Source organism: Dendrobates tinctorius, unplaced genomic scaffold (genome assembly GCF_039654945.1).
Source record: "Dendrobates tinctorius isolate UK_male_01 unplaced genomic scaffold, ASM3965494v1 ptg000013l, whole genome shotgun sequence".
Classification (NCBI taxonomy): Eukaryota; Metazoa; Chordata; class Amphibia; order Anura; family Dendrobatidae; genus Dendrobates; species Dendrobates tinctorius.
In genome coordinates this window covers 1,013,410-1,301,767 of record NW_027361681.1, presented here as the reverse complement: position 1 = coordinate 1,301,767, position 288,358 = coordinate 1,013,410, and the positions used below count along the sequence as shown (strand labels likewise).

At 45.2% G+C, this 288,358-nt stretch overlaps 1 protein-coding gene across 3 annotated transcripts; it reads left to right on the top strand.

The window, feature by feature from the left end:
- The first annotated feature begins 111,937 nt into the window (after positions 1-111,937).
- Positions 111,938-284,927, top strand: LOC141067746 (discoidin domain-containing receptor 2-like). 3 transcript variants are annotated; one of them, XM_073558218.1, is made up of 19 exons: positions 111,938-112,123; positions 174,502-174,583; positions 178,219-178,325; positions 248,262-248,405; positions 248,729-248,831; positions 252,701-252,929; positions 262,221-262,368; positions 262,732-262,837; positions 262,989-263,175; positions 266,782-267,028; positions 267,584-267,685; positions 269,980-270,137; positions 270,620-270,818; positions 275,246-275,490; positions 276,499-276,620; positions 278,744-278,941; positions 280,191-280,425; positions 280,514-280,663; positions 283,772-284,927. In XM_073558218.1, the coding sequence occupies exons 4-19, from the start codon at positions 248,342-248,344 to the stop codon at positions 283,910-283,912; spliced, it is 2,634 nt and encodes an 877-aa protein (XP_073414319.1). In that variant the 5' UTR covers positions 111,938-112,123; positions 174,502-174,583; positions 178,219-178,325; positions 248,262-248,341; the 3' UTR covers positions 283,913-284,927. The 3 variants fall into 3 exon arrangements, with proteins under 3 accessions (XP_073414319.1, XP_073414311.1, XP_073414327.1); XM_073558210.1 differs by lacking the exon at positions 174,502-174,583; XM_073558226.1 differs by lacking the exons at positions 111,938-112,123; positions 174,502-174,583; positions 178,219-178,325 and adding an exon at positions 227,146-227,203.
- The last annotated feature ends 3,431 nt before the right edge of the window (positions 284,928-288,358 follow it).

The window sequence follows — 288,358 nt, the reverse complement described above, 5'->3', positions numbered from 1 at the left end:
GATTGTACAATCATTTTTCAATCTAGTGTTATAAAGTATTCTAATTTACTGAGATAATGACTTTTGGGTTTTCATTGGCTGTAAGCCATAATCATCAACATTACCAGAAATAAACACTTGAAATAGATCACTCTGTGAGCATTTATTCTCAGAGTCACTGGGGCTTCATAGAAATGGACAACCCCTACTTTCTCCTTCCTCTACCTATTTCTTGGGTACGGTAACAGATTTTGCACTGGAGCCCAGGAGCTTGGGCACAGAGGGCGTCTGCCCCGTCATCTCCATGGTTGTGATCCTATTACCTTGTAGCACTATTCTGCAGTCTGAGGCTATATACCTACAAGGATTTAGTTCAGGGATTTTTTCCACCTAGTATTTTCATGCACACAAAAAAAAATGCAGCGTCTTAGGCCTGATTCACACCTCCGTTTTTCAGATCAGTTGTAATCCGCGAAAATGAAGGAAAACGGATCCGTCGGCGGATTGACAGCAACGTGTGGCACCGTTTTGACGGATCCGGCAAAGGCTGAATTTTAAAGGAACCCATGCCCGGAAAAAGAGAGAGAGAGATCCCTGAAGGCACTACTGGGTTAAAAATGATCCCGGAGCAAAGCTTCCGAGCATGTGCACATGAAAATAGCGGACTGTCAAGAAGAAAAACCGTTGCAGTGTCCGTCTCATCCGCCCGGGAGCCAGAAACATTTTGGCGGATCCGTCAAAAAACGGGGGTGACGGACAATAATGTAAGTGCAGAGTGCAGACGGAGTTTTGAGCCCTGCGGATTTTTCCGTGCAGAATGGAAGAAAACCGCAGGTCAAATGACCTACATTTTTCCTGCGGATTTCTTCCATTTTTCACGCGGTTTTCATGCGGTTTTTGTGCGGTTTTCCATTGCGGTTTTCCCCCTGCGGATTTGGTAACAGGGGAGATAGAAAACCGCACAAAAGAAGTAACATGCTGCGGATTTTGTACCGCAGGAAAACCGCGCGGAAAAATCCGCAGCGTCTGCACAGCGTTTTTTTTTTTAATTCATTTTAAAGGTACTGTACATCACAATGCGGATATGCAACGTTTCTGCGCGGTAAAATCCGCTGCGGAAACGCTGCAAATCTGCATCGTGTGCACATGGCCTTAGGCTGTGTGCCCATGATGCGATTTTTAAGCGTTTTTGCCTCGATTTTCGGCGCGAAAACGCTGCGAAAACGTTAAAAAATCGTGCACAGAACGCACCCCATGCATTCCTATGGCATTCCGCACATGCTGTGCTAATGCTGCGCTTTTTTCCGCAGCGGAATCGCATCGCGGAAAAAATCGCAGCATGATCATTCGTTTGTGTGGAATCACAAAGAATTGCCGCGATTCCGCACCCATAGGAATGCATGAGAATCGCTTACTTCCCGCATGTGGCTATTCCCACCATGCAGGAAGTTAAGCGTCTAATGTGGGGTTGGTACCCACGGTGTGGAGGAGAGGAGACTGTCCTCCAGGCCCTGGGTACCATACCCCTGTAAAAAAAAAAGAATAAAATAAAAAATCGGGGTATAATTACCTTCCAACGTCCCGCGCTGCATTCCCGGCCTCAGCGTTCCCAGTAATGCCTTGCGGCAAGGTCCTGTGATGACGTAGTCTCGCGAGATCGCTATAGCAACGCGAGACTACGTCATCACAGGTCTCGCAAGGCATTACTGGGAACGCTGAGGCCCGGGATGGCAGCGCGTGACGCCAGAAGGTAAATATACCCCGATTTTTTATTTTTTAATTATTTTTTACATTCTATCTTTTACTATTGATGCTGCATACGCGGCCTCAATAATAAAAAGCTGCTCACACTTGTCAAACACTATGTTTGACGAGTGTGACCAACCTGTCAATCACTTTCCAAGCGATGCTTCTAATCGCTTGGAAAGTGCTTGAATATCGCACGCGAAAATCGCGGCAAAATCGCTGTGAAATTGCGCAGAAAAAAATGCGCGATTTCTGGGAAGGAGCCCGGTTTTCAGTGTCCGGATTAAATCGCTACGTGGACATATAGCCTTACACCTGCGGATTCCTATAATGAAATGGGTGTAAAAACGCAGCAGAATCCGCATAAAGAATTGACATGCTGCGGAAAATAAACCGCTGCGTTTCCGCGTGGATTTTTGCACAGCATGTGCACAGCGGGTTTCTTTTTCCCACAGAATAACATGGTACTGTAAATCTCTAGCCAATATGCTGCAGATCCGCGACGTGTGCACATACCCATAATCTCTGTCATCCGATTTTGGCCTCGCACATGAAAGCACAGGCGTGACTATGGAATAATAAACACAGGAGCGGTCTCTGTGTGGGTGGAAGAGAGGAGTCTGAACAAGTCTCTATGGCTTTGTGCTCCTTGTATAAAACACCTTGTCACGACACCGCTGCTGGGTATGTGGGGGCGCAAACTTCTGTCAAAACTCTAATGTGCTTAAACCCCCATAAAAAACACCTATGTGCCCCCAATAACAGGATGGAAATATTTAGTTATTTAGCCATTAGTTATATGAGTTAGTCAGATGGGGTCCGCCATTATGCTCCATGCTGTTTCACCCAGCATTTCCAGACTCCTGAATGACAGTGTCGGGGGGGCTTTTATTATGTCTGGGTCTCTTTCTCTTATTACAATCTGTTTTTGCGGACACAACGTCAGGTATTATTCCTTCTACATACCCCAAGATAAACCTCATTATAACTGAGCGTCAAACTGTCGGTGATGTGACCAGGATGGCGGACGGTCGGACGGATCTCATTCCTCTGCTAAGAAGAGAATCTGAAGACGAAGATTGTAACTGAGATGAATATTTGGAATATTTGCTTTTTATGGGAAGAAGGTTGGAGGCAAGAATGAATAAGAGCACGACCCTTCTTGTATTACACTTCCTGTCATGTTACGTCAGTCTGACGGATTCTGCCATTCAATGCCGAACAATGCAGCCATTCATTTCTTCATAATACCACCATATAGTGCACACACGCAGCACCGCTGGATATTAGAGTGTAGCTGGATGTACTGTGCACCAAGCTGAGCTCGAAGAGCAATTGTCCTAGTACTCGCCTCATTAAACCATCTAGGAAAAAATAGCTGCAGACATGATAGACAAAAAGACCCAGCACACAGTATCACACAGGATAGGGTTAGATACACAGCTCAGCAGTCAGTATCACACAGGATAGGATTAGATACACAGCTCAGCAGACAGTATCACACAGGATAGGATTAGATACACAGCTCAGCAGTCAGTATCACACAGGAGAGGATTAGATACACAGCTCAGCAGACAGCATCACACAGGATAGGATTAGATACACAGCTCAGCAGTCAGTATCACACAGGATAGGATTAGATACACGGCTCAGCAGTCAGTATCACACAGGAGAGGATTAGATACACAGCTCAGCAGACAGTATCACACAGGATAGGAATAGATACACAGCTCAGCAGACAGCATCACACAGGATAGGATTAGATACACAGCTCAGCAGTATCACACAGGATAGGATTAGATACGCAGCTCAGCAGTCAGTATCACACAGGATAGGATTAGATACACAGCTCAGCAGTAAGTATCACACAGGATAGGATTAGATACACGGCTCAGCAGACAGTATCACACAGGATAGGATTAGATACACAGCTCAGCAGACAGTATCACACAGGAGAGGATTAGATACACGGCTCAGCAGACAGTATCACACAGGATAGGATTAGATACACAGCTCAGCAGTCAGTATCACACAGGATAGGATTAGATACACGGCTCAGCAGTCAGTATCACACAGGATAGGAATAGATACACAGCTCAGCAGACAGTATCACACAGGAAAGGATTAGATACATAGCTCAGCAGATAGTATCATTCACACAGGATAGGATTAGATGCACATCTCTGCCAACAGCATCCTACAAGATGGGCTTAGATACAACAGTTCAGCACAAAGTACTATATAACAGGCTTATGTACAGCAGCTTAGGCCACTTTCACAGTCCACTGACGGCAGTCAGCCGAAATCCGCCAAAGTGGAAAAAAACTGATCTGCCGACGTAGAGGGAACGGATGACAGCGGACCACGGATCCTTTCAAGGTGGAACGCGTCTTCATTTAAAGGGACCGCGGCCACATATCGATCTAGTGGGTTACCAAGCATCGTCGCGATATAGCGTGATTTGGCAATCTCCCGCGATAACGTCGATGTCAGGGGGATTCCAGCAGCGTGAGAGTCGGCCATGTCCCGCGATATCGGCGATTCGAATTCTCCCGCTGCGAACATGGGAGTGCAACAGCGCGATAATGTGTGAGTCTAATGGAGAGAGAGAGAATTTTTTCACCTGCCAGGATTGGCATTTATGGTTAACTTTCTTCCTGGAAAGCCAATTCCGGGCATGCGCAGTGTAGAAATACGGATCCGACAACCAAAAAAACGTTGCAGTGTCCGTCCTGCCAGGTCAGCGGATGCTAAAATTTTGGCGGATCCGTACAAAAATGGATCCAAGATCCGCCATTAATGCAAGTCAAAGGGTAAAAAAACGGATCCGCCAACAAAAATGGCGGATCCGTTTTTTTTGCAAAACGGCAGATTTTGATTGATGGTGAAAGACGGATGTGTGAAACAGGCCTTAGCAGACAGTATTGCACATCATGATACATATATTATGGGCAGTATAGAGTATCTACAGTAGATACACTAAGTAGACTGTATCACTCGTCACTAGATACACCACGTACAGTGTCGGTGCAGGTGTTTTGGCCACGTGCTGTAATACAGTCACTTATCATTTTAGAATGCATTCACATCACACTCAGGAGTCTTCTCCTATTTCATCATTTCCACTTTACCCTCCAGAGTACATGAAAATTTTTTACTTTCTACATTGTAATTAATCTTTTTTATTTGGTTTCTACACCCACGTGTGTAGCCACCCTGGGAGAGTCTGCAGCACATGGGAAGCCACCCTGGGAGAGTCTGCAGGGTGGGGATGTGCAGGTGGTGTATGAAGCAACCAACCCTGTAATAGGTGATTTACCGATGCGCCTCCATTCATGCAGATTGGTACCATTGTAAGGAGACGGACTTATTGCCGTTTCCCCTTTGACATCAGTGCTGTGTACAATGTAAAGTGTAATGTGTATAATGTCATGCGTTATTGTGAGGGTGATGTGCAATGTGAATTATGCTGTGATGCAGTGTAATGTTCTGCACTCTACTGTGAGGAAGCGGAGTTCTTCCCAGCAACAGACAGTAAGTAGGGTAAGATAGAGTTTAGACCGGTTGTCCACTACTTAGACAACCCCTTATTAAACTAAACGTTTGGCCCAGATAAAATAATAAAGCCTATACTCACCTCCCGCGGAGTCCGCACTTGCTCTCCCCGGGGCTGTGATGCAGTGGAATGACAGGTGACACCAATCAGCGCTGGCGTCACTGCCTCCGCCTTTGGACAAGCTGAACATGAATAGGAATAGGAGCTGCAGCCCTGACTTCCTTTTCGTGTTCAGTTTGTACAAAGGCGGAGACAGTAACGTCAGTGCTGATTGGGTGCAGGCGTCATGTGTCAAAACACCGCATCACAGCAGCGGAAGAGTGAGTGCCAACACCGCAAGAACGGCGCCGACACGAAAGGTGAGTATAGGCTTTACTATTTCATTAGGGCCAAACATTTAATTTAATGGACAACCCCTTTAAGCGTTGGAGCTAGCACAGAGAGGGAGTGGCTATTCAGCAGAACTAGAAAGGAGTTCCTAGTAGTGATTGAGTAAGAAAGGACCTACCTTGCAGCTAGAACATGCGGCCCTGCTGAGCACTCAGACCAAATGTGTGCTCTAGCCGCAAGCTAGGCCCTGTCTCACAACCAGGAAGTCTTTTCTGATCCTGCTGCATAGTCCCTCCCTCTCTGGGCTAGTGCCAACACTTTATCTTACCCCTTCTCACTGTCTGTTGCTGGGCAGAACTCAGCTCACAGTACAGTACACAACACTACAATGCATCACAACACAATTCACATTACACATCACCCTCCCAATAACACACGACATTATACACATTACACTTTACATTGCACACAGCACTGATGTCTTCAAGGGGGAACTGGGCAATATGTCCATGTCCTTATATCATGATCAACAGTACGTTGGAGAAAGAGGCTCCAAATTTATTAGAGGGTTTGTGCACTACTGGACAGCCCCAGCTTAATCACTTCAGTATCCCACTTAAAATAAACACTGTCTATACTCACTGGTGTTAATCCAATGATTCCTAGCTGGTCACGTGACATTGCTATGTCATAGATCTGCTGCAGCCAATCAGCGGCTGCTGGCAAGCAACAGCCTTTACTATTTGATGGAATATTGATGAGCTACAGCCAATCAGCTGCCTTGGATTGGCTGCAGGCAAGCTATGACAAAACAATATCACATGACCTGCCTGGAATAGCGGTGCTAAAATCACTGGGCCAGCGTCACTGCAGCAGGTGAGGATCCATTGTTTTTTTTTATATGGGGCCCTGAAGTGATTAGATAAGGTTGTCTAGTAGTGGGCAACCCCTGTAAAGGGCAATTTGGTACTTCTTAGGCTAGTTTCACATTAGCGCCTTTTTGGCAGCGCTTCGTGCGCAAATGAAAGGCATGCAAACGCATGTAAACGCAGCTATTTATAGTTGCATCAGCGTGCGCATGATGACAAAAAACGCACCGTTTGCATACGTTTTCATGCGTTTTTGCATGCGTTTGCGTTTTTTATGCGCATGCGTTCTCTAGGTGTCACATTTCACAGGAGGAAAATCCTTGAAACATATACTCCACCAATGGGACACAAGTGGGCGTGTGTCATGGGAATTCTTTATATAGACCCTGTACAGCTCAATTCTTCAGATTTTGTTGCTTTTTCCTTTGTCAACATGGATCTGCGGTGGAAGAGTTTTTGCTTCAACTTGGATCAGGACATCGCGCTGGCTCAGGCTTTTGCATTTGCTTGCCAGCAATAAAGGGAGAGAGAGAGACAGCGAAGACGGCAGCGGTAGCGTTTGTGGATACATCCGATTATTGAAGTCCGGGAGAGCCGTGGAGAGTACCATACCCTCTGCAGTGAGCTCCAGGGAAACCCGGCAAAATTTAGGGACTATACCCGGATGTCCCAAGAAAGCTTCATGGATTTGCTTGCTCGTGTTCAAGGAGCCATCCGGAGACAGGACACACAGCTCTGTCGTGCGATTCCTCCTGAGGAACGGCTCCTGGTCACATTACGGTACGTAATATTTAAAAACCAATGCCTGCATAATTGTTTTTGTTCTGCCATGTACTAATCCAAAGTCTGCAGAATTATTGTTCTGCCATGTAGTAAACAAAAGCCTGCAGAATTATTGTTATGCCATGTACAAATATTTTTTCATTTCCATGTTTTGCAAAACCCTAGACATAAATATTATTTTTTTTCTTTCTCTGGTTGGCAGATTCCTGGCTACTGGAGAGACCCTATCTTCACTCCACTTCCAGTACTGGCTTGGAATCTCCACCTTGTCGGGAAAAGTTGCGGACACCTGCCGGGCTTTGTGGGATGTTTTCTGCCCAGAATTTATGCCCCTGACCACCACGGAAAAGTGGATTGAAATTGCTGAAAAATTCTGGACAGTCTACAATTTCCCCAACTATTTGGCAGCGGTTGATGGGAAACACATCCGGATAACCAAACCCGCAAGAAGTGGATCGGAGTACTATAGCTATAAAAAGTACTTTTCTACAGTACTCATGGCCATTGCGGATGCAGACTGTCTGTTTGTAGCGGTGGACATTGGGGAATTTGGCCAGGGGAATGACTCCCAGGCTTTTAAGAACCCGGACAAGGGCCATAGGTTGTATGGCAACCATTTTAATTTCCCCCTGCCACGGCCTCTTCCCCACACCGAAGGTCCGCCACTGCCGTTTGTAATGGTTGGGGATGAGGCCTTTCAAATGTGCCAAAACCTGCTGAAACCCTACTCCAACCGTGACTTGGACCACACGAAAAAAATGTTAAATTACAGACTGACCAGTGCACGAAGAACTGTAGAGTGTGCCTTTGGGATTCTTGTCTCCAGATGGCGCATTCTCAGCACAGCCATTAATCTTAAACTGGAAACAGTGGATGAGGTGGTGAAGGCGTGTGTGGTTCTTCACAATTTTATTATGGCTAAAGAGCACCCTAACTTTGAACTAGATGAACCAGCTGCTAACCCATTGCCTGATTTCACTCAGGTCATCAGTTGAAGTTGGCCAAATGAGGGACCAGTTTGCGGCCTACTTTATCTCTGATGTAGGACGTGTGGCATAACAAGATCAAATGGTGTAAAATTGTTTTCTTGTGTTTATGTAAATAAAAAACCTGTTTTGATACCCGTACCGAGTACACTCTATCTTTATATACTACAATAGAATAATAACCTGCTCAGGTGTCCCAGTGAATTCAGGTTGCTCTGTTTTGTGCATCCTGACTTTTCTAGGAGTCCTGACCAGGTGATTCTACATAGAAAAGTTGTATGACCTTCATCATCTCTCCAGTCTGTGTTCAATTGATTGCAGCGACGGTGGAAATAATACAACTAATATTTATATCACCTGGCCTGATGTTACAAATAGTGATTTTGGGATGCACTAGCATCCTTCACTCTTTATGACACCTGACCATGTGAGTATAAATATTAGTTGTAGGATCTCCAATGTGGCTTCAGTATGCACGCAGAATGGAGAGATGATAAAGTTTATACAACTTCTACAATCCCCTGGCCTGGTGTCATGCTGAAGTGAGGATGCCCAAAAAACCACATCCTGACTTCATAATTTTATGACACCTGGCAGGTGAATACACATATGAGTGTGTTAGGAACGGCGGAATGCTCTAAATAAATAATAAAGTGCGTTCGCCGCTCGGGGTCCACCATGCAGAAGGTGTTATCACTGCTGCTAAATAATGGCGAACACTAAATATGGCGGTATTATTGCACGCGGGTTGGACGTCACCCGGTGTGCACTGAGCGTACTCTGTTAGCTTCACAGAGACACCTAAGGTATTAACATAAATGCTGAGCCTGTTGGACACACAGGTCTCAGAGAAGTGCACGCACAGTATAAGGCCACAGGAGCTGAACCCTAGGCAGAGGGTCAGAGTCCGTCTAGACCTACCGTGCGTGCGGCATCGCAACTGCGGACGCCAAGAGGAGCTGCAGACTGCAGCGCGGCGACAGACACTGCCGCTAATCAACAATGCCTGATAGCGGGCGCACTGTCGGACGCTAGCACTGTGGAGGATGCTGTTGTGGCTTGAAGCTTGCCACTGGCTGGCGCAGACTCTAAAGCTAACTCCCTATACACACTCGTAATATCAGAGGAAGGGGATCTAAATGAGTCATTCGCAGGTTCATGCATCCATCATCATTCACACAGTAGCAACTAGAGACTATACTAGCCCATGGCCGAGCGGCCATGCGGACCTTTTATAGCCGTGCGCTTCTGGGACCTTCCAGATCTCTGAGATGGACCAATGAGATCAGGAGAAGGACATGAGCATGTGAGTCCCGATCTCCAATGGGAGATCGTCTCGTGAGCATGCCCAGTAGCGTGACGAGAGGACTTAGCCTATGGAGCGTTTTTCTGCAAAGCAGCCTGCATTGCTATTGCTGACCCAAAGGTGGCAGCAACAGCCAGACCCACAGAGCAGGTCTGGGCAGAGCGTATGGGACGCTGAGACTGCTGAGCAATCTCCTCTGTGGTCGATAGACAATGAGAGACTGCAGAATGTGAGGTTCTGGATTCCTGCTGAGCCGCTGCAGGAACCCGACGCCTAACAGAGTGAACCTCCAGCATCTCTCCAGTCTGCGTGCAATAATGCAGACTGAAGCGACACTGCTGATGACAACTCATAGGTATACTCACCAGGCCAGGTGTGCTAAATAGTTATGATACCAGGCCAGGGTATTGTAGATATGACGTGTATTTTCTCCATCATCTCTTCAGTCTATTCGCCACAGACTGAAAAGTTGATGTGGTTAATTACAAGGTATATCTAGAATCCCCTGGCCTTGTGTCACAAAGAGTAAAATGATGATGGTTAAAACACACCATCATCAATTCACTCTTTATGATACCCGGCAAGGTGAGAATAGATATGCCTTGCACTCACCACCATCCTCTATTCAGTCTGTGCAATATTAGCAGACTGAAGATACTGGTGATGAAAATACAAGTCATAATATTTGTGTTTTTGACAACACATAGCTCCAGGACTGACTCAAGAAACATGTGTCAGTACTGGAGCTATTTGGTGGCAAAAACACAAAGCGTATGGCGCAGTGTGTGTAGGCGGTGAAAGACAAAGTAACCAAACAGTATTAGGGGAACCAAAATTGTACATTTATTTAAAAAAAATTACAGTTACTGGGGCCGACATTTGGGGGAAGATGGTGGCAACTTGGGGGTGTGGAGGGACGAAGAATGGCTTAAAGGCAAGGAAGGGGTTCTAGGGGAAGGGGCGACGAAAGCGGTGGGTGAAAGGAGCTCAGGATGGAACTGGAGGCACTGGAGACACAGTGTGAGGTGAGGGGGGAGGGAGGGTAAGAGTTTTCCTCTTTTTATGTCCAGTTTTGTGTTTCCTGTGGCCCGTGGGTGTGTCCTACCTGGAGTGCCTGGTGCTTCTGGACCTCCTGGAGATAGGGGACCGCAAAGAGCTGGGGGACCTCCTGGCAAGGTCCTGTAGCTGCTGCTGCTGAGGCATGCTGGAAGTGGTGGTGGAGGTCCTGACAGGGTCCGTTGGCACAAACAGTGAATGTGCATCCCCCAGCTGCTGCTGCTGCACGGTGGTGGCGGTGGTGGTGATCCAGGCAGTACTGGTGGCAGTGGTGTTCCAGGCAGGAGGAGTGGTGACAGTGCTGGTCCAGGCAGGGGGAGTGGTGGCAGTGCTGGTCCAGGCAAAAGGAGTGGTGGCGGTGGTGGTCCAGGCAAAAGGAGTAGTGGCAGTGGTGGTCCAGGCAGGAGGAGTAGTGGCGGTGGTGGTCCAGGCAGGAGGAGTGGTGGCGGTGGTGGTCCAGGCAGGAGCAGTGCTTGCCATGGTGGTGGCGGGGGAGTATCCAGCAGCACTCGGCCTTGTGGTGATGTACTGGTGTCCTGCATGACTTGGAATGCAGGTGGCCGTGCAGTGGTATGCAGCAGAAGTCGGTAGTGAGGTGAAGCGAGTCAGTGGTGGCACAGTTGGAAATGCCACCACTGACTGCTGCACATACTGACTCTGCTGCATAGCCTGCATGTAAGCAGTGTTGCAGGCCTGCATCACATTCAGCTGGAGATCTGGACTAAGGTGTTACGTCATGCCCCGTTCATTTTGGTGGAAAAAATGGTGAGCTGGTCTGTTGAGGTTGGCTTCCAGACGGTCAAGGCGACGGTCGACAGCCTGGAAGTGGTTTTCCATGAGGGTAAAACCACTCTCCAGTCTGTCTGACAGCGCCTTGTGGCCATTCTGAAAGACCAAGCTCAAGTGAAGGAACTCGGGCATGACAGTCCTGTCCGAGGCCTTCTGCCGCTGGCGGGAGGTGCCCGCAAAACCAGTGACAGAGACCTGGGACAGGGGAACACTTGATTGACCAGCCTCCTGGTCTCCAGCTGTCTGTGGTGCCAACCCGCAAGCTGCTTCTTGGCTGTCAGATGGCTGGGACGGGTCCGAGGTCGTTCGATGAAGGACCGCTCCAGGAACAGGTTGCAGGGTTGCTGTGAAAAGAAAAACATTAGTATCATGAATTTACAATAGTTAAAGCGCCAACTCCTGTGGAATAGAAAAACACAGAGAAAAACACCATCCAATAGAAATAGAAAATACTTGCTGCAGCACCACTGGGAACCCTGCACTCCTGCCGTACATCCCTGTTGAAGCGGTCCTTCATCGAGTGCCAACGGGTTCTGACTTTGTTCACTGTGGAAAAAAAAACAAAAACAAAATTAGACAATGCACTGTATGCCAGGATAACACGAATGTGTGTGATGCCTTATACAGCCCCATCATTACAGCACCATCATCATCATTATACAGCCTCATTATCAGTATACAGCCTCTTCATCAGTATACAGCAACATCATCATCAGTATATAGCCTGATCATCAGTATACAGCCTCATCATCAGTATACAGTCTCATCATCATCAGTATACAGCCTCATCATCAGTATACTGCCCCCTTCATCATCAATATACAGCCCCCATCATCATCATCGGTATACAGCCCCAATCATCATCAGTATACAGCCTCATCATCATCAGTATACAACCTCATCATCAGTATACAGCCCCATCATCAGTATACAGCAACATCATCAGTATACAGCCTCATCATCAGTATACAACCCCATCATCAGTATCAGCCCCATCATCAGTATACATCAACATCATCATCAGTATGCAGCAACATCATAATCATCAGTATACAGCCTCATCATCAGTATACAGCCTCCATCATCATCAGTATCCAGCCTCATCATCAGTATACAGCAACATCATCATCATCATCGGGTCACTGCCGCATCACACAGCATTTAAATACTTACGAAAATCCTTGCAGACCCGTGGAGAGGCGTTGTCCCAGTCATCCTTCAGCGCTGCGGCCACCTCATTCCAGAGCCGCCGGGTTACCACCTTGTCCGAGTGCAGTGGATCACAACTGTCCCACAACGGGACTCGCTCCTGGACCAACTGGATGAGGGCATCATTGTCCAGGACGAGCCCTTCATCCCGTTGTGGAGCCTACAAAAGAAACAAAACCATTAATCTTGGAAAGATTTGGAAATGAAAAAGATAGAAAAAATACATAAAAGAAGCAAGATTGAAGATGAAAAACAGGACAGAAAAAAGTCAGAGGAAAAAAAAAAAAGAGAGTACAATCACAGTCAGTCTATACTTGCAGGCCGTCTCCCCGCCTGCACTTGGACTGGCTGCTCCTGCTGTCCGCCTGCACTTGGACTGGCTGCTCCTGCTGTTCCTCCTCACTTGCTGTGGACGATGAAGTCTGAAAAAGAACAAAAATTTATTTGGGAATACTTACCCAAACTGTAGGGCAGGAAGGTACTCACTTCATGCTCTGCTTGGGTCAGTTCACCACGGACCGGTCTGTATTCTTCTCCAGAAGACATGCTGCAATAAAAAAAGAGACATTAGTACATAATAAATTGAGAAAAAAGTACAGGCAGACATTAGGTTTAATACTCACATTATTAAATTAGCTGCAAGTCTCCAAAGGGCTTCTCTTCAAAAAATTCTGGCTGCGTCTCTCTTCCAGGCTGGCTGTAGAGTAATGGACGGCCAGAGACAACACCTTTTTTATCTACACTACCCCCCAAAACAACGTTTCTTTGTTTAGGGGGTGGATTAAAGCAGTGTCTAGACAAGTTAATAAAAAAAACGCATGAGTTAAAAAGCGCACGTTCCCATAGACTATAATGCTCTGTTTTGGCGCATTCCGTGCGCACAGTGAACGCATGCGTTTTTTTTACGCCTTTGGGCGGAACAAAAAAATGCAACATGTTGCGTGGGGCACGCCGAGGCGCACAACTGGAAAAAGCGCATGCGCAAGACCATGCACCCACCATGTTAAACATAAGTGCGCATAACGCATGCGACCGATGCGCTGCGCAAAAAAACGCTAATGTGAAACCAGCCTACCTACCGGGCACACTGCATTTCTCTCTCTGGAATCCCCGTTGGTGACGGCAGGAGTAAAAGGATGCGGGCCAGCGCCGTCCAAGTGCTCGAGGGACGGAGCAATACTCTCTCCCTGCTGCGCGCAGCCAAGACTGACTGCTTCCACGCACGCTGTGTCTGATGCCACTTAGCCACACCCCCTGCTTCTAAGTGCAAAGGTCTGTCTGGTCTCTTACTCTTTCCCCCGGACCCGGCACAGGACAGGTACCCACTGCACGGTTCTTCTCTTTACACTCCAACTGGATCTTGGATAGAGTTAATCCATACCAGAACCACATCTTTCCCCACATCAAGCCCCACAGCAGAGTACCATTCACAGAGGCATGAAAAGTGCCCCTGTCGATGGTCCAGCATTCATTATGCACGTGACCTGATTATGGTTTCTCTGTTTATCAGAACTCAGGATCAGGACATTTTGTACAGGGAAATGTTTGGTATAAATACGGGCCACGCCATATATAGGGCTCTGCATAGTCCTCGCAGATACCAGCATAACTAAATATAGAAAATGCCGGGAATGGATGGTGGTAAATATGAAGTTTGTCCTCTATAAACTACTAAAATAAATAAGACTTCTGTGTAAGAACTCTTTTGTCAATTTCCTGTAGTTGATTCTTCAGGTCGGTGGTTTCTGTGTCCTCTTCCCCCCATTCTAGATATCTTGATGCCACATTACTTCCCTAGCTATCTATTTAATGTTCATAGTTCCCTGTAATCACTGCCTCTTTATTATTGCCCACATGATCTTCATTCTGGACTCCCAAGTTTCCCATCTCACATCTCACTGTCTCAAATTTGAGGCTCTTGACCTCCTGTCTCTGTTCTGTGTTACCAACTTTCCACTACCCAGACCATCAGTTCCCTACACCACAATTTACAATTCTATTCCTACTCTCAGTCAATTCACCTCTCAACTATCTGCTCTTGGTTGTCTGGTCCTCCATCTCTTCATTTTATGTCTCCTGATCCTCTAATTCAGAATTGCCTTAGTTTGAGCAAGACAATTACATCTACTCTCCATCTCTTTATTATGGCGTCTCTTTCCAATAACGATCTACACGGCTTCCCCTTTTACCAATGGTATAATTTTTGCCCCCTTATTGTCCATGCTGAATCTCCTCTTCTCCCAACCCTCTATTTGATTATCATTGTCCCATCTGAACTTTTAATATCTACTTTGGTTGCCGTGAATTTCCTGTTCTCAATGTCCTTGTACCAGATATCGACCCCGTGAAGAGCTGAGGTTGTGGGTTGTAATAATCACCTAGGCAGGTTAACGATGCAACTATTTTTCATTCCTTATGTCTGTAAAGCAATTCTGGGTAGATGGCCAAAATACAATAACCCCAGTCCTCAACATTCCAACTTGGGGTCGGTAGTTCCATTGCCCACGTACCAGGCGATACCCACTGTCTCCCAACTTTTGGTTGTCCCACATCTTTTGGATCTCCCCGCAGTTTATTCTGTAGTCACAGTCCTTAATTCTCCAGACGACGGTGAGGGGAGGTGATCTTTCATTAATCGATTGTTCAAATAACCTGTATATTTATCCTAAGTTGTGTAGGTTGTGCACAACATAAAGAAGGATTTTTCCAGCGTCTCCAGGAGATAAAATAATAATTGCTTTATTGAGAATATAAAATCTTCATACCATCAGGTAAAAACGACATAAAGAGGCGTATGGAGGGGAGCAATTTCCTACGCGTTTCACCCTGAAAGGGCTTAATCATGTAGTTGTGTAGGTTAGTAAACTGCAGTGGGCTGATTCATAACATAATCAGCTTACATTCAGAAATGTCAATACGTATAAACTATAGGAATAAAAGAGCGCAATAGGGTTGATTTTAAGAAAGAATAAAGAAATTTACTCACCCTTTCCAGGAGAGATTCAAACATATAGAATCAGTTTTCAGCTTGCTGCACGTCCAATGGTCCACTCAGTGGCCGCAAACATAAACTTTTATGGAATAAAATTCTTGGACTTATGTGCGCTGCTAAAAGTATATGAGTTTATGTCATCCCCTGAGGAAGAAGTCTTATATACTTCGAAACGCGTTGGGAAATAAATGATTAATCTATCTACGTAACCTGGATTTGGTATCTTGTTTAGCAGCGCACATACATTCTAAATCTACGTATATTCCCATACCGGACCGCCTACTGTTCATTCTGGATCTCTTGACATACGACTTTCCATTTTCCGTTCTCTTCAACCTATCACAATCTTTTGAACCAGCAAACTCCATTATGGGCCCCTTGTTCTTTGGCTTCTCAATTCTGAATCTCTTCTTGATCATCTTCCATTTTTGCCCCCCTTCTGTCCAATCTTGGGTTACCATTTCCCCAACTTTCTATTCTAAATTTCCTTTGACGCATCCCATCTTTTGGATCTGTCATCTACATTATGGATTCCCTATACAACCATCCTATACCACCAATATCACAATTGTGAGATTGTGACTATTCTTTTACCCTTCTTTTACCTCATGTCCTCCACTGTTGATCCATTAAACACTCCCAATTCTTCCCTTTGGCACTTTGGATTGTGTTGCAGACTTACAAAAAAGTTTTGCTTTTTGAAAAGAGCTTTTGGAAACTGCAGCAGTGCAGTTATTGATCTGACAATGAAGTCGTAGGGAAGGCTTTAATTCTTTTACATCTTGGATCATCATCTTTTGTAATTGCTAAGTTGTTATGAGGTATTCCGTCAAACTGGAATTTGGGTGGTATCATGACTGATTTATCATTCTCAGTGACGAGATGAAATAATACAACGACCACTGGTTTTGGAGCTGAGCCTCTGAGCTACTGAAGCTGAGGTCCTGCTTCTGATGAGTCAAATTCATTGAGCAAGATGGGATAAGTGACAGCTGTGTGATCTGCTGGGTCAACCATCTGCTTCTCACGCAAGCGATGAATAACCCGGGCACAGTGCCAGGTGCTATACATAAATCAAATGTGCAGCAGAAATATCAAAGCGTTAGCTGTTTTCTACTTGTGTTGCCAGCCAAAAATAACAACAGACATGCTAAAAGAAAGTGAGAAAAAAATAAATAAAAACAATACAAAATAATATAAAATAGTTGGAAAAAAATGATAATATTACAATTTTGTTTTAGTTTCAATAATTTTTATTTTTGAAACACAGCATTAAAACACAAAAACAAGAATTATTCTCCCGTGCAAGGAAGCATATGTTGTTATTTGCACAATAAATTGCTATTTCCAATTTAACACATTAAACAAAAGGGAAGACAAGACAAAGGAAGGGATAGGATAGGACAGAAGGAATTTAGCCATAAAAAATAAAAGAATGAAAAGAATACACCATAGCGTTATGAATAAACTTTTCAGGATATCTATCTCTAATATGTAATTACAAACCTAGAGTCCCATATAAATTCAGATCCGTCTTTAACTGAATTAGAAATAGTTAAGGGGAAAGTTGTAGGGCCAGGTCCAATTGTGTATTCGGGTGTTATAATTTTGCTTTAATATTAACTTTACATTTTCGAAACGTTGACTATCCTTATAGAGAATCTGTCATATAGGAAATGGTATCTGATCTGGGGCAGGTGCTATATAGCAGGAGGAGGGGTCCGATTGATAAACATTTTTGTGGGAAAAGTTTCAGTAAAACTTTCCTTATATTCATTGGCATCCCTGGCATTTATAGGCATACAGAGATAAGTTGATCAATTCACGAGACTCCAGTCCAGTGTCCAGGTCAGTGGTACCTGGCGGCTGTACGGGAGGCCATGAATCTCTTACCTTCCGGCATCCCCTGCGTGACTTTTGATTATTCAGGGCTGGCGGGACGTCATCTGTGCATCCAGTTAATCTGTAGTTGGAACCTGTGGATTGATTTTTTTTTTTTCTTTAATTCACAGTCGTAGCAGAGAGAACTTTCTAATCTTTATGTAGCTTCACTATATAACATCTGTGACGATACAGCATTTATTCTTAATTATCCAGACACATTATTTCAGTAGGCCCAGGGACATGAGCTACTTTTCATGTGAGAATGAATGTTGACTCTTATTGTCAATTGAATTAATGTTCAATTGCTGCCATTTATTGAATGGCTGCTGATTAGCTACTGTATCTGTCCTAGTATTGCAGTCCAAGTATGGTTCTACTATCCTTGAGAAACAAAGGTACAGGATAATTGAACAATGTTTGATAATATGCTGTATACTGATGACCCATTGGTGCTCTGCAAATATGAAAGACAATCAATGCATGTTGTTTGAACACGTAAGCAGTGAGGGATGTCACGACTGGGCATAGTTTGCCCTGGATCTCCAAAGTTGCAGCTGCTCTAATCCCGGTGAGACAGCAGAAGGATGAAACTCTGTAATGTGCACCATCTTGTGTATTTTGCTGGGACTGTCCTATATGTTACTGTCTGTTTTGTGGTTCAATAAAGTATTGCCATTATTGTTTTACCATCACCCTGCATTGTCTGAGTAATATTTTGCCCACAGGAAAGGAGAGCGGGTGTTCAGTGGGATGATCCCTAGTCAATGTGGTCTCAGGATAGTGGCCTAGAGCACCCACTAACTCCCTGTGTCTCTACACTTGGTGGCATCAGTGGGGTATTCCTCAGCCCGGTGGATCCAGGGGAGTTGCAGGAGACTAGTGTTCGCAGACACCGTTCAGGGCTCCACAACCAGGGAGGCATATAAACAGACCCAGCAGACCATAGGTGAGGCATACATAAAAGGTTTCGGATGCTATCACCAGCTCGGACTTGGGAGGAAGGCCGGAGGGGATATACAGCCGCAACAAGAAATGGAGGAGTTGTGCCAGCTTTGATCAAAAACAGTGCCACCGACACTTGGTCGGATTTCATACAGGAATTTGTCAGTTGGGATGCCAAGAACATAATGGAGGACGGTGAAAACTCAGCTGAAGTGGACCCAGAGGAATTAAACTGCTTGCCAAATACAGGATCCAGTGGTGTCTGGAATCATATACCCAGTCACAAGCAGCCCGAATCCAGTAATTGTTGATTGTATTGGGACCCTAAGTCTCAAGCGAGGAGAGGGCTTGTGCTATTGAATCAGTTTTGGGAGTTCCAGTAATCCTACCACCAACACCGGATTCTACCTCTATGATGGCCCTCCACCAAGGAAATCATCTTCGCTACAGAGACGTGTTTAATGAATCCAACACAGAGGTTGATGTACATCTGCAAAGATGTGAGACCCTACTGATGATGCACCAGGAGCCCACAGCTGATTTGGCCAAATACTTGTGAACTAGTTTGACTAGCCGGGCACAGAATGCTGTTTGGTCTCTTGGGTCTCTGGACTGTCTGGACTATTGGAATATTAAGGACACTCTGTTGTCCCTTTTTTACCGTTTTTACCTTTTTATCCCTGAAAGAAATTGCACCAAGTTCCGGACATTGTCTTCCCAGGGGGTCTTCTGTGTAGAATTTGGCACACAACCACAACAACACTGCAACCGTTGGTTGGATGGTCGGGCTGCCCACTCCATTGATACCCTCGTGATTGTGCTCCAGCAACTTATGGAGAAAATGGCCCCAGAAAAACGAGAGTGGGTAGCTGACCGGAAGCCCAAAACTTCAGAACAAGCAGCCCAATTGGCCAACGAGTTTACAGCCAATCGACCCCACTGGAGACCCGATATACCCACCAATCCAAGAAGACCCGTCAACGAAGGATTCAAGTGGCCACCAGCCATTCGAGCAGGACTATCACGTTACCCAGCAGAAACCCCACCATGACAAATCTTTACAAACAGGACCCATGATTTGCCCAACCCACAGCGCTGTTACATGTGCGTTCATCTTGGACACATGGCCAAAGATTGTCTACAGAGCTGAGGCGCTATGCCTGGAGCCTGACTGCCAGCCCATCCAGTCAACATTTGCCAAGATGAGCCATCAGGGTCTGTTAAGCGCTGCCCAAGAGATAAACCAGCAAAGTATGAAGTGACATACTCTGTTCACACTATACGGCAAATTTACCACCCTATACCTACCAACCTCCATAGCCACCCTCCACCTGGTCAAGGTCAATGATATCAAAACCCAGGGACCTCAGAACACTGGGTCTTCCTTCACCTTGCCAGCCCAGATATTGTCCCACCAGTACACTATGTAACAGGCCTCCAAGTGGCCTCCTGGGTTGGGGGACAGCGCTTGTGGAATGATCATATTTACACAGAAAATTTACCAACCGATGTACGGGAGAAGAAGCCGGAGGAGGTGTTTCATCAGTATGGGAGGATCCGTACCATCGAGCTGAAAAACCATGGGAGGGGGTACCCCACAATTCACCTTTATCAGCTTCCAGGATCTGCGGGAAGCGGAGGATGCTATGAGTAGAAGCCATGGATACGAGTTCGGTTCTTGTCAATTACGAGTGGAGGTTCCCAGGTCAAGCCTGAGAGCAGGGTGATGCTATGGAGGATCACTTTCCCGCTTAACTGAATACAGAGTCCTCGTCTCAGAGCTTCCCCCATCGGGAAGTGTTGCAGTCCTAGTATTGTTGTACTATCCTTGGGAAACAAAGGCACAGGATAATTGAACAATGTTTGTTAATATGTTGATGACTCATTGGTGCTGCAAATGTGAAAGACAATCTATGCATTTTGTGTGAACACTCACGTAGTGAGGGATTACCTCCTTCCACCTTTCCCCAAGCCTGTGGAGGAATGCCTGAATGACAGTTGTGAACTATAAAAAGGCTGTGTTTAGAGAGACTCTACAGTAGCCATGGCATCATGGCGCCAACTGAAGAAATACAGAGCTGCTTCATTGACCATCACTGAACCCTCAAAGATGTTTAGAGAATCCAGGTTGGGACAATCTGGTCACTTGGCCTCATACATCAATAGACTGTCACCAATATGTCACGGATCACAGGGGTGTTTGGTTGCCCCCAGTTCTTCAGCAGGGATTTATATATATCCCACTTTCCAGTTCCGGTTTGGAACTTGCAGCTCTCCGGTGTCCCCCTTACCCTCAGGTCAGTCAGGGAACTGCACATAGGATAAGTAGTCGTCAGATGGGCTGCCTCACCGTGTGCGGGCTAATGGGAAGGCTGCAGTGAGTGAGATGACTAATCCCGGTCCCAGGCGGGATATACACTTGCCAAACTCCATCCGTCACTGCCAGGGTCTCCCCCAAAAGCCCAGAACACACTCTATGCCACCACCATCTCCTGGTTCTAATTAAGATATTAAGATCGGGTCAGGAGCCACCCGTTCTGTAGCGTTGGCTTGATTTTAGTTTGGAGGCAGTGTTTACAAATGCACAAAAAGATGTTACAATTTGAGACAATTTAGAATGTACAGTCAATTACCAAATAAAGAAGGATTAAAGATGAAAAGAACACTTATAGTTATCTCAGTCCATGTTTTTTTTGGGGGAGGGGCTACCAAAGGCAAGGATTCAGCCCTCAGCATGGATGGTATATGCTGTCTCCCCCAGGTCTCTCTGACCCCAGACTGAGGTTCCTGATCATATACCCTCTGCTTGTGACATCACTGAGGTGGGCGGAGCTAAGGAAAGCACTCCCCTTTTCAGAAATGCCTAATAAACTCATAAGTATCATATCTCGGGGAGGGAACCTCATAGAGCGACGAACAAAGTATCATTTTTCTCAGCATGACGTTAGTATTCATTTAAATCCAAACCCAGCTTGGCTATGTACCTCGGTTAAGTAGTAATCCACTACTTGGATTCTGCTGGTCCCTCGGCTTAGAAAATTCAATGGGGTGTGGTTCTATCCGTGTAGGCTCCAAATATGAAACTTTTTCACCTATATCACTAATTGGGGTCAAGATATGCCCTCTCACATACACAGAAAGCACATGTCTTCAGACAAAGGATTGTATTCTGATCCCCAGCACATTCTTGAGGGAGGGGGAGGAAGGAGTATAGGATTACACACGGAGGCATAGTGTGAAGAAGAGCTCCCCTGGTGAAGGGGGCTGTGAGGGGGAGTCAATTCTGCAGCGTGTGTATGTGTCAGAAAAGCCATGGAACATTCTTGAAAGGTGTGATGATAAAGAAAAACATACATCATATTTATATTATCGCGACACAGACACCTGCAGAAAATACGTGTGAATACTGCTTCAGCATTACATGTATATATATATATGAAAACACATAAAGAAAAGAAAAAGTATATGCACACAAATAGGGATCACCACAAGGATATGATAATCAAAAAGTATCAATTTTATTAATGGACACAACAAACAGACACTTTGTTTAAAAACAATTAAAAAGTCTGAACAACCAGACACTGATAACAAAACAAAGACAATGGGTCATTTTGATAAATAGTTAAATACTATGGGTCCCAAGGCCAACCATTCAGTATAATGCCAGGTATCTGCTAGTTACCATAACCTAGGGTCTATCAAATCAATTGTAATGACAATCATGACCTTGGATCAAAAATACCATATTATCAATAACTACTATGGTTACCTTGAGAAAGACACATCACTGTGTCGATACGTGTGGGTTTGGGGGTCCCATGTAACCTACCCGGTAGCTTGTTCATCCTCAGAAACCAGGTGATATCATGCTAGGAAAGGGACTTGTTAATGTATGTTTATTTGTGTTGGCAACATGATAAGTATTCAATTTTCTATTCATGGCATATGTAGAATCTCTATGTAACCATAGTAGTTATTGATAATATGGTATTTTTGATCCAAGCAGTGGCGTAGCAACTGTTTGTGGCGCCCGGGGCGGTCGAAAAATTTGCCGCCCCTTTGGTCGTTGCTATAGCTGACTCCCAAGTGTGTATACGGGTATATAGCTTTTGTAGACTACTGCCAGGTGTGTATATAGCTTCTATAGGTGGCTCCCAGGTGAGTATATAGGGGTATATAGCATATATAGGTGTTCCCAGGGGTGTATACTTGTATATAGTTTCGATAGGTGGCTTCCAGGTGTATACAGGTGTATATAGCTTCTATATAGGGCTCACTGGTGCCCTGCATGACTTGCATACATGACTGGCTTACAAGACTGACATAAATGATTCGTATACATGACTGGCGTAAATGACTGGCATACATGTCTGTCTTTCATGACTGTCTTTCATGATGGGCCCACATGACTGGCGTACTTCTGGCATACATGATTGTCGTACATGACTGGCTTACATGACTGGCGTACATGACTGGCGTACATGACATGACTGGCTTACATTACATGACTGGCGTACATGACTGGCGTACATGACATGACTGGCGTACATGACATGACTGGCTTACATTACATGACTGGCTTACATGACATGACTGGCGTACATGACTGGCGTACATGACATGACTGGCTTACATTACATGACTGGCTTACATGACATGACTGGCGTACATGACATGACTGGCTTACATTACATGACTGGCGTACATGACTGGCGTACATGACATGACTGGCTTACATGACATGACTGGCGTACATAACTGGCGTACATGACATGACTGGCTTACATTACATGACTGGCGTACATGACTGGCGTACATGACATGACTGGCTTACATTACATGACTGGCTTACATGACATGACTGGCTTACATGACATGACTGGCTTACATGACTGGCTTACATGACATGACATGACTGGCTTACATGACATGACATGACTGGCGTACATGACTGGCGTACATGACATGACTGGCTTACATTACATGACTGGCGTACATGACTGGCGTACATGACATGACTGGCTTACATGACATGACTGGCGCACATGACATGACTGGCTTACATTACATGACTGGCTTACATGACATGACTGGCGTACATGACTGGCGTACATGACATGACTGGCTTACATTACATGACTGGCTTACATGACATGACTGGCGTACATGACTGGCGTACATGACATGACTGGCTTACATTACATGACTGGCTTACATGACATGACTGGCGTACATGACTGGCGTACATGACATGACTGGCTTACATTACATGACTGGCGTACATGACTGGCGTACATGACATGACTGGCTTACATGACATGACTGGCGTACATGACTGGCGTACATGACATGACTGGCTTACATTACATGACTGGCGTACATGACTGGCGTACATGACATGACTGGCGTACATGACATGACTGGCTTACATTACATGACTGGCTTACATGACATGACTGGCTTACATGACATGACTGGCTTACATGACTGGCTTACATGACATGACATGACTGGCTTACATGACATGACATGACTGGCGTACATGACTGGCGTACATGACATGACTGGCTTACATTACATGACTGGCGTACATGACTGGCGTACATGACATGACTGGCTTACATGACATGACTGGCGCACATGACATGACTGGCTTACATTACATGACTGGCTTACATGACATGACTGGCGTACATGACTGGCGTACATGACATGACTGGCTTACATTACATGACTGGCTTACATGACATGACTGGCGTACATGACTGGCGTACATGACATGACTGGCTTACATTACATGACTGGCTTACATAACATGACTGGCGTACATGACTGGCGTACATGACATGACTGGCTTACATTACATGACTGGCTTACATGACATGACTGGCGTACATGACTGGCGTACATGACATGACTGGCTTACATTACATGACTGGCTTACATGACATGACTGGCGTACATGACTGGCGTACATGACATGACTGGCTTACATTACATGACTGGCGTACATGACTGGCGTACATGACATGACTGGCTTACATGACATGACTGGCGTACATGACTGGCGTACATGACATGACTGGCTTACATGACATGACTGGCGTACATGACTGGCGTACATTACATGACTGGCTTACATTACATGACTGGCGTACATGACTGGCGTACATGACATGACTGGCGTACATGACATGACTGGCTTACATTACATGACTGGCTTACATGACATGACTGGCTTACATGACATGACTGGCTTACATGACTGGCTTGCATGACATGACATGACTGGCTTACATGACATGACATGACTGGCGTACATGACTGGCGTACATGACATGACTGGCTTACATTACATGACTGGCGTACATGACTGGCGTACATGACATGACTGGCTTACATGACATGACTGGCGCACATGACATGACTGGCTTACATTACATGACTGGCTTACATGACATGACTGGCGTACATGACTGGCGTACATGACATGACTGGCTTACATTACATGACTGGCTTACATGACATGACTGGCGTACATGACTGGCGTACATGACATGACTGGCTTACATTACATGACTGGCGTACATGACTGGCGTACATGACATGACTGGCGTACATGACTGGCGTACATGACATGACTGGCTTACATTACATGACTGGCGTACATGACTGGCGTACATGACATGACTGGCTTACATGACATGACTGGCGTACATGACTGGCGTACATGACATGACTGGCGTACATGACATGACTGGCTTACATGACTGGCGTACATGACATGACTGGCGTACATGACATGACTGGCTTACATTACATGACTGGCTTACATGACATGACTGGCTTACATGACTGGCGTACATGACATGACTGGCGTACATGACTGGCTTACATGACATGACATGACTGGCTTACATGACTGGCTTACATGACATGACTGGCATATATGATGGCTTACATGACTGGCGAATATGACAGGCGTGCCGCCGCCACGTACGTGACTGGTGGAGGCCAGAGCAGTTGAAAAGTTGTGGCATTTTTTTAGGACGCTAATATCTGCTCTTGATGAAGGCGTTTGTATCCAGCACTGACTACAGTCTACATTACAGCTGGAGTAGTAGAAGACGCCAATCTCCAACGATGCTGAAGTTGGTTTCTTATTCGTTCAGTTTCTTATTCGGCTATTTTTTATTTTCTGTTTTTTTCAGGTTTTTCAATAAAAATAAAACATTCTAAGTATATAATAATATGCAATCATGTGTCCTTTTGTGAATACACTTAAAAACAGATAAAAAAAATTAGAAGGCTGGCACAAAAATGGGCATCAAAGTGGGCACTGAGGTATGGTATTGAAGGGGTTAAATGGCTTTGTACCACTGATCTGACACCTGATTTACATACCTTGTGATGCCACACATCACGTTCATGTTAATCCAGCCTGGCACAAATGGGTTATGGGCATCAAAACTGCCATCAAAGTGGGCAGAGAACCAATTTTCACACATGTGAATAAGTAACAGCTAAATTTAAGGGGTTAAACGGCTTTGGGCCACTGATCGTAACCTGATATACATACCTAGTGATGCCCCACATGAAATTCATGTCACTCCAGCCTGGCACAAATGGGTTCTGGGCATCAGAACTTTGATGCCAGTTCAGGTGTTAGATCAGTGGCCCAAAGCCATTTAACCCCTTCAAAATAGCTGTTACTTATTCAAATCTGTGAAAATGGGCAAATTGCCCACTTTGATGCCAGGTCTGATGCCCATAACCCATTTGTGCCAGGCTGGATTAACATGAACGTGATGTGGGGCATCAGTAGGTATGTAAATCAGGTGTCAGATCAGTGGCACAAAGCCATTTAACCCCTTCAATACCATACCTCAGTGCCCACTTTGATGCCCATTTTTGTGCCAGTCTTCTAATTTTTTTTTTAATCTGTTTTTAAGTGTATTCACAAAAGGACACATGATTGCATATTTATTATATACTTTTATTTTTATTGAAAAACCTGAAAAAAATAAAAAATAGCCGAATAAGAAACTGCTGAATAAGAAACCAACTTCAGCATTGTCAGACTCCAGGACTCAAGGCCTGAGGCTGTCAGGGTTGACCGGGCGGTGTGTGTGGCAGACCGCAGGCAGATCACGTGTCTTCCCTAGTCCTCCCCTCACAGATATCAAGGGCAACCCGGCAGCGCTTCCCGCCGTCCCCCGGGCCTCACTCACCGGCTCCTGTGTCCCGGGATCCGCTCTGAGTCCTGCTGCGTCACCGGCTCAGTGCGAACACCTCCTCCAGGAGCGGACGGGTCTCTGAGTGTGCCCGCCGCCCAGCAACGGCTCAGGAGTGGACAGCAGCCGAGGCTCCAGTCCAGCAAGCCAGGTAGTAGAAGAATTTGAAAGCGCCTGCACTGTGCGCCTCCGCGGAGTCCGCGCTGTTCTCCCACAGGCCACAGAGGAGAGGACTTGCTGCTGCTGCCACGCCGCCCCCACACACGTGCCGCCTGGGGCGGACCGCCCCCCACGCCCCCCCCACGCTACACCACTGGATCCAAGGTCATGATTGTCATTACAATTGATTTGATAGACCCTAGGTTATGGTAACTAGCAGATACCTGGCATTATACTGAATGGTTGGCCTTGGGACCCATAGTATTTAACTATTTATCAAAATGACCCATTGTCTTTGTTTTGTTATCAGTGTCTGGTTGTTCAGACTTTTTAATTGTTTTTAAACAAAGTGTCTGTTTGTTGTGTCCATTAATAAAATTGATACTTTTTGATTATCATATCCTTGTGGTGATACCTATTTGTGTGCATATACTTTTTCTTTTCTTTATGTGTTTTCATGTTAATCCATTTATATGCACTAGGTGATCCCACCTAAATTGACATTGTGGATGGTGCCCGTTTATTCTATATCTTGTCATGTATATATATATATTACATAGTCTCCTTTATTATGTACTGTATATTGCTATCCCTTATTACACAGTGCCCATTCATGTTATGTACAGCTCTGTCCCTTACATATCAGATTATATAGAGCCCTGCCTTTATTACATACCGTCATCTCCGTTAGATGTATAATGCAATGACGGCTGATGGAGCATGGGAAAGCTTCTTTTCTAATGGAGGAGCTGATGGACTGGTCGTCTGGTCACTGACTTCTCCATTAGCAGTCATTTTATATCTAGCAAGAGAGGGAGCTATGTAATCATAGAATCATAGAATCATAGAATCGTAGAGTTGGAAGGGACCTCCTGGGCCATCTGGTCCAACCCCCTGCTCAAAGCAGGATTCGCTAAATCATCCCAGTCAGATGTCTGTCCAGCCTCTGTTTGAAGACATCCATTGAAGGAGAACTCACCACTTCTCGTGGCAGCTTGTTCCACTCATTGATCACTCTAACTGTCAAAAAGTTTTTTCTAATATCTAATCTGTGTCTCCTCCCATTCAGTTTCATCCCATTGCTTCTACTCTTTCCTTGTGCAAATGAGAATAAAGATGATCCTTCTACAATGTGACAGCCCTTGAGATATTTGTAGACAGCTATTAAGTCTCCTCTCAGTCTTCTCTTTTTAATAAAAGAATACATTATGTAACAGACAGCACTGTACATAACAGCAGAGGAAGCTATACAGTGGGGGAAATAAATATTTGATCCCTTGCTGATTTTGTAAGTTTGCCCACTGACAAAGACATGAACAGTCTATAATTTTAAGAGTAGGTTATTTTTAACATTGAGTGATAGAATATCAAAAATAAAATCCAGAAAATCACATTGTATAAATTATATAAATTTATTTGCATTTTGCAGTGAGAAATAAGTATTTGATCCCCTACCAACCATTAAGAGTTCTGACTCCTACAGACCAGTTAGACGCTCCTAATCAACTCATTACCTGCATTAAAGACAGCTGTCTTACATAGTCACCTTTATAAAAGACTTCTGTCCACAGACTCAATTAATCAGTCAGACTCTAACCTCTACAACATAGGCAAGACCAAAGAGCTTTATAAGGATGTCAGGGACAAGAACATAGACCTGCACAAAGCTGGAATGGGCTACAAAACCATAAGTAAGACGCTGGGTGAGAAGGAGACAACTGTTGGTGCAATAGTAAGAAAATGGAAGAAATACAAAATGACTGTCAATCGACATCGATCTGGGGAACCATGCAAAATCTCATCTCGTGGGGTATCCTTGATCTTGAGGAAGGTGAGATATTAGCCTAAAACTACACGGGGTAAACTTGTACACAAACAGAGAGCACAGAATGACAATTGTGCAAAAATATCCTGCAGTAAAACATGTAACAGTAGTCAGCAAGTGCTGATAAAAAGATGATAACAAATACAGGGTATTTAGTCGATACGTTTTTTGCAAAAAAATGAATACCAAGCTTCTCCACCGCATCAAGGTAACCCCTATTGAAGCAGTCCCTATCTAATGTATTTAAAACCTGAACATGTGAACAGTGTCTAAATGAACAGGATGAAGACAGGCGCTTCCTGGTATGGGCACGTGGTGTAAGCCAGCTCTTTACGTGCATGTCACACAAGAGAGGGGTGGGGTCTCTCAAATCATGCATAGGCACTGAAAAAACTGGATTAAAAACACATGTGACATGCACACATATGAACAAGTCGGTAGGACAATGTTCACACCACCCACTGACTCAAACACAAACAGAGTACAGAATGACAATTATCCAAAAATATCCTGCAGTAAAACATGTAACAGTAGTCAGCAAGTGCTGATAAAAAGATGATAACAAATACAGGGTATTTAGTCGATACTTTTTTTTGCAAAAAAAATGTATACCAAGCTGCTCCACCGCGTTAAGGTAACCCCTATTGAAGCAGTCCCTATCTAATGTATTTAAAACCTGAACATGTGAACAGTGTCTAAATGAACAAGATGAAGACAGGCACTTCCTGGTATGGGCACGTGGTGTAAGCCAGCTCTTTATGTGCTTGTCACACAAGAGAGGGGTGGGGTCTGTCAAATCATTGATAGGTACGGAAAAAAATGGATTAAAAACACATGTGACATGCACACATATGAACAAGTCGGTAGGACAATGTTCACACCACCCACTGACTCAAACACAAACAGAGAGCACAGAATGACAATTGTGCAAAAATATCCTGCAGTAAAACATGTAACAGTAGTCAGCAAGTGCTGATAAAAAGATGATAACAAATACAGGGTATTTAGTCGATACGTTTTTTGCAAAAAAATGTATACCAAGCTGCTCCACTGCGTCAAGGTAACCCCTATTGAAGCAGTCCCTATCTAATGTATTTAAAACCTGAACATGTGAACAATGTCTAAATGAACAGGATGAAGATAGGCGCTTCCTGGTATGGGCATGTGGTGTAAGCCAGCTCTTTATGTGAATGTCACACAAGAGAGGGGTGGGGTCTCTCAAGAACATAGACCTGCACAAAGCTGGAATAGGCTACAAAACCATAAGTAAGACCCTGAGTGAGAAGGAGACAACTGTTGGTGCAATAGTAAGAAAATGGAAGAAATACAAAATGACTGTCAATCGACATCGATCTGGGGCACATGCAAAATCTCATCTCGTGGGGTATCCTTGATCTTGAGGAAGGTGAGATATCAGCCTAAAACTACATGGGGTAAACTTGTTAATGATCTTGTCATGATCTCAGTGCGGGTTTGACTCGCACACGTGGGGTTAATGTTTGGAACCAGTTCTGATGACTGGCATTTCTGGGGTTAAAGGTTGTGATCCTGATGCAGGCTTACCTGCACACCTGGGGCTATGATTGTGGCCTCTCCCTGGTTCTGGGGAGGCTTCTTATAGCTTCAGGACGCTCCCATCCCTGTCAGTTATACTCTTGCCCTTGGCATTGTGTGGTGACCCCTGAGTGTGTTAGTGCTGTGTTCTGGTTGCTTGATTCTCTGTGTATGACTCGGTCTTTTCCCTGGATATCGCTTTGGATTCTGCCTGGTACCTCCTATGTCTGTTTGGTTTTGATCTCTGCTTGGCCCTGATTATCCGCTCTGTCTCATCCCTGGTACTGTACTGTGATCCTGTGTATGACCTTTGGCTTTGTCTGACCTCCCGTCTGTTTGTCCCTCCTGTACTCCATTTGCCCGTACTGTTGTGACCTCCGTTTTGCCTGACTCTGAGTTGTAATGTCAGAGACACAGCACTACACTTGCTCATAGAGCCAGTGCGCGTGTCCTGAGTACAGAAGCAGTGCTAAGAGTTACCTGGGGAGCAGGGCAGCAGAGGTGACAATGCGTGCTACAAGCTAATAGTGTCAGGGTCCAGTCAGCGCTGGAAAGTAAGGAGGCACGGGACCTGCGGACACTGACAATGAACAAGCTTGCACGGGACCTATGGTCATGTGACTGCAAGGGGGCGTGGCTTAGCGTCCTGCTTTCAGATATGACAGTACAACTCAGAGTCAGGCAAAACGGAGGTCACAGCAGTACGGGCAAATGGAGTACAGGAGGGACAAACAGACGGGAGGTCAGACAAAGCCAAAGGTCATACACAGGATCACAGTACAGTACCAGGGATGAGACAGAGCGGATAATCAGGGCCAAGCAGAGATCAAAACCAAACAGACATAGGAGGTACCAGGCAGAATCCAAAGCGATATCCAGGGAACAGACCGAGTCATACACAGAGAATCAAGCAACCAGAACACAGCACTAACACACTCAGGGGTCACCACACAATGCCAAGGGCAAGAGTATAACTGACAGGGATGGGAGCGTCCTGAAGCTATAAGAAGCCTCCCCAGAACCAGGGAGAGGCCACAATCATAGCCCCAGGTGTGCAGGTAAGCCTGCATCAGGATCACAACCTTTAACCCCAGAAATGCCAGTCATCAGCACTGGTTCCAAACATTAACCCCACGTGTGCGAGTCAAACCCGCACTGAGATCATGACAGTACCCCCCTCTCAACGGGGGGGCCTCTGGACCCCCAGGCTTGCCCGGGTACTTAGCATGGAAAGCCCGTACCAGGCGATCAGCATGCATCAACCGGGCCGGTACCCAGGACCTGTCCTCCGGTCCATACCCCTTCCAATGAACCAGGTACTGTACCGACCGCCGTACCAACCTGGAATCTACGATATGACCAACCTCGTACTCCACCTGCCCCTCGACCAAAACAGGAGAAGCAGCAGACTCTGAGTCTCCCCGGACTGCTTCAAAAGGTTTCAGTAGAGATTTGTGGAAGACGTTAGGGATCTTGAAAGAGGGTGGAAGGCACAGCCTATACGCCACTGGATTGATTTTTTCCACAATCTTGTACGGGCCAATGAATTTGGGTCCTAACTTGGCTGACGGAATCTTTAACTTAATGTTTCGCGTGGAGAGCCAAACTTTCTCTCCAACCTGAAACGTGGGACCAGGTGTTCGTTTCCTGTCCGCGAAAAACTTATACCTGCCTTGAGACCTGGATATACGCCGCTGGACTTCTGCCCATGTATCTTTTAACCGCTGAACAGAGTCCTCAGCCCCGGGGCACCCCGAATCCAGACGAGAAAACTCACCAAAATGAGGACTGAACCCATAGTTAATCAAGAAAGGGGACCTACCAGTGGATTGACTCACCCGACTATTACCGCAAATTTATCCGGGGGTTTTTGCAAGCGGTCAAACTTCTCACGGATCTAACATGCAAAGGTGCGGATGTGAGAAATTGGTCCTCACTCGCAAAAGAGGCCTTTGCGACGCTGAAAAAATGTTTTATGTCTGCTCCTGTGTTAGTGCAGCCAGATCCGTCCAAACCATTCGTCGTGGAAGTGGACGCCTCTGAGGTGGGGGTGGGGGCGGTGTTGTCCCAAGGGCCTGCCACTCTAACCAACCTCAGGCCATGTGCTTTCTTTTCCAAGAAGTTCTCTGCTGCGGAAAGAAATTACGACGTAGGCAATAGAGAGCTTCTTGCGGTCAAACTGGCGTTTGAAGAATGGAGGCACTTTTTGGAGGGGGGCCAGTCACCCGGTTACGGTGATCACGGATCACAAAAATTTGTCATACATTGAATCTGCTAAAAGACTAACGCCCAGACAAGCCCGTTGGTCACTTTTTTTTCCCCGTTTTCAGTTTACGATTACATTTCGTCCAGGGTCTAAGAATGTCAAGGCTGACGCCTTATCACGCAGTTTTCAGCCGGTGTCGCCCCCTGAGCCACCGTCCTCCATTCTTCACCCTGGGGTTGTGATAGCAGAGGTCTCATCTGAATTGGAACGGGAGATTCAGGGGGCCCAGTCGCAGGCCTCGGCGGCCAAGCCAGAGGGGAAGTTGTTTGTCCCAGAGCAACTTCGCCTGAAACTCTTGCAGGAGTTCCATGAATCCAAGCTGAGTGCTCACCCTGGTATGTCAGCCACACGTCTGGCTGTGGCTAGGATCTTTTGGTGGCCTACCCTTGGTTCGGACATAAAAAAATTCATTGCTGGTTGTGGGGTCTGCGCTCGCTCTAAAAGCTCTCATAGCCGGCCGGCAGGGGAGGTGATACCCTTGGCAGTGCCCGAGAGGCCATGGATTCACTTGTCCATGGATTTTGTTACCAATCTCCCTCCATCTAAGGGTAATACAGTGGTATGGGTAGTGGTGGACAGGTTTTCTAAGCAGGCTCATTTCGTACCCCTGTCCGCACTACCGTCAGCTGAGACTTTGTCCAGGTTGTTTGTGCAGCATGTGATCCGGTTGCATGGGGTACCCCTGAATGTGGTGTCTGATCGTGGAGTGCAGTTTGTGGCTAAGTTTTGGCGTGCTTTCTGCAAAAAATTAGGTATGTCTCTGTCCTTTTCGTCTGCATACCATCCTGAGAGCAATGGGCAGACGGAGCGCACTAACCAGTCCCTGGAACAGATCCTCAGGTGCCTAACCTCTGCTAGACAGAGTGACTGGTGCGATGCACTGCCGTTGGCTGAATTTGCCTTCAATAGTCGGGTGAGTCAATCCACTGGTAGGTCCCCTTTCTTGATTAACTATGGGTTCAGTCCTCATTTTGGTGAGTTTTCTCGTCTGGATTCGGGGTGCCCCGGGGCTGAGGACTCTGTTCAGCGGTTAAAAGATACATGGGCAGAAGTCCAGCGGCATATATCCAGGTCTCAAGGCAGGTATAAGTTTTTCGCGGACAGGAAACGAACACCTGGTCCCATGTTTCAGGTTGGAGAGAAAGTTTGGCTCTCCACGCGAAACATTAAGTTAAAGATTCCGTCAGCCAAGTTAGGACCCAAATTCATTGGCCCGTACAAGATTGTGGAAAAAATCAATCCAGTGGCGTATAGGCTTTGCCTTCCACCCTCTTTCAAGATCCCTAACGTCTTCCACAAATCTCTACTGAAACCTTTTGAAGCAGTCTGGGGAGACTCAGAGTCTGCTGCTTCTCCTGTTTTGGTCGAGGGGCAGGTGGAGTACGAGGTTGGTCATATCGTAGATTCCAGGTTGGTACGGCGGTCGGTACAGTACCTGGTTCATTGGAAGGGGTATGGACCGGAGGACAGGTCCTGGGTACCGGCCCGGTTGATGCATGCTGATCGCCTGGTACGGGCTTTCCATGCTAAGTACCCGGGCAAGCCTGGGGGTCCAGAGCCCCCCCGTTGAGAGGGGGGTACTGTCATGATCTCAGTGCGGGTTTGACTCGCACACGTGGGGTTAATGTTTGGAACCAGTGCTGATGACTGGCATTTCTGGGGTTAAAGGTTGTGATCCTGATGCAGGCTTACCTGCACACCTGGGGCTATGATTGTGGCCTCTCCCTGGTTCTGGGGAGGCTTCTTATAGCTTCAGGACGCTCCCATCCCTGTCAGTTATACTCTTGCCCTTGGCATTGTGTGGTGACCCCTGAGTGTGTTAGTGCTGTGTTCTGGTTGCTTGATTCTCTGTGTATGACTCGGTCTGTTCCCTGGATATCGCTTTGGATTCTGCCTGGTACCTCCTATGTCTGTTTGGTTTTGATCTCTGCTTGGCCCTGATTATCCGCTCTGTCTCATCCCTGGTACTGTACTGTGATCCTGTGTATGACCTTTGGCTTTGTCTGACCTCCCGTCTGTTTGTCCCTCCTGTACTCCATTTGCCCGTACTGTTGTGACCTCCGTTTTGCCTGACTCTGAGTTGTACTGTCATATCTGAAAGCAAGACGCTAAGCCACGCCCCCTTGCAGTCACATGACCATAGGTCCCGTGCAAGCTTGTTCATTGTCAGTGTCCGCAGGTCCCGTGCCTCCTTACTTTCCAGCGCTGACTGGACCCTGACACTATTAGCTTGTAGCACGAATTGTCACCTCTGCTGCCCTGCTCCCCAGGTAACTCTTAGCACTGCTTCTGTACTCAGGACACGCGCACTGGCTCTATGAGCAAGTGTAGTGCGGTGTCTCTGACAGATCTCAAAGCAGCTGGGACCACAGTCACTAAGAAAACCATTAACACATTACGCCGTAAAGGTTTAAAATTCTCCAGTGCCTGCAAGCTCCCCGAGCTCAAGAAGGAACATGTGCAGGCCCTCTGAAGTTTGCCAATGAACACCTGGATGATTCTGTGAGTCATTGGAAGAAGGTGCTGTGGTCAGATGAGACAAAAATTGAGGTCTTTGGCATTAACTCAACTCGCCATGTTTGGAGGAAGAGAAATTCTGCCTATGACCCAAAGAACACCATCCCCACTGTCAAGCATGGAGGTAGAAACATTATGTTTTGGGGGTGTTTCTCTGCTAAGGGCACAGGACTACTTCACCGCATCAATGACAGAATGGATGGAGCCATATACCATAAAATCCTGAGTGACAACCTCCTTCCCTCCGCCAGGACATTAAAAATGGGCTGTGGCTGGGCAAAAAAGGAGTGAGTCAAAAAGAAGCACATTAAGGTCATGGCGTGGCCTAGTCAGTCTCCAGACATTAATCCCACTGAAAACTTTTGGCGGGAGTTGAAGCTCCGAGTTGCCAAGCGACAGCCTCAAAATCTTAATGATTTAGAGATGATCTGCAAAGAGGAGTGGAGCAAAATTCCTCCTGACGTGCGCAAACCTTATCATCAACTACAAAAAAAGTCTTACTGCTGTGCTTGCCAACAAGGGTTTTGCCACCAAGTATTAAGTCTTGTTTGCCAGAGGGATCAAATACTTATTACTCGCTGCAAAATGCAAATATACTTACGGTATATAATTTATACAATGTGATTTTTCTAGATTTTATTTTGATATTCTATCTCTCAATGTGAAAATTAACCTACCCTTAAATTTATAGACTGCTCATGTCTTTGTCAGTGGGTAAACTTACAAAATCAGCCAGGGATTAAATATTTATTTCCCCCACTGTATAATACGGGACAGCACCATATATAACTAGAGAGGATGGTATGTAATAAGGAACAGTGTTATACATAACAAAAGATGAAACTATGTAACTAAGGATTCCACTATACATAATAAGTGAGTACACTATACACTAAGGGACTGTGCTATACATAAGTGAGTACACTATATACTTAGGGACTGTGCTATACATAATAAGTGAATATACTATATACTAAGGGACTGTGCTATACATAATAAATGAGTACCCTATTCACTAAGGGACTATGCTATACATAAGTGAATACACTATATACTAAAGGACTGTGCAATACATAATAAGTGAGTACACTATATACTAAGGGTCTGTGTTATACTTAATAAGTGAGTCAATTTTATACTAAGGGACTGTGCTATACATAATAAGTGAGTACACGATATACTAAGAGACTGTGCTATACATAATAAGGCTACATCCCTGTATCTGTGTGCAGTGTTGGTGTGCTGCCACTATTACAGATGCACTGAGCATGTCCTCTTCTGATCCTCAAAATCAGATCAGAACAGAACATTCTCTGACCCTCAGGATTCTCATTCTCTTATCCGTGATTTTCATGTATGTGTCAATGGACCTATAAAGCTCTATGAGTCTGTGTGCCGTTTGATAAAAAACCTGAAAGCACACGGATATTTCACACAAATATGAGAATGTAGAATAAAGGATTTAAAAAAACAAAACCCATTATCACTCCACGTCTCACAGTGCAGATACTGAGATTGCTGAAAAAGAGAAATAGCGCAATAGTGCATTATCCAGTGTGCAGATAACAATTGCAAGTAATACACTCACCAAACAGAGTTTGCTGCAGAACCACAGTATGGTTTAATTTAGAATCGTTAAAGGAGTCTGTGTTATTCTTTCAATTAAAGGACTTTATTCTGGCTGTGTGTTTATTTACCATGTAACTATAAGATTACTAATGGATAGGTGTCTTACAGATGTCTCTCCATTACTAAGCTGTGGGCTTGGTGTCACCAGACTATACAAAGGTGACATCAACCCCACAAATATTAACCCCACTTGCCACTGCTACAGGGCAAGTGGGAAGAGCCAGGCAAAGCGCCAGAATTGGCACATCTTATAGTTGCTCCTTTTCTGGGTGGCTGCTATTTTTTAGGCTGGGGGGGCCTATATCTATGGTCCCTTACCAGCCTGAGTATTCCAGACCCCAGCTGTGAGCTTTAGCAAAGCTGGTTGTCAAAAATGTAGGGAACCCCATGTCGTTTTTTTAAATTATTTAAATATTAATAAAAAAACAGCTTGATGACCCCTCTATACTTGATAACCAACCTTGTTAACACTGACAGCTGAGGGTCACAGCCCCAGCTGTGAGTTTTGCCTGGCTGGTTATCAAAAATACAGGAGAACCCATGGTGTGTTTTTTTTTTGCTTGTTTTTTTAGAGAACAGCCACTGCCTGCTCTCACTGTTAATAGCAGCAGCAACTGTAGGCAGATGGGTGTAGTCCCATCAATGGACACCAGTGACCGGAGGTAAACTTGATACCTCTGATCACAGCTGCAGGCTCACGATGTCATTTGACAGCATCAGAACCGCGGCTGTCTGACTGGCGGTAATGATTTTGCCGCCAATCAGAAGCAGTGTTTGTAAGTCCATTATAAGTCCCCCTTCCTCCCATCCTAATCACCCACATCCCTCATTGTCCTCCCCCACCTCCATCATTGCCCTCTCCAGCACTTCCATGATTGCCTTCTCCACCACCCCCTTCATTACTCTCTCCACCACCTCCATCATTGTTCTCTCCCTCGGCCCCATCATTCTCATCTCCACCACCTCCATCATTGCCTTCTCCGCCACTACCCCCATCATTGCCCTTTCCATCACCTCTATCATTGCCTTCTCCCCTACCACCACCATCATTGCCCTTTCCACCATCTACATCATTGCCTTCTCCAGGGGCGTAACTACCGGGGTAGCAGCCGAAGCGGTTGCTTTGGGGCCCGGCCCATATAGGGGCCCGGGGCCCTGGCTCCGATCGGCGCTACCCGGTAGTGCAATTTAATTACCCCAACCACCGGTCCGCGGCCCAGCACCGGGCCGTTGCAGTGCTCTTGCCGGTCCACGGACACAAGGGGAGCCGGCGGCTGTGTAGCAGCTGATACTCACCCTGCATAGCGGTCCCTGTCAGCGCGGCGGCTTCATCCAGCGCTGAGCTGTCAAGTGTACCGCTCATTTAAGGTCATGAATATGGACGCCACTCCTCTCCCATAGGCGTGGCATCCATATTCATGCACCTTAATGAGCGGTAGCATGTGACTGCTCCGCACAGGAAGGAGCTGAAGCGCAGCGAGACGCAGGGAGGGAAGTTCAGCGACGTGAGGGTAAGTATGATGGGGGAGGATGGGGGAGCCGAGCGAAGCCATATATACAAGGGAGGGAGAGTGGGAGCGGAGCCATATATACAAGGGAGGCCGGGAGAGTGGAAGCAGAGCCATATATACAAGGGAGGGAGAGTGGGAGCGGAGCCATATATGCAAGGGAGGGAGAGTGGAAGCAGAGCCATATATACAAGGGAGGGAGAGTGGGAGCGGAGCCATATATACAAGGGAGGGATAGTGGAAGCAGAGCCATATATACAAGGGAGGGAGAGTGGTAGCAGAGCCATATATACAAGGGAGGGAGGGTGGGAGCGGAGCCATGCATACAGGATGGGACAGGGGAGCCATGTATACAGGATGGGAGAGTGGGAGCAGAGCTATGTATATGGGATGGGATGGTGGGAGCAGAGCCATGTATACAAGGATGGGACACGGGAGCCATGCATACAACAGGGGAAGCCACACAGAGCTGGACAGGATGGGGAGAACCACACATACATTTTCTGATGATTAGAAAATAATCAGCATGTACAGTACTCCAGTACAATTTTTCTTAAGTGTTCAATGCTCCATTTCCTTGTAGGTTCCAATCATCATTAGCAGTGACGGTCATCAGTAGAAGTAGCCCAGTGCTCCCACTGAAACAGAGAAACAAACAAGCCAGGTGCTCCCACTCATTCAAAACCTATGGTGAGTTGAGTCACATTATAAATGTTATAATTAAATGATAAGTATGCACTGCTAAACTACAACTGTTGTGAGTTCATTTTCCGGTCCACCAGTTGTGAGTTCTCCTTCCAGGCTCCCTCTGGTGGTAACTGGAGGTGGTGAGGCTGATTTAATCAATAGTGATCTGCCACCTAATAATGAGGATGACAATTGGACCTCAGGAATGTCAGACTGGATTTAAGACAGCCGACGCCCTAGTCTGGTGCTGGTGATTCCTTCTGGCTTGTCAGGTCTGTATTTTCAGCTCTGTTCCAGTCTTCTAAAGCTAAGTTTTTCTGCTATTGTTCACACTTGATTTTGTTGGCCTATTCAGTTTTTTGTGTGGTCAGCCAGCCCCGGCTGGGGCTGTGCTAAATTTCCACTCTTATTTATCTATATTTGCCAATTTGCTTTTTGTCCCTTATTAGATTGGCCTCTTTTTGCTCTGTCTCAGAATATTTCAGAGCGCTGATATAGTGGGAGAAGTCTAGTGACTTCAGGGTTAATTTTGCTATCAGAAGTGTTGGACTTTATTTTTGTAGGGTTTTTTGCAGATTGCAGACAGTGTCTTTCCTTTCCTATCCTTTCTAGCTAGTTTGGGCCCCATCGTTTGCTCAGCCTATTTTCCTGCCTGTGTTTGTGCTTTCATCTTGTTTCACCGTCAATACATGTGTGGGGGCTGTCTTTCCTTTGGGGTCTGCTCTGGGGCAGTTAGTTTCCCCTTTTCTTGCTTCAGGCTTATTTAGTCCTCCGGCTGTGATGAAGTGTCAAGGACCATCGTAGGTACGCTCCACGGCTGCTGCTAGTTGTGTGGTTAGGATCAGGGATCTGCAATCTGCATAGTTACCAACCTCTCTGGTTTTCTGTGACTTAGCTTGTTTTGTATTTTTCTCCTCGGTGACCCATTCATAACATACAACCACGTCCATAGCCCCGCCCCCTTATGACCAAAGCCCCGCCCCTGTCACACCTCCATCCCCACCCTACCGGGACATGGAAGAATGGTCTTGCTTGAAGCCGGTCCCTGGTGCAAAAATGGTTGGGGACCACTGGTGTAGGGTATCCGCGGCCCCGGCGGAAAAAAATGTACACTATGATTTCGCAGCCTACGCTGCATTTCTGTGCCTGCTGTGCGGAACGAAGCACATATTGGGCCTGCCTCCCTGCCTGCAGCCAGTCACAGAGTGTATTGCTTAGGACTAGTTCAGTCCCACCCCCTCCCTGAGCCCTCGCTGTCTATTAGCTCTCTGCAGAGCTGCCTGCCGCATGGACCTCTGGGAAATGTAGCTCCTGGAGAGGTGTGTCTTTGAGGGGGTGTGTCTTTGAGGGGGCACCGTTTAAAAATTTGCTATGGGGCCCAATCAGTTCTAGTTATGCCCCTGGCCTTCTCCCCCAACACCCCATCATTGCCCTTTCCACCACCTCCATCATTGCCTTCTCCTCCACCACCCCATCATTGCCCTTTCCACCACCTCTATCATTGCTTTCTCCCCCACCACCCTCATCATTGCCCTCTCCATCACCTCCATCATTGCTTTGTCCCCAACCACCCCATCATTGCCCTTTCCACCACCCCAATCATTGCCCTCTCCACCACCTACACACAGCACCACTCACCTCTCTGCAAGTTCCCCAGCAGTCGCATCACACACAAACACCCCATCATTGCCCTTTCCACCACCTACAGACTGACACACACACACCACATCATTGCCATTTCCACCACCTACACACACCACTCACCTCTCCACACGTTCCCTCGCAGCATCTTGATTGCCGGCAGCTTTCTCTCTGACACAGCTGCGCACTGAATGCAGACATCATCCAGTCGCACTGATGTGTCAGACAGGAAGTGTGGGTAAGAAGCAGGATGGATCCCTGCAACTCCTCTGCCATTTTCTCCTGTAGGCAGCAGAGCTGCAAGGATAACTTCCTGCCCGCCACACATGAGGACAATCTGCCCAGGAGCCTCTCGGGGCCGCATAAACAGGCCAGATTGCCCTCAGTGTTAGCCGCCCTGCAGGGGCCCCCCTCTCCTCCTCTGGGCACCGATGCAGCCACAGCTGCACATGAGATATGTCCGCCCCTAGTACATGTATAATCTGCTTCTGGGTTCGCTGCCTGCAATACAGGTCAAGATTACCAAAATCTCCTTTGTTGATCATTAGGAGCTGTAGCTCATAGATAAAGCTGCTGCCTACGAGCATAGAAACGTACGTTTGTTGTTCTGGGGAGGACAAATGGCAAGACAAGAAGTGAATAAATTAATTTTAATTCGTGCACTGAGCAGAGAGTGGTGGACCCACTTGAGGAGGAGGAGCTATGAACGATGAAAATGCCGGAGAAGTAAGTATAGATGCCGGGACGTGGGACAGTCCCGCTGAATCCAGGACGGTTGATAGCTATGCTAACAGCCTCCACTACATAGAGATCGTCAGATGCCATCTAATCTTCCTGTTCTTATGCTATGACCTGTAACTACTTGCCCAATGTTGACAGTAGGTGTGAATGCCGGCATCCGTTACCTGGCATCATGTATTGGTAAAAACAGCAACAGTCCCTTTATTCAGAAGATTGTGGGCTACCTCAGGATTGCATAATGATTGCCTATCCTAAGAATAGGCAAACAATTTATATTCTTGATCAAGGTCAACTGTGATTTCAATCAGGTAAAAGGGCACTGGGGCAAGATTGGCCAATTCTGCTGTATGACTATGAATTAAAAAAATCCAATATTACACTTACTTCCCCACATTTACATATTTAAAAAATTTTTCATAATGCAGCAGGATTTATATGGTCATATTTATTAGCTGAGTTGTCAACTTCCTCTCTTTCTCTGACCAGTTAATAACCTCTGGGTGACCAGATTTCCTAACATCCGGCAATACAGTAATTGTTCTGGAAGATTGTAAATGTATCTCAGCCCACCATAACCAAGTATCTATAAACTATCAATAAAATGTTATTGTGAGTTCTCAAGGATATTTCCTGTCCTTATCTACACGTGAATCAGAGAGGTGTCAGTAAGCTGCCGTGCAAGCCTGGATTAATGGTCGTGGTATTTTATTTCCTGTTTATCTTTCAGTATAGGTGTCACCTCTATTGGATGTGGAATCTCCATTGGATGTTATATTTTCCACTTGCTCCCAGATGACGACGAGGATTCGGCTTTGGGCCAGGGTGAAGTTCTCGCTTCTGCCAACAGAGAAATATTTAGGAAGAGACGCCCACAAGTTCCAGTTATGCAAACTCTTAATGGCTGCTGTCAGCAGGAGATGATGAAACAGCCCCAACAAGATGAATGATCTGAATAAGAAGTCTGTGAAACCTGTGTGTAAAGTGCTGAGCGCCTTGTTTCAAGAACAGCAGTTTGTAGGGTTAACCATAAAAGCACTGAAATGTGTGACCAAACTGCCCTATCAAAGTCTAGCGCAGAGACAGAAACAGCTATCGGCAGTCAGTGGTTTCCATTTTCAGAGATGTTTTCAAATTGTGAGGAACAGAAACATAAAGGGTTCGATTTATCGAACAGAAGTCTGCCATAAATCTGTTTGACATTGCATAATTTTTGCACAAAAGCTGCAGAAAGCTTTCGTGACTTTTGGCATTTTTACCAACTCTGCCAACTTTTTGATAAGTGAAACGAGCTTAGCGGGGAGGGAGCAGAGCGTGTGCAGTAAATTAATGATAATAAAGTACAGCACTCAAATTTTGGCTCTATCCATGGCCTCTTTTTTTTTATCAGCCACTCCCCTCTGCTTCCTTGACGCCCTGTACCTGTTCCTTCAAAGTGAGACTAGACAGTGGCACTCTGACTGTTGATGGATCATCCTGAAATGCACAAAAAAACCTACTATTAAGTGTTGAAATCAAGAAATGTAAAGAATAGTCTAAAACTGGAATTACCCTGGCCAGACAAAAGGAATTTTACTGTTTATGCAGTATATCTAATCTTGACCTCACTATTGGAATTTTTTGTGTGATTTTTCTCGCCAAAAATTCCAGTTGGGTGAATGGGATGAAGACGTATCCAGAATATCGAAGCGCTTACAAAGAGGTGGTTTGGATATAGACGACTGAGAGTGCCGTGATGTTATCTTTCCAGATCTGACAGTGTTACAGTCCAGGCGCGTTTTCCACATACATGCACATGTCTGGTTTGGTTACAAACAGTAAAAATATAATTTTTACAAAAAAATCTTACAATAAGAGAGGTTTTTTTTTTAGAGATACTTGAAGTCTTAGCCAGTTACTGAACCTGGACGGGAGGATGGTGCTTGGCTCCTGGCCACAAGAAAAATTCTGCGCTTACACAATGAGGAGCCAAGAATAGCAACTTGGATGTGCGGAGGAGGGTGGGAAAGTGTTAGTCAGCAGTTTGATGGCCATCTCAGGTCATGTTTTACTAATCACACCAAGACAGCAAGGGTTAATGGACTGGGTTTGTTTTTATATTAATAGGAAACCTAAAGGAAAGTCCAGAAAGAGGCAACAAATCTTAACAAGGCTTAGTCATATACTGTCTGCAAATGCCATGTGCAAGGGGCAACTAAAAGGTTATAGAAGTTGCTGTGAGGCACAAAGATAGGGGGATTCTTAATGTAGAGGTGCAGTTAGTTGTGACCAGAGGCATAGCTAGGGGTTCAGCTAATGGGGGGGGCAAAACATATGAGTGGGCCCTAAGCGATAACCCTGATTACAGCCTAATTGTGGGCTCAGGTGAACCTCAGCATATGGCCATGCTGTTACTGGAAAGAAATCTCTAAACAAATACAGTACGGTTACAGATAGTGACTTACAGCTGACTTTCTTTCTTATAGAGCTGTTTGTTTTCCCATCTTTTCCATCTGGCCCAGACCGACATGACAGCTTCTCCTGCCAGGGGTCGTTTGCAGCACCGACTCCATGTATTCCCAACCTACACAAACTCCTTATCCTGCTGATACCCTAATACTGAGTCGCTGCCCTATGTGTTCCTATTATTGAACCTGCTGTGTGGCACAAAAACAGTGCTTAGTGCCCACATAGTAATGTCACAAATGTGCCCCTTACATATAGTAGTCATAATTAGAGTTGAGCAAATTTTTCAAAATTCGGTTCTGATTATGATCGGCGGCGAATATTGTTTTTGCAATATTCACCAAACACAGCCAAGTGTCATTGGAGTCAATCGAAGTAGAAAATACTGAATATGTTCTGAACCGATCATCAAACATAAATCTGGCATGATTAGGGTACCAATATGGCAAATTCAGATTCAGCAACCGATTCCAAATATATTCGTTCAACTGTAGTCATAATGCCTACTTTGTACCTTCTAGATGGCAAAATTGTCTCCAAGAAAATATTAATGCTCTGTGCAAGTGCCCTAGAAAAAAGTGTCCACAATTTCCCCCTACAAAGTAATAATACCCCCTGTGCACATTTGAAGGTAACAGTACTCTGAGTTGCCCATAACAATATTGCTTCCTTAAATGCCCACTAAATATCTAATAATATCCCGAGTCCACCAATGTACAGCTCCTCTATACACATTATGATGGGCCCACAGCTCCCCTGTACACAGTATGATGTTCCCACAGCTGCCCTCTGCACAGTATAATGGATCCACAGCTCTGCTTTGCACAGTATAAAGGGCTCACAGCTCCCCTACATATATCATGATGAGCCGATAGTTCCCCTATACATAGCATGATGGGCTCACATCCCTCCAACACATAGTATGATATCCCCATTGCTCCCCTAATTCAACAGTATAATGATCTCCACAGTAGCCCTCAGACAGTAATGGCCCCCTAATTAGCAGCCAAGCTGTACACTGGTCCCTACACTAGCTCTCACACTGTGTAATGGCTCCCGCATTAGTCCCCAATCTGTAAAATGGCCCCTGCATTAGAACCCAAGGTGTATAACGGCCCCCACATTAGCTCGCACACTGTATAATGACCTCTGCATTAGTCCACAAGCTTTATAACAGCCCCTGAATTAGTCCGCAAGCAGTATAATGGCCCCCGCATTAATCCCCAAGCTGTATGATGGCCTCCCGTTAGTGCCCAAGCAGTAAAATGGTGCTCAAATTAGTTCCAAACTGTATAATGACCATCACATTAGTCCCCAAGCTATTTAATTGCTCCCACATTAGCACCCAAACTGTATAATGGCCCCACTTTAGTCCGCAAGCTGTATAATGGCCCCCACATTAGTACCCAAACTGTATAATGGTCCCCATGTTAGTCGCCATGCTGTATCATGTGGTATAATGGCCCTCACATTAGTCCCCAAGTCCTATAATTGCCCCTTCATTAGTCCCCAAGTTGTATAATGGTATGATTGCCCCCACACTTTATGAGGGCCCCCTACACTGGTCCCCGCAACCTTTGCTCCCTAGTCGCTTCGCTACTGGTGGTGACTATTCAAGATTCAATGGGATGTGAAGAAATTGAATGGAAACTTCCGCACCTTGACAAAGGCTCCTGCCGAAACGTGCGTTGGGGGGGCGCACGGTTATTCGGGGATCCCAATACCCCATTGGCTACACTGACTAAGGTATTTATGGATAATTACTGCATGATTTATCTTTTAGGTTGAAGCAATACATTCAAAATGTTTGCAAAACCATCTATATTCTTAATTAATTTATATATTAATATATATTTTTTAATATATAATTGATGGATTTTGACATACATTGAAGGTATAAATCTGCCAGGTCATGAAGTGGTTAATGAGTCTTTGAGTTTTGTACATTTCCGCAGCTGTATATCTGACATTGATTAATAATTCCTAAAATTCCAGGATTACGACATATTAATTATCATAAATGTTGATATTCTGACTACTTTGATTTATGAACATTGTATAAACTGTAGATAACGAGGTTGCTTTAAGAGAACTCATTAATGGGAGATTTGGATCTTTTAGAACTTGTGTGCCGGGAAGTTTCTACAGAAAACGACTATCAGGGTATCACGGTCACGGAACTTACCCCGACGTCTCCTTGTGCTCGGGATCATTTCCCGTCACACACAAATAACCTCAGGAATATCTTCAGTACTGGTAAATGAGATTTTGGCCTGTATATTGTCTACAATTCACAATTAATTACTCCATAGCAGGAGTGGAGACAAAGACATAAATTGGGGCCCGTACTGCAAGCCACAGGCTGTAGAGGGGTAGGCCTCATGATCAGCATGCATGCCAGGCCCTAATAGGGGTTAAGCAGAAGTAAACTAAAATGGAGTTTTGAGGGGGTGGGAAGGGGGGGAGAGTTTTGATCTAAAATGGTGGAATAAGGGAAGGTAGGAGGGGTTTCGGTTCAAATTATGGTGGGAGTTAGTAAAAGGGGGTGTGAATGGGGCCATTTGATTGTTAAAGGGACTAGGTATATAAGGGGGGATTGGAAGGGGCAGGGACAGTCTGTTAGTACATCTGAGTCAGGGACACAATACCGTGATGGAGGCTCTATTCCAGGACTTTACAATGCTGGCAGCAACAAAGAGCACAGTGTGGCGGCAGGAGCAGTTGCGGCTGTTGAGTGGCAGCAGCGACGGGTTAGCTGTGGAAGCAATGCCCTAGGAGGTTGCGGCCTCCTGAGAGAGTGAGCTCTGAACTGCCATCCAGGGTGCGGAGCAAGGTGGGGAGCCCATCCATGGACCATCCGAGTTGGGATGCGAGCAGCCGGGAGATGCAGGAAGCCTTGAATCTGCGCCGGAAGTCTGCTATGATTGTGAGTATGCGTAGGAGCCAGGAGGTGAAGTCATCTTCTGGCGTGGAGGCGCCGGCATCATACAGAGAAACGAGGTCAAGGGGCGCCGGGAGGAGGAACAGGGAAGTGGTTGGAGTATCCGGGGAGCGAGGACCTGAGCGGGCAGTCCTGCACTCTGCCTCCTTGGGAGGACCAAGCGTGGGGACTGGTCCTGGGAATGGAAAAAAGACCAATAGGGCGCCTGCTGCACCACGCAGGGCCAACAAAAGAACAAGAATCAGGCTAGCTGTAGGTCCATGGGACGACAGATCGGAAAGGGAGGATGAAGGCATTCGGAGGATTGCTGGCTGCAAGCGTGCAGCTAAAGTGCCTTCCACTACCGCAGGGACTATGGACATTCGCAACACTGACGCAACAAGGGCCAAGGGGTCCTTGGTTGCTGGGGTGTCGCCGGTGGAGTCTGAGGAGAAGAATCGGAGGAGGACCAGTGGGGGAGATACGCAGCGGCTGTTCCGAGGGGGACTCAAAGTCAGCTTGGTAAGCATTGTGGTCACTGTAATGCAGTGAGTGGTTGTAATGTGGGTGGCGTGCGTCTGAGGAGGTCGGCAGGTAGCGAGGTGTCGCAGTTGTTGGGAATGATGCGTGAATTGATGGGCGTGGCGAGGTCTTCCCCAGCTGCGGTGTGGCAAGAGGGTGGGGCGCACATGGAGCAAACGGCTCAGGTGGTTTCAGCCTCGGAAAGGGTGGCAAGTGATACTCAGTGTGGGGCCCCACTTGAGGGGGGCCCCCTGAATCAGAGTGTGCGGGGAGTATTGACCCAGTGCGACTGGATGATAAGGTTCGTGGGGAAGTATATGTGTGTTTTGATGGGCCGTTGGGAGCGCATTTAAAACCGGAGGTGAAAGAGAAGATATAGAGGGATGAATATGTGGAGATTTTTTAGCTTTTGCAGTTGGAGAAGTTTAATTTGGACAGGGTGAAGTTGACGGAGAGTAAAAAGGAGGAAGAGGAAAGGCGTAGGTATCAGTTGATTCCTCAAACTTTTGCCAACTGGCTGCAGGCATTCTCTATATTGGCTAGTGTGGTGGGGGAAAAGACTCCGGTAAAGTGTTCTTCTCTTTTGCTATCTGGATTGCATCGGGGAGGCATGTCATAAGTATGGTGGGACTGGTTGGTTGCAGTGCGACAAACAATTTAGGCAAAGGAAGTGTTAGGAATCTGGGTCATTCTATGCTTATGCAGCAACCCAGATTCTCACATTTGTCTCCAGAGGCTAAGTCCTTTCTCTCTGCTTCTGAGCATGCTCACGGGACGTGCTCTCATTGGAGTTCAGGAGTCCGGTGCTCAGGTCCTGCTCCTGATTTGATTGGTTATGCTCGGGGCTCTGGAGATTTCCGGCAGGTCCCGTACCCTATAAAAAGTGTGCATGGCCGCTATGCCATGCGCTAGTATTTTCTATACTTGCTGCTGTGTGTTTGGTGATGGATGCTTGGACTGGTGAATGACTTATTAAGAAACCCCTTCCCTCTGATAATATGATTGTGTGAGTGATTGGGATACAGCCAGTGTTCGCGCTATCGCCAGCGCGCTCAAGCTCCACCTGTTACAGCAGCCAGCGTCTAGCATTGCGCCTGCTAATTGCGCTTGCAGTCATTTTTGGCGTCCGCAGTTGCGACGCCGTGCGCACGTCCAGTCACAGTAAGTCCATTTGGTGTAGTGACGTCTTTAACTACTCCAACCTCTGGCTACCGCACGTGTGCCGCTGATTATCTGTGCAGTTATACAGACCCAGCGTTTTTTTGAATTTGTGTTAATGTGTGCAGCTCTGTGAATTCTAACAGAGCTTGCTTTGGTGCACCAGGTGCAGTTCTTCCCTGTGCACATCTCCGTCCTTGTGCTCTGCCTATTTAGCAGTGGTTATTACACCTGCCGCACGGTGGACCCCGGGCGGCCAACGCGCTTTATTTATATATTTTTAAGCGTGTTCCGCCGCCGTAACATAATACTAGCGCCAGGGTCTGGCTAAAAATGGCAGATCAGCAGCAACTGTTGCAATGAGTGCGACAGCTTGAGGCTCGCTTGACTACCCTTGAGAGAGCCCTCGCAGCTTCGCAGGCCACGGATGCTGCTGTCCAGGCACTTACGGATGCGGTGGGACGTATGACCATGTCCACCCTTGCGCCGACAGTTACCCGCCTCCCGTTACCCGAGAAATAGTCTGGGGATGGCGCCTCCTGCAGGGGTTTTATCAGCCAGTGCTCGATCCATCTGGAGCGGCTGGCTGCGCAATTCCCTACAGAACGGGCCAAGGTGGCCTTTATTATATCCCTACTGTCAGGCAAGGCGCTGGAATGGGCAACGCCACTTTGGGAGCGTGGTGACCCGGATGTTCGGACCGCGGCTAATCTGCTTACCGCTATCAAGCAGGTGTTTCTTGGTCCACGAGTTACCCACGATACCTCTCTCCAATTGCTTGCCTTGTCTCAAGGATCACTCTCAGTAAGTCAATACGCCGTCCGTTTTCGGACACTGGCGTCTGAGTTAGAGTGGTCTGACAAGGCACTCATCTCAGTTTTTTGGAGAGGACTAGCCGAGCACATGAAGGATGCTCTCTCCACTAGAGAGATCCCTACCACTCTGGAGGAGCTAATCTCCATCTCCTCCCGTCGCGACCTCCGTTTTTCGGAGCATGGTTTGGAACGTGCTCACACCAAACGTAGAGGTACTCCGGCTCCCAAATTTTTTCAGCCTTTGGATCTGCCCGAGCTAGAGGTTCTACCCCCCGAGCCCATGGAGGTGTCTCGCGCCATTTTGGAGACATGTCTGGCGCAAGAGACCATGTGCGGTTGTCACTATCTGCCTGCTGCTTCTCAGGAAGACAGCGCCCCGCAATGGTCTGATTGCGAATCGGTAGGCGAGGCTTTTGTCCCTCCTCGCCAGCGGCCTAAAGTTCTCGCGTGGGCACACGCGCCCAATGCGGACAGCCATTGTGGCTATATGCAGACCATGAAATCACTGGCCGGTTCGTATTGGTGGCCGCACAGGGCTCGGGATGTAAAAAAATTCATTCGGGCATGCACCCTATGTGCTCGGGATAGCCTTCCCGAACGGAGAGTGGCAACGCCCACCAACGCACGGCAACCTTCTCCTAAAACTCCCATTGTCTCCCGGATGTCCCTCCTGAGACCTGGTGATCTGGTCTCCCCCGATACCGTCCGCATCTCCCGGTTCTCGGTTTCACCTACCGGGAGATCAGGCTCGCCTTTTGACAAGTCTGAGACTTGTGCTGCTGTCGGGCACAGGCTGGTGCATCGGATGGTTCAGGGAGGAGGGGGCCCTAGGAGGGGGGGTAATGTTAGGAATCTGGGTCATTCTATGCTTATGCAGCAACCCAGATTCTCACATTTGTCTCCAGAGGCTAAGTCCTTTCTCCCTGCTTCTGAGCATGCTCACGGGACGAGCTCTCATTGGAGTTCAGGAGTCAGGTGCTCAGGTCCTGCTCCTGATTTGATTGGTTATGCTCGGGGCTCTGGAGATTTCCGGCAGGTCCCGTACGCTATAAAAAGTGCGCATGGCCGCTATGCCATGCGCTAGTATTTTCTATACTTGCTGCTGTGTGTTTGGTGATTGATGCTTGGACTGGTGAATGACTTATTAAGAAACCCCTTCCCTCTGATAATGCGATTTTGTGAGTGATTGGGATACAGCCAGTATTCGCGCTAGCGCCAGCACGCTCAAGCTCCACCTGTTACAGCAGTGTGCCGCTGATTATCTGTGCAGTTATACAGACTCAGCGTTTTTTTGTATTTGTGTTAACGTGTGCAGCTCTGTGAATTCTAACAGAGCTTGCTTTGGTGCACCAGGTGCAGTTCTTCCCTGTGCACATCTCCGTCCTTGTGCTCTGCCTATTTAGCAGCGGTTATTACACCTGCCGCACGGTAGACCCCGGGAGGAGAACATGCTTTATTTTTATTTTTTTAAGCGTGTTCCGCCGCCGTAACAGGAAGGCTGTTCGTCCGAGTTTGCAGTGGGATAACAAGGACATAAGTTTGTGGATGCATTTAATGTCGGCACCGAGAGCATCGTCTTCCTTTCTTGGGGCTGCCGGGATACCCGATAGTTCAGGGGCACAAGCGGCGGGAGTAAAGAAGGGTTTGTGCTGGCACTTTAATTAGAAGGAATGTACTTTTACGTCCTTTAGGTTTAAGTACGAATGTTTCGGTTGCGGGGTACACCATAGCTTCACAAAGTGTTTTAAGAGAGGAAAGGGAAAGCGTGGTGAAGCTGCGGGTAAGAGGGATGACTCCGGTGAGGATAGAGTGGATGGAGCAGTATTTAGATAATTACCCTGATAAGGAGGCAGCATGTTTGTTGAAGGAGGGTTTTCGTTTTGGTTACAAGATCCCTTCAGTTGTGAAGGGAGTATTGGTTTTGGTTCAGAATTTGAGGTCTGCTATAGAGCAACCAGAGTTAATTGACCAAACATTGGGTAAAGAAGTGAAGTTGGGCAGGATGGCCGGTCCGTTTCGGGAATTACCATTACCATGTTTAAAGATTTCTCCTTTGGGTTTGGTCCCAAAGAAGGAACCAAATAAGTATCTGTTGATACAACATTTATCGTACCCAGAGGGGGAGTTGGTCAGTGATGGCATTGATCCAGAGTTGGTCTCGGAGTCTTACGTGTCATTCGATATGGCGGTGGAGCAGGTAAGGCAGTGTGGTCATGGTGCACTGTTGGCCAAGATGGACATACTGTAGAGGCAGCTTTTCGATTGTTGCCGGTTCATCCCGACAGTAGTCACCTGTTGGGCTGTTTTTGGGAAGGACATTATTACGTTGATTGTTGCTTGCCCATAGGTTGTTCTATTTCATGTGCATATTTTGAGAAGTTTAGTTCCTTTTTGGAATGGGTGGTTTGCACGGAGGCAGGCACAGATTCTATAATTCATTATCTTGATGATTTTTTGTGTATTGGACCAGCTGGGTCTCAGTGTGCGTAATATTATTGCGAATGATGGAACAAGTAGTGGAGAGGTTTGGGATTCCTTTGGCCGCAGAGAAGACTGCAGGTCCAAGCACCACGCTGTGTTTTCCGGGCATTGAGATAGATATGGTGTTGTTGGAATGTCGTTTGCCTAATGAGAAGCTGGAGGATTTGAAAATGATCATACACGAAGTGTTGAGAGCCCGCAAGATTTGGTTGCGCCAGTTGCAATCTTTACTGGGTAGAATATTTACCAGGACGATGGCTGTAGCAATGGCAGGTGCCACTCGCCCACAGCATTTTATTCGGTTGAATGCAGGGCAGAAAGTGGATTTACACATGTGGGAGCAGTTTTTGGGCAGTTATAATGGACGATCGGTGTGGATGGACGAGGTGGTTGACAATGTTGACTTGAAGTTGGTTATGGATGCAGCAGTGAGGTTGATTGTGGCATCGGTGGCTCCTGGGACGTGGCATCGATATAATTCGGTGTGGGACTATTGATATAAGGTTGGAGTCGAGTACAGGGAGTTGTCAGTCAGATGAAGATAGAGTGGAACTGTTGTTATACGTGATCAGCAGGTCATGTGAGGAAAGCAGGGGCGGGCTGGGCCGGGTGGCAGAGAGGCAAATGCCCCCTGGGTCGCTCCCCCAGCACCTGTACAGGGCCGGCCGCACAGCAAATTGTGAGTGGCCGTGTCCTCTGCTCTGTACTGTGACGCCGCCGGCAGCAGACAGCCGCCCACGTCACAGTCTATCAGGCCGGGGCCGGGAGCTGTGCACGGCCGTCACCTTGATGGCTGCTCAGCTCCCGCTCTCTCCAGCTGTACTTCCGGGTCAGGTGTCGGGCGTGCGCGATGACGTCATCGTGCACGCGCTGACATGTCCCGGACGACGCTGAAAGCAGAGGCGCTGCTGGGGAGCGAGCCGGCTGTGAGGTAAGTATGGGGAACTTTTTTCTTTTATTTATTTATAAAATGAATTCAGTGGGGGAGGGGGTGACTGGGGGCTGTACAGGATGAAGGGGGTGAGTGGGGGCTGTACATAATGAATGGGGGGTGAGTGGGGGCTGTACATAATGAAGGGGGGGTGACTGGGGGCTGTACAGGATGAGGAAGGGTGACTGGGGGCTGTACATGATGAAGGGGGGTGACTGGGGGCTGTACATGATGAAGGGGGGTGACTGGGGGCTGTATATGATGAAGGGGGGTGACTGGGGGCTGTACATAATGAAGGGGGTGACTGGGGGCTGTACAGGATGAAGGGGGGTGACTGGGGGCTGTACAGGATGAAGGGGGGTGACTGGAGGCTATACAGGATGAAGGGGGTGAGTGGGGGCTGTACAGGATGAATGGGGGTGACTGGGGGCGGTACGTGATGAAGGGGGTGACTGGGGGCTGTACAGGATGAAGGGGTGAGTGGGGCTGTACATAATGAATGGGGGGTGAGTGGGGGCTGTACATAATGAATGGGGGTGACTGGGGGCTGTACGTGATGAAGGGGGGTGACTGGGGGCTGTACAGGATGAAGGGGGTGAGTGGGGCTGTACATAATGAATGGGGGGTGAGAGGGGGCTGTACATAATGAATAGTGTGTGACTGGTGGCTGTACATGATGAAGGGGGTGACTGGGGGCTGTACATGATGAAGGGGGGTGACTGGGGGCTGTACATGATGAAGGGGGTGACTGGGGCTGTACAGGATGAAGGGGTGAGTGGGCCTACACATGATGAAGGAGGGGTGAGTGGGGCTGTACAGGATGAAGGGGAGTGAGTGGGGGCTACACATGATGAAGAGGGTGAGTGGAGGCTACACATTATGAAGGAGGTGAGTGGGGGCTACACATGATGATGGATGGGTGAGTGGGGCTGTACAGGATGAAGGGAGGTGAGTGGGGGCTTCACATGATGAAGAGGGGTAAGTGGGGCTACACATGATGAATGGGGGTGAGTGGGGGCTGTACATGATGAAGGCGGGTGAGTGGGGCTGTACATGATGAAGGGGGGTGAGTGGGGGCTACACCTGATGAAGGGGGTGAGTGGGGGCTGTACATGATGAAGGTGGGGTGAGGGACTGTACATGATAAAGGGGGGTAAGTGGGGCTACACATGATGAAGTGGGGTGAGTCGGGGCTGTACAGGATGAAGGTGGGTGAGTGGGGCTGTACAGGATGAAGGGGGTGAGTGGGGGCTACACATGATGAAGAGGGTTGAGTGGCGCTAGACATGATGAAGGGGGGTGAGTGGGGTTGTACAGGATGAAGGGGGTGAGTGGGGGCTTCACATGATGAAGGGGTGAGTGGGGCTGTACAGGATGAAGGGGGGTGAGTGGGGCTGTACAGGATGAAGGGGGTGAGTGGGGTTGTACAGGATGAAGGGGGTGAGTGGGGTCTTCACATGATGAAGGGGTGAGTGGGGCTGTACAGGATGAAGGGGGGTGAGTGGGGCTTCACATGATGAAGGGGGGTGAGTGGGGCTGTACAGGATGAAGGGGGGGTGAGTGGGGGCTTCACATGATGAAGGGGGGGTGAGTGGGGCTGCACATGACGAAGGGGGGATGAGTGGGGCTGCACATGACGAAGGGGGGGTGAGTGGGGCTGCTCATGATGAAGGGGGTGAGTGGGGCTGTATATGATGAAGGGGTGAGTGGGGCTACACATTATGAAGGAGGGGTGAGTGGGGCTGTACAGGATGAAGGGGTGTGAGTGGGGGCTACTCATGATGAAGGGGGTGAGTGGGGGCTACACATGATGAAGGGGGTGAGTGGGGGCTACGCATGATGAAGGGGGTGAGTGGGGGATACACATGATGGAGGGGTGAGTGGGGCTGTACAGGATGAAGGGGGGTGAGTGGGGGCGTCACATGATGAAGGGGGTGAGTGGGGCTACACATGATGAAAGGGGGTGAGTGGGGGCTGTACATGATGAAGGCGGGTGAGTAGGGCTATACATGATGAAGGGGGTGAGTGGGGGCTACACATGATGATGGCTGCTCAGCTCCCGCTCTCTCCAGCTGTACTTCCGGGTCAGGTGTTGGGCGTGCACGATGACGTCATCGTGCACGCGCCGACATGTCCCGGACGACGCTGAAAGCAGAGGCGCTGCTGGGGAGCGAGCTGGCTGTGAGGAAAGTATGGGGAACTTTTTTTTTATTTATTTATAAAATGAATTCAATAGGGAAGGGGGTGACTGGGGGCTGTATAGGATGAAGGGGGTGAGTATGGGCTGTACATAATGAATGGGGGGTGAGTGGGGGCTGTACATAATGAAGGGGGGGTGACTGGGGGCTGTACATAATGAATGGGGGGTGAGTGGGGGCTGTACATAATGAAAGGGGGGTGACTGGGGGCTGTACATAATGAATGGGGGTTGAGTGGGGGCTGTACATAAAGAATGGGGTGTGACTGGGGGCTGTACATGATGAAGGGGAGTGACTGGGGGCTGTACAGGATGAAGGGGGGGTGACTGGGGGCTGTACATGATGAAGTGGGGTGACTGGGGGCTGTACATGATGAAGGGGGGTGACTGGGGGCTGTACAGAATGAAGGGGGTGAGTGGGGGCTGTACATAATGAATGGGGGTGACTGGGGGCTGTACGTGATGAATGGGGTGACTGGGGGCTGTACAGGATGAAGGGGGTGAGTGGGGGCTGTACATAATGAATGGGGGGTGAGTGGGGGCTGTACATAATAAATGGGGTGTGACTGGGGGCTGTACATGATGAAGGGGGGTGACAGGGGGCTGTACATGATGAAGGGGGTGACTGGGGGCTGTACATGATGAAGGGGGGTGACTGGGGGCTGTACATGATGAAGGGGTGACTGGGGGCTGTACAGGATGAAGGGGGTGAGTGGGGCTACACATGATGAAGGAGGGGTGATTGGGGCTGTACAGGATGAAGGGGTGTGAGTGGGGCTACACATGATGAAGGAGGGGTGATTGGGGCTGTACAGGATGAAGGGGTGTGAATGGGGGCTACACATGATGAAGGGGGTGATTGGGGACTACACATGATAAAGGGGGTGAGTGAGGGCTACACATAATGAAGGAGGGGTGAGTGGGGCTGTACAGGATGAAGGGAGGTGAGTGGGGGCTTCACATGATGAAGGGGGTGAGTGGGGGCTGTACATGATGAAGGGTGAGTGGGGCTGTACATGATGAAGGGGGTGAGTGGGGTCTACATCTGATGAAGGGGGGAGAGTGGGGGGCTGTACATGATGAAGAGGGGTGAGTGGGGCTACACATGATGAAGTGGGGTGAGTCAGGGCTGTACAGGATGAAGGTGGGTGAGTGGGGCTGTACAGGATGAAGGGGGTGAGTGGGAGCTACACATGATGAAGGGAGGTGAGTGGGGCTGTACAGGATGAAGGGGGGTGAGTGGGGCTGTACTGGATTTAGGGGGGTGAGTGGGGCTTCTCATGATGAAGGGGGTGAGTGGGGCTGTACAGGATGAAGGGGGGATGAGTGGGGGCTTCACATGATGAAGGTGGGATGAGTGGGGCTGCACATGACGAAGGGGAGGTGAGTGGGGCTGCTCATGATGAAGGGGGTGAGTGGGGCTGTATATGATGAAGGGGGTGAGTGGGGCTACACATGATGAAGGAGGGATGAGTGGGGCTGTACAGGATGAAGGGGTGTGAGTGGGGCTGTACAGGATGAAGGGGGTGAGTGGGGGCTACACAGGATGAAGGGGGTGAGTGGGGTTGTACAGGATGAAGGGGGTGAGTGGGGTCTTCACATGATGAAGGGGGTAAGTGGGGCTGTACAGGATGAAGGGGGGTGAGTGGGGCTTCACATGATGAAGGGGGGTGAGTGGGGCTGTACAGGATGAAGGGGGGTGAGTGGGGGCTACACATGATGGAGGGGTGAGTGGGGCTGTACAGGATGAAGGGAGGTGAGGGGGGCTTCACATGATGAAGGCGGGTGAGTGGGGCTGTACATGTTGAAGGGGGTGAGTGGGGGCTACACATGATGAAGGGGGGTGAGTGGGGGCTGTACATGATGAAGGTGGGGTGAGGGACTGTACATGATGAAGGGGGGTGAGTGGGGGCTTCACATGATGAAGGGGTGAGTGGGGCTACACATGATGAAGTGGGGTGAGTCGGGGCTGTACAGGATGAAGGTGGGTGAGTGGGGCTGTACAGGATGAAGGGGGTGAGTGGGGGCTACACATGATGAAGGGGGTGAGCGGGGTTGTACAGGATGAAGGGGGTGAGTGGGGTCTTCACATGATGAAGGGGGTGAGTGGGGCTGTACAGGATGAAGGGGGGTGAGTGGGGCTTCACATGATGAAGGGGGGTGAGTGGGGCTGTACAGGATGAAGGGGGGGTGAGTGGGGGCTTCACATGATGAAGGGGGGGTGAGTGGGGCTGCACATGACGAAGGGGATGAGTGGGGCTGCACATGATGAGGGGGGTGAGTGGGGCAGTATATGAGGAAGGGGGTGAGTGGGGCTGCACATGATGAATTGGGGGTAAGGGGAACTGCACATGATGAATTGGGGGTAAGGGGGACTGCACATGATGAATTGGGGGTAAGGGGGACTGCACATGATGAATTGGGGGTAAGGGGGACTGCACATGATGAATTAGTGGGTAAGTGGGACTGCACATGATGATGTGGGGGTAAAATTAACTGCACATGATGATGGGGGAGTGGGGCTGCACATGAAGTGGGGGGAAGTGGACTGCACATGATGAAATGGAAGGAGGGGGATAAGGGGCTGCAAATGATGAAGGGGCACTGCAGATGAAGTGAGGGGGTGATAGGGACTGCAATGGATGAAGTAAGGGGACTTCAAATTAAAGTGGGGACTGCAAATGATGAAGTGGAGGAGAGGACGGGGGCTGCAAATGATGAATTCAGTGTGAGTGACAGGGCACAGCAATTTAATTGAAGGTGGGGGCTGAGGAGAGCAAATGATGAAATGAAGGTGGGGCTAGGGAGAGCAAATGATCTATGGGGAGAACAAATAATGAATTTTACGAGTGGGGGAGTAAATGATGCATTTATACAGGAGCTCTGTATATAGTGTCAGTGTACAGGTAATACAGTGATTACCGGTGACATTATACACAAGAGCTCTGTATTTAGTGTCAATGTACAGGTAATACAGAGATCACCAGTGACATTATACACAGGAGCTCTGTATATAGTTTCAGTGTACAGGTAATACAGGAATCACCAGAGACATTATACACAGGAGATCTGTATATAGTGTCAGTGTACAGGTAATACAGGGATCACCAGTGACATTATACACAGGAGCTCTGTATTTAGTGTCAGTGTACAGGTAATACAGTGATCACCACTGCTAGTGACATTATACACAGGAGCTCTGTATATAGTATGCAGTGTATAGTGACAGTGCACAGGTAACACACTGACTCACCAGTGACGTCTCTAGCTGAAGTCCTTCATCTTTACTTTTCTTTTTCATCCCGTACAGAACGCCATCACTTGTTCCAACCAGGACTTGTCTCTGCATAAAATAACACAGTTATCTAGAGCACCACTTCCAGAGCACATTCCCCACTTTTTCCCTTTCTACTATACTACACATCTGAATACAGAATATAATATTATAATAATATAAATTAATTAGCACCTATACTTTTTTCCCCAATTCATTACCAGGCACGTCATCCTCAACGCCCCCCACTATGTACCTCCCCCTCTAACCCTAATCCTGATTCATTATATTAACATGCCCCTCGCGCCTCAATTCATTGTCATGTCTTTCTCTCCCCCACTCCCTGTCTTGCTCTATGCATTTCCTCTTGTGTAGATCAAGACAGGGAGTGGGGGCAGTTGAATAAGCCCCGCCCAGCGGACCGGACAGCGGCAGTTTACATACATCTGAACCGATATGAAAAAGGTATTTATCCATGACAGGTGCGGGGTCAGGGGGAAGCAAAAGTACTAAGAGAATCCTCATGTGACACACAATTGAATGATATCATTATTTGATATCTCAAAAAAGGGGTCACAGATTCCCTTTAAGGTGTGGAGGGATATTCATGCATAAGGTGTCATGCATGTCTGTCATGTTGGGAACGAGTCTGTGGAGAGCCAGGTGATGGTAGCAGAGGGGGGAGTAGGGGGCCCGTTTTGGTGGGGCAGTTATCTACCCCTCCTCTCTTTTGCTTCATTTGGTGGTCAGAGTACTGTATAACTTAAATAAAAGGAGTCCCCACTGGGCTAATGTCTCAGCGGGACAATTTAAATGATGACGCCATTCAGTAGGATCCTCGAACCGGTGTGGTGTGGTTGAGGGCATAAGCAGGAGGGTCCTTGAACCGGTGTGGTGCAGTTGAGGGCCTAAGGTACAACAAAGCTGGTGCATGGCTTCCATAGACCCTGTTCCTTATTTGGCAATGTTATATTGATATGTTCATTTTGTATGTAAACATGTTAATTAACAGGGCTGCTGTGGCCTATTTATACAAAAGGCTCGGAATGTGTCTGTGGTTATTGTAGGTGTAGAAGTTACATAAGATGGAGGTTGAAAGGGGGGCTGAGTCAAGCATTCCTAGGTCATGATAATTATATAGCGGCTGCTGCCAACACTCCTGAAACAAAGCCATAAACTTTTTTATAACAGTGTATGCCTCCATTAGTGCTACCATAACCCCTTATACGTATAGTGTGTGCCACAGATACTGCTGTATTGTGCCTGCCACAGATACTTCCATATAGTGGCGTCCACAGATACGCTATATACAGTAGTGTGTGGCAGAAATACTGCCATATAGTGCCTGCCACAAAGCCCACCATACAGAGCCATATAATGCTTGCCATAGATACCCCCATACAGAGCATACCATAGAAACCCTTACATAGTTTCTGCCACCATTGCTTCTTACACAGTGTACATTGAAGTTGCCCCTAATACATTGCATGCCATAGATATCCCTTTACTAGAGATTCCACATTAAATGCCCCCTATATATTGCCTGTTACAAGCACCTTCTGCCTTTTGACACAACCGATATATTAACAGTTGTATACTCATACAGTGCACCCCATACAGTAACATTATCAGATGCCCCATTAATTGATTTCCATAGATTCCCCCATATACTGCATTCTACAAATGCCCCTATTTAATTCCTGCAGTCTTCGATGCCCCTCACAACGTATCTTCAAGGTGCACAATACAATGCTTGTATTAGATGCCTACAAAAAGTTACGGTCCCAAATGTCCCCATAAAGCATTTTCCATATATAGATGCACTCCTATCGTGCCTTCCACAAATGCCTCCATTTATTGCCTGCAGCATCACATACCCCTCCACTTTACCTGCATCAGAAACCCCATAGAATGCTTGCGTTAAAAAATAAAATGCGTTTCATATTTGCAAACATACCTTGCCTTAGGCGTATTCCCATCCCAAGATCCTATCCCAATATATAGTAGGTGCAATAATAATAATATTAGCAGATACCTCCAATTAGAAACATAGTATAGGTCTTCTTATTCCCTATATTTCTTACCCCATGTGCAGGCATTGCAGGACCTTAGGTATCCATGGTTACAACCACTAACAGCTAACTAACTAACTAATTAACTGTTAATATATGAGTGGTCATAACCTAAGCAAATGGGGTAAGCGACATAGCGAATCAGAAGAACTCTACATTTCTAATTGGAGGTATTTGATAATATTATTAATATTACACCTACTATATATAAGGATAGGATCTTGGAGCTGGAAATACTCTTTTAAACACATATGCAGTTTCTCTGGAAAGAAGAGTCCTATATGAACTCTAACCACTAGAAAAGGAGATGGGATCAAACATGATTTGGCTCTCTACCTCCAGGGGCTTCATAGCAGCTGGTTACTACTGTATACCTTCATGGTATCTACTCTCTTGACTTGCATCTGACACTACAAGTACCTTCGTGCAATAAGGTGATTTTCGTTAAGGTTTTCCCTATAAATGTGAATTCCATGTTTCTGAATAATGATGTACCTGCGGTATGTGCAACTTTGTCTATTATTACCATGTGCGTCACTATTAGCGGGCTTATTCTATAATTAGTTCACAAGAATGAGGGATTACCATCACAGATCCCATTACACAATCTTTCCTTATTCTGATACAACAATAACTTGAGATTATTGTGAAGCTATTTTTGACTTATTTTTAATAACCTATGACCAGCAGCACACTGATTGCACATTTCGTACAGCAATTTTGCCAACCTCAATGCCTGGTTTTCCTACTCATCTCTGTAGCAAATTTTCATAGATATACACTCACTGGCCACTTTATTAGGTACACCTGTCCAACTGTGTGTTAAGACTTAATTTCTAATCAGCCAATCACATGGCGGCAACTCAGTGCATTTAGGCATGTAGACATGGTCAAGACAATCTCCTGCAGTTCAAACCGAGCATCAGTATGGGGAAGAAAGGTGATTTGAGTGCCTTTGAACGTGGCATGATTGTTGGTGCCAGAAGGGCTGGTCTGAGTATTTCAGAAACTGCTGATCTACTGGGATTTTCACGCACAACCATCTCTAGGGTTTACAGAGAATGGTCCGAAAAAGAAAAAAAATCCAGTGAGCGGCAGTTCTGTGGCCGGAAATGCCTTGTTGATGCCAGAGGTCAGAGGAGAATGGGCAGACTGGTTCGAGCTGATAGAAAGGCAACAGTGACTCAAATTGCCACCCGTTACAACCAAGGTAGGCAGAAGAGCATCTCTGAACGCACAGTGCGTCGAACTTTGAGGCAGATGGGCTACAGCAGCAGAAGACCACACCGGGTACCACTCCTCTCAGCTAAGAACAGGAAACTGAGGCTACAATTTGCACAAGCTCATCGAAATTGGACAGTAGAAGATTGGAAAAACGTTGCCTGGTCTGATGAGTCTCGATTTCTGCTGCGACATTCGGATGGTAGGGTCAGAATTTGGCGTAAACAACATGAAAGCATGGATCCATCCTGCCTTGTATCAACGGTTCAGGCTGGTGGTGGTGGTGTCATGGTGTGGGGAATTTTTTCTTGGCACTCTTTGGGCCCCTTGGTACCAATTGAGCATCGTTGCAACGCCACAGCCTACCTGAGTATTGTTGCTGACCATGTCCATCCCTTTATGACCACAATGTACCCAACATCTGATGGCTACTTTCAGCAGGATAATGCGCCATGTCATAAAGCTCGAATCATCTCAGATTGGTTTCTTGAACATGACAATGAGTTCACTGTACTCAAATGGCCTCCTCAGTCACCAGATCTCAATCCAATAGAGCATCTTTGGGATGTGGTGGAACGGGAGATTCGCATCAGGGATGTGCAGCCGTCAAATCTGCGCCAACTGTGTGATGCCATCATGTCAATATGGTCCAAAATCTCTGAGGAATGCTTCCAGCACCTTGTTGAATCTCTGCCACGAAGAATTGAGGCAGTTCTGAAGGCAAAAGGGGGTCCAACCCGTTACTAGCATGGTGTACCTAATAAAGTGGCCAGTGAGTGTATTTGCATGGTCTACATATAACCAACTACAGAGGACCTCATACTGACTTGATCCACAAGACTATGTTTCCTAAATCGATACATTTGGATAAAATACACACCTATATAGTCATTGGGAACATGGTTTCATTTGGTGAAGCAGAATCAACACTGTATCCACTTTGGCTCCACAGCTGAGGTACAGAGCAAAGACCCTCCCTCTATAATGTTCATGTATAACTCCACTCACTTGAAATGATAAGACGTCCATTAAATATCTCAAGTCTGGAAATGCTGACTATATCTTATCTGCAATGGAATTTCAACACACTGATCCTTCTTTCTCTTGACATATGCCTTTATGGGGCATTCAGCCGCAAAAAGATTATTAAACGACAGACATGCACATTTTCTCATGTGTGAACTAAGTTTAAGGATTGCAGATTCGCATCTGGCAATTATTTTTCAGAAACATACACTCCCAAACTAGAGTAAAATTGCCCATTTTCTGCTAAAATCCACTGGTTTATGGACAAAAGTTTTGGCGGTTTGATTCAAGAAACTCCAACAGATATTCTTCCACTTATGTCAATACATGCACAACTGCAACATTATATCAAGAGCAGAGCTAGTACTATAGAATCTAAGGGTCACGCAATGGGGTCTGCCTTCACCCCTTCAGTTATATAAGCAACAATGCATTAAGCAGCATGTACCACATGACGCTATCAGCTTGAAAAAAGGCTAATTTCCTGTGACTCTCATCAAATTTGCCAGCCTAGCGGCAATCATTAAAACAACTAAGGCTGGTTTCACATTAGCGCTTTTTAAGCGCACGCACGGCCGGGGGTAGCTCCGCCCCCGAGCCGGCTCTCTGCCCGGCATGCCCGATCCTTGCTTGTAGCGCCGCCTCCTAGCGGACAGCGGCGCCTGCGATCGGCGCACCCTATTTTTAGCATAGGGTGCGCAGATCGTGCGCAGGCCGTGCGCTAGTTGCGCTTTGACCTGCGCTGCGCACTTTTGACGGTGCGCCGTGCGCGCCAAAATCGAACTTTTCGGATTTTGGCGCGCACGGCGCACCGTCAAAAGTGCACAGCGCAGGTCAAAGCGCAACTAGCGCACGGCCTGCGCACGATCTGCGCACCCTATGCTAAAGATAGGGTGCGCCGATCGCAGGCGCCGCTGTCCGCTAGGAGGCGGCGCTACAAGCAAGGGGCGGGCACGCCGGGCAGAGAGCCGGCTCAGGGGCGGAGCTACCCCCGGCCGTGCGTGCGCTTAAAAAGCGCTAATGTGAAACCAGCCTAAGAATAATTGGAGCCTAAGGCTGGTTTCACATTAGCGCTTTTTAAGCGCACGCACGGCCGGGGGTAGCTCCGCCCCCGAGCCGGCTCTCTGCCCGGCGTGCCCGCCCCTTGCTTGTAGCGCCGCCTCCTAGCGGACAGCGGCGCCTGCGATCGGCGCACCCTATCTTTAGCATAGGGTGCGCAGATCGTGCGCAGGCCGTGCGCTAGTTGTGCTTTGACCTGCGCTGCGCACTGTTGACGGTGCGCCGTGCGCGCCAAAATCCGAAAAGTTCGATTTTGGCGCGCACGGCGCACCGTCAAAAGTGCGCAGCGCAGGTCAAAGCGCAACTAGCGCACGGCCTGCGCACGATCTGCGCACCCTATGCTAAAGATAGGGTGCGCCGATCGCAGGCGCCGCTGTCCGCTAGGAGGCGGCGCTACAAGCAAGGGGCGGGCACGCCGGGCAGAGAGCCGGCTCGGGGGTGGAGCTACCCCCGGCCGTGCGTGCGCTTAAAAAGCGCTAATGTGAAACCAGCCTAAGAATAATTGGAGCGAAGGTTCATACAAAAGAACAACATGTAATCTAAATTTTGCTTTATTAGTACAAAAAGATGTATATTTAAAAAACCATTGTTACATCATAATACAAACTAAGACAGAAGTGTAAGACATTGATCAGTATGCACCACAATTGGAAAAAATGCACTCCCAAATGCAGATGTTCAGCACAGGGAATAAACCAAAATCCTCCTCAGGGGCCCCACATATAACTCCATACATCATTAAAGGTGTCCCCATTGTATGATGACCTAAATAGAGTTGTGAGCGATTTATAGGGTCCACAACCCCCTCTCTACACTATAGTCCCCATATGCACCGATCGAAAGTAATCATCAGTAATATCCTGCAAAATTACAGCCATAAGCGATCAGTTGCACAAGTAATGGGTGCAGAGGGAGAGGAGGAGATATCTTAGTTATTACTCGTGCTGGTGTCCTTTGGTCCACACGTACCCCTAGGCGCGTTTCGCAAACAGCTTCCTCGGGGGGTCCCTGTATATAGATTGTCCCTCCAAACCTCCTTATGTACTGCTCCACGCTCGGCGCATGGAGGCGGTGCCAGTCAGCAGCCCCGGCGTCAAGATGGCGGTGCAAGTCCCGCGAGACGCGAGACCTACGTCACATCCCGCGACGCCGGGAGCGGTGTAGGCGGCGTGACCAAACCGCAGGCATGCGCACTAGTGTGCTGAGGCAGGCCGCGCCATTTTGAATAAGGCGCGCACTGCCAGTTTCTCATCTATGGAGCTCCCTCCGATTTCCCCCACAGATGGGGCCAGGATCACCGATCAGATTGCTCTGTGGCTATCTCCAGTGCCCTAATAACATCCCCCATATTCTACTCATGGGGGAAGGGAATCCACACAAATCCCCCATACTAATCTATAAGAAAAAAGGGGCCCATACAGAGGGAAGAGATACACTACACAGCTATGACATGTCAGACAAAAGTCCCCACATAATCAGTCCGAATATATATATATATATATATATATATAAAAATAAAGGTACACAAAGTACAATACATCAATAAATATTATACCACTAAAATGGGGCACCAAAGTCCCATATCCATGTAAAAGGAATGTCTAACATGTGAAACATATAGGGCTCCAAGTGACCATAGATGAATGGTTTCATTCTCCATCCCGGACCGAGATTTCATCATCATTCATCAGCACTTGATGGTTATCGAGGACGGTGAAGTTGCTCCTCCAAGATACACCCGAGCATACACATGGAAAGGTGTGCATATATTACGTCAAAGACTAAACAAAATATAAAAAGCAGAAGAACATATAATTAAAAACAAATCCAATTAAAAGAGTGACCATCTGAAACAAGGGATTTCACTGGCCTACAAGTATGAGGAAAAACTAAGATGCTCATTAAGGCCCGCAGGGACCATAGTCCCTAATGTCACAATCCATCGACATTCCCTTTGGTTCAGGGCACGAATTTTATCACCCCCGCGTATCCCCATATTCATGTGATCAATGCCCCTTACTCGTAGAGCATCAGAGTTGCATTTATGTTTGTGCTTAAAGTGCCTGGGTATAGTCTTCAACAGGTCAACATCGTCCACATCACGGGCAGCCTCAATATCTCGTACATGCTCCCGTGTTCTAACACGCAGCTCGCATCAGATAAGACACACGTATATAAATTTACAGCTGCATGTGGCGTAATACACCACATGTGTAGTTGAACATGTAATATAGTCCCTGATTTGGAACACTCGCCGATCGTCAGATGATGTGAAGGATGTCGCCCTGACATGATTCCTACACGCCAGGCACCTTCCGCAAGGAAAGAATCCAGCATTCCTCCCCCTCGATCCAAAAAGAAAACGTGATTTGGCAGTGTAGTGACTAGGGACTAGTATGTCCTTTAGATTCTTGCTCCTGTGGGCTGTCATCTGGGTAACCGAGGGTAGACCCTGACTCAATACCGAGTCTGTCATGAGGACCGGCCAGTGTCTCTTAAGGACGGTGCGCATCATCTCCCATTGCTGGTTATAAGTGGATATGTATCTAATCACACCCTCACCGTCCCCCTCCTTCTTCCTGTTCTTCTGGCCAGCCAAGAGTTCATCTCTTTTAGTGTACTTAGCCCTCAAGTACCACTTCCTGATGCTCCTGTTGCTATATCCACGATCACTAAATCTCCGCCTAAGGTCCCTGGCCTGTCCTTCAAACAATGCATCAGTGGCACAGGTGCGTCTTGCCCATTAAAAACTGACCAGTTGGAATAGCGTTGATTGTGGAGCTAGGGTGTGACGATAATGCGTGTAGTAATGCATTAACGGAAGTCTCCTTCCGATACATATTGGTCTCAATGAGACCATCATCATTCACCCTAATCTCCACATCAAGAAAGGTCACCCTGTGTCGATCATATGTATACGTAAGCCTGATATTGGACCCGTTGCGGTTCAACTCACCCATAAACGTATCCAGATCGATAGTGGATCCCTGCCAGACAAATAGTATATCATTTATATAGCGATACCATCCAAGGATCTGGGGGGTGGCCTCCGCGCCGTCCAACAACAAACCCCTCACCCAAAAACCGAGAAAGAGGTTAGCGTAAGCCGGCGCGCAAGCCGCCCCCATTGCAGTGCCCCTCTTCTGAAGGAGGAAGCGATCCTTGAATGTGATAAAGTTATGGGTGAGAACGAAGTGCAACAGGTCCAATATCAGCTCTCGGATGTCCGGATTCAAATTACTGGCTTCAAGAAAAAATTGTGAAGCCTCCAGTCCATCCTCATGCCTTATACTAGTATACAGAGATTCCACATCTGCCACCACTAAATACGTGTCAGGGTCAAGGGACAGGCCATCGATACGCCTCAGGACGTCCGTAGTGTCTCTGACAAAGGAGGACAACGTCTCAACCTGCAGTTGCAAGTTATGATCAATAAATTTGCAAATGGGGTTGCATAGCCATCCGATGCCAGAGACAATAGGATGCCCTGGAGGCGTGATGGAATCCTTGTGGACCTTAGGTAGGTGATAGAAAGTTGGGACAACAGGAGCATCGACAATCAATCCGTCAAGGACCTTCTTAGTAATTGTCCCTCTTTCAAAGGCAATCCCTAGAATGGACAAATTATCCTTAGTGCGGCAATCATGTATAGGAGAGGAGTCATATTATTACTTTGTTTGGGCCATTGGATATATAGATCTTACGAAATCAAAGTGTCACCCAAAGAGTTCACATGCTAAAAGTTTCACATGATTAAATAAGGAAACACTGTACATATCCGATTCACCGTAACAGGAAGCCATTCGACCTAAACTAGTACTTGATGCACAGCATGTCGACATATTGGGGAAATAGAGAAGTGGAGACCTTGGAGCTCATGAATAGGTCAAGAATCTATAAACGCATAGCTTCAGATAAAATGGTCTTTGCCCAAGTTGGAAGAGGATATTCATTATTATTCAGGGCAGCACGGTGGCTCAGTGGTTAGCGCTGCAGCCTTGCAGCGCTGGGGTCCTGGGTTCGAATCCCACCAAGGACAACATCTGCAAGGAGTTTGTATGTTCTCCCCGTGTTTGCGTGGGTTTCCTCCGGGCACTCCGGTTTCCTCCCACACTCCAAAGACATACTGATAGGGAATTTAGATTGTGAGCCCCATCGGGGACAGTGATAAAATGTGTGCAAACTGTAAAGCGCTGCGGCATATGTTAGCGCTATATAAAAATAAAGATTATTATTATTATTATTATTATGAGCATGGCATCAACCACAGTAAGCAAAATGAGTAAGAAGGAAGAGGTTTCCCTGTTTGTTAAATGGAAACATATTTCACTGACGAAAGTACTATGAAATCATTTATTTTGACCTTTATTTATAGCCTCACTTTATCACCGCCTACCAATAGTGGCTCTAGAGCAAAGATAAAAAATTAGCCCCTTTTCAAGGACGGCTTGACTCTAGCACACTCTAGCACACATATCAATAGGTTCTGTACAGTCATGTACCCGGGTGGACAAGTACTTCCTGATTCTCACTACTGAGTAAAAAGGGGCAATCCTGAAATATGTTTCTTCTATCTAGGGCACATAAATATTTGAGTTTTTGTCAGAAGTATTGTATATTAAAGGAGTTTTACTCTTTTCGGAAAACTTTTGTTTCCCAGCTGCACTTTGCTTTAAAAATACCAATTTGTGCTTCACACATTCCCTGGTTCCAACACAGAGTCTCTGCGCTGCAACCAATAACCAAGTTGCCTGCAAGAGCCGATCAGAGCTGCTGAGCTCAGCTATTGGCTGCATTGTTGTGGATGTGACATCTGTGCTCCTCACAATATCAGACACCGGGTCCAGCAACAGAGACAATGTTGGACCCATTAAGGGTGATTAAAGCGAACCTGTCAGCAGTTTTAGCCGATATAAGATACGGCCACTGTCTTTCAGGGCTTATCTACAACATTCTATAATGCTGTAGATAAGCCCCCGGTCCTACCTGAAAGATAAGAAAAATAGGTTTTATTATACTCACCCCGGGGGCGGTCCGGTCCGATGAGTGACACAGGTCCGGCGCCGCCCTCCTGTTGCTTCATTGCTCCCCAGCATCGCACTTCTGCGCAGGTGTACTTATCTGCCTTATTGAGGGCAGACCAAAGTACTGCAGTGCACAGGCGCTGGGAAAGGTCAGAGAGGCACAGTGCCTGTGCACTGCAGTACATTACTCTAGCTCTAACCCTAGCTCAACCCTAACCATAGCTTTAACCCCAACCCTAACTCTAGCCCCAACCTTAACCCTAGCTCAACCCTAACCCTAGCTCTAACCCCAATCCTAACCCTAACCTTAGCCCCAACCATAACCCTAATGGAAAATCGGAAAAAAATTCATTTTTTATTTAACTTTTACCTTACTGAGGGGTTGATAAAGGGGGTTTGATTTACTTTTTTTACATTTTGATCACTGTGATAGCGTCTATCACAGTGATCAAAATGAACCAACAGGAAAAATCTTCTATTGTTGCCGGGTGCTGGTTGGCAGATCTCAGCGGGCGCAATGCGCCCGCCATTTTCTTCCAGAAAGAAGACGCCGGGGGCCGGGGTCAGAGCCGAAGGGTCCAGGGTCTCCTCTAGTATGCTAGATCATATCATGAATGGGAAATTGGATATTTATTTTTGCAATCGCCATTATTCCATGAATAACGGTGATCACGAGATAGTTGATGGTAAAACCAACCTGAATCATGTTCTCCGAAGTCTTATCTACCCCCGGGATAATGACACTGACACTCGGGGTACAGGATAATGACGCTGACTCTCGGGGTACAGAATAATGACGCTGACACTGGAGGGCAGGATAATGACACTGACACTCGGGGTACAGGATAATAACACTGACACTCGGGGTACAGGATAATGACGCTGACTCTCGGGGTACAGGATAATGACGCTGACACTGTAGGGCAGGATAATGACACTGACACTTGGGGTACAGGATAATGACACTGACACTAGGGGTACAGGATAATAACACTGACACTCGGGGTACAGGATAATAACACTGACACTCGGGGTACAGGATAATGACACTGACACTTAGGGTAAAAGATAATGATGCTGACCCTTGGGGGTCAAAATTAGGTCTATTTACTCTAGAAAAGAGAAGACTTAGGGGAGACCTAATATATATGTACAAGTATAACAGAGGGCAATACAGAGATCTCTCCAATGAACTGTTTGTTCCCAGGACTGTGACAAGAACAAGGGGGTATTCTCTTCGTTTGGAGGAAAGACAATTTCTGCCCCAGCATAGAAGAGGGTTCTTCATGGTAAGAGCAGTGAGGCTCTGGAATTCTCTTCCTGAGGAAGTGGTGATGGCCAACTCACTGAATGAATTTAAGAAAGGAATGGATGCTTTTCTTGTGAGTAACAGTATAGAAGGTTACGAATAACAGAATATTATAGGTAGATGGCTGACCCAGCTTAGGGGAAGGAATTTTTTTCCCTATGGAGAAAATTGGCTTCTACTCTGTGGGTTTTTTGCCTTCCCCAGGATCAACAATGCAGAACAGCTGCACTAAAAATAGGCTGAACTAGATGGACATAAGGTCTTCCTTCAGCCTTCATAACTATGTTACTATGTTACAATGCTGACACTTGGGGTACAGGATAATGATGCTGACACTCGGGGTACAGGATAATGACACTGACACTCGGGGTGCAGGATAATAACACTGACACTCGGGGTGCAGGATAATGACACTGACACTCGGGGTACAGGATAGTGGTAATAAGGGTACTGAATAATGATGCTGACATTCGGGGTAAAGGATAATGACACGGGCACTTGTATCATATGATAATGATGATGATTATCTGGGAACAGGATAATGATGCTGACGTTTGGGGTACAAGATCGTGGCACTCAGGGGGTATAGCATAATGACACTGACACTTGGGATGCAAAAAAATGAGACTGATATTTGGGGTACGGAATACTGAAACTTGGGTACAAGATAATGACCCTGACACTCGGGGTAGAGGATAATGACACTGACACTCGGGGTAGAGGATAATGACACTGACACTCGGGGTAGAGGATAATGACACTGACACTCGGGGTAGAGGATAATGACACTGACACTCAGAGTACGGGATAATGACATTCATACTCAGGGTACAGGATAATGACACTGACACTCGGGGTAGAGGATAATGACCCTGACACTCGGGGTAGAGGATAATGACACTGACACTCGGGGTAGAGGATAATGACACTGACACTCAGAGTACGGGATAATGACATTCATACTCAGGGTACAGGATAATGACACTGACACTCGGGGTAGAGGATAATGACGCTGACACTCTGGGTACGGGATAATGACGCTGACACTCGGGGTAGAGGATAATGACGCTGACACTCAGGGTACAGGATAATGACACTGACACTCGGGGTACAGGATAATGACACTCAGGGTACAGGATAATGACACAGGCACTTGTGTCATATGATAATGGTGATGATTATCTGGGAACAGGATAATGATGCTGACGTTTGGGGTACAAGATAGTGGCACTCAGGGGGTATAGCATAATGACACTGACACTTGGGATGCAAAGAAATGAGACTGACATTTGGGGTACAGGATACTGAAACTCGGGTACAAGATAATGACTTTCATACTCAGGGTACAGGATAATTACACTGACACTTGGGGTAGAGGATAATGACACTGACACTCGGGGTACAGGATAACGACGCTGACACTCGGGGTACAGGATAATGACACTGACACTCGGGATGCAGGATAATGACACTGACACTCGAGATATAGGTAATGACTCTGACACTTGGGGTACAGAATAATGGCGCTGACACTCAGGATAAAAGATATTGTTCCTGACACTCGGGATAAAGGATTATGACACTGACACTCAGGGTAAGGCTGGAGTCACACACAAGGTAGAAAAATACGGACCATATTTTACGTCCGTAATACGCATAAATGGTCCCTAAATAGTGCTCCGTATGTCATCCGTTGTCAGGGTGTGGCAGCATATTTTTCTCATGTAAGCATCCATATGTAATCCTTATGTGATCCGTATAGCGTTTTTTTCTCGCAACCTTGCAAAATGGACATTTAACGGTTTTTAGGCCTGCACATAATTTAAATCATCAGCACCAACCCTATTTATTGCCTCAACATCAGGTGTCCGCCTCCAATCTGCCCATTTTGGTGCTGTGCTTGTGTTGGTGTCTTGCTGGTTGTTAGCAAACATGTCAGACACACTTCAGTTCACCCCAACTGACCATGTTCTCTTCAACTGGGTTTTGTCCAGGTGCTTTGGCCAGCCATACCCAGTGATTGTGGGTCCAAGGAGGAGGAGACGCATGTGGGTGCATCTGCATTTGAGACAACGCCTCAATAAAGGCCACTTTCACAGGCTTTATGTATCTCTGAGGACACATCCCGACAAGTTTTTCCTCTATTGTGGGATGACCGTTTCTACCTATGATGTTTTGTTGCGCCCAGGGATCACCTTCCAGGACACCTGGATGCGCAAATGGATCTCTGCGGAGGAGCGCCTTCTCCTTAGGCCTCTTTCACACTTCCGTTTTTGACCATCAGTCAAAATCCGCCAGTTTTTAAAAAAAACGGATCCGCCATTTTTTTTGGTGGATCCGTTTTTTTCCCCATTGATTTGCATTACCGGCGGATCTTGACGGACGGCCATCCATTGGATCCTTTTTTTTGCGGATCCGACAAAATGTTTGTGTCCGCCGGCATGCCTGGACGGACCCTGCAACGTTTATTTGGCTGGAGGATCCGCGGTGGAAAAAATCTCTCTCTCTCTTCAAATAATTCTCTTACCCAGTAACCCCTTTTTGGCCAAGAAACATTAGGTATTGGTACCAAATATATGTTCTCAAAGTTAGAACACTTTGATGTTTTATTCCACATTACATAGCCGTGGGACATGTGTATATGTATTGTTCGCCTAGCTTCTTACTTACACACTGTTCTGGTGGTCTATATGTAATGTGTGCATCCTTGAGCATGTATTTTAATGTATATAATTTCTACATTTGTTTAATTATAGGTTCCTCTCAACTGGCCTTTCTTATGCAGCACTCCATCTGGAGTTTTTTTTGATTGGGTCGACCGACAATATCCGGCATCGTTCGTGCTACATGTTCTGAAATATGGTCCAGAGTTCATCATCTGGTCATGCCAGAGCCCAAGATGGGAGACTGGTTGAGGATTGCCAGGGGATTTGAGTTGCACTGCCAATTCCCCAATTGTATTGGAGCCCTGGATGGGAAGCACATCCGTGTGCGTAAGCCGCCGAACTCAGGGTCCCAATTCTATAATTATAAACAATATTTTTCGGTAGTTTTGTTGGCTCTGGTTGACAGTAACTACAGGTTTATAATTGTAGATATTGGGTCTTATGGAAGAACTGGAGACTCTAGAGTCTTCAATTCTTCCATTATGGTTCGGCGGCTGCGCAATAACCTGTTGGACCTACCACCACGTCGGCTGCCAGGCTCAAATCAAGAAGCGGTGCCTTATGTCCTAGTGGGGGATGAAGCCTTCCAATTGACCAGGCATGTCATGAGGCCATACCCGCGCAGAAACCTTGACCACCGGCGCAGGATTTTTAATTTGCGTTTTTCACGTGCCCGAAGACTAGTGAAGTGCGACTTCGGCATTCTTTGTGCCAAATGGCGTGTCCTCCAGTCTGTGACCATGTTCCTGCAGTTGCGCACCAAAGAGACCATAAGGATACTGTTGATTATAATCCTGTGGCTGATTGTAGCCACGTCCATCATACCCCCAATATGACCATGTTGTCCAAACCCAGGTTGGGGCCAGCCTCCAACACCAGGTCTGTACAAGTAGCCATATTGGGCAGGTTGGTTATAGGCTGCTTTTTGGCCATGTTGTTGCCAAGGTTGGTTTGGGGGGGAATGGGTGGAGGTGTAGGCACACGTGCAGGCGGACACTCAGATCCTAATTGAGCATGCACAGCTGGTTGTCGGACAAGGCGGAGACAGTTACGGGTTGAGAGCTGCCACCTCTCAAGATACTCAAACAACTCATATGGGTCATTGGGGTGTGTGCATGCATCAATTAGGATCTGAATGGATCCTCGCACACATAGCCTCACCTCACGGGGTAGGGGACGGAGGTACCGGGCCAGGCTTCGGGAATATGCCTCTTCACCCTCATCCTGGGCAGCCGTGGACAGGTAATTTAGGACACCTGTGTCCACATGCCTCCGGGTATCAGAGTTGTCCCTTCTCCGTCTCCCACGGCGGCCTATGGCTGCAGGCTGGGGGGACCCCTCAACACGGCCAGTAGGGCTGCTGCTGTTGCCAGGGTCTTCTAAGTTGTTGGCTGATGGTGGCTCTGCTGGGTCTGGACCAGGTGCAGAACCTGATACTGGTCCTCATGCTGGTGCAGCTTGAGGGCTGCAAAAGCTCTGATCAGAAGATGGGCCAGCCACCTCTTCACATCCCCCGTCCGGGTCTATAATGGGCTCAGTATCCGACCCTGTCTCCCTCTCTATGAGGTTGGAGTAAGCTCTGTTAGGAAATGTACAAAAAACAAAATGTAGCTCTGACCCTAAAAAGCATATGTGTCATGTGGTGTGATGTCTGTACTTACGGTCTAAGATCCATACTGGGTGTCAAAAATGCCAGGTGGTCAAAATATATGTATTTCCGCTTGGTCGGTGCTGCTGCCCCACTCCTGGCCCTCTGCTGTCTTTCCCGCCGGTACTGGTCGCGGATGCTGCACCAGCGTCTCATCACATCCTCAACTTCAATGTGAATTGAAAAGGGACTGTAACCTTTGTGAATTGTGCCAAGCAATATTCCTAACATTTCACATAGTCACGTGGCCTAGTAGGGGGTGGGTTTTACATACATTTTTCTTTAGCAAACAGGGATACCTACATACACAGTCTAGGATTGTAGGGTCTACATTTAAAAAAGCTCAGTTATGGCCTTTAAGCTGATTGGTAAAAATGGCAATTACTTACGAATTTGTTGTTGCTCCTCACGTGGCCGTTGGGCATAGTCCGGGAACATGTGCACACAGATGCGCCTCCATGCCGCCTCTTCGCAGCCCCGGTTAGAATAATGGGCATCCCGTTGGTCCCAAAGTTCGGGCCTTTCTTGGATCAATACAATTAGGAGCTCCACATTAATGTGGCCAGACATGACGCTGCAGGACTCCGTGGAGGCGTACTTCCTGGATGTCTGGAGCGCTTTTTGAGCTAATTAGCATGTCTAAGCTTCCTGATAATGGATTGGCCCATTTCCTGTCACCAGGAGTAGTCTTGCATATTTCTCGCAAGTCACGTGGGTGGTCCGTGTGTAATGCGTTTTTTTGCGCACCCATAGACTTGCATCGGCGTACTACGGTCGTAATATGCTGACAATCGCAGCATGCTGCGATTGGCACAGACCGTAGAAAATATGTAAAAAAAATACGGCTGATGGGAGCTACCCCATAGAGAATCATTGGTCCATGTGCAATGCGTTTTTTTAACGCCTCTCACTTGTCTGTATTCCTCTCTAGTGTGACGCCGGCCTAATAGATAATTACACTGACACTTGAGGCACCGGGTAATGATGCTGACACTTGGGGTACAGAATAATGACACGCTGGCAGATACTGATCTAACTACTTGCATAATACTTTATGTGAGATGCTCCATTACATCCATACTATGGAGAGAGTGAGGCTGAGTTCACACGTGGCGTTTTTTTCGCGTTTCCGCGGCGGTTTTAACTGCGCGATTTTGTTGCGAAAATGCGAAAAATAAGCATCCCATGCATTCCTATGGGATTCCGCAATGCTGTGCTAATGCTGCGGTTTTTACCGCGGCAGAATCGCTTCGCGGTAAAAACCGCAGCATGCTCATTAATTTTGCGGAATCGCGGCGATCCCGCACCCATAGGAATGCATTGTTCCGCTTAATTCCCGCATGTGGCTGTGCACACCATGCGGAAAGTAAGCAGAACAATTGCGGATGGTACCCACGGTCCGGAGGAGAGGAGACTGTCCTCCGGGCTTTGGGTACCATATCCCTGTAAAAAATAGAATTTAAAATAAAAAATATTGCTATTCTCACCTTCCGACGTCCAGCGCAGCCTTCCCGCCTCTCTCCACGCTCCCGTTCCCAGTAATCCTTTGCGAAAATGCCCGCGATGACGTCCGTTCTCACGGGATCGCGAATTACCGCGAGACATCGCGATCCCGCGAGAACTGACGTCATCGCGGGCATTTTTGCAAAGGATTACTGGGAACGGCTGCGCGGGACGTCGGAAGGTAAGAATAACACCATTTTTTATTTTTTTTTGCATTTTATCTTTTACTACTGATGCCGCATAGGCGGCCTCAGTAGTAAAAAGTTGGTCACGAGTTTGACGAGTGTGACCAACCTGTCAATCAGTTCTCCAAGCGATGCTACAGATCGCTTGGAAAACGCTAGCATTTTGCAAGCTAAATACGCTTGCAAAATGCTAGTTTTTCCGCGGGAAAATCGCGGGAATTTAAAATGCGATTTTCCCGCGGTATGGAAATCCGGAATTCTTGCGGTAATTTCCGCAAGAGAGTTCCGGTACGTGTGCACTTAGCCTGAGAGTTGAGGATATGTCAGGCTGATTGGGAAGCATTGTATCTGAGTGTGTAAAAGATGTCTGCTCTATGTTAGGACCACACAAGGTGAAGCTCATACTTAGGCTATGTGCACACGTAGCAGAAAATTTCTGCTTAAAAACCGGACTCCCTTCCCAGAAACCGCGCGTTTTTTTCTGCGCGTTTTCCGCGCGTTTTTTGTGCGGTTCTTGCGCGTTTTTTTCCCGCGCGGTTCCTAACATATAGAAATAGCCTGAAATGCAGAAACATCCGCGAAATTAATAAGCATGCTGCGTTTTTTACCGCGAAGCGCTTTTGTCGCGGTAAAAAACGCATCAATATGCACAAAAAGTGCAAAATGCATAAGAAATGAATGGGAAGCTTTTTTTTAGCATTTTTTTGGCAAATCTGCTAAAACAACCGCTAAAAAATGCTATGTGTGCACACAGCCTTAAGGATCAGTACCAGTTATACAGACCTTTTTCACAACTACACTAAAACTGAAGACCATGCTACATTTTCTGTGCATGTCAATACACTATATTACAGGCATTTCAGGCAATAGGAAAAAATGGCTTTAGTGTCCTTTAAAGGGATGATTGACAGGGACTTAAAACTGTCATGGTATAGGACATGGTTAATGTCCTGCTCTCTCAAGTTTAACTTTGGCTGGCCTCCCTTTGGATCTGGGAGGGGTATTTATACTCCCTCCAGACTAGGATTCCCTGTCAGCTATACTGTTGTTCTGGCTGTGTGTCTGACCCCCTGGTGTGCGTGTATACTGCATTGCTTGATTGCCTCCCGTGTATGACCTGGTCTGTCCACTCACTCTGTTCTCTGTCTCACGTTTTGGTACTATTGTCTTCTCCGGTTCTGACCTCCTGGCTTGGCTATTGTTACAACGTTACAGTTTGTCTGATCTATTGCTTCATTCTGACTATCCGTTCTGTCTAACCCTTTGGTACTGTCATGCTATCTCGTGCTTTGTCCCCGGATTTACGTCCCTGTCTATGCCCCTTGGTAACTTTGTCCCGTAGTTACCCTTCTAGGAGTTTTCCTTCAGCTCCTAGCTCTCCAGAGCTTAGGCCACGCCCCCAGGAGTCAGGTGCTTCAGGTCTTATCTGGCCTGAAGCAATCACTCTGCTACTGCTTCCTCTGAGAGACTTGTGGCCGGCTCCGCCCCTTGGCAGTCACGTGCTTCAGGTCCTGTTTGCCTATAACACGCATCGTCACTGCTGCTGCCCCGCTCCACAGGTATCTTTGAGCACAATTTGTTTTACTCAGGACACGCGCACTGGCTCAGTGAGCAAGTGCAGTGCGGTGTTCATGACAAAAACACTTCCCTGCCATCTATGATCAATGGCTGACACGCGTCAGGAACATGTATAATAAGGATGTCAGGTTACTGGTACTTTTAAATGCAAGGACACCACACACATGCATACACGCACACCACACACGCATACACACACCACACACACACGCATACACACACACCACACACACACACGCATGCACACACACCACGCATACACACACACCACACACACACCACACACACATGCATACACACATTCTTCCGCTTCTTCAGAAGATGTATGGAGAAGAGATCATCAGTCTTCCCTGAGGTTTGGACCACTTCCATAATTTCACATTTTCATTGACTTCCTCATGAAATATAAAATTGTGAAATCAAAGAGTGTGAAAACTTTCAGGAAATGGTACTGGGTGCAAAATAATGAAAAAAAAATGAAAATGTGTCACTTTAGTAGGAAGAAAAACTTCTGGAAAGCCCGAAAATAAAATCTGCAGATTCCATAAGTTGCAGAAATATATAGACTACATCAAAATCAAACCACTAGGTGGCGATATTTACACACATAAAAGATTCTTTAGTTGAGAAAAGTGGCTTCATCCCATGGGGAACTACAAGTCTCAGTGTGCTGTGTGCAGTAGCCTCTGCACCTCACAATGCTGAATGTGTACAGCATCCTCTCCCACCTCTGGAAAAGTACTTTATTGCTTATTCTCAGACATCAGCAGATGATCTCATTGCAGGGAATCTTCATCTCTGGAGACCATGAGATTGGTGTAAAGCGTCCATGCAAGTCTGGAAATATAAGAGAAAGCCTTATCCAAACAACACTCCATATATTGTGATACGTTAGTGACATCTAGTGGTCATATTAGAAACTACAACAGCAATTACTACAGGTGCCAAATTCACAGGTGGGAGAAAAAGGAACAAAGAGATTCCACATATGGGAGAAGAGAAGCAGGGGAACACCATAGTGACACTGACACTCGGGGTACAGGATAATGATACTGACGCTCGGACTACAGGACAATGACTCTGGCACTCGGGATACAGGATAATGACGCTGGACTCGGGGTACAGGATAACGACGCTGACACTCAGGGTACAGGACAATGACAAGGACACTCAGGGTACAGGATAATGATGCTGACACTGAGGGTACAGGATAATGACGCTGACACTCGGGGAACAGGACAATGACAAGGACACTGGGGGGTACAGGACAATGATACTGACACTTGGAATACAGGATAATGACGCTGACAAGAGGCACTGCAGTTGCAGTGGCAGCAGCAAAAGCATCAGCAACAATGCAGCAGATCGCGGCTCCTCAAGAGGCGTCCACATCAGCGACTACTTTGCGTTCAGAGGCCCGGTACAAAGTCCAGTCAGCACTGAGGAAGATAAGTCCGGAGGACGACATGGAGGCTTTCCTCACCATCTTCGAGCACACTGCAGAGTGGGAGAGCTTGTCGGTGACCCGGTGTGCTGCAGTGATGGCCTCCTTCCTGACAGGAGATGTCCAGAAGGCCTACCTGGACCTCAGTCGGGATGATGCACTGGACTATGAGAAGCTGAGAGGTGAGATCCTTGCCCGACTGGGGGTTAACACATATGTATGTGCACAACGGGTGTCTTTTGTGGAGTCGCGTCCCGCCAGGTCTCAAGCATATGACTTACTGCAGCTGGTAAAAAAAATGGCTCCAGCCTGAGACCTTAACTCCTTTCCAGATGGTAGAGAGGGTGGTGGTCGACCGGCTGGTGAGGGTTCTGCCAGCAGCGATATAGCGTTGGGTGGGGCAAGATGACCCGGGCACTCTGGACCAGGTGGTTGGACTGGTTGAGCGGTATACAGCCACCCAGGTCTTTCTATGGGACACTACTCCACTTTGGCTGTCACGTAAGGCCCCGCCATCCCAGGAGCCTGGGAAAAGTCCATGACCCTCCATTGGGGCCAATCCAGACTGAGCCTGTACTGAGAGGGTATCCCGACGGGAGAGTGACAACAGACTTGTGTCCCCTAAATCAGCCCCAAGGTCCACTTGTGCAGCAGCTATTAAATGTTGGCTGTGCCAAGGGCTCGGACATGTGGCTGCCAACTTCCCTCTGACAGCTGAACCCATGGACTGAGGGTATACTCAGCAAGTGTGTATGTATGCCCTGCCAGTCTGCACTACCACTACAGGCACTGCCGACAGCGAACCCCTACTCTGCAAGGTACTTGTCAATGGGTACCAAACGGAGGCTCTCTTGGACTCGGGGAGCTTAGTGACTCTGGTCCACGAATCTCTTGTTGCCGAGGACAACCCCAATGGATGGAAAGTGGGGGTGGTGTGTATCCATGGTGAAATGTTGTGAGTTCATTTTCCCCTTCACCATTGAGGTCTGATGAACTCCCTCTTCTGGTGAAGGAAGGTAGTGAGGCTGATTACAAAGCACCTGAGCAGAATGATGATGACTGGATGACTAGAATTGCTGACTGGATATAAGGCAGCCGACGCCCTTCTGCCTTGCGGGTGATTACTCTGAGGGATTCTTGGAGACCAGTCTGATTCCTGCTCCTCAAAAGCTAAGTTTTCTGCTCTACTTTTTGCATTTGTGTTTTGGTTTTGTTTTGCCTTGTTTTTCTGGATTTCTGCCTTTCCCTGCTGGGTGAGCTGAATTCCTTTTTGCTCTGTCTTCAGAAAATACCTGAGTACTGATATAGTCTTTTTGAAGCCTAGCGTCTTCAGGGCTTTTTTCCCTATCGGTCTGTTGGCTCTTGTTTTTGAGAGGGTTTTGGCAGATTGCAGACAGCAGCTTTACTATTCTGTCCTATTTAGTTAGCTTGGGCCCCATCATTTGCTCAGCCTATCTTTCTATCTGTGTGAGTGTTTTTTCATCTTGCTTCGCCGTCATTATATGTTGGGGGCTGCCTATTGCTTTGGGGTCTGCTCTGGGGCAGTTTAGATTTCCCTTTCTGTCTTTAGGCTATGTAGTTCTCCGGCTGTGATCGAGGGGTCTAGGGCACCGTAGGAACCCCCCACGGCTACTGCTAGTTGTTGTTGTTAGGTTCAGGGGTCTGCAATCCGATAGCTGCCATCTTCTCTGGTTTTCTGGACTTAGCTAGTATTTCTGTTTTTGCCTCCTACGGTGACTCATTCATAACAGTGAAATCCGAGAGTACCCGACTGCGGAGGTTAAGTTTTCCACCCCGTGTGGAGAAATAAAACATGTGGTGTGAGTGGTAAAACCTCTTCTATATGGGACTGTGTTGGGAAGAGACTTGCCCCTGTTCTGGTCCCTGAGGGAGACAAGGGTTAACCCTCCCAAGGTAAATGTTATTCCGGGCTCGGAACCCGAAGATCCTGAGTCAGTGATATCTGCATAGGTGTCGCCAACCTAGAGACAAAGTGTAACCTCAATAGACTTCCCCTAGAGGTATTGGCAGGAGAGGTTGAGACCCCACTGATCTCCGAGATGGAAGTGTTCCCTGGTGAGTTCGGGACAGCTCAGCTCCAGGATCCCTCTCTTGCCCAGGCCCAAGAAAAGGTCATAGAGATAAATGGAGTGGCTCAGCAACCGGGTGCTGAGACAGTTTTTCCCCGCATCGTAATACACCAGGAGATGTTATACAGGGTGGATAAAATCCGGAATGAGGTGGTGGAACAGCTGGTGGTGCCCCAATTCCACCGTCGGGTGGTGCTCAACATGGCTTACATCCATATAGTGGGAGGGCACTTGGGGGTCAAAAAGACACAGGAGCGCATATTACAGCAGTTTTTTTGGCCTGGGGTCTACATGGAGGTCCAGAGGTACTGTGACATGTGTCTGGAGTGCCAATTAACCTAACCCACCGCGAACTACCGAAGTCCCATCATAGAGGTACCATATGAGCGGATAGCAATGGATCTGGAAATCCGCCCGCAGCCATCAATATATTTTGGCCATAGTGGACTACGCCACGTGATACCCGTAGGTGATACCTCTCTGGCACACCTTGGCAAAACTAATAGCCCGCGAGCTATATGCCCTGTTTTGTTGCCTTGGGCTACCAAAGGAGATCCTTACAGATCACGGGAGTCCTTTTATGTCCAAGGTGATCAAGGAGCTATGCAAGCTGCTCCAGATCAAACAGCTATGTACGTCCGTGTACCACCCACAAACCGACGGGTTAGCTGAGAGGATTAACAAGACCCTCAAAGCCATGCTCAGAAAGGTGGTCGCCAAGGATGGGAGGGATTGGGACATGTTATTGCCCTATCTGATGTTTGCTATCCAGAAGGTGCCCAAGGCGTCCACAGGTCTGGCACCCCTCAGCGTACACGGCGGTGCAGTCGCCCACGGTAACAAGTCTCGGTTACAGACTATCTTGTTTCTCAGCTGCGATCCGTAGGAACCTATTTTCTTTCTGTTTTGTGAGTACGCTGACTGTTAAAAGAGACTTTGTTTTGAACTTTCCTGGGTCACTACCTGTCTGTCACACTGCACCAACCCGGCTGCACGACATGACACAAATTTTGAATTTGCCACAGATTTCTGAAACAGCAAAATTCAAGGCAAAATATAAAGTAGGTACATCAAGATTCTTAAAGCATAAATCTAATAATAAACCCCTTAACGACCGCCGATACGCCTTTTAACGGCGGCAGTTAAGGGTACTTATTCCTCAGTGCCGCTTTTCAACTGCGCTGAGAAATAAGTGTATAGCACCCCCCCAGCGTAGGAATTTCTCCAGGGTCTCAGCTACCGGGGGTAGATGAGACCTCAGAGAACATGATTCGGGTCGGTTTTTACTGATCCCAGTGTTGCAATCGACGTTATTAATGGAATAACAGCGACCGCAAAAGAAAAATGTCAGATTTCCCATTTAATTTCTCTTGCCTATGATGTGATCGCACATCAGAGGATAGAGAAATGGAGTCCCCCAATCTCCCACCCTGTACCTCCTTTGTCCCTGGATCCTTCTGCATCCCCTCGTGATGTCCCCTGGCGGGCGGGCACCAGGTAACTATAGGAAATTTTTCCTGTTGGTTCATTTTGATCACTGTTATAGACCCTATCACAGTGATCAAAATAAAAAAAATTGTAAATTAAACCACCCTTTATCACCCCCTTAGTGGTGAGGGCTAGGGCTAGGGTTTGTGTTGGGCTTAGGGTTGGGCTAGGGTTAGGGTTGAACTAGGGTTCGGGTTGGGCTAGGGTTAGGGTTGGGCTAAAGTTAGGATTGGGCTAGGGTTAGGGTTGGGCTAAAGTTAGGGTTGGTCTAAAGGTAGGGTTGGGCTAAAGTTAGGGGTGTGTTAGAGATAGGGTTGTGGTTAGGGCTATGGATATGGTGGGGATAAGGTTTAGGGGTGTGTTGGGGTTAGGGTTGGAGTTAGAATTGGGGGGTTCCACTGTTTAGGTACATCTGGGTGTCTCCAAATGTAACATGGCTCCACCATTGATTCCAGCCAATTATGCGTTCAAAAAGTCAAACGGTGCTCCCTCCCTTCTGAACCCTGCCATGCGCCCAAACAGTGGCTTTCCCCAGATATGGGGTATTGGCTTATTCAGGAGAAATTGCACAACAAATTCTGTGGTCCATCTTCTCCAGATACCATTGTGAAAATTAAAATAGCTTCATTTCCACTTCTGCTTGCTAGAGTGTTGGACCTTCTCAGAGAGCTCCAAGTTGGTATGTGTAATCCCTCTTCTGGTATTCATATCTGGCGATTCAGCTAAGTGTTCTGCTGTTTGTCTCACCTTACTGTCTTTAGTTTAGCAGAGACTGCCTAGTGCGCATCTCCCTCGTTCCCTATTCAGGACTAGGTCCCAGGGAGATTCAGGGCCTCGGGTTCCAGCTCGGAGGAACCAATATAGGGACTCGGTAGGAGTTCTAGGGAGATATTAGATCTAGCCTAGGGGTCTCCAAATCCCTTCCTTAGTGTCTGGGCCCTCTTCCCCATTTCCCTTTATGTTACACTTGGTTTTCCCTCACCGTGCGTGACACCCATATTCCCATGCCCATATACCTATCATGCATATCATCCATCCCATAGTCTCGTGCCCATATACCCATCACACATCCTCCATCCCATAGTTCCATGCCCATATACCCATTATTCAATAGTATAACGTGGAACAGCTGTGTCGGTGCACAAAAGAAGGTTCCCACACCAGTATAGAATAATCAAAAAATTTTTGTCACTCAACTCGTTGCAAAGATGAAGAATTTTTATTTGCAGTCACAAATATAGACATTTCGGCTGTATCAACTAGCCTTCATCAGTAAACAAGACTGCTCCTATCTCTATAATTTTCTGGACATTATGTTGTATGACCAATAGTAAATTAGGTGCTTTTGGAGGTGATACCATCCACCATGTAAGATAAACCTGTAGATTTCAAAGAGAAGGGGTAGTAGAGAAATATTCCAAACGAGATCATATACAGGATTATTAGATCTGTGACTTTGAAAAGCTCCAAAGGTTGCATCAACCAGAAGTTGGCATAAACATCCTATGGCTATGCCTGAAGGGAATTGTCCCAAAGGGGATTACTTGTGGGATTGTTAAATTCTTACAGCGCGAAATTGGGATTTTCTATGAGTCACAGGATCACCTCCAATAGCACCTAATTTACTATTGGTCATACAATATAATGTCCAGAAAATTATAGAGATAGGAGTAGTCTTGTTTACTGATGAAGGCTAGTTGATACAGCCGAAACGTCTATATTTGTGACTGCAAATAAAAATTCTTCATCTTTACAACGAGTTGAGTGCCAAAAATTTTTTGATTATCATATACCCATTATGACATCATCTTCGCCATGGCAACCTATTATGACATCATCGTCACCATGGCAACCATTATTACATAACCGTCACCATTGCAACCTATTATGACTTCAGTGTCGCCATGGCAACCATTATGACATCATAATGAGGGGCAGTGCTGGATACACACACACACACACACACACATACACACACATACACTCGTTTTTATATATTTACTAGCTAAAGAGCCCGGCGCTGCCCGGGCATAGTAACTAACTGTGGTTAGTTATAACAAATTATAATTATCCTCCATCCCATAGTCCCGTGCCCATATACCCATCACACATCCTCCATCCCATAGGCCCGTGCCCATATTCCCATCACACATCCTCCATCCCATAGTCCCATGCCCATATACCCATCATACATATTCGCCATCCCGTAGTCGAGTGCCCATATACCCATCATACATATCCGCCATCCCATAGTCCCGTGCCCATATACCCGTCATACATATCCTCCATCCCATAGTCCAGTACCCATATACCCATCACACATCCTCCATCCCATAGTCCCGTGCCCATATACCGGTCATACATATCGTCCATCCCATAGCCCCATGCCCATATACCCGTCATACATATCCTCCATCCTATAGTCCAGTGCCCATATACCCATGACACATCCTCCATCCCATAGTCGCATGCCCATATACCCATCATACATATCCTCCATCCCATAGTCGAATGCCCATATACCCATCACACATCTTCCTTCCCATAGTCCCATGCCCATATACCCATACACATCCTCCATCCCATAGCCCCATGCCCATATACCCATCATACATATCTTCCATCCTATAGTCCAGTGCCCATATACCCATCACACATCCTCCATCCCATAGTCGCATGCCCATATACCCATCATACATATCCTCCATCCCATAGTTGAATGCCCATATACCCATCACACATCCTCCATCCCATAGTCCCATGCCCATATACCCATCACACATCCTCCATCCCATAGTCCCATGCCCATATACCCATCACACATCCTCCATCCCATAGTCGAGTGCCCATATACCCATCATACATATCCGCCATCCCATAGTCCCGTGCCCATATATCCATCATACATCCTCCATCCCATAGTCCAGTGCCCATATACCCATTACACATCCTCCATCCCATAGTCCCGTGCCCATATACCGGTCATACATATCGTCCATCTCATAGTCCCGTGCCCATATACCCATCATACATATCCTCCATCCTATAGTCCAGTGCCCATATACCCATCACACATCCTCCATCCCATAGTCCCATGCCCATATACCCATCATACATATCTGCCATCCCATACTCCCATGCCCATATACCCGTTATACATCCTCCATCCCATAGTCCAGTGCCCATATACCCATTACACATCCTCCATCCCATAGTCCCGTGCCCATATACCGGTCATACATATCGTCCATCTCATAGTCCCGTGCCCATATACCCATCATACATATCCTCCATCCAATAGTCCAGTGCCCATATACCCATCACACATCCTCCATCCCATAGTCCCGTGCCCATATACCCATCACACATATCCACCATCCATCCCATAGGCCCGTGCCCATATACCCATCATACATATCCTCAATCCCATAGTCCAGTGCTCATATACCCATCACACATCCTCCATTCCATAGTCAACCATTATGACATTATAATGAGCGACGGGGCTTGCAACCTATGATGACATCAGCGTCGCCATGGCAACCATTGTGACATCATAATGAGGGGCGGGGCTTGATGTGCACACACTGTTTCCCCAGTATGCAAATAGGGGCATTATGACATCACAATGAGGGGCGGAGCTTGACGCGCACACACTTTTCCCCCAGTATGTAGATAGGGGCAAAATTGTTCGGTGAATTGGAATGCGCGGGGTTAAAATTTCGCCTTACAACATAGCTTAGGACGCTCTCGGGGTCCAGACGTGTGACTGTGCCAAATTTTATGGCTGTAGCTGCGACGGTGCGGATGCCTATCCCGGACATACACACACACACACACATACATACACACATACATACTGTACATACATACACACTTTGAGCTTTATATATTAGACTAGCTAAAGAGCCTGACGCTGCCCGGGCATAGTAACTAACTACGGTTAGTTTTAACAAATCATAATGATTATATCTGTATATATATATATATATATATATATACTAGATTATGGCCCGATGCTATCGCATCGGGAGGATGCGATAGCATCACACCTCTTGCCATGTTAACCCTCAACACACACACTCCTCAACACACACTCCTCTCACCTTTCACCATCTCCACTCACTCTTTCACTCCACATACGACCCCTTCTCTCACTCCGTCTCTCATACTCACGCCGTCATTGCCGCTGCTCCACGATCCCCGACATCTTCTTCCGCCGGCGCCATCCTGGATCCAGACGTTGTCCACGCCGGCGACAAGTTCTTGCGGCGACGCCATCTTGAGTATCGTGAAATCCCGCGATAGTCAAGATAGCGTCGCCGGAAGAACATGTCGCCGGCGTGGACGACGTCGGGATCCAAAATGGTGTCGGCGAAATCTCGCGAGTTTTCGCCGACGCCATTTTGGATCCTGACGTCGTCCTCGCCAGCGACATGTTCTTGCGGCGACGCCATCTTGACTATCGCGGGATTTCGCCGATCCAAAATGGCGTCGCCGCAAGAACATGTCGCCGGCGTGGACGACATCGGGATCCAAAATGGCGTCGGCGAAAACTCGGCGGCCTGGAGAACGTCTGGATCCAGGATCGCGGCGGCGGAGGAAGATGTCGGGGCAGCGACGATGACGGTGTGAGTATGAGAAACGGAGTGAGAGAAAGGAACGTATGTGGAGTGAAAGAGTGAGTGGACGTGAGTGGAGGTGAAAGGTGAGAGGAGTGTGTGTTGAGGCGGTGTGGTGTGTTGAGGGTTAACATGTGCGTGTGTGTGGTGACGTCACCGGTTACAACTGGACGGAAGTTGTTACAACCGGAAGCTGCTTAGGGCATTTATTATTATAGATGATGAGGAAGAAGCCGTCTGTTGTTGGCGGTGATGGCGTGTAGAGGCTTCTTCAGCCAATGTAATAGATTTAGAGTTAGGGGATTCGTGTCTGAGACGACGGCGTTTATAAGCCTTAATCTTGTCAAGTCGATGCTGTTTTTCCTCAGGAGTCTCATTAGCACGGCGTTGTTTTTGTCGTAGTGCTAAAGCTGCTTTCCTTTCACTGGCATTGGCATACTGTGCATCGGTATTGAATGGTGGTATTGATAGGGCAGAAACAGATTGCTGATTAGTTATGTCAGTGAACGGCATATGGGATGAAGTGTAGCAGTAAATTGTTCCACATGCTGATGTGGAAGCATCCTGTTGTGAGTCTAATAATAATAATGAGGAAGAGGCCGTCTGTTGTCGGCGGTGACGGCGTGCAGAGGCTTCTTCAGCCAATCTTATGGATTTAGAGTTAGGGGATTCGTGTGTGAGGCGACGGCGTTTATAAGCCTTAATCTTCTCAAGGCGATGGAGTTTTTCCTCAGGAGTCTCATTAGCACGGCGTTGTTTTTGTCGTAGTGCTAAAGCTGCTTTCCTTTCACTGGCATTGGCATACTTTTTGTTATGACTCATGTTGGCACAGGTAAAGGAGTCTATTTGGCAGTTATCTGGCAGTGAAGAAGGCGTCCTGGAGTATTGTAGAGTAAACAGATACTAATTGACCCTGTAATTGCCCAGCAGTAGTTATGAAGTGGTAGTGGCAAATTGGCCCTGTAGTTAGACACCGGCAGAGGAGCAAGGCAGCAGTAGTTATGGCGTAGAGGCAAATTGGCCCTGTAATTAGACACCGGCAGAGGAGCAAGGCAGCAGTAGTTATGGCGGTAGAGGCAAATTGGCCCTGTAATTAGACACCGGCAGAGGAGCAAGGCAGCAGTAGTTATGGCGGTAGAGGCAAATTGGCCCTGTAATTAGACACCGGCAGAGGAGCAAGGCAGCAGTAGTTATGGCGGTAGAGGCAAATTGGCCCTGTAATTAGACACAGGCAGTGAACAGTCAGAGGAGCAAGGCAGCAGTACTTATGGCGGTAGAGGCAAATTGGCCCTGTAATTAGACACCGGCAGAGGAGCAAGGCAGCAGTAGTTATGGCGGTATAGGCAAATTGGCCCTGTAATTAGACACCAGCAGAGGAGCAATGCAGCAGTAGTTATGGCGGTAGAGGCAAATTGATCCTGTAATTAGACACCGGCAGAGGAGCAAGGCAGCAGTAGTTATGGCGGTAGAGGCAAATTGATCCTGTAATTAGACACCAGCAGAGGAGCAAGGCAGCAGTAGTTATGGCGGTATTGGCAAATTGGCCCTGTAATTAGACACCAGCAGAGGAGCAATGCAGCAGTAGTTATGGCGGTAGAGGCAAATTGATCCTGTAATTAGACACCGGCAGAGGAGCAAGGCAGCAGTAGTTATGGCGGTAGAGGCAAATTAGCCCTTTAATTAGACACCGGCAGAGGAGCAAGGCAGCAGTAGTTATGGTGGTAGAGGCAAATTGATCCTGTAATTAGACACCGGCAGAGGAGCAATGCAGCAGTAGTTATGGCAGTAGAGGCAAATTAGCCCTGTAATTAGACACCGGCAGAGGAGCAAGGCAGCAGTAGTTATGGCGGTATAGGCAAACTGGCCCTGTAATTAGACACCGGCAGAGGAGCAATGCAGCAGTAGTTATGGCGGTAGAGGCAAATTAGCCCTGTAATTAGACACCGGCAGAGGAGCAAGGCAGCAGTAGTTATGGCGGTATAGGCAAATTAGCCCTGTAATTAGACACCGGCAGAGGAGCAATGCAGCAGTAGTTATGGCGGTATAGGCAAATTGGCCCTGTAATTAGACACCGGCAGAGGAGCAAGGCAGCAGTAGTTATGGCGGTAGAGGCAAATTGGTCCTGTAATTAGACACCGGCAGAGGAGCAAGGCAGCAGTAGTTATGGCGGTATAGGCAAATTGGCCCTGTAATTAGACACCGGCAGAGGAGCAAGGCAGCAGTAGTTATGGCGGTATAGGCAAATTAGCCCTGTAATTAGACACCGGCAGAGGAGCAAGGCAGCAGTAGTTATGGCGGTAGAGGCAAATTAGCCCTGTAATTAGACACCGGCAGAGGAGCAAGGCAGCAGTAGTTATGGCGGTAGAGGCAAATTGGCCCTGTAATTAGACACCGGCAGAGGAGCAAGGCAGCAGTAGTTATGGCGGTAGAGGCAAATTAGCCCTGTAATTAGACACCGGCAGAGTAGCAAGGTAGCAATAGTTATGGCAGTATAGGCAAATTGGCCCTGTAATTAGACACCGGCAGTAAACAGGCATAGGACCAAGGCAGCAGTAGTTATGGTGGTACAGGCAATGCCAAGCGTCCGCACAGCAAGTCGGCGTGAGGTAAATGACGCAATTTCACGAATGCAAGATGGCGTCGGCGAAATCTCGCGAGATTTCGCCGACGTCGTTAAGGCTGTGTGCACACGCTGCGGATTAGGTGCGGATTCATCCGCGCGGATTTTGTAAAATCCGCAGGTGAAACCGCAGGTCAAAAGACCTGCGGTTTTACCTGCGGATTGCTCTGCTGTTTTGCCCTGCGGTTTTTCATCTCCTCAATAGAGGAGATGGCAAACCGCAGGAGAATCCGCAGAAAGAATTGACATGTCAATTCTTTCTGCGGATTGAAAACCGCAGATAATCCTCGCGGAAAATTCCGCACCGTCTGCACTGCGGTTTTTGATTCCCATAGGGAATCATGGTACTGTACACCGCAGCAAAAACTGCTGCGGGTCCGCAGCGGCCAAAACCGCTGCGGAACCGCAGCAAAATCCGCAGCGTGTGCACACAGCCTCACACCTCTTGCCATGTTAACCCTCAACACACCACACCGCCTCAACACACACTCCTCTCACCTTTCACCTCCACTCATGTCCACTCACTCTTTCACTCCACATACGTTCCTTTCTCTCACTCCGTTTCTCATACTCACACCGTCATCGTCGCTGCCCCGACATCTTCCTCCGCCGCCGCGATCCAGGATCCAGACGTTCTCCAGGCCACCGACATGTTCTTGCGGGACGCCATCTTGGATTTCGTGAAGTCCCGCGATATTCAAGATGGCGTCGCCGCAACAACATGTCGCTGGCATGGGCGACATCGGGATCCAAAATGGCGTCGGCGTAATCTCGCGAGATTTCGCCGACGCCATCTTTTTGGATCCCGATGTCGGCGGCCTGGAGAACGTCTGGATCCTGGATCGCGGCGGCGGAGGAAGATGTCGGGGCAGCGACGATGACGGTGTGAGTATGAGAAACGGAGTGAGAGAAAGGAACGTATGTGGAGTGAAAGAGTGAGTGGACATGAGTGGAGGTGAAAGGTGAGAGGAGTGTGTGTTGAGGTGGTGTGGTGTGTTGAGGGTTAACGTGCGTGTGTGTGTGGTGACGTCACCGGTTACAACTGGACGGAAGTTGTTACAACCGGAAGCTGGTTAGGGCATTTATTATTATAGATATAAAGCTGAGTATAGAGCTCCGCCCACTCTGCAAAGCCACATTCACTATAATATCCCACATCATCCCGTCAGCCAAAGCCACCGGACTACTACCCCTAATATCCCACATCATCCCGACAGCCAGAGCCACCGGACTACTACCCCTAATATCCCACATCATCCCATCAGCCATAGCCACCGGACTACTAACCCTAATATCCCACATCATCCCGTCAGCCTGGGGTCAGAACCAGAGCACTGAGTGGAACGGTCCTATCTTCCATACCGGGGATCCCTTTAAGAGAGTCCTGGCATCAGAACCAGAGCGCTGAGTGGATTTGCCCTCACTTCCATACCAGGGATCCCTTTAAGAGGGGCCTGGGGTCAGAACCAGATCGCTGAGTGGAATTGCCCTCACTTCTACACTGGGGATCCCTTTAAGAGGGGCCTGGGGTCAGAACCATATTACTGAGTGGATTTGCCCTGACTTCCATACCAATGATCCCTTAGGTAATAGAAGCCTGGGGTGAGAATCAGAGCGCTGAGGGATTTGCCCTACCTTCCGTCCGGAGATCACTTTAAGAGAGGCCTGGGGTCAGAACCAAAGCGCAGAGTGGATTTGCCCTAACTTCCATACCGGAGATCCCTTTAAGAGAGGCCTGGGTCAGAATCAGAGCACAGAGTGGATTTGCCCTCACTTCCAAACCAATGATCCCTTTAATAGAACCCTGGGGTCAGAATCAAAGCGCTGAAGGATTTGCCCTAACTTCCATGCAGGAGATCCCTTTAAGAGAGCCTGGGGTCAGTACCAAAGCGCAGAGTGGATTTGCCCTAACTTCCATACCGGAGATCCCTTTAAGAGAGGCCTGGGGTCAGAACCAGAGCGCTGAGTGGATTTTCCCTGACTTCCATACCAATGATCCCTTTAATAGAACCCTGGGGTCAGAATCAAAGCGCTGAAGGATTTGCCCTAACTTCCATCCGGAGATCCCTTTAAGAGAGCCTGGGGTCAGTACCAAAGCACAGAGTGGATTTGCCCTAACTTCCATACCGGAGATCCCTTTAAGAGATGCCTGGGGTCAGTACCAAAGCGCAGAGTGGATTTGCCTTAACTTCCATGCACGAGATCCCTTTAAGAGACCCTGGGGTCAGTACCGGAGCACTGAGTGGATTTGCCCTAACTTTTATACCAATGATCCCTTTAAGAGACCCCTGGGTCAGAACCACAGAGCTGAATGGAACGGTCCTAACTTCCATACCGGAGATCCCTTTAAGAAAGGCCTGGGGTCAAAACCACAGCGCTGGATGGATTTGCTATGACTTCCATACCAATGATCCCTTTAAGAGTGAAGATGTGCCTATGGATGGAGGATGTGTGATGGGGATATGGGCGGGGAGGGGGGAATTCATTTCTGACATGTGCTCTTTGCTCCTTTCTGGGGTGCAGACAATGGCTGGGAGCTTATGTTCCTGGGGATGCTAGATTTCTCCCACCATGTCAGTGTCTGCTGAAGTGTTGTCAAGTGGGAAAACTTGCTCATAGCAACCAATCACAGCTCAGCTATTTTTAACCAGCTCTGGTGAAATGAGAGATGCTTAGTGATTGGTTGCAAGGAAAACTGTTGCTCGTAGCAACCAATCACAGCTCAGCCTCTTTTGAACAGCTCTGGTGAAATGAAAGATGCTTCATGATTGGTTGGTGATACACACATACATACATTCAGTTTTATATATATAGATATTAACTATTATGTGTGACACCACTCTCTGATTTAAGGGTACAAAAATTAATTTTCAAACTTTTTGCCAAATTATCGTTTTTTTCCATAAATAAATGCCAGTTATATCAAATAAATTTTACCACTAATATGAGGTATAATATGTTGTGAAAAAAGCAATATCAGTGGGATCCTTTGAAGTGTTCCAGAGCTATAACTTCATAAAGTAACAGTGGTCAGAATTGTAAAAATTGGCTTTGTCATTAAGTGCCAAATTAGTTCTGTCACTAAGGGGTTAAGAGTCTGTGTTTTTTTTTTGCAGGGTGTCATTTCTCTTTCATTCCAGTAGAGGGAGCCATTTCAACATTGCATAAAGAGGTTGTCCAGGCTGAAATGTAAAGTCTGCAGTCAATGTGACAGCAGAGTGCTGAATCGTGACAGCATACCTCCCAACTTTTGAAGAAGCAAAAGGAGAAAGGTTGAGACGCACAGCAATTTTTAGGCCACACCCTGACAACACCCATTTCACTAGTCACACCCATGTGCACGCCCCAACTGCACCAATTTAGCACTGCTGATCACACTGACTGGTACTGAGGGCACAGTGGCTGTCATTATGGGCACAAGTGGCTGGTACTGTGGGCACACTGACTGGTACTGAGTAAAAGAAAGAAAGAACAGAGAAAGAGAAAAAAGAAAACAGAGAGAGAGAAAGAAAGAACAGAGAGAGGAGGAAAGAACAGAGAGAGAAGGAAAGAACAGAGAGAGAGAAAGAAAGAAAGAACAGAAGAACAGAGAGAGAGAAATAAAGAACAGATAAAGAAAGAACAAAGAGAGAGAAAGGAAGAACAGAGAGTGAAAGAAAGAGGGGAAAGAAAGAAAGAACAGAGAGCAAAAGTAAGAACAGAGAGAGAGAAAGAAAGAGGGGCAAGAAAGAAAGAACAGAGAGAGAAAGAAAGATGGGAAATAAAGAGAGAACAGAGAGAGGGAAAGAAAGAAAGAACAGAGAGAAAGAAAGAAAGAACAGAGAGAGAGAAAAAAAGAACAAACAGAGAAGGAAGAACAGAGATAGAAAGAAAGAGAGGGGAAAGAAAGACAGAACAGAAAGCGAACAGAAAGAACAGAGAGAGAAAAAAAGAGGGGAAAAAAGAAAACAGAGAGAGAAAGAAGGAAAGAAAGAAAGAACAGAGAGAGAGAAAGAAAGAGGGGAAAGAAAGAAAGGACAGTGAGTGAACGAAAGAACAGAGAGAGAGAAAGAAAGAGGGGAAAGAAAGAAAAGAGAGAGAAAAACAAAGAAAGAAAAAACAGAGAGAGAAAGAAAGAGAGAATAGAGAGAGAGAAAGAAGGAACAAACAGAGAAAGAACAGAGAGTGAAAGGAAGAACAGAGATAGAGAACGAGGGGAAATAAAGAAAGAAAGAACAGGGAGAGAAAGAAAGATAGAACAGAGAGAGAAAGAAAGAGGGGAAAGGAAGAAAGAAAGAAAGAAAGAACACAGAGAGAGCAAGAAAGAAAGAACAGAGAGAGAAAGAAGGAAGAAAGAACAGAGAAAGAAAGGAAGAACAGAGAGAAAGAGAGAAAGAAAGATGGGAAAGAAAGAACAGAGAGAGAAAGAAATAAATAGACAAAGAAAGAACAGATAGAGAGAAAGAAAGAAAGAGGAGAAAGAAAGAAAGAACAGTGAGAGGAAGAAAGAACAAACAGAGAGAGAAAGAAAGAACAGAGAGAGAAAGAAAGAAGGGAAAGAAAGAAAGAACAGAGAGAGAAAGAAAGAAAGAACAGAGAGAGAAAGAAAGGGTAAAGAAAGAAAGAACAGAGAGAGAGAAAGAAAGAAACAAAGAAAGAACAAACAGAGAGAAAGAAAGAAAGAACAGAGAGAGCGAAAGAGGGGACAGAAAAAAAACAGAGAGAGAAAGAGAGAAAGATTCTATAAAGATACTATAGGAGCCCCGCTCCCATTGTAGTGCCCATCTGAGTCTCCTGGTGCAGGACATATCATGATCCACTCACATAGCCGGCATCCCTGATTCTAAGGCGATCCTGCTGTCCGCGCTGTCGGAGGAGGACACGGTGGTGGTTCTGAAGCATTCCCTGAAGTGCCTCCATGGTTCTGTCACAATCTCCTCCTGAAATTACCTCATTTCGAGTGAGTGTTTTAAAGTGCTCCTCAGTGCTCCGTCGTGTACTCCTGTGCCCGTGGGAAAAGTAAGCTCCCGGCCAGGACAGCGGGGCAGACTCTCAAAATTGGGACTGTCCCGCTGGATCCGAAACGGTTGGGAGGTATGTATGCTCCCCACCATACACCTTGTACACGTACAGCTATGCACACCTCATACACACACGGTTCCGCTTTGTATGCCTCATACACACATGGCTCCACTCCATACACCTCGCACACACATGGCTCCACTCAGTAAACACATGGCTCCACTTCATTTTGCACACCCCGTACACATGCGGCTCCGCTCCGTACACCCCGTACACACACGGCTACGTACACTTCATATACACAGGGCTCCGTTCTGTACACCTCGTACACACACGGCTCTGCTCCGTACACCTTGTACACATGCGGCTCCACTCTGTACACCTCGTACACACACGGTTCCACTCCGTACAGCTCGTGCACACACGGCTCCGCTCCGTACACCTCGTACACACACACGGCTCCACTCCGTACACCTCACACACACATGGCTCTGCTCCGTACACCTCGTATACAAACGGCTCCACTCCGTACACCTCGTACACACACAGCTCTGCTTCACCCACACTGTAAACCCCTCCTGACCCCACATATAAACTTCCCTCATCCAGCACCATGACAACCAGCACAGCAGAGTTCTGCATACACTGAGGCCCCTGATCATGTGACCCATGACTCCTGTGGCCTTATCACAGGTCCTGTGCACACAGAACAGCCTTGTGACATTATTGCTGGGATTTATTATCAGTAAGGGGCTGAGGTGGGTCTCTCTGGGAGGGCAAGGAATGGATGGGGTCGGTGCATGGGGGGGTGTGTCGGCTTATCAGTGCAGTGCGGGAAAAGTAAACTCCTGGCCGGGACAGCGGGGCAGACTGTGAAAATCGGGACTGTCCTGCTGGATCCGGAATGGTTGGGAGGCTGGGTCACCATGACCGCTTGCAATGCTATGACGATTACACTGCATTCCCACTGTATGGGTGGGCAGTCACATGACGTATGAATGTGATTTGCCACTTCTCTCAATTCTTTTCTATTGGGAGAAGTTGTGTTAGTTTAGTTGGCCCATGAGAGTCACTAACTGATGATGAGGATGCTTCTAAAAGGATAATAGTGGGAGAATGCTGAATATTCAATGATGTGACCTCTGTTCCTAAACAAAGGCTGATTGTGGCTAATCAAATCCAATGGCATATAGTATGAGAGCTGCCCTGATGTCCAGAGACGTGAATGCTCTGCTGTTCCTCTACCTGCTGAGACTGAGTCCGAAAATGTGTAGGACCGTGAATATTTTATCATATGTATCTACTTGTTTCTTAAAGGCCTGCTAATTCAAGCAGTCAACACAATGATTTCCTGAAAAACTTTGTGCTGCTGGGTGCCCTTTATAAGTTTTATTATATTCACCTGCGAGGTGGTCCGGTCTGATGGGTGTTGCTCTTCTTGCTCTGGACCCTCCCATCTTCTTATGATCGCCGCCCTCCTGCTTTCTTCATGTGGATGACGCAACCCTGCATCATCCACACAGTCTCTTCGGCACCGCGCTCCTGCACAGTGTAAGGTTTTGTACTCACTCAGGTGCGTAGGAGGAAACAGGAGGCACGTTCTCTTGAAAGTCCATGTGGGTTTATTTGCTTCATAAACCACAAAAACACCAACAAAAGGTAAACAGTCTTTACATCAGGCAGACAAAATCTCAATGTCCAATAGCGGAGCTCTGCTCACTCAGGCTCAGCGATGTCCAACACGCTGGCGCGGTCTGGCAGGGCTGCCACTAGGAATTTCAGGGCCCCATACTGGCAAAATTTTCAGGGCCCCCTTTAGACTCCGCCAAGGCTCCACCCCAGCCCCGCCTCCACCCCTCAAATTGTCTACAGTCCCACCGCCCTCTCTTGGGAAAACTCCACTTCTCACCAATCACACATTAACAGTTCCCATCACCAGATCACACATATAGCTGGAAGCTTTTGTTTTGGCCAAAAGATTTTTTAAGCCGCCATCACAACACTGTAGACTTTTGGCCGAGCTCTACACTACGCTGTACAAAGAATGGTTGCACTGTATCATGCTAAGGCATGTCAATGTGGAATATATGTAATTAGAATTGCAATACAGCTTTAGAATTATAGAAAAAAATATATGAGACTCTTAGCATAAAATTTGGCCAAATATTATCTGCCCACCAGCCAACGTCAAGGCGGCCTCAAATCTGATGGGTACCTACACTGTGTGAATACCTCTCTAAGGCTGATGTCTGAATTCCTGGGTGAATGTGGACACCTCTGTTTTTTGTCTCTTGTATGTTAGCTTACTGACCGAGCACTCTGCCCTCCACCAGGTGGTGATTTTAATTATAGCAGGTCCCTACTTACCCATAAATGCAGGCATTGCTGACAGAGGTGTCCACATTCACCCAGGAATTCAGACATCAGCCTTAGAGAGGTATTCACACAGTGTAGGTACCCATCAGATTTGAGGCCACCTTGACGTTGGCTGGTGGGCAGATAATATTTGTCAGGATCCTGTCAGCATCGGCAACTGCCACGGCTGAGCAGGGTGACTTACCAACACTGCGGGAGAGCACGGGGCCCAATACGGTAGTGAAGGTTTAAGCAGACAGGACCTGAGTCACGGAAAATAGTAAGGAGTACCAGGACCTACTATCATGTGACTGCAGGGGCGGGGCTTAGCGTCCTACTACTGCAGATGATGTAATGTACCTACTGCAGGAATACTGTAGTAGAGGAGAGGAAAACGCAGGTCAGACAAGCAGAGGTCATACACGAGAGGGCGGTGCGGTACAAAAAGGATGAGCAGAGAATAGTCAAGTCACAAGCAGAGAGTCATACACGATAGGGCGGTGCGGTACAAGAGGGACAGGCAGAACTCTTAACAGGGACAGAACCGGATCAAAAACAAACAAGCAACAAGTTATCAGGCACAAGGCACAAGTACACAAGAGGTCAACTAACTCAGCCGAGGGCAGGAGTATAACTGACACCGGACCTAGGTCCAGTGAGCATTAACTAGCCGCCCTCTGCCAGAGAGAGGCAGAAACAATTAACCCCCTGTCTGACTAGGACGGGCCAAAGCAAAACCTCATCCTGGATCATGACAATATTTGGCCAAATTTTATGCTAAGAGTCTCATATATTTTTTTCTATAATTCTAAAGCTGTATTGCAATTCTAATTACATATATTCCACATTGACATGCCTTAGCATGATAGAGTGCAACCATTCTTTGTATATTGTATATGGGGGTAGCGCCTCTTGGCATGCACCTATTCACATTAGTTTGGATGTGTCAGTCAGTTTTTTTGTCTCTACTCTATGCTAACCTATTAAATATTTGTTAAAATATGCAATACAATTTAGGTATATTTTGATTTATTTTTCAATTTTTAAAATGACTAATAATATCACATACAAGGGACAAATACCACTGCACCATGTCCAGACCACATATTACCACCATATAGTGTCCTATAATACCACATGCAAGGAACAAATACCGCCACACCATGACCAGACCACATATTACTGCCATATTAACCGAATAATATCACATACAAGGAACAAATACCACCGCACCATGACCAGACCACATATTACCACCACAAAGTGACCAAATAATAGCACATACAAGGGACAAATACCGCAACACCATGTCCAGACCACATATTACCACCACATGGTGACTTTATACTACAATACTGATCACTGATCAGTAATAAAAAAACACATTACTATCACCATAAGTGCCATTATACACAGGAGATCTGTACTTAGTATGCAATGTCTGTGTACAGGTAATACAGTAATCAATGACATTATACACAGGATCTCTGTATATAATGTACAGGTAATACAGTGATCACTGGTGACATTATACACAGGACCTCTGTATATAGTATACAGTGTATAGTGTCAGTGTATAGGTAACACACTAACTCACCAGTGATGTCTCTAGGTGAATCCAACTCCTTATCCTTGCTTTTCATCTTTCATCCAGCACAGATCGCCATCACTTCTTCCAGCCAGTGCTCGTCTCTGCAGGAAATAACACAATTATCTAGAGCTCCGCTTGCAGAACATATTACTTATTTTTTTCCCAACTTCTACATTACATCACATGAAGAAAAAAAGGCAACATAGTATCACTCTACACAGTATCAGGACCACCCCCTCATTTAAAATAGTATACTCTAAAAATAAAATAAATACATCACTGCAGTAATAACATCCATTAATTAGCCCCATGGTAATAATATTCTCCATCCTGGCCCCCGTGTGTCTCATTCCTGGCTTCAGCTATATGTTCTCCCATCCTGCCCTCATGAGTATCCATTCTGCCCCATATGATCTCCCCATCTGTCTTCATCGTATCTATTCTGCCCCATGATCCTGCACCATGTGTCTCCCATCCTGCCCCCTCCTGTGTCTCACATTCTGCTCCCTCCTGTGTCTCACTGTCATATTCTGCCCCCTCCTGTGTCTCACTGTCACATTCTGTCCTCATCATGTCTTGCATTCTGCCCCCATCATGTCTTGCATTCTGCCCCATCATGTCTTGCATTCTGCCCCCATCATGTCTTGCATTCTGCCCCATCATGTCTTGCATTCTGCCCCATCATGTCTTGCATTCTGCCCCCATCATGTCATGCATTCTGCCCCCATCATGTCATGCATTCTGCCCCCATGACTGCATTCTGCTCCAATGTCTGCATTTTGCCCCATGTCTGCATTCTGCCCCCATGTCTTGCAATCTGCCCCCATCATGTCCAGCATTCTGCCCCCATCATGTCTGCATTCTGCACCCATGTCTTCATTCTTCCCCCATCATGTCTGCATTCTGCCCCCATGTCCAGCATTCTGCTCCCATCATGTCCAGCATTCTGCCCCCATGTCTGCATTCTGCCCCCATATCCAGCATTCTGCCCCATCATGTCTTGTATTCTGCCCCATCATGTCTTGTATTCTGCCCCATCATGTCTTGTATTCTGCCCCATCATGTCTTGTATTCTGCCCCCATCATGTCCAGCATTCTGCCCGGTGTCTCACAGTCTGCCCCCACCATGTCTTGCATTCTGCCCCCATGTCTGCATTCTGCCCCCTTGTCTGCATTCTGTCCCCATGTCCAGCATTCTGCCCCATCATGTCTTGTATTCTGCCCCCATCATGTCTTGTATTCTGCCCCCATCATGTCTTGTATTCTGCTCCCATCATGTCCAGCATTCTGCCTCCATGACCAAATCAGGCCCTATCACTGTATCTTTTTGGAACAATGTATCATCTGACTCAGTCACCTCCTCTGGTGGAGTTGCCCCTTTTCCAGACCATTCTTTCCCTGACCGCCTCCACTGGTTTCTGCTGCAGTGAGGCTCCCTTAGGCTAAGTTCACACGTAGCGGAACTCTCGAGGAAATTACTGCGAGAGTTCCGGAATTCCATTCCGCGGGAAAATCACATTTTAAATTCCCGCGATTTTCCCGCGGAAAAACTAGCATTTTTCAAGCGTAATTAGCTTGCAAAATGCTAGCGTTTTCCAAGCGATCTGTAGCATCGCTTGGAGAACTGATTGACAGGTTGGTCACACTCGTCAAACATAGTGTTTGACAAGTGTGACCAACTTTTTACTACTGAGGCCGCCCACGCAGCATCAGTAGTAAAAGATAAAATGTAAAAAAATAATTAAAAAAATAAAAAATGGTGTTATTCTTACCTTCCGACGTCCCGCGCAGCCTTCCCGCCTCTCTCCACGCTGCCGTTCCCAGTAATCCTTTGCGAAAATGCCCGCAATGACGTACGTTCTCGCAGGATTGCGACGTCTCGCGGTAATTCGCGATGACGTCGCGCGAATGACTGCGAGACTTTGCGATCCCGCGAGAACGGACGTCATCGCGGGCATTTTCGCAAAGGATTACTGGGAACGGGAGCGTGGAGAGAGGCGGGAAGGCTGCGCTGGACGTCGGAAGGTGAGAATAACAATATTTTTTATTTTAAATTCTATTTTTTACAGAGATATGGTACCCAAAGCCCGAAGGACAGTCTCCTCTCCTCTGGACCGTGGGTACCATCCGCAATTGTTCTGCTTACTTTTCGCATGGTGTGCACAGCCACATGCGGAAAGTAAGCAGAACAATGCACTCCTATGGGTGCGGGATTGCCACGATTCCGCAAAATTAATGAGCATGCTGCGTTTTTTACCGCGAAGCGATTCCGCCGCGGTAAAAACCGCAGCATTAGCACAGCATTGCTGAATCCCATAGGAATGCATGGGATGCTTATTTTTTGCGTTTTCGCGGCAAAATTGCACGGTTAAAACCGCCGCGGAAACGCGAAAAAAACGCCACGTGTGAACTCAGCCTTACAGTCGAGCCTACTGTCTGGTCTGAGTCTGACCCTTTGTCACTACGTTGTGACGTTGTGCTACAGAATACAGCACTGAGTCAACAGAGAAGTCATTACATCTAACCCTTTTATCTTCAGATAGCATACTTCTAGTCTTTAGAGAACCCCTTGGTCTCTCTATACCTCGGGTTGGAAGTGGTCACCACCTTCTTTCCATTTCCTGTAGCTGTACTTTAATCTGCAGTCTGTCCAGACTCAGCTGCTCTAATAATAATAATAATAATAATACATTTTATTTCTATAGTGATGACATATTCTGCAGCACTTTACATTTCAGAGGGGACTTGTACAGACAATAGACATTACAGCATAACAATAATCACATAGATTATAACAAATACCAAGAGGAATGTACCTTTCATATGTACGCCAGCCGATATTCAAGGAGTATTTGAATATTTCTAAGGCTCTCCATTGATCCGACAACGAAAAATGAAACCATCCCATCTTCACCAGCTACCTGGGCTTCGGCGTCAGCCAGGATCCTCACATTCGTCACACTGGACTTATTCACAATTTCTTGCATCACTTGTCCAAGTTTCCCAATGACTTTCCTCATCAGACTTCTGGGCACTTGAACGATGTCTTCCACAAACCCCAGACGACTTTGAGCTTTCCTTGCATGCTCCAGATGTCGAGCGGCTTCCTTATTCCTCAAAAGGATCATCTGTTTTGTGCGGAGACAGTGTAGGTGCATGTCACTTAGGATAGCCACCCGCTTCACTGTGACTTCCCTAGTCGACAGTATAACCAACTGCTGATTCTCTGGCGCCCAGTTCACACTACCCTCCTCCACCGCTTTTCTAAATGTCTCATGCACGGCCTCACTGGCACACGCTTCTTGCACGTCCTCGGGTACCTCTACCAGGCACTGGAAGAGTGAAGTCTCACCTTCTTGGACATAGTGTTTGATCTTCTCATCCTGAGAGTCAGAGCGGTTTTTCAAGATGTTGACCTCCCATTCTGCACTGAACTTATTTTTTACTCCAATGCCGCAATTTCTTCAAACTTCTGCTCTTCCAGACGTTTTCGTTCGGCCTGCAAATCTGCACTTTTTTCTTCTCACAAACAAACTCATTTTGGAGCTCCTCTGCTTTGTTTCAGCAGGTCATTTCCAGCTGGCACACGTGTTCTGCGACCTTCTGCCGAGCAAAGCACGGCTTCTCCTTGGTGGAGTGGATGGTATGATGCAGCTTCTGCTCCTGCACTTCCTTCTCTCTGAATTGAGCCCGTGACACACCTGATCCAGCTGCACAGAGTTGGCGGCTTCCATACTCGACACCTTTAACCTCTTGTTCACCAGCTGTTGACAGACCTCGTTGTGCTCTTTCCACTTGCTAATTTTCTTTGTCAGTTTGTCGATTTTATCCTCTCGTTGTCGGGTGGCAGCGGTGGCTGCAAAAAGACAGGGTCAGGGTAAACAAGGTTAACGTCCTTGATAAGGAGGTCACTTTATCACTGACAACCCCTACAATTGGTGGAGAATGCGGGCATCGGTCCAGGAGGTACCTGGGAGGATTACAGCGGGCGGCTTGCTGTAGATCGGCGGGTCCACGAACTCCGATAGGCTTGCTGTGGATCGGCGGGTCCACGAACTCCTGGAGGCTGGCGGTGGATTGGTGGGTCCATGAAAATCTGTGGAGCAGAGCCTTGCGGAGCCATGTAGAGTGGAGCAGAGTCTTGCGGAGATATGCAGAGCCGTGCAGAGCCTAGCAGAGAGGTGTAAAGCATTACAATACCGTGCAGAGCCTTGCAGAGCAGTGCGTAGCCTCACTGTGCAGAACTGTGCAGAGCCTTGCAGAGCCAGACATTGCCTGGCAGAGTAGTGCGGAGCCTCACTATGAGGCGGATAGGCTGCCATGCACAGGCAGTGAGGATGGTGTGATGCCTAATGAGGAGGAGGTAGCACCCCCTAAGGTCAGTGTCCCAGAGTTAGGGGTGACCAGGAAAAAGTGTGGGTCTGACCAACTCTGGGACTTAGCAGAGGTGACCATCAGTGTGACCGTTGGAAATGGAGTAGCTCCAGGAAAGGGGTCCGACACCTGTTTAAGTGGGGATTTGTTGTGACAGGGTGAGTAGTGGTAACTTCCATTCTGACTGACGCAAGCGGAAAAGAGTGCGGTAATGGCAAGTCTTCCTCTCGTCACCGGGGACACGGCTGCCGCAGAAAAACAGGGTCAGGGGAAAACAAGGTTAATGTCCTTGATAAGGAGGTCACTTTACCACTGACAACCCCTACAACAGGCATACTTATCTGCATTGTTGAGGGCAGAGCACAGTAATGCAGTGTGCAGGCGCCGGGGCTCTGACCTTTTCCGGCACCTGTGCACTGCAGTACTTTGCTCTGCCCTCAACAGGGCAGAGCAAAGTATATTTGTGCAGGAGCGCGGTGCCGAGCAGACTGTGTGGATGATGCAAGGTCGCGTCATCCACAAGAAGCAAGCAGGAGGACGGCAACCATAAGAAGATGGGAATTGCCAGACCAAGACCAGCGACACCTCTCGGACCGGACAGCCCCTGAGGTGAGTATAATAAAATGTATTTTTCAGTTCTTCCAGGTCAGGTTGGGGGCTTGTATATAGCATTATAGAATGCTGTGTATAAGCCCTGAAAGGTGATGGCCGCATCTTATAACGGCCAAAACTGCTGACAGGTTCCCTTTAATGATTTAGAGATGATCTGCAAAGAGGACTGGACCAAAATTTCTCCTGACATGTGCGCAAACCTCATCATCAGCTACAAAAAACGTCTGACTGCTGTGCTTGCCAACAAGGATTTTGCCACCAAGTCTTAAATCTTGTTTGCCAGAGGGATCAAATACTTATTTCTCACTGCAAAATGCAAATAAATTTATATAATTTATACAATGTGATTTTCTGGATTTTATTTTTGATATTCTATCTGACAATGTTAAAATTAACCTACCCTTAAAATTATAGACTGTTCATGTCTTTGTCAGTGGGCAAACTTACAGAATCAGCAAGGGATCACTGTATGTGATCTGTGTATACATGTGTCTTTATATGTGCTGTTTATACATGTACATCTGCATGTATAATATTCTAGAAGGTCAGTGACCCAAAGCATATGTTGAGATTGGCGATTAAATGGTTCAATGACGATGAAGTAGAGGTGCTAGATTGGCCCCCACAGTCCTCAGACTTCAACCCAATTGAACACTTGTGTGTAGAGTTGAAGAAAAAACTGTATAAATATCCAAGTGAGGCGATCAGTATGCACCAACTTTGGGAACTTGTAGTAGAGACCTGGGATCAGATTTTGGTCGAGACATGTTTGAATCCAGAGCATGCCCATAAGGACTCAGGCAGTGAAAGCCAAAGGTGGATTTACAAAATAGTAATGTAGGGGTCGGCCAGGGCAGCAGTCGTGGCTGAGTGTTCTGCCCTCTGGATATAGGGCAGTCTGTTGTGTTATGTGCTCTGAATAAGGCAATATGTTTGTATTATGTGCTGGGTTTGTTATAGCACCATTTAGTGGTGGCTGAATTTATAGCTGTGTCTTAAATAGCATTTGCAGCCTGTGCCTTTAACAGAAGAATGCAGTGGGATTGAAGCAATGCATTGTGTGAACGAAGCAGTGTATTCTGGGATGAGGGAGATGCCATTTTCCTTTTGTGTATCTCATAGGACGCACTTGTTATTTTTGTCCTCCTTTTAACCTTTGTTTTCCTGTAACTTCTCTACTTGAGTCGCTATCTGGGTAAAGCATATCTGGTAAGAATCAGTGTTTTCTTGCAATGCAGTGATTTACAGAGGTGTTAGTTACTGTTTAGCAGTCAGGAGATGTTATGAGATGTCATTAACTGTTTAGCTGCCTGTTCACAGGGAATATAATCAGAGACTCATGTATTCCTATGTAATGTTTGCATCGCTGTACACTTTCGATAATTGTGTTAGCTGTGTGATCATCTGCCCAATACTTACCCATGTCGTTTCTATTCCTTATAGTTTTACCGCGCATGTTCTATACTGTTCACCAATAAACAAGTTAGACTACAGAGAACAGTCTGCTTATTTGGAACACAGAACAGTGGTTTAAGCTGTATGCTGAATTGCACACCGTGTCAATGTGTATGAAGGCAGAACACTGAGGTTGTCGGGCATTGTACACCCTGGCCTCCCTCTATGGGAAAATGGTACCTTTCCTCTTGCATGTTACATTCGGTACTCACGGTGCTGTCGGCGTCTTCTTTGCTGCGCTGACTTGAAGCTGGTCCTGGATCCCAAAGAGTAGAGACAGAGTCCAGGTCAACTCTTAACTGAACATATTTATTTACTTCAGGACAAAGCACATCCACATAGTATCCAGCATTTCCATCACAGTAAAGACGGCACATTACTTCATCTTTCCCTTCACTGTTCCTTCCGTCACTAAGTGTTTCCGCGGGACGGGGTGTCTCAGACGACCCTTCAGTGTCCTCCCAGTGGAACATCACCACGGTAGAGCGCTCTCCCGTCCGCTTCACCCCAGACAACAGAGATCCAACCCACGAGGCTATCCACCACATACTGGAGTTACCTGCCCGTACACTTTTACGGTGACCTTCCATCTTCCTCTACTTCCTTCTTTTCCTCTCTACTGCTGGTTCTGCTGTACCTGGTTCTTCTCTACGTTCCCCCGTGGATGGCTGGGAATACCCTTTAACGTTACGGGGTAGTTAGGTAGCTCAGGCATATAGCCCACCCAAGCACACAGGGGTCAAACCCTAGACTGACTAGATGCAGGAAGACCTTCCAGACTATTCCCCAACTAACCCCTCCTATAGTTAACTCTTATATTACTAACTCTGCAGCAGTGACCTCTATGCCCCACATCTAGTGGCCACAACCCAGTCTGCACTATCCCTATCTTAACCCTTCAGGGTTTATTAACCTTTCAAGTGCTTCACAGTAATTAAAGCAATGTGGAAGGCAAAAATGAAATTTTCCTTTTTTCCAGAAAAATGTTGATTTGGCCCCAAATTTTCAATTTTCATAACAGCAACAGGAGAAAATGGACAGTATAATCTTACCTGAATATGCCAATACCCCACATGTGGTACAAAACTACTGTTTGGGAGCACAGGAAGGCTCAGAAAAGTACCATTTGACTTTTGGAGTGCAAAATTGTTTGGAATACATAGCGGATGCCATGTAGCAATTGCAGTGCCCCTGATGTGCCTAAACAGTGGAAAACCCCCACAAAGTGACCCCATTTTGGAAACCACACCTGTCAAGGAACTTATCTAGAGGGATGGTGAACAAAAAAAAACTTGGTTTTCACCAATGCACCATATGCACTGGAAAACTACTGTTTGGCCACATAGCAGAACTCTGAAGAGAAGGAGCGACAACTGAATTCTGGAGCGCAATTTTGGCTGGAATAGATTGTGGATGTCATGTCACATTTGAAGAGCCGCTGACATGCTGAAACAGCAGAAATCCCCACACAAGTTACCTCCTTTTGGAAACTTCACCTCTTAAGGAATTCATATAGTGCTGTATTGAGCATTTTTAATCTTCAGATGATTAACAGAATTGTATAACATTAGCCTGAGTGAATGGACATATGTTCCACTAAAATATTCCTTTGGCCCCAAGTTTTTAATTTTCAAAAGGGATAAATAAGAGAAAATGTACAGTACAATTTGTTGTGCAATTTATCCTGAGTATGCCAACATGGCAGGCGTCAGCACCTGGCACACCCAAGAAAGTGCCGGGGACCTAAGCAGGTGTGGGAAACCCACTCGCTGTCGGGGACACCAGCACGCTATGGGGGCCCGGTGCCTGTGCCAGTTCCGGCGCCCATGAGTGGGACCAACCCCCCGCTTACTCAGGGCCCCGGTACTTGCAATACTTACCTTTCCCCATTCCACCGCTGCGGCGTCTCCTGACTGTGACATTCAGGTCAGAGGGCGCGATAACATGACTAGTGTGCACCCTCTACCTGCACTGTCACAGTGGAGAGAGCCGGAAGACACCAACTGTTCTGCCCATTCTGTGCAGCAAGACATATCTTAAGTGCTGTTCCAGCTATGGCCATTAGATGTCATAGTTGCCCTTCTCTTTCCTATTCATGTGTTAAGATCCTCTGTTCCTTTAATGGTTATTCTGATCAGAACCGCCCCTTCTCCCTTCCCGGGTCAACAACATGTAACCATTTCTGCCGGATCTCTGAGGAGCTCACATGTGCTCACACCCTGCAAAATCACTGTTTATATCAAGCGGATTCCGGTAAGGTTTAATGCAATTATGTGCTATGCATCTGTGTTAGCTGCCATAATGCAGCCCCCCATGGTATTTGCAATGAATTTTTAGCTCCTGTAATGCTCTTGCTCTGCATGAAGTTATATGCATTTTCTGTTCAGTTAGCACATTGGTAGCAGCCTAAGTTTGTTTCACTGCATTGTATGTTGTATTGCTCTGTATAATGCATGCTACTGACAAAATAGCACTCTGTATCACTGCTTTACTGTCATGATAGCACCTTGCTGTGATATTATCTGCTAGCACTGACATACTGCATTGTCTGTTTCTTATAGTTTTTACCCTAAATCATCCACAACTTTGTACAACAATCTCTGATTCATCCACAATTGTGTTCAACAACCTCTGATTTCATCTATTACTGTGTTCACCAATCTCATCTACTATACCATCTGTTATCATCTCCCATTGTTATCCATATCATCCCAATAAATATAAACTTAAGCACCCAAACAGTCGTGCTACTGGGAGTGGATGAAGGGTTTAGCTGTATGCTGGAATCCACACAGCGTCATACATGGAAGAAGGTAGAACACCAACACTGATGAGTCCGGAGCAGAGCAGCGGCCAGCAAGGAGAGGTGAGTATTTCATTTTGGGCCCATCATATACTGAAGCATTATATGAGCTTTTTTGAATTTACCAAATGGCTGCAATGAAACAAAGAGTGAAAAATTTAAATTGGTTTGAATACTTTCTGCACTCACTGTAAAATTAAAATAAATTCAATTTTTTTTCTCATTAATAGCAAACAAGATTTCAAGGGCAGTGAACATATGATTACAGGTGGCCCTGACCCATGGTGACCACCCCATAACATGCACTAGCTGTGGAATAACTCCCAATATCTTGTATACAAAAACACTTGGAGTAAAGACATCCACCAAGAAGAATAATTAAAATAGTTTTATTTTCAAAGATTCATGATATATACAAGAAACACATAAAGACGGGTCACATGATTAAAGAGCTCCATATGATGAAGAATTCAGGTGCAGAAAAAACACACATGCAGCAATACTAAGAGCAATGGAGTAAAAAGTGTATAATGGATATATAGATATGAATAAAGTGCCAGTGCTTCAAGTCTTACTCTCAGATATCCAAAACATCCCACAAAGTGACCCCCTCACAGTAGTAAACCGTCACAGCATAGTAGCTCAAAATCTCAGTTTGGAGGCCACATATTGAAAACCATTCAAAAACGCTTACCCATAGCTGATTAGTATGCCACACGTGTAGCCCCCATTAATCTCATTAATGTACGCTCTGCATCCCATCTTGACTGGAAAAAAAACAGAATTGTGGAAATTTTTGCACATTTATTAAAAAAGAAAAACTGAAATATCACATGGTCATAAGTATTCAGACCCTTTGCTCAGACACTCATATTTAAATCACATGCTGTCCATTTCCTTGTGCTCCTCCTTAGACTCCTGCTGTGTTTAATTAAACTGCTTGGACTTGATTTGTGAAGGCACATACCTGTCTATATAAGACCTCACAGACCAAAGGAGAATCATCAAATGAGAATCAAGGAACTGGCCGAGGAGCTCAGAGACAGAATTGTGGCAAGGCACAGATCTGGCCAAGGTTACAAAAGAATTTCTGCAGTACTCAAGGTTCCTAAGAGCACAGCGGTCTCCATAATCCTTAAATGGAAGACGTTTGGGACCACCAGAAGTCTTCCTAGACCTGGCCTTCCAGCCAAACTGAGCAATCGTGGGAGAAAAGCCTTGGTGAGAGAGGTAAAGAAGAACCCCAAGATCACTGTGGCTGAGCTCCACAGATGCAGTAGAGAGATGGGAGAAAGTTCCACAAAGTCAACTATCACTGCAGCCTTCCATCAGCCGGGCCTTTATGGCAGAGTGGCCCGACGGAAGCCTCTCCTCAGTGTCAGACATATGAAAGCCCACGTAGAGTTTGCTAAAAAACACATCAAGGACTCACTAACTATGAGAAATAAGATTCTCTGGTCTGATGAGAGGAAGATAGAACTTTTTGGTGACAATTCTAAGCGGTAAGTGGGGAGAAAACCAGGCACTGCTCATCACCTGCCCAATACAATCCCAACAGTGAAACATGGTGGTGGCAGCTTCATGCAATAGAGGTGTTTTTCAGCTGCTGGGGCAGGACAACTGGTTGCAATTGAAGGAAACATGAATGCGGCCAAGTACAGAGATATCCTGTATGAAAACCTCTTCCAGAGTGCTCTGCACCTCAGACATGGCCGAAGGTTCACCTTCCAACAAGACAATGACGCTAAGCACACAGCTAAAATAACAGAGGAGTGGCTTCAGAACAACTCTGTGACCATTCTTGACTGGCCCAGCTACAACTCTGACTTAAACCCAATTGAGCATCTCTGGAGAGACCTGAAAATGGCTGTCCACCAACGTTCACCATCCATCCTGACGGAACTGGAGAGGATCTGCAAAGAAGAATGGCAGAGGATCCCCAAATCCAGGTGTGAAAAACTTGTTGCATCATTCCCAAGAAGACTCATGGCTGTACTAGATCAAAAGGGCGCTTCTACTCAATACTGAGCAAAGGGGCTGAATACTTATGACCATGTGATATTTCAGTTTTTCTTTTTTAATAAAGTTGCAAATCTTTCAACATTTCAGTTTTTTTTCAGTCAAGATGGGGTGCAGAGTGTACATTAATGAGACAAAAATGAACTTTTTTGAATTTACCAAATGGCTGCAATGAAACAAAGAGTGAAAAATTTAAAGGGGTCTGAATACTTTGCATACCCACTGCATACAGGCAGTATGTGACCGGTATGTATTATACTACGAGTACAGACATCAGATGTTATATACAGGATAGTATGTGATGGTATACAGTCGTGGCCAAAAGTATTGACACCCCTGCAATTCTGTCAGATAATACTCAGTTTCTTCCTGAAAATGATTGCAAACACAAATTCTTTGGTATTATTATCTTCATTTAATTTGTCTTAAATGAAAAAACACAAAAAGAATTGTCCTAAAGCCAAATTGGATATAATTCCACACCAAACATAAAAAAGAGGGTGGACAAAAGTATTGGCACTGTTCGAACAATCATGTGATGCTTCTCTAATTTGTGTAATTAACAGCACCTGTAACTTACCTGTGGCACCTAACAGGTGTTGGCAATAACTAAATCACACTTGCAGCCAGTTGACATGGATTAAAGTTGACTCAACCTCTGTCCTGTGTCCTTGTGTGTACCGCATTTAGCATGGAGAAAAGAAAGAAGACCAAAGAACTGTCTGAGGACTTGAGAAACCGAATTGTGAGGAAGCATGAGCAATCTCAAGACTACAAGTCCATCTCCAAAGACCAGAATGTTCCTGTGTCTACCGTGCGCAGTGTCATCAAGAAGTTTAAAGCCCATGGCACTGTGGCTAACCTCCCTAGATGTGGACGGAAAAGAAAAATTGACAAGAGATTTCAATGCAAGATTCTGCGGATGTTGGATAAAGAACCTCGACTAACATCCAAACAAGTTCAAGCTGCCCTGCAGTTCGAGGGTACAACAGTGTCAACCCGTACTATCCGTCGGCGTCTGAATGAAAAGGGACTGTATGGTAGGAGACCCAGGAAGACCCCACTTCTTACCCCGAGACATAAAAAAGTCAGGCTGGAGTTTGCCAAAACTTACCTGAAAAAGCCTAAAACGTTTTGGAAGAATGTTCTCTGGTCAGATGAGACAAAAGTAGAGCTTTTTGGGCAAAGGCATCAACATAGAGTTTACAGGAGAAAAAAAGAGGCATTCAAAGAAAAGAACACGGTCCCTACAGTCAAACGTGGCGGAGGTTCCCTGATGTTTTGGGGTTGCTTTGCTGCCTCTGGCACTGGACTGCTTGACCGTGTGTATGGCATTATGAAGTCAGAAAACTACCAACAAATTTTGCAGCATAATGTAGGGCCCAGTGTGAGAAAGCTGGGTCTCCCTCAGAGGTCATGGGTCTTCCAGCAGGACAATGACCCAAAACACACTTCAAAAAGCACTAGAAAATGGTTTGAGAGAAAGCACTGGAGACTTCTAAGATGGCCAGCAATGAGTCCAGACCTGAATCCCATAGAACACCTGTGGAGAGATCTAAAAATGGCAGTTTGGAGAAGGCACCCTTCTAATATCAGGGACCTGGAGCAGTTTGCCAAAGAAGAATGGTCTAAAATTCCAGCAGAGCGTTGTAAGAAACTCATTGATGGTTACCGGAAGCGGTTGGTAGCAGTTATTTTGGCTAAAGGTTGTGCAACCAAGTATTAGGCTGAGGGTGCCAATACTTTTGTCTGGCCCATTTTTGGAGTTTTGTGTGAAATGATCAATGTTTTGATTTCTGCTTCATTCTCTTTTGTGTTTTTTCATTTAAGACAAATTAAATGAAGATAATAATACCAAAGAATTTGTGTTTGCAATCATTTTCAAAAAGAAACTGAGTATTATCTGACAGAATTGCAGAGGTGTCAATACTTTTGGCCACAACTGTATATTATACTATGAGTACAGACATCAGATGTTATATACACACTACGTAGGTGCCACACATCCTGGCTTCGGACAGAAGGACGCATCCACCGTTATATATAAAATTCCGGACTTTATCTTTACATTTATGTCCAAAGTTACTGCGCTTAAAAAGTTCTAAAAGGTTCAGGAGACTTGCAACCACACATTTCCAGTGTCCTGTACCTTTAAAAGGCAAAGCAGATGCAGTAGCCCCCCTCTATGTCCCCCTCCTTTCCCTCCTCCTCCTCCTCCTCCTCTCCTTGTCTCCAGCCGGAAGGGGGATGTGATGTAAAATCACAGTCAAACTTTTGGAAGTTCTCTCAGATTATTACAGAACAGAACTGAACAATCTCTCTCAAAAAAAGACAACTGGAGGACTATTCATAAAGTAAAAAGTGGGGGGGATCAAGTCAGGAGACCGTGGAGACCCCCCAGACCGAACATCTATTCTGCATACACAGGTCAGTTGGAAACTTTTTGGCTGCTCGGATTACGTGACCGGAATGATAAACAGGGAGATGTTGCAGGAACAATGGTAAGGTTGGCGAGCGCAGAAAGTTGTCAGATGGCTGAATGTAGGGACAGTTTAAGAAAACATTGGAATTTATTATGAATTTTCAAAAACATTACCATTTTTGAGAAAATTCATTAAAAAGTTTGGAAAATTTTCAGAAAACATTGAAGCCTTCGCGGGCAGGGTCCTCTCTTCTCCTGTACCAGTTATGACATGTATTGTTTAACATTATTGTACTTGTTTTTATTATGTATACCCCTCCTTACATGTAAAGCGCCATGGAATAAATGGCGCTATAACAATAAATAATAATAATAATAAGCCTTTCGATACAGGAAAGATGTATATCTTTGTTTGTATTAGTCTAGCCTGATGAAGAGACCTGAGTAGTCTGGAAAGCTTGCAATGTGTTACCATCTTTTCAGTTAGCCATTAAAAGGTATCAACCACTGAGGACTCTCAATCCTGAATATTTTTGAAGCCTTTTGAAAATTTTCCAAAAAATTAGATCTTTTGGGGAAAGTTAATTTTAAAAGTTTGGGGAATTTTCAGAAAACAGTTGGAGCTTTTTAATTACTTTAAAAAAAATTGAACCTTTCGGAAAGTTCATTTAGAAGTCTGGGAAGTTTTTTTTTTAAAGAAATGTTCAAAAACATTCAAAATGTACTTGGAATCTTCAAAATCATTAGTCCTTTCGAGCATTTTTGTTTATTTTTTTTTCTCACCGGGAATGTGATCTTGATGTGGAGAGTGCACAATGTGAGCATGTATTACACTAGGCCAGTCATTGACCAGATGATCATTCTGCATTGAAACATTGGTCCTTAAGTGATGCAAAGAATTATTGGATATTTGATTCTAATATAGCAAAAATAATTACAATTCAAGATGGTAAGTGTCCAGTAATCTAGAATATCTGATTTTTTTTTATTTGTTTTTGCTATTGAAACAGCGCCCCTCTTGCCCAAAGACTGAGTCGGGTATTGCAGGTCAGCCCAATTGTGCTGTTTCCTTCTTCCATCATTGCCTATTGGGTTTGGAAGGGAATATATTTTATGAAGCACGGCAGACTTCTTGTCACTGAATCTCATTGCAAACCATTATAATCCATTTATATTTTGGGAGGCCACTTTGAAGGACGCCGGGAAACACTTGCACCATTTGGACACAATTCCGCTCTTAAAGAGTTTCAAGTCCTTGAAAATGCTTTCCAAATTATGATTTTTTTTTAAGTTATTATGAAGTTCTGACAGACTCTCTCAATTATTCTGCGGTATCCGCTTCATTGTTATGACTCAGCTTCCATAGCAACCAGAGAGTTTCTATGGTAACCAGGATTGGATTGTATCCATAAAATCAGGAAGTCCTGGAAAATTGCTACAGTCAGCAACTATGGGCTAGTTCTAAATAATTTCAATTTACCTTGTAGATTATTCTTCTGCAGTTCCTTGCCTTGCTCATCCTGCTCCTCCTGGTTCATGAACTGAATGTCAGACTGAGGCTACATGGAGACTTTAGCCACAACCATGACAAGCAAGTGTCCAGGAAGCCAGCACGTTTGGATGTCTGGCGACTTCCTGGTAGCGGTCGCAGTATGTTGCATGTTGCAACACGACTGCGTTCACTTTTGTCCCGGTGCATTGTAGGACACATGCAGCCTTGGGTAATGCAACGTGTGTCGCAGCCAAAGTCTCTGTGTAGCAGTAGTGCAGGGTAAAATGAAAGCAGGGATCTAACTAATTTCTATGGGCAACAGCTTCCAGTGTTTTGATCCGTAAAATACAGTCTGAATGAGGACCTGTCACTTGCCGTACATTTTTACCTGGTGGAAATGCCGCTGTTCTTCTGAATCCGGGGATGTTTTTCTTTTGCTTCTGCTCCTCTCCATTCCTTAGCTATGGCCCCCTCTTCCCTGTCTATAAATCTAGTCTTATTATCAAATGGGTGTGGTCATGAACTCTGTGGGCGTTTTTCTTGGGACCCACACCCTCTTGGCTAACAAGACCAGATTTACATACAGGAAAGAGGAGGCCATATCTCAGGAACAGAGAGGCGCAGAAACAAAAGAAAAACATCCCCGGATTCAGGAGAACAGTGGCCTTTCTACCTGGTAAAAATGTATGGCAAGTGACAGGTCGCCTTTAAATGTCTATAAATCGGGAGCCCTGACACTTCTGTTTGTCTACAGCAGGTGACACGTAAGGAATTATCTGCTGACATCGTAGAGCGCCAGAGATCACATGACCGCTGACGACAGGAAGTGGTGTTAGGGTTAAGTTTATTAGACCATTGCAGACACGTGGAACTGTTTTCTAGGGTTGAAAAAACTCTTTTATGGTCACTTTAACTATATTTGCTAATTACTTTTAATTTGTTTTAATATTTCTTAATTCTTTGATTTTATTTACTTATTCTCTGTTAGTTTTTGTAATGACATCACTTTATTTGGATTTTGTTGCAGTACATCACATGCGCCGTATGTTTTATATAAACTGGGTATATAGTCCGCGGCATGACACCGATCGGCTTGGAACATTCCGTGCCATTCCTATGAACTATATCCCCTTCTACCTGCCAGAAGGAGCGTCGTCCCCTGACTGTGGCGCTCCTCCGTGCTGACACATGAACTCGTTACAGCCACCACAGCCGTCCTGGGCTGTAATTTGAGCAAATGGAAATCTTGTTTCCCTTTGCCAGCTGCTTAGCTCAGGCATTTTAACAAGGCCACAAATATGAAGTGGTAGAGATAGAGGGTCCGTCTCGCCCGGTGACGAGCGCAGGATCATCTCTTACATCTGCCAACCACGACTGCTTAATAAATACATCCTGGGTAATAATATGATACTTCAGTTATTTTAAACAGCGCTTCCCCTTTAAATATTAGAAAAATACACGTTCTTGGTTATATCACCTTAGACCACCAATATGGACGCCATTGCACCACTTACCGTACATCTTCATTGCCCATACAGAACTCAGCTTTTGACACTTCTGTTCTCCCTTTATGATATATCAAATAAGTAGGTGTGGGTAGGAAAGGAAGTGACAACTATTTTGACCACTTTCTGAGTCAGAGCTACAGTTGTCAGGTGTGAACATAAGGTCTATGGATGCACTCGAGCTTCTCATCATGCAGTGTGTTGTGTTGGGCTCTGGCTGGGTCATCGTTATATAAGAGCGCCGTTCTGAAGCACATGAGGTCATCTTGTGTTCTCACCCAGATATTCTCCTATGCTGCTGGGACAGAGGGAGAACATTCTGTGGATTATTTTCTGCACTGAAACCGCATGATATTACTATGAAGTGCTGAGACCAAGCAACACGGACAATCTCTTCTATGAAGTCTATTCTTCGTCTAGAGATGAGTGAATCTTTTAAAATTTAAATTTGCCAAATTTTTCCAAAAACTGTGAATCGCAAGTACTACAATTTCTACAATCGTTTTGAAAAGACGTGTACAACTCTCTGAGGTCCCCTAGTACTGTATATAATCCCCTTTCAAGATCCATTACAGCAGTCACAGTCTTGGCACTAGCCAAGTGACCTCAACATATACGGCTATAGGTAAACGGATGGTAGTGGGTCTTTACTATTGTGCTGTTACACACACTTTGTGCACAATTTGTCCAATATTTTATGGCTTTCTCTCTAAATCTCTTATTGCTGAGCTGTGACGTCCTCTCAATATCAAGATTCACCACAAACTGACTGCTGCATTCCCTGCCTCTGCTTTTACAATGGCTATGATAGTTGCTCATGATTGGTCGCTACACCTTGTGTCGTGAAGCTGCAAGGCATTATGGGGAAGCCCACACGGCTGTACCTGCAGTCATGTAAAAAATGTCAGTTAGTATTTTTTTTAGCAGATTCATATAAATTGAATTGCAAATTTTTGAATTTGATTCAAGTACGCTTTCTAAAGTTTGACGCAAATGTAATTTGTATCTATCTATAAATAATGAAAAAATAAGAGCAGCACTAGTATTCACTAGTCAGGTGCAAAGCCCCCCAAGTATCCACCAAACCTAAATTATATATCCAGAGAATGGAGGCCGCACACCATTCAGAGTGAAAAAGACTTCTATTTACGGGCCCAACATGGCAACACCGGTTCATTAGTGAGAATCTTTCTCAAGCGATGTCTTTCTATCTGTCTGTCTATCTATCGGGAGATAGATATGAGATTGATAATTAGCTTGATATGAGATAAGTGTTTTGGAGCATGAACTACTTTATTTCTTATGTGCCCCTGTAATACTATATTCACCCCACACGGCCCCAACCCTCCCAGGAAAGTGATCGGTGATTACCAGGGGGAGACATAACATTTTCTGAATACATTCTGTCAGGACACTGGGTCTTGTTCTGTTCTTGCCCCCCAGGCTGTTGTTATTGTGGGTGGGGGAGGGGAGAGGTCCTGGATGACTACATGTTCTGCTTCTGCCACCATGCTGCTTGTAAATGGCTGCAGCTTCAGAGCTGTGAAATTAAAGTTTCAGGATTGCAAAATGATAGTACTCATAAATTGCATGACACTGTGAGGGTCAGTGTTTCTCTCATGACTTGTGATCGGCATTGGGTGAATTTGCTTTTTGTAAATTTACAAGAATAATAGGGTAACCTATTGTAATGCTCTCAGTGATCCCCAATATGGTGGCTGTTAATATGGCGGTACCATTTTCAGTTATGGTACCCCCCTCTGCCCAGGCTCGGACTGGCCCATAGGGGAACAGGGGAATCCCCCGGTGGGCCCCTGTGCAGATCTGGGCCCTAACATTACTGTATGTGCAGTACTTGTCATAATTCACTTGATTCACTCTGTACAGAAAAAATCAGCATCTCATCATTTATTAACCAAACTACCCAGTTTATAATTATATAGAGTTATAGGTAAATTTGTGAACCAGGATCGTGTAATATTTGTATGCAAATGAAAAGTGGACCCCCAAAGTCAATGTTACTGGTGGGGCCCTTGACACCCCAGTCCGACACTGCCTCTGCCTGTGCTGTTCCATAGCCTGGGCATGTTGATGCTGTCGGATCCTTTCCCCGCTGCCCCTCTTGTCCTTGTTTGCATGTCTTGTAGAATTTGCCTGGCCATGGGGGTGGGATTCCTGTGGTTAAGGGGTCATCTGGGGAACGTATTCATCCTCTTTGTCCTTGTGTAATTGCCCAACTCCTGTCCAGCATGGAGAAAACATGTGCCTCCTTCTTCCAGATGTCCTCCTTCACTTTAAATTCCTTAAAGTAATTGATTCTATGAGAGTCCTGGGGCCCTCCACCCATCTACACTTTGTTCCTGCTCATCATGCTATCATCATTTGCCACTGAAATTGTTAAAAGGGGCCTCTACTTTTTTTTTGGCAAATTAGCCTTATGCATATATTAGTTACAAATCATGAGTCTCTGGATTCATGAATACTGCAGTAAAAGCAGCAAAAGTCTTTTACTGATGTCAGTAAGCTGAATTTAATATAAAGACAGTCATTGATTAAATGAGGGGTTAGAGGACTGCACTCGAATATTAAATTCCCTGGTCGGGCTCTGTTTTAGGCATAAACAGAGTAACAGTTTTAACTGGAGTGTCCCTTTAAGTGTCAAATTAGAACTAGAGGGGTACTAGCATCTCTCGTAAGGAACATTAAAGACATAACAAAATGACATAGGTGGAAACCCTTGCGAGCCTTGAATGAATTGAGAGTGGTTTCTTATCATTTTGGGGAGGGGCTAGGCTAATAAGCGAGGAATCCGGTTTGCATATTTGTCCTGGATTGGATATATGAGTAATATATATTATATGCAATGGATTCTCCCATCCCCTTGAGTTTAAAGATTCTTGGGCTGGACTGCAGCATTGCCAAACTGGCATTTGTCCTAGGGCTACTATTAAATGAGGATGTCTACCTTTGTATATCCAGCACAGTATGAATTTATTGTGAACCTATTTATTTATGTATTTACTATAATATTTTAACAATGCGTGCCACATTATCCCAACCAGGAATTTAGATTTTGACTATGAGACCCTTATTTACAAATAGGAGAGCCCAAATTATGAGCCATTGTTATGCTGAAGGTAGGACTCTGACCTTAATTTTCAGGTCTGGTACACTACACAGCGTTGTTTTGCTAGCAGAAATCCAAATCTTGCAGTTTAATAATGAGGAGGTGGGAGGGGGACGCTAGGTGTTTAAATATTTTCCATCAGGTCATTGCCTGGACTAGACGTATGTGGCTGAATGAGATCCCACAGCGCAATGAAGTCATGTGTTCAAAAACCGCAGGAATAATTTAAGATTCTTTATGTCTTTTTTAGTTTCCTGATTATATTTCTGGTTCTTAGGTGCAGCCTAAATGTATTAATCAAAGAGTCCCAGATCTTAAATCCAGTTACCATATAGCACAGACCGAGGGTCCTGGTTGGAGAGTTAATTACCGTATATACACTATCCTTAAAAAATATAACAACTATAGTATTGGTCCTATTTACAAGAATATAACTGCAATATTAGTGTCCTCTATGTACAAGAATATAGCTACTATAATACTGTCCCTATGTACAAGACTATAACTACTATAATACTGCCCCTATGTACAAGACTATAACTACTATAATACTGCCCCTATGTACAAGAATATAACTACTATAATACTGTCCTCTATGTACAAGAATAGAACTACTATGATACTGTCCCTATGTACAAGAATATAACTACTATAATACTGTCCCTATGTATAAGTATATAACTGCTATATTACTGCCCCCTATGTATAAGAATATGACTACTATAATACTGCCCCTATGTACAAGAATATAACTACTATAATACTGCCCCCTATGTACAAGAGTATAACTACTATAATTCTGCCCCTTATATACAAGAATATAACTACTATAATACTGCCCCTATGTACAAGAATATAACTACTATAATATTGCCCCTATGTACAAGAATATAACTACTATAATACTGCCCCTATGTATAAGTATATAACCACTATATTGCTGCCCCCTATGTACAAGAATATGACTACTATAATACTGCCCTCTATGTACAAGAATATAACTATTATAATACTGCCCCTATGTATAAGAATATATCTTCTATAATACTGCCTTCTATGTACAGGAATATAACTACTATAATACTGCCCCTATGTACAAGAATATAACTACTATAATACTGCCCCCTATGTACAGGAAAATGACTACTATAATACTGCCCCTATGTACAAGAATATAACTACTATAATATTGCCCCTATGTACAAGAATATAACTACTATAATACTACCCTATGTATAAGTATATAACTACTTTATTACTGCCCCTATGTACAAGAATATAACTACTATAATACTGCCCCTATGTATAAGTATATAATTACTATAATACTGCTCCTATGTACAAGAATATAACTACTATAATACTGCCCCCTATGTACAAGAATATAACTACTATAATACTGCCCCCCTGTGTAAAAGAATATAACTACTATAATACTGCCCCTATCTACAAGAATATAACTACTATAATACTGCTCCTATGTACAAGAATATAACTACTGTAATACTGCCCCCTATGTACAAAAATATAATTACTATAATACTGCCCTTTTTGTATAGGAATATAACTAGTATAATATATACATGCTGTAAGTTCTTCCCGTATACAACAATAGTGCAATTACATAGCACTATTAATATAGTGGAGCATGCAGCCAGCAGACGGTATAATTAATAGATGTGATACAATGTAATCTGAGGCTGCCTTCCTTCCCGTGCCGTGGCAGCGATCATTCTCAGTCATTGTGATTGTGATTGCTCTACACAGAGGGGTTGTGCAGCTGTTTGAACAGATAACTTATGTGTTCAACAGACTTGATGTGTTTGGGGATTCGGGATGTGACTAAGATCCTGTAAGGAAAGAAGCAATTTGGAGAAAAAGTCCCATACTACAAAAAATTTTAAATGTTAAATGCAAAATTATAAGTAAGATGGTTCAGCCTTCTGGTCACCACAGGGTATACACAGGATGTTTTATCTTCTGTTGGCACATCTCAGAAGAGAGTAATTGCTTTCTGTAGTCATTGCAGATCTACCTATTTCATGTCACATAGTCTCCCTGGCTTCATAAAAATGCACTGTTCCTGGTGTCTCCACATCTTACTTTCTGTGGCTTCTCCCACAGGACTGAATGCAATGTCTGAGCCATTGCAGCAGGAGAATGAAAAGCTAGATGCTTGTTGTCATGGAGAAAAATTAAAGTCCATTAAAACTTAATTAAAATTAAAATCCATAAAACATCTCCGGAGAGGGGACATATCACCCTCACATTGAGCATAAGGGATTTATTATAGCTGGGGAAGAGAGAAAGAACACTTCAACATCCACTGAAGTAGGACTCCACGTTGAACATATGGGATTAATTATAGCTGGGGAAGAGACACACTTATTATAAGTGGAGAAGTGGGAGGGAGCTGACACTTCAACCCCCATTGAAGAAAGGGCCTACTGCGGTGAACAGGGAATGAAAACAGATTTGTTCTCAGAAAAAGAAACAAGACTGAGATTCGTTTATTATGAGGCAGGGAAATAAATTTCACAGGCATACCCTTCCTCTGATCAAAGCCCGGCTCCCATACCTTTTGGAGCAGAATTTAGGTTAGTGTATTTTGTCAGTCCTGGAAGGTGCTGCATGCTGTAGTTCTGTCTGTTTTTCTAAGGAGTACCTCTCTCCGCCAGGCTTTGAGCCATTTCCATGACATCAGATTTAGTAATCTTCTTTTGTTATCCCTTTTATTTTATCTAATTGTATATCATATTGTTTTGTTCCCATTTTGTATCATCTTTGTACAATATATTTTTATAAACACTGCCTTCCTTTCCAGATTAAATATATAAAACTTAGTCACTCTGTTCCTCTTACTCGCAAACCCCACCAATCTGTGGTGCAACGTGGCGTTGCTGGATGGAACAATCAAACACATAAAGCAGCACTCTGTATTGCCATAGCATGCAAATATGAAATATGAAAATTTAATTGCATTACTGCACTAGAAATATGAAAAATTGAGAATGCTTAGCAAATAAATTGGCCAATTCATGTGTACCTGGAAGCCACAATAAGGCGATTGTCGTTTCCAGGACCTAATCTAATGCCAAAAATTGGCCAATTTATGCTTTAAGCAACTTCAGTTTTTCAAATTCTTAGTGCAGCCATTCTATTTTCATATTTCATATTTGCATGCTATGGCAATACAGAGTGCTGCTTTATTTGTTTGATTGTATATGACTTGGTGACTCTACGTAAGACCTGTTCAGACCTAGTTTATGTTTGGATGTGACGGTCAGTTTTTTTGAAAAGCTGGATGGAGCAAGACATGAGATCCCAGATATACTCGACTGGATTCAGGTCCGAGGATCTCATCCCGGTATCTAATGACAGTCAGGCTAACTTGGGCTAGCACATGGAGGGCTGTGCAGCCTTCCAAAGAAATGCCTCCCCACACCATTACTGACCCACCGCCAAACCGGTCATGCTTTCAGGATGTTGTAGGCAGCAGAACATTCTCCATGGCATCTCCAGTATCTATCACATGTCCTTTTTGTGTACTTGCTCTCATCTGTGAACAGCACAGGGCGCCAATGTCGAATCTGCCAATCTTGGTGTTCTCTGGCAAATGCTAATCGCCCTGCATGGTGTTGGGCTGTAAAAGGCAATACCCACTTGTGGATGTTGGGCCCTCATGGAGTGTGTTTCTGACAGTTTGAGCACACACATGGATGTTAGTGGCCTATTGGAGGTAGCGGTCCTGCTGCTGGGTTGCTGTACTCCGTCCATATCTCCTAGTGCACTGGCCTGTCTCCTGGTATCTTCTCCATGCTCTGGACACTGTGCTGACAGACACAGGTACTCTCCATGCCACAGCTTGCATTGATTTACCTTCCTGAATGAGCTGCACTACCTGAACAACTTCTGTGGATTGTAGACACTGCCTCATGCTAACTGTACCTCTAGGGGTGAGAGCAATGACAAAATGCAAAAGTGACCAAAACAACAGCCAAAAAGGATGAGCACAGAGAAATGGTCTGTGGTCACCCCCTGCAGAACCTTTATAGGGGTTGTCTTGCTAATTGCCTCTCATTTTTGCCTGTTGTCTATTCCATTTGCATAATAGCAGGAGAAATTGATTCATAATTGGTGTTGCTTCATAACTGGACAGGTTGATTTCACAGACGTGTGATTGACTTGGAGTTACATTGCGTTGTTTGTGTTCCCTTTATTTTTTGAGCAGTGTATATATTCCATGCGTTGGATTCGGAGGTGTATATACCATATGCTCACTGTAAGGCCCCAATAACCGTCATAGCAGTGAAACTAGCTGTAGCCTCATCCATCACTCATCAGTCAATTGCGTATTTGCCCTGATGATTGGAGGCAGTGGAGTGGCGTACCCTGACAAACTGGTGACAGTGGTAGGATTCTCTCCTGGCAGTTATCCTTGACAGATTTTTAGGAATACCCATGTAGGCCATTGACTTCAGTGATTGTACCTTTGATTCACCATCTATTGCCAGGGACAGCATACACCCAAACTAAGCTACATAGCCTTTAAGGGTGCCCCAACTTGACACAGCATCCCCTATGTCTACCATCCTGTAATATCAGCCACAAAATAGTGGGTGTATTGTACCTTTAAGCCTCCTTCCCATGGTCGTGCTTGTTAACAGAATATTAGTTGGCGCCGTCCTGCGGTATTCATTTTCCTCCCATTATAAATGTGGTTTTTCTGACCTGCTCTGAACCACTGTAAATCCGAACATCACATACAGCGTTTATTATTACTGCCCTTCTCCTTGTCTGCAGACAAGGGATTATTTTTGGACTATTTTTTTCCCCATTTTTGATGACCTATCCATGTGATGTGCAAATAATAACAGCGTAGAGGTCTTCATATTGCTGTGATAAAGATTAACATGATAGATGATAGAAAAATAAGTAGGAAGACAGATGATATAAAAATAGATAAAGTCTTTCAGAGCAATAGATAGGTAGATAGACCTGAGATACATAGATAGATCAGTATGAGATAGATATAGGGATAGATAGATAGATAGATAGATAGATAGATAGATAGATAGATAGGTTGAGAAAGGTTCACTTTTTGGAAACGTCGCAATCACGGGCTAAATAAAATAGCTCTTATTCACTCAATAGTGTGGTGCTCCTGTTTTTGTGGATTCCTGCATTTAACCCCTTAACGACCACCAATACGCCTTTTAAAGGCTGTAGTTAAGGGTACTGAAACCACAGCGGTGCTGTGGAAACGGTGTATAGCGCCCCACAGAGTCAGATTTTTGGGTAGCCGAGACCCCAGAGAACATGATTCGAGACGGTTTTTACCGACCCCACTTTTGCGATCGCCGTTATTGATCGTATAATGGCTACCGCATAAAAAAAAAGGCGCGACTTTGCATTTAGTTTCTCTTTCCTTTGATGTGATCGCACATCAGAGGAGAGAGAAATAGCCCTCCTGCATCCTCCGGTGGTCGCCGCCATGTTCTACCGGGAAGAAAATGGCGGGCGCATGCGTAGTGCGCCCGCCGAATCTGCTGGCTGGCAGATTCCATTCATTCATTCAACATACATTTTGATCACTATAATAAACCCTATCACAGTCATCAAAATAAAAAAAATAGTAGATAACACCCCCTTTATCATCCCCTTATTTAGGAAAATATAATGAAATAAAGAAAATATATTTATTTTCATTTTTCCATTAGGGTTTGAGCTAGGGTTAGGGTTAGAATTAGGGTTAGGGTTGGAATTGGGGTTAGGGTTAGAATTAGGATTAGGGATTAGTATTAGGGTTAGGGTTGGGATTAGGGTTAGTGTTGGGATTAGGGTTAAGGGTGTGTTGAGGTTAGGGTTGGAGCTAGAATTGAGAAGTTTCCACTATTTAGGCACATCAGGGGGTCTCCAAACGCGACATGGCACCACCATTGATTCCAGCCAATTTTGCGTTCAAAAAGTCAAATGGTGCTCCCTCCCTTCCAAGCCCAAATGTGTGCCCAAACAGTGGTTTACCCTAACATATGGGGCATCAGCATACTCAGGACAAACTGCACACCAACTTTGGGGTCTAATTTCTCCTGTTACCCTTGACAAAATAAAAAAATTGTGGGCTAAAAAAATTCACTTTTGTGGAAAAAAAATTATTTTTTATTTTCACGGCTCTGCATTATAAACTTCTATGAAGCACTTGGGGTTCAAAGTGCTAACCACACATCTAGATAAGCTCCTTTGTGGGTCTAGTTTCCAAAATGGGTTCACTTGTGGGGGGTTTCTACTGCTTAGGCACATCAGGGGCTCTGCAAATGCAACTTGACGCCCGCAGAATATTCCATCAAAGTCTGCATTCCAAAATGGCGCTCCTTCCTTTCCGAGCTCTCCCATGCACCCAAACAGTGGTTTCCCCCCACATATGGGGTATCAGCGTACTCAGGACAAATTGCACAACAACTTTTGTGGTCCAATTTCTCCTGTTACCATTGGGAAAATAAAAAATAGCAGGCTAAAAAATAATTTTTGAGAAAAAAAATGATTTTTCATTTTCACGGCTCTGCATTATAAACTTCTGAGAAGCACTTAAGGGTTCAAAGTGCTCACCACACATCTAGATAAGTTCCTTAAGGGGTCTTGTTTCCAAAATGGTTTCACTTGTTGGGGTTTTTCACTGTTTAGGCACACAGGGGCTCTCCAAACGCGACATGGTGTCCGCTAATGACTGGAGCTAATTTTCCATTCAAAAAGTCAAATGGCACTCCTTCCCAAATGTGACATGGTGTCCAATGTCAATTCCAGCCCAATTCTGCACTGAAAAAGTCAAAAGGTGCTCCTTCCATTTTAAGCTCTGCCGTGCACCCAAACAGTGGTTTACCCCCACATATGGGATATGGGCGTACTCAGGACAAATTGCACAACAACTTTGGGGGTCTAATTTCTCCTGTTACCCTTGTAAAAATTTGGGGGCTAAAAGATCATTTTTGTGGAAAAAAATGATTTTTTATTTTCACGGCTCTACGTTATAAACTTCTGTGAAGCACTTGGAGGTTCAAAGTGCTCACCACACATCTAGTTAAGTTCTTTAAGGGGTCTAGTTTCGAAAATGGGGTCACTTGTTGGGGGTTTCCACTGTTTAGGCACATCAGACGTAACATGGTGCCCGATCTCAATTCCAACCAATTCTGCATTGAAAAAGTCAAACGGCGCTCCTTCCGTTGTAAGCCCTGCTGTGCACCCAAACAGTGGTTTACCCCCACATATGGGGTATCGGCATATTCAGGAGGAATTGCACAACAAATTTTGAGGTTCATTTTCTCTTTTTACACTTGTGAAAATAAAAAAAATTTGGTTCGGAAGTAAAATGTTTGTAAAAAAAAGTTAAATGTTAATTTTCTACTTCCACATTGCTTCAGTTCCTGTGAAGCACGTAAAGGGTTAATAAATTTCTTGAATGTGGTTTTGAGCACATTGAGGGGTGCTGTACTATATCTTCTTGGACATGCGCAGTCAGAGCTGCCCGACGTGCCAGTGCTCAGATCACATCCCGGCCTACCTTCATATCGCGCGGCCACAGATCCCGCCCCGCAGTCGCTTATGATTTATTCACACTGTGGGGCTGGGAATCTTGGGCATTAGAGCCACAGATAACTACTGCACATGCCCGACATTCCCAGCCCCGCAGTGTGAATAAATCATAAGCGACTGCGGGGCGGGATCTATGGCCGCGTGATATGAAGGCCGGGATGTGATCTGAGAGCACTGGCATGTCGGGCAGCGCTGACTGTGCATACCCAAGAAGATATAGTACAGCGCAGGCACCGCATTTCAAAAGAAAACTGAGGAGGTGGCGCCAAATACGAAATGAGTGACGGATGCGAGGCGTCTGTCAGAGGGGGAAAGACCTGCCCCCCTGTCAAATTTCAGGTACTTTTGAACAATTTTGTAAACGATTATTTCTGCGGTGGAACGGAAGCTAAGTTACAGAGCCACCTTGACAGAATGCAGCATTAGTGCTGCACAAGGTGGCTTTTTTACTTAAAAACGCCTGGGGGGGTGACAGGTTACCTTTAAGCTGCAAATTGGCTCTGTCACTAAGGGGTTAAAGGTTTGGAATTTGCCTGTGGGAGTCTTTTGCACCCAGATTCTTTGTTTATCTTTTGTGCTGCTCTAATTTACTTTTTGATAGATAGATAGATAGATAGATAGATAGATAGATAGATAGATAGATAGTTAGATACTAGAGAAGCAATATCATCACCTCACACAAACTGAAAGCGTACTGGTCTTTACAGAGAGACTACAGACTGTCTCCATAGCTGGAGAATATACCTGAGCCCTAGAGACCGCTATATCCTGAGCCAGTATAGACTAAGTGCCCACAATCTGGCCATATAATTTAGCCGGTACAGACAGAGCTACAAGCCCATGGAGGTCAGTCTGTGCCCATACTAGGACCTGGATGCCCTGTAGGATGAGACCCACTTCCTGCTACACTGCACTAAATACTCAGCAGTGAGGGACACGCACTTCAGAAGACTCTCCAATCTCTTCCCGGATTTCAGGAGGATGAGAAAACTTATATCCTGTTGAAGCATGACAAAAGCACAGTGGAGAAAGCAACGTAGTATGTGAGTGTATGTTATAGGTGGCGAGAAAGAGAATTATATATGCCATGGACTTCCATAGCCCTCACCCTGGATGAGCCTCATCCATCATTCCTATAGTCCCTATCCAATGTCAGCAAGCAGTTAATCCTGAATTCTACATATGTGTTTCATCTTAGCAAGTATATATCTGTTAACCAGCTTTTTCAATCTCTGCTCTGAATCAAGTCCTGTGTGTATCCACTCCATTCAATGTCAGCAAGCAGTTAATCCTGAATGCTACATATGTGTTTCATCTTAGCAAGCATATATCTGGTATATAGTTATTTCAACTTACTCTGCTTGTCCCTTTATGTAGTGAGGTTAAGTAACTTTTCAAAGTGCTTTATGATCCATATAGTGCTGGACATTTGTTTATCTGACCACAACATTTATTGGGTCCTGCTGTCTCAGTTTTAGTTTGATTGATTGGTAACGACTCTAACGAGGAAAAAAAACCCCCAAGATCTGAGAACTAGCCTGCTATATATTCAGACCTAGCTTGGGGGAGCATTTATGCAGGGGGCCTTTATGTACATTTAATCAAGGTACATTTGATCAAAGTAGGAGGCAGTTATAACATGGCAGTTAGACAGGGCAGGAGACAGGTAAGACATTTATATACATCTATTCCCTGTACATTTGGATTACAACAAATATATACCATATGCATTTGTATAATTTATATCCTGGCTGTTGCATTGACACACATCCACCGCCCTGGCTTTATCTCTCTACACTCCATCCATATCGGCCCCTCACTCCTTTCCTCTCCTATGTATAGCACTCACGCTCTTCTCACATTGTTAAATTGCACAGATCCAGTCAGTCCCACCATCCAACATAAGAGACGCTCCCACAAACCACTTAACCATCTGCTCACTCTTTCTATCCTCCTTCTCCTAGTCGCAGGAGACATTGCTCCCAACCCTGGTCCCCCATGTTAGAAAGTCAAACCCCCCAACTGCTACACTCAGAAATCCCTCTAATCTTATTAATATTCCCTGCATGCCTTCTGTCTCTCTTAATTGTGCCCTTTGGAATTCTCGCTCAGTGTGTAATAAACTCTCCTTCATCCATGACTTCTTCCTTTCAAATTCTCTTAACCTCCTGGCTCTTACTGAAACCTGGATCCAGCAGTCAGACACTACCGCTGCTGCTGCTCTTTCATATGGGGGATTACATTTTTCTCATACCCCAAGATCAGACAAAAGAGCAGGTGGAGGCGTTGGTCTGCTCCTATCACCAAAATATACTTTTCAGGTTATCCCTCAAGTACCCTCACTTGTTATTATTATTATTATTATTATTATTATTTATTTATATAGTGCCATTAATTCCATGGTGCTGTACATGAGAAGGGGGTTACATACAAAGTTATAGATATCGTTAACAGTAAACAAATTTACAATGACAGACTGGTGCAGGGGGGAGAGGACCCTGTCCTTGCGGACTTACATTCTATGGGATAGTGGGGAAGAGACAGGTCGGGGGTGCAGCAGCTCTGGTGGTGATGAGGCGGCAGCTCAGGCAGTGGTGAGGTGGCAGAATGGTCATTGCAGGCTGTAAGCTTTCCTGAAAAGATGGGTTTTCAGGTTCCGTTTGAAGGATCCAAGGGTGGTGAATAATCGGACGTGTTGAGGCATGGAATTCCAGAGGATAGGGGATATTCAGGAGAAATCTTGGAGGCAGTTGTGTGAGGAACGAATAAGTGTGGAGGAGAGTAGGGGGTCTTGGGAGGATCGAAGATTATGTGAGGGAAGATATTGGGAGATTAGTTCAGAGATATAGGGAGGGGAAGGGTTTTGGATGGCTTTGTAGGTCAGTGTAAGTAGTTTGAACTGGATTCGTTGGGGAATTGGGAGCCAATGGAGAGATTTGCAGAGGGGAGAGACAGGGGAGTAGCGAGGAGAGAGGTGGATTAGTCGGGCAGCAGAATTGAGGACAGACTGGAGTGGTGCAAGAGAGTTAGCAGGGAGGCCACAGAGGAGAGTGTTGCAGTAGTCGAGGCAGGAGATGATGAGGGCATGTGCGAGAATTTTAGTAGATTGAGGGCTGTGGAAGGGACGGATTCTGGAAATATTTTTGAGTTGGAGGCGACAGGAGGTGGCAAGAGTTTGGACGTGTGGTTTGAAGGACAGGGCAGAGTCGAGAGTTACTCCGAGGCAGCGGATTTCAGGTGCGGGAGAGAACGTGATGCCGTTTACCATAATAGATAGATTGGGTAGGGAAGATACGTGAGATGAAGGAAAGATAATGAGTTCAGTTTTGTCTACTTTGAGTTTTAGGAAGCGAGAGTTGAAAAAGGAGGATATGGTTGATAGACACTCCGGGATTCTGGACTGCAGAGAGGTGACATCTGGGCCAGAGAGGTAGATCTGAGTGTCATCTGCATACAGGTGGTACTGTAAGCCATGGGACTTTATGAGTTGTCCTAGGCCAAGAGTATAGATGGAAAAAAGAAGGGGTCCCAGGACAGAGCCTTGGGGGACTCCATCAGAGAGGGGGCGGGATGAGGAGGTAGTGTAGGAGTGGGAAATGCTGAATGTGCGGTCAGAAAGTTATGAGGAAATCCAGGACAGGGCAAGGTCTTTGATGCCAAGGGAAGAATCTGTAGCAGTAGGCAGTGGTCAACTGTGTCAAAGGCAGAGGACAGGTCGAGAAGGAGGAGGATGGAGAACTGTCTGTTAGCTTTGGCTGTGAGTAAGTCATTAGTAATTTTGGTCAGGGCAGTTTCAGTGGAGTGGTGGGAGCAGAAGCCAGATTGCAGGATGTCAAGGAGGGAGTTAGATGAGAGGTGGGAGGAAAGTTGAGCATGGACATGCTGTTCAAGGAGTTTGGAAGCAAACAGGAGCAGTGATATGGGGTGATAGCTGGGCATAGCAGTTGGGTCAAGGTTTGATTTTTTGAGGATGGGTGTTATGGTGGCATGTTTGAAGGCAGAGGGGAAGGTACCAGAAGTTAGGGATAGGTTGAAGAGATGGGTTAGGGCTGGAATGATCATGTTAGTGAGGTTGGGGAGCAGGTGGGAAGGGATGGGGTCAAGTGCACAGGTGGTGAGGTTGGTTTGGAAAGGAGATGAGTAAGCTCTCCTTCAGTGATGTTGGAGAGGGAGGTTATTAGGGAAGGGCAGAGGTCTGGTATGTGGAATGGTTGGGGTGGTGGAACTGTAAAGGCTTGCCTTGTTTGGTCGATCTTGTTTTTGAAGTAGGTGGCAAAGTCCTCAGCGGAGATGAGGGGAGTTGGAGGTGGCAGTGGTGGGCAGAGGAGAGAGTTAAATGTGCTGAACAGTTGTTTTGGGTTGTGGGATAATGAAGATATAAGGTTTGTGAAATAGGTCTGTTTAGCAGAGGTGAGGGCTAATTTAAAGGCAAGTGTAGCTTGTTTGAAAGCAGTGAAGTCGTCTGGCAGGCGTGTTTTCTTCCAACGCCGCTCCGCGACCCAGGATGCTTGTCGAAGTTTTTTGGTGAGGTTGTTGTGCCAGAGTTGCCTATTGGTTTGTCATACTTTGGCATGCATGAGAGGAGTAACTGAGTCTATGGCTGATGTGAAGGTGGCGTTGTAGAAAGCGGTGGCACAGTCCGTGTTGTGGAATGGAGATATGGAGGACAGAGGTAGAAGAGAGTCTGAGAGTCTGTGAATGTCTAGGTGTGAGAGGTTACTGCGAGGATATGCTACTGGCTGGACATGGGGGGTAGGTGAGAAGGACAAGGATGAGAAGGTGAGTAGATGGTGGTCAGATAGGGGTAAGGGAGAGGTTGTGAGATTAGATAGGGAACAGAGGCGGGTGAAGATGAGGTCTAATGTATGTCCATCTGTGTGGGTGACTGTGGAGGACCACTGAGTAAGTCCAAAGGATGAGGTAAGTGACAGGAGCTTGGAGGCTGCTGGCTGGTGGGTGTCAATGGGGATGTTGAAGTCCCCCATGATGATGGTGGGGATGTCAGAAGAGAGAAAGTGGAGGAGCCAGGTGGAGAATTGGTCGATGAAGGCAGTGGCTGAGCCCGGTGGTCGGTATATGACAGCCATTTGGAGATTAGAGGGAGAGTAAATACTGACAGAGTGAATCTCGAAAGAAGGGAGGATGGGGTTGGATAGGGTTGAAGGAGCAGTTTTTAGAAAGGAGGAAACCCACTCCTCCACCATGTCTGTTGCAAGAGCGAGGAGTGTGGGTAAAGTGGAGGCCGCCATAACTCTGCGCGGCCGGGGAGACCGTGTCAGGGGGTGTCAGCCAGGTCTCAGGGAGGGCCAGGAAGGAAAGGTTGCGGGAGGTAAAGAGGTCGTGGATCACGTGGAGCTTGTTGCAGATGGAGAGAAGCATTCCAAAGTGCTCCAGAAAGAGGGTGCGGGAGGGAGGGGGTCAGTGGCACAGGTTTTAAGTGTGAGGGATTGCGGTAGTTTCTCTTAGTGTGAGAAATATTGGGGTGAGGATTAGTGAGATGTATGAGGCAGGGGGGCCAGGATTGGAGGATATGTCACCAGCAGTGAGAAGAAGCAGAGAAAGGGAAAGCAGGTGGGTGAAGGAGAGTGATCGTCTTGTATTGTATTTTAGTAGGAGAGGTCTGAGGTTAAGGAGTATGTCTGCAGATAAAGCGAGGTGGGGGGTAAAAGAGAGGGGGAGATAGTTATATGGTTCAAGGGTGCAGGGGTTTGGGGATAGCGAAGGAGAGTGAAGATTAGTGGAGCAAAAATGGTGATGGCATATGTGAGCATGGTTAAAGAGCAGGGTAAAAAAAAAAAAAGGCAAGTAAAGTAAGAAAGTTGTGGATAGTCTTACTGGCTGACTGAGTTCTGGACTATTTCTGGTATATTTCTCATGTATCACTTTAAAGATGTCACTTCAAATTATGTCAAATCTGACCAAGGTCATATCTGACCTGCTCTGTTCAACTTATACCATTCAAATGTCCATGAAATGAGGCCAGGTGAGGGAGAGAGGGAGGAGGAGAAGGGGGCTGGAGGACGGTTCACAGCATGGAGCAATTAACAGTTTGCAGTTAATAGGACATTTGACTTAAGGGCCTGTCACACTAAGCGATATCGCTAGCAATATCGCTATAAGTCACTGGTTTTGTGACGTTATAGTGATATTGTTAGCAATATCGCTATGTCTGATACTTACCTCCGACCGGCTCCCCCGCTGGTTATCGCTGATCGCGCGAGAACGGCCTGGGCCGTTTCTTGTCATCAGCTTCCTGTGGCGCCGACGAGCGACGCGTGGAAGCGGGCGGGAGGACGTCAGGATCGCTGCATCTGACAGGAAAGTAGCGACCCCCGACCGCTGCTATGTCGCTGGTGAGATATGCCTGTGTGGCAGCTCACTAGCGACCACTTAGCGATGCACCAGCGATCCACCGGGATCGCTGGTGCATCGCTAAGTGTGACAGTACCTTAACATCAAAGTTGAAGAAAGAAGTAGGATAAGATGGAAGGATAAGACTAGGTGTGAGGAGCATGGGCATATCAATATGCATACAGTCAATTTAAAGTATTGTGGCGCCCCAGGAGTATGGTCGCCACAGTGGCTTTGCCTTCCTCCAGGGGAGGGTAATGCCAGGCTTGGAGGCAATGATGGGTCTCTCTCGCAGTCAATCTATGCATGCAACACTCCAGGCCAGCAGGGGGAACTCTGAACCAGGATTAAGGGGAGGAATGCTCTCTGAGGGCCAAGAGGAAGGAAAGGTCAGTTAGTCTGCGGAGGGTGAAGTGTGCAGACGTGTAGAGAGAAGCTGGAGGTTGAGCTGGGAAAGGAGAGTTCCCTCACCGTGAGCGCATGAACTGGAGCCTGGTCTCCACGGTTGTACGGATACTAACGGTCCTACAAAAGATACCAGAGGAGTAGGAGGCTGTGAATGCCCTACTCCCATCTAAGACTTGAGGGCACAACAGCAGCTTGGATAGAGAGCCGGGACTCAGGAGAAAGGAGCCCCCGAGAGAGGCTACAGCTGTCTGCCGTGCAAGTAAGGTTCTTGAGAACATCTGACAGGAGGAACTTCAGTGTAACTCAGTACTAGGAGTACTTCATTCAAACAAGCGCTAGGAAGGAGACTGCACAGCCTGTCTGCTGAGAGAGAATCCCTGAGTTGCTTCCAGGCTAGCCTGCTCTGTTACAATCTGTAATCAGGACCCTGGACTGCAGTTATCAAGTAAAGGTACAGAAATTGCACCCCGCTGTGTCTTGTCTGCTTCCTACCCTTACGGCACTGCTACATCCCCGTGCCAACCACCTCTACACTGCCCTGGGACTATAGCTTCACCTGTGGGGAGCTTTTACATCCTTGCTGCACCCTACCATCAGTCCCAGCGGATCTGCATGCAGCGTCGGCTTAACACCTCCCTTGCCGAGCACCACAGGTGGCGTCACGAACTATTCCATTCCATTAACTACATTCCCCCATTACTTGGGCGCCCAGGGCCATGGACCGGGTCACCGCTGCTGTGACACATTCCCCTGACACCGGCCTGGTACCGAGTACCCAACAGCCCTGGGAGGGCGACACAAGGGGATAAAACAGAGTACAGAAGTGCCAATTAAAAAACAGAGGGTGGGGAATGCATGAGGGTTCAGGGGTTCAGTGGGTATTTCTGGATTAAGCAGGGTTCAGCAGAAGTACCTGTGGATGACCTTCTTTTAAGGTCCATGCTGTCAGACTCTACACCCCCTTATCCATGTGCATGGCGGTGTTGTATCCTCCTCCCGGCCCCTCCCATCATTTTCTGGACCATTTTGCCACTTGGCTTCCACATTTTCTCTCCTGTGACACCCCTACCCTCATCATGGGAGATTTCAACATCCCCACTGCTCTTCCCCTCTCCCCATCTGCTACCCACCTTTTATCTCTAACCTCCTCGTTTGGCCTTTTGCAGCTTACTAATTCTCCAACGCATGAAGACGGAAACTCCCTCGACTTGGTCTTCTCCCGGCTTTGTGCAGTGGATGATTTTGCAATCTCCCCTCTCCCACTCTCTGACCACAACCTTCTTTCATTCTCTATCAAGAACTGCCAGGCCACTCAGGTCACCCCCACTGTCCATGCTTATAGAAACATACAGGCCATTAATACCCAGAAACTTATGAAGAACTTGCAGTCTTCATTGGCCCCTATCTCCTCCCTCTCATGTCCTGATTCTGCACTGAAGCATTACAATGAAACGCTTCAATGTGCCCTGGATGAATTTGCACCTCCTATACATAGAACAACACGGCACAGATAGCGACAACCCTGGCACACCCTGCAAACATGTTTCCTCTAGCGGTGCTCCAGGTGTGCCGAACGTCTGTGGAGAAAATCCAATCTACACGAAGATTTCATCCATTATAAGTTTATGCTTAGAACATACAACACTGCCCTTCACCTCTCCAAACAAACCTATTGCAACACCCTCATCACCTCACTGTCCAATAACAATAAAGGTCTCTTTGACACTTTTCATTCATAGAATCATAGAATCATAGAATGGTAGAGTTGGAAGGGACCTCCTGGGCCATCTGGTCCAACCCCCTGCTCAAAGCAGGATTCGCTAAATCATCCCATCATCATTCCCTGCTCAACCCAAGAGTGCAGGCCCCAACCATGGAGCTTCGAGCTGATGATCTGGCCAATTACTTCAAAGAAAAAATTGACCATATCCGACAGGAAATAATCTTCCAATCACCTCATACCATGCACTGTCCTCCCTCCCCCACTGCATCTAGCTCACTCTGATTTTGAACCGGTCACAGAAGAAGTAAGCAGGCTCCTTGCATATTCTCACCCAACCACTTGCACCAGTGACCCATTTCCATCACATCTCCTCCAGTCCCTTTCCCCTGCTGTCACCACTCACCTAACTAAAATATTTAACCTCTCTCTGTCTTCTGGTATCTTTCCCTCCTCAGTTAAGCATGCCATTATACATCCACTACTTAAAAAACATCCCTCAACGAAAACTGTGCCGCTAACTATAGACCTGTCTCTAATCTTCCATTCATATCTAAACTCCTGGAACGCCTGGTCCACTCCCATCTGATCCGCTATCTCTCTGATAACTCTCTTCTCGAACCTCTCCAATCCGGTTTCCGCTCTTTACACTCTACTGAAACTGCGCTCACTAAAGTCTCTAATGATCTATTAACAGCTAAATCTAATGGTCACTATTCCATGCTAATTCACTTGGATCTCTCTACAGCATTCGACATGGTGGATCATCAGCTCCTCCTCACTAGCTCTGCTCCATCGGCATCAAGGACACCGTTCTCTCCTGGTTTTCCTCATATCTCTCTGACGGCTCCTTTACTGTATCTTTTGCTGGCTCCTCCTCCTCTCATCTTCCATTTACTGTTGGGGTTCCTCAAGGATTGGTTCTAGGTCCCAACCTCTTCTCTTTGCACACTGCCCCTATTGGTCAAACAATCAGTAGATTTGGTTTCCAGTACCATCTCTATGCTGATGACACCCAATTATACGCTTCTTCTCCTGACATCATGCCTGCCTTTTTAGAAAACACCAGCGATTGTCTAAACTCTGTGTCTAACATCATGTCCTCACTATATCTGAAACTGAACCTGTCAAAGACTGAACTCCTTGTGTTTCCTCCCTCTACTAATGTACCTATACCCGAGACTGCCATTTCTGTGTGTGGTTCCACTATTACTCCCCAGCAACATGCCCGCTGTCTAGGGGTCATATTTGACTCCGAGCTTTCCTTTGCCCCCCACATCTGATCATTGGCTCGCTCTTGTTATCTGCATCTCAAAAACATTTCTAGAATTCGACCTTTTCTTACCTTTGACTCCGCAAAAACTCTTACTGTTTCTCTTATTTATTCTCATCTGGACTATTGTAACTCTCTTCTAATCGGTCTTCCTCTTACCAAATTTTCCCCCCTTCAATCTGTCTTGAATGCTGCAGCCAGGATCATATTCTTCGCCAATCATTACACCGATGCCTCTACCTTGTGCCAGTCCTTACACTGTCTACCCATCCACTCCAGAATCCAGTACAAACTTATTACCCTCACCAGAAAGCCCTCCATGGCTCAGCACCACCTTACATGTCCTCCCTCGTTTCAGTCTACCACCCTACCCGTGCCCTCCGTTCTGTTGATGACCTGAGGTTGTCATCCTCAATAATCAGAACCTCCCACTCCCGTCTCCAAGACTTTACATGTGCTGCGCCAATTCTTTGGAATGCACTTCCCAGGCCAATACGATTAGTCCCCAATCCCTACAATTTTATGCGTGCCCTGAAAACGCATTTATTCAGATTGGCCTACCGCCTCAACACATTAACCTAACTATCCCTGTGTGGCACAGTCAAAAGTTTTACCATAACCAGGTTCCCCGTATCATGCTCCCACATGCTTTATGCATCTATCAGCCCTCTGTGTCTGTACTGTTACACACTCAACATTATGGCTGATCCAAACAATCAGGGCAATTGTTACCACCCACCTTTCGTGTCTACCTTTTTTACTCATAGATTGTAAGCTTGTGAGCAGGGCCCTCATTCCTCTTGGTATCTGTTATGATCTATGTGATTATTGTTATGCTGTAATGTCTATTGTCTGTACAAGTCCCCTCTGAAATGTAAAGTGCTGCGGAATATTTCGGCGCTATAGAAATAAAATTTATTATTACTATCCTTATTCCCTACCGCACACTTGCTTTGGCAAAACTAATGTGTATTTGGTCTTGCTAATAAAGTTTCTTTGAATTTGATGGATGGATAGTTGAATACATCCCTTAGCCTTCTTTTTTGCAAGTTAAACAATCCCAGATCCTTTAACCATTCCTCATAGGACATACTTTGCAGTCCGCTCACCTTCCTGGTATCTCTTCTCTGAACTTGCTTCAGTTTTTTTTTATGTCTTTTTTTTAAAATGTGGTGCCCAGAATTCTCCGTTAAATATCATTCTATTAGTCGCTGCCCATTGCTCAAGCTTATCTAGATCCTTCTGAATCCTTTCTGTCTTCTCTAGTGTTAGGTATCCCTATCCCTCTTAAGCCCCCGTCTCACATAGCGAGATCGCTGATGCGTCACTGATTTTGTGACGCAACAGCGACCTCGCCAGCGATCTCGCTACATGTGACACACAGCGGCGACCTGCCCCCCGCTGCGATGTCGCTGATCGTGCTCGAATGTCCTGGGCCATTTTTTCATTGTCGCTGGCCAGCGCGCATCTCTGTGTTTGACCCCAACGAGCGACCTTGTTGGTGACGCAGAACTCGGGGACGCAGGCAGGAATCGTCAGAAAAGCTGCTGTGTGACAAGGTACCAACGACCGCTGAGGTTGTTATACGGATCGCCGCTGCATCGCTGAAGAGATCTGCCTGTTTGGCAGCTTACTAGCGACCATTTAGCGACACACCAGCGATCCTTACCAGGTCGTATCGCTGTCGGGATCGCTGGTGTGTCGCTATGTGTAACGGGACCCTTAGCTTTGCATCATCTGCAAATTTGATTAGTTTACTTTCCATTTCCTTATCTAGATCATTTATAATAGTGTGAACAGCACTGGGGCCAGGACAGAATTTTGTGGTACCCCAATTGAAACACTTTCTAATTGGATGTGCAGCCATTTATTACCACTCTTTGAGCATGATCACTGAGCCAGTTATGAATCCACCTTACCGTAACGTTGTCAATTCTATACTTGGTAAATTTTTCAATAAGGATAGTATGAGATACTACTATTAAGCATAACTGAGATAAAACGTTTCATCACACAGTAGCAGTCATTGGAAGCGTAGATACCTCGGCAGCACATAATTGCTTGCCAGGAGACACCTTTGTCTGTGACATGAGACTGTTCGTGTATGATCACCACCATCAAGATGTGTACTCATCTGATTGTGCCGCAGGAAATGTCTGATGGCTACTCTGCTGATGTAACCATGGTGTCTGTACCACGTCTATGGGGTGGTTGGTGTTGTCGGCAATTGAAGAAGGTGATTTATTATGGTGTGGTCAATACTGTGGGTAAATGCATTTATGCTTGTGTATTGGTAGATGTGAACCATCTTGGCTGCCTTCGCTCTCCGTCATGGGCATGTACCAGTCTAAGGAGCAGCACTTTTTTAACATTTTTCCTAAGGCACTCAGTACACAAAGACCTGCTTATTTCTACAAAAATCTTCTCATCCACTTGCCTGATGGTTGACGGACAGAGCGTATTGTCTACTGGATTAACTCTTTAAGGGGATTAATGATAAGTGTAACTTATGCCAAACCATTAATCTGGTCTCAATGTCGGCTGATGACCTAATGTACAGATGTGTGCAAAAGTGGTTTCCCCCTTACTGATTTACTATTCTTTTGCATGTTTGTCACACTTAAATGTTTCAGATCATCACACAGATGTAAATATTAGACAAAGATAAAACAAGTAATTACAAAATTCAGTTTTTAAATGAAGGTCTTTATTATTAAGGGAGAAAGAAATCCAAACCTACAGGGCCCTGTGTGAAAAAGTGATTGATCCCCTTTAAAACATAAATGAACTGTGGTTTATCACATATTTGGGAAGCTGTATATAGGGGCCTCCTGACTCTCCCCTAACAGCTAAAATAGAGGAAACAAAGCATCATGCATAAAACATCACAGAAAAAGAAACAGCCTTAGGGCCCATACTCACATGCGAGAAACTCGGATGAGTCTCGCACATCAATACCAGGCACTGCCTCCAGCACTCAGTTCGGAGCGTTCAGCTGCTTCTATACAGCTGAACGCTCTGATCCGAGTGCCGGCGGCAGTGCCTGGTATTGACGTGCGAGACTCATCCGAGTTTATCACAAGTCTGACACCGGCCTAAGTTCACACTGGGCGTTTTTGCAGGGGTTTTTTTTCTGCAGCAAAACCTGATTTCTTTGCAGGAAAGAAGCTGCAGCAAAAACGCAGGTTTATGTGTCTCTTTGTCCATGCTAATGTCCATGACTTTTCTGTAGAAAAAAACGCTGCAAATAATGATACCTGCGTTTTTGCAGCGATTTTTGAACACCCATTGAAGCCAATGGGTGAAAAATGTGGCAAAAAGGCTGAAAGAAGTGACATGCTCTATGTCCAAAAAAAGCAGTAAAGCACAAAATCCTGATCACAAAAAAAAACAAAGTGTGTGCATGAGATTTCTGCAATCTCATATGCTTTGCTGGTACTGTAAAAAGCAGCTGAAAATTAGCATAACAAATCGCAGCAAAATGCCCAGTGTAAACATATCCTTACTAATACCAGATTACCATTGCACTAGCAGGATGCAGTACACCCCCTTGATAAAGGTGGGGCAGCACAGGTGCAAAATACTGATGAAACGACCACTCACAAATCTACCAATTCATGGAGGGGTTAATTGCCTAGTATTAGAATTGCACACAGATAAGGCTTGCATAAGGCGCCAGTCACACAAGTACATATGATGCAGTGTCTAGCTTACAGCCTATTGATGATGCCCATATTATTAGATCAAATGGGTTGCCCAGTACTATATAAGTGCACCTCACAAGGACAGATACCTCAATTTACCCAACCAACACTAAAGGGCCTGGCCGCATCCTGCATAAAGATGGAATAAAGTGCACTAAAAGATGAAAAATTATGTATAAAATATATGAGGTATTGGTTGATATTTTGGCCAAAATATGCAAACACACAACCCACATCAAGGGTTCTCATACTTGTGAGTCCCTACACTAAATTCCAGACTGCAGCGACCAAAGAACCAGGACCCCCCCCACTTGGGCACAGTTTTCAACAACAAACCTCAACCAAATAATACACATAACACGAAGTGATGGCTGAAGGTCGGTCACAGCTTTATTATCTTTTAATATCAACCATTAGAAAGGCACTTATTTCTTATTAAGACGCGCTCGTCGCCCAGTGCCCTGTACCAAATTCACAGGCAAGTCAGTCAACGAGCCGTAAACTTGTGTCCTTTCTTTCTTTTACCGCTGTGACTTGAAATCTAGGAAAAACAAAACAATAGAAAACATTACAAACTCTTATCAACAAGGGAGGGAGGGTGGGACAAGCGCCTCCAGGACCCGCTCAAAACCGGGAGGAAGAGGAAGTAATGGGGGAACCACACCTTAATATATGGGACCTGGAAGGGGGCTGAACCGAAACCCCTTTGCTTCTGATTGGACCTACAATCCCTCATCCCACCCCCACTTCCCCCACCCGTGGGCAGCTAAGCTAAAGCGTGCCTCAGGCAAACTTGAGGAAAAAGGGAACAAAAGGGGTAAGGGTGCCGCAGTCAGAGGCACTCTCATTAGACAGTGCAGTGCCTGCCTAAATGGCTCACACAGGACATAGATTCAAAAACCAAAGAAACCGCCTGGCATACTGAATTTCTACACTTGTCCCTTTTGTTCATGTGGGTGATTAGCTGCCATCAGAGATATCTCACAGCAGATTATTCCTTTTCCCAATTCAGAACACATGCATGCTCGCTCATTTTTTTTTCTGATATTTTCACTATTTTAATGCACTTTAATAAAGTCTAGAATTTTTTGCTCCGTCTCGAGCTGGATCTTCTCTACATCATTAAAAATGGCTGCTGCAGCTTCACTATTCCCTGAGTCCAGATATAAGATGAAGAAGAGGCTGGGAGCATGCTTGGCAGACGTAGGAAGGTACTTGATACATAATGGAGTAAGCGAAGTTTCTAAACTAATCTGGATTTAAATACAAAATCTTAGAGACAGGGCCAAAGGGCAAAGACTATGCAAAGTCTATACAGCTTGGGTGACTCTGTGATTAAAGCATAGATCCGCAGCTTTTAAACATGTCTGCTATGATACATCCTACTGTAGATATTCTGGCTGAGACGCAACATGCCCTAGGGAATTATTGTATGAGTATATATAAAATATAATATCTGTATAGTAACAGTTTGTTCCACTTGACAGTAGTGTATGTAGTATGACAAAGAGGTATTTGTCTGAGTCTGGACCTCACAAGGATGGATACAATCCTATATTGTGCAAGCCGACAGTAGAATTATTTTGTACAGTAATAATAAAAGTGCTGCACTGTTTACCCGAGCTGAATAAACTCATTCAGTTGTTGGCATCCTGGAACCACTGCCTTCAATGTTTTCTGCCTGGTCCGCATGTAAACACAAAAAGCCAGTTCCGATCCATCCAAAGTCCAGGTCTGACATGTCATCCCACATTAATGGAAATTCTAAAGAGAAAATAAAACTCTACACGCCCATAGAAGGATGTGTGAAGGGTGTGAGGTGCGCTGCCAAAACTGCCAGTGCCAACACAAGAGTGTTCACATGGAAACTCGCAGGTCGCTGCAAGGACCACGGAGCATGTGCTAGTGATAACACTGCTTTTAGGGAATTTACAGGTTTGAAATGATTAGCAAAAAGAATTGGTTCTGGTCCCAGGAATTGTCAGGATCAGCTGGAGCTCCTTTGCAAGCAAAGATATTCCTGATTTTTGGAACAGGGAATCTAATTTTGGGGAAGTGAAGATTACCTTGCCAGTAGAGATTGGTTTGACATCCCTTCAAAATAAGTAGGGGTCAACTTGTCACATATTTCCAAGCTTGACCTATCTTTATGATACATTTTTGATTAACTCGTCCCATCTTCATGAGAAAGAGGGGTCACTTGCACCCACATCCATGATAAGTAGGGATGAGCTTGTCCCACTGTTGTGAAAAGTAAGCAGTTTTTGTATCTATTTTAATGACGAGTAGGGATATCAGTTGCTGCTATGTTCATAAAAAGAGGGATTATTTGGCACTCGTTATATTAAAGGAAAAGATTGGCATCTTTGTAACAAGTCAGGAACAACTTGTCCAATCTTCATGATAAGTAGGGATCAACTTACATTAGGGAGCGCAGGTTCATATTAGTTGCTGATTAACGAATATAAGGGTATAAGAATATATATGGGGCTATATCAAGATATACAAGGGTATATCAGTATAAGGGGGTATAATGGTATACAGTGGGAGAACTAAGTATTTGATCCTTTGCTGATTTTGTAAGTTTGTCCACTTACAAAGACATGAACAGTCTATAATTTTAAGGGTAGATTAATTTTAAGAGATACAGGTGCTTCTCATGAAATTAGAATATCATCAAAAAGTTAATTTATTTCAGTTCTTCAATACAAAAAGCGAAACTCATATACAGTATTATATAGAGTCATTACAAACAGCGTGATCTATTTCAAGTGTTTATTTCTGTTCAATAGAAGTCTTCAAACAGAAGCTGGACAGATATCTGTCTGGGATGATTTAGTGAATCCTGCTTTGAGCAGGGGGTTGGCCAGATGACCAAAGGAGTTCCCTTCCAACTCTACGATTCTATGTTTCTATGAGGGCACAACACATCAAATAGACAATGTTATGAGATGTACCCCTTGAACCTGGCTTGAACCCCTCCTGGGAGCTTGGGTGCCTCTCAGAAGGGATCTTGAGCCTCTTCTTTTGGGTATCCCTGAAAGGTGACCTCAGGCCCCCTTGACTGCTCAGGGAGTTATCCACAGCCAAGTATCTTTCTGCCAGGCTCACTAGGTCATCTGAGTTCTGCGGATCTCCCCGGGCAACTCAGTTTTATAAGGATTTAGGTAGTAAGTGTTTAAATCTGACCACTATAACTATTTCCACAATTTGTGCTGGAGAGCAGGTCTCAGACTGCAGCTATTTCTGGACCAGGTGTAACAGGTCAAACATCTGAGATCCGGTAGGCTTGTCCCTTTGGTAGCGCCAGAGGTACACACATTGCACCCTGACCGCCTGGGTTACTCCCAAACATGCCAGAATCTCCGTCTTCAGCTTGCCACACTTCTTGGCATGCTGCAGGAGAAGATCAAAGTACAATTTCTGTTGTTTTCCAGTAAGGTATGAAGCAAGAACGTCTGTCCATTGCTCTGGGGGCAGTTTCTCACTGTCTGCCACCCTTTCAAAGACAGTGCGGAAAGCCTTGACGTTGTCCTCCAGAGAAATTTTCTGCAAGGCCTCCCACACTGTTCGCCTTAAGGGAATGTGCACACATTGCAGATTTGGCTGCAGATTTTTATGCGCAGATTTTGCTAAATCTGCAGGTAAAATGACCTGCATTTTACTTGCGGATTTAGTGCAGATTTCCTGCAGATTTTGTGCGGATTTCGCCTGCGTTTTTACACTTGTGGATTCCTATAATGGAAGAGGTGTAAAAACCCTGCAGGTTCCGCACAAAGAATTGACATGCTGCGGAAAATAAACAGCAGCAAATCTGCGCATAATTTTCCGCAGCATGTGCACAGCGGATTTCGTTTTCCATAGGGTTACTTGATACTTTTCACCACATGGAAAACTGCTGCGGATCCGCAGGGCCAAATCCGCTGTGGGTCCGCAGCAAAATCTGCAACATGTGCCCATACCCTAAAGGACTACCTTCACTTTGGCTGGCAGTAGGTGCCGTCTCCCTGGCTAGGCCATTTTCTGCCAGGAGAATCATCTGTTGATGATGAGGCTGCTGTTGCAACTGTTGCTGCTGCTTTTGATGCTGCTGAATCATAGAATCATATGTTTGTTATTTTATTGTTGGTCCTGCTGCTGCATATTAGCCTTCACCAGTTGCTTAACAGGCTCCCCCATGCTTTCAGACTGTGTCTTCAGTGCTGTAGCTGCTTGCATTCAATCTTTACACTCCAATCGCCTGTGCTCTCTGGGACGTCACACCTACATTTCATCCACCAATTGTTGAAATTTATGTTCTCAAGCAGGCAACAGCTAGCGTTCACATAGGCACTGGTGTCTTTTATCAAAACAATGTGACTTTTATTTCCACAGGTTGCACAGCACCAAAACAAAACAAGCATAAATCCCTATCCTTGTCCAATCGCTAACTAACCAACACAGACCCTGGCTACTCATACACGGCTGATCTAGCTCCAATCCTGTCAAACAAAACAGCTAATGTCTTTAGCAAACAGTGATACTGAGGGTACCATCACATTTAGCGATGCACCAGCGATCCCGACAACAATACGACCCGGTCAAGATCGCTGGTGCATCGCTAAATGGTCGCTAGAGAGCTGCCAAACAGGCAGATCTCACCAGCGATGCAGCAGTGGTCGGCGGTCGTTACTTACCTGTCAGACACGGCGATGAAGACGTCCTCCCGCCCGCGTCCACGCGTCGCTCATCGGCACCAGCAGGAAGAGGCCGACGAGAAACGGCCCAGGACGTTCTTGCACGATCAGCGATAACCAGAGGGGGGTCGGTCGGAGGTAAGTGTCACATATAGCGATATCGCTAGCGATCTCGCTTAGTGTGACGGGGCCTTTACAGTTTAATGCACATGGCCTGTTGTGTCCCACGAATGGGAACAACCTGTAATGTATATTCTCTGTGTTGAGTTTTTTCCTCCAATCAGCAAAATTCCCTGTTATTGCTAGGTAGAATTAAACTGTGTGAAAATTGTCCCTATGCCCAAAGTTGATGATATCTTACAGTTGATCGCACAACATAGATCCCATGAGTTGCATTTCGCATTGGCTAATGACCAATTCAGTAACTTCTATAGGAAATGGTCTAAATGGGACCAAACTTTCCCTACTCCTATTACTTGAATGAATCCTTTAACACTTAGTAATCTCTATGTAATAAAAGCTGTTTTAGTTTTGCCTCTGACATAACTGATCTTGTATCTACTATTTGACATAGGGTTAGATCTGTAATGACACTCATTATACTCACTTGTGTGTTTTTATGTTCTTTATTGCTATTATTCTATTGTACAATCTTGTATTCTACATATTTAGGCGTTGGCAAGGTACGTTTGTAAAATGACATCATTAATGCATGTTTTGCATTTTCTGTACACGATGTCAACTTGTAATTTCCCTACTTCCCCTTATCTTTCCTTCTCTTCCCATTCCCATCCCTCCCCCCCCTGTCTTCCCCTCTCCCCATTGTTTAAAAGAATAAAATCTTTGGAAAAGAAAATTGTCCCTATGTCCCTCTTGTAGTTGGGCTCTGTATTAGGTTGCTCCTCCTTTCTTCTTCAGTTTAGTATACAGCAGCCATTACTCTAGACCAGGGGTGGGCAATGTAATTTTCCCGAGGGACCACATGAGAGACCACAACTGTTGTGGATGGCTAAACCAATAACTTGAAATTAATTCTACTCAATATTAATTTTTTAATATTAATTGTATCACTTAATATTGAGCAGAATTAAGTATGCTGACATCCCCCTATAAATCTTTAAACCCCCCACAGCCCATTATATACAGCTTGAGCCTCAAACAGCCTACTACATATGTTGCATGAACCCCACACAGCCTCCCCCATATGCGGCATGAGCCCCACACAGCCTCCCCATATGCGGTATGAGCCTCACACAGCCTCCCCATATACAGCATGAACCCCACACAGCCTCCCCATATACAGCATGAGCCCCACACAGCCTCCCTATATACAACATGAGCCCCACACAGCCTCCCTATATGTGGCATGAGCATCACATAGCCTACTACATATGCGGCATGAGCCTCACACAGCCTCCCCATATACAGCATGAGCCCCACACAGCCTCCCCATATACAGCATGAGCCCCACACAGCCTCCTTATATACAGCATGAACCCCACACAGCCTCCCTATATACAGCATGAGCCTCACATAGCTTCCCCATGTACAGCATAAGCCTGACACAGTCTCATGTAAAGCATGAGCCCCACACAGCCTCCCCATGTACAGCATGAGCCCCACACAGCTTCCCATGTACTGCATGAGCCCCAGTTTCCCCATATACTGAAAGACGCCCCACACAGCCTCCCCATATACTGCATGAGCCACACACAGCCTCCCCATGTACAGCATAAGCCTGACACAACCTCCCCATGTACAGCATGAGCCCCGCACTGCCTCCCCATGTACAGCATGAGCCCCACACAGCCTCCCCATGTACAGCATGAGCCCCACACAGCCTCCCCATGTACAGAATGAGCCCCACACAGCCTCCCCATGTACTGCATGAGCCCCAGTTTCCCCATATACTGCATGAGCCCCGCACAGCATCCCTATATACTGCATGAGCCCCACACAGTCTTCCCATATACTGCATGACAGTATACAGCCTTCCCATAGCCTCCCCATTTACTGCATGTCACCCCCATAGAATCCCCATGTGATGTGCTGTACGTCACCCCCATAGAATCTCCATGTTCACCCCTATAGAATCCCCATGTTCACTTCCATAGAATCCCCATGTTCACCCCCATAGAATCCCCATGTCCACCCCCATAGAATCCCCATGTTCACTTCCATAGAATCCCCATATTCACCCCCATAGAATCCCCAAGTCCACCCCCATAGAATCCCCATGTTCACATCCATAGAATCCCCATGTTCACCCCCATAGAATCCCCATAATCACTTGAATAGAATCCCCATGTTCACTTGCATAGAATCCTCATGTTCACTTCCATAGAATCCCCATGTTCATGCTATAGAATTCCCATGCTCACCCCCATAGAATCCCCATGTTCACTTCCATAGAATCCCCATGTTCACCCCCATAGAATCCCCATGTTCACCCCTATAGAATCCCATGTTCACCCCATAGAATCCCCATGTTCACCCCCATAGATTCCCCATGTTCACCCCCATAGATTCCCCATGTTCACTCCCATAGAATTCACATGTTCACCCCCATAGATTCCCCATGTTCACTCCCATAGATTCCCCATGTTCACTCCCATAGAATCCCCATGTTCACCCCATAAAATCCCCATGTTCACTCCCATGAAATCCCCATGTTCACCCTCATAGAATCCCCGTGTTCACCCCCATAGAATCCCCATTTTCCCCCCATAGAATCCCCATGTTCACCCCCATAGAATCCCCATGTTCACCCCATAGAATCCCCATGTTCACCCCATAGAAACCCCATGTTCACCCCCATAGAATCCCCATGTTCATACACATGAAAAAAAAAAACACCACATGCTCACCTCGGTCCCGATCCCAGGCACCCTGCTTCTGCTCCCGCCTCTGTGTTTCCGATGCTCTGACTCTCCAACGGTACACAGCTGATGCGATGAAATGACATCATCACGTCAGCTGTTTCACACGCTGATTAGTGGAGGAAGTGGCCGGAGGCCCCTCCTCCACCAATGCTGACTGCTCGAGACAGCGAGCAAGCGGGTGGGCACGGTGCAGCCCGCAGACCTCGGTTGTGAACACTTTTGACCTGGCTTCTGAGTTTGGGCTCCCTCTGGTGGTTGCTGCTGGTAATGGAGCTGGTCTGGCTGACAGAAGTCAATCACCTGAGCATGATGACTGGAGGTCAGGTGTTACAGACTGGAGTGATTTAAGTGAGCAACCTTCCCTCAGCTCTTGCCGGTGATTTAGCTTTCTTCCTGAGCTTTTTGGAAGTCTGCTTGCCTCCTGCTTCGTCCTGTATCTTTCAGATAAGTTATTTGTCTGCTTGAATCTTTTTGATCCATTTTTTGCTTTTCTTTGCTGGGACCTGTGCTGGACTCTGTTTCATTTGCCACAGCTTATGTCAGTTTTTGCAATATTTCTAATCCCCTGTTATATCAGTATCTTTTGTTTGCGTCCAGTTACACCAGAGTTCTGATATAGTGGGGGAGAGGTCGTGTGGCCTCAGTATTTTTGCATATCAGACGTGTTGGAGTTTTTCTTAGGGTTTTTTGCATGAATGTAGACAGTATCCTTTCCTGTCCTACTCTATCTAGACAGTTTGGGCCCCATCATTTGCTTACTCTATTTTCTGCCTGTGTTTGTGCCTCATCTTGTCTCACCGGCAATATATGTCCGGGCGCTATGTATTCCTTTGGGGTTCTACTCCGGGGCAGTTTAGCTTTCCCCTTTCTCTTTTTATGCTTAGTTAATTCTTTGGCTGTGCCGAGGTGTCTAGGGCATCGTAGATACGTCCCACGGCTAATTCTAGTTGTGTTGTCAGTTTAGGGGTCTGCAATCCGCTAAGTTACCAACCTCTCTGGTTATCTGGTTGCCTCGCCTATTCCCCTGTTGTCCTCCTCGGTTACCTAATCATAACAGACCTCAAGTTTCCAGCTCCACGGCTGTCTCAGTCCGTGAGCCGGACTGAGACAGCCAGAGGGCCTGATATGGCCCACGGGCCGCACTTTGCCCAGGTCTGCTCTAGACGCATGTGTACTGCCCTGTACAGATTACTCCTTTTTACCTACTGTTCACTGTAAACTAATACAAGATTTTTGAAGAAAACAGAATTGTTTCTCCTGGTCTTTCTACAGTTGCATTGCCGGTGGAGTTAACCTATCTTCGGACGCCTGGTGGTATAAGTATGAGTTAAGGCCCCTTTACATTTAGTGATGCACCAGCGATCCCGACCACGATACAACCCGGTCAGGATCGCTGGTGCATCGCTAAATGGTCGCTAGTGAGCTGCCACACAAGCAGATCTCACAGCGATGCAGCAGCGATACAGCGGTCGTTACTTACCTTTCACATGCAGCGATCCTGGCGTCCTCCCGTCTGCGTCCACGCGTCGCTCGTCGGCGGCAGCAGGAAGCGCCCAACGAGAAATGGAGCTGCGCGATCAGCGACAGACAGCAGGGGAGCCGGTCGGAGGTAAGTATCACACATAGCAATATCGCTAGCAATATCGCTGCTGCGTCACCAAATCGGTGATGCTTTAGCGATATTGCTAGCGATATCGCTATGTGTAAAACCCCCTTTATACAGTTATCTAAGAAGCTGATAATGAGAACGCTTAGGATTTGCAGCCATTAGGAAGAGGCAGAATATGGCCTGTAAAGTCTCTTCTCAGAGAGAGATTTTGGATTGACTATGGTGAACATCTAGCCTGGTTATATGCAGAGCCAACAAGGGAAAATTAATCATATCATAATGTTTCTATTCTTCCCATTGCTTATGTTGCATCAAGGTGACAAGGTGTAACTGTTTATGGACAACAGAAATACTGTAATAACAAGAATGCATTTAGACAAAAAATTTCTGTAAATACATATGCTTCTGCAGCAGCAATAACAACATAAAATATAAAATATGATATACTTTATACCATGCATTTTTCATATACAATATCATACATATTGCATACATAATGCATTTCCATATGTTTAATTGTTGTACAATTATTGCACAATATTGTATATATGATGGATCTTTTGTATCTTGTTTTGTATATTTATGTATTTTATTGTAGGTGCATCATGCATTTTGTATACTTTGGACATTGTATGTCACCTGTTCTTGTCAGTATTATGTGTTTTGCTTTCTGTGCATGTGAAGGGGTTAATCTGATTTAGGCCGGGGTCACACTAACCGACGCAAAATATGGTCCGTAGTTTACAGGCGTAATACGGATGAATGACCCCTAAATAGTGCTCCGTATGTCATCCGTAAGCAAGGTGTGGTCGCGTATTTTGCGCATGTCTGCATCCGTATGTAATCCGTATGGCATCCGTATGCAATCCGTATGGCGAGATTTTCTCGCCGCCTTGCAGAATGGACATATAATGGAGCCCTATGACAGGGTTTCTAACAGAAATGAAATAATAGATATAGACACATAGAATGCATATATATATACTGTATATATATATATATATATATATATATATATAAAAATATTCAGGATTGAGAGTCCTCAGTAGTTGATACCTTTTAATGGCTAACTGAAATATATATATATTATATATATATATACATATATATATATATGTATATATACATATATATATATTATATATATATATATACATATATATATATGTATATATACATATATATTATATATATATATATATACACACACACACACAAGTCATTGAGATAAACATATATATATATATATATATATATTTATATATATATATATATATATATATATATATATATATATATATTTCACAGAGTTCTTCATAGCAGAATAGCCGCTAATTAAATTGCCGGCTTCTATTAAATCATTCCCCAACCCGACATGAAATGACACATGGTTTACACTCAGTAAACCATTTCATTTCATGTTTTTTTATACGAGTATGTCCTTGACTAATAATTAGATGAGGGTTTGTGTGCAAAATTTGGGAGTTGTAGTTGTTATTTTAAGGGGTTAATTCGTTGTAAAAAAATGCATGGGCTTCCCATTGCCCTGTAGCGGTGGCGAATGGGTTAGTCTAGCAAAGGGTTAATGTCACCTTACAATCGAATGGTGACATTAACCCTTTGTTAGATTAACCCACTCCCCACCAATATAGGGCAATGGGAAGCCCATGCATTTTTTAACAACAAATTAACCCCTTAAAATAACAACTACATCTCCCAAATTTTGCACACAAACCCTCATCTAATTATTAGTCAAGGACATATAAAAAAACTTGAAATGAAATGGTTTACTGAATGTAAACCATGTGTCATTTCATGTCGGGTTGGGGAATGATTTGATAGAAGCCGGCAATTTAATTAGCTGCTATTCTGCTATGAAGAACTCTGTGAAATATAAATATATATATATGTTTGACACAATGACATGTATGTATATATATATATATGTATTCTATGTGTATATATCTATTCTTTCTTTCTTTATTAAACCTGTCAGTGTGAGTTTACTGTATAGCGCACTGAATTGTCAGCTTTTCTAAAAGACACCGGGTGTGTATTTCTCGCAAGTCACATGTGTGGTCCGTGTGTAATCCGTATTTTTAGCGCACCCATAGACTTGCATTGGCGTATTACGGGCCGCCTCCTCTTGATTTGAATCCCGGCGCCTGCGCTGTAACAAGTGTTCTCGGGCATGCGCTGTGCGTGCTGCCCAAGAACTGACATCAAGCTATTGCGCCTGCGCATTGTGGAGGCCCCAGATCCCGCCCCGCAGTGTGTTATGATGTATTCACACTGTGGGCCTGGGGCCTCCGCAACACGCAGGCGCGATAGCCTGATGTCGGTTCTCAGGCAGCGCGCACCGCACTTGTCACAGCGCAGGCGCCGGCATTCAAATCAGGAGGAGGCAGCGATGCATAGGGGCATTATGATGGACAGATGGTGGGCGGCGCTGAGTCTCAGGACAGGTATGATGGACGAATGGTAGGTGGCTGATACAGGGGGACACACCATACCTATGGGACACATTACAGATATGAGGAGCAAATTAGAAAAGTCAATATTTTGGCATTACTGAGGGTCAGAAAAAGAAGAGCCACCTTCACAGAATGCAGCCTTAGTGCTGCTGAAGGTGGCTCTTTAACTGAAAAACGCCCTGGGGGGTGACAGCTTCCTTTTAAGGATTTTTGTGCAGCTGGGTTTTTCTTTCTTTGCAAATAATCAGAGCCTGTAAAGCTCGGATTTAAACCTAGCCTACCTGGCTTTGCTTTTTGCTACACGAGTTATATGTGGGTATATCAGGGTATATGTGGCTATATTAGGGTATTTGTGGGTATATCAGGGTATATGGGGTATATGGGAGTATATTGGGGTGTATGGGAGTATATTGGTGTATATGTGGCTTGGAGTATATGTGGGTACATCAGGGTTTATGGGAGTATATCGGGGTATATGTGGGTGCATTGGGTATATGTGGCTTGGAGTATATGAAAGTATATAGGAGTATATTTGGGTATATTGAGGTATATCGGGATACACAGAATGTGGGTGTCAGAGACACCGCACTGCACTTGCTCATAGAGCCAGTGCGCGTGTCCTGAGTACAGAAGCAGTGCTAAAAGATACCTGTGGAGTGGGCAGCAGAGGTGACCATGCGTGCTTCAGGCTAATAGTGTCAGGGTCCAGTCAGCGCTGGAAAGTAAAGAGGCACAGGACCTGCGGACACTGAAAATGAATACTCTGCACGGGACCTATGGTCATGTGACTGCAAGGGGGCGGGGCTTAGCGTCCTGTATTCAGATAGGACAGGACACCACACAACAACTCAGAGTCAGGCAAAACAGAGGTCACAGCAGTACGGGCAAACGAGGCACAGGAGAGACAAACAGACGGGTAGTCAGACAGAGCCAAAGGTCATACACAAGAGGGCGACGTGGTACCAAGGGGACGAGCAGAGAGAAGTCGGGTCACAAGCACAGAGTCATACACGAGAGGTAGCGCAGTACAAGAGGGTCAGGCAGAACTCGTAACAGGGAAAGAACCAGATCACAACCGAACAAGCAAGCAAGATATCAGGCACAAGGCACACGTATACAAGAGGTCACTTAACTCAGCCGAGGGCAGGAGTATAACTGACACCGGACCCAGGTCCAGTGAGCACTAAATAGCCTCCTGCTGCCAGAGAGAGGCAGCACAATTAACCCATAGTCTAACCAGGACGGGTCAAAGCGAAATCCCGTCCTGGATCATGACAGTACCCTCCTCTCAATGGGGGGCCACCGGACCCCCAGGTCTCTCAGGGTACTTGGCGTGAAAGGCTCGGATCAACCGATCCGCATGAACTGATCGAGCAGGAACCCACGAGCGTTCCTCAGGACCGTAGCCCTTCCAATGTATCAGATACTGAAGGGCACGACAGACCAACCTGGAGTCGACAATTCGTTCCACCTCGTACTCAGCCTGCCAATCTACCAGAACCGGTGTCGGGGAAGATGATGATCCCTCCCCACTGGACCTCACAGGTTTCAAAAGGGCCTTATGGAAAACATTAGGGATCCTTAGAGATGGCGGAAGACTCAACCGAAAAGCCACCGGGTTAACTGCTTCGGTAATTACATAGGGACCTATAAATTGGGTCCAAGCTTCGCAGAGGGGACCTTGAGCCTTATATTTTTGGTGGATAACCATACCTTATCTCCGACCTGAAACATTGGACCCACGGATCGTTTTTTGTCCGCAAAAAATTTAAATTTGTCCTGGGCCTTCGTAATGTTATTCTGGACCTCCCGCCATACCTCCCCCAACCGCTGGATCATCTCGTCCACCCCAGGACACCCAGAATTCAAGCGGGAAAATTCTCCAAAATGAGGATGAAACCCATAATTGCAAAAAAAAGGAGATGTACCCGTAGACTGGTTAGTGCGGTTGTTAAAAGCAAACTCAGCCAATGGTAACACAGAACACCAATCATCCTGTCGGGCTGAGGTCAAACAACGCAGAATTTGCTCCAGAGACTGATTGGTCCGCTCAGTCTGCCCATTAGTCTCTGGATGGTAGGCAGATGAAAAGGACAGACCGATACCCAACCTCCTACAAAAAGCTCTCCAAAATCTGGACACAAATTGCACTCCCCTATCAGACACCACATTCAGGGGTACCCCATGCAACCGCACCACATGCTCCACAAACAATCTGGACAATGTTTCCGCATTAGGTAGAGCTGCCAAAGGTACAAAATGTGCCTGCTTACTAAACCTGTCCACTACGACCCAGACCACGGTATTACCTTTGGAAGGGGGAAGGTTGGTGATGAAATCCATGGACAGATGAGTCCATGGTCTCTCAGGAATTGGCAGTGGTACCAATTCCCCGGCCGGCCGGCTATGGGGAGTTTTCGCACGGGCACAAACCTCACACGCAGACACATACTCCCCAACATCAGAGGCTAAAGAAGACCACCAGAATATTCTGGCATTGGCCTTCCGGGTCGCTGAGATCCCTGGATGTCCACCCAGAACTGAGTCATGGAACTCCTGGAGGACCTTGAGACGAAACTGAGCTGGCACAAAAAGTTTATCCACCGGCTTAGCTGGAGGTGCAAGAGCCTGGGCTTCTCGATCTCCCGTTCCAACACATTAGAAACCTCTGCCACCACCACCCCAGGCTGAAGAATGGAGGATGGAGGTTCCGGGGGGGACACCGGATCAAGACTGCGTGACAACGCATCCGCTCTGATATTCTTGGATCCTGGTCGAAAAGTGATCGAGAAGTTGAATCGGGAAAAAAAAAGTGACCATCTAGCCTGTCTGGGAGTCAACCTTTTAGCTGACTCAATGTAAGCTAGGTTTTTGTGGTCCGTGATTACCGTTATAGGATGAACAGCCCCCTCCAAAAAATGCCTCCATTCTGCAAAAGCCAATTTTACGGCCAGAAGTTCCCGATTCCCCACATCATAGTTTCTCTCCGCAGGGGAGAACTTCTTTGAGAAAAAGGCACAAGGTCTTAAATTGGTCAAAGTGGCGGGTCCCTGGGACAATACCGCCCCCACCCCCACCTCTGAGGCGTCTACCTCAACAATAAATGGTTCAGAGGGTTCCGGTTGGATAAGAACCGGGGCCGACATGAAACATTTTTTCAAAAACTGAAATGCAGCTACCGCTGCGGTTGACCAATTCTTGATATCAGCCCCCTTTTGAGTCATGTCTGTGAGGGGTTTAACCACCTGTGAGAACCCCCTTATAAATTTCCGATAATAATTAGCGAACCCTAGGAAACGTTGCAGACCCTTCAAATCACACGGTTGAACCCACTCGAGAATGGCCTGCACCTTATTAGGATCCATGCGATACCCTTCAGCAGACACGATGAACCCCAGAAAGGACAGTTCCTGAACAAAAAATAAACATTTTTCAAGTTTAGCAAACAGACAGTTCTCCCTGAGCCTTTGGAGAACTGCCCGAACATGACCAATGTGAGTCTGTTTATCAGGCGAGTAGATTAAGATGTCATCCAAATACACCACCATAAAACGTCCAATTAAATCGGAGAACACATGATTTATGAAATTTTGGAAGACCGCTGGAGCGTTGGTCAGGCCGAAGGGCATGACCAAATTTTCAAACAACCCTTCAGTAGTGAGAAAAGCGGTCTTCCATTCATCTCCGTCCCGGACACGGATAAGGTTATACGCTCCCCGTAGATCTAATTTCGAAAACCACTTAGCTCCGGACAACTGATTGTATAAATCAGGAATAAGTGGAAGGGGATAAGTATTCCTCACAGTTATTTTATTTAACTCACGAAAATCGAGGCATGGGCGCAAACCACCGTCTTTTTTTTTTTACAAAAAAGAACCCTGCCGCCACAGGAGAAACAGAAGGATGAATATGTCCCTTACGGAGGCTCTCGGAAATATATTCCTTCATCGCAGCCCGTTCCGGACCCGAGAGGTTATACAGGCGGCCTTTGGGCAATTTAGCACCTGGAACCAGGTCAATGGCACAATCAAATGGGCGGTGTGGTGGTAAAACCTCAGCCTCTTTTTCGGAGAAAACGTCAGTATAATCTATCAGGCACTCCGGAATGCCTTCTAGACCCACGGACGACACAGACACAGAAACAAGACATTTCTCAGAGCAATAGGGACCCCATTTAACAATATCCCGAGATTCCCAATTAATCACAGGATTATGCAGCTGTAACCAGGGGAACCCCAACACCAGTCCCGCAGGCAGGTTGTTCATTACAAAACATGAAATACGTTCCTGGTGTAAGGAACTCACTTTAAGGAGAAACTCTTCAGTACAAAACACAATGTCATTCTTAACCAGTGGTGTTTTGTCAATAGCAACAAGATGAATCGGAGTCTCCAACCTAACTGTCCCTAACTTACACCTGGCCACCAAGTCAGAGTCAATAAAGTTCAATGATGAACCGCAATCCACGAAGGCAGAAGTGGATGTGGAGACACCCCCACAACAAAGTTCCACTTGAAATGACATTTTAGAAAATGCAGAAAAGGGTACCTGAGAGCCTGGGTGACCTCCACGATAATCACCCGGGCTCAGTCGCTTGTTGGTTAGTGGCCGCGAGGGGCAATCCTTTTTCCCATGTCCAGACTCGCCACTGTGAACACAGCATTTTCTCACGTGCCGTTGTCTCCTTTCTTCCTCCATAAGGTTGATGGTTCCCATCGCCGTGATTTTCAATGAAGAACTGGCTCCCCTTCCTTGGGAGAATAATGATGTCTCGGTTTGTATCACTCCCCTTGCCCGTAACCTGCGATCCATTCGGACGGGCTGTGTCATAGCTTCCTCCAGGGCATCAGGTGGGGGGTGGAGAGCTAAGGCGTCTTTCAGATGCTCAGACAAGCCTCTACGGAACAACCCCCGGAGAGCGGCATCGTTCCAGCAGACCTCAGCAGCCCAGCGTCTGAACTCTGAGCAAAACCACTCGGCTGAGTGTTTCCCCTGGCACACACTCATCACCATGTCCTCAGCCATACGCACCCGATCAGGCTCATCATAAATATGCCCCAGGGCCTCAAAAAATGCATCCACAGTCATACGCTCAGGGGCCGTGGTAGGAAGGGAGAAAGCCCAAGCTTGGGGGGCTCCCCTTAACAGAGACATAATGTCTCCCACTCTCTGACTTTCATCCCCAGTGTGGTCTTAAGGAAAAAAAAAGCTTACAGCCCTCCTTGAAAACTCTGAAGTCATTTTTATCTCCAGAAAAGGTATCTGGTAACTTTACTGGAGACTCAGGGGAAATTAATGTAACATCCTGAGCCCCCAATGAAAGAACCCCCTGCACAGTGTCGGCGATCAGCTGCTGAGACTGAGCCAGGACTCTTTGTTCTCCAAAGAGTTTCTGAGACATCTGCGTCAGATGCTTAACCTGCTCAGAAAGAGTGTGCATAGAATCCATCACACACACAGGTGAATGGGAGCAGAGAAAAAAAAAAATGGTATGGGTCAGTTATAATGTCAGAGACACTGCACTACACTTGCTCATAGAGCCAGTGCGCGTGTCCTGAGTACAGAAGCAGTGCTAAAAGATACCTGTAGAGAGGGGCAGCAGAGGTGACCATGCGTGCTTCAGGCTAATAGTGTCAGGGTCCAGTCAGCGCTGGAAAGTAAAGAGGCATAGGACCTGCGGACACTGAAACTGAATAGTCTGCACGGGACCTATGGTCATGTGACTGCAAGGGGGCGGGGCTTAGCGTCCTGTATTCAGATAGGACAGGACACCACACAACAACTCAGAGTCAGGCAAAACAGAGGTCACAGCAGTACGGGCAAACGAGGTACAGGAGGGACAAACATACGGGTAGTCAGACAGAGCCAAAGGTCATACACAAGAGGGCGACGTGGTACCAAGGGGACGAGCAGAGAGGAGTCGGGTCACAAGCACAGAGTCATACACGAGAGGTAGCGCAGTATAAGAGGGACAGGCAGAACTCATAACAGGGACAGAACCAGATCACAACCGAACAAGCAAGCAAGATATCAGGCACAAGGCACACGTATACAAAAGGTCACTTAACTCAGCCGAGGGCAGGAGTATAACTGAAACCGGACCCAGGTCCAGTGAGCACTAAATAGCCTCCTGCTGCCAGAGAGAGGCAGCACAATTAACCCATAGTCTAACCAGGATGGGTCAAAGCGAAATCCCGTCCTGGATCTTGACAGTGGGTATATCATTGTATATGTGGGTATATCAGAGTAAAGTATATCAGGTATATGTGAGTACAAAAGGGTACATGTTGGTATAGAAGCATAAATGTCATACTTGTAGATATATGAGTATATACAGTATTTGGGTATATGAGGATACAGTATATGTGTTAATATGTGATTACATGAGTGTATACATAATAAATACAAGTACAGTAATCTTAAATAATACAAGTCACGACTGGTACAGAATGAGAGAGGACCCTCCCCGAGAGGGCTCACAATCTACAAGATGAGGGTATATGTGGTTATATGAAGGTATATACAGGTATATGAGTGTATATTTATATATATATATATATATATATATATATACAGGTATATTGAGGTATATTTGGATGTATCAGTGTTTGAGTGTATTTTATTTTGTCTCTAATCTAGTTACAACCTTTATTAACTGTACATACAGTGCCCTTTAATTCCCCCCCACTCATTTCACTTTAATCCTCTCTGTTCGTGATGTGTTCGCACTTAATTCCTACATTGGTTTCTCACAAGTATCACGATGGTCTCAACTCCTAAATGAAACCATAATGAAATCCTGTCCCCGACACCCACTCTCCAGCCAGAAGTAACAAGAAGCTGGACCACTGCCATCACAGTCTTAGAGGGATTGTCTAATTTTAAAGTATCTGCTCAGAGTGGATTTACGTGCAGGATTAGCAGTGAGATTAGCACTTTGAAAATTCTGAGACCCCGCAATGTTATGTATTGTAGTATCAAGATAATTATGGGGTTGTGTGCTGGTGTTTTGGGAGATCAGCATTGTAAATGATTTCTACAGACCATTAGCCACCAACCTCAAGGTTCCTACAGGTCAGATATATAGTTTAGAAGAATGTTTTTGGATCTTGCAGATACCATCGGATCATGTCCATCTTCAAGGTTCATAAAGGGGCTATGATTTGTATGAGTTACCTGGAACCTATAGGAACTAACATTGTTTTGGGACTCTACAGATACTTTAAGATTATGGATAATCAACTTCATATCAACACTACAAGTGTTGGTACAATAGATCCTGTTAGATCATAAGTGTCCAACTTTAAAGTTTCTATAGGAGTTATCAATATTTTTGGGCCCCACAAATCCCATCAGATCAAGAATGTCTAACCTCAAACCTCCAACCAGAACTAAAACTACCTGGGACATTAGCTCATGGCCCACCAACTTCAAGGTTCCTAAATGAACAATCTATCTAGGACCTTATAGCTATCATCAGATCATGGACGTTTAACTTCAAGGTCCCCATACTGTCTAGGACCTTACGAATGTGATCAGATCATAGTCTATCACTTTTTGGGTTTCCACAAAAACTAGAACGTATATAAACTGTTCACGGATCTTGCAGAAACCATCAGATCTTCGGTGCCCTACTTCCATCTTCTTTGTTTGTAAATTGCCTGAAACCGTACAAATGCCACAAATCTATGAGGGAAAACTTCAAGGCACTTGCAGGAATGACAGAGTACGTAAACTACCTGAAATGTAAGTTTTAGAATTTGCTAACATTTGGACATCCAGATTATGTCAACTTATGGGCCACTAATTGCATGATTCTTATAAGATACCACAAGATCTATGGATGTCTAAGGATGACCAGCTACTGACCAAGGCTGGTCAACTATTCCTGTAGACAGAGGGTACTATTCCGTAATGTTGGGTTTCCCAACCAATGTGACTTGTATATTTCAGCCTTTGGAGCAAAATGAGAAACTTAATGGAGAAATTAGTTGTCAACTGCAAGAGGTAGAATGGCTGTAGTAGTGGTGATGTGGCTGTATTGTAGATGAGTAAACATTATCAGCTGGATTGCTGTACCAGGGTGGTTAGACACCACAGGAATGTATGTACTGGACAGTTGAGGACACTGATAGAGTAGCAGAACTCTCTCAAATGTGAATGCGAGTCAGAGGGACTTCTTTGATGGTTACACGTTACAACATCTCATCTTCACAAACTTTCCCAATCTTGGACTGGATGCTTGTCAAATATATATGTTTTGAAGGATTGAGCTTCTTTGTCTTTGATGAAGCCCTTAACACGAATTTGAAATGAGAAACACATCCCATGTCGGCTTCTTTCCGACAAGAGTCCCGTTTCCTGGAGTTGAGGGCTTTGCTATTTTGTGGTTTCGCTCAGTTGTATCCGAGCTTACTTTTTTTTGTTTTTATGGACTGACTCCCAGCCGAGTCCAGGCCTCGTGCCAGCCACAAACCCAGAGTCACAGAGCAATGAAACATCTTTAGAGTTACATAGTGTTGGACATGGTTACCAGTTACCACCAATTTTTATGTTAGTCACTATAAATATAAGGTAATCATAAAGACCCACTAACAAAAATCTTATGCTAAGAGACACATTTACACCTAAAAGTGCCAAGGTCTCCAGCTTTTGTGAAACTATGACTCCTAGCATGCAATGACAGCTGCATGCATGCTAAGAGTGGCAGTTTCGCAACAGCTGGAGATCCATAGGTTGGAGACCACTGTACTGAATAATGACAACTACTGCTCTATAGCTGTGTTACTTTGCTCCACTTTCTTTTGTTTACTACATTCATCTGGTATTTCAGCAATTAATCCAGGAAGAGACGTAGTGGGAAATCATCATCTATTACACGTGGCCTCCAGTTGTTTAACATTAGGTGCTAAGCTGAAGTGTATAAAAGTTTGAAAGATAAAAAAATACATAAAGACTATAATGCTGCCCTATACACAAAAAGATAGCTGCTATAGTACTGCTCCTATGTACGGTAATATAGCTACTATAATACTGCCCTCTATGTACAAGAATATAACTAGTGTAATACAACTCCCTATGTACAAGAATATAACTACTATAATACTGCCTCCTATGTACAAGAATATAACTACTATAATACTACCCCTATGTACAAGAATATAACTACTATAATACTGCCCCCATGTACAAGAATATAACTACTATAATACTGCCCCCTATGTATAAGAATATAACTACTATATTACTGCCCCTATGTACAAGAATATAACTGCTATAATACTGCCCCCTATGTATAAGAATATAACTAGTGTAATACAGCTCCCTATGTACAAGAATATAACTACTATAATACTGTCCCCTAAGTACAAGAATATAACTACTATAATACTGCCCTCTATGTACAAGAATATAACTAGTGTAATACAACTCCCTATGTACAAGAATATAACTACTATAATACTGCCTCCTATGTACAAGAATATAACTACTATAATACTACCCCTATGTACAAGAATATAACTACTATAATACTGCCCCCTATGTATAAGAATATAACTACTATAATACTGCCCCCTATGTATAAGAATATAACTACTATATTACTGCCCCTATGTACAAGAATATAACTGCTATAATACTGCCCCCTATGTATAAGAATATAACTAGTGTAATACAGCTCCCTATGTACAAGAATATAACTACTATAATACTAAGCCCTATGTATAAGAATATAACTACCATAATGCAGTTCCCTATGTACAAGAATATAACTACTATAATGCTGCTCCCTATATACAAGAATATAACTACTATAATACTGCCCCTATGTTCAAGAATATAACTAATATATTACTGCCCCTATGTACAAGAATATAAGTACTATAATACTACCCCTATGTACAAGAATATCACTAATATAATACTGCCTGTGTTTAGAAGAATATAATTACTAAAATACTACTCATATGTAGAGGAAGATAACTACTATAATAGTGCCCCTATGTACAAGCATATAACTACTATAATACTGTCCCCTATGTGCGAGAATATAAGTATTATATTGCTCCCATGTACAACAATATAACTTCTATAATAAATGTCCCCCTATGTACAATAATATAACTACTTAATAGTGGCGTATGTAGAAGAATATAACTACTATAATACTGCTCCTATATACAAGAATATAAGTACTATCATACTGCCACTATGTACAAAATATACCTACTCTAATACTGCTGACAAAATCATATTTTACCCAAGTATTTTTCACATGTGCTGTTGCTTAGTTCTATTCCTCCCATTCTGTAGGTGTAATTTTCATTTTTCTTCCCCAGATGTAGAATCTTGCATTTCTTCCTGTTAAATACCATTCTTTTAGTTGCTGCCCATTGTGCAAGCTTATCTACATCCTTCTGAATCCTTTCTCTGTCTTCTCTAGCATTACCTATCCCTCCTAGCTTAGCATCGTCTGCAAATTTGACCAGTTAACCTTGAGTTCATTATCTAGGGGCCAGGACAGAGCCTAGTGGTATCCCACTTGAAACACTCTTCCAAATGAATGTGCATTCATTTATTACCACTCTTTGAATACAATCACTGAGCCAGTTATGAATCCACCGAGCTGTAGCATTGTCAATCGCACACTTGGTCATTTTTTCAATAAGGGTAGTATGAGATACTTTATCAAATGCTTTGTTGAAGTTAAGATATACTATATCTACCACATTTCCCTGATTGTCATTGATTTCCCTGAGTCATTGATTTCATCATAGAAGGAAATTAGATTAGTCTGGCTTGACTTGTGTGCTACAAACCCATGCTGGCTCTGGTTAATTAGTGCATTCTTACATACATGCTATTTAATAAATTGTTCAAATATCTTTCCTGGTATAAAAGTAAGGCTCACTGGCCTATAATTTCCTGGCTCCATCTTCTTTCCTTTTTTGAAGATAGGGACAACATTTGCCCTTCTCCAATCTTCTCGGACTTCTTTTATTTTCCAGGATTTTTCAAAGATTCTTGCTAGGGGTTCTGCAATTTCCTCTGCTAACTCTATTCAGTACCCTAGGATGTAGTTAATCTGGACCAGAAGATTTAAGTAAATTAGTTAAGTGTTCCCTCATCATCTTTCTGTTTATAGATAGAGTGGATTCTTTTATTCCTTCGATGGCACCATGAAGATCAGTTGATGTTACAATTGCTTTGTTAGAGAACACAGATGCTCAATAGGAATTTAAAAGTTCAGCCTTCTCAACTTCATTTTTACCACATCACCCTTGTGATCCTGTAAAAATCCTATAGCATCTTTGACTTTTCTTTTGCATTTGGCATTTCCCCCAAATTCTTTTTTACTGTTATTGACCTCCCTTTCAAGCCTTACTGCATTACTGGCTTTAGCTCTTCTAATGCTTGCCCTGCATTTCCTACAAACAACATTATATTCTTCTTTAGATATGCTCCCCTCAATCCATTTGATATACATATCTTTTTTTCCATTTTAACAAGTGATTTATTTCTGTGTTCATGCACTCTGGTCTCTTTAAATACTTTCAAATCTTCCTTCTTTTTAGGATTGTTACAGAGTTTGTGTGAGATTTTCATTTAGCAAAATTGCCCATCCTTCTTGGACATTTCTGTCCTTTAGAATATCCAGCCATTAAACCTTTCCTACCCTGTTTCTTCATTCATTAAAATCTGCCTTTCTGAAGTCCAACTTTAAAGTCTGAGTCCTCGATGGTCTTCCTCCTCTTATCTATTCTATTATTTCTAAACACTGTTTTTTGGTGATTACTTTGTATCTCCATTCATACTGCACCTACACACACAAATTATACACCATTTGAAAGGTAAACTTGCCCCCTTCAGCAAGAAATTAGCCAAACAAACCATACATCCACGATTTGATCACAAAATACAGTTTAAACATTAATTTTCATAAACCTGCAGTAAGGGAAAATTACCTAGGTAGCACCACACTACCACAAAGCACACTACCACAAAGCTGCTTACAGACATCACAAACAAATCCAAACATTTGCCTTGGGTGCTTTTCAGCTTGCCCAGCCTATTTCAGCCAATTTGGAGGATTGCACACTTCAGTGAAGGTGAGTCAAATATGCAAACACATTTGTAAACATGCACTGCCTATTGAATTGCACACTTGCTCCGTTCATGCTTCACCCACACAAACAAATGATACACCATTTGAAAGGTTAAATGGCCTGCAGGTGGCAGCACGCTACCCCAAAGCACACTACCACAAAGCTGCTTACAAACATCACAAAAAAACCAAACATTTGCCTTGGGGTCTTTCCAGCTTGCCCAAGTGCTTGCCTAGCCTATTTTAGACACATTCGAGGATTGCACACTTCACTGCAGGTGAGTCACATATGCAAACACATTTGTAAACATGCACTGCTTTTTCTGTGATTACTTCGCCCCACCACACAAATGGTGAGTCACATATGCAAACACATTTGTAAACATGCACTGCTTTTTCGCTGATTACTTCGCCCCATACACACAAATGATACACCATTTGAAAGGTAGATTTGTCCCCTAGAGCAAGAAAAGAGCCAAACAAACCACACATTCATGATTTTATCACTAAATACAGTTTAAACATTCATTTTCATAAACCTGCAGAAAGAAACAATGACCTACAGGTGGCACCTCAACCGGAAAACATTTGTTGGCCTCTACTTATCAAACCAATATATTGTATTACCAATCTACATATATAAATACCTGTCTGTGTTCATCATCTCATGAAATACATTTACATTTGACCAGCTTGATTTTTCTGAAATTGCCTGCGCCCCCGACGACCACTGTGCGAAAATTTCGCACGGGCCAAGCTAGTAATTCAAAATTCGAGGATAGCATGACCACTGCCTCCTTAATTCCCAGCCACCTTTATTCCTCAACCATTTCCTCCATGTTGGTTAGAATTAGGTCTAAGATTGCAGATCCTTTTGTTCTCTCTTCTACCTTTTGAGTTTAAGCAAGAGAAGATAAGAATTTTCGGGACCTATTACTTTTAGATTTCCAACAACTATCTGGATAGTTTAGATCTCCCATGATCACCATGTTGCACTTTTTTGACAACAGAGACATCTGATGTAAAAAGAGTTCATCTATATCTTCAGTCTATCCAGGTAGCCTATAGTAAACACCTACAATAGTGTCCTTTCTGTTCTTCTCTCCTTGCACTCTTACCAAAACAGTTTCTACAGAGTTATCAGCCTCTGGACCTTGAATCTTTGTGGAGAGATACGTTTTCCTAACATACATTGCAACACATCCTCCCTTCTTGCTAATCCTGTTTCTAATAAATAAGTTGTAGCTTTCAAAGTTTGCATTCCAATCATGTGTCTAATTCCACCAAGTTTTAGTGATGCCTATGACATCACTCCCTATGTAGAAGAATATAACTATAATACTGCCATTATGTAGAGGAATATAACTACTATAATACTGCCTGTATGTAGAAGAATATAACTACTATAATTTTGCCTGCATGTAGAAAAATATAGCTCCTATAATACTGCTCACTATGTACATTAATATAACTACTATAATAATGTCCCCTATGTGCAAGAATATAACTACTATATTACTGCCCCCATGTACACAAATGTAACTACTATAATACTGCCACTTATGTACAAGAATATAACTATTATAATACTGCCCTTTTGTAGAAGAATATAACTACTGTATAACTGCTCCCTATGTACAAGAATATAACTACTATAATCCTGCCCCCTATGTACAAGAATATAACTACTATAATCCTGTTCCCTATGAACAAGAATATAACTATTATTAAACTCGTCTCTAAGTACAAGAATATAACAACAATAATACTGCCCCTATGTAGAGGAATATAACTACTATAATACTGCCCCTATGTACAAGAATATAACTACTATAATACTGCCCCCTAGGTCATTGAACTAGGGTAGAATTAATCTCTTCCATTGTTGTGCAGAGAATATGCTTTAAGTGCACTGTATTAGCCATAGTGTGTACCCTATTGGAGGAAATCTACTCAGATAAATACATAGATACAAGTGGTAATGACTTCCAGACTTCATCCTGTACATTCATCAAATTGTAAGTGCATTCCAAAATCAGAAATGTAGCTGACAGGACACCCCCTACAGTCTCTGTGGGGGTAGGGTGGAGGCACTTTCTTTGGTGTTGGAAAACATGTTATTAGGACCAGGTTCAATCAATGCCATCCATGAGAAAGCGTTTCCTTCAGCGGGGAACTGGAGCTGTATACTGGTGATACAGAAGATATAATGTTAGTAACTATGCAAGCGACCATACTGGGACTTATACCTGGCACTCAGCCTAAAATACCTGGGACTCTATAAAATACATATCCACATATATGATGTGACTACCAATTTTGAAGCTTACAATTTAGGGATATTTTAATCTTGCCCAAATTCTTTCCAGACACACCCATTTGAGATAAGGGATCTGTATTAAGCATGTCCTTTTTCAGCAAGGAGCGCTGCAAATTTGCCACTACTGTTTTTGAAAAATCGTTACAGCCCTGGCAAATTTGAGACAGTTGGCATGTAATATGTATCATAATAACACAAGAATGTGATAAAGTTAATGTCATCATACTTTCTATGTTTGGTAACCGAGTGCAAAGCTAAAGACTGGGGCCAATTACCATAATCAAGACGGGTATAGCGCACATTCATACTTTTCTTGCCAGTCTGATAGGGTACAAGGTGGCAAAATCTTTTACATATTGGCAGTATTATACTAGTTATCTTCTTGTATATAGGGAGCAGTATTATAGTAGTTACATATTCTTGTACATAGGGGCAGTATTATAGTAGTTATATTCTTGTACATAGGGGCAGTATTATAGTAGTTATATTCTTGTACATAGGGGCAGTATTATAGTAGTTATTTTCTTGTACATAGGGGCAGTATTATAGTAGTTATATTCTTGTATATAGGGCAGTATTATAGTAGTTATATTCTTGTACATAGGAGGCAGTATTATAGTAGTTATATTCTTGTACATAGGAGGCAGTATTATAGTAGTTATATTCTTGTATATAGGGAGCAGTATTATAGTAGCTATATTCTTGTACATAGGAGCAGTATTATAGTAGTTATATTCCTGTACATAGAGGGCAGTATTATATTAGTTATATTCTTGTACATAGGGGTAAGGATTATAGTAGTTATATTCTTCAACACAGGGGCAGTATTAGAGTAGTTATATTCTAGTACATAGGGGACAGTATTATAGTAGTTATATTCTAGTACATAGGGGACAGTATTATAGTAGTTATATTCTTGTACATAGTTGGCAGTATTATAGCAGTTATATTCTTGTACATATGGGGCAGTATTATAGCAGTTATATTCTTGTACATTGGGGACAGTATTATAGTAGTTATATTCTTGTACATAGGGAGCAGTATTATAGTAGTTATATTCTTGTACATGGGGGCAGTATTATAGTAGTTATATTCTTGTACATAGAGGAAGTATTATAGTAGTTATATTATTGTACATAGGGAGCAGTATTATATTAGTTTCATTCTTGGACATAGGAGCAGTAGGGGAAAAAATGTTAGCAGATATATTCCTATTAATAAGGGTCAGCCTTGAGGAAACTCATTTATGTAAAGAAAAAACTCCCAGAAATGTCAAATAGAAAATTATTCTGAATATCTAGAATAGATTTTAGTTACTGTATGAACTGCTGCATTTTGAGGACAGATGGTTTCCTTTTGACATCTCACATTATAATGAAGGAAAGCTCTAGATGATTAAACTGTGATGTCCAGATTTTTTTTGTCTTGGGTTTCCTGGGACTGATTATCTCCAGCAGATGCATGGATTGTGGAGAGTCATTCTCAGAGATGTTTGGAGAAATCGGGAGATGCACATCTGTGTAACACAACACATTTTCCTCCAGATGTCAATACTGACCCGGTCATTGACCTGCGGTTTATTGCATTCAAACCATTCATTGAATGCTTCAACCTTATCAGTCCTGAAAAGTTCATGTTGTGAATTATGGATTTATTCTAGAACTGTAGTTTTCTAAGAGCCTTCAGGAACCTTAATTGTTTCCATATCTGTTACAGAATGTTGTCGCTCCTGACAAACTTTTTTAAGCTTTTTTCAGGGTTTGAGGGTTTTTCAAAAATAAGCTTTATGTTTTGACACAAGGAACCTGAAAGACCTACCTCTTCCGACAAGCGTACAACCGGTTATAACTCTCGTTCCATCATACAGCTGAATGAACAGTTCTTCCCTCACTTACTGTATCCTCACCCATCCCTTGTAGACTATGAGGCCTCGTGAACAGGGTCCTCTCTCCTCATACACCTGTCGGTGACTCGATTTGTTCAAGATTATTGTAGCTCTTTTTTGTTATGTAAAGCCATTTTTACATGTAAGGTGCCATGAAACAAATGGCGCTATAATAATAAATAATAATAATCTGAAATTCCCCACCCCGATCTCTCCAAATGTTCAGAATCAATTAGAAGTTCTGTACTTTGAAATGAAGCAATAGTTACATGGACCTTTGAAGAAAGTGGCTAATTTTGTGACCAAGATGAGGCTTATACAGATAACATGGGTAATAATTGGATTACAAGAGGAGGAAAACCAGCAGGGACTCAGACTTTAAGGTTGGACTTCAGAAAGGCAGATTTTTATGGACTCAGAAAGAGAGTAGGAAAGGTCCAATGGCTGGATGTTCTAAAGGGCAGAAATGTCCAAGAAGGATAGGAGATTTTTCTGAATGAAATTCTTACGCATAATTGGTAACAATCCCGAAAAGAAGGAAGAATTGGAAACATTTAATGAGACCAGGATGGATGAACACAGAACTTAAAGGGAACCTGTCACCACCTTTTTCAGCTATGATCTGCAGCCACTGTCTTTCGGGGCTTATCTACAGCATTCTAGAATGCTGTAGATAAGCCCCCGATCTAACCTGAAAGAGATGAAAAATAAGTTTTATTATGCTCACCCGGGGGTAGTCCGGTCCGATGGGCATCGCAGGTCCGGGTCCGGCACCTCCCATCTTCATATGATGTCATCTTCCTTGCTTCATGTCGTGGCTACTGCGGAGGTGCACTAATCTGCCCTGTTGATGGCAGAGCCAAGTACTGTAGTGCGCAGGCACTGGGTCTCTCTGACCTTTCCCAGCGCCTGTACACTGCAGTACTTGGCTCTGCCCTCAACAGGGCAGATCAGTACGCCTGCGCAAGAGCCACGACACGAAGCAAGGAAGATGATGACATCATATGAAGATGGGAGGTGCCGGACCTGCGACGCCCATCAGACCGGACCGCCCCCGGGTGAGTATAATAAAACTTGTGTTTCTTCTCTTTCAGGTCAGATAGGGGGCTTATCTACAGCATTCTAGAATTGCTAACAATTCCGAAAAGAGGGAAGAATAGGAAGCATTTAAGGAAGCCAGGATGGATGAACACAGAACTTAAGCACATGCTAAAAAGGAAGAAAAAAATGTTTATAAAATGGAAAGAGGGAGGCATATCTAAAGAAGAATATAATGCTGTCTGCAGAACCTGCAGGGCACAAATCAGATTATCTAAAGCTGACAATGAATTGAGGCTTGCAAGAGATGTCAAAAGCAATAATAAAGGATTTTGGGGATATGTCAAAAGTAAAAGAAAAGTCAAAGATGCTGTAGGATTTTTACAGGATGAAAATGATGAAATGGTAAGACAGGATGTTGAGAAGGCCGAACTTTTAAATTCCTATTTTGCATCTGTTTTCTCTCAGAAAGGAAATGTGACATCAACTGTTCTTCATTGTCCTATTAAGGGAATAGAAGAATCCAGGATATCTATAAACAGAAAGATAGTGAGGAAACACTTAGCTAACCTAAATGAATTCAAGTCTCCAGGTCCAGATGAATTACACCCCAGAGTACTGAAGGAGATAGCAGAAGAAATTTTTGAACCCCTCTCCATAATCTTTGAAAATTCTTGGAGAACAGGAGACGTCCCAGAAGACTGGAGAAGAGCAAATGTTGTTCCTATCTTCAAAAAGGGGAAGAAGGTGGACCCAGGCAACTATAGGCCGGTGAGTCTGACTTCTATACCAGGAAAGATCTTTGAACAAATTATTAAACAACATGTATGTCAGTACCTGGATAAGAATGAAGTGATTAAACAGAGTCAGCATGGGTTTGTAACTAGTAAGTCATGTCAGACTAACTTAATTTCCTTCTATGACGGAATCACTGATTGGGTGGATCAAGGAAATGCTGTAGATATAGTATATCTTGACTTCAGTAAAGCATTTGACAAAGTATCTCATACAATCCTTATTGAAAAAATGACTAAGTATGGAATGGACAAGGCAACTGTTAGGTGGATTCATAACTGGCTTAGTGATCGGACCCAAAGAGTGGTCGTAAATGGCTGCACATCCAGTTGGAAGAATGTCTCAAGTGGGGTACCACAGGGCTCTGTCCTGGGCCCTGTATTGTTCAACATCTTTATCAACGATTTAGATGAAGGAATTGAGGGTAAGCTGATTAAATTTGCTGATGACACAAAGCTAGGAGGGATAGCTAATACTAGAGAAGAGAGAGAGAGGATTCAAAAAGATATAAATAAACTGGAGAAGTGGGCAGCAACTAACAGAATGGTTTTTAACAGGGAAAAATGCAAAGTACTACATCTGGGCAATAAAAATGAAGAAAGCATATACAGAATGGGAGGAATAGGCCTAAGCAACAGCACATGTGAAAAAGACTTGGGTATACTAATAGATCACAGACTGAATATGAGTCAACAGTGTGATGCAGCAGCAAAAAAAGCAAATGCAATTCTAGGATGTATTAACAGAAGCATACAGTCTAGATCACGTGAAGTCATTATTTCCCTCTACTCCTCTTTGGTCAGACCTCATCTGGAATATGGTGTCCAGTTTTGGGCACCACATTTTAAAAAAGACATCAACAAACTGGAGCAAGTTCAGAAAAGAGCGACCAGAATGGTGACCGGTCTGCAAACCCTGTCTTATGAGGAAAGGTTGCAGGATTTGGGATTGTTTAGATTGCAAAAGAGAAGACTGAGAGGAGACTTAATAGCTGTCTACAAATATCTAAAGGGCTGTCACATTGTAGAAGGATCAACTTTATTCTCATTGCACAAGGAAAGACTAGAAGCAATGGGATGAAACTGAATGGGAGGAGACACAGATTAGATATTAGAAAAAACTTTTTGACAGTTAGAGTGATCAATGAGTGGAACAAGCTGCCATGAGAAGTGGTGAGTTCTCCTTCAATGGATGTCTTCAAACAGAGGCTGGACAGACATCTGACTGGGATGATTTAGCGAATCCTGCTTTGAGCAGGGGGTTGGACCAGATGGCCCAGGAGGTCCCTTCCAACGCTACGATTCTATGATTCTATGATTCTATGAAATCTCCTGGTCCAGATGAATTAAATCCTAGAGTACTGAAACAGTTAGCAGAGAAAATTGCAGAACCATTAGCCAGAATCTTTGAAAAATCCTGGAAAACAGGAGAAGTCCAAGAATATTATAGAACCATAGCATGCTAGAGTTAGAAGGGACCTCAAGGGTCATCGTGTCCAACCCCCTGTTCAATACAGAATTCACTAAACCATCTCAGACAGATGTCTGTCAAGCTTCTGTTTGAAGACTTCCACTGATGGAGAACTCACCACCTCTCGTGGCAGCCTGTTCCACTCATAGATCACCCTCACTGTCAAAAAGTTTTTTCTAATCTGTATCTTCTCCCTTTCAGTTTCATTCCATTGCTTCTTGTGTTTCCATGTGCAAATGAGATTAAGGATGATCCCTCTACACTTTGATATCCATTTAGATATTAGTAGACAGATATTACTTCTCCTCTTAACCTTCTTTTTTGCAAGCTAATATTCCCATATCCTGTAACCGTTCCTCGTAGGACATACTTTGCAGTCTGCTCACCATCCTGGTAGCTCTTCTCTGAACTTGCTGCAGTTTTTCAATGTCTTTTTTAAAATGTGGTGCCCAGAACTGACTGACCACTTTCCCCTGAGGAAGCCACACAGTCTTGTGGCGATACATGTTTGAATCTCTCCATTCCCTCTCAGCTGCCATGGCTCCTTCAATGCCGCCTTCATCTCTCTAGCATTGGTCTAATTCACTGGGCTGCTTCCTCTTCCATACTACAGGAATTGGTTTGACCTTTTATATATATCAGACTCATTGATTTTGTAGTGGAGCAGCCTTCTTTTTCTTTCTGGCTCATAATGATTGTGTTCATAAATATGGTGCTATGATTAGGCATATGCAGTTCTATTTATTTGCATTTTTTGAATGGTTTTTATTGCACTTTGCTGGGGTTTTTTTTGCATGTGTTGTCATTGTTCAATAAAATTTAAAACTTTTTGCCTTTGATTAATTATGGGTGTTCCCAAGGTTCTATGCATGCTTTTTTGCTCTTTTGTTTCCTGGTGCCCAGAACTGGACACAGTATTCCAGATGAGGTGTGCCCAAGGAGGAGTAGAGGAGGATAATTACATCTCATGATCTAGACTGGGCAGCACGGTGGCTTAGTGGATAGCACTGCAGCGCTGGAGTTCTGGGTTCAAATCCCACCAAGGACAACATCTGCAAGGAGTTTGTATGTTCTCCATGTGTTTGCGTGAGTTTCCTCTGGGTACTCCTGTTTCCTCCCACAATCCAAAGACAAAATATGTGTAATATGTTAGTGCTATATAAAGATTATTATTTAGACTCTATGCCCAGATATACAATATTTGTCCCTGTTAATTACCATTCTATTAGTTGCGGCCCATTGTTCAAGCTTAGAATGTTAGTTATCCCTCTTAGCTTTGCAACGTCTGCAAATTTGATTAGTTTACCTTCATTTCCCATATCTAGATCATTTATAAAAATGTTGAACAATTCTGAGGCCAGAACAGAGCCTTGTGGTACCCCAATTGAAACAATTTTTTCCAATTGGATGTGCTAACATTTATCACCACTCTGTGAGTATGATCACTGAGCCAGTTATGAATCCACCTAACCGTAACCATGTCAATCCCATACTTGGTCATTTTTTCAATAAGGATAGTATGAGATACTTTATCAAACGCTTTCCTGAAGTAGAGACATACTATATCTACTGCATTTCCCTGATCCACCTAGTCAGTGATTCCATCATTGAAGGAAATTAGATTAGTCTGGCATGACTTGTTTGCTACAAACCCATGCTGGCTCTGGTTAATGACTGTATTCTTAACCAAGTACTTACATACATGCTGTTTAATAATTTGTTCAAATATCTTTCCTGGTATAGAAGAAAGGCTCTCTGGCCTATAATTTCCTGGTTCAGTCTTCTTTCCTTTTTTGAATATAGGGACAATGATGATGACCTTTGAGGTCCCTTCCAGCTCTAACATTCTATGATTCTAATTGAGAAATGGTTGAGATTATCGTTTACCTAAAGAACCAGGACAAGTCCTCTTTCATTTGCCCAATGGAGAATGGTAAATAGAGAGTTGCCTCAAAGTCATAGCGTCTTCTAATGACGTTCAGAAACTGTAACAGAGGTGTGCTCCTTTCCCCCCTAATTATTAAGTGTTTGTCATTACGACCCACATGAGTAGTTGCTGTTCTTCCATTTGTAGCCATTGATCATGTTGGGTTTCTATGATGATGTCCTGCTCAGATGGCATAAATAAAGAGATATCCTGCAAGTATTCGGGCTCATTCTTCTCTGTGTGGTTCTGAGTGCTGACCCTGAACTTGAGATTAGTCTTGTCTTGAGATTTTGAAAGTGTCTTCCTACTGGTTGCCATCTGTTATTCCTGGTTTATCCCTTGGTTACATCCTTTCTTTTTCTCTGGTTTATTCGGCCCTTTTGAGGGTTGACACCTTGCTTTATTTTCTGACTGTGCGCATTACTCTGTTCAAGACATTCCTACAGTGTATCCTCAGCAAATTGGCAATTCCTATATGGACTATGACCTGGGAGTTTAACCGGGAAAGAACATATACCCCTTGTGTTCATTTGGGAGAGAATATTTAGGCTCAGACTTCACACTTCAGTTTAGGCAGAGTCAAGCCAATACTGAAAATCAGTATGATGAAGTTATGGAGGTACTTCACCCTTCAACTCATTTCTTCTCCCGGTTTGGCAGTCTGGTGGTACCAGTGGAACACTTTGTTGTTTCTTCTTACATTTTGTGTTTTTCCTTTGTTAGCAGACACTTTTTCAGTGTAGGCTTTAGCCTGAAGCCTCTTCACAAATGTATCTAATCCCATAACTCTAAGTCACATTCTGTGAATATCCCTTGGAGATCCAGGAGTCTGACGAAGGTTCCACTCACGATACAGCTCTAGGACTAAGTAGAAACTGATGTAATACTGTAATATTACACTTTGTCCTTTTCAGAACTATTTTGACAGCTGAAAGGACTGACGTCATTCTCCATCCGAAGATTTTCAGAACTCATGACGGTTCCTATATGTTATGGAAGACAGAAATGACAAATTCATTTTCAACCTGAATTAGATATTCAGTATGAGAAAAACATGTCTGTGTTCTTCGAAAACTGAGCCACACCCGTCCCCAGGTTGTTTGTGTTGTTGCAGGTCAGACCCATTTCTTTAGTGGGGCTTCAATACTGTGGCCATGTGTGGTGCAGACCTTAGAAAAAGTGCAGCTACGTTTTTAAGCACAGTGGAAAAATGTTAACAGAGCTAAAGTGTATCTACTAGATCTTTAAGGCTCCAACCCACAAACTTGGCCAACAGAACAACTAGCGCCTAACCTATACTTCCAAAATGTCTACGTCTCAGATGAAAAAGCCACACTTAATTGAGACTCTTGAAGTCCATCATGTCCTGTAGTAGCCTAACCTCATTGACCTAATCTCCATAGGTAGTATGATTTCAATGCAACCATGAAATAGCTTGTGCACCACTGTCAAACAGCCTCACCCAACGATAGTTAACTTATCGACCTTCCAGCAAATGAGAAACCTGTTACCTACTTGTAAGTTGTCCATTGCAGCCTTACTTGGAGGTTCTGTGGTTAGTGTCGTTGTTTGCTACACAATCTGATTGCCTATAACTGGCAACGGGTACCATTGGCCAATCATGCACTACAATGAAGCCGCTGTCATATAACAGTATCCCCATCTTCTTGGACTTCAAATGCTGTAAATCAGTAGTTATGGCTTCAAATATAAGTGGGGTAAAGTGCTTGTATACGTCCTAAAAGCATGTTGACAGGTCAACTAGCTCGCCATTAAATCGCCTCTAGCCACAAGGATTATCATTAGGGTGTTTTTTTTATACTTGGTGCCATATTATTAAATACTCTGAAGGCTTATGGAGAGTATATAAAATTTATTGGAAGAGAAGAAGACATCAAGGAGATTCCTCCCCAAAAGTGGTCATATGGCAGATAAAGTTTTTGTACTATGCCGGATTAGCAGACTATCATAATAGCTTTGCTTAGTGTGTCATCAGCCTTGGCCTACTCTCTTCTTCTTTATTATATCACCTAGGTATGTCGTGAAATACATTTCCACCCGTGTCACAATCTGGGACCGCAGTGTAACGTGGTGCAGAGCAGCAGTTGTGAGCAAGGTACTTGTCTTTCATGCCCTGCACACCACATTAAGATGGGGATCCTGGTTGGGTGTGTGTACTTTGTCTACGGGGCACTATGCCCTTGCAGGCTGCATGATACTGGTGACTTCGGCTGGCCAGGATCAAATGTTGAGAGGTTCAATGAGAGAGGTCACCAGTCAACAATAAACAGTTTTTTACTGGACATTAACTTGGTGGGAATTATGCACAATAGATAGCGGGAGGATAACTTCACGGACATTTCCTTTACAACACGGAGCATCTTCACACACAGTCTCTCTACCTCTAACAGAATTTCTTGCTTCAGTCCCCAAATAACTTCGCCTTCAACACAACCCAGCACAGTACTACAGCTCAGTACGCGAGAGTCCTGTCCTTAACCCACGTTTCCGCTGCCTTTTTCCACCTAGTAGAGCTAGCTCACCACTATGGCTGTTACTTAGCTTCTCTGCTTGTTGACACCTTGGAACTACTGTCCGGGGCACTTTCTTCGTCTCATATTCCCTATTCTGTCTTCGCCTGTACCCCTCTGAGTTGTAAACTGGGGGTAGTACTGCTAAGCATCTTGTCCCAGGACCCGTCTCCAGTGAATCATTCTGTCTTTCTGTTGCTTTTCCTTGTCTCGACTCCAGATCTCGCTATCCACTGTCTCGGACTCCACTCACATCAGGAACACCCATGTGTCATGGAGTTAGACCTTAAGTCTGCTTTCACTGCAGGCTGAGCCTTATCTGATGTACTGACAGGAAAACTGTCTTTGTTCTTTCACTTTAGCCCCTTCTACTCTGGGCTAGTCCCAGCTATTAACTCTCTCTACTATCATACAGAACGCAACATTGTCACCAATAACACATGTGACAATACACATTTCAACAATATGCATGCCTTCAAGGGGGAACGTAGGCAGTATGTCCATCTCCTTACAGCTGCAGAAAAGAATATATTTCACAATTGTTCATTCGGTTCCTCACACAACTGTATTTTTGTTCAATCTGTGCTGCAAAGTTGGTCAAGATGAGTGATATAGAACATGAGCAAAAGAGGTGAATATGAAATTGTACAAGATTGTTCTTTTTTTTTTTTTTTTTACAAAAACCTGTATGCAGTCCATTTTCTTCATACACACATGTTGCAGTCTGGAAAAGACCAACAAGCAGGAACTGGAATTTTCTATATGTGATGCACTTGAAATGGGTTCCCCATATCTTAAGCATCAATGCCCTTATACTGTAGGTCATCAATATCTGATCTCGATGATCAGTAAAAACTTTTGTTAGGAAGTTCTAAGGATTAAAAGTTGACCAGCGATTTCTCATTTTTACAACACCATTTTTATTTAGGGACCACATCACATTTGAAGGGTCTATATGATATAAAAAAAAACATCAGTGACACCATTCTAAAAACTGCACCCCTCAAGGTGCTCAAAACCACATTCAAGAAGTTTATTAACCCTTCAGGTGCTTCACAGGAATTTTTTGAATGTTTTAAAAAAAAATGAACCTTTAACTTTTTTTCACAAAAAAATTACTTCAGGTCCAATGTTTATTTTACCAAGGGTAACAGGAGAAATCGGACTGCAAAAGTTATTGTGCAATTTGTCCTGAGTACGCTGATACCTGTCACCCCTTTTTTCGAATATGAGCTGCCGGCACCGACATCAGGGGCTTATCTACAGCATTCTGTAATGCTGTAGATAAGCCCCCGATGTAACCTGAAAGATAAGAAAAAGGAGTTAGATTATACTCACCGGGGGGGCGGTCCGGTCTTGGTCCAATGGGTGTTGCGGTCCGGCGCCTCCCATCTTCTTATTGTGACGTCCTCTTCTTTCCTTCCTGTCGTGGCCGCGGCACAAGTGCACTGCTCTGCCCTGTTGAGGGCAGTGCAGAATACTGCAGTGCGCAGGCGCCAGACCTCTCCCGGAGCCTGCGCACTGCAGGACTCTGCATTACAGAATGCTGTAGATAAGCCCCTGATGTCGGTGCCGGCAGCTCATATTCGAAAAAATGGTGACAGATTCCCTTTAACTAGTGGGACAGTTTTCTAGGGCAGGTCGTTACGGACGATACTAAATATGTGTACTTTTATTGTTTTGTTTTTTATTTACAAAACAAAAGAATTTATTAGGGAATTTTTTTTTTAATTTATTTAGGAATTTTTAAAAAATTATTTTTACCCTTTTTTTTTAATTTTATTACTTTGTCCCAGTGTGGGACATTACTGTATTGTGTCAGGTCGCTGATCTGACACTTTGCATAGCACTGTGCCAGATCAGCGGTCTGACAGGCAGTGCAGGAGGCTTGCCGATGCCTGTTCTCAGCAGGCACTGAGAAAGCCGCCTCCCTGCAGGACCCGGAAGGCCCCCGCGGCCATCTTGGATCTGGGAGCCTGCAGGGAGGAGGCCCTTGGAGCAACACAAGCACATTGCGTTGTTCCGAGGGGCTCAGGGAAGCACGCACGGAGCCCCCTCCCTGTGCGATTCTTCCCTATGCCCCCCGGTACACTGCAATCATGTTTGATCGCAGTGTGCCAGGGGTTAATGTGCCTCGACCGCTCCTGGCACAGAGTGCCTTGTGTCAGCTGTGATAATCAGCTGACACCCAGCCGCGATCAGCTGCGCTTCCCCCTTGAGCGCAGCAGATCGCTATGATGTACTATCCCGTTCATGGGCATACGGGCCCAGGGCACCTGGATGGGATAGTACATCAGATGTCAGAAAGGGGTTAATTGAAAGAAAGACACAGACTCATTTAATCAATCTTAATTAAACCATACTTGCCTCATCACCCATTTCAGTGAAGCCATTATCCCCTGTTAGAGAATTAAAATAATAAACAACCATATTCCTGTTGGAGAACCCCACCCCTTCTTGCTCTGTTTAGCTATCCTTGGTCTGAGCATACCTTTGACCTATGGTTGTCCACCATTATAGCCCTGTAGATGCACCTATGTAGTGGCATAACTTGAAGATTATGGGTCTCTATGCAAAAGCTCCAATGAGGCGAGTCTTTAATAGTATTGGTCTTTATATATGGGCCAAAGTGACTTTTGGGGCCCCTTAGTCTCCAGGGCCCAGGTGCGATTGCAACCTTTGCACCCCTGTACTTACAACATAGTATGCCATGCCTCTGCCATCACATAGAATCATAGAATGGTAGAGTTGGAAGGGACCTCCTGGGCCATCTGGTCCAACCCCCTGCTCAAAGCAGGATTCACTAAATCATCCCAGAAGATGTAAAATATTATATCTAAAGTGTGAGCGTACAGCAGATTGAGCGCTGATTTATTTGCTTGCTTTCTGCTTCTCAAATCTGGGCCCATGAAACAGCGATGACCTGATGTGGAGCTCCAGCCTCCGTGCTCCACCCTCTCCCCGGGTGACAATTTATTTTTGATAAAGCAGCATGTTCCCTTTTCCCAGTTCTCCTTCCCATACAGATTGTCCTGAATTAATGGACATATTCCATGAATAAATATTTAAAGGGACAATAGCACTACAATCTCACGCTTACAACAGTAGAGCGGCATTATAAGCCTCGCTGGCGATGTCACATGGATGGATAGGGACGTTCTTCATAGACATAAGAAGTTGAATGTAATATGGCATAACATTTTAATTCCTTTTTATATAGGAATCTCAAATTTTAGAGGATATAGTGGACATCACGACGGTATTGAACCAGGTCTCCCAAAGAAATCTCACCTTTATTTTGGGCATGAGGGTCTGACGAGAGTTGAGGTAGGTACGAGATATGACTTACCTTATTATTTCCGCATTATGGCTACATTCTGTCACTGGTCCAGTCTTTATTGTTGTTTTCTGGAATTCCATTCATGAACCAGGGAGCTCGGGATGAGTGGTGCTTTAGAAAACAATCATTGGTTCATTCCTTTCGGGACGATATGGCAGTGATTAGCCAGAACTGATTGCTGGCAGGGAATAGAGATGACTAATTCTGCAGAGATGTTTACATGAGGATGAATACAAGTCTGCCATATATTGTTTTATATTTATGGGAACAGGGCGCGGTGCCAGCTCCTGCAGAACATCATACTAACACATACTACTACACCAGCCATCCACTGCCCCCATACTAACAATGCTCAGTGCTACATTGGCAATCGTGTCATGGGATGGTATGGCTGAACTGATCACCAGTGGTCAATGGGTGACCATGTATTACATGGTGATGCCAAGTCCTCTTCGAGAGGGTGAGGTGGGGGCACTTGAGGACCCTTTATGCCTTTTAATCCCTTTTAAAACACCATCTGGGATTAGCCAGAAAGCATCTGCTATGTATTCTCTACAAACAGTGCCACCCTTGCCCATGGGCTGTGTTAGCTATTGCAGCTCAGATCCATTCGTTGGAATAGGGATGGGGACTGCCCAACCTGACACAACCATGGACAAGAGTGGCACTCTTTCTGAATAAAAAGCAAACAAATGCATTTTTATCGTTTTCTCTAAGAAAAAGACTTTCCCTTGAAAGAGACCCATTTAAAGGGTAAGTCCATTTGCCTTATTAAAGGGAATATGTCACCTATTTTTTGGCATATAAGATGTGGCCACCGCCATCAGGGGCTTATCTACAGTTAGATTATACTTACCGGGGGGCAGTCCGGTCCAGGTCTGATGGGTGTCGCGGTCCGGTGCCTCCCATCTTCATGCCATGACGTCCTCCTCCTTGCTTCCCGTTGCGGCTCCTGCGCAGGCGTACTTTATCTGCCCTGTTGAGGGCAGGGCAGAGTACTGCAGTGCGGAGGCGTCGGACCTCTCTGACCTTTCTGGCGCCTGCGCACTGCAGTACTCTGCTCTGCCCTCAACAGGGCAGAGCAGTGCGCCTGCGCCGTAGCCGCGACGGGAAGCAAAGAAGAGGACGTCATCGCTAGAAGATGGGAGGCGCCGGACCAGACCGCGACACCCTCCGGACCCGGACCGCCCCTGGGTGAGTATAATCTAACTCGTTTTTCTTCTTTCAGGTTACATTGGGGGCTTATCTACAGCATTACAGAATGCATTACAGAATGCTGTAGATAAGCCCCTGATGGAGGTGACAGATTCCCTTTAAGGCATACCTTATTCATATACTATAAGTAATGCCGAAATGTCTGCTCTTGACAGCCCATAACCACCATACATTACATTAGCCTCACATCTATTTTGTTGGAAACCCTGTAACACGGTACCGGATCACTGATCTCATTTCATTGCAGGTGAATGTAGCGATAAATGGTGCCATGGAAAAGGCACTAGACGAGATAGGAGTCTGGAGTGCAGGAGCCCTCCATTCTTTGATATCCATATTCCATAATACAGTTTGTATAGGGGTTGTGCTGACGTTACTGTCTCTTTAAGAGTAGGTCCACCATTAAAAAGCAGTGTCATCAGCAAAAAAGAAATAAAGTAATCCATCACTTGTGTGCTACATCTGCAGCAGCAGCCAAAGTCCCAGCACTACTAAATTATTATTATTATTTATTGTTATAGCGCCATTTATTCCATGGCGCTTTACAAATGGTCTACTTCTAGTTTAGCACATAGTGGGGGTGATCGTACATGATCTGTGTGCAGCCTGCCTTAATACTGTACTCACTGCAACAAAAGAGGCAAAGGAGAAAGAAGTAAGAGGGAGGACTTCCCCCTGAACTAAGGGAGCGGCGAAAAACCCCAAACTTTCCATGCAAGTGCTAAACAGGCTTGTGTGGCTAAGGGCTGGAGAAGAGGAAAGGTCCAGGGCTTTCTTCCCGCTCCCTGCCCCCAAGTTGCGGTAATCAGCCACTCCAGGAATTTTCACTGGCAGTGAATGAATCCAGCTGGGCTGTGGGCCAAGCATGCATTTCATCTGGCCCGGAGAAGTTTCCGGAAAAAAAAAAAGTTTAAGTGCAGTGGGGGAGGAGGTTAGAATAACTTTGTGACGCAGAAGGGATTTTAACCCTTTTCTATGTCATTGTAACCCAACATCTGCATTTAAAGGACCATACCCTCATTAAATACAGTTTAATGGAAATTGCCCCAAATAGCCTTTTTCATGATTCCCTCCGATCCCCATACTGTGGTTAATGACATCACAAATATTATACTGATCCTAAGTTACAGCCGGGATTGTGCTCCAGAGCTGCACTCCTAATCTTCTAGGCTACAGAGCTGACAGCTCCCACTTTCCCTGCCTGCTCAATGTTTAATCAGCACTGGCTCTTTCGATTTGGATTTATGAACGTGTCCCCAGTACACAACCCATTCCTCTGATGTAGGAAAACTAGCTGACCGCTGCATTAAACTAATCTAAGGATATGTGCACACGCTGCGGATTCTGCTGCGGATCTGCTGCGGATTGGCCTCTGCGGATCTGCAGCAGTTCCGCAGACAGTGTACAGTACAATGTTAGGCCGGTTTCACATTAGCGCTTTTTCAGCGCGCGCACGGCCGGGGGTAGCTCCGCCCCCGAGCCGGCTCTCTGCCCGGCGTGCCCGCCCCTTGCTTGTAGCGCCGCCTACTAGCGGACAGCGGCGCCTGCGATCGGCGCACCCTATCTTTAGCATAGGGTGCGCAGATCGTGCGCAGGCCGTGCGCTAGTTGCGCTTTGACCTGCGCTGCGCACTTTTGACGGTGCGCCGTGCGCGCCAAAATCAAACTTTTCGGATTTTGGCGCGCACGGCGCACCGTCAAAAGTGCGCAGCGCAGGTCAAAGCGCAACTAGTGCACGGCCTGCGCACGATCTGCGCACCCTATGCTAAAGATAGGGTGCGCCGATCGCAGGCGCCGCTGTGCGCTAGGAGGCGGCGCTACAAGGAAGGGGCGGGCACGCCGGGCAGAGAGCCGGCTTGGGGGCGGAGCTACCCCCGGCCGTGCGTGCGCTTAAAAAGCGCGAATGTGAAACCACCCTAAGTCAATGGTATTTCAAATCCACAGTGCACATGCTGCGGATTTTTCCCTGTGGAAAAGCTGCGGTTTGAAATCCGCAGCATGTCAATTCTTTCTGCGGATTCCGCAGCGGTTTGACACCTGTTCCATTGTCCAGGTGTCAAACCGCAGGGGAAAACCACTGACAAATCCGCAGATAAACCGCAGGTCACTTTACCTGCGGTTTTACCTGCGAATCTGCACGGAAAAATCCGCAGCAGAATCTGCAGCGTGTGCACTTTCCCTAAAAGCAGTAAGACAGGCTTGTTTGCCTTGACTATTTCCTAAAAAGCACACAGAATAGTGAGTACAGCTCTGGAGTATAATACAGGATGTAACTCAGTATCAGTAATGTATGTACACAGTGACTGCACCAGCAGAATAGTGAGTGCAGCTCTGGGGTATAATACAGGATGTAACTCAGGATCAGTAATGTAATGTATGTACACAGTGACTGCACCAGCAGAATAGTGAGTGCAGCTCTGGAGTATAGTACAGGATGTAACTCAGGATCAGTAATGTATGTACACAGTGACTGCACCAGCAGAATAGTGAGTGCAGCTCTGGAGTATAATACAGGATGTAACTCAGTATCAGTAATGTATGTACACAGTGACTGCACCAGCAGAATAGTGAGTGCAGCTCTGGAATATAATACAGGATGTAACTCAGGATCAGTAATGTATGTACACAGTGACTGCACCAGCAGAATAGTGAGTGCAGCTCTGGAATATAATACAGGATGTAACTCAGGATCAGTAATGTATGTACACAGTGACTGCACCAGCAGAATAGTGAGTGCAGCTCTGTAATATAATACAGGATGTAACTCAGGATCAGTAATGTATGTACACAGTGACTGCACCAGCAGAATAGTGAGTGCAGCTCTGGAGTATAGTACAGGATGTAACTCAGGATCAGTAATGTATGTACACAGTGACTGCACCAGCAGAATAGTGAGTGCAGCTCTGGAGTATAATACAGGATGTAACTCAGGATCAGTACAGGATAAGTAATGTATGTACACAGTGACTGCACCAGCAGAATAGTGAGTGCAGCTCTGGGGTATAATACAGGATGTAACTCAGGATCAGTAATGTATGTACACAGTGACTGCACCAGCAGAATAGTGAGTGCAGCTCTGGGGTATAATACAGGATGTAACTCAGGATCAGTAATGTATGTACACAGTGACTGCACCAGGAGAACAGTGAGTGCAGCTCTGGGGTATAATACAAGATGTAACTCAAGATCAGTGCAGGATCAGTAATGTAATGTATGTACACAGTGACTGCACCAGCAGAATAGTGAGTGCAGCTCTGGAGTATAATACAGGATGTAACTCAGGATCAGTACAGGATCAGTAATGTAATGTATGTACACAGTGACTGCACCAGCAGAATAGTGAGTGCAGTTGTGGAGACTAATATAGCATGTACAGTGGGGGAAATAAGTATTTGATCCCTTGCTGATTTTGTAAGTTTGCCCACTGACAAAGACATGAACAATCTATAATTTTAAGGACAGGTTAATTTTAACATAGAGAGATAGAATATAAAAAGTAAAATCCAGAAAATCACATTGTATAAATTATATATATTTATTTGCATTTTGCCGTGAGAAATAAGTATTTGATCCCCTACCAACCATTAAGAGTTCTGGCTCCTACAGACCAGTTAGACGCTCCTAATCATCTCATTACCTGCATTAAAGACAGCTGCAGGCCGTGCGCAGGTATGCGATCGGCGGCGCATGCGTCCTTTTGACGGTGCGCCGAGCGCACCAAAATGCAACACGGTGCGTTTGTCACAGGTCGGCGCACCGTCAAAAGGACGCATGCGCCGTCAAATGTATACCTGCGCATGGCCTGCGTACCCAATGCTAAAGATAGGGTACGCAGGTCGCATGCAGCGTCATGCGCCCATAGGCGGAGCTGACAGGAGGAGGCGCGGCCATGGGCGGAGCTTGGCGGTGGCCGTACGCAGCCCGACACAGCTCCAGGAAACGCTAGTGTGAAACTAGCCTTACATAGTCACTTTTATCAAAAAGACTCCTGTCCCCAGACTCAATTAATCAGTCAGAGTCTAACTTCTACAACATGGGCAAGACCAAAGAGTTTTATAAGGATGTCAGGGACAAGATCATAGACCTGCACAAAGCTGGAATGGGCTACAAAACCATAAGTAAGACACTAGGTGAGAAGGAGACAACTGTTGGTGCAATAGTAAGAAAATGGAAGAAATACAAAATGATTGTCAATTGACATCGATCTGGGGCACCATGCAAAATCTAACCTCATGGAGTATCCTTGATCATGAGGAAGGTGAGAGATCGGCCTAAAACTACACGGGGGAACTTATTAATGATCTCAAGGCAATTGGGACCACAGTCACCAAGAAAACCATTAGTAACACATTACGCCGTAAAGATTTAAAATCCTGCAGTGCCCGTAAGGTCTCCCTGCTCAAGAAGGCACATGTGCAGGCCTGTCTGAAGTTTGCCAATGAACACCTGGATGATTCTGTGAGTGATTGGGAGAAGGTGGTCAGATGAGACAAAAATTGAGGTCTTTGGCATTAACTCAACTCGCTGTGTTTGGAGAAAGAGAAATGCTGCCTTTGAACCAAAGAACACCATCCCCACTGTCAAACATGGAGGGGAAAACATTATGTTTTGGGTGTGCTTCTCTGCTAAAAGCACAGGACTACTTCATCACATCAATGGGAGAATGGATGGAGCTATGTACCTAAAATCCTGAGTGACAACCTCCTTCCCTCTGCCAGGACATTAAAAATTGGTCTTGGCTGGGTCTTCCAGCAAGACAATGACCCAAAACATACAGCCAAGGCAACAAAGGAGTAATTTAAAGAGAAGCACATTAAGGTCACTGAGTGGCCTAGCCAGTCTCGATACCTTAATCCCATAGAAAACTTATGGAGGGAGTTGAAGCTCCGAGTCATCAAGCCACAGCCTCAAAATCTTAATGATTTAGAGATGATCGGCAAAGAGGAGTGGACCAAAATTCCTCCTCACATGTACGCAAACCTCATCATCAGCTACAAAAAATATCTGACTGCTGTGCTTGCCAACAAGGGTTTTGCCACCAAGTATTAAGTATTTTTTGCTAGAGGGATCAAATACTTATTTCGCACTGCAAAATGCAAATACATTTATATAATTTATACATTGTGATTTTCTGGGTTTTATTTTTGATAGTCTATCTCTCAGTGTTAAAATTAACCTACCCTTAACATTATAGACTGTTCATGTCTTTGTCAGTGTGCAAACTTACAAAATCAGCAAGGGATCAAATACTTATTACCCCCACTGTATATTACGGTAAATATTAACCCCTTTAGGCTAGGTTCACATTGCGTTAGGGGCATCCATTTAGCAGATCCGTTAAACGGATGCTCTAACGCACATGTCATTTTGGACATATTTTGTGCACCTAGAGCTAACGTATGCGCTAACTCATGGTATCATTTTGTTACCATGCGTTAGCCATACAGCTCTATGCACAGCGAACGCGTCTGTTCGCTGTGCGTTAGACCTAACGCACCCTAGAACGCTGTAGACCGCGTTCGAGGGTGTGTCACAAAGTAACACATCATCACTAAAGCATGTCAAATTTGGCATGCGTTAGGATGCGCTACTATGATGGCCGGCAATGGGTGCGTTAACGCATCCGTTACATAGTGTTAGTGCCGCTATGTAACAGATGTGCTAAATGCATACCCATAACGCAATATGAACCCAGCCTTACCCCCAAGGGTAAATGTTAATATGACTGTGAGCCCTCGTGGGCAGGGTCCTCTCTCCTTCTGTACATGTGTGTCCCTTGTCTTACACATGTTTATTGTACCTGTCTATACAGTATTTCCCCTTTTCACATGTAAAGCGCCATGGAATAAATGGCGCTATATAAATGTATAATAATATTAATAATATGACCAGGCCAATTTTTACAATTCTGACCACTGTCCCTTTAATAACTCTGATACACTTCCATGGATCCTGGTGATTCTGACATTGTTTTTTTGTGACATATTGTTCTTCATGATAGGGGTAAAATTTCTTTGATATGACTTGTGTTTATTTGTGAAAAAAAAGAGAAATTTTGCAAAAATTTTGCAATTTTCCAACTTTGAATTTTCATGCCCATAAAACAGAGAAATATGTCACATAAAATAGTTAATAAATAACATTTCCCACATGTCTACTTTACATCAGCACAATTTTGGAACCAATATTTTTTTTGTTAGGAAGTTATAAGGGTTAAAAGTTGACCAGCGATTTCTCATTTTTACAACACCATTTTTTTTTATGGACCACATCACATGTGAAGTGATTTTGAGGGGTATATGTGATAGAAAATACCCAAAAGTGACACCATTCTAAAAACTGCACCCCTGAAAGTGCTCAAAATCACATTCAAGAAGTTTATTAACCCTTCAGGTGCTTCACAGAAATTTTTGGAATGATTAAAAAAAAAAATGAACATTTACCGTAACTTTTTTTCCCCAAAAAATTACTTCAGATCCAATTTGTTTTATTTTACCAAGGGTAACAGGAGAAATTGGACCCCGAAGGTTGTTGTACAATTTGTCCTGAGTACGCGGATACCCCATTTATGCAGGTAAACCACTGTTTGGCCGCGCGGCAGAGCTCGGAAGGGAAGGAGTGCCGGTTGACTTTTAAATGCAAAATTGGCTGGAATTGAGATCAGACGCCATGTCGCGTTTGGAGAGCCGCTGATGTGCCTAAACAGTGGAAACCCCCCACAAGTGACACATTTTGGAATGTAGACCCCCTCTAAGGAACTTAACTAGATGTGTGGTGAGCACTTTGAACCCCCAAGTCCTTCACAGAAGTTTATAATGTAGAACCGTAAAAATAAACTATCTTACTATTTTTCACAAAAAATGATCTTTTCTCCCCAATTTTTTATTTTTCTAAGGTTAAGTTGTGCAATTTGTCCTGAATATGCTGATATCCCATATGTGGACGTAAACTACTGTTTGGGCGCATGGCAGAGCTCGGAAGGGTAGGTGTTGTGAACACTTTTGACCTGGCTTCTGAGTTTGGGCTCCCTCTGGTGGTTGCTGCTGGTAATGGAGCTGGTCTGGCTGACAGAAGTCTATCACCTGAGGAGAATGATTGGAGGTCAGGTGTTATAGACTGGAGAGATTTAAGTCAGCAACCTTCCCTCAGTTGTTGCCGGTGATTTGGTTTTCTTCCTGAGCTTTTTGGAAGTCTGCTTGTCTCCTGCTTGGTCCTGCATCTTTCAGATAAGTTATTTGTCTGCTTGAATCTTTTTGCATTTGATCCATTCTTTGCCTTTCTCTGATTTCTTCCTTGCTGGTGTGAGTTCAGCCTGGTTCCCTGTTGGGACCTGTACTGGACTCTGTTTCATTTGCCACAGCTTATGTCAGTCTTTTCAGTATATCTAATCCCCTGTTATATCAGTATCTTTGGTTTTGCGTCCAGTTCACACCAGGGTTCTGATTTAGTGGGGGAGAGGTCGTATGGCCTCAGTATTTTTGCATATCAGACGTGTTGGAATTTTTCTTAGGGTTTTTTGCGTGATTGCAGACAGTATCCTTTCCTGTCCTGTTCTATCTAGACAGTTTGGGCCCCATCATTTGCTTACTCTATTTTCTGTCTGTGTTTTGTGCTTCATCTTGTTTCACTGGCAATATATGTTCCGGGGCTATCTATTCTTTTGGGGTTCTACTCTGGGGCAGTTTAGCTTACCCCTTTCTCTCTTTAGGCTTTGTTAATTCTTTGGCTGTGCCAAGGCGTCTAGGGCATCGTAGGTACGTCCTACGGCTGATTCTAGTTGTGTCGTCAGTTTAGGGGTCTGCAATCCGCTAAGTTACCAACCTCTCTGGTTATCTGGTTGCCTCGCCTATTCCCCAGCTATCCTCGGTTACCTAATCATAACAGGAAGGCGCATCGTTTGACTTTTTCAACACAGGATTTGCTGGATTTGAGATCAGATGCATGTCGCATTTGGAAAGCCCCTGATATGCCTAAACAGTGGAAACCCCCCAATTTTAACTCCAACCCTAACCCCAACACACCACTAACCCTAATACCAACCCTAACCATAACAATAACCACAAACCTAACCCTAACACACCCCCAATCATGGGAGCGGGGTATCCGATCCAAAGGCAGAGGGGCTGTCACAGCTGACAACCCCTCTGCCTGCTCCTGTAACACTGCGATCATGTTTGATCGCAGTGTTCTGGGGGTTAAAGTGCAGGGAATGGTCCCTGACTGCTCCTGGCACTTAGTGCCAGGTGTCAGCTGTGAGAATCAGCTGACACCCGGCCTCGATCAGCCGCGCTCCCCCCGAGAGCGCGGCTGATTGCGTATGACGTATTACTCTGTCCATGGTCATTAAGGCCCAGGGTACATGGATGGAATAGTACGTCCAAGGTCACAAAGGTGTTAATATTAAAAAATTATAATTGTGAGGGGAGGGGGAAGAAGGACCCAGCAGGGATCGGCTCTCTGGTGCCACCACTTGTCCCAGGTCAGTCAGGGAACTGCACTGATGGCAAATAGTTCCCGGAAAGGCTTCCCTTATAGGTACGAGTTATTGAGGTGCTCCCAGTGAGGGGGATATACATCACCAGTCCAGACTGGGGATATATATATATACTAGCTGAAGAGCCCGGCGCTGCCCGGGCATAGTAACTAACTGTGGTTAGTTATAGAAAATTATAATTATCCTCCATCCCATAGTCCCGTGCCCATATACCCATCATACATATCCACGAACCCATAGTCCCATGCCCATATACCCATCATACATATCCTCCATCCCATAGTCGAGTGCCCATATAACCATCACACATCCTCCATCCCATAGTCCCATGCCCATATACCCATCACACATCCTCCATCCCATAGTCCCATGCCCATATACATATCCACCATCCCATAGTCCCGTGCCCATATACCCGTCAAACATATGCTCCATCCCATAGTCCAGTGCCCATATACCCATCACACATCCTCCATCCCATAGTCCCGTGCCCATATACATATCCGCCAGCCCATAGTCCCGTGCCCATATACCCGTCATACATATCCTCCATCCCATAGTCCAGTGCCCATATACCCATCACACATCCTCCATCCCATAGTCCCGTGCCCATATACATTTCCGCCATCCCATAGTCCCGTACCCATATACCCATCATACATATCCTCCATCCCATAGTCCCGTGCCCATATACATATCCTCCATCCCATAGTCCCGTGCCCATATACCTGTCATACATATCCTCCATCCCATAGTCCGGTGCCCATATACTCATCACACATCCTCCATTCCATAGTCAACCATTATGACATCATAATGAGCGGCGGCAGGGCTTGCAACCTTTGATGACATCAGCGTCGCCATGGCAACCATTGTGACATCATAATGAGGGGCAGGGCTTGATACGCACACACTGCTTCCCCAGTATGCAAATAGGGGCATTGTGACATCACAATGAGGGGAGGGGCTTGACGCGCACACACTTTTTCTCCCAGTATGTAGATAGGGGCAAAATTGTTTGGTGAATTGGAACGCGCGGGGTCAAAATTTCGCCGCACAACATAGCTTAGGACGCTCTCGGGGTCCAGACGTGTGACTGTGCCAAATTTTGTGGCTATAGCTGCGACGGTGCGGATGCCTATCCCGGACATACAAACATACACACATACATACACACATACATACATACACACACACTTTGAGCTTTATATATTAGATATACCTCCCGGCCGTCACTGCCAGAGTTCCTCACTAAAACAGTAAAGTCTGCTGCCACCAGTTCCTCGTTCAAAATAAGCCCCATCTGCCAGCAGGCTTATATCAGGTCAGAAACCAACCCGGGTAGCGTATCATAACCAACAGAGCGTGCGGACATGGGGATTCGTGTATAGAGATAAAAGAGCAAGATTAATTTTATATTTAATTGCCGAAAGACAAGCTAAAAATATACAGGCAGGTATTTACAAAACATTATACAGGTATATAGTCAAGAGTGTAGTACAAGAATAGAGTATAGATAGATTGCAACTCTCCGCCCGAAGCTCTGAATGGAACGGCAGCGGCGCCACTGGATTCTGCTGGGTATTATCTGCACAGGGAGACCAAATATGCCTACTGTATGTAATCCCTGGTAGCTATGCTTCATAACTCCATAACACAGAGGTCTACAGGTGACTGCCGGGCATGGGCATGTGGGGAAGGAATGCCGGTTCCGAGAATGTGCTCGGCTAGGCTCAGAGATATTGCATTCTGTTATTATGGGCCCTTTTCTAGATTCCATATCTCAGAACCTTGCTGTGACCAGTGGTGCTTGAATTAGACAAAGGAATCCAGTTTGGCTGTAGCTGCACTAGAGCTCACACCCTTGTGCTAATTGCCAGTCGCAGAGCTTCAAAGGGCTTGTTCCTGGAGTTTAATTAAATGAAAACAATGATCCTGTGGAGTCCCAAGGGTGGGGGCACATTTCAGGAGTGGAGGGACGTCGTCCCTCACAATAATTATTTTATATTTATATTAATTGTATCACTTAATATTGAGCAGAATCAAGTATGCCGACACTCCCCTAGATACCATATGAGATCACACACAACTCCCTATATACAGTATGAGCCCTCTATATACAGTATGAACCCCACACAGCCCCTACTATATACAGTATGAGCTCCTACACACAGCTCCCTATATACAGTATGAGCCCCCCACATAGCCTCCCTATATATAGTATGAGTCTACATATAGCCCCCTATATATTGTATGAGCTCACACATCCCCTATATAAATAAAAGCCCCCCATGCCCCCCTATATACAGACACACATTCCATAAACTTATACACAAATATATATTTATGCACACACATGCAAAAAGTGCCCTGCCCCCTTTCCCCCTGTCGCTCTGTTCCGGTCTTTGCTGTGATGTCATTGCATCTGCTGTCTCAGTTGCACACGCTGTATGGTGGAAGAAGGAGCTGGAGGCTGTCTCCTCCACCATTGTACTCACCACTGCTTTCATCCCGAGGATGCAGGTAGCTGTCATATCGGGACTTCGTGCAGGACATGGCAGCCTAATGGTGCAGTCAGTTGGCCACTATTTTTAACTCTTTGGCTGTTACTGGTCGGACAGGAACAGACATGCAGCTCGCATGTGGCCGGCTGGACATACTTTGCCCTGGTCTATGCTATACGATTCCAGTGAAATGGACCTTTTTATTTTATGCTGATTCTTATAGTCTTTATCAAAGGGATATGGCTTACAGGATTCCTTGGGGGCATGTCTTTAGGCTGCTTTGTATTATTACCCAGAAAGCAACAACCGCAACAAGCCCTTGGTAAAGACCATAAAAATTAGCACAAAATAAAAAGGCTCATATCTCAGAAACCATATGGTGGATTTAAAACAAATCTTTAAAAAAAAAAATGTATTTCTTGGGAGAGTAGCGAGAATAAAATAAAAGCAAAAACTGGCCATTTTTGACCTGGTGACCAGTCTTCTTTAATGCTTATTTTCTGTATAAATATAGAGCCACATCTTATTACATAAATATTGAATCAGATGGAATCATAATACCCTAGCACAACACTAAGACGTCTTTCACTGAATGCGAGTCAGTGCTGTGTTATTTTTAGAAAGTTGGGACTAAGGTTATATTTATTCTAAGAATTGTCATGCAGACCAAGCTAATCCTATATATAGAATGTAATATGCCTAGGTAGTCACGGACAACTCCTTGTTAAACTGTCCATCAGGTCAACAGCTGCAGTATGTATAGTATATTAGTATTCTATCATTACATGTATATACTGGAAAAGCCCAGGTTATACCAGCATGGCCAATATCATTTTAAACGGGAAGGTATATAACTTATACCAGCTGTAAAATATACAGGAGATGCCCAGGTTATACTAACTGTACATATATAATTATATATAGGAGATGCCCAGTGTCATGCATTGACTAGGGAATGTGGGCGCTTACCAGATCCCTTGAACTAGGGGGTGCCCTAGTCTATCCCTGTCCTCCTGTGGTATCTTAGCCCTTACCTGTTCCCTCTCCCACCCAGGGAGGTGTGAGGCTGAAATGTATAGGATTACACCAACCAGACAGACAAGGGAAGACAGACAGGGATAAAAGAAAACTACACAGGAACATAGGGGAAGGATAGGTAGGAGAAACCAAATAGGTGAGGATAAGCACTCAAACAAACTTCACGCAGAAATCTCCAGAACAACTCTCCAAGCATGAACTACTCCTCCAACAGCAAACCAGGAAAAATGAATTATCACTGGCAAGGTCAGAAGAAAGGAGGAGGGTTCTTATACCTGCTAGGAGTAACTAACTCAGAACAGCTGATACCACACAAGACAGAGAACTCCAGGCATCCAACTAAGCAGTTTAACTCTTGCAGTGCCGGAGCAAAGAAAGCCAGAATTATTAATACGACAGTGAACCATTTCTAAGGCTGGGTTCACATTTGCGTCTGTGTGCGCAGCGTTTGATCCGCATGCATCATGGGTACATATATTTAACATGGTGTACGCGACATGTGTTTGCATGCTTTTGCGTACGCATGCGTCGTTTCGCGGTGCACGCAGCATTTTTGAGGTGTATAAAATCCGTCAAATATGCGCAGGCATGAGCATGCGGATGAGTGCATAAAAAAACAAATTACTGTCTATGGGAACACATGCGTATGCAAGGACATGCATACGAATGCACTCGATACGCATGCGTTATTCCAAATACATATAGAAATCTCGTGAGACACGCCCATTTTTGTCTGGTGTCATATCGAACGCATGCGCATAAACAATGCAAACGCGTGCAAAAAACACATACAAACGCATACACACGCACCGCTTTTTCCCGTCATGCATAAGATGATGCGCATAAAAAACGATGTGTAAACATGCGTTTTGGCATGCGTTTGCACATGCGGATGATACGCTGCGGACTCAAACGCTAATGTAAACCTAGCCTAACCACAGCGGGTGTATGCGTCACTAGATACTGTGATCATCTGACCCCACTCTGTCACGGTATCCCCGTGATAGTACCCCCTTCCTTGAGAGAGAGCTCCGGAACCTCAGAATACGTTTTATCAAGATGAGAGGTGTGAAAAGCCCGAACCAACCTGGCTGCATGAACATCGGATGCTGGTACCCACATTCTTTCCTCTGCATCGTAACTTTTGCAATGTACCAAATATTGAAGAGATCGGCGGACAAATTGAGAATCAGCAATTTTAGCTATCTGGAATTCCAGACTTCTCTTAACCATGACAGGGGAAGGAGGTGGTAGGTATGGTGCCGAGGAGGCCACATATTTTTTGAGATGAGAACGGTGAAATACATTATGCATCTTAAAAGTAGATGGTAGGGCAAGACGAAACGCCACTGGATTGACGACGACAACAATCTTATAGGGACCAATTGTTCTGGGTCCTAGTTTCCAAGAAGGAACCTTTAATTTAATATTCTTTGAGGATAACCACACCAAATCACCCTCACACAGTTCTGGACCCAGAAAGCATCTTCGATCAGCCATACTCTTGTATCTTGACCTCAGCCTCCTTAAGTTATTAATAACATCTCGCCATACTGATGCAATAGATCACGAAAACCGTTCCTCCTCAGGTACCCCAGAAGAGCTACTATTGAAAGGGCAAAAACTGAGGATGAATCCCCTATGCCCTGAAAAGTGGGGACTTGACAGTTGATTCATGACAGTGATTGGTTAAAGCGAACTTTGCAAGGGGTAAATATGAAAACCAATCTTCCTGATTCTTGGACACAAAGCACCTAAGATATGTCTCGAGATTTTGGTTCACTCCTTCAGTTAGCCTATTAGACTATGGATGAAAGGCAGATGAAAAAGAAACAAGAATCCCTAAAGCACAAAATGCTTTCCGAAATTTAGTTATAAATTGAACCCCCCGGTTGGGAACAACATCAGATTGAATCTCATGCAATTTCATGATCTCCTTAATAAAAATTTGCACCAAAGTCTTGGCATTCGGTAATACAGGTAGCTCAATGAAATGAGCCATCTTGCTGAATATGTCAACTACTACTAATATTAATGTTACCTGCCAGCACGGGTAAATCAGGGATGAAATCTACTGACAAATGAGTCCATGGTCTACAGGGAATCGCCAAAGGTTGAAGAGCCCCAGATAGATGAATATGTGGGGTCTTAGAATCTTCACAAGTACTACAGGCAATTACATAATCCCGAACATCCTGGTGCATCCCAGACCACCAAAAACGAAGAGTAAGAAGATCCGTAGTGGCTTTACTGCAAAGATTTACAGCCAGGGCCAAATCATAATGTTCACTCAAGATTCTAACACCAAGGTTCACCAGGGCAAACAGTTTACCAAAAGGACAGGCAGCAGGAGCACCCCCCTAAGCCTATATGACCTCCTTCTCCAGATCAGAACATATAGCAGCAATAACTACTCTTTTCTGTAGTAAGGGAACCGGCTCATGATTACTACCTTCCCCCCAGAAAACAAGACAATGCATCCGCCCTAATGTTCTTATCCCCTGGTCTATAAGTTACGAAAAAGTTGAATCTGGTAAAAAACAATGCCCATCTTGCCTGTCTAGGTGTCAGACGTTTAGCTGACCCCAGATACAAAAGATGTTTGTGATCAGTGATGACCATGACCTTATGAACTGTCCCCTCTAAAAAATGCCACCATTCTTCAAAGGCCATCTTTACTGCCTAGAGCTTCCTACTACCAATGTCAATTCTTTTCATCGGACGACAATTTTTTTTTAGAAATCTGGACGTCATTTATTAGGTGATGAACCCTGTTGCAATACAACCGCAACCTGAACCTCTGACGCGTCTACCTCGACAATGAACGGTTGAGTGACATCAGGCTGTATAAGACTTAGAGCAGAAGCAAAACATTTTTTCAAGGTATGAAACACCTCACAGGCCGGTTTAGACCATTTGGAAAAGCCTGTTCTGTTAATTTTCTGGTCATATATGTAAGCGGTTTGGCCACTACCAAAAAGTCCTTGATGAACTTGCGCTAGTAGTTGGCGAAACCCAGAAACCATTGTAAAGTTTTTAAAATTTCAGGACAATCCCAATTCAGTACCGCACGGACTTTTGTAGAATCCATGCGAAAGCCGATGGAAGATAATAGAAATCCCAGAAAATTAATCTCCTGATCAGTAAACATAAATTTTTCTAACTTCTATTTTCCCTGAGTATTTGTAGGACCTGCCTGACATGCACCTGATATAACTCAAGGTCCGGCGAATAAATCGATTTGTCATTCAGATAGACCACCACAAATCTACCTGCCAGATGACGGAAAATGTCATTTACAAAGTGCTGAAACACGGCGGGAGCATATGTCAACCCAAATAGCATAACAAGATTTTCATAGTGTCCCTCTGGTGTATTAAAAGCAATCTTTAATTCATCCCCTTCATTAAAGGGGTTGTCCACTACTAAGACAAACCCTTCATAAACTAAATGTTTTCGGCCTTGATTAAATAATAAAGCCTATTCTCACCACCCATGCTGGCGCCATTCCTGTCGTGCCTCTTTCCTAGGCTGTGATGCTGTATTGTGACAAGTGACTCTGGTGCCCAGTCAGTGCTGGTGTTATAGTCCTCCTTCAGACAAACTGAACATGAAGCGAAGCTAGGGCTGCAGCCGATCCCGGACTTTCTCTTAATAATCAGTTTGTCCAAAGGCGGTGACAGTGATGCCAGTGCTGATTGAGCACCGGCCATCAAGTATCATTCCACCGCATCACAGCCCTGGGACCACAAGTGCTGACACCACTGGAATAGTGCCGTCACGAGAGGTGAGTATATGCTTTATTATTTCATTGGGTTGAATATTTAGATTAAGAAGGGGTTGTCCTAGTAGTGTACAACCCCTTTAATAAGGATGAGATTATAGGCCCCTCTAATGTCCAATTTGTAAAACCACTTATCCCCAATGATCTGATTAAAGAGATCCAGAATGAGAGGGAGTGGGTATGGATCCCGAACAGTGATCAGACTTCGTTACCGGACAGGGGCACAGCCACCCATCTTTTTTTTAACAAAGACACATTCAGCCACCATGGAGATGAGGAGGGTCTGATATGTCCCTTAGCAAGGCTCTTAGGAATGGTAGCTCTATGCCTGAGCGGGCCCCGATGCAGGGTATCACCTTTGAGGGGTGGAGCTTGCGGGGGTGCTCGGTTACTCCGGATATCGCATTCTAGGAGATGCATTCCTAGCATCGCTGGGAGGTGGGACACCGCTGCTACCGGTGATCATGTTGTGTGGGGACCCCGGGTCCTCTGGTGTTAGCTGCTGCCAGCGGGTGAGGGACGCCATTCCTGCTGGGGCAGTAAGATGGTGGGAGGTTGCCTCCAGTCTCTCCCCTCCTCCAGTGACTCTATGGTCCAGGGGTGGAGATTGGGCGGTGCCCCAGCTTGGTCAAGTGACTGCTGGGAAGCAGATTTAAAACTGCCATTTCCTCCTTTTGTTGCTGATTATTTTCAGTTCTTTATATAGCGGGGGTGTCTCAAACCAATGTCAGATATTTAGAGGTAGCAAATTGGTATATCATAAACAATAAAACATAACCTTTAATGATTCTTTAAAAACCATACATCAAATCTAAACAAACATGTGCCAAAGTGCAATTGTGCACAATTGCACTTTGGCACATGTTTGTTTAGATTTGATGTATGGTTTTTAAAGAATCATTAAAGGTTATGTTTTATTGTTTATGATATACCAATTTGCTACCTCTTATTTTCAGTTCTGTTGGTTGGTTAAGGTAAGTGTTTCTGTGCTTCTGTGGAGGTTCATGCTTTGGTGCCTGTGCTTGGTTTATTATTGTTCACCTTAGTTGCACTGTGTTTTTTTGGTTCTGGTTGTAAGGAAAATATGAATTATTTCCTATTGCCCTAAGGTACACATACAGGGCTCCTGCTGCCCCACCCCCATTTGGTTTGTGCAATGTAACACTGAACTCCACAATGCAGCCACGCAGATGCAAGGAAGTCACTGCATTTCCCTTTGTGAAATCCTTCTCCCTCTCCCCCCTCCATCTCTCTCTTGTGGAATGTCCACCCTTCCCCCTCCCCTTAGCACATGGTCACTGTTACTGCATTTGGCCAGTTAAGTCCGTTTTTTCCGAAGCAAGGTTTCCTTTGTTTATGTCAGGTCGAATTTAATATCATACAATAATCCGACAGACAGGAAAAATATATTTTCAGAATTGGTATAACTAAAGCTACGCACGGCAGCGTTTTGCAGCTTCCAGGGTCCTCAGAAACCGGAGAAACAGTTTCTGTGCCCCAGTAGCCCGCAGACATGGCATATTTAGTCTCAAAAGAAAGATAATTTCGTAAGAGAAAATATAATGCCCCTGTCATCACTCTGTGAGCCCCCCAGCCAGAGATATGGCAAGTAGAAGTTTTTATTAACTTCTCAAAAGGGGCGTTCATTCTCTAACACGGCCCACCAAGTCAGGTCAGCAAGGGAGGAGTCCCTAAGATTATGGGCAAACTATAAAACAGGAACAGCCATTTTGTAGGGTGTTCAGACCTGGGGACAACAGCGAACATCCATGCTGTGGACTGAATGTTTTCTTTGGGAACTCCCCTCCCCTCATCGACACGTCTTATCAGTGACTGAGATGTAGTAAGTTACTTATTTTAATCCCTTTTATTTGTAACTTTTTGTACATACTGTATTTTGTCTCCTTTTGTAACATCTTTGTAATTTTGGAAACACTGCCTATATTTTCTGGAGTAAACTTATAAATTTACTAGTTTCGTTCTTTTTGCTCTATGAACGAACCGACTCGTACTCCGCTCCAAATCACGCTACCTTTTGGGTTGGTTCTTGACCCGATACAGGTTTTGATAACAAACGAGGGACTGGTCTCAGCGAAGCTTTCTAGTGGTATTAGGGAACCCTGGCAGTGACAGAACGGAGGTTTATGTATGTATTCCTTGCATGGGACTAGTGATATACACACCGCCCTCACTGCAGAGTGTCCGATAGCCAGCACCCGACAAGGCAGCCTTTCCGGCGATTAATTATCCTGGGTGCCATTCCTTGGCTGACCTGAGGGTAAGGGGGCGCCAGAGAGCTGAAAGTTCCTAACCGGAAATGAAAGTGATAACAAAAGATGGGTTATACCTCTAATAACCCTGACACTGGTGTATTTGCCATATCTGCTGTTTGTGTGTCCGGTCACCAGCTGCCATGCTGCTAGTAGCTTGGAAAAGTCTCTGCTAAAGTTCTCCCTTGGCAGGAATGGGAGGCTGGTGAAGAGTATGTGGCACTCAAGGGGGCGCAGCAGTGCTATGGCTAGCGCCAAGTCTGACCAACACACTGCTCTTGTTGGCTAGCAGTAGGTCATTTCACCATCACCCAGCATAACAGTAATACAGTCTTTCATGGCTTGCCTCACAGGTCCTGAAATATTATACAACCTGCTTTTAGGCAATTTAACATCAGAAATCAGTTTGACTGAGCAATCGTAAGGGTGATGAGGTGGTAGTTCTTGACAACCTTGTTCCGAAAACACATCCTTGTAATCAGACAAATACTAAAGTAGAGCCCTGGTCGTTACCTTGGATATACGAGTGTCCAGGCAGTTATTTTGACAGTAATTGCTCCACCTTACTACCTACCATTTCTGCCAGTCCCCTACAGGATTGTGTAACATCAGCCAAGGTAAGCCAAGAACCACTGGGGAGGGCAAGACCTCTAAAACATAACATTGAATGGATTCAGTGTGTGTAAGGAAGTGGACTGACCTATGGACTTGTCTGCAGTAGGAAGGTGAATGCAAAATATGCAGTAAAAGTACTTGACATGGACTGCTGTATATGTAGGTGGGGAGACAGCTAGAGACAGGAAAAGATGTGAAAGTACTAGGTTTTGGCCACTAGGGGGCGACAAAGAACAGCAGAAAAAGGAGACGGTGCAGGACTAATATTTGGCCACAAGATGGAGGCAGAGAGAAGTGAGGAAAGGGCTTAACAGTAGCTTAAGGATACGAAACCACATAGTCATGGTGGGCGGAGTTACAGGAGCTCTAGAGGGAAATTCCCAGGGAGGGGAATAAATAGCCTGGGAGAGTTCCATAAGGAAGCCAGTCCAGGAGGAGGAGCTCAGGAGAAGAGGAGACAGAAGGGAGAGACGGACAGAAGAAGCTCCGGTAGGGACTGAGGAGAAAGACGGTCAGGGGGGTGGCCCTGACAGGAGAGCCGCAGGACAGAGAAAGCCCGGGGGTACCAGACGGACGGACTTGGACAGGGGAAGTGCTGTGGCCGTGGGCCTAATGGCAGCCACAGTGAAAGAACCACGAGGGACGTCACTGTAGAGGAAAGAGAAGAAGGTGAAAGGTACCATGGCCTGTGCGTAGAAGCTGTCGTGCTGCTGTTGTGTTGCTGTGGTCGTCAGGAGGACGGCCAATAAAGAGGACCTGTTGAACGCACATCGGTTTCTGTCTTCAGTCTGCTCGCAGCGAAAAAGGGACCACCCCCCAGTCGGCACACGTACCTACATGTGCATGGCTCCTACCTGAAGACATATATCCTGAACGATCGGAGTGAAATACCCTGACTCAAGGGTGTAGAATCTATTATGTTTATTGAAATAGGCCATGACAACTTGTGAGGAATAAGGCCCTGGGTCTGAATGAAGCAAGTGTCAACCAGATTAAACCCCGGCCAACTGTTTTGCTAAAAAGGCAGATTAGACACCTTTCTATTTCTTAAAATGATTTGGGCGAGTAAAAAGAATTGCTACCTTCCAGTGGAGGAAACATGTACACCCAGGTTGCTAACCTCCACTCAATCTGGGCTTCTTAGTTTTCCAGTGGCTGTCTGGATAGGTAGGTACAAACAAAATGACCCATCTCCCCACAAAAGAAACACATTCCCCTTTTTGCCGAACCGCTGGAGGACTGATAATAATAATAATAATAATTTTATTACTATAGCGCCGACATATTCCGCAGCACTTTACATTTCAGAGGGGACTTGTACAGACGATAGACATTACAGCATCACAATAATCACATAGATCATAACAAATACCAAGAGGAATGAGGGCCCTGCTCGCAAGCTTACAGTCTATGAGGAAAAGGGGAGACACGAAAGGTGGGTGGTAACAGTTGCCCTGATTGTATGGACCAGCCATAATGTTAAGTGTGTAACAGTACGGATGCAGAGGGCTAATGGATGCATAAAGCATGTGGGAACATGATGCGGGGAACCTGGTTATAGTAAAAAACTTTTGGCTGTGCCACATAGGGATAGAATGGTTAATGTGTTGAGGCGGTAGGCAAGTCTGAATAAATGAGTTTTCAGGGCACGCTTAAAATTGTAGGGATTGGGAACTAATCGTATTGACCTGGGAAGTGCATTCCAAAGAATTGGCACAGCACGTATGTAGTCTTGGAGACGGGAGTAGGAGGTTCTGATTATTGAGGATGCTAACCTCAGGTCATTAGCAGAATGGAGGGCGCGGGTAGGGTGGTAGACTGAGATGAGGGAGGAGATGTAGGGTGGTGCTGAGCCATGGAGTGCTTTGTGGGTGAGGGTAATAAGTTTGTACTGGATTCTGGAGTGGATGGGTAGCCACTGTAATGACTGGCACAAGGTAGAGGCATCGGTGTAACCATTGGCGAGGAATATGATCCTGGCTGCAGCATTCAAGACAAATTGGAGAGGGGAGAGTTTGGTAAGAGGGAGACTGATTAGAAGAGAGTTACAGTAGTCTAGACGAGAATGAATAAGAGAAACTAAGAGTTTTTGCGGAGTCGAAAGTAAGAAAAGGTCGAATTCTAGAAATGATTTTGAGGTGCAGAACACAAGAGTGAGACAATGATCGGATGTGGGGGGCGAATGAAAGCTCGGAGTCAAATATGACCAGGCTCGGACTGGCCCATCAGGGAACAGAGGAATCCCCCGGTGGGCCCCTCTGCAGACATGGGCCCCCAACCCCACTGTGTGGGCAGTACTTGGCATAATTCACATGATTCGCATCTCATCATTCAGTAACCAAACTACCCAGTTTATAATTATATAGAGATATAGGTAAATTTGTGCATGAGGGTAGTATAATATTTATATGCAGGTGAAAATGGGCCCCCAAAGTCAATGTTACTGGTGGGCCCTTGGTACCCCAGTCCGACACTGAGTATGACCCCAAGACAGCGGGCATGTTGCTGAGGAGTAATAGTGGAACCACACACAGAAATGGCAATGTCGGGCATAGGTGCATTAGTAGAGGGAGGAAACACAAGGAGTTCAGTCTTTGTCAGGTTCAGTTTCAGATATAGTGAGGACATGATGATAGACACAGCATTTAGACAATCGCTGGTGTTTTCTAAGAAGACAGGCATTATTTCAGGAAAAGAAACATATAATTGGGTGTCATCAGCATAGAGATGGTACTGGAACCCAAATCTACTGATTGTTTGACCAATAGGGGCAGTGTACAAAGAGAAGAAGAGGGGGCCTAGAACCGATTCTTGAGGAACCCCAACAGGAATATTTGGGGAGGAGGAGCCAGCAAAAGATACAGTAAACTGACTGATGCAATGAGGTGCCCCCTTCAATTGCATGGGTTCCTGAGTGGACTCAGGCGTAGATTAATTAGACACTTGACTCCCTGAAAATTGAGGTGACACTCTTTCTTTCTATCTGAGACAGTGGTCTACACGGATAACTAAAGACATGTCCACTTCCAGGGAAACTGGGGTCTCATAAAGGGCAAAGGCATCCTTTACCCTCTCAGAAAGCCACCAACAAAACTGACTATGGAGAGTGGGGTCATTCCATCTATTATCTGTAGACCACCTATGGAACTCGGTGCAATACTCCTCAGCTGGCCGGTTTCCCTGCTGAGGCTGACGTAGTTTTGAATCAGCCAGAGAGACATGGTCGGGGTCGTCATAGATAAGACCCAGAGTCTGAAAAAATTCCTTGACCGTCTGAAGCAAATGGGAATAAGACGGCAAAGAAAATGCCCAGGTTTGAGGGTCACCCTGGAGAAGAGCGATTACAATCTCCACCCGTTGCTCTTTTGTGCTCGAAGAGTGAGGACACAACCTAAAATAAAGCTTACAGGCTTCCCTAAAAACCCAGTATAGTCATATACAGGAGATGTCCAGGTCATACCAGCTTCACATATATAAATATATACAGGAAATGCCAAGGTTATACCAGCTGTGCATTCATAATAATATAGAGGAGACACCCAGGTTATACTGGCTGTACATATGTAATTATATACAGGAGATGCCCAGGTTACACCAGCTGTACATGTATAATTATGTACAGAAGATGTCCAGGATATACCGGCTGTAGATATATAATTATATCACGAGATGCCCAGGTTATACCAGCTGTACATATATAATTATATACAGAAGATGCCCAGGTTATACCAGCTTTATATGTATAATTACCGTATATACAGGAATTGCCCATGTTATACCAGCTGCATATATATAATTGTATACAGGAAATGCCCAGATTATTCTGGCTGTAGATATATAATTATATACAGGAGATGCCATGGTTATACCAGCTATACATATATAATTATATACAGGAGGTGTCCAGGTTATACCAGCTGTACATATATAATTATATACAATATATACCCAGGTTATATCAGCTGGACATATATAATTGTATAAAGGAGATGCCCAGGGTGTAACAGCTGCAGATATATAATTATATGCAGAAGATGCCCAGGTTATACCAGCTGTACATATATAATTACATGCAGGAGATGCCCAGGTTATACCAGCTGTACATATATAATTACATGCAGGAGATGCCCAGGTTATAACAGCTGTACATATATAATTATATACAGGAGATGCCCAGGTTATACCGGCTGTAATAATTATATACAGGAGATGCCCAGGTTATACCGGCTGTACATGTATAATTTTATACAGGAGATGCCCAGGTTATACCAGCTGTACATATATAATTATATACAGGAGATGCCCAGGTTATACCAGCTGTACATATATAATTATATACAGGGTATGCCCAGGTTATACCAGCTGTACATATATAATTATATACAGGAGATGCCCAGGTTATACCAGCTGTACATATATAATTATATACAGGAGATGCCCAGGTTATACCAGCTGTACATATATAATTATATACAGGAGATGCCCAGGTTATACCAGCTGTACATATATAATTATATACAGGAGATGCCCAGGTTATACCGGCTGTACAGATATAATTATATACAGGAGATGCCCAGGTTATACCAGCTGTACATATATAATTATATACAGGAGATGCCCAGGTTATACCAGCTGTACATATATAATTATATACAGGAGATGCCCAGGTTATACTGGCTGTACATATATAATTATATACAGGAGATGCCCAGGTTATACCAGCTGTACATATATAATTATATACAGGAGATGCCCAGGTTATACCAGCTGTACATATATAATTATATACAGGAGATGCCCAGGTTATACTGGCTGTACATATATAATTATATACAGGAAATGTCCAGGTTATACCAGCTGTACATATATAATTATATACAGCAGATGCCCAGGTTATACCGGCTGTACATATATAATTATATATAGGAGATGCCCAGGTTATACCAGTATGCTCCATGTTACTAGATACAAAATGGGTAACTTATACCAGCTGTAATAATGCCTTTGAATACCCCATTTATTGGCACAGACCATCCTTTTACAATTTATGGGTCTGTTGGTGATGGACATCACTGGAATTTTAATTGGTATAATTGTGCCAGAAAGGACGTGACTCAGTCCTTCCCTATTATGCTTCCTGTGACACAACATACAGTAGGTAAAGATGTGGAATACGATTGCAGGCTCGGACCGGCCCATAGGGTAACAGGGCAATCCCCCAGTGGGCCTCCAACCCCACTGTATGGGCAGTAGTTGGCATAATTCACTTGATTCTTTCCATACAGAAAAAAGCAGCATCTCATCATTCATTAACCAAACTACCCAGTTTATTATTATATAGAGATATAGGTAAACTTGTAAGCAGGTGAAAAGTGGACCCCAAAGTCAATGTTATTGGTGGGCCTTTGGCACCCCAGTCCGGCACTGGATACGAACCCTAGAACCCATATTATTGGCGCCCATATTTTCTTGCCCCTTAAGCCCTAATGTAAGATAATTGATTATAACCTCAATGTTATCCTATATGGAATGACTTAATGGCACTCACATGCGCTGCGTTCTCTGACATTACATTCTAGCGTTTTCTCACATGGTCTGTGTGTAAATATTCTCCTCCCAGAGCCCGCTGTACAGTTCAGTCCAAGGCAGCTGGTAATAATCTGCAACACGATCTGTGATCTAGGACTAACCCTTACAGTGCATGATCTGTGCGGCACATAAGGATGCTGCATATGCCATGTCCATGTTTGTGCTCAGTGCTCTAGAATTAGGGATTGCACTTACTTAGGGCCCAGTCTCCGAGGAGCACATTTACCCCCTCGGGATCATCTGGCTACATGCAGTTGCTACCATCAAACTTCCAACTGTTGCCGACTCGCCAATATTCATTTTTGGGCTTCCCTTTTTTCCTCTTTTTATTCCATCAGCCATAACGTTATTTTTCCATGCCCACGGCCATATGATGGCTTGTTTTATTGTGGGATGAGTTAGAGTTGTGAAAAACACCATGACTTATGGATATGGGACGGGCCCCCACTCCATCTTAAAACCACCATAACTACAGTAAACCTAGGCACTAGAATAAATACACAACACATTATTTTGGTTGTCAAAATGGCCACAGCTTTATTTAAATCACAGGATTAAAACAATCACAGTAGGAGTCAGGCGAAGTGCTAGTACATTGGGATTCACAAGTACTGTGATATCCCCAGCTGTCTGACATACAGAACCAGGACAGACAGCCATAAAGGTGGCGGCATGCATTGGCTTGCCATTCAAGCAGAGCCAGTAAACTTTCAGGGCACCAATGACCCTATTATCCTCACTCCTGTGCTTAACCACTGTGCCCGCCCCTGACTGACGTTACCATTACAGCGTCCTTGAGGCTGGCCACCAAAGCCGAGCCTGTTCACCACCATGAGGTTTTACATCCTCTATTAGTTAAAATGAGTCCCCCTTAACTTGTCTGCAACTTCCACCTGACTCCTAAACCGCCACCAGAGAGGCCATTTGACACCTTAAATGGACTCGACCCCCATCAACCATGCCTAATAAAGCCATCAACCATTTCTACATGCTATGGAAAGACTGTGCATACAAGTAATAAAAAAATAAATAAATAAAATTCCAGAGCTCCGACAGATTAATTTTATCAATGCCATGCTACCAAGTTATGATTGATAATACAGTGGCAGCCGCTAAACATCCTGCAATGAGGATCCCATAATGTGGAATGTGGAAAGTAAACCATAATAAAGGTCTGAATACCTGTATAATGACATCTGTCATACCTCGAGGAAAACTATTATACTGCATGTATTGTATCCAGCTCTAGTAATTCACCAATTCATAGATTTTAGTTCTAGAAGCCACCATTATTTACAGTAGCTGTGCAGTAATCATTTCTTAAACCCACTTACTATCACTACCCGAAAAGTGATGAACATATCAATAGAAAGATATTATAAATAGGGAGTAATTAAAAACTATACACAATAACCATCAATATTTTAACCATGAAATAACGTTCATAATATTTGGAAGTCGTATGCGGACTAAAAAGACGTGCCGCATGTCCGTAATTTCGGGTGTGTCACCCTCGTCCCTGCACGCATAGTGGAGACGGGATTTCATAAAATCCCCTCCACTATGCTGTAACATCTGGACGCCGCGGATTGAACACTGCAGATGTACACTAAGTTCAATCCGCAGCAAATCCAGATGAATTACGCCGCATGGAAACATACCCTTAAAGCAACATCACTCTTGCTTAAAATCTATACTATAAAGCTGCAGGAGTAAAGGGCCACCCATCCCCAAGTCTTGCCCACCTCCGCCTATGGCTCCAGTGGTTTCTTTCATTTTACGCTATAATGTACTGGAAAACGGAAGAAAAAAGTTCCAAAACAGGTGAAATTGTAATATAAAATTTTTTCTGCCATTGTATTTTGGGTTTTACTTTTATAGCGTTCATTGTGCAGTAAAATCGACCTGACAATACGTTTGTCCAGGTCAGTACAATTAGAGCAATACCAAACTTGTATATTATGTTTTATATTTAAGTGGTGAAAAGAATAGAAATTTAGTTTGTGTCACCATTTTCCAAGACCCATAACCTTTTTCCTTTTGTCTGTGGGCTTTCTTGTTTTTTCTGTACCATGCGGTAGTTTTTATTGACACCATTTTGCTGTACAGTTTTAATTACTCTTCATTGCATTTTTAGGGGCAATATGGTGGCCGGAAAACAGCAATTCAGGTGTATTGGTTTCTTGTGCTTTACAGAATTTCCATACAATTAAATAATTTTAGATTTTCATAGATCGGATTTTTGTTTTTCAAATATTTCAAAAAACATTTTTTTTTTACTTTTTTTTTCCTCATAGGAGACTGTGATCCTTTGATTGCCCATTCAGTATATAGGGAAATTGATGATGGGCAAAGGAGTGACCAGGCCTCATAGCAGATGCTTGTGTAACTTCTATACTACACGTGCCCTTAACCAGACACTTTAAGATTTCTAGATTTCACCACTTTTGAGTCGTATTTCTGTGACAATCACAATCTGGTTCTTAAAGGGATGGTTTAAAAAAAAAAAAAAAAAAGAATCAAGTGATAAAAAAGTTCTTGTGTGTGTTTTAAATCATTAACATTTTCAAGATCTCTGCTTGCTGTCATTGAAGTAATGATGAAACAGAAGTACTATTTTAGTGCATAAATGTATTGTCTGCAGTTCTGTTTGTGGTCAAGGTGTTCGTGACTCTTTATCATCAGTATGTCAGTATAGCATCCGTACCGTTGCTGTATTAGGCTGACGCCAGCATTTGGGCAGCAGATTTCGAGCGCCTGGTGGCCATCTTTCCTTAACATAATTGGGATTGTTCAGAGAAGAGCTGAAGAATGTGAGAGCTGAGGATTCTCAGCGTTCCTCCAAGAAGCCAGCGCTCTTGGTTATGCAACCATTAGGGAGTCTCTGGGGAGTCGTATTACACAACAGCTGTTTTCTCCAAAGACATTGCAACCTGGACTATTTTTTTAATGTGTTGATGTGATTCTTCCCTTTAAGTATGATAAAAGCGGAAAAATGACGTCCATAATGTGCATCGTGTTTCTAAGCATAATGGTTCACTACAGTAACCCAATAATTATAACCCTCTACTCTAAGGCTATGTGCCCACGTAGCGTTTTATTCCGGACACTAAAAACCGGGCTCCTTCCCAGAAATCGCGTGTTTTTTCTGCGCGATTTCACCGCGATTATGATCGCGATTTTGCCGCGATTTTCGTGTGCAATATTCAAGCACTTTCCAAGCGATTTGAAGCATCGCTTGGAAAGTGATTGACAGGTTGGTCACACTCGTCAAACATAGTGTGTGACAAGTGTGACCAGCTTTTTATTATTGAGGCCGCCTATGCAGCATCAATAGTAAAAGATAGAATGTTAAAATGCTAAAAAAAAATAAAAAATCGGGGTATATTTACCTTCCGGCGTCCCGCGCTGCCATCCTGGCCTCAGCGTTCCCAGTAATGCCTTGCGAGACCTGTGATGACGTTGGTCTCGCGTTGCTATAGCGATCTCGCGAGACCGCTAGAGTCACGCGAGACCAACGTCATCACAGGGCCTTGCCGCAAGGCATTACTGGGAACGCTGAAGCCGGGAAAGCAGCGCGGGACGTCGGAAGGTAAATATACCCCGATTTTTTATTTTTTATTCTTTTTTTTACAGGGGTATGGTACCCAGGGCCTGGAGGACAGTCTCCTCTCCTCCACACCGTGGGTACCAACCGCACATGAGACGCTTAACTTCCCGCATGGTGGGCATAGCCACATGCGGGAAGTAATTTATTCTCATGCATTCCTATGGGTGCGGAATCGCGGCAATTCTCTGCGATTCCGCACAAAAGAATGATCATGCTGCGATTTTTTCCGCGATGCGATTCCGCCACGGAAAAAAGCGCAGCATTAGCACAGCATGTGCAGAATGCCATAGGAATGCATGGGGGGCGTTCTGTACACGATTTTTAAACGTTTTCGCAGCGTTTTCGTGCCAAAAATCGCGGCAAAAACACTTAAAAATCGCTATGTGGGTAGTGTTGAGCGATACTGTTCGATACCCAAAAATATTGTATCGGATGGTATCGGCCGATACGAAAAAAATATCGGGTATCGCCGATTCCGATACCGGAAGTCCCATTCAAGTCAATGGGACTTCCGGTATCGGAATTTTAAAAAGTCCTTTATTTCCTTGTTGGCTAATTCTACATAATTGAAAACAAATAAGAATCATGTAGAATGTATTGTGGGAGGTGGAGGAGACATTAAAGGCATAGTGGTTTATTCAAGTCACATGGTATAGCATTAATTCCATTTTTTTTTTCAAGACGTTCGGAGTTAAAAAGATATTGACTATGTTAACCTTTTTTATATTTTGTCAGATATGTATGTTTCACAACTTCCATGCTCTTCACCTTCTTTTGTACTTCTCCCACACTTTCTCCTTCATGATCCGCAGCAGTAGCATTTTTTTCATCAACTTTTTCTTCACCTTATTCATCTTCTTCTTCTTCATCTTCTTCCCATTAATTTTTTTTTTCCATTCTTCATATTCTTCTTATTCAGCTATTATTAATTTTAATATGCTATTTCTTCATCTTCTTCCTATTCTTCTTTGTCTTCATTTTCTTATGGTGACAGGCATTCCTGTAGTACTTATCTATAAAAGTTATAAGATTACACCTTACGTTCTGCCTGTCACTAAAGATTTACAACAGGATTTGTCCGCGTTCAGTTTGGCCTGCAGCAGCAGGCATTTTCCAGGGGCACCACGAGGAGGAACGGACTCACCCCCATTTACTGCTTAGTCTTCTTCTGCTTATAATTTTGATTTCTTCTATGCTTATTTTTAGTCTTATGCTTAATGTTCTTCTGCTTTCTGTTCTTCTGCTTTTGCTTCTTCTGCTTCTTGTTCTTCTGTCTTTTGTTCTGTATCTTGGTGGTTGTCTTCATGTTCTTTGTCCTCTTGGTCTTATTATTTAGGGTCATATTTCTGGTCTTCTTTGGTGTGGTCTTCAGGGTCGTCGTCATCAGGGTCGTCGTCATGGAGATCAGTAAGGATTACCAAAGACAATTTCAAAAAGCTTGATCTTGGAAATGTAGCAGAAGGTACAAGAAGGCTGAGAAACTGGCGAGAACCAGCAGACAGTGCTGGCACCCGGATGGGTAGCAGAATGAACAAGAGCCAATGGCACTACCGAGGACCAACTGACGGTGCTGGACCACGGTTACTAAGCAGAAGGTACCTGTGCTAAAAAGCACTACCAAGGACCAGCTGACGGTGCTGGACTTCGGATACCGAGATGGAGGCACCTAGGCCAAAGGCTCTGGCGAGAACCAGCAGACAGTGCTGGAACCCGGATGGGTAGCAGAAGGTACCCATTCAAAGCAAAGTAGCCAGGCCGCAAGTCGGCCGCAGTTACCGAAACCCACCGTCCTACAGGGGGTCCATGTCCCATTGGCACTACGGATCCAGCCTTCAGTGCCAGTTCCCGCAGCCCACATAGGAGTCACCTAAACTGCAGGCACCGTAGAGTCGGCTAACCCGGTCGCAAGACGGCAGGACAACGGATTGGTGGCATAGTGACCTTGACACTACCCGGAAACAGCAGGCGTGCTGAAAACAGGCTGGGCAACAGGGAGTACCCGTGCCAAAGACACTGCCGAGAACCAGCTGACGGTGCTGGAACACAGATGGGTAGCAAAAGCTACAAGAGCCAATGGCACTACCGAGGAACAGCTGACGGTGCTGGACCATGGTTACTAGGCAGGAGGTACCTGTGCTAGAAAGCACTACCAAGGACCAGCTGACAGTGCTGGACCTTCGGATACCAAGATGGAGGCACCTAGGCCAAAGGCTCTGGCGAGAACCAGCAGACAGTGCTGGAACCCGGATGGGTAGCAGAAGGTACCCATTCAAAGCAAAGTAGCCAGGCCGCAAGTCGGCCGCAGTTACCGAAACCCACAGTCCTACAGGGGGTCCATGTCCCATTGGCACTACGGATCCAGCCTTCAGTGCCAGTTCCCGCAGCCCACATAGGAGTCACCTAAACTGCAGGCACCGTAGAGTCGGCTAACCCGGTCGCAAGACGACAGGACAACGGATTGGTGGCATAGTGACCTTGACACTACCCGGAAACAGCAGGCGTGCTGAAAACAGGCTGGGCAACAGGGAGTACCCGTGCCAAAGACACTGCCGAGAACCAGCTGACGGTGCTGGAACACAGATGGGTAGCAAAAGCTACAAGAGCCAATGGCACTACCGAGGAACAGCTGACGGTGCTGGACCATGGTTACTAGGCAGGAGGTACCTGTGCTAGAAAGCACTACCAAGGACCAGCTGACAGTGCTGGACCTTCGGATACCAAGATGGAGGCACCTAGGCCAAAGGCTCTGGCGAGAACCAGCTGACAATGCCGGAACCCGGGTGGGTAGCAAAAGGTACCCATTCAAAGCAAAGTAGCCAGGCCGCAAGCCGGCCGCAGTTACCGAAACCCACAGTCCTACAGGGGGTCCATGTCCCATTGGCACTACGGATCCAGCCTTCAGTGCCAGTTCCCGCAGCCCACATAGGAGTCACCTAAACTGCAGGCACCGTAGAGTCGGCTAACCCGGCCGCAAGACGACAGGACAACGGATTGGTGGCATAGTGACCTTGACACTACCCGGAAACAGCTGGCGTGCTGGAACCAGGCTGGGCAACAGGGAGTACCCGTGCCAAAGACACTGCCGAGCACCAACTGGCTTTGTTGGAGCCCAGGGACAATCATGGTGCAGGCCGAGGCCTACTTGGTGGCAGTTTTAGATTGTTTGTAGGCTACACCAGACTGTCAACGTGCTCCAATTAGGCATCTGTCTCCACTCTGTTTCCCGGATTTCACGTGACCACCAACACCGCCAGTTTATGCGTACAGCAGCCGTCTGCCCAATCCACACGTGTTCCTGTGTTACTGGGGTTCTGTAATGTCAGCAGATCCCCTGATGTGTGTCTGCCACTGTCTCCTGCTCTGTGCACATTCCCACCGCTTGCAGTGGGAAGGTGGACAGCGCAGGAGACAGTGCTGGACACATATTGGGGGATCTGCTCACGTAACAGAACACCAGGAACACGTGTGGAATGCGGGGACGGCAACTGTGAGCAGGAACTGGCGGTGTTGGAGGTCAGGGGAAATACTAGAGACAGAGTGGAGACAGAGGCCAAATCAGAGAATGTTTAAATCTGAAGTAGTTACAATTTGGAGGCAGCAGCACTTTGCCCTCCACACAGCAGGGGATCAGCTGACGTTACCGAACCCCACTTACACATGAGCGAGTGTTTTGTCTGTGCGGACAGCACTTCTGAGCAACAACTGGCGGTGTCGGAGACCAGGGAAAATCGGGTAGTAGGCCGAGGCCTACTTGGAGCCAGGTGTAAATCTGAGGTTGTTTGACTGTGGAGGGAGCAGGACACTTTGCCATACACACAGCAGGGGATCAGCTGACGTTACCGAACCCCACTTACACATGAGCGAGTGTTTTGTCTGTGTGGACAGCACTTCTGAGCAACAACGGGCGTTGCTGTAGCCCAGGAAATAAAGTTCAGGTCATAGAAAGATGAACACAACAGGAGACCTGGATCCTGTTGCCAGCCAATTATTTATTCTGGAAGAGGACTGGCAAATTCAGGTGAGATCCAGGCCTTGTTCATTTTCAGAAAAGTAAGTCGGTCAACATTATCGGCCGATAGTCGCGTGCGACGGTCTGTTACCACACCACCTGCAGCACTAAAGACACGTTCCGATAATACACTGGCAGCAGGGCAAGCCAGCACCTCCAATGCATACTGGCTAAGCTCTGGCCATGTATCCAGCTTAGAGACACAATACTTGAACGGGGAAGAGCCGTCTGGGAGTACACTAACAGGGCAAGACAAGTAGTCTGTCACCATCTGACGGAAACGTTGCCTCCTGCTGACTGGAGCCGTCTGTGATGGTGTAGCCGTTTGTGGCGGTCCCACAAAACTTTTCCACATTTGGGCCATACTGGCCTTGCCTTATCCTGCGGCACTGCCTCTGCTACCTCTTTGTGCAGAGCTTCCTCCACTGCCTCTACCCACATGGCTGCTTTGAAAAGCACTACCAGCAACACTTGCGGGGGGAATGGAGAACATGATGGCCTGCACAAGTGTTTCTTGGTACTCCCGCATTTTTCGCTCCCGGTTCAACTGTGGTAAGAGGCTTTGTAAGTTGTCCCGGTAGCGAGGATCTAGGAGGGTGTACAATCAGCCGTGTGGAGAATGTTGGCGATGCGGCCTTCATTTAACAAGCACTGCAGCATGAAATCAACCATGTGCTGCAGACTGCCAACTGGACCGGAAACTCTGTCCCCAGCTTGAGGCAGCATCTCTGCCTGCTCAGCATCACCCCACCCTCGCTGTACACACTGACTACTAGAGCCTTGTGTACCTCCCTCCTCTGAAGAGATGTGTTCCTCCTCCTCCATTGACTCCTCGTCATCCTCCTCACTAAGTGTTCCCTGCCTGGGCCTTTGTGTGTGCGCAGACTTGCCAGAAGCAGATGGCATTTCTGACTGCTCATCCTCGACCTCTTCAAAAACCTCCTCACTTAGTGCTTGTAAGGTTTTTTGAAGCAGACAGATGAGGGGGACAGTCACGCTGATTAGTGCATCATCTGCACTGGCCATCCGCGTGGAGTCATCGAAGGCACGCAAAACTTGGCAGATGTCCCTCATAGTGGCCCACTCAGTGGTGGTGAAGTGTGTCCGGCGCACAGTGCGACTTGTTTGCGCCTGATGCAGCTGGTACTCCATTACTGCTGCCTGCTGCTCACACAACCGCTCCAACATATGTAACGTTGAATTCCACCTGGTGGGGAGGTCACATATGATGCGATGTTCTGGCAGGCGGAATCGGCGTTGCACACTCTAGGCGAACCTTGTGCAGCAGTGCATCAAGATCCGGATAGTCCCTCAGAAAGCTCTGCACGACCAAATTGAGCACATGTGCCAGACATGGTATGTGAGGGAGGTTGCCTAGGCCCAGAGCTGCCACTAGATTTCGGCCATTGTCACTCACTACCAATCCTGGCTGGAGATTCGCTGGCACAAACCACACATCGCTCCGATTCCCCAAAGAAATTAATTTAAGGACGGCCTGTTGACGTTTGGCCACACCTGTGCTCATATCTGGCCTAACAGACTCATGCAGTGCTGATTCCGAGGAACTAGAGTAGGAGGAGGACTCAATATGTACAGACTGCATTCCTGCAATCCTTGGAGTTGGCAGAATACGTACAGAGCCACTCTCCAGATCTGTACCCGGCTCCACAACATTGACCCAATGGGCAGTGAGGGAAAGGTATCATCCCTGTCCATGGCTACTGGTCCACGCATCGGTGGTCAGGTGGACCTTGCTACTGACGGCGTTTAGTAGCACATTTTTAATTTTTCCCTCCACATGCTTTTGCAGGGCAGGGACGGCTTGCCTGCTGAAATAAAAGCGGCTGGGCACATTGTATTGTGGAACTGCCAATGACATAAAGTTCCGGAAGGTGTCAGTCTCCACCAGCCTGAATGACAGCATCTCAAGGGCCAGTAGTTTGGCAATGCCGGCATTCAGAGCCAGTGCTCGGGGATGGTTTGCCGAGTATGGCCGCATTTTCTCCCATGCCTGTGCTACCGATTGCTGGTGAGTGGCCTGGGAGTGTGCTGATGACTGCGAACGTGGTTCAGTGGGTGGAATTTCACTGGGTCTCTGGACAACAGTGGCAGTGGTTCTTCCATGGCGTTCCAGTGAGGAAGCCGAACCAGCTGTGTGTGAGCAGGAGGAAGAGGCCCCAACACGAGCTGAAGAGGTGGTAGGTGCTGCTGAAGGTTGGCCTACATCTTCAGTGTGTCTGTGTAACTCCACCTTGTGCTTGGTACGCACATGTTTCCACATATTTGTGGTATTGAGGTTGCTCACATTTTCCCTCGTTTCACTTTCTGATGACACAGCTTGCATTTGACAAAGTAAATGTCATCTGCAACTGTGTCAAAAAAAGACAACGCACTGCAAGTCCTGGGAGCGCCCGTTTTCTGTTTTGGAAGAGGATTGCTCCTCACGGGTGCCAAAGTGGAGCCTACAGGCAACCAAGTCTGCCCCCGCCCTCTCCCTCCTCTTTTGGCCGTTCGGGGAATCTCTTCCTCAGAGCTGCTCCCACCACCTTCCTGTGGCTGACGCCATGAGGGGTGAAGGACCTCATCATCTCCACTCCCCTCTTCAAGCACCGGCTAGTCCTGGGTTGTCTCGCCAGCACCGTACGCACCAGAAATTGGCAACTGAGCCTCATCATCATCAGATGAGCACTGAGGTGTGCTGACAATAGGCACTGGCCCACCCGCCTCTTCAGATTCAGAGGGACAAAGCAGTTGCGCATCACTGCATACTCCCTCTTCTTCACGTTCTAGAATGCTGCTTGGCTGGCCACCTCTTTCCAAGCCAACAGATTCTGAGAACAGAAGTAAAGATTGAGATGGCTCCTGTCCAGGGCTCTCAGACTGCCTGGGCAATTTGGCAGGTGGTGAAGAGACAGATGGTTGCTCTTCAGTGCTCTGGCCTTGGGAGTATGCGGAAGTCATTGAAGGGGATGCGTTAGCTGCCATCCATCCAACAACGGCTTCAATTTGTTTGTCATGCAGCAGTGGGGTACGGCGAGGTCCTACAAAGCTGCGCATGAAGGACTGATGCCTGGTAAAAGTGGGGGATGCCGGGTCACTGGTGGCCGCAGCAGACACCGAATCCCCACGTCCTCTCCCTGCTGAATCCCCCCGTCCTCTCCCTGCTGAAACTCCACGGCCACGACCACGTGCCTTACTCCCTGCCTTCTTCATCTTGGTAGACTGATAAAGATAGGCAGAAAAGTACAAAGGGGGTGGCTTAGTGTTCTTATTCCTGAACACCTGCTAACCAGTATAAGAAACACTAATTTGGCTAAGAGTGTGTGTACTACACTTTAATATGATCTAATGTGGCTTACACAACTGTAAAGTGGAGTGTTTGGTGAACGTTATTTCCTTTTTTTTTGGGGGGGGGAAGAAAAGGATGTGACCAAAGTTTGAAAGCTATAGTATCATAAACTTTTTGGAGCGATTACAATGCAGGAAGCTAACCTACAATGCAATTGATGAGGCTCCAAAAAATAGGGTGATACTAGTCTGGCTGGCCCTGAAGGGCACAAGCCAGCAAAAAGGCTCCTCTATCTAATCCTATATAGTGTTTGCAACCAACCAATGACAATGGATGCGGTTGGAAGCACACTAATATAGGAGCAAAAATCTGGCTAAATTAGCTGCAAAAAAAGGACTATGTATGAGGCAGTGACGCACGCTGAGCAGACTACAGCTAGCGGTGGCTGTAGAACACACTGCAACGTGAGCTGCACTCACACACAGAGAGACCTATCACACAGCCAAAAACAGTGCAGAGAAAAAGGCTATAGCACTGAAAGGCTGCTGAAAGGCTCCGCTGTCCACTCCTTTAGTGTTGGCAACCAACGTATATGGATACGTATGGAAGCACACTATACAGGAGAAAAAAAAGCAGCAATAAAAGAAAAATGTGTATGAGGCAGAGACACGCTGGGCGGCCTACAAGCATACGTGCCTGCAGGACACACTACACAGCGTGGGTCTGCACTCACACAGCCCTTGCAGACAGCTATTAAAACAGCGCTGCTGGGCTACAAAAATGCTACAGTGGTGGATTATGTACCCTGGGTAGAACAATAGATATGTTTGATGATCGCTATTTCTAACTGTCCCTCACAGTCTTCAACAGCAGCCTGTCCCTAACTGAATTCACAGCAGAGTGACCAGAAATGGCGGCTGCAGCGGTTTTTATAGTGTATCATGACATCATTTCAGCAGCCAATCACAGCCATGCCAGTAGTTAACATGCCTACATGCCTAACAGGATGTGCCCACACTTCTGAGGATCCCCATTGGCTGAATCAAATCGAGCGGGCTCCTAGCATTATGGGAACTTCCGATTCCGGTATTCGATATGAAAAAGTATCGGAACTAAGTATCGGAATTCCGATACAGCGAATATCGGCCGATACCCGATACTTGCGGTATCGGAATGCTCAACACTATACGTGGGCACACAGCCTCAATTCTAAGCCAGTACCCTAAATATAACCTTATACCCAATCCTTAACCCCTAATCCTGAACAACAACCCATCATCAACCTCTAATCCTATACTTTATCCTAAGCCATGAATCCTAGACATCAGCCCTTGTCCCTAACAGTTATGCATTACCTTGTTCTCTAAAGGTACTGTCACACTTAGCGATGTACCAGCGATCCCGACCAGCGATATGACGCGGTCAGGATCGCTGGTGCATCGCTAAGTGGTCGCTAGTGAGCTGCCACACAGGCAGATCTCACCAGCGACATCGCTGGGGACGGGGGTCGCTACTTACCTGTCACACTAGGCGATCCTGCGTCCTCCCGCCCGGCTCCACGCTCGTCTCTCCACAGGAAGCACCGCAGGAAGCTGAGGACGAGAAACAGTCCAGGACGTTCTCGCGCGATCAGCGATAACCAGCGGGGAAGCGGTTTTAGGTAAGTATCAGACACAGCGATATCGCTAGCAATATTGCTATAACGTCACAAGTTATAGCGATATTGCTAGCGATATCGCTTAGTGTGACAATACCTTAACACCTACTTCACCTTTTATCTTAACACTTTATCCTATATCCTAACCCTTATCCTGTTCCTCATACTTTATACCTTTAACCTATACCTTACACCGTCACTTCCAAAGTTATACCCATAATCCTGTACCTTATATTGTAACCAACCCAATATCATATACCAGGGGTCTCAAACACCCCCTGAGGCTGCTTCATGCGGCCTGCAGGCACTGTAGACTCCTTGGCATCCCTGCCGGTTTGGGGGCCACCGACGGCAGCTTTTATTTCAGCTGAAATGATGTACCTGCTGTGGTGGGGAGGTGGGGGAGCAGCAGCGGCGGAGCTGCGGGTCACAGGAGGCAGGAGCCAGCTGCTGTGGCTATCCCCTGTTCCCGCTGCTAAAAAGAATTGAATATTCACGACACTCCACCCCCATGGGAGTGAAGTGCAGTGAATATTCATGTCACGACCGACAAGGTTTGGTAGAGCGGACGACGCAACTTATTCCTACAACGGGATGGAATGGGGTGAAGAAAGCCCTAACCATAGGAAAAGAAGGACAGGGGCACATCCTGAGCTCCAACCTGTGCCTGTCCCTAGACTCCCCTAAGGCCCTAAGTGGGTCCTTCCCCCCTCCGACCTTAATGTTCATGGTCCCTGATTGTCACCTCACTAATCCCTGGTTAGTGCACTGACTGGCAAGGACGCTATCATCACCACTGCAAATGCTGAACAACACAGGGAGAGTGACAAAACAGAAGACAGGCAGCTAGAGAGGAACTTATACTTATCAACTGCCTCAGCTGCAAAGCACCACACAGCAGAGGGTAGACACCAGGACCAAAAGCTAACATCAGCTGACTAGCAACAAAGCAGCTGCCACCAAGGAAAACAGACATTAACCCTTGCTGGCCTAAAAGAAAAAAAAGCTACATTTAAATTATAGCAGAACCAGAGTTGCCACAAGTCCAAAAATAAATCGTCACAATTCATTTCTCTTTAATGATTATTCAATGCTCTCCACTCCGGGACTATAGGAGTGAAGAGCAGTAAATATTCATTCCCTTAAGTAGTGGGCACACGTGATCACCCGGCCACAGGAAGCCGGCTAGTGTGCCCGCTATTAACCTCTTTCTGACATCTGACGTACTATCCCGTCCATGGTACCTGGGCCCCCATGACCGGGGACAGGATAGTACATCATCGCGATCAGCGGCGCCCCCGTGGGGGGGTGCCGCTGATCGTGACTGGGTGTCAGCTGATTATCACAGCTGACACCCGGCACTATGTGTCAGGGGCGGTCACGGACCGCCCCGGCACGTTAACCCCTGGCACACTGCGATCAAACATGATCGCAGTGTACCGGGGGATTAGGGAAGCAACGTCAGGGAGGGGGCTTCCTCCGTGCTTCCCTGAGCCCCCCCCAAGCAGTGCGATGTGCTGCGCTGCTCGGAGGGTCTCCTTCCCTGCAGGCCCCCGGATCCAAGATGGCCGTGGGGGCCTGCAGGGAGGCGGCTTCCTCACTGCCTGCTGAAAGCAGACAGTGAGGAAGCCTGTGTGCAGCGCCTGTCAGATTGCAGTAATGTCCCCCCTGGGACAAAGTAATAAAGTAAAAAAAAAAAAGTAGAAATAATTTATTAAAAATCACTAAATAAATAAAAAAAATAAAAAAATAATTCCTAATAAATTCATTTTTTGAAAATAAAAAAACAAAACAAAAGTACACATAATTAGTATTGCCGCATCCGTAACAACCAGCCTTATAAAACTGCCCCACTAGTTAACCCCCTTAGTGAACCTCTTAAAAAATCGCACATTTTTTTTTGCTTTGTTTTTTATTTTTATCATCATACCGCCAAACAAAAAGTGCAATAACGCGCGATAAAAAAGACGGATATAAATAACCATGGTACCGCTGAAAATGGCATCTTGTCCCACAAAAAAGGAGCCAGCACACACCATCATCAGCGAAAAGAAAAAACATTATAGCTCGCAGAATAAAGCGATGCAAAAACAATTATTTTTTATATAAAATTGTTTTTATTGCATAAAAGCGTCAAAACATAAAAAAGACATAAATGAGGTATCACTGTAATCGTACTGACCCGAAGAATAAAACCGCTTTATCAATTTTACCACATGCGGAATGGTGTAAACGCATCCCCCAAAAGAAATTCATGAAATGCTGGCTTTTGTTCATTCTGCGTCCCAAAAATCGGAATAAAAAGCGATCAAAAAATGTCACGTGCCCGAAAATGGAACCATTAAAAACGTCAACTCGTCCCGCAAAAAATAAGACCTCACGACTTGGTGGGTTAAAATATGGAAAAATTATAGCTCTCAAAATGTGGTGGTGCAAAAACTATTTTTACAATAAAAAGCGTCTTTTAGCGTATGACAGTTGCCAAACATAAAAACCCGCCATAAATAGTAAATCAAACCCCCCTTCATTAGGGAAAAATAATAAAATATAAAAATATATATATTTATTTCCATTTTCCCATTAGGGTTAGGGCTAGGGTTACGGCTCGGGTTAGGGATAGGGCTAGGGTTAGAGTTAAGACTAGGGTTAGGGCTAGGGCTGAGATTAGGGTTAGGGGTGTGTTGGGGTTAGGGTTGGAGTTAGAATTGGGGAGTTTCCACTGTTTGGGCACATCAGGTGTTCTCCAAACGCAACATGGCGTCTAATCTCAATTCCAGCCAATTCTGCGTTGAAAAAGTCAAACGGTGCTCCTTCTATTCCAAGCTCTGCCATGTGCCCAAAAAGTGGTTTACCCCCACATATGGGGTATCAGCCTACTCAGGACAAATTGTACAACAACTTTTGGGGTCCATTTTCTCCTGTTATCCTTGGGAAAATAAAAAATTGGGGGCAAAAATATTTTTGTGGAAAAAAAATATGATTTTTTTTATTTTTATGGCTCTACGTTATAAACTTCTGTGAAGCACTTGGGGGGTTCAAAGTGCTCACCACACATCTAGATAAATTCCTTGGGGGGGTCTAGTTTCCAAAATAGGGTTACTTGTGGGGAGTTTCAGCAGTTTAGGCACATCAGAGGCTCTCCAAATGCGACATGACACCCGCAGACCATTCCATCAATGTCTGCATTCCAAAACGTCACTACTTCCCTTCCAAGCCCTGACGTGTGCCCATGCAGTAGTTTTCTCCCACCTATGAGGTATCAGCGTACTCAGGACAAATTGGACAACGACTTTTGGGATCGAATTTCTCCTCTTGGGAAAATAAAAAAATTGGGGACTAAAAGATCATGTTTGTGGAAAAAATATGATTTTTTTATTTTCATCCCCGGGCGTTATAAACTTCTGTGAAGCACTTGGGGGTTCAAAGTGCTCAGCACACATCTAGATAAGTTCCTTGGGGGGGTCTAGTTTCCAAAATGGGGTCACTTGTGGGGGGTTTCCACTGTTTCGGCACATCAGGGGCTCTCCAAACGTGACATGGCGTCCGATCTCAATTCCAGCCAATTTTGCAGTGAAAAAGTCAAACGGCACTCCGTCCCTTCTGAGCTCTGCCATGCGCCGAAACAGTGGTTCCCCCCCACATACCAGGTATCAGTGTACTCAGGACAAATTGCACAATAACTTTTGCAGTCCAATTTCTCCTTTTACCATTGGTAAAATAAAAAAATAGGACCTGAGTTAATTTTTTTGGGGAAAAAAAGTTGAATGTTCATTTTTTTTAAACATTCAAAAAATTCCTGTGAAGCACCTGAAGGGTTAATAAACTTCTTGAATGTGGTTTTGAGCACCTTGAGGGGTGCAGTTTTCAGAATGGTGTCACTTTGGGGTATTTTCTATCATATAGACCCCTCAAAGTGACTTCAAATGTGATGTGGTCCGTAAAAATAAAATGGTGTTGCAAAAATGAGAAATCGCTGGTCAACTTTTAACCCTTATAACTTCCTAAAAAAATTTTAGTTCCAAAATTGTGCTGATGTAAAGTAAACATGTGGGAAATGTTACTTATTAAGTTTTTTGTGTGCCGTATCTCTGTGATTTAAGGGCATAAAAATTCAAAGTTGGAAAATTGCGAAATTTTCAAAATTTTCGCCAAATTTCCATTTTTTTCACACATAAACAAAAGTTATATGAATGAAATTTTATCACTACCATTAAGTACAATATGTCACAAGAAAACAATGTCAGAATCACCGGGATCCATGGAAGCGTTTCAGAGTTATTACCTCATAAAGGGACAGTGGTCAGAATTGCAAAAATTGACCCGGTCATTAACGTGCAAACCACCCTTGGGGGTTATGGGGTTAAAGATCATTTAATATTCACTGCTCTCCACTCTTGTAGTCCCGGCATGGGGAGTAGTGAGTATTCCGGCAACTGTCCCCTGCTTGTAGGCAGCGCATGACGCCACTGCTATGCGCTGCTTACAAGCATTAATCAGCAGCTGGCATCAGAACAAGACGCTGCAAGGGAGCGCAGAAAAAGTAAGTAGGATGTTTTTTTTTTTTTAATGTTTTTCTCATAAGGGCCATGCATAACAGGATAGGGATGGGGATGGGTGCCATGCATACCAGAATAGGGATGAGGGGGCCATGTATACCGGCATAGGGATGAGGGGACCCTGCATAGCAGGATAGGAACGAGGAGGCCATGCATACTAGGATAGAGATGAGGAGGCCATGTATACCAGGATAGGGATGAGAAGATCATGCATACCAGGATAGGGATTAGGGGGCCATGTATACCTGATTGGGGGACATATACATACCAGGATGGGGATATTAAAACAAAATTGACCACATTTTTGCTTCACTTTTTTTTCTATTTTCCTTCTCTAAAAACCTATGGACCTAACTACAATATGAGGACATGACTACAATATGGGGACCTGGATGAGGCCAAAACTACAACATGGGGTAGTTATGTATGTATTAGTTAGTATTCGCTATAGATCTTTATAATAATAAAGTGGTGAGAGACTTAAGGCTCCGTCACACTAAGCGAGATTGCTAGCGGTCTCGCTTAAGCGTCACCTATTTTGTGACGCAGCAGCGATATTGCTAGCGATATCGCTATGTCTGATACTTACCTCTGACCGGCTCCCCCTCTGGTTATCGCTGATCGCACGAGAACGTCCTGGGCCGTTTCTCGTCGGCAGCTTCCTGCTGGCCCCGACGAGCGACGCGTGGACGCGGGCGGAAGAAGACATTATCGCCGCGTCTGACAGGTAAGTAACGACCGCTGCTGCGTCGCTGCATCGCTAGTGAGATCTGCCTGTTTGGCAGCTCACTAGCGACCATTTAGCGATGTGGGTCGCCCTCCCACGGCTGTGGGGTACTCGGTACCGGGCCGGTCTTTCAGAGGGGAATGTCACAGCAGCGGTGACCCGGTCCGTGGCCCTGGGCGCCCATGTAAAAGGGGTAGAGTGGTGGAATAAAGTTTGAGTGATTCGTGACGCCACCTGTGGTATTCGGCAATGAAGATGTTAAGCTGACGCTGCAGACAGATCCTCTGGGACAGATGGTGGGATGCAGCAGTGATGTTATAGCCCTCCACAGGTAGGGCTGTAGTCCCAGGGCAAAGTAGATGAAGAGAATAGGGGTTGAGGAAGAGGGTGCAGTGTCTGGCACAGAGATATAGCAGTGCTGGAGAAGTTTTAGAAAGAAGGCAAGGACACAGCGGAATGTAGTTTCTTTACCTTTACTTTGTAAGTGCAGTCCAGGGTCCAGATACAGATAGCACAGGAGCTGATTAGCCTGGAAGCAACTCAGGAATCTCTCTATGCAGATAGGTTGTGTAGTCTCCTTCCTAGCGCTTACTTGAGGTACATGCAGTACTGTGTTACACTGAAGTTCCTCCTTCTTGTTCTCTCTCAGACCTACCTCATATGGCAGACAGCTGTAGTCTTCTATCTCTTCTCTTGGCTCACCCGTTGCTGTTGTGCCTCCGAGTCTTAGATGGGAATAGAGCATTTACAGCTTCCTATTCCTCTGGTTTCTGTTGCAGGACCTTCAGTATCCGTACAACCGTGGAGACCAGGTTCCAGATCATGGGCTCCAGCTGGGAACAAGCTCTCAACTCTGCTCAGTCCACCAGCTTCTCTCCAAGTCTACACACTTCGGCCTCCTCACAGAACTGACTAATTTCCCTTCCTGGCCCTCAGAGAGCACTCCTCCCCCAATTCTGGTTCAGAGCTCCCTCTGCTGACCTGGAGTGGGAACTGTGTTGCATGTTATGGTTAACTGCTAGAGAGACCCTTCATTGCTTCCAAGCCTGACATCACCCTCCCTGGAGGAAGGCAATACCACTGTGGCGACCATACTCCTGGGGGCGCCACATTCCCCCCTAGTGCAATTCAGTACTCCTGGACTGATAAAAAAAAATATATGAACATATAAACAAACAAACAATTATAAATGTACAAGATTTAAGAAAAATTAAAAATATAAAAACCAAAAGCTCCAAAATAGTCCTGTGACGATTAGTCCATTCGTCAATGTCCATGGTCCATTCCTGGGCAAATGGTGAACTATGTACAAAAGAAGTTTTTGACCACACATAGTCCTGTGGCCCATTTTTCCATCAAAACAAACTGGAATATTCAAAAAGAGGATTTCTTACAGAGTCTCTGTAGGCACAAAACTTAAATGTTAAACATATACATACAATTTAACATTTACATTACTTATTTATACACGATATCTGAAGGGTGGAATACCTTGGGTACTAGGGACAGACCGACGTAGCACTGGTGTTGTTGGGGATCTCGCTGGTTGTCTGGTGCTAACCACTGGGGTAGTGTGTACTGTACTGGCTACAATACTGGTGGTTCTGCGTAGCACAGGGATACTAGATTTCCTAGGACCACTTCTACTCACTGTGGGTAAACTGCGTAGTAGCTGTCTGCAAACTCTTAGACTCACCATGGGCATGACAGATTCACCACTGGCAAGGCGAGGATTCTCTGGCTCCACTGCTGGTGTGGCATCTGCTACCTGAACTTCCTGATTTTCAGAGTTCTCTTGAGTCACTTCTTCTTGCACTACCAGTTGGGGAAAGGTCATCCTTACTGATAAGGCACACCTTGCTGTTATCGAAGTTTGATGGTAAGATGGTGTAGGGTTCGGCTTCCCATTGGTCATCTAATTTACCATCCTCCTCTTCCTTTTTCGGACTTGTTTTCCTGGTGACAAGGGAACTGCAGGTGCATGGTGATTGCAGTTTCTTTCTTGTTTTTGTCTTGCCTGAGCTAGACTCTTTTCTACACACTCTTGTACTCTTCGATACTGTTGCTGCCGTTCTGTGTCCCAGTCAGCATCTGGTGATGTTACCTCAGGTGTAAGGACTCCTATATCCAAATCAATAGGCAGCTTACCAGGCCTCGCTTTCATAATGTAGGCTGGAGTGCAGTTGGTGGAATTCACAGGTATGTGATTGTAGAGGTCTACCAGATCTGGCAACTTCTCTGGCCACAGATTCCTCTCTTCCAAAGGCAAGGTCTTCAGTAGGTCGATCACCACCTGGTTCATCTTTTCACACATGCCATTGGTCTGTGGATGGTACGGTGTTGTACTGATCATCTTGCAACCGTACAAGTTACAGAATTCCTGGAACACTTTCACCTCAAAGGCTGGACCTTGATCTGTAAGCACTCGCTCGGGGTATCCGTGTGGTTGAGAAAAGTGCTGTTGGAAGGCTCTGGCTGCTGTCCTGGCTGTTTGATCCTTGACAGGCACAACTACCAAGAATCTTGAGTAGTGGTCAATGATGGTAAGACCATAAATGTAGCCCGAACGAATTGGGACCAGTTTCACATGGTCCAGGGCGACCAACTCGAGTGGCTGTTTGGTTACTATTGGCTGCAAATGAGCTCACTGGATGTTACGGTCATTCCTGCGCAGGTTACATTGTCCACACTTCCGGCACCAATTTTCAATGGCTTTCCTCATACCAGCCCAGTAGAATCTCTCTCGGAGCAAGGCCTCCAACTTCTTCCATCCGAAGTGTCCAGCTCCATTGTGGTATGCTTCCAAGACCATTGATGCTTCCCTCTTTGGGACTACCACTTGCCAAACCAACTCATGAGAGCAGGCATTGATACTCCTCTGACACAGCTTTCCTTCATAGATGAACAGCCGACCTCTTTCCTTCCACAACTGCAGGGTTTCTTCAGGAGCATCCGACTCTGGGCATGAGTCAGCTTGTGACAGTAGCTCCATCACCAGGCGGACTGCGGGGTCGCTATCCTGGGTTTCTGCCCAGTCATGATGAGCCAATGGGTTTAGGGTGGCCTCTTTCAAGACAGTCCGTCTGTTTCTCACTCCTTGGACCCGTTGGGCCACAATTGGCCGGTGGAAGGCAGGTAACTCTATTTCTTCAAGTGCCTCAGAGTCTTCTCCTGCATCTGGCAGATTAGGCTTTCTGGACAGTGCATCCGCATTGGCATTCTTGTGCCCTGCTCGGTACTTGATGGTGAATTCATAGTTAGACAGCCGAGCCATCCATCGCTGCTCCAGTGCACCTAGCTTGGCAGTTTCCAAGTGAGTCAACGGGTTGTTGTCCGTGAAGATGGTAAACTTGGCTGAAGCTAGGTAATGCTTGAATCGTTCAGTCACAGCCCAGACCATGGCGAGGAACTCCAGCTTGAAGGAACTGTAGTTGTCAGGGTTCCTTTCAGTGGGACCAAGCTTCCTGCTGGCGTAGATCACTCTTTCTTTGCCATTCTGTACCTGTGACAGTACTGCTCCAAGTCCCACGTTGCTGGCATCAGTATACAACACAAAGGGTTGGTCATAATCTGGGTAGGCCAGAACTTCATCTCCTGTGAGAGCCATCTTCAGTCAAGTGAAGGACCTCTCCAGCTCCTCATTCCATTTGAATGTAGGACTCTGCTTTCTGGCCTTCTTGGGCTGACCCACCAGACGATTTTGCATAGGAGTGGCTATCTCAGTGAAGCCTTTGATGAACCTTCGGTAGTAGCCTACCTACCCGAGGAATTGACGTACTTCATGGAGGTTGTTGGACTTCTGCCAGTCTCGGATGACAATGGCTTTGTCAGGATCCGGTGCCACACCATCTGCACTCACTACATGACCGAGGTACTGAACCTTGGGCTTCAGGAGGTGGCATTTGGAAGGCTTCACCTTCAGGCCAAAGTTGGACAATGCTTCAAACACCTCAGCCAGGTGCTTCAGATGTTCTTCATAAGTCTTGGAGAAAACAATGACATCATCAAGGTACAACAGGACTGTATCGAAGTTCTTGTGTCCCAGACAGCACTCCATCAGCCGTTGGAATGTCCCTGGGGCAGTGCAGAGCCCGAATGGCATGTAGTTGAACTCACAGAGACCCATTGGGGTGGTAAACACTGTTTTCTCCTTGTCTGCCTCTGCCACGGGAACCTGCCAATACCCACTAGTGAGATCTAAGGTGGAAAAATAGCAGTTTTAAGTACAGCTATTGACTCCTCAATTCTGGGTAATGGGTAGGCATCTTTATGTGTAATGCTGTTAATTTTTCTGTAGTCAACACACATTCTCATGGTACCATCCTTCTTTTTTTACAAAGACTATTGGGGCTGCAACTGTCTCTGATCACCCCAGCCTCCTTCATTTCCTGCAACATACTTTAGGCACATTGATATTGTGTTGGGGGTATAGGCCGGTACCTTTCTTTAATGGGTGGATGATCTCCAGTGGGGATATGGTGTTGAACCCCTTTTGCCTTCCCAAAGTCTAGAGGGTGTTTACTGAATACCCACTCATACTCCTGAGTCACTCGGTAAACCCCACTCTTTTGGTATGAAGGGGTGGAGTCAGTTCCCACCTGCAGTTGCTGACAACATTCCTCCAGCTGCTTTACAGAGCCATTATCCTCCACCTGGTCGGATGAGACCAAGGGCTCTGCTGCCTTCATTGCATTGTTACTGACAGTAAGCAGCTTAGCAGCTGTGGCATATTGAGGTATTGTGGCCTCCTCCTCCCCACAATTCAAGAGGCATACAGGTACCCTTCCTTTACGGACATCACCTACCCCTCTGGCTGTCAGGACAGTGGGCCTGCTATCAGTACCAAGAGAAGTTGCAGAAAGAAAGGACACAGCAGAATGTAGTTTCTTTACCTTTACTTTGTAAGTGCAGTCCAGGGTCCAGATGGCACAGGAGCTGATTAGCCTGGAAGCAACTCAGGAATCTCTCTATGCAGATAGGTTGTGTAGTCTCCTTTCTAGCGCTTACTTGAGGTACATGCAGTACTGTGTTACACTGAAGTTCCTCCTTCTTGTTCTCTCTCAGACCTACCTCGTATGGCAGACAGTTGTAGCCTTCTATCTCTTCTCTTGGCTCACCCGTTGCTGTTGTGCCTCTGAGTCTTAGATGGGAATTGTTAGGCGTCGGATTTCCGGCGCTGCACAGCGGGAATCCCGAGCCTTGCCTCCGACGGTCTCCCATTCCTCCCCAGCCGCAGAGGAGCTTGCTCAGCAAACTCGTCGGTCCCGGCGCTCTGTCCAGACCAGCTCCATGGGTTTGCTTGCTGCTGCCACCCCTGGTTCAGCTTTGGCAACGCATGCTGCTCAGCAGCAAAATCCTCCAGGGACTAAGTCCTCATGTCGGGCCACTGAGCATGCCTGTGGAGTGATCTCCCATTGGAGATCAAAGGTCATGTGCTCAGGTCCTGCTCGTGTTCGGATTGGCCCATCCGAGAAGCAAGGAGGATCACGGACGCCTGCGGCTATAAAAGGTTTGCATGGCCGCTCGGCCATGCGCTAAGATAGACTCAAATAGTTTGGTGTGTATGATGATGGAGGCATGTATCTGGTGTCTGACTCATTATAAAACCCCTACCCTTTGATACGTCTGTTGTTAGGGTTTAGAGACTGAGTCAGCGCCTGCTAGTGGCTAGCCTGTAGGCCACAGTGCATACCGGCCGTCTGCACACTTGCACACGCCATTTATTTGATCCCTGTTGGTATCGCAGTCGCGGTGCCGGGTGCTAGCGGTCTAGAGGGACTTCAGTCCTGCTGTCTAAGGGCTGAGTTCTGTGACGTTACGCTAGCGCTTACTCTGCCGAGCTCTGTGAGCGAAAACAGGCTACGGCATCTATTATTTGCGGTAGTGCGGCTCTAAGTCATAAGAGTTCGCCTCAGTACACCTTGGGTGAGGTTAACCCCGTGTGTGCCGTTATTTCACCGCCATATCGCGTCCGCCATTACCGAGCAGCAGTTAACACCTCTGCACGGTGGACCTCGGGCTGCGAACGCACCTAAACACCATCTTATTATTTGGTGTGTTCCGCCAGCCCTTAACATTATCTTAGCGCCAGGGTCTGGCCGATAATGGCGGATGAACAACGACTGCATAGGTACATCCAGCAGCTGGAGGGTAGGTTGGCAGCGCTAGAGCGTTCCACCTCAGCTGCGGATGTTACCTCGGTCGCCGTTCAGGCAGCTACAGAGGCTGTCGCTCGTGTCTCCACGGCCAGTCCTGCCCCGACCTTGTCCCGCCTCCCGCTGCCCGAGAAGTTCTCAGGGGTTAGTGCTTCGTGTAGGGGTTTCGTGAGTCAGTGCTCTATTCACCTAGAGCTGCTGGCTACACGATTCCCCTCTGAGCGGGCCAAGGTGGGATTTATCATCTCCCTCCTGTCGGGCAGGGCCTTGGAATGGGCCACTCCACTGTGGGAGCGTGGGGATCCCCTGGTACAGAGTGCCACCCACTTCTTGGTCGCTCTGAAACAGGTGTTCCTGGGACCTCAGGTCACACATGATACGGCACTCCAGTTGCTGGCGCTAACCCAGGGTTCGTCTTTGGTCAGCCAGTATGCCATCCTCTTCAGAACTCTGGCCTCTGAGCTGGAGTGGCCAGATAAGGTGCTCATACCCATATTCTGGAGAGGCCTGGCTGATCATGTCAAGGACGCCCTGGCCACCAGGGAGGTGCCCACCACCCTAGAGGAGCTCATTACAGTCTCCACCCGGATTGACGTTCGCTTCACTGAGCGAGGGTTGGAGCGCTCCAGGTCCCGCCAACGCTATAAGTTGGCTCCAAATTTTGCCAGACCGCTGGAACCCCTCGGCCCACTGCCTGAGCCTCCAGAGGCCATGGAGGTGTCCTGCACAGGGTCCAGGGCCTGGTCCGTGCGGGTACCCCCAGTCTGCTTCCGTTGTCGGCAGACTGGGCACCACGCTAACCAGTGCCCACAGCGGCCGGGAAACGCCCCCGTCTAGTGGTTATCGGAGGGGGTCTACTAGACACAGCTAATTTCTCCTCCAAGCTCCTGTTTAAAGGGGCGTTAGAGTTTGAGTCTTCCACTCTGATGGTGGAGGTTTGCGTGGACTCTGGGGCGGAAGGCAACTTTATGTCATCTGCCTTCGCTCAACAACACGCAGTCCCTCTGGTCTTGCTACCTCAGCCAGTCTCCATTAGGGTGGTGAATGGGGCGACACTCCCGTCCCAAATCACCCACCAGACGGCTCCACTGAGACTCTCACTGTCTCCGTCTCATCAGGAGATGCTGTCTCTCCTTGTGATGCCAGAAGGTATCGACCAGGTCCTCCTAGGGGTTCCCTGGTTACGGGCCCACTCTCCCCACATAGACTGGTCCTCGGGGAAAATCCTCTCTTGGAGTAATTCCTGCGAGGGTAGGTGTCTGAGGGACTGCATTCAGGTCGCTACTTCTGAGGTTCCTGCAGATCTCTCCTCGCTTCCCAAGCCATATCGGCAGTATGCAGACGTTTTCTCCAAGAAGGCGGCGGAGATCCTTCCGCCGCACCGCCCTTACGACTGTCCTATTGACCTCTTGCCCGGCGCTGAGCCTCCTCGGGGTCGAGTATACCCCCTATCTCTCCCAGAGACAGAGGCCATGTCGCAGTATATCAGGGAGAATCTGGCAAGGGGATTCATTAGGAAGTCGGTGTCCCCGGCGGGAGCGGGATTCTTCTTTGTCCAAAAGAATGGGGAATTACGTCCGTGCATCGATTACAGGGGACTTAACGCCATAACCGTTAAGAACAAGTATCCTCTGCCCCTGATATCGGAACTATTTGATAGGCTACGGGGAGCGAGAGTGTTTACTAAGCTTGATCTGCGGGGAGCCTATAACCTGATTCGCATCCGTGATGGGGACGAATGGAAGACGGCATTTAACACCAGAGATGGGCACTATGAATATCTGGTGATGCCCTTCGGGCTATGTAACGCCCCAGCTGTCTTCCAAGATTTTGTGAACGATATCTTCCGGGATATGCTTGCCACCTCGGTAGTAGTCTATCTGGATGATATTCTTATTTTTTCTCCAGATATTGACTCCCACCGGAGAGATGTTCGCAAAGTTTTTGATCTCCTGCGGGCCAACTCCCTCTATGCCAAATTGGAGAAATGTGTGTTTGAGCAGGAGTCCTTGCCTTTCCTGGGTTACATCATCTCAGCCCAGGGTTTGGCCATGGATCCTGCCAAGCTACAGGCGGTGATGGATTGGCAGGAACCCCATTCTCTCAAAGCGGTGCAGCGCTTTATGGGGTTCATAAATTACTATCGCCAATTCATTCCCCATTTCTCAACTTTGGTTGCACCCGTGGTAGCCCTCACCAAGAAGGGTGCGAACCCCAAACTGTGGTCGGAGACTGTCTCCAAGGCTTTCGCCTCCATTAAGTCCCATTTTGCTAGCGCTCCCATTCTACATCGCTCTGATGTAGATAAGCCATTCATTCTAGAAGTGGATGCCTCCTCCGTCGGTGCTGGGGCGGTCCTTTTCCAGAAGGACTCGCAAGGTCGGAAGCACCCATGCTTCTTCTTCTCCAAGACCTTCACACCGGCGGAGAGGAATTATTCCATCGGGGACAGGGAGTTGCTAGCAATGAAGCTGGCCTTCTCAGAATGGAGACATCTCCTGGAGGGGGCTCGCCATCCTTTCCAGGTGTTCACCGATCACAAAAATTTGGTCTATTTGCAGACGGCTCAGCGGCTGAATTCTCGTCAGGCCAGATGGTCCTTGTTCTTCTCCCGGTTCCATTTCACACTACATTTTCTCTCCGGGGAGAAGAACGTCCGAGCCGATGCTCTTTCTCGCTCTGTGGTGTCATCAGAGGAGGAGGAGGAGCCTCGACTGATAGTCCCATCGGAGAGCCTGAGGACCGTGGCTCCGGTTGCTCTTGAGTCTGTACCTCCGGGCAAGACTTTTGTCGCTGTCCATCTGCGACCGGAGGTCTTCTCGTGGGCTCATTCGTCCAGAGTGGGAGGTCATTTCGGGATCAAACGGACCACTGAACTACTGGCGAGGACGTACTGGTGACCGCATATGGCCCGTGACGTCAAGGACTATATTCAGGCATGCGTCTCTTGCGCCCAGAATTGGCCCTCTCGGCAGCGGCCCGCTGGGTTACTCTATCCTCTGCCGGTTGCGGACAGGCCCTGGGAGATGGTTGGTATGGACTTTGTGGTGGGTCTGCCCAAGTCCAGTGGCAGCACCGTCATCTGGGTGATCACCGATCATTTCTCCAAGATGGTGCACCTAGTACCACTCTCTCGGCTACCGTCGGCACGAGGCCTAGCAGCATTGTTCATTAAACATGTTTTCCGCCTACACGGCATGCCGGATAAGATTGTCAGCGACCGGCGTCCCCAGTTTGCTTCTCGGTTCTGGAGAGAGCTCTGTTCTCTGCTCCGCATTGAGCTAAATCTCTCTTCGGCCTATCATCCCGAGACGAATGGGTTGGTGGAGAGAGCCAACCAGACCCTGGTGACATATCTGCAATATTTTGTCTCGGCTAGGCAGGATGATTGGGCATCATTACTGCCGTGGGCGGAGTTCGCCTTGAACAACGCGGTAGCCGATTCCACAGGTCAGACCCCATTTCTCTTAAATTACGGTCAGCATCCGCGCGTCCCCGTGCCCATGCCCGTGTCATCCACCGACTCTAGGGTGGCAGACTGGGCGGTGGAAGCGCGTGACATTTGGGACCGCACGCAGGATGCTATCCGGGTCTCCAAGGAGAGAATGAGATCCTCCGCTGATACCCGCCGGCGCCCTGCTCTGACCTTTGCCCCTGGCGACTTAGTGTGGCTCTCTGCCCGTAACATCAGGCTGCGGGTGGAATCCGCTAAGTTCGCACCACGCTACATCGGTCCTTTCAAGGTCCTTGAGCAGATTAATCCTGTGGTCTACCGTCTAGCCCTTCCACCACACTTGGCTATCTCGGACACGTTTCATGTGTCTCTCCTCAAGCCAGTTCACATGTCCCGGTTTTCTGAGCCAGCTGCCAGAACATCAGATCTGTCATCTGACGAGTTTGAGGTCAATGCCATCGTGGGATGCAAGGTGATGCGGGGCAAAAAGTTTTACTTGGTAGATTGGAAGGGTCATGGTCCAGAGGCCTGGACCTGGGAGCCAGTGGAGAATATCCACGCTCCTCTTATCATTGCAGAGTTTGAGCGGAGCGAGGCTCAGAGAGGAGGGGGCGTAATGTTAGGCGTCGGATTTCCGGCGCTGCACAGCGGGAATCCCGAGCCTTGCCTCCGACGGTCTCCCATTCCTCCCCAGCCGCAGAGGAGCTTGCTCAGCAAACTCGTCGGTCCCGGCGCTCTGTCCAGACCAGCTCCGTGGGTTTGCTTGCTGCTGCCACCCCTGGTTCAGCTTTGGCAACGCATGCTGCTCAGCAGCAAGATCCTCCAGGGACTAAGTCCTCATGTCGGGCCACTGAGCATGCCTGTGGAGTGATCTCCCATTGGAGATCAAAGGTCATGTGCTCAGGTCCTGCTCGTGTTCGGATTGGCCCATCCGAGAAGCAAGGAGGATCATGGACGCCTGCGGCTATAAAAGGTTCGCATGGCCGCTCGACCATGCGCTAAGATAGACTCAAATAGTTTGGTGTGTATGATGATGGATGCATGTATCTGGTGTCTGACTCATTATGAAACCCCTACCCATTGATACGTCTGTTGTTAGGGTTTAGAGACTGAGTCAGCGCCTGCTAGTGGCTAGCCTGTAGGCCACAGTGCATACCGGCCGTCTGCACACTTGCACACGCCATTTATTTGATCCCTGTTGGTATCGCAGTCGCGGTGCCGGGTGCTAGCGGTCTAGAGGGACTTCAGTCCTGCTGTCTAAGGGCTGAGTTCTGTGACGTTACGCTAGCGCTTACTCTGCCGAGCTCTGTGAGCGAAAACAGGCTACGGCATCTATTATTTGCGGTAGTGCGGCTCTAAGTCATAAGAGTTCGCCTCGGTACACCTTGGGTGAGGTTAACCCCGTGTGTGCCGTTATTTCACCGCCATATCGCGTCCGCCATTACCGAGCAGCAGTTAACACCTCTGCACGGTGGACCTCGGGCTGCGAATGCACCTAAACACCATCTTATTATTTGGTGTGTTCCGCCAGCCCTTAACAGGAATAGAGCATTAACAGCTTCCTATTCCTCTGGTTTCTGTCGCAGGACCTTCAGTATCCATACAACCGTGGAGACCAGGCTCCAGATCATGTGCTCCAGCTGGGAATGAGCTCTCAACTCTGCTCAGTCCCCCAGCTTCTCTCTCCACGTCTACACACTTCGGCCTCCTCACAGAACTGACTAATTTCCCTTCCTGGCCCTCAGAGAGCACCCCTCCCCCAATTCTGGTTCAGAGCTCCCTCTGCTGGCCTGGAGTGAGAACTGTGTTGCATGTTATGGTTAACTGCTAGAGAGACCCTTCATTGCTTCCAAGCCTGACATCACCCTCCCTGGAGGAAGGCAATGCCACTGTGGCGACCACCTGGGGTGCCACAGATGCACCAGCGATCCTGACCGGGTCATATCATGGTCGGGATCGCTGGTGCATCGCTAAATGTAACGGGACCTTTAATTAGGAATTGAATCTGTGACCCCCTCCCCCCCTTTCCCCCCTCTCTTATCTCTACCATTACCTTAAAGAGATAGAGTGTTCTACTGCCTCCTGTATATCAATATCTAGCAGTAGCTTAAGGAGATCAAGTGGACATAACTGTATTAACCATGGGTAAAAATTTTCCCCAAAGGGATGAGTAATAGAGACATTTATGATAGAAACCCAAGGTGACAACTGTATCACTTACTGTGAAAATATATCCAAGTCTTAAAGCTAATGAGAATCAGGGAAGTGCAATAATTTGTAGGCTGTACATGCACAAGCACTTTGTCACAAAGTCAATTCTGAGTGACATCTCACTCACACACTAGTCCTGTAATTTTACATGTGTGTTCCCTTGTAAATTGAATAAAAGTTACATCTTTCCCCCAAGTTCTTTAGTAGGGAACTTTAGTTGCCTTTGGCAAATTGTGTGTCTATATCTACAATATGGGGACCTGGATGGGGACATGTCTACAATATGGGGACCTGGATGGGGACATAACTACAATATGGAGACATGAATACAATATGGGGACCTGGATGGGGACATAACTACAATATGGGGACATAAATACAGTATGAGTGCACATTTGTTATCTCCACATCCATAACGACTAGAGTTGAGTGAATTTGTTCAGGTCCCTGCTTATTCGGCAAGCTATAGTGCTTACCGAATAAGCTAGAGCGGGAACCCAGATACATGGAGCTGATTCGCTGATCGGAGCCACAGCTGCATGTGTCGCGGCTGAGTCACAGTCACAGCACATGCATGGAGAACTTGTGTGTTGTGACTGTAACACAGCTGCGACACATGCAGCTGCGGCGCCAATCAGCTGATCAGCTTGCTTGCTCCATGTATCTGGGTTCCTGCTCTAGCTTATTCGGTAAGCGCTATAGCTTGCCGAATAAGCAGGGACCTGAACAAATTCGCTCAACTCTAATAACGACCCAAGCTCTAAAAAAAAAAAAAACAGCAAAAATGTTCAAATGGTGTATAGAAAAAAAAAATGGTATCATTAAAAATTTCACTTTGTCCTTCAAAGAATGCGGCCCCCCCAAATTTTTTCTATATGCAGCCCATATATCCAGTTGAGTTTGAGACCCCTGTTCTATATAGTGGGGTGTCAGAGGCCATTTATGGACCTTGTTAGCACTGCATAGCCAATTTTTGCCCTATTATAGTCCTTGCTCTGTTCTGTACATGCGGTTACATCATCTCTGCCCGCACCCACATTTATGGCACATATCACATTCCACATTATTCATTTTCCTCTGCTTTATGCCAGATGTAAGATGGCACGTTGCTGGAGCGACCTGCGTCATGTGCAGGCCTGCCCTAATGACTTACATGTGACAGGAGGAAGAATGAGAGGGGCATGAGCCAAAGCACAGCGCGTACATGTAAGCGGCTTGTACCGTCAATGCCTATATTTCTGGGGAACGCCATGTGTCTGCCCACCATAGACGACCCGGTGCAGGGTCTTGAGAGAACCATCAGCCAGTCAGTATTAGAAGACACCACTTTCATAGGAAGTTATGCATGTGACGTTTTGTGGGTCTTCTCTGGGGACATTTGGGCACCGTACGGCGGAATCTTTTGGGAAGTTTAGAATATTTGTAGCTATTTTATGGTGGTTTTATTTAGGCAGTCTTTGTTGAACACGGTATGATAGTAGTATGTGGGCATTGTAAGGTAGATGAGTTTATGTAAAGATATATGTTTTCTGGTGATGTTTAGCAAAGTATGGTGGTTTTATTTAGGTGATAGGTGGTGGTTTTATTTAAGCACAGTTTGGAGGCTTTATTTTGGCATGTACAGTAATCTTAGTTGAGCACTGTATGACTGCAGTAGTTGGGCACTGTCTGGTGGTGTTATTTAAAAGTAAAGGATACATCCCAGTGATATTACAGTATTTATCAGTGTGGTGGTTTTACCTAAACACTGTTTAATGGTCTTAGAGAGTTGAGCGCCGTATGATAGTGTGGGGAAGGTGACTTGACGGACAGACGTGACTGGTAGTAGGAGGGGACGGTTTGTGCACAAGAGACGGAGATTGACAGCATAGAAGGGTGACAGCTAGGAAAGGTAGATAGGAGAGTGCAGTACCGAGAAATGACCACAAGATGGCAGGGGGAGTAGTTTAGGACTCAACATCAGCTTATGGCTTGAGAAACGCTTAGTCATGGGGGGCGGGAAGATAGGAACCCAGGAGGGGAATTCCCGGTGAGAGAGGGGATAAATAGATCAGGGTGGGGTTCCAGGCAGTCTAGTCCAGGGAGGAGCTCGGTAGAAGATGGTGAAGAGAGAAGAGCTCGACCAGGGGACGGACAGCAAAGAGACAGTCAGGGGGGTGGCCCTGACCCGACGGACCGCAGGACAGACGAGGCCCCGGGGGTACCGATTGGATGACGACCTCGGGCAGGTGAAGCGCTGGCGGTAGATTGGTCTAGGACAGCCCCAGCGAAAGATCCGCGAGGGACGTTACTTCGACTGGAGCAAAGGTGCAGGTACCTGGGCCTGGAGGCAGAGAACTATAAAGAGGCTGCGATGCGTGGTTGTGGTCGTCAGGAGGACGATGAATAAATCCGGAACTGATACAACTGAAATCTGTCTCCGCCTTGTCCTTGCATTGCCTGGTGTCTGTGTCATCCGGACAGGGTAAGCAGTGGTCCACCCCGCTAATACGACATCTTCCGCGGCAGGCCTGCGTCTGAAGAACCCAACAGGACTTGGACTGCTCCCCTGTGGATTACAAATAACTGTGGATTACAAGACTGCTCACCTGGGGATTATAAATTGGAGACTTTGTTCCGGATCATCGCTGCCATCAGAGGATCCGGGGCTGCACCAGAAGTTGTCCAATATGGCTGTGGTACTCCAACGCCGGGGAGAGGCCCGGGCGTTTGCAGTTGTTCTGGACGGACTGGGGCCATCTCCAACGTACCCCAGGGAGAGCGGTGTAGGTCTGGAGACCGCCGCCCCCTCATACTGGACCCGGGCAGATGGGTGGAGAAGTCGGCCATCGCCCCACCTAGGAGCGGGAGTGGCCCGGGAGAGAAGACCGGCTGCTTGGCGCCATTTCATTGTTGTCCACCGGACGGGATGCGACGCTGCAGTTGCCGTGGCCCCGGACACCTGGAGTGGCGGTGGCGTCGGGAGGTCGAGTCTTGCTGGGAGACCCATTTTCTGGAATCACGGACAGTCCTCAAAACATCGGGCGGAGAAGAGGAGCGACTGCGGGCCCTGCGGGAGCAGCCGGCTAAGACATCACCTGGGAGCCTCCCCGTGGGATCCCCGAGCCTGGAGGCTAGCCCCGCCGGACAGCGGGGTGAAGAGCGGAGGCTGCAGGTGGAGCCACGGGGTGATGTGTTGGAAGCCGCGGCGCCGGGGAAGGTGAGAGTTCCCCTGGCTCTGCCGGCGCCCCCGCAAGTGGCCCCCACCACCCAGCCACACCGCGCGGCCTCCTGCGCTCCTGTAAGCCCAGCTGCGGAGGGCTCTGCAGCCTCCGCTGGGCTGAACGATGCCCCCGCTCCCATCCCAGAGCCACCCCGCCCGGCGGCACCACGCCCGGTGTCGCCGGAGCGGAAGCAGCCCGCGGCCCACGCAGCTGGGTTCCACCTGCCAGCATCGGCCAATCCCCTGAAGCCAGTCACTACTCCGGCCCCATCTGCGACTCCGGTTGCGACCTGCCCCGCGGCCGCATCTGCGTCACCCCCGGAGTCGGTTGCAGCCTGCTTGTCGGGCTTTGTGGCCTACTTATCAGAAACCGTGGCTGCCCCTGCCCGCCGCCCGGCCCCAGCTGCTGCTGGGCCGCAGACATCTATGGCTGCCTCTGCCCCACTCTCAACCCCGGCGGTGTCCCGCCCATCGGACTCCGGGGCCTACACTGGACCCTCCGTCTTGGTCGCGGAGGTCATACGGAAGAAAAAGGCCAGGGAGCAGGAAGTCTGGAACCTGCTCCATGAGAGAGGGGAGACTGGCATGGCGGCTTCACGATCTATGGGGCGGCTCGTGTACACCAACCTCAAGAAGGGATACGGGTTCATTTGAAACCTCGCAACCGGCCAGAAGGTATGCATCAACGTGACCTCCATCCGTCACGGCCGGGCGTTGCGAGAGGGGGACTTGGTATCGTACTACAAAGAGTACTGTCCCTGCGGCTACTACGCAGCAGCCGTAATTGCTGAACCCGAAGGTCACGAGCCCCTGTAGAAAGGACCCCTAGAGACACTCCCTGCATCCCGGGAGCTCCACGGCTGTGGGGCCCCTTGCTACCGGCTATCAGGAGATGGCCCGGACTGTCAGGATTTTGCTGCACCTTTGTGCAGGCCACGAGGACAGTTTTCCATCCAGGTTACAAAGAATGTTTTTATTTTGTTCGATTTGTTTCCTGACATAGGGGGATGCGGAAAAGGGAGTATTAATGTTAAAGGGAGGGGGAGTCTTTATTTTAAAGATGCTGTGCAGAAAATATCGTGTTGGAAATAATGTTACGTGTTTGAAAAAAAGAAGAGAAAAACAAAAAAAAAGAGAAGAAGGGATTACTCCGGTTGAGTAACTCCTACGGTTATTAAAGTAAAAGTAATAGGATGTTAAAGTTGATTTAATGAGTAGTGTGTTTAACAAAAAAAAATGTGTGTAACAGGTTCCAGGTACGAGGTAGATGTGACGAAGACGCCGACCATGACTCTTTTTAGGTGAAGGACGAAGAGACGACAAACATCGAACCAGACAGTGGTCCGTCTCTCAGGTCCCCAACACCACGGACACCCCACAAGGACGGGCTGGCGCCAATGATGACCTGGTAGGCGAAAGGCCTCGGTCATGGCGTTCCAGACAGCTGAAGGTAGTGGAAGGGGAGACTAGTGGGAGGTTCATGCCGTAGAGTAGTCCGGGTGGACCTCGCCAACCCGAAAGAAGTTGTCACGTGGCGTGCGCGCTGGCGAGTAGCGGTAGGCTGCTCGGAGCATGGTGCGCCAGGTTTAGTTCGGCCCCGTGGGCAGCAGGTTTTGGCCCAACGACCGGTCCGACAACAGACTGTGGACAAGCTTCAGAACGACGTAGGGAGGGGGAGTGTGGGGAAGGTGACTTGACGGACAGACGTGACAGGTAGTAGGAGGGGACGGTTTGTGCACAAGAGACGGAGATTGACAGCATAGAAGGGTGACAGCTAGGAAAGGTAGATAGAGTGCAGTACCGAGAAATGACCACAAGATTGCAGGGGGAGTAGCTTAGGACTAAACATCAGCTTATGGCTGGAGAAACGCTTAGTCATGGGGAGCTGGGAGATAGGAACCCAGGAGGGGAATTCCCGGTGAGAGAGGGGATAAATAGAACAGGGTGGGGTTCCAGGCAGTCTAGTCCAGGGAGGAGCTCCGTAGAAGACGGTGAAGAGAGAAGAGCTCGACCAGGGGACAGACAGCAAAGAGACAGTCAGGGGGGTGGCCTTGACCCGACGGACCACAGGACAGACGAGGCCCCGGGGGTACCGATTGGACGACGACCTCGGGCAGGTTAAGCGCTGGCGGTAGATTGGTCTAGGACAGCCCCAGCGAAAGATCCGAGAGGGATGTTACTTCGACTGGAGCAAAGGTGCAGGTACCCGGGCCTGGAGGCAGAGAACTGTAAAGAGACTGCAGTGCGTGGTTGTGGTCGTCAGGAGGACGACGAATAAATCCGGAACTGTTAAAACTGTAATCTGTCTCCGCCTCGTCCTTGCATCGCCTGGTGTCTGTGTCATCTGGACAGGGTAAGCAGTGGTCCACCCCCCAATCCCGGCCCCTACCACAATTGCAGTATTTGCGCACTATTAGTCTGAAAGCACATGATTTTTGTGCCCTTAGAGTGAAAGGCACAGAAGTGCAGGAGGAGGTAGCGAGGTCGACACCAGCATGCGACGCCATTAGCTCTAAAATTTGTTCTTGCGGTCCATGTACACTGAAGACAAATCATCTAATGAGCGTGTGCAAAGGCCATTTGGAAGGGAGGAAGAGAAAGTGAGCTGTGACATCACGTATTGTGATTGGTAATCTACAGGCCACTTATATGAAATGGATACATGAGGAATCCACGTTGTGACATGTGTGGACCTTTAGTTATACAGATAAAATCTTGAGAAAGGCTGAATAGCCGAAACGTTGATGATTATTTATCTGTACCACATATTTTTGGTCCTACAATATAATATATGTACTTCTGGACGAATAAACATTGGATTCATGCAATACTGTGTGCCGAGGTTTTTTTTTTTAGATATATTGTATTAGTTGACAACCATAGAAAGTTCTAGTGGTATGTTCTCAGTTTTGAAAACCCCATGAAAAATCTCTATGTGAACATACTGTCAGGGTGGAGAAAGTCTTTTGAAATCCCACTTTATTTTTCAGATCATCAACGTTTCTGGATTATTAGTTGACAAAATAAAATAATTTCACTTTCGTCCAGTGAAAATAAGACAGATACAGAAGTCTGAGCGGCTCTGTCAGGGTAATCGTACAACACATTCCTCTGTCCTCATGGTAGGATCTTCCTGTGCCGATCCCTCCTCACTCGTAAACTACCGGCCTAATGTCATCTCCAGGGAAAGGGCCTGTCATAGCATCTGCACTTGATCCACTGGACCATCTGTATATTCCTTCTCCCCCAACTGCTATTTTACTTGACTGTATAGAAAACAGCTTTACTTAAAAGGCGTACATATGAAATATGAGGATGTAGCAGAGCTGAGGTTGTCATTTCATCACACTGTACCATAACTGTGGTGCTCCTTAGCATTGTATGCAGGCATGGACTGGCCCACAGGTGAACAGGAAAATCCTCCGGTGGGCCCCTCTGCAAGAGTGGACCATCACCTCTTATACGGGCAGTACTTGTCACAATATACGGTACTTGAATCACAATGTACAGATAAAGGCGGCAACTTATTCGTTTACCAGTGTACCCAGTTCATTGTTATATCAATTTGTGACTGAGGATATTGTCACATTTGCATGTAGCTGAAAAGTGGGGCCCTCGGCACCCCAGTCCGACACTGACTGTATGTGCACACGTGAGACAGTTCATCTAGCTCTACTACATATTTTGTAGTTTACAGGTTTTGGGTGTAAGCATACAGAAGGTAGCAGAGCTGACCTGGTCAATATTCTGTGTTTTTGCAGCACATTATTTCTCTAAGGTCGGTTTCACATTTGCGCTTTATAGCGCAGCCACGGCCTGTGCACGGCCGCCGCTAAGCCCCGCCGGCTCCCTGCCCGCCCCATCCGTTCATCGCCGCCTACTAGCGCACATGGACGCTTGCGATCTGCGCACCCTATCTTTAGCATAGGGTGCGCAGATCGTGCGCTGGCCGTGCGCTAGCAGGATTTTGCCGTGCGCTGCGCACTTTTGAAGGTGCGCCCGTGTGCACCGAACACAGCATGTTGCATTTCGGCGCGCACAGCACACCTTCAAAGGTGCGCAGCGCACGGCAAAATCCTGCTAGCGCACAGCCAGCGCACGATCTGCGCACCCTATGCTAAAGATAGGGTGCGCAGATCGCAAGCGTCCATGTTCGCTAGTTGGAGGCGATGACCAGATGGGGCGGGCAGGGAGCCGGCAGGGGGCGGGGCTTAGCGGCGGCCGTGCGCAGGCCGTCGCAGCGCTATAAAGCGCAAATGTGAAACCGGCCTAAGATAATGCAATAGAATCACTACAGATAATAACACATTGTAACACAGCCCGTGTATGGACATTGGAGCGTGAAGCACGGACAGGCCGCATGTCTCCTGACCCAAACTCAGAGTCCTCATAGGAATATATGAAGCTGACACATACAGGGCAGGACACCCGCAGTCAGTCCATGAACATCTGATTTCGGCCTAAAGCGGTATTTAATCGCACTGCTCTGATATTAAAATGCTTTATGTATGGAGTTGTTATTCGGTCACTATATGACAGTATTGTGTGAGCACTGTATTGTGGTATAAAGTAAGCACTGTATGGTGTTATTATGTGAATACTGGTGGTATTATACGTGTACTGTGTGGTGGTATTGTGTGAGTATTGTATGTGGGTATATGTGTTACTGTTATTTTGTAAGCACTGTATAGCTGTAAAATTTTAGCAATGTATGGTGATGGTATATATTCACAGCACAGAACTGTATTATTTGAGCACGGCGGTATTATATTTCCACTGTATGCCAGAAGTATGTGAGCACTGTATATTATATTAAAACTGTATGGTAATATAAATGTGTATAATATGGCAGTAATATGTGAGAACTGAATGGAAGTGTTATGCGAGCAATGCTTGGTTGTATTATATGAGCACTTTATGGCGGTGTTATGTGAGCATCACATGTCGGTATATTTGCCACTGTGTAGTGGTATTTTGCAAGCACCATATAGCAGAAAAATGGCAGCACCGTATGGTGGTAGCATATGTGCACTTTAGGACGGTATTATATGTGCACTGTATGCTAGTAGTATGTGAACACTGTATGGTAAAATACAGTAGGTATGGAAAGTATTCAGACCCCTTTACATTTTTCACTCTTTGCTTCATTGCAGCCATTTGGTAAATTCAAAAAAGTTCATTTTTTTCTCATTAATGTACATTCTGCACTCCATCTTGGCTGAAAAAACAGAAATGTAGAAATTTTAGGAAATTTATTAAAAAAGAAAATCTGAAATATCACATGGTCATAAGTATTCAGACCCATTGCTCAGTATTGAGTAGAAGCACCCTTTTGAGCTAGTACAGCCATGAGTCTTCTTGGGAATGATGCAACAAGTTTTTCACACCTGGATTTGGGGATCCTCTGTCATTCTTCCTTGCAGATCCTCTCCAGTCCTGTCAGGCTAGATAGGGAAGTTGGTGGGCAGCCATTTTTAGGTCTCTCCAGAGATGCTCAATTGGGTTTAGGTCAGGGTCTGAATACTTATGACCGTGTAATATTTCAGTTTTTCTTTTTTAATAAATTTGCAAAAATTTCTACATTTCTGTTTTTTTCAGTAAAGATGGGATGCAGAGTGTACATTGATGAGAAAAAATGAACTTTTTTGAAATACAAAGAGGTCTGAATACTTTCCTTACCCACTGTATATGCATACGTATCGCAGTATTATATGAGCACAGTATGGTGGTATTATGTGAGCACAGTTTGGTATTACATATACTTTGTATGGTGGTTTATAGTGGTATTATGTGATCACTGTTTGGAAGTATTTACATTGGGGTATGAGTATCTTATTTTTGCAGTGTATAGTGATGGTGGCACTATATTTAAATAACTGTATAGAAGTATGAAGATGATAGACAGCATCCAAACCGGGTGATTGCGTATCAAAAAGCAATTTATGTCAATTACAAAATAGCTAAATTTCAACACTGACAGTTTTAGCTCTGCTACATTTGTGTGTGACTATATAGATGATACAGTGTCTTTCCACCACTTCTTGCATGAAGCAATTTTCCCAGACTCCTGAAAGGCAAGTCTACCTACATGTATGACTTCATATTCCCCATTCTGGGAAAGATGAGTGACAAACCCTGTGACTGCTGTTGTGGTTGCCATTAGTAGTCACCCAGCTTTCTCAGGAACGGAAATTGCTGAAAAGACATTGTACTAACTTTTACAGAAGAGGACCAATCAAGGACATAAATGCTATTTGAGGATTTATCTATGGAAACTACAAGGAAGTTTTTGGGGGTTGGGAAGCAGAGTAGGGAGCACATGGCATGAGGAGAGGAGCCAGGCAGCCTGTGTACAGATGATTACATGTGTTTTCAATTATGGCCACTCACGAGACCAGATGATTCCAGGAATTTTAACCCCCTGAAAATATCCAGAACAGGAGAAAAACAAGGAGACGGAGAGGGCACAGATTCCTAAATGACAGGGACCATATAATCATTGTCCTACGGCGGAGGCACCAGGGGTCTTATCCAGGTATCTTGGTAGGATGACTAACTATGAATCTAGGGGAACGTAAAGGGGGTCTCTGCTCTGAGATGGTTTGTAATAGATTTTATATTACCTTTACAAGATCTCTGATTGCTGTCAGTGAATGTTAACGTACTTAAATCCAGAGGCTGAAATGTATAAGCTGTGACTCTCCTGTATAAGGTGATAAGCTGGGGCTCCAGACTGATACATTGTAACAAACGACCAGCACAGGTGAGAGCCCTGGACTGCTGATGTAATTAGCTCACAGAACATAAGAGACTGGTTACGACTGTAACAAACACTCAGCTGCAGGATGTATCATGCTAGGGAGGGATTTTCAGATTACAATTCACTGACAGCAATCACTGACGCAAGCTGAGATCTTTGGAAAGTTGACAAACTTCTCGTTACACTTGGATTAGGAATTATTCATGTATCTTCCTATAGGTCAGAGGTCTGCACAAAGGGGCCTTCTAGTCCTTGGGTCTCTACAACTCTCAACATGCGAACATGTCAACTGAGAGTTGTAGTTTCAGGAGAGTCACAGGTTATATGGGCATTCATCTTTCAGGTCTATATGTTGTATTGACATCCCCGATGGGACCACAAGGTGGGCCACAAAAACCAGACCACGCTTCAGTGGTTTGTACATGATAATGGAAGAATTTACTGACCAGATACAGGAGACACAGGAAGTCCAATAGTGTTTACTGTCATATCCAGCATCACAATACAAGCGTTTCTGCTTCTTTAACTCTTGCACTGCTGATCCACCCTGTTTAAGGCTAACCTTAGTGGTCACTAATTATCGTTGCCCACCCTGTATAAAGCTCCTTGCATCTTCTTGCCCTACTACTTGCACCAGTGACCCTATTCCCTCACATCTCCTCCAGTCCCTTATTCGGGCTGTCACCACTCACCTAACAATACTCAACCTCTGTCTCTCATATGGAAAATATTTCCTTCCTCATTTAAATACGCCAGCATACATCCATTACTTAAAAAAACATCCCTTGAAGTGATGCTAATTATAGACCTGTCTCTAATCTTCCCTTCATCTCTAAATTCCTGGAACGCTTGGTCTACTCCCGTCTAAGCCGCTGTCTCTCAGATAACTCTTCTTGTCCCTCTACAATCCGTTTTCCATGCTCTTTACACTCTACTGAAACTGCCCTCACTAAAGTCTCTAGTGATGTAACTGCTAAATCTAATGGTCACTGCTCCCTGTTGGTTCTCTTGGATCTCTCTGCAGCATTCGACACAGTAAATCACCAGCTTCTCCTCACTGTGCTCCACTCCATCGACCTCAAGGACACCGTTCTCGCTTGGTTCTCCTCCTACCTTTCTGACCGCTCCTTCACTTTATATTTTGCTGGCTCGTCTTCCTCTCCTTTTCCCCTTAGGGTGTTTCCACTTGCCGGATTGCCAGTGCTTTGGACGCTGCAGAAACCCCGCTCCGCCCAAAGTGCCGCTCCCTTTTGTACGTGCCGTGAAACCGCATGTGTTCACTGAACATGTGATATCACCAAATTGTATCCATAGACTGGGCTATTTATCTTGCGGAGACGGAGCGTTGCGGGCTGATATTCATAGCCTAGAGAGGGTCCATGGATATTGCCTTCCCCCGGCTACAAACACCAGCCCGCAGCCGCCCCAGAAATGGCGCATCTCTAAGATGCGCCAATTCCGGCGCTTAGCCTCTCTCTCTTGGGGTTATAAGAGGTTAATGTCACCTTTGATTGTAAGGTGACATTAAGCCTGTTTAATAATGGAGAGGTGTCAATAAGACACCTCTCCATTATTAGCAATAGATAAAAAAGACAGTGCCTCAGACAGTGGTGAAAAAAAAGTCTCTTACATTTTATTCTAGACAAAAACATGAGGGGCGTTACAGCTGATAAAATTTCTTACTTTATTGAAAAAATTAAAATAGTACAGCGGCTTACTCCTCAAGAGTGGATGGATGTGCTATGAGGCACTGAAATAACAGCTACGTGTTTCGACCCTACATGGGTCTTTATCACAGCTGTACCCACTGTACATTACTATTTTAATTTTTTCAATAAAGTAAGAAATTTTATCAACTGGAACGCCCCTCATGTTTTTGTCTACTATCAACTATCGTTGGGTCCAGACGAGGTTCCGTGCTGTGGCTGTGGTTGGTGAGCTGACTAGGGCTTTTTTAGCCCATTTTTTTCTTCTATTTGTACATTTTATTCTGCCTCCTGTGGCGACGTTTCGGTCCGAAGACCTTTTTCAAGCACTGTAGCATCGTTTGGAAAACTAATTGACAGGTTGGTCACACACGTCAAACATAGTGTTTGACTAGTGTGACCAACTTTTTACTATTGAGGCTGCCTATGCGGCATCAGTAGTAAAAAGATATAAAGTTAAAAATAATAAAAAAAATAAAAAATGGTGATATTCTCACCTTCCGGCATCCCGCGCAGCGTTCCCGATCCTCGCGATGCTCCTGGCAACTCCCGTTCCCAGTGATGCCTTGCGACAATAACCTTTGATGACGTAGCGGTCTCGCGAGACCACGACTTCATCACAGGTCATTGTCGCAATGCATCACTGGGAACGGGAATTGCCGGGAGCATCGCTGAGGCGTGGTGACACTGCGGGGGATGCCGGAAGGTGAGAAAAACATGATTTTTTATTTTAATTCTACTTTTTACAGGAATATGGTACCCAGAGTCTGGAGGAGAACCAGGGCCCATTTTCCGCTAGCCACATGCGGAAAGTAAGCGGAACAATGCTTTCCTATGTGTGCGGAATTCCCGCGATTCCGCACAAAGAATGGGCATGCTGCGTATTTTTCCGCGATGCAATTTTGCCGCGGAAAAATATGCAGCATTAGCACAGCATGTGCGGAATGCCATTGAATACAATGGCTTGCTTATTTTATACGTTTTTGCAGCGTTTTCGCGAAAAAATGCGGCAAAAACGCATAAAATCCGCGGGAATTCCGGACGTGTGCACATAGCCTTACTGTTGCTCTTATTCCATTTCGTCTGGACTATTGTAACTCTCTACTAATTGGTCTCCCTCTTACTAAACTCTTCCTTCTCCAATCCGTCCTGAATGCTGCAGCCAAGATCATATTCCTCACCAACTGTTACATCAATGCCTCGATCGTGTGACAGTCGTTGCACAGGTTACCCATCCACTCCAGAGTTCAATATAAACTTATTACTCTCACCCGCAAAGCACTCCACGGTTCAGCACCACCCTACATCTCTTCCCTCATCTCAGTCTACCACCCTACCTGTACATAAAATTGAATTATTTCATTAAATGTATCACAAGAAAGACATAATGACACAAAATATAAATTTAGTAAAAAAGACAATATGTTAGAAAAATACATTTTATTCTTATTTTATATATAAGAAATAGAAAAAAAATAGAAAATAACGCATATGTATGCAGGGGGCACGGAAAAAAACACAATGACCGACAGAAAAAAATATGTAAAATATATATATATATATATATATATATATATATATATGTATACACACAAAAAATATATATATAATAAAATTAATGTGAGATATTTATCTCTATATATACATAGTAAACATCAATTAGCATTAGTATACAAAAAGTAATCATAAAAGATTAAATCTCTATGTAAAAGAGATTTCTTACTCTTTAGAAATGGAACAGAGTACATATTTATTGCAAGTGCTTAAATAATTAAATCTCTGAGCAATTGTACAGTATATAATAATGTGAGCAGCCATAAACAATAGCAATAATGTGCAACAGTGATAAATGCTATGAAAACATTACTAACCGATAGGCTCTTCCCTACCCCCTGCACACACCGCTCCAGTAGTCATCGTATCGTGGCAACAGTGGGAAAAGCATAAAATCAGTATTGCGCATGCGCCGGCATACTCCATTACTTTCTATGGCCCGGAAGTATTGCGATGTAAATTGTGTATTCCCTTACGCATTGCAATACTTCCGAGAATGTATTGGCGTATGCCGGCACATGCGCAGTTCTTATTTTATGCTTTGCCCACTGTTGGGCAAAGCATACTGCACACGCGCGAAAGGCCATTTAATTACGCATGCGTGGTAACAGTATGTGAACGCAGGAATTACAAGAAAGAAATGCGTAAAGCAAGACAGGAGGGGGGAGAGAGGTACAATAAGCCATGCCCATTTACATACACCGCGGGAGGAATATAAACGGAATTTATTGATCAAAGGTGGGGAGTCAAGGGGTATCAAAAGTACTGTTATAATGAAGAGTTGACACTGAATTGAATGATATTTTTACCTGGTAGCCCAAAAAAGCGGTGATAGGTTTTCTTTAAGCAAGAGCCTATTCTACTTGTTGGGTTTTATTTTACTACACCGTAACATCTCCACACACCTTCCCTAAAACACTGCACTGCTGAGGACAGGGCTCCTTCTGCTCTCAGTTTCTTACCCTCCCACCTGTCTCCTTTTCTCTCCTCACACTTTACTTTCCCATCACCTGCAGTCCTGTCCTCATTGAAATCACCATATCCCTGGTCACTGCTTCCTGAAATACCCTGTGCTTCAATAATGTATTCTTCTTTTTATCCCCACCATTGTGTAATTCCCATTCTTTCCAGCTGTGGCTGTTGAGCTGCAGTTTACAGAATATTGACCAATAGGAATGAGCTAGACATGAATGATAAATTTGTAGTTGTCTTCTGCCATCTACTGGTCAGAGGTAGTACTACATCATAGAGTCAACTGGGCAAAACTTTATAGTCTATGGGCCTAAGGGGCGGAGGATTCATGCAGCCTCTGGGCTAGGTTAGGCCTGACACTGTGCATTAGTTTTGCCCCTTGTTTTGTAACTTACATACTGTGTTTCAATGCCTCATTATTTTTCAGATCTCTGTTTGCTGTCACTGAGAATCTGTCATGAAATATTTGGAATTTCCACGTAACATTGTATATAAGCCATCATCAGAAAAGATTCTACTCGCTACTATCTTGTTATGTTCCTTCCTCTTACAGAAATGTAGCTGAGTGAAGCCGGCAGCCGTCAAAAGAACTGGAAAGCCAGCGGGGGTCAGTACACGTCTAGGCTCCGCAGAATGTATCTCGGCATTTTTCTTCTGGCTTTTCTGACTGGACGATCAACCTCAGAAGTTATACCTGGTAAGGAAAGTTTGTGGACCTTATATATTTTACATTATGCGGTCACTGAATAGGAACATTCTTAGGTAAGATTCAGAGCGCCAACTCCTAGAATGGATACTTCTCACCATGGAAGGTTAGCTACAATTTTGCCCAGTCTAGACAATCCTCTGTGAGCTAAATGGTCTGGACACCAAATTGATACATTGCAGCAAACCATCAGGACAGGAGAGAGTTGTGCTGGTGATGTGCTTACTCAGGATTTTTCCTGTAGCTATATACGGTACATGGCAAGTTATTGTGCTGTTATCACCCCCATCTATAGCTCTTTTTTCTCCCGGCAGCCATATGTCGGTATGCCCTCGGGATGCATGACCGAACGATACGTGATGAGGACATCACTGCTTCCAGCCAATGGTATGAGTCAACCGGGCCCCAGTATGCGAGGTATGGCACTATCCGATCTACATAAAGCACTTATAAGGGAATATACTTGTAGCCTTAGCACATAAAGGCTGACAAACGGCCAATCAGATCCAATAGGAAAACTGCAGAGTTGGCCAATGGCCTCAGATGTTATCCCCCACCTGGAGAAAAATGTCTTCACTGAAGTCTTAAGTCCTTGCTGTGTTAGTGTGTACTCAGTTCTCTACATGCAGCACTCCGTTTTCTATGTGAAGCACTCCACATTATGCACGTGACACTATAATCTGTGTGGCATTTTATGAACTTTTTTCTATATGTGACATTGTATTCCATGCTTGGCTCTCTTATGTTCTCTCTGTGGTGCACTCTTTTTAAATCTGTGTGTAGCACTCTATATTTATATACAATATTTTATTTTTACATATTTTTATATATTCTGTCTGTAGCACTCTATATTACATATACAGCATTCTGTGTCTATATGTGGCACTCTATGTCCCATCTGGAGCACTCCATATTCTATATGTAGCATTCTATATTTTATGTGGCATTCTATGTTCAGTCCATAGCACGCTATATTATGTATACAGCATTCTGTGTCTATATGTGGCACTCTATGTCCCATCTCTAGCACTCCATATTCTATATGTAGCATTCTATATTTTATGTGGCACGCTACGTTGTCTGTAGCGCTCTATATTATGTATACAGCATTCTGTGTCTATATGTGGTACTTTATGTCCCCCATCTGGAGCACTCCATATTCTGTATGCCGCATTCTGTATTTTATGTGGCACTCTATGTTCTGTCTGTAGCACGCTATATTATGTATACAGCATTCTGTGTCTATATGTGGCACTCTATGTCCCATCTCTAGCACTCCATATTCTATATGCCGCATTCTGTATTTTATGTGGCACTCTATGTTCTGTCTGTAGCACGCTATATTATGTATACAGCATTCTGTGTCTATATGTGGTACTCTATGTCCCATCTCTAGCACTCCATATTCTATATGCCGCATTCTGTATTTTATGTGGCACTCTATGTTCTGTCTGTAGCACTCTATACTCCATATACAGCATTCTATTTCTATCTAAGGGGATGAATGGTGTAAATTAAATCTTGCTTGTTTTCACTTTTCTTGAACTTCTCAGGTTGGTCAGTGCTGGAGTATAGACATAGACAGGCAGAATCTGTGACTTTTTAGGACGAGGGAGGTAGGGGCAACAGGATCTTCTGTGTCCGGCACTCTTTACTGTACACACTAACTGCTTTACACGATGCCATACTTCCCAATTTAGAAAAATAAGAAAGTGGAACACATACTGTGGCCATACATAGTGTAATGCCCCCACAGTGCAGACCACACACAATATGATGTCCCTGCATTACATACCTCCATGCACAGTATAATGTCCGTAGAGCACCCTCACACACATACACTATGATGCCCCCCCAAATATCCCCCTCAATGTACACAGACAGCTCTGCTACATCAACACACAGTTCTACTACATCAACACACACACTCTGCTACATCAACATACACAAGTCTTCTACTATATATACAAGCTCTGACAAAAATTAAGAGACCACTTTCAAATGTTCAGTTTCTGATTTTTCTCTTTATAGGTATATTTTTGAGTAAAATGTAAATTGTTCTTTTAGTCTATAAACTTCTGACAACATGACTCCAAATTCCCAAGCAATAAATGTTGTATTTTTTTTCTGACAAAGAAAAATGGTCACAATTTAAAAAAAAACAACAACAGTGCTTTCAGACCTCAAATAATGCAAAGAAAACAAGTTCATAATCATTTAGAAACAACAATAATGTTTTAACTCAGGAAGAGTTCAGAAATCAATATTTTGTGGAATAACCATGATTTCTAATCACAGCTTTCATGCGTCTTGGCATGCTTTCCACCAGTCTTTCACACTGCTTTTGCGTGACCTTATGCCACTCCTGGTACAAAAATGTATGCAGTTCTTTGTTTGATGGCTTGTGACTATCCATCTACCTCTTGATTACATTCTATAGGTTTTCAACGGGGTTCAGGTCAGGAGATTGGCCTGGCCATGACAGGGATTTGATGTGGTGGTCTCTTAATATTTTCCAGAGGTGTGTATATAAATATATATATATATATATATATATATATATATATATATACACACATACAATATACACTCACTGGCCATTTTATTAGGTACACCTGTCCAACTGTGTGTTAAGACTTAATTTCTAATCAGCCAATCACATGGCGGCAACTCAGTGCATTTAGGCATGTAGACATGGTCAAGACAATCTCCTGCAGTTCAAACCGAGCATCAGTATGGGGAAGAAAGGTGATTTGAGTGCCTTTGAACGTGGCATGATTGTTGGTGCCAGAAGGGCTGGTCTGAGTATTTCAGAAACTGCTGATCTACTGGGATTTTCACGCACAACCATCTCTAGGGTTTACAGAGAATGGTCCGAAAAAGAAAAAAAATCCAGTGAGCGGCAGTTCTGTGGCCGGAAATGCCTTGTTGATGCCAGAGGTCAGAGGAGAATGGGCAGACTGGTTCGAGCTGATAGAAAGGCAACAGTGACTCAAATTGCCACCCGTTACAACCAAGGTAGGCAGAAGAGCATCTCTGAACGCACAGTGCGTCGAAATTTGAGGCAGATGGGCTACAGCAGCAGAAGACCACACTGGGTACCACTCCTCTCAGCTAAGAACAGGAAACTGAGGCTACAATTTGCACAAGCTCATCGAAATTGGACAGTAGAAGATTGGAAAAACGTTGCCTGGTCTGATGAGTCTCGATTTCTGCTGCGACATTCGGATGGAAGGGTCAGAATTTGGCGTAAACAACATGAAAGCATGGATCCATCCTGCCTTGTATCAACGGTTCAGGCTGGTGGTGGTGGTGTCATGGTGTGGGGAATTTTTTCTTGGCACTCTTTGGGGCCCTTGGTACCAATTGAGCATCGTTGCAACGCCACAGCCTACCTGAGTATTGTTGCTGACCATGTCCATCCCTTTATGACCACAATGTACCCAACATCTGATGGCTACTTTCAGCAGGATAATGCGCCATGTCATAAAGCTCGAATCATCTCAGATTGGTTTCTTGAACATGACAATGAGTTCACTGTACTCAAATGGCCTCCTCAGTCACCAGATCTCAATCCAATAGAGCATCTTTGGGATGTGGTGGAACGGGAGATTCGCATCAGGGATGTGCAGCCGACAAATCTGCGCCAACTGTGTGATGCCATCATGTCAATATGGTCCAAAATCTCTGAGGAATGCTTCCAGCACCTTGTTGAATCTCTGCCACGAAGAATTGAGGCAGTTCTGAAGGCAAAAGGGGGTCCAACCCCTTACTAGCATGGTGTACCTAATAAAGTGGCCAGTGAGTGTATATATATAATGCATATACATACATACTCAGCGTTGCTACATACACACTCAGCTCTGCTATACACACACTCAGCTCTGTTCTACTTGCGCAAAAATCTGCAATATGTGCACACACCATACTTGTATCCTGCTCCTCTTCCATCTTTTGTCGTGTGACTTGATTCTGTTACATGACCTTAAGGTCTTGACAGGACCTTTGGTCTCTACATAGACCCGATGATTTGCCGGGGATCTTACAGCTCCCTGCTCCACTGTTATATTCAATTGGATCTGCAGCATTATGTCACAGATGAAGCTGGAGTTGGGATATACCCCATATCTCCCAGTATAACAGGATAGCTCCCCAAATGTGGGACAGTTGTGCTATATCCGGGATGGTTGGGAGGTATAGTTAATGCCCACATGATAAGTCTGGGGCAAAGATTCCATCTTCAATCCACATGGTTGGGATATTTTGTAATTGTTCTCTTCTCCCAGACTACAACGAGAAGAAGGTGATGGAGCCTGGTGCCCAGCAGGTCTGCTGCAGCCTGAGGATGTGCAGTACTTACAGATACATCTACACAAACTCTTCTTCATCACCTTGATTGGAACTCAGGGTCGACATGCGCGAGCCACAGGGAAGGAGTTTGCCAGATCTTACAGAGTGGACTACAGTCGCAACGGGGAGCGATGGCTTTCATGGAAGGATCACCAAGGACAGCAGGCAAGAACCCTATATAAATCACACCACTTATGCTTAAAGGGCATTTATCCAAAAATTAAAACAATTTAGTCACCCAGCCTTTTGGATGTCACACAGATTTACTGTCTAGAAAAGCTGGATATCAACCATCAGTGGTGTCCATATAATCCTAATCTTGACTCTGGCATTAATCCTACACCTTACACTTTTCTTAACTTTTCTTGTTTTTTTTTTGTTTTCCATCATTTTTTATACTCCAGTCACCTCTAAATCTGCATTTAGAATTTTGTGACTGGAGAGGAAAGTAAGGTATTGGGAAATGTACTAAGGTCCTCTATCGAGAAAAGACAGGTATCAGTCATGGCCATATTAGCGGTCTCTGACGAGAAGGTTAATGTTCCCCTTTCAGATGAGTAAGACCTGTGACATACAGCAGGTTTCAGCAGAAGACGATGTCTTCTTCTCATGAGTACACCACATCCTGCTCTGACAAATGCATGATGCAGCCAATTGCACTAACACGTAAGTAAACAAGAAAGAATGACAATTCATCAAAAGTAATATCTCCCAAACTACGCCATTCGAGCGAGCTGTATGACCGCAGACTGGCCCTGAATCGTCTGCCTGGTGAAGTGCTGAGCGGCTGACTGCTTATCCTTGACATAACTTCTGATAATGGCCATCTTGCCAGAGTGAACGATGACCTTGTTTAGTCATGACTACACATAGATAATTATTACTAAATCTATACTGCAATAATGTATCGGAAATGTGTCAAAGAGAGCTAGGCAGATGGATAGATAGATAAATAGGCAATACATATGAGATGTGTATGGTAGATGGGTAGAAATATATGATATAGAAAGACTAGGAATTAAGCAGCACAAGTATATGATCCACATGAGTGCACGTCTCCAATCACCGAACTGCTGGCTCTAATGCAAAAAAATCCCCAAATAAACCGCACTCCGGAAAATTTTTCCAGAAATAGCCGATTTTATCAGTCCATATGTGGTGACATTTTGGGTAAAAAAAATGAATGAGCCATTCTCAAGCGTGATAGGGGATATATATATATATATATATATATAGATAGATATATAGATACAGTGCATTGGAAAAGCTTTCATACCCCGTGACCTTTTTCACATTTTTTCAGGTTACACATTCAGACGTAAATGTGCTGTCTTTGTATTTATGTGATAAACCAGCAGAAAAAAGGCAGAGATGCTTACCTGCCCAGGCCTCCAAACAAATGCACTAACAGGATGCAGTGGACCCATTTAACACAGGTGCAAAAATGCCGATGAGACATGTGCATATGTTTTTTGCGGTTCCCTGAAAAATGCCCACAGGAAAATTGCCCACAGGAAAAATGCCCACAGGAAAATTGCCCACATCGAAAATTGCCCACACAGAAAATTGCCCACATCGAAAATTGCCCACACAGAAAATTGCCCACACCGAAAATTGCCCACATCGAAAATTGCCCACACAGAAAATTGTCCACACGGAAAATTGCCCACACGGAAAATTGCCCACATCGAAAATTGCCCACACAGAAAATTGCCAATTGCAGCATCACAAAGTTTAAGATCTATGATTTTTGAGGTGCAAAGTGAGAATGTTCACATGATATGTGATTAACTTGTGATTTACAGTTGGTCTAGTGCAAAACTGCAAAAATTAAGATTTGTGTTTGTAGCAGTCCGTCATTATCAGCGATAGCTATAAGGGGGTTTTACACTAAGCGACATCGCTAGCAATATCGCTAAAACGTCACTGGTTTTGTGACGTTATAGCGATATCGCTATGTGTGATACTTACCTCCGACCGGCTCCACCGCTGTCTGTCGTTGATCGCGCAAGAATGTCCGGCTCCATTTCTCGTCGGGCGCTTCCTGCTGGGGCTTCCTGCTGTGACGACGAGCGACGCTGGACGCGGGCGGGAGGACGTCAGGATCGCTGTGTGTGAAAGGTGAGTATCGTCTGCTGCGTCGCTGCTGCATCGCTGTGAGATCTTTCTGTGTGAAAGCTCACTAGCGATCATTTAGCGATGCACCAGCGATCCTGACCGGGTCGTATCGCTGGTCGGATCGCTGGTGCATCGCTAAATGTAAAAGGGCCTATAGTCTGCTCTCATCTCTCACTGATTCTGCCTTACTCCTCCCACCAGCCCAAAACAGCAGCACATGCAGAACCAGCAGCAATGTGATCCAGAGGAGCTATTACTGCTATCAGTACTCACAAAAGTATCACTGTATTATCTGTGGAGTTACATGGGACTGCAGGTCACATCTAAGGGTACCGTTACACTTAGCGATGCACCAGCGATCCTGACCACGATATGACGCGGTCAGGATCACTGGTGCATCGCTAAGTGGTCGCTAGTGAGCTGCCAAACAGGCAGATCTCACCAGCGACATAGCAGCGGTCAGGGGTCGCTACTTACCTGTCAGACGAGGCGATCCCGACGTCCTCCCGCCTGCGTCCACGCGTCGCTCGTCGCCACAGCAGGAAGTCCAGCAGGAAGTGGCCGACGAGAAACGGCCCAGGACGTTCTCGCGCAATCAGCGATAACCAGCGGCGGAGCAGTTGGAGGTAAGTATCACACATAGCGATATCGCTGGAGGTAAGTATCACACATAGCGATATCGCTAGCAATATCGCTGCTGCGTCACAAAACTAGTGACGATATAGCGATATTGCTAGCGATATCGCTTAGTGTAACGGGCCCTTAATACATTATCATCTCAGTAAGAGCCCACCAAAAGCAGTTAGCTGCTGGCAGAGATAGTAGTTCCTGGAAGCCCAGAAGGCACAGCAGAAAGGTGAAATTCTGCCACTTGTACCACCTTGTGTTCTTGCTGAGAATGTATGTTTTTGCAGTGGTGTAACTGGAGTCCGATGGGCCACAGTGCAAAATTTGGACCTGCCCCCCCACACACACATTGGCCAGATGTATGGGCCCCTGTAGTGTTCTAAATTCTATAAAGACTTATGAATTGCCCCCTTCATTATGTAGGAAAATGTCTCCCATCCTGGTATATATGCCCATTATCCTGGTGAATATGTCCGCATCCTGATATACAGTATATGCCCCAATGCTGGTATATATGGTCCCCATCCTGGTATGTATGGTCCACATGGTCTCCATCCTGGTATATATGTCCACTTCCTGGTATATAAGTCCCCATTCTGGTTTACATGGTCCCCAATCCTAGTGTATGTGTCCCCGTTCTGCCCCTAATGCATAATTAAAAACAAAAACATTCTACTCACCTTTCCTCTGCTCCCACGTCGCCCAGTGTCTTTTGTAGCCACCGCACAACCCGGCAGCTGACATCGGAGTGTGTGCCATTGTCATGCACCGCTCCCTGTGGCTGCACCTCCAACGTCAGCTCACAGCCACATCGCAGTATCGCAGTGCAGGGACCCGACGGGTCTCTGCAACATGATGCATGTCATCTGGATCTGCGTCTTCAGTGAGGACGCAGATCCAGCAGAAGCAGGCACCTGTACCCCCGTGCCTGCTCGTAGCCTTCATCTCTGCGGCCACAGTCATTGCACCTCTGTGTTTTTTTCTGTTTGTGAACAAATAACCTTACCAATGTGTGTTCCCCTCACCCTGTGTTGTCTGAGTGGTGTTCTACCCATGGGGATCGAGTGCGGGCGTTCAGTGGGATGAGCCCTGGTTTTTTCGGGCTCTCGAAAGACAGCCAGGCCAGCAGACAAGAGCCCCCACTGACCGGTGTGCCTTCATATTGATGTCACTGACCAGCAGAGGACCCGGAAGTGCTATAGCAGCGCCGCTCTCCTATTGATTTCAGTGGCAGTGAATCTGGCGCCTGTACTTCCTTCTCTGTCCACTTATGACTACCAAGAGTAAAAGTGAACAGATCCTATGTAGTTGTGCATCATACACATATACTGCTGGTGTAGGCAGGCATAGGATGAAAAAAAATGCAGAATGGGTTTGACTAAGGGTCTCTAGGCTCATACACACTACACTGAGAGTGGAATTATTTTTAGCACAGTGGACTGACAACTCATAAGAACAGAATCTGTCCTCTGGGACTAGGTATGAGTGACCCGAACCTGCAGAACCCGGAGAAGTAAACTGGGCCCAGAGACCTGTGGTGAAATCCATTCTGCATTTTCCTTGCTGCCTATGTTGTGCTGTATCATATTTTTTCAATGGAGCCCATGGAAGTCACCGGGCTTTCCTTGTTGACATTATTTCACACGTTCCTTCCAGCGCTTCCCCATCCCCATTGTTTCCAATTGGCAATCCTGTCATTCCTTTTGGTACAACCCCAGTGAACAATGACTTTCCTGCGGTGCCAGCCAGTTGTGTTTTATTTAGTTAAAGCATGTACTTTAATAGCTCTATCCCCATATTTTTTAATTTCTTTTCAATAAAAGTGTATTTTGAGTTCATCTAAAGTATTCTAGCCAGAGGAACAACAAAGTTATGATTTACTTGGGGTTTGAATATCTTGCATTTCATACTATCAGTGCAGTGGTGACTTGGAGATGCCGACAGCATCGCTGTTCAGAGTGCCATTCAGTTCTCAAAACAAAAGATGGCAACGTGATTCAATAACCAACAGAACATTATCATGACTCCTGCCCTCAAAAAGCAGAAGCAAATGTGCTGCAGAGCATCTCACCTAGAATTCTATATTATTCTCCTGGCTGCAGAGCATCTCACCTAGAATTCTATATTATTCTCCTGCCTGCAGAGCATCTCACCTAGAATTCTATATTATTCTCCTGCCTGCAGAGCATCTCACCTAGAAATCTATATTATTCTCCTGTCTGCAGAGCATCTCACCTAGAATTCTATACTATTCTCCTGTCTGCAGAGCATCTCACCTAGAATTCTATATTATTCTCCTGCCTGCAGAGCATCTCACCTAGAATTCTATATTAATCTCCTGCCTGCAGAGCATCTCACGTAGAATTCTATATTATTCTCCTGTCTGCAGAGCATCTCACGTAGAATTCTATATTATTCTCCTGCCTGCAGAGCATCTCACCTAGAATTCTATATTATTCTCCTGTCTGCAGAGCATCTCACCTAGAATTCTATATTATTCTCCTGTCTGCAGAGCATCTCACCTAGAATTCTATATTATTCTCCTGTCTGCAGAGCATCTCACCTAGAATTCTATATTATTCTCCTGTCTGCAGAGCATCTCACCTAGAATTCTATATTATTCTCCTGTCTGCAGAGCATCTCACCTAGAATTCTATATTATTCTCCTGTCTGCAGAGCATCTCACCTAGAATTCTATATTATTCTCCTGTCTGTAGAGCATCTCACCTAGAATTCTATATTATTCTCCTGCCTGCAGAGCATCTCACCTAGAATTCTATATTAATCTCCTGCCTGCAGAGCATCTCACCTAGAATTCTATATTATTCTCCTGTCTGCAGAGCATCTCACCTAGAATTCTATATTATTCTCCTGTCTGCAGAGCATCTCACCTAGAATTCTATATTATTCTCCTGTCTGCAGAGCATCTCACCTAGAATTCTATATTATTCTCCTGTCTGCAGAGCATCTCACCTAGAATTCTATATTATTCTCCTGTCTGCAGAGCATCTCACCTAGAATTCTATATTATTCTCCTGTCTGTAGAGCATCTCACCTAGAATTCTATATTATTCTCCTGCCTGCAGAGCATCTCACCTAGAATTCTATACTATTCTCTGCCTGCAGAGCATCTCACCTATACCTGTATACTATCCCCCTGTCATGCAGAGCATTTAACCTATAATTCTATACTAGTCTATAGCCTGCAGAGCATCTCACCTAGAATTCTATATTATTCTCCTGCCTGCAGAGCATCTCTCCTATACCTGTATACTATCCCCCTGTCCTGCAGAGCATTTAACCTATAATTCTATACTAGTCTATATCCTGCAGAGCATCTCACCTATAATTCTATATTATTCTCCTGCCTGCAGAGCATCTCTCCTATACCTGTATACTATCCCCCTGTCCTGCAGAGCATTTAACCTATAATTCTATATTATTCTCCTGCCCTGCAGAGCATCTCACCTATACATGTATAGTATCCCCCTGTCCTGCAGAGCATTTAACCTATAATTCTATACTATTCTCCGCCTGCAGAGCATCTCACGTATACCTGTATACTATCCCCCTGTCCTGCAGAGCATTTAACCTATAATTCTATACTATTCTCTGCCTGCAGAGCATCTCTCCTATACCTGTATACTATCCCCCTGTCCTGCAGAGCATTTAACCTATAATTCTATACTATTCTCTGTCCTGCAGAACATCTCACCTATAATTCTAGATTATTCTTCTGCCCTGCAGAGCATCTCACGTATACTTGCATACTATCCCCCTGTCCTGCAGAGCATTTAACCTATAGATCTATGCTACTCTCTGTCCTGCAGAGCATCTCACCTATAACTCGCTACTGTTTTCCTGTGGGTATTCATGTCTGTGGGAAATTTTCACATATCATGTGAACATCCTCACCTTGCACCTCAAATATCATAGATCTGAAACTTTGTGATCATGCAATTGGCAATTTCCCGTGTGGGCATTTTTCCTGTGGGCAATTTTCCTGTAGGCAATTTTCCTGTGGGCATTTTTATGGTCACCGTTTTTTGCACTTTATCTTTCAGGGTGCAGTTGGCCCATTTTGGCTCTGTAAACTGTGGTGTCTGTTCACATGGGATGCATTTTGGATAGCACTGGGCAGCCCGCCTAATCTAATAGTATGGGCATGACCAATAGGCTGTGAGCCAGATGCTCTGCATTGCCTGTGTGTGAACAGTGCCGCAATACAGATGTTTTTTGTGCATTAATATGCCGAACAACCACCCCCTCCATGGATTGGCAGACTGTGAATGGTTGTCTCATCGGCATTCTTGCACTTGTGCTAAATGGGCCCACTGCATCTTGTTAGTGCATTTGTTTGGAGGCCTCGGCAGGTAAACATCTCTGCCTTTTATCCTGCTGGTTTTTCAATTTTTTTGGAGGATCTGTCCTCTTTTTGCTACTTAGTGATATTTTATGTGATGCCATCAGAAAGTAGCAAGTATTTGTGAAGTGTAAAGGAAATGATACTTGGTTTTCTAAAAAATGTAATAATAAATGTCTAAAAATTTAGCCCCCTAAGTCAATACTTTGTAGATCCACTTTTCTCTAGAATTACTGCTGCGAGTCTTTACGGGTACAGTTCTACCAGCTTTGCACATCTAGAGGCGAGATTTTTGTCCATCCTTCATGGAACACTCTCTCACGCTCAGGGAGATTGGTGTGATCAGCAATTTTCAGGCCTTACCTCAGATTCTCACTGGGATTTAGGTTTGGACTGTGACTGGGCCATTCACACACAAGAATATGTTTTGATCTAAACCCTCCATTGTAGCTCTGGCAGAATGTTTAGGGTTGTTTTCCTGCTGGAAGGTGAACCTATGCCTCAGTCTCAAGTCTTTTTCAGTCTTTAACAGGTTTTCCTCCCGGATTGCCCTGTATTTAGTTTCATCCATCTTGACATCAACTCTGACCAGCTCCCTGTCCCTGCTGAAGAAAAGCACCCGCACAGTATGATGCTGCCACCACCATGTGTGACGGTGAAGATGGTGTTTTCAGGATGATGTGCAGTGTTCATTTTCTGACACACATAGCATTTTCCATTTAGCCCAAAAAGTTCTACTTTAGTCACCTTTGACCAGAGCACCTTCCACCTGCTCGCTGTGTTCCCTACATTTGCAAACTACAAACAGGTCTTCTTTTGACTTGCTTTCAAAAATGGCTTTCTTCTTGCCACTCTCCCATAAAGGCCAGATTTGCCGAGTATATTACTAAGGGTTCCCTTGAACAGTGCTCCGTGAGATATTCAGAGCTCGGGCTATTTTTTTAATAATCTAACTCTGATTTGCTCTTCGCCACAACATTATCATTCACCTGTCTGGTGTGTTCCTTCGGCTTCATGATGCTGTTTGATCCCTAATGTTCTCAAACAAACCTCTGAGGCAGAACAGCTGTAGTTATACTGAGGGTAAATTACATTCAGGTTGACTCAATTTACTAATTCTGCGACTTGGAGGCAATTGGTCATTCAGGATTTTATTTAGGGGTATCAGACTACAGAGAGCGGAATACAAATGCACATCCCAATTTTCTGATTTATATTTATAAACTAACTAGCTGAAGAGCCCGGCGTTGCCTGGGCATAGTAACCAACTGTGGTTAGTTATGACAAATTATAATGATTATATTGCACATAAAAACCGTGCATCTAATCCTATCCTGTGTGATACTGACTGCTGAGCCGTGTATCTATTCCTATCCTGTGTGATACTGACTGCTGAGCTGTGTATCTAATCCTATCCTGTGTGATACTGTCTGCTGAGCCGTGTATCTATTCCTATCCTGTGTGATACTGACTGCTGAGCTGTGTTTCTAATCCTATCCTGTGTGATACTGGGCTCCCCCTGCAGTCTGTGTCAGAGGGTGGTCTGTGTTGGCACGGTAATAAATTGTGTTATTTCCAGCTTTACAGAAGGACGATAACACCATAGAAATGATAAGAATAATAGGCCTCAGTTACCACAACTGTCTACAAAGAAAACTGTTGCTGATAGCAACCAATCACAGCTCATTTTTCATCTTTTAAACAACTCTGGGACAGCGTGGCGACTTTTGTGTTTTGACTTTTATGTGGCGAGGTTGGTGTATGTGTGGTGAAATGTGTGCTGAGGGTGGTATATGTGTTGAAGAACGTGGTAGTGTATGGCGCATTTTGTGTGTGTGTTCATATCCCTGTGTGTGGTGAGTATCCCATGTCAGGGCCCCACCTTAGCAACTGTATGGTATATACTCTTTGGCACCATCGCTCTCATTCTTTAAGTCCCCCTTGTTCACATCTGGCAGCTGTCAATTTGCCTCCAACACTTTTACTTTCACTTTTTACCCCATGATGTAGATAGGGGCAAAATTGTTTGGTGAATTGGAATGCGGCGACTGTACGGATGCCAATCCCGGACATACACACATACACACACATATACACCCACATTGAGCTTTATATATTAAAATAATTAGAAATCCATCTATCATTTACTTTACACATCACAAACACTTGATACTTTGTGTTGGGATAGCACATAAAATCCCAATACAATACAATTTAGGTTGTGTGTGTGTAACGTGAACAAATGTGGAAAAGTTCACAGTGTATGAATACTTTTTCAAGGCACTGTAGATAGATAGATAATGTTTCATGAATGATTGGTCACACTGTTTTCTTCTTTTCATATCTAGGTTATAAAAGGTAATGTAGATGAGTATGAGGTGGTCCTGACAGATCTGAAACCTCCGATCATTGCAAGTCATATCCGAGTCATCCCGGTCACTAAGGTCCCCATGACAGTGTGTATGAGGGTGGAGTTGTACGGCTGTGCTTGGCTTGGTAAGAACATATAGTTCTGTGCAAATGTTTTAGGCAGGTGTGGAAGAGATGCTGCACAGTAAGAATGATTTAAAGAATAGAAGTGTTAATAGTTTATTTTTTGCAATTAAACAAAATACAATGTGCATAAACAAAAAAGAAAAGTATGGTAAGTACCATCAATATTGGTGACTGCCATTCGCCTTCATCACTAGGAACACTTGTATGCACTTTTTGAAAGAAACTGCGCAGCATTTTTTCCACACCTGCCTAAAACATTGCACAGTGCTGAACATCACCCAATCATCTATTAGGAATATTACCACATGTTGTGGGTTGTAGTTTTACAACAACTTAGAATGACCTGTATTATATGTATTCTAGATGGTCTGAAATCATACAGTATTCCAGAAGGTGAGACGTTTATGGCTCCTGGACATCCTATCGCCTACTTGAATGACTCTACCTATGACGGATACCTAGAGAAGAGGTACTGCACTTATAGCTCACAGAACCTGAACTGACCCTGAAGGGAGGGGGGAGTTATAACTAGCAAGTTACAAGATAGATAGATTGATAGTGGGATCTAAAATAAGACCCTCCATATTCTTTTCAAAACTCCATCTATTTTCTCTGGACAGACGGCTGTTCGATGGTTTGGGTCAGCTGACAGATGGGGTTCTTGGGTTGGATGACTTTACTCAGAGTCATCAATATCGCGTTTGGCCTGGCTATGATTATGTTGGCTGGAAAAATGAAAGCACGCGCAGCGGATATGTGGAGATAGAGTTCCAGTTTGATGGACCCAGAAACTTTACATTTATGAAGGTAAAAGAAATGTCGTCCTCATGTATGTGCTGTTCAAGTGGCATTAAACAAAAACAGTCAATATATTAGATCATTGTAATGCTGTAAACTGTCTTCTTAGGTCATTCTCATTAAGTGAACTGTCCTTGAGGTCATTCACATGCTGCAAAATGTCATTGAGGTCATTCTCAAGGTGTAAACTATCTTACTAGATCATTCTCATACTGTAAGCTTTCAAGTGTCGTCATTCTCATGATCTAAACAAACCCTGATACCTCATAATTCAAACTGTCCAGGAGGTAATTCTCGTGCTGTGAACTGCCTTTTTAGGTCATGTTCCTACTATAAATCATCTCCTGGCATCATTATCATGCTGTAAGCTGTTCCTTGATGTCATTCTCATTACTGTACTCTCTGTCGTTAGCTCCTTTCAATGCTCTAACCTGTCTCTTTAGGTAACTTTCAAAATGTACACTGACCCTTTAGATCACTCATAGTGTAAACTTTCCCCCATGTCATTATCATACTATAAACTGTTCCTGATGTAATTCTCATGCTGCAAAAATGTTTCTGATGTTATTCTCATGCTGTAAACTGTCTTCTCAGGCCTTAATATAAACTGTTTCCTTGGGTCATTCTCATTATCATAGAATCATATGAGATCATTCTCTTGCTGTAAACTGTTGTTATTATGTCATTCTCATTATGCAAACTGTCGCTGAGATCATTTTCAGACTGTAAACTGTCTTCTTAGGTCATTCTCATACTGTAAGCTGTCCCCTGAGGTCATTCTCATTGTGTAAATTGTAATATTAGGCCATTATCATTCTGTAAACTGTGTCTGAGGTTATTCTCACGCTGCAAACTGTCTCTGGAAGACGTTCTCATTCTGTAAACGGTCCCTAAGGGCATTCTTACTCTGTAAACTATCTCTTGAGGTCATTCTCATGCTGTAAACTATCATCTTATGTCATTCTCTGAAAAGTAAACTTTCTTTTAAAGGACATTCTCGTGCTGTAAACTGTCTCTTGAGGTCATTTTCATTCTGTAAACTGTCCCTGAGGACATTCTCATGCTGTAAACTGTCTCTTGAGGTCATTGTCATTCTGTAAACTGTCCCTGAGGGCATTCACATGCTGTAAACTATCATCTTACGTTCACTTAAATGTAAACTTTCTTCTAAAAGTCATTCTTATGATGTAAACTGTCTCATCAAATCCTTCTCATGTTGTAAACTATCCTGAGGTGATTTTAATTCTGTAAACTGTCTCATGTGTCATTCTCATGCTCTAAACTATCCCCAAAATCATTATCATTTTGCAAACGATCTCCAGAGGTCATTCTTATTCCTGCACACTGTCTGCTGATGTCATTCCCAAACTGTACAGTCTCCTGAGGTCATTCTCATTTATATAAACTGTTTACCAAGGTCATTCTCACTATACTATCTCATGAGATTATTCACATGATGTAAACAGTCTCATCAGATTATTCTCATTCTGTAAACTGTCACTTGAGGTCATTATCATGCAGAATGTTTGCTGAGGAATGTTTTCAATATGGTATGTGCCAACGATCAGGAATTGCTGCGGTTTTGATGCTGCGTATTTATGCAGCATCAAAACTGCAGTGGCCAGATGTTACAGCATAGTGGATAGGATTGCTAGAAATCTCATGTCCACTATACAGATGTGGCCAAAAGTATTGACACCCCTGCAATTCTGTCAGATAATACTCAGTTTCTTCCTGAAAATGATTGCAAACACAAATTCTTTGGTATTATTATCTTCATTTAATTTGTCTTAAATGAAAAAACACAAAAGAGAATGAAGCAAAAAGCAAAACATTGATCATTTCACACAAAACTCCAAAAATGGGCACGCTCAGCCTAATACTTGGTTGCACAACCTTTAGCCAAAATAACTGTGACCAACCGCTTCCGGTAACCATCAATGAGTTTCTTACAATGCTCTGCTGGAATTTTAGACCATTCTTCTTTGGCAAACTGCTCCAGGTCCCTGATAAGTGAAGGGTGCCTTCTTCAAACTGCCATTTTTTAGATCACTCCACAGGTGTTCTATGGGGTTCAGGTCTGGACTCATTGCTGGCCACCTTAGAAGTCTCCAGTGCTTTCTCTCAAACCATTTTCTAGTGCTTTTTGAAGTGTGTTTTGGGTCATTGTCCTGCTGCCAGACCCATGACCTCTGAGGGAGACCCAGCTTTCTCACACTGGGCCCTACATTATGCTGCAAAATTTGTTAGTAGTCTTCTGACTTCATAATGCCATGCACACGGTCAAGCAGTCCAGTGCCAGAGGCAGCAAAGCAACCCCAAAACATCAGGGAACCTCCACCATGTTTGACTGTAGGGACTGTGTTCTTTTCTTTGAATGCCTCTTTTTTTCTCCTGTAAACTTTATGTTGATGCCTTTGCCCCAAAAGCTCTACTTTTGTCTCATCTGACCAGAGAACATTCTTCCAAAACGTTTTAGGTTGTTTCAGGTAAGTTTTGGCAAACTCCAGCCTGGCTTTTTTATGTCTTGGGGTAATAAATGGGGTCTTCCTGGGTCTCCTACCATACAGTCCCTTTTCATTCAGACGCCGACGGATAGTACGGGTTGACACTGTTGTACCCTCGGACTGCAGGGCAGCTTGAACTTGTTTGGATGTTAGTCGAGGTTCTTTATCCAACATCCGCACAATCTTGCGTTAAAATCTCTTGTCAATTTTTCTTTTCCATCCACATCTAGGGAGGTTAGCCACAGTGCCATGGGCTTTAAACTTCTTGATGACACTGCGCACGGTAGACACTGGAACATTCAGGTCTTTGGAGATGGACTTGTAGCCTTGAGATTGCTCATGCTTCCTCACAATTTGGTTTCTCAAGTCCTCAGACAGTTCTTTGGTCTTCTTTCTTTTCTCCATGCTCAATGTGGTACACACAAGGACACAGGACAGAGGTTGAGTCAACTTTAATCCATGTCAACTGGCTGCAAGTGTGATTTAGTTATTGCCAACACCTGTTAGGTGCCACAGGTAAGTTACAGGTGCTGTAAATTACACAAATTAGAGAAGCATCACATGATTTTTCGAACAGTGCCAATACTTTTGTCCACCCTCTTTTTTATGTTTGGTGTGGAATTATATCCAATTTGGCTTTAGGACAATTCTTTTTGTGTTTTTTCATTTAAGACAAATTAAATGAAGATAATAATACCAAAGAATTTGTGTTTGCAATCATTTTCAGGAAGAAACTGAGTATTATCTGACAGAATTGCAGGGGTGTCAATACTTTTGGCCACAACTGTATGTGTGTGTATGTCCACCTGCCGATCACCTGCGGAAACTAACATGCGGCACGTCTTTCAGGACCGCAGCATGTCAATTTCTCTGGCAGAGACGCTAGTCTCCGCAACAGAAATGGCCACAATAGAATGTATTGAATGTGGTAAATCTGCATGGCTCAGTGAACTCATGCAGATTTACCTGCGTTCAATAGAACACAGCGTTTTGGAAGCAGCAAAAATACACTGCATCCAAAACCCTGCTATTGACGGATCATGGGCACATAGCCTTACTGTACACTGTGAGTTGACAAATACAAAATGTTTCTTTTTTGCATTTCCAGGTTCACTGTAATAATATGTTCACCAAGGGGGTGAAGATTTTCCAGAGGGCTGAGTGTTTCTTTAAATCTCGACAACAGTCTGACTGGGAGCCGGAATCAGTTGGGGTGGTGACGGTGCTAGATGACAAGAACCCCAGTTCTAGATTTGTCATGATCCCATTACAGCAGAGAGTCGGGAGCTTCATCCTGTGCAAGTTCTACTTTGCTGACACATGGATGATGTTTAGCGAAATCTCGTTCCAGTCAAGTGAGACATCTCATGTTATTTGGGGGTATTTTGGTATGCTGATACATAGACGTGACAGAACTGAAACATATGGTATAGGTTTACCTGGAGTCCTATGCAAAATCCCACAGCATAATGTGCCAAATTACAAACATAGCTCTGCAACACCTGGCAATACTCAAGCATGCTCTGCTACATGAGTCCAATTATATTTCTAGATGTATCTATTTTACACTTGTACTTATGATACTGTCTACCTGCATCCTATTATCAGATTTTAAAGTTGTTCCTATGACACTTCCTGCAGTAGCTAACTCTTATAGGAATACTGAGCCTTATAGCAACCAGTCAGGTCGTTTTTTTTTTCTATTTTTTTCTATGCTAAAAACTTAAACATGAATTTTGATTGGATGACAGTGAGCTGACAGGGAGCTGGTGCAAGAATTACTGTCATGGGGACTGAGTCATGAACGTTCAGAAAGCTCTTCTCATATAAGGACTAGTGTCAGAATTTGAGTTAGGAATAATATATTGAATTTATATTTTATTTCTTGCTGACCTCTGCTTCCCCTCCAGATATGGATATTGATGTTCCCACCATTGTAACCCTCTCTCCTACTACTGTCAAGGCTACTACCACTGAGACCCCCATCCTAAATGCTACTGAAAGGAACTTTGGTGAGTCATGTGTACATGATACCTGAAAACAGAGCCGCCACCAGGGCATTACTACTAGTGATGAGCGACTATACTCGTTGCTCGGGTTTTCCTGAGCATGCTCGGGTGTCCTCCGAGTATTTTGGCGTGCTCAGAGATTTAGTTTGTCGACGCAGCTGCATGATTTGCGGCTGCTGGACAGCTTGAATACATGTGAGGAGTGCCTGTTTGTTAGGGAATCTCCACATGTATTCAGGCTGTCTAGCAGCCGCAAATCATGTAGGTGCTTCGACACAAACTAAATCTCTGAGCATGCCAAAATACTTGGAGGACACCAAAGCAACGAGTACACTCGCTCATCACTAATTACTACTCTTACTTGTGTATGGGGCCCGGTGAGCAGAAGCACAGAGGGAGGGCCCGGACTGGCTGAGGCACGCTGGCAGCATGTCTCACACACTCCGGTCCCCACCTCTTTTACTTCTGCTCATCCGGCCCCAGGGGCAGGGGTGACACTTTCTGGCTGATGGCAATGACATATACCATGACCTATGACTACTGAGCTGCCCGGTGTGTTATGAATGGGTCACCGAGGAGGAGAGCAGGTCCAGGCTAAGCCACAGAAAGCCAGAGAGGTTGGTACCTAAGCGGATTGCAGACCCCTGATCCTATCCACACAACTAGCAGTAGCCGTGGAGCGAACCTACGATGATCCTAGACGCCTTGGCACAGCCGAAGAGCTAACTAAGCCTAAAGAAAGAAAGGGGAAATCTAGGCTGCCCCAGAGCAGACCCCAAAGGAAAAGACAGCCCACAAACAGATACTGTCGGTGAGACAAGATGAAAACACAAACACAGGCAGGAAAATAGACTGAGCAAATGATGGGGCCCACACTGGCTAGACAGGACAGGAAAGGAAAGACACTGTCTGCAATCACGCAAAAAACCCTGCAAAAAGTCCAACACGTCTGATGCAAAAAATACTGAAGTCACACGACTTCGCCCCCCACTATATCAGCACTCTGGTATATTCTGAAAGCAGAGCAAAAAGAGACCAATCTAACAGGGGATAAAACTAACTGGCACAAGCAGTAACATAAGGGCGGTGATTCAGCACAGCCCCAGCCGGAGCTGGCTGACCCGCACCAAGAAGAGATAGACAAAACCAGATCAAATGCAAACAGAATAGCAAATAAACCACTTAGCTGAACATGCACGGACAGAGCTGGAGAAATCAGATCTCAGGAGGAACAGGAAGCAAATCACCAGCAGGGATAGAGGGATTCGGCTGTCTTAAATCCCAATCTGAAACCCCAGATCTCCAATCGTCATCATCATTATCAGATGGTAAGCCTCTGTCAATCAGATCAGCTCCATTACCTCCAGTAACCACCAGAGGGAGCCCAGAAAGAGAACTCGCATCCCCTCTGTCAATCAGACCAGCTCCACTACCGTCAGTAATAACCAGAGGGAAGCCAGAAAGAGAATTCACAACACCGGTGCGTCAAAATAATGTATTGAAGAAATACCGTTAAATGATAATACCACAACAGGAATAGTCCTATAATAAATTGTGTCCCCAAAAATAATTGTGTTAAGCAGATAATGCCCCATGCAGAAACAGTACTACACACTAAAAATAATAAGTGCTCCCCAAAAGAGAATCATTTTGACAAGTAGTGCCCCACATAGTAATAGTGGCTACAAAGTGCATCTAAAGATAATTTTGCCCCAACAATAAAAGCATTTCCCCACAGTTCCCTCAAAAGTATATATGCTTTCCATAATTCCTTCAACATAAGTTGTTCTCATGCTACCTCCAAAATTACCTGAGCTAGATACCCCCATACTTGATTATGGTGACCATGCCGAAGTTTTCCCATAATTATAGTGCTCTCTCCATAGTGCACCTGTAGCTGTGCCATTGAATATGCCTACTGATACCTGGCTGCTGAGTTCTTAATGCCATCCAGTTGCTCTTCTGTTACCCCCACTTGTCCAAGAGCACAAAATTCCATCAAGGCCAACCACCACTTGCCAGAAACAACAAACTCCACTGCCTAACAATAAATGCTCCTACCTACCTCGCTTGCTTTAACTGAGACCCTTCAGTTGTATATCTTTGAATGCCAACAGATTTCTGCTAGGCTATGAATACCAACCAGTGCTTGCCTATGACCTTCAATATCCACCTATTGATTTCGACCTCTAACACACCTCTACCAACCACCACTTGAGTATCTGCCCAGCCATGAGTGCCAACGACCAACCTCAACCTACCTATGGCCATCAGTAACCATCCTTTTTCTTTTCCAGAAACCACTTTCCCATTCACCATTAGCCGACCACTGGACAAACCAGATGAGCCAAAGACCTCTGTTCTGATTGGCTGTTTGGTGGCCATAATCCTTCTCTTGCTCATTATTATAGTCCTGATCCTGTGGAAACAATATATACAAAAAAGACTGGAGAAGGTAAAGTTCCTGGGGCAAGTGATATCGTAAGATCTTGAGAATCAGGACATTATTCTAATAACTTATAATCCACAAGGTTTTTGAATAACAGCACCATTGTATGATTTATTCAACCCCTTCATCCGTGGTGAGCCAGGTAATAGAGCTTTTATCAGCCTTAGTGCCTGGATTAGCGGTGCTCTGCATGTATGAACATAAAATCTTCAATATACGAAAAAGTATGTGGCACTCACCATGGCAAGTTGTAGAAAAGTCCTTTATTGCTTGACTTTCATCTTAAATGGCTGGGTGCTGGACCCCTTAACGCGTGGAAAAGCGAAAACGTTGTTCCCTTCCTCTTGCCTCAAACCTCTGCATACCTTTGCACTCGGCCATCTAAGATGAAAGTCATGCAATAAAGGACTTTTCTGCAACTTGCTATGGTGAGTGCTGTATACTTTTTCTTATATTGATTATTCTAATAATAACATGATACATTTCAGGCCCCACGTCGAATCTTAGAAGAAGACGCCACTGTACGATTGTCCTTCTATAGTTACACCATTGGCAACAACAACCAAACACAGATCCACCAGTCCAACCCCACCTATGAGAGAATCTTCCCTCTAGATCTCGACTACCAACAACCGACCAAACCACTACGTAAACTTCCCGAGCTCTCCCAGAGTGCCGAGGATTCAGGTATGGCCTGTAATAAACAATATATGACTCCTAACTGTATAGTAGCAAGCATCCTGTAGAAGAGTTGTGACCACTGAGCACATGAACAACATAGATAATAAACTACTGCCCCTATGTATAAGAATATAACTTCTATAATACTGCTCCTATGTACAAGAATATAAGTAATATAATACTCCCCCTATGTACAAGAATGTAACTACTATAATAATGCCCCGTATGTACAAGAATATAACTACTATAATACTTCTCCCTATGTTCAAAAATATAACTACTATAATACTGCTCACTATGTACAGGAATATAATTACTATAATCCATCTCTTATGTACAAGAACATAACAACTATAATACTGCCTCCTATGTACAAGAATATAACTACTATAATAATGCCCCTCTGTGCAAGAATTGAACTACTATAATATTGCCCTGTATGTATAACTAATATAATACTGCTCCTATATACAAGAGTATAACTACTATAATATTGCCCCTCTGTGTAAGAATATAACTACTATACTGCTCCCTATGTTCAAAAATGTAACTACTATAATACTGATAACTATGTACAGGAATATAATTACTACAATCCATCCCCTATGTACAAGAACATAACTATTATAATACTGCCTCCTATGTCCAAGAATATAACTACTATAATACTGCCTCCTATGTACAAGAATATAACTACTATAATACTGTCCCCTATGTACAAGAATATAACTACTATAATACTGCCCCAATGTAAAAGAATATAACTACTATAATACTGCCCCCTATGTACAGGAATATAACTACTATAATACTGCCCCAATGTAAAAGAATATAACTACTATAATACTACCCCCTATGTACAAGAATATAACTACTATAATACTGCCTCCTATGTCCAAGAATATAACTACTATAATACTGTCCCCTATGTACAAGAATATAACTACTATAATACTGCCCCAATGTAAAAGAATATAACTACTATAATACTGCTCCTATGCACAAGAATATAGCTATTATATTGCGACCTCCTATGTACAAGAATAGAACTACTATAAGGCTATGTGAACACATTGCGGATTTGCTTGTAGAAATTTCTGCGCGGTTTCTGCCTCACTTGGCAGAAAACGTAGTTGAAATTTCGCGCGGTTTTGATGCGGATTTTCATGCGGATTTGTATGCATTTTTGTAAGCTAAATAAAGATATATTATTTAAAGAAAAAGAATTGTGATGTAATTTCCTTGTTCAACCTCTTTACACCCACAAAACAAATATATATATTGTATATATATATTTATATGTATGTATGTATGTATGTATGTATGTATGTATGTGTATATATATATATATATATATATATATATATATATATATATATATAAGACACACGAAATCTGCGTGCAAAATAAAAAATTGCGTGGGCTCCTGCATAATTTTCATAAACAGCAGAGGGAAAGCTGTCAGCTGAGGGCTGATGTTAATATTCTGGGAAGGAGCCAATAGCCATAAAGGTTCCCAGGCTATTAATATCAGCTCACAGATATTTGCTTAGCCTTTACTGGCTAGTTTACAGGGGAACCCCAGAAAAAAATCGACATGGGGACCCCTATATAATCAAACCAGCAAAGGCTAACACAGCTGTGGGCTGATATTAATAGCCTGGGAAGGGGCCGTGGATATTGGCACCCCCCAGGCTAAAAACATCAGCTTTCAGCCGTCCCAGAAATGGCGTATCTTATAGATGCACCAATTCTGGCACTTTGCCTTGCTCTTCCCACTTGCCCTGTAGCGGTGGTAAGTGAGGTTCATATTTGTGGCGTTGATGTCACCTTTGTATTGTCAGGTGACAACAAGCCCACAGATTAGTAAGTGTCTATAAGTTACTAATCCTATAGTTATATGGTAAATAAAGACACAACCAGAATAAAGTCCTTTATTTGAAATAATCACACATTATTGAATCTTAATTTACCATACTTACGGAACGCCTAATCCCCAACTCCATTGTCTCCTGCAAAAAAAAATAAAATAATAAACCAACATATAATACTCCCTTGTCTGCCGTAGTCCACTTAATGAGTGTCCCACGACGATCTCACGTGTAGAACAGTCACATCGCGAGATGTGACTGCTCTACCCGACCTCCGGCAATACACTGACAGGAGGTAAGGCCCCCTGCAGCGTATCACTGCACTGCCTTATGAGTTCACCGAAGTTCATCAGCTCTGGTGCGCTTACTTACGGCACTACCGCTGTGTGAGAACCTTCACACGCAGCGGTGCCGCAAGTGAGAACACCAGAGCTGATCAGCTGATATACTGTGGGAGCGATTACATGCTGTCAGTGTATCGCCAGTGGTCCCGCAGATTTGGTGGGAGGTGAGTATAATGGGTTTTTATTTCTATGTGAATATGTATGTAATTTTACTTTTTTAATTTTTTTTTTAACTGTGAGCATAGGTGGCGGCAGATGATACTACTCTCCAAATCAGTGGCAGTGACCGCAGACATAGCCTGATGGGAGCAGTAGTCTCATCAGCTCACGCCTGCTTTTTTACCGCAGGTCACCGCTGCTGGTCACAGTCAGCTGTGGGGTCATGCTGACATCTGCTATTATAATCCCGCAGCACTGTGACCGTCAGTACCGGCGGTAGCGTTACCGCACACACGCAGACACCCGCACACAGCCACAGACACCCGCTGACAGACATGCACATATTCTCTGCCCATACACGCTTCCTTCCTTCTGACATTATTTCCTTTTCCGCAGTGTTTTTGGCAAGCAACTCAACAGCAAATTCGCAAACCTTTTTACATCTGCGGTTTTGCTGCGGATTTGACTGACTCAATGGAAGTCAATGGGTGCAGAAAAGCTGAAGATCCGCAAAAAGAATTGACATGCAGCGGAAAATAAGACGATGCACATAAGGATAGAAATTTCCGCAGCATGTGCACAACAATTCAGGAATGCCTCGATTAACATTGCTTTAATAATCCATTGCTGATTTATAGCATTTCTGTGCGGAAAAAACGCGCGGAAACGCAACAAATCCATAACGTGTGCACATAGCCTAATACTGCCCCCTATGTACAAGAATATAACTACTATAATACTGCCCCCTATGTACAAGAATATAACTACTATAATACTGCCCCCTATGTACAAGAATATAACTACTATAATACTGCCCCCTATGTACAAGAATATAACTACTATAATACTGCCCCTATGTACTAGAATATAACTACCATATTACTGCCGCCTATGTACAAGAATATACCTACCATATTACTGCCCCCTATGTACAAGAATATAACTACTATAATACTGCCCCTATGTACAAGAATATAACTACTATAATACTGCCCCTATGTACAAGAATATAACTACTATCATACTACCCCCTATGTACAAGAATATAACTATTATAATATTGCCTCCTATGTACAAGAATATAATTACTATAATACTGCTCCTATGTAAAAGAATATAACTACTATAATACTGATCCTATGTACAAGAATATAACTACTATAATACTGCTCCTATGTACAAGAATATAACTACTATAATACTGCTCCTATGTACAATAATATAACTACTATAATACTACCCCCTATGTGCAAGAATATAACTACTATAATACTACCCCCTATGTACAAGAATATAACTACTATAATACTACCCCCTATGTACAAGAATATAACTGCTATAATACTACCCCCTATGTACAAGAATATAACTGCTATAATACTACCCCCTATGTACAATAATATAACTGCTATAATACTGCCCCTATATACAAGAATATAACTACTATAATACTGCCCCCTATGTACAAGAATATAACTACTATAATACTGCCCCTATGTACTAGAATATAACTACCATATTACTGCCGCCTATGTACAAGAATATACCTACCATATTACTGCCCCCTATGTACAAGAATATAACTACTATAATACTGCCCCTATGTACAAGAATATAACTACTATAATACTGCCCCTATGTACAAGAATATAACTACTATCATACTACCCCCTATGTACAAGAATATAACTATTATAATATTGCCTCCTATGTACAAGAATATAATTACTATAATACTGCTCCTATGTAAAAGAATATAACTACTATAATACTGATCCTATGTACAAGAATATAACTACTATAATACTGCTCCTATGTACAATAATATAACTACTATAATACTACCCCATATGTGCAAGAATATAACTACTATAATACTGCCCCCTATGTACAAGAATATAACTGCTATAATACTACCCCCTATGTACAATAATATAACTGCTATAATACTACCCCCTATGTACAATAATATAACTGCTATAAAACCGGAATAGCTGAATCAGGTGCAGTGTTTTGTAGCTTCAATGTTTCAGTATTGAGATACCACTTTCACTTTTAGCCTGTAGTGGAGACTATGCAGAACCGGATCTGACAAAGTCCACTCCACATCAAGGCTTCCAAAACAGCGTCCCGCACTATGCCGAAACCGACATTGTTAACCTCCAGGGAGTTACAGGCAATAATATGTATGCTGTTCCGGCTCTTACTGTGGATTCGCTCACTAAAAAGGACATCAGCGTAGGAGAATTTCCTCGCAACCAACTAAGGCTAAAGGAAAAACTGGGGGAAGGACAGTTTGGAGAGGTATGAGATTTGGTATTACAATAACAAAATAGAGGTGTCCATTAACTATCATTCATGTGAAATTCCAGAATTCATCATTTTTAGTCATGTGTAATACTTAGTTTTGAACTGCAGATGGCACTTTAGTATCTTGTGTGTTTTGTGACTGCGTTAGTTTCTTATGAACCTTCTTTTCCGGGAGACCCGAGATGTGGTGCACCTTACACCTGCTGAAAGTTGTGTCTCGGTAAACTCCTCCATAGGCCACACTTGCATAAAAACCATTGTTTCTCTCCCATTATCAGAGCAGTTAAGGGGCCATCACTCAAGGGATGTAGAGGTAGCCTTGACATCCAGGCCCTGATACTTATTGTGGGCAAAAATGAACCGTTGCAAAAGAGATCCCAGTATTATAAATGGTGCATGGTAGGTGGGGGGATCTGTTGCATCTTTTGGAATGTCAGAGTTCCCCTCAGAATGGTACTTACTGGCTGCAGCGGTTCTCAATTTTATTACATCTGCTGGTGTGTTTACATTTTCAAAAAGTGGAGAACCCCATTAAATAAAAGTGTCAGCATAGTGCTTTCTTCCCCTCCGCCATACAATTAAATAATGACTTCTGACTGTCTGTCGTGACCACAAGGGGGCGGCCACCACATAATAGTGGAGTCAGTGGGAGTTATAGAAATACAACCTTCGGGGGAGACTGTCACTATGATGATCCTTTCCATAGATCACAATGATCGCCTCACATGAACCTTAGATCTCCGGCACCAGGGAGGAAGAGGGGTGTCTGATTCTGAGAAATGACAAGTGAGAGCAAGGAGGAAATGCGTCAGGAACCAGATACAGAACGTTATAACCTTTGGCTCATTGTGTATGTTATAATATACTCTTTTAGTTCTCTTTTTTCCTTTCTGAAATACAATGGACAGAAGATATTAAAATAAAACAAAAGTGCACAATTAAAACACCCATTATTATGTCCTTATTATAGCTTATGTCACGTCTCATTATTACATGCTCCAGGTTCACCTCTGCGAGGTGGAAGGGCTGCAGGACTTTCTGGAGTCATCATCGAGTGACTGCGGCAACCAAGCAGTTCTAGTGGCAATAAAGATGTTGAGAGCCAACGTCACCAAAACGGCCAGGTACACAATTAAAGGAGCACTCTAACTGACACAGTGGGCTCTAGAGTGCAGAGGATTATCGCTTTGGGGTCATGCTCCAATCTTCAGAGTCTGAACTACATGTAAGGCTGGGTTCACAGGAGCGTATTACACAGCCTGTGTACGCACTGCAATTCCCAGACTGACTGCTTGTTTGCCCACCTAAACCTACAGCTATATAGACACATTTTAAGTTTTAAGTTCTGGCCGGGAGAGATGCAATCAGCATGGTCATTGCAGTCTGCATACAGACAGGGCCGGTTTTAGAAAAAGTGGGGTCCTGGGCAAAAGTTTAAAGTGGGGCCCCAAATGCTAACATATTGCACCATTACACAAAAACATTTTGTTTGTATTTACATGAACTGAGTTCAGGCAATTAAACAAGTGTGATAGACAATATTGAAGATGTTCAACCTTGTTCCCCTTTACAATCCAATCACTCAATGAATAGGTAGCATTTTGCTAGTTTAGTATAATGCACCCATAGTCCTCCACATAGTATAAGGCACCCCAAAGTCCTCCATATAGTATAATACACCCAATATAGTCCACTATATTGTATAATACACTCCCCAAAGTCCTCTATATAGTAAAATGTACTCCACATATTCCTCAATATAGTATAATCAACTCCCCATAGTCTTCTATATATTTTAATACACTACTCATAGTCCTCCATATAGCATAATACACTCCTCATAGTCATCCATATACTATAACACACTTCCCATAGTCCTCAATATAGTATAATGCATCCCACAGTCCGTCATATTGTATAATGCACACCCTATAGTCCTCCATATAGTATAATGCACTCCCCATAGTCTTCCATATAGTATAATACACTCCCCATAGTCCTCCATATAGTATAATACAATCCTCATAGTCCTCCATATAGTATAACACACTTCCCATAGTTCTCAATATAGTATAATGCATCCCACAGTCTTCCATATTGTATAATACACTCCCCATAGTCTTCCATAAACTATAATACAATCCCCACAGTCATCCATATAGTATAATGTACATCCCATAGTCCTCCATATAGTATAATACACTCCTTACAGTTCTCCATATAGTATAATACACCTATCATAGGCCTCCATATAGTATAATGCATCCCATAATCCTCCATATTGTATAATACACACCTCATAGTCCTCCATACAGTAAAATGCACTCCCCATAGTTCTCAATGTAGTATAATGCATCCCATAATCCTCCATATTGTATAATGCACCCCCTCATAGTCCTCCATATAGTATAATGCACTATTCATAGTATAATGCATTCCCCACAGTACTTCATACAGCATAATGCATTCCCCATAGTCCTCCATACAGTATAATACACTTCCCATAGTCCTTGATAGAGTAAAATGCAGCCCTAATATAGTATAATGCAGCCCTATAAAGTACATAGAATATAATGCAGCTTTATGGCCACCACATACTCACCGATTTAAAAAATAAATACATACTCATCTCTCCTTGTTTCTCCGGTCTCTGCAGCGCGTCTACTCAGCAGCTCCACTTTTCGGCACAAAATGGTGTGTGATGAAGTGACGTCAATGCAACCGCTACGTCAGAAGCAGAGGGGGAATTATGGGAGAGTGAATGTCACTTGACGCTCTCTCTTCCATGATTCATTTAAACTGTATCGGCATCTATGATATACAAATGCCTAGTTTGCCTGCTGCTAACGCCGGCCTTGCATACAGACCATGAAATATTCTTATGTGAACCCACCCCACACAATTTTTCCATGTTAGTTCCCCTAAGGGGACACTAAACTTTCATATAATTAATGATTTATAGTTATAAACTTTCCTGAAGTATATTTGTAACTGTTCGTAACGTGGATGCAAGTTGCAGAGTAAAAAGAATGAAGGGTGTCATCTTTGCTGCCTTAGCTACATCCTGGGACATGTATACTTCCAAATGTCAGTGTATTTTGCATGCCTATCAACAGGAGCATGGAAGTTGAATTCACAACCAGCATGAGAAAACTTCCATTCTTTACAATGAAGGCAAGTTTTATGTACAAGAAGGTTTAACTCCTCCCCCTTGAGGTCTAAATTGTGGAATACATTTTACCCACAGAAATGATTTCCTGAAAGAGATAAAGATCATCTCCAGGCTCAAGCACCCCAATATCATCCGCCTGTTGGGTGTCTGCGTCCGGGATGACCCCCTCTGTATGATAACAGAATACATGGAAAATGGAGATCTCAACCAGTTTCTGTCCCAGAGAGAGATCCGCAGCCAGTTCACAACGGCTAACAATATTCCATCTGTAAGGTAAATTGCGTACACCCTTGACCATCACATCATGCCACATTACATACAATCCTCTTGGTGAGATGCCATAGCGTGCCCATGCTTCCCCCTCACTTGGCACCAGACTCTCACCCAGGTCTTGACAATTTCCGTAGCCCATTCGCACCCAGTGAGGCGGCACTCCCTGTTGCACCTCTCTGAGACCCAAGGTTTGACACTTGACCTTCTTGTCAGTCTTGACCCTTTACTTCGGAAACCCCCTTCTGGTCTGGCAGCTTTTCACACAAAAGGACCATAGGGGTGAGATGCCATCGCACATCCGCAGTGGTTGATACCTTTTAATGGCTAACTGAAAAGATGGTAACACATTGCAAGCTTTCGAGACTACTTAGGTCTCTTCATCAGGCATAGACCAATACAAAATCTGAAGAGTCACATATTTATACACAACACAGCACAGAAATAAAGCAATAGATGAGACAAGTGACGTGAAGCAGAATTATGATTATGGGAGAGGGAGAAACATAAACATATTGAAAGGTAACTTCACATCTCAGAGAGAGAGAAGAGTCTGTGAGTATAAATTTATGACAACCTTTGACACTCTCAATGCTGGAATGAATGTGTCGCATGGATTTATGTCTTTTTACATCAATTACGGAATTTGCTCCTAAGACCTTGTGGGGCATCACAACACATTAGGAGACACCAATCAGAGGACAATAAAACATCCGGACTCCTTATCTATGAACTGGTCTAATATTTATGTTTCTCCCTCTCCCATAATCATAATTCTGCTTCACGTCACTTGTCTCATCTATTGCATTTTTTCTGTGCTGCATTGTGCATAAATATGTGACTCTTCAGATTTTGTATTAGTCTATGCCTGATGAAGAGACCTGAGTAGTCTTGAAAGCTTGCAATGTGTTACCATCTTTTCAGTTAGCCATTAAAAGGTGTCAGCCACTGAGGACTCTCAATCCTGAATATTTTTCTATCTACTGGCTAACACGGTACAAAGATATACATCTTTCCTGTATCGCACATCCGGGCACTCTTGGAGGTCCATGACCTTCACCTTATGTATCCAGAGCTCCCTCCTGGCCTCACAAGGTAGCCTACCACTCTAAAAGACACAGTCTGAACAACACCTTAGACTAGGCTATGGCCATAGAGGCCTGGTGGTTAGCAATCCTCACCTATTGCAGCATTATAAGGTAATACCACCCTATTAGTTAATAAGGGGCCCCTCTGTGTTTTCTCCCTGCAGCCTCCACAACCTCCTGTACATGAGCACGCAGATTGCCGCCGGGATGAAGTACTTGGCCTCATTGAACTTTGTACACAGAGACTTGGCCACAAGAAACTGCCTGGTGGGGAATAGCCACACAATTAAGATAGCAGATTTTGGAATGAGCCGAAATTTATACAGTGGAGATTATTACCGTATCCAGGGGCGCGCGGTGCTGCCGATCCGGTGGATGGCCTGGGAGAGTATTCTATTAGTAAGTGCCTGACACAGGCTTCTGATCTGCATGTGTTATACTGTAACTGTGTGCACCATACTGATCCATGTCTGTACTGTGTGATCAGGGAAAGTTCACCACTTCCAGCGATGTCTGGGCATTCGGGGTCACGTTATGGGAGATATTCACCCTGTGTAAAGAGCAACCATACAGCGTTTTATCAGACGAGCAGGTGATTGAAAATACTGGAGAATTCTTCAGGGACCAAGGACGACAGGTAATTTCTATATGACCCATGTATAAATACAGTACAGTGGCATGTAAAAGTTTGGGCACCCTGGTCAAAATTACTGTTATTGTGAACAGTTAAGCAAAGGGTTAAAGTTAAATAATACACATTTCCTTTGTATTTAGGCAAAAAAATATATTTTCATCTTTTACTTTTTAAAAATTGCAAAAAGGAAAATGGGCCGATGCGAAAGTTTGGTCACCCTTGGAGATTTGTCCGCTCAGATAACTTTGACCAAGGTTTCAAACCTTAATTAGCCTGCTAGGGCTGTGGCTGGTTCACTATCATTGTTAGGAAAGGCCATGTGATGCAAGTTTCCCAGCTTTATAAAAACCCAATCTAAGCTAATCCATGTGCCAAAAAACAACAGCCAAGGGTTCTTCTAAGCAGCTGCTTAGCACTCTGAAAAAGAAAATGGTTTAGGTCCACAAAGCTGAAGGCTATAAGAAGATAGCAAAGAGTTTTAAAGTTGCCCTTTCCTCAGTGCGAAATGTAATTAAAAAATGGTAGTTAACAGTAACAATGGAGGGCAAAATAAGGTCTGAAAGATCAAGCAAAATTTCAATGAGAGCTGCTCCCAGGATTGCTAGTTGGGCAAATCAGAAGCCCTGCTTGACTGCAAAAGACCCTCAGAAACATTTAGCAGATTCTGAAGTTGTGGTACATTGTTCTACCATTCAGAGACATCTTCATAAATATGGCCTCCATGGAAGAGTCATCAGAAGAAAACCTCTCCTGCATCCCCACCATAAAATTCAGCTTCAGAGGTATGCAAAGAAACCAGCTGGTGCATTTTGGAAACAAGCCCGGTGGACTGATGATGTTAAAATAGAGCTTTTTGGCCACAATGATCAAAAGCATGTTTGGAGAAAAAGGGCCCAGTATTTCAGGAAAAGAACAATTCACAAACCAGTAAGCAAGGGGGTGAGTCAATCATGTATTTGATTGTGTTGCAGCCAATAGTACGGGGAAAATTTCATAGGTAGAGGGAAGAATGGATTCAATTAAATTTCAACAAATTCTTGATGCAAACATAACACCATCTGTAAAAAAGCTGAAGTTAAAAAGAGGATGGCTCGAACAAATGGATAATGATCCTAAACTCATGTCAAAGTCCACAATAGACAACCTCAAAAGGCGCAAGCTGAAGGTTTTACAATGGCCTTCACAGTCCCATGATCTGAAGATAATTGAAAATCTGTGGCTAGACCTCAAAATAGCAGTGCATGCAAGACAACCCAAGAATCTTACAGAACTGGAAGAAATCCCTCAAACAAGAATTGAAAGACTCTTGTCTGGCTACAAAAAGCATTTACAAGCTGTGATACTTGCACTAACCATGCAAGTTGCCTAAACTTTTGCATTGGCCCATTTTCCTTTTTGTAATTTTGCTTAACTGTTCACAATAACAGTAATTTTGATCAGGGGTGCCCAAGCTTTTACATGCCACTGTATATAATTATATGAAGGAGATTCCCAGGTTATACCAGCTGTACATACAGTATATAATTGTATACAGAAGATGCTATACCAGCTGTACATACAATATATAACTATATTTTAAAGATGTACATTTATATGGTAATTATATTTGGAAGATACCCGGGGTATACCAGCTGTACATTTATAATTTTGGTTTATTTTGAAAATGCCCCGGGTATACCAGCTGTACCAGTTGTTCAGGCTGTTGCGTGCGGTCAGGATTCCCTGGTATTAATGTTGCGAGCAAGCGATCATTTGACCGCATTTATGCGACTTTCATACTTGAATTCATGTGCTAATTAGACTCATCCGGCTTTTCTCAATTCACTTCTATTGAGAGAAGCCGAGTGCACCTAGTCAGTACATGACTGCACATACATGCGATCACATGATCGCCCACTTGTATTGTACAGGAAATACCAGGACAACACACTGTCACATAGAGTGACTTCAGACTTTTGTCTCAAGACTGAATCACCTCAACCCCTTAGTGATGGGGGCCAAATTTTTGAAATCTGACCAGAATGTCATTTTATGGGTTAATATCTCTTGAACTCTTCAACAAATCCAAGTGATTTTGAGATTCTTTTTTCATGGCACATTATGTTTTATGTTAATGGTACATTTAGTTCGATATTTTTTGTGTCTATTTACCAAAAATATCAGAAATTTGAGAAAAATGTTAAAAAATTAGCATTTTTCAAACTTTGAATGATTATCCTTTTAATTCAAATAGTCATACCATAGAAAAACCTTAAATAACATTTCCCTCATGTCTGCTTTACATCAGCGCCATTTGTAAAATGTTCTTTTATTTTGTTAGCATTGTAGGAGGTTTAAAAATGTAGCAGTAATTTTATATTTTTTCAAGGAAATTTACAATTTCAAATTTACAATTTTTTAGGGCCCTATCCAGGTTTGAAGTGACTTTAGGAGTGCTATAAATTGGGAAACCTCCAAAAGTCATACCATTATAAAAACAGCACCCCCTGACATATTGAAAACTGCTGTCAGTGAGTTTATTAACTCTTCAGGTAGTTTTCAGGAATTAAAGCAAAACGACTTGACAGGAATGAAAAAGTTTATTTTTATCACCTAAATGTCAGTAAGTTCTGAACAGGTCACTGTAGCCAGAAGACTATAAGGCCACTATTTGGCTGAGAATTGCCATGGCAAGCATCAGGACCACACAATCATGATCTCATGGTGCTGATGGGGTGAAAGAGGAAGCTCCCACACTCTGTTAAGCATTTATATGATGTAGTCACTATTGACAGCAGTATTTAAGGGGTTAAACAGATATGGACGGTGACAACCCTGATCGTGGCTGATGCAGCAAGTTGTCAGCTATAGTATACAGCTGACAGCTGCTGGATTGTCACCAGTATGGGGATGCTATTCTCTTATATCTCAGGTCAGTAAAAAGACATATTAGCGGTCATTAAGGGGTTAAGGTTCTTGTCCCAGTGTTTTAGATGTCAGGTGGGTAATCTTTTATCATAGTTGGGATACACATTCCTTTTCTATTTGCCCCAAGAAATATCCCAATTAACTCCCATGAACTCTTAAGCTCTGATGTCTTACTCTCAATATTTTCTGTCTCTCGTTCTACAGATCTATCTCTCGCAGACCCCCCTCTGCCCAAGCCCCTGCTTCGACCTGATGATGAAATGCTGGGGCAGAGATATCAAAGATCGACCCACGTTTGAGACCATCCATCAATTTCTGATAGAACAACTGGACGACATTGTGTAATGTGTGTACACTGAACAGTCCGAGAAATACTTAACTCTGAAGAGGTTAGCTGTTGTTGTAGCCAACTCATCTGGAGTTATACTGGACTTGGCCTTTAGTTATCTAGAAGTAGATTGTAGAAGGACCAAGAGACATTGTTCTCCTGCGGCGCTGGTAGACTTCCTGGGACCCAACCAGATCCTTCAGTCTCTTACAGAGTTCCCAGGTCCTTGAGATGTCAAGAATATTGACCCCAGAGGGGGCAGAAGATGCAACATTGCACTTCCCCAGATGGGGAGAAACCAGCTGGGATCGAGGACTGGAAATAAGATGTGAGAAGTAGGACAATTGCCCACTGCAAAGTACCACTACTTCCTTTGTGTATATATCTATATATATGTGTATGGGTTTTGTGTGCCCATCTATTGAGTGATCATATTGCCATGGCACAGATCTTAAGTCCTGATTTCATGCGGTGGAGGTAGTTCGTACGTAGAATTGACTCTTTTCGATTATTTTATGTGATGGGACCAACTAAGGCAATCATCAATTTTAGAAGCCACCTTAGATGCCTCCACCATAACTTATAGGGTGTTTTGGGAGCAGTCCGTCTACTCTAAATGCCATATTCTCAATTTTTGTGGATTTTTTATTGAATGTAAATAGGAAACAATGAATTTATAGATATAGTCACACGACAGGACTTGATTGACCGTCTTCTGCGTCAATATTCAGTTCATGGCTCAACTTCCCTGTTCTTTGTCCTTTGTGTTATTTTGGTCTTCACCCTCTTTGTTTTTACTTATCCTTGGGCCTCTTCATTCACATGGATGTCTAATAATACATCCTGTATCAGTGGACAGCTGTCTGGAGAAGGCATAGAGGCCACTTTGAAAAGAATTAGAGATGGTGGATAAGAAAGTAGCTAGAGGTGCCACTGTTGTCCTTATGGATTCAATGTGCAGTAATTGTGCATATCTGGTTATAAATTCACTTAAAGGGGTATTCCCAGCTCCAAGAGCCTATCACAATATGTAGTAGGTGTAATAAAATTAATATTAGCAAATAACTCCAATTAGAAATGTAGTATAGTTTGTCTGATTCACTATGTCTCGTTCCTCATGTGCAGGGCATTGCAGGACCTTAGATATCCTTGGTAACAACCACTAGCAACTAACTAACTTTCTCTGTAACAGTGGTATTACCTATGGATACCTAAGGTCCTGCAATGCCCTGCACATGAGGAAAGAGACATAGCGAATCAGAAAAAAACTATATTACATTTCTAATTGGAGGTATTTGCTAATATTATTATTATTACACCTACTACATATCGGGATAGGATCTTGGAGATGGGAATGCTCCTTTAAGTTTAAATGAACCAAGATTACCTAAACTAAAGGTTGACCTCATCATTTCTCCCAAGCTGCAGAGGGCTAGTCAAATTTCCAAAAGCGTTACGCAGGATCAAGATGTTTAAGGTTGCCGGTCCCTCCTGACTTATGAATGGGTATGGCTGTGATGGCATGAGCTATAATCTTTCAAGGCTCATCTTTTGAGTTTATCATAGGGAACCCTCTCTGCAGTATGTACACCCCTTTAATTCATGTATTCAATTTAACTGGACCAGTAGGGCTCTCAAATACATTTTTTCTTCGGAGAATTGATGTCAATCAGCCTATAGGACATTCTTGAAGAAGACTGTCCAGATGTCCCAGTATGAACGATTTAATGCGCACTTAAACTTTTAATGAAGCTGATATCTGATTGGTGAATTTATGTTGTCGTACTTCTTAAACACTTTTGACAGATTTTTCAAAAATGTTGTTTTGTCTTGTTTTGTGTGTTTGATTTCTTGAAACGTTGTATGCAATAGTTATGCGTCAGACTGCAAAATATATGTGTAACTGAGAGTATGAGACAGCTGGGCACAGAAAGTTCTTTAAATTGATCAGTCATTTTACTTCATCATATAATAATTTTAAAAATCTCATTTCATTTTTGTAGAAAAAGATTACATTCTGTATTATCATTCTATCAATTTTGGACTCTCTTATGTGAAATCACTAATTCAACCGAATCTGGCTCTTAAATTTAGATCCTCCTATATGATTTGATATAAAGTAGCTCTTCTCTTATTGGCCTCCACAAATCATTCATTGCTCAGCAGGGGGAGACAAAGAGCAACAGGAAAAAAAAGCTTCTCTCGGAGTCATGAGACTATAAAATCCATGCTCCACTCTGAGGCATGACAGAAGTGAAAATAGAAATGATATTGGACCATTCAATTTGGGATTTTTTTTACTTTTCAGTTGATGTCAATATCAATATTAACTGGAATTGTCGTTTAAATCACTGAGTTGAATGGATGATCTGGTCTCTGATGTTTCGATGTCCAGATCAAGAATCATACGGCCAACAACCATAAACTCCAGACTTGACAACCAACTCTTTGTATAGTAGAAAGAAAACCAATATGGAGACCATATTCTAACCCTACTATGGGCCAGCAATAATAATCCTCCATAAAATCGAGGGCATATGATCAAATGGAGCCAAGATGCAGTGATATTGGCTTAAAAACACCATGGGTTCCCGTATTCTACCTCCCTTATTGTAACCTTTAAAGATTCAAGCTGAGTCAACACCATGTAGGTCATGCATACAAGTGATTAAATGTCTCACTGTTGGAATCCGGACTTGTTTTGCAAGGTAATCCTGTGTATGGTCTAGATAAGCTTTGCAAACCAGTTACCCTTAATCCTTCATGTTGGTTTCATGATGCTTCCCTCCACTATCCCATGCATGTACAAACAAGAATATCTTGGCTGTCAATTCCTATATAGTCCTACATAAGTCGTGGTGGTTCAGTTTCCATATTTTTGGGATCATACTTGGCTGTCCTAGAAATGACCTCGTGAGTCTGTGTAATGGCACATGGCGATATGCATCAGAAGCATATGTATAGATACGTGTCTACATAGATTTGAATGAATTTTCGAGGATTGGACATTGTCCCAATAATTTAGCGCCTATGTGATTGTGTAATGAGCTTGTTTTGTTACATTTTCATCTCAGAAGTTACACCCTGATTGACCTGGTTCATGGCCAGGATCATTAATTGCCCACCCTCGTGATCTCCATATTTACTCCATCATAGGCCAGAAGAGACTAATGGTAATATCGAGGGCTATATAACTAGGCACTATGAAATGGAACGGGAGGTGCGTAGTTTGAAGTGATAGTTGAAAGTGACTTTGGCCGGAGCTCTACTAAGAAGCATAACTGAAAGCTAGTAGGTTGGATACCATACGTGGTTGCGCCACTTATAAAACTGGGGGTCTTCATATAAGGCAGAGAGGCCTATGGCCCACCTGCAGGCACCAGGGCCTGGGTACGACTTCTATCCCTGCAGCTACTAGAGATAGTCTCTTAGACCCACAGCCCAAAGGAAAGTAATATTGATAACATCCAGTCTTTAATGGGGAGGTTCTTCTTGACAATGGCGATAAAGTATATTGAAGAGCATGTAACATGTTTCATGTAATATGTGACAATGGCGGTGCCATCTTCAATAAACTTTAATGGTATCGATGTGAACAGTTCCCCCTTGATTATGCCGCCAAAGTGTTGTTGGATCACAGCAAACATAAAATATCATCCACATCGGATCAATCTGTGTTTAAAGGGCAACTTGGAAGAGAAGTTGTCAGGCTTGGATGAGTGGTCTTTTTGTCACCAACAGAGGAATTCGCAAACTACTAAGTCATCTTCCCTATGAATAGAGCAGCTGGCTGGATAAGTGACCACTGCACATTAAAGGAGTTGTCCACTACTAAAAAACCTCTTCTTGAACTAAATGTTTGGCCCCGATAACAGAAAAAAAACCTATACTCACCTCCCATGCTAGCGCAGTTCCAGCTGCAGTCCGGACTTCCTCTTCATGTTCAATCCGTACGAAGGCGGAGACAGTGATGCCAGCACTGTTTGGGCGCCGGGCACCACGTGTCACAACAGCTGCACAAGGGCTCCAGGACTGCGAATGCTGACACAGCTGGAACGGTAACAGCACGGGAGGGGAGTATAGGTTTTTTATTTCTATGGTTCACAAGAATGTTCCACAGAGAGATCCTGAGTGGGGATGACACATGGGGTAAGTGACTGCCAGACATAGTCATGGCCAAAAGTATTGACACCCCTGCAATTCTGTCAGATAATACTCAGTTTCTTCCTGAAAATGATTGCAAACACAAATTCTTTGGTATTATTATCTTCATTTAATTTGTCTTAAATGAAAAAACACAAAAAGAATTGTCCTAAAGCCAAATTGGATACAATTCCACACCAAACATAACAAAGAGGGTGGACAAAAGTATTGGCACTGTTCGAAAAATCATGTGATGCTTCTCTAATTTGTGTAATTAACAGCACCTATAACTTACCTGTGGCACCTAACAGGTGTTGGCA

Bases quoted from the DNA above. Each gene is read 5' to 3' on its own strand.
- LOC141067746 (XM_073558210.1), top strand. From the start codon at position 248,342: ATGTATCTCGGCATTTTTCTTCTGGCTTTTCTGACTGGACGATCAACC. The intron at 248,406-248,728 runs GTAAGGAAAGTT...TTCTCCCGGCAG, and splicing joins AACCTCAGAAGTTATACCTG to CCATATGTCGGTATGCCCTC. The intron at 280,664-283,771 runs GTAATTTCTATA...CTCGTTCTACAG, and splicing joins TCAGGGACCAAGGACGACAG to ATCTATCTCTCGCAGACCCC.